The 243,793-nt window shown below is 41.5% G+C and overlaps 1 protein-coding gene and 1 long non-coding RNA gene across 2 annotated transcripts; both read right to left on the reverse strand.

Moving 5' to 3' along the window:
• Window positions 1-10,205: 10,205 nt before the first annotated feature.
• On the reverse strand, window positions 10,206-21,992 carry LOC309968283 (uncharacterized protein C12orf42; the record flags this gene model as incomplete). The annotated part of the gene is given in 6 exon segments (XM_082849501.1): window positions 10,206-10,384; window positions 10,387-10,626; window positions 14,018-14,082; window positions 14,084-14,153; window positions 14,156-14,401; window positions 21,983-21,992. Coding segments are annotated over 6 exon segments (810 nt in total).
• An 88,274-nt stretch (window positions 21,993-110,266) lies between these two features.
• On the reverse strand, window positions 110,267-243,349 carry LOC309968714. Its single transcript, XR_014326592.1, has 3 exons — window positions 243,296-243,349; window positions 174,672-174,751; window positions 110,267-110,339 (listed from the first exon to the last, which is right to left on the reverse strand). It is a non-coding gene; the product is annotated as an uncharacterized lncRNA (long non-coding RNA).
• Window positions 243,350-243,793: the final 444 nt, after the last annotated feature.

Here is a 243,793-nt window from a genome sequence, read left to right on the forward strand (position 1 = left end):
ACCCAGTCCTGGAGCATAGAGGAAGGAAGCCTGAACGCTGTCTGGGTTCTATAACCACCACTTGCCTCCCCCGCCCCCCCTTTTCAGTGCAGTAAATGACCATCGAGCCTTCTGCTTCCCGATGACCAAACACCGAAAATAATTTTCTTTGAGAAGATTTTGTTCCACCTAATTTGTGAGTAAAATTTCCTAAGGGCAGTAGTGAAAGGTCTAAGATAATGAGGAAGTCTTCAAACTCAGGGGAACTGATGAGATCTGCTCTCAAAGTTACCATACACCATTAATCAATTGTTACTAGGCAGACTCATGGAACCCAGATAGAGGTCAATGGATCACATGACCCACCGCAGGCCAAACGGCCAGCATCCTGCTGCTTAAACAAAGCAGAAGTGACTTTGTAACTATTCCCACTTAGCCGAATTCACAACCGATGCTGGTTTTTCATAGCCAGGGTTCAGTTCAGACTGTGGAGAGTCACTGAATAAAATAAAGTCGAAAACCCAGAGGTGGGTGGTAGTGTGTGTGTGTGTGTGTGTGTGTGTATGTGTGTGTGTTGAGAGGGGCGATGTCACCAAGTAAACAAGATAAGTTGGCCACATAGTTTACAAGAAAAACAAATTGGAAATAAAAATCACATTTAGCACATTATCCAGTTTAACTTAATGTGTCCTTATTTGAAAATTGCAGGTACTGTTACCCATTATTTTCAATATGCATTGAAATTTAATCTTGTCCTTTTTTTGATCTAAACCACAGAACACGGTACTCTGATTTTTCAGATGCTCTGTAAACCAGCTCCCATTATGTCAGATGTGTGACTGATCTTGCCCTTCTTTGATTTGTTTGTTACTGCTTATGTGCTAACTCTTTGTAAGAGTATCTTTAGATGGTTTTGAAAGGTAGATAAATAAACATCTCAACATCGCCTTTAACTATTTCTTAGCAAAATCCAAAACCCCTTCTCTGTTAGTTCATGCTTCCTCTGATTCTAGAACTTTCTTGGTATTAAGGAAAAATATAAATTAAAACAAAAAGTAAAATCACTTATTACAGAGAGCAGGACAATTTTATTTTATAAACAATTCTCTCCTATCTTGGTTCAGCCTGTTCTTTTTAGACATACTTGGGACAAGACGCTGGGCATAAATCACATTTAATAGAAATACACAAAAGGCGATCCAGAGAAACAAATTGGGCTGTGTTAAGGTTCTCTTTCCATATCCATTCAGATACGGAACAGTTAGTGCTTGGAAGCCCCCAGTTTTAGTTCCTGAAGTAAGAGAAGTCCTCTAATTTGTCAAATAAAAACTTACCCACATTTGTACCAAGGCAGAAAAATCTGTGCAGATCTAATTTACCATGACTAAAGATGAGGAAGCAAAATGAATCCGTTTAGGATCTCTGGTGTGTATTTTTAGTTTATGCTAAATCTTTTCTAATATTACCAATTCTTTAAGTTCTGGAAGTCAGAGAGCATTCCAATGAAACATTTAGGAATCTTTCTGACAAGCGCAGAAGAGAAGCAAAAGTTAAATCTTACATGCATTTTGACCAGCCTTCCCCGTTTAGGAATTTATATTATAAAAATAATCAAAAGAGTACAAATAAGAACATGTAAAATATATTCATCATATTCATTACAAAAATACTTGTTAATAGTGAAATTTGCAAGTCACTAAAATGTCCCAAAATAATGGATTGGCGAATTGCATGATGATGCTGCAATGAAATTCTCCGTAGGTATCTGAATTGGTAATGAAGATCACTCTTTATTGATATTACGAAGATGTCCACAGTTCAGTGTGATGGGGGGAAAATCAGCTTATAGAACAACGTATGCAGTACGAGCTCACTTTTGCACAAAGTGCAAAGATGTAATATGCTAAGAAAAAAGTATTTAAAGGATATGCTCCAAAATGTAAACAATGGTTGTCTTTGGGTTTATTAGGCCATAGACAATGTTCACTTTTTCCACAATAGACAATTCACGTCAAGGTTTTAGCATAATATCTGAATACATAAGGTCCATATGTATTAGGTATTATTCATATTAGGGTTTTAGCTTTATCAGCCATTGCCTCTGATGTGTTTTGCCCCCTTCTAAGTAATTTCCTTTTCTTTTAACAATCATGAGAAAACTATACAAGAAGTGATTTCCATTTTGAGGAAAAAAAAGGCTGGGGGGAAGGTTAACGAGAGGTTCCTGCACCAATGCCTGCCATCCCATCTGGGTTAGTGACATGCGTGTAAAGGGCTAAAAAGAGAGGCGGAAGGAAAGTGAGAAGGAAGGCTTCCCCCACACTAAATGAAAGGCAAACAATATGCATATCAGCATCCCAAGATATACCACTCTACTGGGAAAACCCAAGACAAAAGAATTATCGGACACAACAGTTCAAAGCATATTGCACCTGTCAAAACGTCTGTCATCTTCTATAGAAATTCCACATTCTAAGAGAGAAAAGGGAAACTTTCGCAAAGTCACTCAGGAACAACAGCTGACTTTGTCTCCTTCCTCTGGCCAACTCCTCCATCTGAAAGCCATTTAGCTCCATGCTAAAGCTTGCCTGGAAGGACCAGACAATAGGAAGGTCTCTTTCATTGTCAAGGACAGTTACACTTTGAAGATGACGCTCAAAAGAGGTTAAAATGGGTCAACAAGCAATTGTTGGGCCTAAGCAAGGACATGTGAAGAGGACATTGTTAAAGTCACAAATAAAAAAAATCTCGATCTCAAAGAATTTAACTTTAATCTAGAGGAGGTGTGGGAAGGAAGGAAGGAACAGGCAATACCAATTTCATCCCAAAGAATTAAGAGGGGAGGGGATCTACCCCAAGAGGATTAATTAATAGACAGTTTGGGGATGATCTCTGCCATCCCAAACACGCACCCACACTGTGTATGAGAAAGATAAGTGTAATTTAAGGCAAAGTGAGAAAAACGTGACTTTTCTAAAAATGATGTAAATGCAAGTGGTATTAATTCTATGCCGGCTATTACATTTGTTAAGTTTTATTTTCTGGATGTGCTTCGGGAACTATGTGTGGCATCTAGTCAGATGATAGGTAAGTGGCTGGGTGGGTGGGTATATTTAAACAGTAGTTATTTCTTTTGTGCAATTTCTTAGATATCTTTAAAAGGAAAGTCTCAAAATCCCTCTGAGGAAAGCTGATCTAGAGAGAAGCAACAAGGCAAATCTGTGTCAGCCACCTAGATGCCTAGCTTTACAGTCTGGGTCTGCCTTGTTCAGGCCACGTGACTCTGGACAAGCACCTTAACCTCACTCCTGTCGGTCACCACCTGTGTAAACGGGGATAACAACAACAGGCCAGCAGGAGTATCGGGAGGATTAAAGGAGAGACTGCATCCAGGAGAAATGAAAACGCATGTCTACACGAAAATTTGTACATGCAAGATTATCACGGCATTATTCATGAGAGCCAAATAGTGGAAACAACCCCAACGGATAAACAAAATCTGGTCTAGCCACACAATGGAATATTATTCTGCCATAAAAAGGAATAAAATACTGACATGCTACAACATGGATGAATCTTGAAAAACTATGTTAAGGGGAGGAATCCAGTCACAAAAGACCACATATTATATAATTCCATTCATATTAAATGCCCAGAATAGGGAAATCCATGGTGACAGAAAGTAAATTAGTGATTGTTCGAATGGGCTGAGGGGTGGAGAAGAAGGGGAGGATAGAAAGGTGATAGATAGCTAAAGGGTATAGAGTTGCTATTTGAGTGGGTGAAATGTAAACGTTACTGTGGTGATGGCTGTACAGATCTGTGAATATGCTAAAAACCAGTATATTGTATACTTTAAATGGATGACTTGTATAGTATGTAAATCATATCTCAATAAAGTTGCTAAAAATAAATAAAACAAACCAATCAAGAATGATGGACAAATCTTCGTGGCAAAAAATAAAACAAAATACTATTTTTAAAGGATGGTGGAGAGATACTACAATAAAGCAATCAGAACAGTGCTTGGCACAGAGTAAGTACTCAATAAACACTGAGTATCAGTAATTATTTTTGAGAGTAAGTATAAATCATTGTGAAGAGTTTTGGGAAAGCTTTGGAAAAGAGTACTGTTACGTAGTGTGACTAACGGTAAGACTGAAATTTCCGTTTTAATCTTAAAATATTCATCTTTAAAGATTTTTCGAAATTCGACCTTATTCCCCGAAATCTAAAGACAATCTATTCCTCAGTAGTCTATTCAAAAGGTAAATTTCAAAATACAATGCAGCTTTTTCTCTTCCCTAAAGAGTTTGATATTTAAGTACATTAAATTATTTATGATTGTCAGATCTTCTTTAAGCTTTAGAAACTGACTAGCTACAGAATCAAACATCAGAAAAGTGAGAACGTTCATTCATTCTGAAATACACTTACAATTGAAATCATTCTTTAAAAAAAATCTTTGGACTATTTTCCAAAGGCCACACATATTATGCCTAGATAAAAAAAAAACAGCTGTTGTCAATTTTCAAAATCTCAAACAATTCAAAAAGATAAAAATGGTAGATTCACTCCTATGCCCCACAAGAACCCAACTCTTCTCTCCTTCCATGTGTCAACATATGTGTCTATTTATAGATCTACAGGTACGTTTTACTTCATAAATTATCCATGCCTTTGGCCTTGCTCAAAGGTGAATTTACTAAGAAACTAATGAAATTTAAGCTTCAGGGCTCCTATTTGCAAAGACCCTTCCAAGGCCCTCTACCTATGTTCATAATTTTGTATTCTTTTTCTTAAAGAGGCCCCCTCAAAATATATAAGCTCAGGCTCCACAAAGTTTGATCTGTCCCTGGTTGCTACTTCCTGCACTACCCATTACTTTGTCCTTTCAAATCCTACCTCTCCAAAGTCAAGTTTAAATCCTGCTATGGGAGGCCTTCTATGATTACTCCAACCCAAACTGACTTCTTTCTCTAAGTTTTTGCTGCAACAACTTCAAAATCCTTTTGCCAAAACTCTCCAGGTCAATTAAGTTTTTTTTTTGGATATTATTGTGCACAAGCTATATATTACGTAATGGTGCATAAATCATATACTACGTAACACTGTCCCATCAGGATCCCAAGTAACACCCCATAGTCAATTATATTAACACATCTTCATCTTGGGTGATACTAACACCAAATGAGTTAGAAAAGAACTTTCAGTTTTCAGAGATTTTGGATTTTGGAATTATGGCTAAAGGATTATAGACTTGAACGTTATTGTGTTATTATTTCATGTCTCATCAGTTAGGTTTTACTTGACCAAAACGGCTCTTCACCATTATATCCCCAGTGCAAGGTGTCTGGCATGTAAATGGGTGTTTAACACATTTGATAGAATGAATGAATCAATGAAAGAACTAAGTTTTATACTAGGTTGAGCTGGTCAAGGGGAAGGATTGTGTCCTTTTCAGTTGACATTCACAATGCATGCTGGTGCCCATAGTGTCTGGCACATGGTGAATACTCAACGCATGCTGGTTGGGCTGAATCACACTTCTCAAATCTCCCACAATGACTAGCTAGGATGTTGATTCCAATATCACTGACTTACAAAATCAGATTGATTCCCGTAGTGGAGGGAAAACACCAGTTGCAGGATACGGAGGGAGTAGTAAGAGAAGGAGCCTAGACATGGCAAAAATTTGTTGTGGGAGAAGTATTGATGCAGGTGAAAAGACCTTGGACTCTGCAATAGGGAGGCCACACACCTTAAGACTTCTGGAGCATTTTTCCTAAGGAAAAGTAGACTCCTGAAAACAACTTCTTTCCTGGGTCTCTACAGGACAGACTCCTCAACATCACAATGGTATTTACAACATTGCTTTATGCCTCCCCGCCCCCGCTGCCTTGTCTGGGTAGTTTCAGACTTTTATAGATAGTCAGGATAAAAGATTACATGTGATAGTAGACACTGCCCACTGTCATTCTATACTCTACATTGAACTCTTCTAAACTGGAGGTTCTAAATGGAATATTTTGTTGAGCTGTCAACTGTCTACATTGTTTTTAATAGAGAATGACCGTGAGCTTGTGTGCTGGGGGCAATCACTGAACAAATTGCTTTGTCTCTCTGTGTTTGTTTCCTTGTCAGTAAATGGGATAGTGCTGTACTACGGGCCTCATAATGCCGGGATGAAGGTGAAGAATACGATATATAAAACTTCTCAGAGAGACATGATCACCTGGTTACCAGAAATAATATTCACTGTCAGTGTAAGGCAGCTGGATCTATAAGCTTGAAATTAGCCCTGCATAACTGATGGTAATATTTATGCTAATTGTTGTTGATATTAACATCAAAATAATTATTTGCATTTGCATAGTGATCTTGCTTTTCAAATGCTTTGATTTGATAGCAGACTTGTTCCCCAAGTATCCTTTGCAGTAAACAAAACATGTTATCCCAATTTAACAGTGAAGAAACTACAGCCAAAGGATGGAGTGACACTAAGTTCAGGTCACGTTTACAGGAACAAATTCTTGGCTCTTCAGACCCAGGTCAGCCCCAGCACCTTAGCTCTTCATTAGCTCCCCCTCTACAGCCTTCCATCCCTTCTGCAAGGCTGAGGTGGGTCAGCTCCAATAACCTTGGAAAGTGCTGCCGTCTTTAGTAAAACCTCAAAACCACCTTCCCTTTCTTGAGTTTCTGAGACTTCATTCACAGCGAGGATGTTGCTTCAAACAAAAAGAACGATGTGATGATCATCTCTGACCCCACTCTGCTCTTCAAAGTGTTCGAACATATCATATGTCATCAACTCCCAGCTATCACCTCCTACTCTCCACTTTGTTATAAGGAGGAGACAGATATAAGTAGAGTTTCTATATTGACCTCACTTAGGCACCAACAGCATGGAATAAAAACTGATTTATATATGATATCTGTATGAGGTGGAATACACACATTCACATGTACATGTATTAGCTCTAATGATACAGAACGTAATAACACAGCTTTATACACAAACAATATTGTATAATATACAACAATATAGTTTGTAACTTATGTATATATAATTATAAGCTTCAATATATACATGTGTATATAAAATTGTTAAAAATAAAGCTTTCTCATCTGTGAAGTAGCGATAATGATATCAGTAACTACTTCACGAAGCCGTTATGAGGACTAAATGAATTAATATATTCTAAATGCTTAGAACAGTCCCTAACATAAAATACATACTCAGTAAATGTTATCTGCCATAATTATTAGTTATTTTACAGAGTTCCTCACTTGTAAACCTTATTCACTAGAGATTCTCCTAAATATTTCATTTCTTCAATGTACTAATTTTTAAAATTTATCACTATTTTCCAGTGCAACTTTCAGAAAAACATTTTTTCCCTAAAATGACACATTATCTTCCTTAGAAAACTGTTGTAGTATGTGGTAATAAATGTCCCTTAAGTCAAACCACATATCCCTGAAGAAATAAAAGCAAACTGTAATTCAGAACCTTAGCAACAATTATTTTATACCATAAGACCTCGTTCTAGTCCTCAAGCACACACACATATTATTTATTTCCTAAAATTGATGTGTACCCAATTATAACTGCTTAAATCAGCACTATTTTCAGAAATAATGACATTGGGAAAGAGTTAACTATGTTTACCTTGGTGCATTTGTGTTTAAGTTCTAGTGTCATTCAGAAAGACTTGAACACCTGTAGCCCATAACTATGACAGTCAAAGCCAAAAAAGCTCTTCATCCATCACTATCTAAGCTATGGTCATGGTTAGACCAACTAAACTCCCAACCACGTGCACCCAAAATGAGGAAAATTAAGATAGCTCATTACATTCCTCCAAGGAAGAATGGGCTCCTGGAGGTATTTATGAAGGGCTGCTTTCTTTAGCTCTGATTCTTACTTCACTTTTTTGAAAAGAAATCCTTACCTTGAACCCTACCAGTTTACATGGAATCTAGTATATTAAGAATAGAGTTTTGAGCAATGTTTTCTCAACTGTGTTCCACAGGACACTAGCGCTGCAAGGTATTGATAGGCGTTATATTTTTAAAATACATATATGTGTACACACACACATACACACACACACGTCGGTGTTCCCTGAGCACATAAAACTGGGATACACTGGGTTAAACAGTTTATCAGATTTTTGCCATGGGATTTTGGGGGATCCTTAATATATTACCATGACTTTCTAAGTGGGAGCATCGTGGCCACATCTCCCAGACATACTCATCTATAGCTTCTCCATCTCACAAAGCATCTTTCTAATTCTAGTGTTCCATTGGGAAATTGCTTTAGAATATCATGTATCACATATTTTATATCTTTTGCTTGTATCCCTTTTCTCAAATCTGAGCAGAATTGCTTCTTCTGTACTGTATTTTTTTTAGTAAATTCACTATTTTGTATTTCCACAGGTGAGGAAATCCATTTACTATATATCAAAAACATTTTCTATTCCTGCATTTGACCATTATAAAATTTTGGTTGTTTTATAATCACTTAAAGCAATGCTCTCTTGACCTTAAAAAAAAAATCAATTGTGCTAACTCATAATTAACATATCCCAGAATCAAAATTTTACACAAAACCCACGAGCGTGCCCACCCACTTCTCCCTAACCAAATGACATGAAGTTGAACTTACAGTTGTCGCAAGAACTCTGGTGAGCAGATGCCATTATATCCTCAGGAAACCACAGCAACCACCATTGATAACCCGTACATTCTTTTACCTAAGATCAGGCTAATAAAAATAAAAAAGCGTATTTATTATAAAATCATATTAATCTGGAACAAGAAAAGCGCTAGTTTGGGGATACATTTTTTTTTCTTTTTTTTTTTTTGCGGTATGCGGGCCTCTAACTGTTGTGGCCTCTCCCGTTGCAGAGCACAGGCTCCAGACGCGCAGGCTCAGCGGCCATGGCTCACGGGCCCAACCGCTCCGGGGCATGTGGGATCTTCCCGGACCGGGGCACAAACCCGTGTCCCCTGCATCGGCAGGCAGACTCTCAACCACTGCGCCACCAGGGAAGCCCTGGGGATACATTTTTTAAGTGCATTACTCCTAGGGAATAATATTCAAAAACCATCAAATCGTCCTCAAAGGATTAAACAGACTTCTAAATGTTAAGCAACTATCAGGTGTAACATTTCATTTCGATTGAAACTTTGAAACTTACATTTGGACTTTAGACAGGAGGACATCTTAAATATAGACATACTACATACAGTATACACATAGTAGTATATAGGCATTTTATATATATATATATATATATATATATATATATATAAATCTCAAACTGAAGGGGAAAGTGCAGTAGGATTTTACATGTATCAAATTCCGTGAATCCAAGTCTGTGGGAAAATTGCAAGAAACTTGAGTGCAAAACTGCACATGAATGACTTGGTCACATTGATTTGTGTTTCTCTCTGAATGGTGAAAAAAATAACACATTAAAAAGAAAAAAAAATAACTAAACCCATAAAATCATTTGATAAATCAGTCTCTGCATCGCCTCACAGCGAAAAGCTGCCACGTTTAACTGACGTTAGCCAAAATCAAAACTACTGCCTAAAACCACCAGTTTGATAAAACATTCCCTAAGCATCTCTTTTGCATTAAACTTAGTTCCATGTGTTTCAGAGCCTCCAGAGAGGATCCAGCTTCAGGTTTCTGACATAAAAACCTTAATATAGCCTGTAGAAAATTCCCCTAGGCACATTGGAGTAATCAAATTTCATGTTAACTATTAAATTACAGACATTCAATTATGTTTTCAAAACCTCTGTTTAGAGACTCAGAAGGCCCTTAGAAAACATCCTTAAACTAAAGCCCAAGTTGGCAGGTGAAACCGTTTACCTGTGAGACCAAAACAAAGCGGGGTCCTGGCCATCCCTGAGGGCGGCACATTGCGAAGTGGCACGCGATGTACCCCATCCCCATTGTGAGGCACAAATTCTTTGTGACACTGGGAGACACTGCAGAACAAAAATACTATTAGAAATCCTTCAAAAGGAACATTTTTGGCTGCGATAGAGACTTTTGACATTATTTATTAGGTTCAAAACTGCTTCTGTGAAGCCTAACAATGGTTCTGTGGAAACCAGTACATCTGAGGCCCTTTCTGTTGTTCAGGGCAGGCATTGATTGGAAGACGGGCAGCGCTCACGGAACAATTCCCTCGCAGTGGTCAGTGTAAGTGAGCATTCACCACCGGCCTAGGAGGGGCCTGTGAACAAACCGTATGGAAACGCGGGGGTAGGCGGGAGGGCAGAGAGGAGCAAACCTTGATTAACCTCTTGGAGGGGAGATGGGTGGGAGCACGGGCAAGCACAGGAAGGGGCGCTCCTGCCAGACTGCCGGGGAGTCAGGAGGATGAAGATGCCTGGGGAGCATCTCTGGTGCCATGGCAACTGTGCCCCTTCCCACTGAATTCCCGGGTGCGCCCAGGAGCCAACTTTGGGAATCTGGGTTTGCCGGTGCGCCTACTGCGGGTGTCATCCTCTCTTCCAGCTCAAGCTCTGACAAACTCCAGGAGACCCTGGACGAGGCAAAGGGGGTCTGGCTTCTCCCGTTGAGGCCGACGGCAGTGTATGGCCTCAGAGTAAGACCTGGAAGGCAAAGAAAAGCCAGGGTGGTGCTCAGGTGTGTGGAATTTACCTGCCCCGCTGGGACTTAAAAAAAAATCTCCTGATAACTGGATGTTTGAGAAATCGATGTTTGTAACGTGCTGAGAAAAAATTTTAAATCCCTTGACATTATCTTCATGTGCTTCCCATATTTCTTTAAGAAAATAAAATGCTATCGATTCTTTTCCTATTGTTTGAAAGCACCTCTTCCCCCCAAAACAACTTTTACAGAATCCTCATAAAACGTTTTTTTGTTTTTGTATTTTTGCGGTACGCTGGCCTCTCATCATTGTGGCCTCTCCCGTTGCGGAGCACAGGCTCCGGACGCGCAGGCTCAGCGGTCATGGCTCACGGGCCCAGCCGCTCCGCGGCATGTGGGATCTTCCTGGACCGGGGCACGAACCCGCGTCCCCTGCATCGGCAGGCGGACTCTCAACCACTGCGCCACCAGGGAAGCCCAATCCTCATAAAACTTAATTTCAAGACAAACAGTTCAAAACTTCTAAAGAGAGGGAAACAGAAGAATGGGTGACTAAAATAAATGCTCAAATTGGAAATCTGGGGAAAATTTGTGAATGGAAATTATTCAGATCTGGAAAAACAAACAGATCCGCGGCGCATTTAGACACACTGCTGACAATTTAAAACTCCAGGAGGCAACTATTTCATGAGTTTTATTAGAAACGTCAAACTAGGTGAAAATGAAAACAATCAGTGGGCAATCCAGTGGTTAAGACTCTGTGCTTCCACTGCAGGGGGCAGGGGTTTGATCCCTGGTCAAGGAATTAAGATCCTGCATGCCCCGCGCCCTGTGCCCCCCCCCCCAAAATCGTTTTTAGGTAAGAAATCCTGCCCACTGACCTACGCAAAATTAAAGTGTAATTCTTCAGTAGTGTATTAAGATAACTTAGATGATTTAAATCACTTTCTGTAAACTTTTAAAGGGCTTTGAATAGCATGCAGATGTCTGAAATATTTGGAGCCACCCAGGGGATCATTGGCAAACTCAAAAAAATATGAAGATTTCAAATGCACATTGCCTTCCTAACAGTGGGTGTCAAATGGTATAACACTAAGTATTTCAGTTTAGTTCATCACACACTGTTCTATGTTTGGTATGTACTGGGCAGCTCCCACTACACACTTAACATAACCAAGTCAAACTGTGAAACATTTTTAGTGAGCCTGATTTCTCCAACGTGAGAATTATTTCCTGGAAATAAAGGTAGAATGGCATTTCAATATGGCCAGGTAAGTAAAAGCTTTCAGAGAGCCAAACACATTGCTTTGTGAAAACTAGATGCTTAATAACTATTTGGTGATTTGAATTTACAGCCCTGGCATATGACCCATTCATTGCAAGACGATTCCACCTAAGATCATAGATGTGACTCTGGAATTTAGAGAAACAGAATACAACCTAGACAGAATATGCTGTCCTCTGTCTTGGGACAAAGAATAGGAATTCCTTCCCTGAACGTAATTCAATAATGATGCATTTTGTAACAAACTGTCTTAGAGGAACAGTTTGGTGTAAGGGAATATACAGGCTTTGGGGGCAGACCATCATAGATTTATATCCCAGCATATCACCTGGCCTAAGTCTCTTTGTCCTTACCTGAAACATGAGGATTGTATTACCTACTTCACAGGGTTGCTAGTGGGATTAAATCTGTCCATTCGTTTTCTTCATTCATTAATATTTGAGTGCCTGTTATGTGTCTGGCAGTATTCTAGACACTGGGAATACAGAAAGGAATAAAGCTGCAATATCCCTGCACTTACGGAGCATGCATTCGAGTTGGGAAGAGAGGGAGTGGAAGAGAAAGCAGGCTGACAGATAAGCAAACAAAGAAATGTATAAGTGTCAGCGGGTAATAAATCTTAAGGAGGAAAATAAAGTGAGAAAGGTTTGGAAAGCCCACCCAGGTAGGTGACATTTCAGTAAAGACCTGAAGGAAGCGTAAAAGCAAACTAAGCAAGTATCTGAGGGAAGAACATAATAAAATGTAAAGCATCTCGTACACAGTAAGTGCTCAGCACCTATGAGCTATTATTGTCATATCTGGAATCTTAATAGAGGAATGCTCTGACCTGGAGTCAGAATGGAGGCTCGAATCCTGGCTCCGTCCCTAAAGTTACAGAATCTCTGTGGGCCACCAAATCGTCATCTAAACCACGGGAAGATAACAGTTCTTGTCTCAGAAGGTAGCCGTATGGACCATAGTTGAAGATGTATGATCAGATTTTAGCACATCGCCTTATACATAAGACTCAAAATGTGTTAACCTGCCAGCATCCTCAACGTGCCATCATCAAGCCCATCCTCCCAGAGAAGAAGAATCTCTGACTCAGCATCTTTGGTAGAAAGTCTCCCAGCCTCAACTTTACCATTTACAGCCCAGGCAGGACATTATCCTCTAGTTCAAAGAAGGTTCTCCTTTGGACTGTGTCAAAATTTCTCTTTCTTCTATTGGTCAATTCCAACAAACTGTATAAATATGTGCAACAAAAAGTTACCTAAAAAAAAAAAAAAAACAAAAGCTGCATAAAATCAGTCTAATCCTTCTCCTTCTACATGACACCTCCTAGAATATTTGGAGGTATGCATTGTCTCCTGACATTTCCTCTCCTGCAGTCAGAATATCAGCACCATAAACACCACCATCACAGCCGCCATTTAGTCGGCCCTGCTGTGTTCAGGGAATTTTATATCAACAACATCTCTTCAAGGTAGTAATTGTCAGTTTACAGAAAATACTGGGCTCAGAGAACATTTATGGGACTTGATCATGGCGACAGAACTCAATGAAACAGTAGAAAGCAGAAATTTGAGCCCAAGTGTTTCTGGTTCTGGGCTCGGGTTTCCCTGATGTCAAAGCTCATTCCTTCTGGTCCATCTTCTTACCTTTAAACCATTCCTCCTGTTACACAGTTTTGAGATACTTCATTTTTATACACATTATTCTGTGCTATGAATTCACACCTTCCTTATTTGTAAAATGGGGATAATAACATTATCTGCCTAAGAGGGTTATATGAGGATTTCATAAAATAAAGTGCTCAGCACAGTATCTGAGAGCATCATATATGGGGGTTGGGATGCTGATGATAATACTTGTCATTATTATCAGGTGCAATACCTGAATCATTAAACTCTTATCATCAGCTCACACCTGTGCTCTCCTCCAATACAATACAAAGCAACAAGTAGACTTCCATTAAAGGCTGACAACTACAGTTCTTATAGAACGTTCTAGAATAGGACTTACCATTGAGTCAAATAATTCTGCTGTTTCTATTGAAGTTAAAAACAAAATGTGGCCAATTGAAAAGAGGAAGAAAGAGTTAGGAACCACAACGTGATACTCACCACATGGGACAGAATCTCCCTTGGAATTACAAGGGGGCTGGTTCTGAAATCTCACGTGCCTGTTGATGTGTGCCTGTGGCCTCCAGGTGCATAGGATTTACTGAGTGGACTGAATAGGCGTTTTTGTCATTCACTATTCCAGAACTGAACTGCCCCAGGCCTGCCTGGGTGATCCTCTGGCTCCCATATTCATTTCTTGTCTGACCGTGAAGATCAGTGGGGTCTCTTCCCATTCACTGGATGGTGTTGGAGAGGGACTTGCTTCTCCATGGCTTTTTTTGTCGAAAGAAGCTATACTTAGAGCAGGAGGCCTGGGGATGCTGTACTGGAGAGCACAGAGCAGTCTTCTATATGCCACTGGAGTCTGAATCCTTTCTGGAAATACTGTAAAAGGTAAACACATTATTTTTGAAGGAAGGCACTTAAATATCACCTACGAAATTAATGGCAGGAAGGATAAAATCAGGCAACGGATGGATTTTTTTGTTTGTTTCATGTTTCTATCCTGAGCAAACAAAATGACAGAGAAGCCAAGGACCCAGGTGCCCAAGTAGGAGAAGAAGAGGAGGGAAAAGGTGTGGAAGGGGAGGGAAAAGGCTGGAAATGCTTTTGTTGAGTTCAAGCTATATTGCAGGCACCGTGTGAGGACCCAGACATGTTGGTCATTTAGTCCTCACAGGAACCTCATCTAACAAATAGAATTATTATCTCCATCTTTTCAGGTCAGAAAGCTAGTTTGAAGCTTATGGGTTGAGTTGTGTCCCCCAAGAAGATATGTTGAAGTCCTAACCTTCTGTAGCTGTGAATGTGACCTCATTTGGTAATAGGGTCTTCGTAACCGCAGTCAAGTCAGAATGAGGTTGTTAGGGTGAGGCCTTAGTCCAATATGACTAGTGTCCTTATAAGAAGAAAAAACTGACACAGACACACAGGAAGAATGCCATGTGATGACAGAGGCAGAGAGTGGAGTGATGTATCTACAAACCAAGGTACCTCACGGACTGCAGCACCCACCAGAAGCTAAGAGAAAGGCATGAACTCTCCCTTAGAACCTCCAGAAGGTGCCAAGCCTGCTGATACTTGGTAGCCTGCTGATACGTGGATTTCCAACTTCTGCCTCCAGAACTGTGAGATAATAACTTGTTTTAAGCATCCAGTTTGGGGTTCTTTGTTATGAGTCCTCGGAAACTAATAGACCCACAATGGATCAAACTCACACGTGTTATCCCAGAATAATTATTAACAGTATCCCTTTTCACTAAAAGAAAAATTGCTCAGACTTGGGGGATAGAAAAGAAGAAAAACCAGGAGGTGGGGAGGTATGGAACGGGGGAGGAACAAAGTGGATTTCCTGAGTTCTACTATGTGGCAGAAACCGTGCCAGGACGCAGCAACTCTTAGCAAGACTCGTATTCCCTACGGTCAAGGTTCAGTCAAGTGGCAAAGATGCCGGCCATGTTAGGCAACAGGACACACTACTCCTAAATCGCAGCTTTGCCTGCAGAAGGGGAAATCAAAAGAAATGCCTCCAGGGGCCCCACAGATAACAGAAATGAGAGAAGAGGTCAAGTAGAAGCAGCCATCAGAAGGGGCCAGCCACGACTCAGTTCTCTTATTGGCCTGAGGGGATGTGGGCCCCATGAAGACAGATTTTTCTGGATTTTCAGGAGAAGCAGACATATGTTTTTTCAATATATGTAAAAACTTCTAATTTTTAAATGTTCGTAACTCACTCGATTTAAAAAAATATACGGTATGGATGCCACAAAACACATCTGTTCTCTGAACCACCATGGGCCACCAGTGTGCATCTTTGGCCTATGGCCAGCCCTATAAAAGTTACACTATCATTTACCTCCTTTCATACCATCTTCATCTCAGAAGATGATTTTCTTAAGTATTCTGCTTGGAGTCATGGGGATGTATTTGCAAGCTCTGTGCATAAGCAGGTTACAGAGTTCTAGAAGTCTCATCTTCCTCCTGCACTTTAGGAAGACTGAGCTTTTCATTTTAGTCTTAACTGCCTGCCCCTTTTCATCGTAAATCCCAGAATTTGAAATGGTAGACAAATGTATCAGTCTTTCCCAAATGCAGAGAAACTCCTAGAATCTTTCAAAACAGTAGCTCTGGGACTCTTGGTCCCAAAGGAAAGTCTACAGCCTTAGAACCAATGGCATCTGACGTGCCTTCATTCTGTTGTTCAGATATCAAGAACAGGACGGAAGGGCTGAAGCCACCTTACACACCTTCACATTCCACAAGTTATGGGTTGAAAGAGACCTTACAGGTCATCTGAGGCTGACCCTCACCACCTTCTTCATCCATCTCTGTTTAAATGCCTCTAGGGCCCTGAATCTCACTACCTCTGCATCAGAGATTTCATTGCTTATCAGAAAGGCAAATAGGTAACTTTGTAATTGCCATATAAGAGGCACATTTAGATAGATAGATGGAAAGAAAGGTAATACTTTATATAGGTAATAATTATCAAGGTCACCTTATATGATGTTGAGACAGCTGGTGACTATGTTTGTTTATTTAGTTATTCAACCAATATTCATTAAGCTCCTACCATATACTAGGTACCGCAACAATGACAAAATCTTACTCAGATCAACAGAACCCATCATCTTGAGGCTAAACTGACCAGCTGATTTTTGGCAAAATGGAATTCAGCACAGCAACCCAAGAGCCTCCCAGTTTCACAGACCCCTGCATGGATTTCAGGTTTCCTCTATGATACAGCTGCCAGGTTGCCTGAATTGAATAGAACAACCAGTAGTTTGGGCATCAAACAGAGACAGTTGTTAGAAATGCAAGGGCTGTTTCCAATCTCCAATGGCTTTCAGTCTTTTTTTTTTTTCAAATTTTCAAATCTCCCCACCAAGACAGTGGCAGAACTCGAGCCCAAATCCACTGCTCATGATTGAAAGTCCAGTGCTCTTCGTTACATTACCGGGCTGTTGAGTCTGCTTCAGTGCTTCCCATTCTTGGCCGTGCCTTCACCAATGTGTGGCAGGCTTTGAAAAAATACAGGCATGTGGTCCCGGGGCCCCAGTCTCTGTAGTTTGTAAGCCCCTCGGGTATTACGATGTGTAATTAGGGAGGCACTGGTCTAACTCACTCATCAGAGATGTCAGGTACTGTTATAAATTGTATGTAGTCCAAACACTCATGGACAATCTAGAGCCCCGACCTCAGGTATGTCTCTCTCCTCCAAGCATTATCTCTCTGTGAACAGTCTTCATTTCCGATACCAGCAATACCAGCCACTTGACAACTGGTCTACCCCTTATTATTTGTTTTCACACCAGTAAACCCACTTGAGCCAGACCACGACCCTTCAGCTTATGCGCTCAGGAGGGGCCTGAGGTCAGAGGGTGAGCATCTGTCCACACCACGAGTCAAGCACCGGAGAAGCTGGTTGGGACTCAGCTCTTAGATTCTGAAGGAGTTTGGTTCTTCTATAGCCCAATCAATGCCAGTGGCGTCGTAAGAATCGTGTGACTACCATGAACTGGGCTTGATGGAGGGAGGGATGCCAATGTCCACAACAACAGCTAGCAAACAGTGGGTGCTGACCACCCTCCTGGCCATGCCTTAGCCCGCCATCAGTGCCACCAGCATGACTTCCATCGTGCAGAAGACAGGGCACCTTAGACTGCGTACTCTGCCTGAGGCCCAGTGACTGACATCAGCTCTCAGGAAAGCCCACGTGCTAACCCCGCCTCCAGACAACCTCTCCCAGTGCTCACTTACGGATGCAACAGGCCAACTTTTCTCAACTACCTGTCTTTGGGTGTTTCTCATCTTTTTTTTTTTTTTTTTTGCGGTACGCGGGCCTCTCACTGTTGTGGCCTCTCCCGTTGCGGAGCACAGGCTCTGGACGCGCAGGCTCAGCGGCCATGGCTCACGGGCCCAGCCGCTCTGCGGCATGTGGGATCTTCCGGGACCGGGGCACGAACCCGCGTCCCCTGCATCAGCAGGCGGACTCTCAACCACTGCGCCACCAGGGAAGCCTGGGTGTTTCTCATCTTAAGAAATTCTTCCTGACATTCAAGTTTTGCAGGTTCTTTCAATGTGTAGACAGCGCTGCCTCTTTTGCAGCACAGGTCTTCCATCTGTTGCTAATTTCTTTTGAAATAATATTGTGGCAGACAGGAGATTTCAAGGCACAATAAGATAACCCTCAGAGCTGAATGTACTTCACAAAAACAATTTATCTTTCTCTTGAGCTGCAAAATAGCTCATGATAAATCATGACAGATGCAGATTTATTCATCTTCTATTCATTAGAAAAAGACAAACATGGTAACCCCTGCATATTCAGCCCCTCTGGGCTACCAGGGAGTAGGACGGTGCTCCCCATCACACCTGCTTCTGGCAGCTCTCCCTCAATGTATAGCTTCTATGTGTTTGATCCCCGCCCTATCTCTTCTGCTCCCTTGGGCTTCTAACTCCAGCATGTTCGTGTTACAAAAAAACTAGAGGCACCTGTCCTAGAAGGAGAAATGAAACCCAGAGACAATTAATTCCCCAGAGCTCATCTTGCCCTTAACTGTAGGCATAAATAGAGGCTAAAGCTAATTAATATCATCTCCTGCATATCTAAAATCAAACTTAAACTTTAAATAGGTCTTCAATGAATACTGAACACCCCAATGACACACTTTTAAAGGACTCTTAGACCACGCAGTGGAGTCGGAGTCTGCCACCTCAGTTTCACCACTTCTCCTAGTGGGGGAATGAGAGTTTTTAAGCTAGTGGGGCTGAGTCTGTGGGAGGGGTCTGGAAAGCATCAAGCCCTGAGCCCAGACTTCTTGGATCAAATCTGGTTCACCTCTTCCTGGCAGTGTTACCTAAGTCAAGCTACTTAAGTGCTCTGTGCCTCAATTTCCCCATTCACAAAATGGCAATAATGATTGCCACTACCACCCAGGGCTGAGGTGCAGATTAAATGAGTTGTTAATAAACAAGAGTTTAGAGCAGTATGCGACACACAGGAAGTACTCAGTTAGCCTTAGCTGTTGTTATTGTTCTCTCTCCCTCTATAGTTCCTGAATAGCCTCTTTTGGCAATAAGGACTCAAGTGGAAAATAATATCTTTTCCACCCATCCAGAGATTGCCTCATTTTATTCATTCCTTCATTCAAAAACATATTTATCAAATGCCTACTCTGTGCCTTGCTCTGTATTTGGCCCTGGGGATACAACAGAATAAGGCAAATCTGGTCCCTGCCCTCACAGAGCTTACAATCAACTGGAGAAGATGACAACAGCAAGTCACAACTAAGTGATTACAAATTGTAGTGAGTGATATCAAGGAAAAAGCAAGGGAGCGAGACAGAGAAACATGGGTGGAGACCTAGGAAGGTAATATTTAATTTGGGACTGACCCGAAGGTTGAAAAGGTCAGTCATGCAGGAGGGGGGAACAGCATTCCAGCCTCACAAGGACTGAGATATATTCCTAAGATTGCTACACCCAATGGCTGAATGGAAGTGAGCAAAAAAGAAGGGACAGGTGAGGTCCAGAAGTTACACAATGTATGATGGAAAGCTACTAAAACTCTCCCATAGATGAGTCACGACAGCAGCACTTACCCTTGAAAAAGTTCTCTAAGGAAAACTGGGCAGAAGAGGATGAGAACAGAAGCCAGTTAGAAGGCAGTTAGCAGTCAGCTAAGTGAACAGTGACGGCAACTTGGATGTGCCTGGGAGTTGTGTATAGCGGTTGAGACACAGACTGTCTGGGCTTGATTTTCTTCATCTGTAAAATGGATAGATAATGATAACCCCCATTTTTGGGGGGGAAGGTGTTGGCAGAAATACATATAATGGACTTCCAGTTTTAGCTCCAACATGGAAACAGCCTGGAAACTGACAGTCCTATCCTTACAACAAGAAACAGTTTAAGAAAGTGAAAAACAACAATTTTTCCTGGATCCATCAGAGAACTGAGTTTGCAGGGCAAAAGGCCACCCCAAAATCTGGAGAGACAGATGAATCCAAAGAGTCAAACCAAGATCTGTTTACCTGGAGTAGAAGCCTCTGGAACAATACACTGGTTCCTACACTGGTAGGAACATTTAAATGATCATTTTGATGAATTGCTGGCGGCTGGGTGTAGACCAGCTTGAGAGTTAGAAACTCCTGAGGACAGCAGGTTTAGGTGGTCCCTGCACTTCAGCAAATTTTGTCTATAAGAACTCCACTAGTTTCTCAAGGTGAAAGTCTGAAAAAGATCCCTTCAAAGCTCTGATACAGGCATGGGAAAAACAATCCTAGTAAAATATGCCCAGAGCATCCTCCACAACAAAAGCATATCCTTATCCCAGCCGAGGGAAGGGCATTTTTCCCACTCCAGTTCCTTTAGCCTTCTCGTCTCACCTAAGGAGCAGTAAAAAAAAAAAAAAAAAAAAAAAAAAAAGCTAAAAAACACTTGTTAAGGTCACAGCCAGAGACACAGACACACTAAAAGACTGAGATTAATCATAAGATTATAGAATGTTTCCCCTCCCCCACACCTTATCAGCACACCAACAGGTGTCCAGTATAATAAGAGTGGATTCCAGCTGGGAGAGCTACAAGATACAGATTCTCTCTCAGGAACAGTAGTCAGGGAAGCCCAAAGTCTGGAAAGGGAACAAAAGTGAGAACACTGGAGAAACCTGAAGCCTCTCGTTCTTACAGCTACAACAAACATTAAACACATCCCAGGACCGAGTCGGGTCGACACAAAAACCCACAGCAAAGATCTGTTTACTTCAGTTCCTATTACCTGATGTATCATGCTTGGCTTTCAACAGAAAGTTATGAGGCACGTCAAAAGGCAAGAAAACAAAAAAACCCCAATCTGAAGAGACAAAGCAAGCCTAAGAACTCATCTATGGCACAGACATCAGAATTATCAGAGAAGGAATTTCAAATACTGTGATTAATATGCTAAGGGCGTTAATGGAGAAAGTAGACAACATGAGAGAACAGTTGAGTAAGGCAAGCAGAGAGATGGAAACTCTAAGAATCAAAAAGAAATGCTCCGCGATGTCACTTACATGTGGAATCTAAAATGAATACCTAGGAGCAGAGGGTAGAACAGGAGTTACCAAGGACAGGGAGGTGGGGGAAATGGGAAGGTGTTAAGTCAAAGGGCACAAAGTTGCAGTTATGGAAGATGAATAAATCTAGAGATCTAATTTCCAGCATAAAGACTGCAGTAAATAATACTGTACTGAACACTGGAAATTTGCTAGAGAGTAGATTTCAGGTTCTCTCATCACACAAAAAATGGTTAAAAACTAAATGAGGAGATAACAGGTTAATCAGTTTGACTATAGTGATCATTTCACTGTGTACACGTGTATCAACTCATCATGTTGTACACTTCAAATATATACAATTTTTATTAAAAGTAAAACACAATCAGAAAATGCTAGAAATATAAAACGCTGTAACAGAAATGAAGAATGTCCATGACGGGCTCATCAGTAGACTGAACATGGCCAAGGAAAGAATCAGCAAAAGCATGAAGACAGGTCGATAAAAACTCCTCAACTGAAATGCAAAGAGAGAAAGAAATGGGGGAAAAAAGAACAAAACAAGAACCCTGGGACAATTTCATAAGATATAACGTATGCATCATAATTGGAATACCAGTAGAAGAAAAAAGAGAAAATGGGCAGAAGAAATGTTTGAAGTAACAATGGCTGAGAACTTTCCAAACCACAAATTCAGGCAGCTCAGAGAACACACGGCAAGATAAATGCAAAAACAAATAAAACAAAAACAAAAGACCTACTACTTATAGGCATAGCATGTTAAAATTACAGAAAACCAAACACAGAAAGAAAATCTTGAAAGAACCTGGGGGGCTGAGAAACAAGCAGGGAACGCTTTTTAGTAAGTGTCTAATAAGTTTAGTAAGAAGAAGAACTCAGGAGGACTGCTCTTCAGCATTATAGCTTACCGTTCTCCATGTCCACCTCATACCCTCCCTCCTCCCTTTCTGCAGACTTGCCTGGGGATAACCACTTCTCTTGCCTCAGGGATTAGTCCATGTTGCTCAGTTCACCATAATCAGTCATTCCAGCTCTAACGTCGTGTCTCTTACTAAGGACGGCAAACAGCTTTCTTCTTGAACACCAGTACCCGTTGGGACATCAGTTTTTAAGAGTTCCAGGGCTTGTCTCAGTTCATGGGGAAATGACTGATATCTGCCATGGATGTGGGAGAATGAAGTGGCTACAATAGGGGCAGGAACTTGTCCCAGCTCAGGCACTCTGCTAAGTAGGAGGGTGACTTCCCTGCCTCTGGGGGAGGGATGTTCCTTCTTCCAATATCACTCAACCACCTCCCTTCCTCTAGTAAAAGGACACAGGAGTTGGTGTCTCACCAGGCACCAGAAGGTAACCCAAGTGCATTCAGATGCACTTCACCCTCCTTCCATGACACCATCTCTTCCCCATGACACTATCCGCCTTACTCAGTTGCATTTGAATCACAGAAAGTCTCCAGCCCAGGGACATGGATGTGTATTGAAATGTTTTGTTTTTAAATTTCCTGACTAGACTGTGAACTGTTTTAAACAGGAGCTATAATTTGAGAGCCACTGTATTTGGTTTCTGGTGGATTCATTGAATGAGTGTCTGAAGGCCTTGATTTCTTCATCTATGGAAGAATTTAAATGATCTCTACAATATTCCCCAGCCCTAATAATCCTGTGAGTCTCTGAGGTTTTTTTTTTAATTGTGCAAAACATTTTTTATTTAATTACCTTATTTATTTTTGGAAGCATTATGTTACCATATGAGATTGCTGTTTTGTAGGACAAAAACTGTCAAATGTAGGCAATTTCACATGTTACAACTTAACATGATGCTTATAAGAGTAGAGATGACATATACACATTGTTCAAAGGAAACAAATAGCCACAGACCAACCTAATTTCATTACATGAATACCTACAAATTATTCATCCATTCTCTTATTGATGGGAGTGTGCATGAAATCCATTTTCCTTTTGTTTTTTAATATTACAAACAAGGTGCTATGAACATTCTTGTACACATCCTCTGTTGCATGTACTCTACTTTCTCTAGGAGTGGAATAGCCAAGTCCTGGGGTATCCATGTCTTCAATATTATACAATATCCATTATTTTTCAGAGTGTTTTTACCAACTGACACTCCCACCAGCAGTGTATAAGGCTTCCTGTTATTCCACATCCTTGCCAACACTTACTATTACTTGACTGAGTTTTTCAATTTTTGCCATTCTGGTGGGTATAAAACAGTACTCCATTGTGGTTTTAATTTTTTCATTTTCCCAATAAATAATGAGCTTAACATCCCTCCTCCCACCACATCTTTAATCTGAATTGCTTACAAGCTATGTGATTATGGGTTGAGTTGCCACCCCTTTCCTTTCTTCTGCCCTTCATATTCTAACCAGTTGGTAAATAGTGGCACAGCCCCGGATGACACAGTGGGGAACACTTAGATAATCCACAAAGTCCATAACCTGCCTCTACAATCCCTCGGGGATTGTGCTCATGCAATTCAACTGCCACGACCCAGTGCAGTATTTCACGTCTTGCTAAAACTCTGGCCAGGCACTGTTTTGCATGCACCCAAGTACTTGGACAATTCTTTCATCTGAATGATGAGCTTATTTCAACCACAGCTTGCTTGAGACACAAAGGGCTTCCACTACCTGCCTGTAGTATCACTCCAGATGGCCCCTTACTTAGCCTACTTACACGAAATGGTTTTCAAGTTGCTCACCTTTCTGCCTTGAGGATGTGTGGTTTCTCAGTCACCCTTTTAACATGGGATCCTAAGACTGGGAAACATTTTAAATCGCATCATTCAAGCGCACATGTTCAGGAAAGCAACACTTCATTATATTTATTCTATAAGAAAAAAATCAAAAGTGTTTTCCCCTCAAGCTAGAGAATGCAACAGGAATGATGATCTTAAATGATGCTGATGAATACAATTTCGGAGAAGGGGGGAAGAAAGAGTCACACACAGAATCGGAAACAACTGAGAAAGGAATCCAGGCTACCCCCAACCCCGGCCTTTGTTGAAGGGATCACCAGAGATCTGTGTAGATATTATTTCGAAATTTAGAGTTTCAACTTGTATGAACATGAATGCCCATGCTGAGTTTTTGCATGCCTCTGTGAAACAGCGAAAAGAACCCAACGGACCCTATTCTTGCCTTAAAGCAACACACTGTGGAAAGCCTGAAAATAAACCATCTATGCTTGATTAATTAGGTTTGTAAGTATTGTTTCAGAACCAAACAATATTTCTAAAGATTTCAATAGTTCAAAGATTGCCCTATGGCCGTCTGGCCAATACATCTTCTAACACATGCAGTTTACAAGCATTTTTCTTCCCAATATGTTGTCTTTGGTTGGTGCGACATTGTTTGAGTTCAGGGCTATTTGGGTCATAGTGGTTTTCTCCCCTGCACAGCAGTGGTGCTAAGCACAGCACTTCAACCATACATCTTCCATGTCATTTCCATCAAAGGCACATGATACTTCCTAGTGACCAATCAGGAGTGGTCCAGCATCCTAACAGAGGGCATATTGGCAAACCCAGCTTTCTTAATGACAGCCATTGTTTGAGGCCAACAAAAGGGAGGTACTGAATATTAACATGTGGCCTTGTGTAAAGGTCACCGGTATGGTACATCCATCATATTCCACAACCGAGAAAGGGAACTTTATAAGTTCTGTCAGAACCTACTGTTGTCCAAATAAATGTATTAGCCTGACAGCTGACACCAACGAGGCAATGATCTTGAGTGATGATCTCCTCGTTTAACAAACATCCTTTCACTTCTTTGAAGCAGGAGCAGACATTATGGCTAGAGATCATGTTTAAGGAATATACCTCGAGGCCACGGTAGGTGAGAATAACCAGGCAACCCAATTAAAATATTAATTTAATAACATGCAATCGTTAGACCAAATGGCATCTCCTTCTAATAGGCGTAACTTTCCACACTGAAAAGAGAAATCATATTTTAACAGCTCAGAGTCTCGAATGGTCTTCTTAATGGTAAAGACCAACAAGTTCATGACAATTCTATCAATAAGGTTTAATACAATTGGTGTAAAAGGACTCAAAGGCCTGGGTCTGTAGACCATACTGCATCTTGGCTAAAGGGTACATAAAGTATGATGGCAGAATTGAATGCAGCTGGATGGTAGCGCATGCATTTAACACTAAACCCAAGAGGAGGCAGCAAGCTTTCCTACTTGACAGATCTTGATCAGAAGCAGTTCTATGGTCAGTATTAGAAATATGGGGTTCTTGTTATTAAACAGCATTTTAAAGTAAAAGTTGAAATTTATTTTTATTTAAGAGATCAGAAAGAATACAGTCAATGGAGTGAATAAGCATGTATCTCAGCTCCCTCACTCTGACCTTACTGTTGTAAGGTCAGAGCGGGTTGGGGAGGGAATAAAAGAGGGAAAGACAAAGAAGAGAGAGAATGCTGTTCAGTTCCTTGGATACCTCATACTCTCAAACTCTCTCTTGACGTTTAGACAGTTTCTTTCTATCTGGCGTATTTCCCATAGCCCCGTTCCTCTGACCAATTTCTACTCCTTCCATTCTTTTTCCTAAACCCCTGAACTGCTTGGATCCTTCTGGTTTTTGGACTTGCTTTATCATGACACTCAACACTTGAAATTGCTTACTGAACCATCTTGTCTTCTAAATTACTCCGAAGTCCATGAGGAGAGAGACGGGATGTCAGTTTCATCCTTGTAGGTGCTCCATAAACCTTTGTACATAAATGGTAACTTTCAATAATAAAACTGGATCAAAACTTGACTTATAACAAGTTTCTGTTAAATAAAAGAAATTCTTGTGCACATGAAGGAAGGATTCAGCACTGGAGCAATTTGCCTTTATCGTACTATAGAGAAGGTAGTAAGCCACTATAATGCAGCTTCACCAATTCATATTCTATTATTTCAGAGCAAGCCATAACCAGATAAGGGATAGGAGGGAGTCAGTTTTCAACCACCTGTGAAAAGGGTGCTTGCTAGGCAAAAAAACCGCATACATAACATACCAGGGGCAACTCAGCCACTTGTCTTGGCATTGAGTCCTTCTGCCCCCTCTGTACATTGACTCCATTTGGAACGTCCTCCGCTTGGAATGCTGTCCACTTGTCTACAGCGTATTAGCCTTCAAGGCCCAGGGTAAGAGCCACTCCTTTTATGCAGCCTTCTCCTGCTGTTCATACTCACAACCCTCTCCCTGAATTCTGAATACCTCTAGTTCTTCCTGTATTCCCACTGGACACGAACCACATTGCAGCTGAAAGTCTTAGATGAGTGTGCATTTTTTTTTTTTTTTTGGTACACGGGCCTCTCACTGTTGTGGCCTCTCCCGCCGCGGAGCACAGGCTCCAGACACGCAGGATCAGCGGCCATGGCTCACAGGCCCAGCCGCTCCACGGCCCGTGGGATCCTCCCGGACCGGGGCACGAACCCGCGTCCCCCGCATCGGCAGGCGGACTCTCAACCACTGCACCACCAGGGTAGCCCGAGTGTGCATTTTTTAACAAAAAAGTTTGTAAATTATTTGAGGGAAGAATCTGTCTATTTGTACTTTTCTGAATCCAACCCAGTGCCTAGCACGTTGCACTCTGTGGGTGTTCAATGACTATTTTCGAAATAAATGCATTAGCATATAAAAATAATCATTTAAGTATTTAAGCAAATTCCAAAAAGAAAAATCTCTGTTGGCAATGCTTTATTAAACATATATAATAATTGTGTGTTAGTCTGTCTGCTTAGACAACCACGTGTCAATGATCCTATGACTCTAAGTGGTTTGAATGAGAGCCCCCTGATTATTAGATTCTCCCTTCTTCAGCTACAATGGGAAAATCACTCAAGATGATCCCCTACTTCCTGTTCACAACTGATGGGTCCAGGTTCCTGCAACTGACCCAAGCTTGGACAATTAGACTCTTTCAATGGATTTTTGTCCTCAGGACCTAAGAAACGACATCTCAGTTCCTTTCCGGAGGGGATGCTGTGACATATGAACTGAAAGTTATTGGAGGCCATGTTTTTAGTTTTCATTGAAGGATCTGCTCTGAGAAAATAAAGGTGACGCTGCAGAGAGAAGGAGAGGCACAAGATGGAGGGTCCTAAGGATGCTCATATCCCCTGGTTCAGAACTGCCCTGAGGCCCGACTCACCGCAAATGCCATTTATTTCAGATATATAAGACGCCTCTCTTTCTGACCAATGTAATTCCGATTGATCTCCATGATGTCAAAACTAGTCACTATTATTGTATTATATTAACTGAAACTGCACTTCTTTACAAGTTTAAACTTGTCTCTCCACCACAAATGTCTAAATTCATAAGAATGCTATTAGGTTCATCTCACCACATCAACCCTGAATACTGTAGGGATTCCTGAAGCTGAATTCTACAACCTCCCTTTCTGACTTAGGGCAGCCCTTAAGCCTCTCTGCCTCTGTTTCCCATCAGAAAGAAAGACAGAAATAGTTATTATGTTCATCCAACAAAAAGGAAATTATTGGTTGATTAGATGCCTGTTCAACACACTGAGGATGAAAACCAGTCTTCATGGTGAATTATTGAATTAGGGGGCCAACTTACAGTGAGGCTGTGTCTACACAAAGCCAAACATCCAGTCAATTGAGCCAAAAAAAAAAAAAATACAGTTTAGCAACAGGAAAAATGAAATTAGTTGATGGGGACTGTGCAGACCAAATAAAATGAAGAAACGAAGGTCAATACAATAGCACGGTAAAAGTCCTGGTGGAGATTACAGACTTAAAAGGGAGAGTAAGTAAGGAGATTTTTGATGCTCACTGTCAGAAATACAGAGGTGCTACTGAACATACTAAAACAGATTCATTAATTTTGTGTGGGGTTATATGTTTCTCTCTCTTTCCTCTTGATTCTATTTCATTTTCAGAATTCAAGTTTAAGATGTAAATCTAGAAAAAACAAAGCAGGTGTCCAAAGATCTGAGTTATACCCCGGCTCAGGATATGAAAAAGAAGCACTCTCCTTTGCTCAGTCTGGCATATGACAGATTTTGATGTGATCATTCAATGTGGCTTAGTTTCATATTTGATAAATCAAATATTATCTTCATTTTCTACAGGGCAAAAAGCATATTGAGATGCATACCATCTATGGAGAATTCTAAATAACAAAACTTCTTTGATGTTCACTGATTTCCCCAAGTCATTTATAACACTATGGCAAAAATCTGAACATCCTCTATAAGTTGTGTAACGTTTCTGGTTGACTCTCTAGATAGTAGTTGTTGGCTAGCATTAATGGTGTATGTCAACTGTGCTTTTAGGAGATGCCATTTTAATGTCCTGTATCATTTTTAGATTGATGTTTCAGTTACAAGCCCTGAAATATTACTATGCTGTAATATTTAGTCCGTAAGCTCTAAACAGGCTCTAAAACTGCATGAAGTTTTCATAACTACTGACTCATAACTATTTCATTAGCTATTGACTTTTAAGTAGGGAAGGAGGAGAAATGATGATGACTTATGAGTAATGTATCACTTCATTATGAGTGAAATACAATTAATTAAAATTGAAGCTCTTAATTAATAACTTATTAATGTAACTCTCCCCCTAACCCTAAAAGAATTAGCCCCAGGAGCGAGACAAAGGAAGCCTTCTTCAAGACAAAGTGGAAAGTACAGTTTCGTGAACTGAGTCCTGAACCCCAGGAATGAACGTTTGCAGCTGCGCCATGAACTGTTTTCTGTTACCTTAAATACCGCTGGGACATATGGAGCATTTCTGAGGACCTTCTATTGTAAAACGTTCTGTTCATATCTTATGCTTTTCCATATGTCTCATCCTTATTTCAGAGTTTCTATTCATTTCCATAAAAATAAGACCTTTGTTTTCCGAGAGTTCATTTTCCTCTCTCCCCTCATCTCTATTATGGTCACAAACCTCTACTCGGGTTATTGCAGCCACTCTAGGACCAGCCAATTGTGAGAAGATGAATAGAGAATTATCTGGAAGAAAAACAGCAACTGCAGATGATCCGTGGAGCTGCAGAGCTCCTGTTTCTTTGCTCCTTCCAACCGACCCAGCGTGGAGGAGGATAAACCTGACACTGGTGGTGAACTGCTTCAAAGGGAGAAAATGTTTACAGAAATGGTCGCTGAGACCCTGAAGGAGGTGCTGAAGGAAGATATAATTTGGTTAACGGAAAATTAACCAAAACGTGCTTTCTGCAAAAGAAAACTCCCTGTAGTTTGGGGTTGACTTGAAGCAATTATCCAAACAAAACAGTTGGCGCCTGTGTTGGCGACAAAACTGTGTTTGCATAAAGTAGAGGGAGATGACAAATATGCATGAAAATTAAATTTAGGCCTCTGGGACTCCCCTTTTGGGGCCACAGAAGAGCTGATTACATGTTCACAGCTGGAACTGGTGTTGGCAGGCAGGCCTTATTCATGGGCAGGGTGGGGGCTCCCTTTCTGAGCAACACTCGGTGGCAAAGCAAGAAGGGCGGCATTAAAAGCGTCTGATGTTTGCAGACCTCAGGCCCCGTGGCCCCAAGCTTCGGCATCCAACTGCAGTTGTCTCCACTGAGAAATCATTAAGTGGCTCGAAGTGTGTGTTGGAGTACAGGTCCTCCCCCACATGCCTCATCACACTCTCAGCCGCCCAGACTGCTTTTTGCAACACGTTTCCTTTAGAAGGTAGCACATACAGCCAAGAGAACAGCCAGCACTCTGGACGGCAGGGAAGCTGGTTCTTGTAATACCACCGGCGGAGATCACAACATGAGGTTGAAGCTGCCTTGGAACAGGGTCCTTGGGGTACTTAAATGACCCAAAGTGTGTGTTTTAGCAGCATGTGGCAATGGTTCTCTTGGCATCTGTGGTGGCAGCTTCCAAAAATGGCCCGAATTCTCCATCCTTCCTTTGCAATGCAACTTTGCCCCGTCACAAGATAGAGTGTTTCCCTACATTAATCGGGGCTCGCCTTGTGACTTATTTTGTCCAACAAAGTGGGGCAGAGGTGATAGGGGAGGCTTCCTGTGACAATTTAAAGCACAAAGGATGAGCAGAAATTAGCCTAATGAATAGGGGGAAATGGACAATATTGTCCTAAGGCAAGAAAGAGCATGCTATGCTGAATAATAATAGTATCTAACATTTATTGGGCACTCCTGATATGCCAGAAGCTGTTCAAAGCAGTTCGCTTGTATCTACTAATTTAATTTCCCTCAAAAACCTGATGAAGTAGGTGTAATTATTACCCTCATTTTCTTCCAATTAAGAAAACAAGGCCCTGGGTAGTTAAGAATCTTGGCCAATATCCCACACATAGTAATTGGCAGAGTTGGCCAAGGCCATTAGGCTTCAGAGCTCATATCCTTCCACCATTATACTATGGGGCTCTTGAAAGGACTGGGAGAAAATCAGCAAGACAAGAACACATTGGGGAGCATTCTTTCATGTGTTTGTTGGCAGTCTGTATGTCTTCTTTGGAGAAATGTCTATTTAGGTCTTCTGCCCATTTTTGGATTGGAGAAATGCAAATCAAAACTACAATGAGATATCATCTCACACCAGTCAGAATGGCCATCATCAAAAAATCTACAAACAATAAATGCTGGAGAGGCTGTGGAGAAAAGGGAACCCTCTCGCACTGCTGGTGGGAATGTGAATTGGTACAGCCACTGTGGAGAACGGTATGGAGGTTCCTTAAAAAACTACAAATAGAAATACCATATGACCCAGCAATCCCACTACTGGGCATATACCCTGAGAAAACCATAATTCAAAAACAGTCATGTACCACAATGTTCGTGCAGCACTATTTACAATAGCCAGGACATGGAAGCAACCTAAGTGTCCATCATCGGATGAATGGATAAAGAAGATGTGGCACATATATACAATGGAATATTACTCAGCCATAAAAAGAAACGAAATTGAGATATTTGTAGTGAGGTGGATGGACCTAGAGTCTCTCATACAGAGTGAAGTAAGTCAGAAAGAGAAAGACAAATATTGTATGCTAACACATATATATGGAATCTAAGAAAAAAAAAAGATGTCATGAAGAACCTAGGGGTAAGACAGGAATAAAGACACAGACCTACTAGAGAATGGACTTGAGGATATGGGGAGGGGGAAGGGTAAGCTGGGACAAAGTGAGAGAGTGGCATGGACATATATACACTACCAAACGTAAAATAGATAGCTAGTGGGAAGCAGCCGCATAGCACAGGGAGATCAGCTCGGTGGTTTGTGACCACCTAGAGGGGTGGGATAGGGAGGGTGGGAGGGAGGGAGACGCAAGAGGGAAGAGATATGGGAACATATGTATATGTATAACTGATTCACTTCGTTATAAAGCAGAAACTAACACACCATTGTAAAGCAATTATAATCCAATAAAGATGTAAAAAAAAAAAAAAAACACAACACATTGTCAAAGGCAGGAACCAAGACTCTGCAACAGCCTCACCATCAGGGGCCAGTGTCTATCCCTGTGCTCTTCAGCCTACTCTCCGTGGAGCCACCAGACGGATCCTTTTAAAGATTAAGTCAGATTCTGCGGCTTCCTCGTTCAAACTCTTCCAATGACTTCCCATTGTACTTACAGAAAAATTAAAACCTCTTATCACGGTCACAAGGCCTGACATGGTCTACCCCCTTCCTACCTCCATACCTACCTACCACCTTACTACACGCCATCTTTTTCACTCCATTCCAGCCTCTTGACCTCCCCAAGCTTGTTCCCACCCAGGTTCCATGCCTTCGCTCTTACCTCTGCTTAGAATGTTATTTCCCCTAGACGTTGGCATTGGCTCAACCTCTTGCCCCCTTCAGACTCTGCACATATCTCACCTCCTCAGAGAGGCCTTCCTTGATCACCTTATCTAAAATAGCACCTCTCCATCTCACTGCTCTTTCCCTACCCTGACTTGAAGAAATGTGACATGAAGAAAACTTCACAGGACTTACACTGCCTGAAATGAAATAATGACATATCTGTTTGTTTACTTGTTTACTACCTGGCTCTCCCACTGGAATGTACATCCCATAAGGCAGGGCCCTGGGTATTCTTGTTCACTGCCTAGACCAGTGTCTGGCATATAAAAAGCACTCGATACATTTCACACAATATCCCAGAGCCTTGATGTTGCTTAAGATTGCTTTACTGTTGAACATTTCAAAACTGTGGAACATAATCCAAGAAGAGCAGGCCTGAAGTAGGACAAGTAGGAGTGTGAGAAATAGTTAAATAAGTGGTTCTCAAGCTTCAGCGAACAAGTTCACACCTTTTGTGTCAGGGCCTCTGGGGTGGGGAGCTCCCAGGTGATTCTGATCCAGGTGCTCTGTGGATAAGGTTGCCCCATTTAGCAAATGAAACTCTAGGATGTCTAGTTAAGCCTGAATTTCAGATAAACAACAAATATATTGCACGGGATGTGCTTATGCTACTAAAAACGATCTGAAGGATGAACTGAGGGTCCTGTACTCTATCTGAAAACACTGCAGACCACACTTAGAGAAAAACCCTGTATTAAAGGGAGAGATGACGTTTAGTCTGAAGAAAATAAGTTAGATTGAGAGAGGGACCTGATTTGCAGTGACATTCAAATAGCCGAAGGGAAAGGACCTCTAGCCTCTGTTACTCTAGAGGACAGATGAAGACCAGATGTTGAAGTCACCTTTCCAATAAATACAGGTGGGCAATAGTGGAATGGCTTACCTCTCCCGGCACTGGTTTTCCACCCCCAGGAGTATGCAGGCCACATTGTTGAAAGAATTGAATGAATGTTGAGAAAGGTGGTCTGTTCTGGGTGAGGGTAGATCAATGCCAAAGACTCTTCCAATGCTAGGACTTCAGTCCCACAGAAGGCATGAGAACAGACCTCTGTGTTAGATGGGACTCCATTCGTTGCACATAACTAGAATCCAAATCAAATGGCCTTAAGCAAAAAAAAAAAAAAAAAAAAATGAACTTATTACTTTGCACTGAAAGAAAATACCCAGGAGGACCCTGACTCAAGAATGACTGAATTCAGGTGTGTAGAAATGATGTTCTCAGGATTCAGATTCATCTCTTGCCAATACTTTTCCTGCATTGACTCCATTCTCCGCAGCCTCCTCTTTCAAGGTGATAAAGCCGTCACCTGTGCTCCAGGCCGATATCCTAATGGGTTAGCAATCTCATCAGGCAAGCAGTCCTCTTTCTCAACAGTTTCAGCAAAATCACGAGGATACAACGTCATGGCCTCTCCTTGGGTCAGATGCCAATCCCCAAACCAGTATCACAGTGCCCAGGAGAATTAAATGTTCTGATGAGACTCATTTAGATCACGGACTCATTCATTCCTGGAAATTGGGAGTAGGGTCAGCCCCACCCAAGTTATAGGAACTGCAACTAGGGGAGGAGGGTGATGTTCCCAGAGAAAAAGGGATATCAGATGCTGAGCAGATAAAAATACCAGAGAGTGCTATATTCCAAATTCAATCTATGCCAGCTGTATAAATAGTATCATACACGCCAATGTGCTTTTATTAACGTCATCTTCTTCTAACTATGCTTTCATCATTCCTTCAGCAACAGCAGGCTGCCTCTCTCCCCCTCCCCCAAACCCAATCCCTTCCCCACTATTCAGTTCCATTGAGTGAAAACATTTCTCGAGACGAAAATATTTCAATTCTTTAGAAAGACCAGCTTTTCAATAAATACAGACAGGCCATGGTGGAATGGGTTCCCTTTGCAGCACTGGTTTCCCATCCCCGGAGTCCGCAAGCCATGGCGCCGACAGAACTGAGAGAACGTGGAGAGGCAGCCTGTCCTGGGTGAAGGGAGGTCAATGCCAAAGACTCTTCCAACACTAGGACTTCAGGACCTTGGAAGGAGGGGAGATGGGCCTCCTCAGTATTTCTTGACCATTTCTGAACTGAAAAGAGTTACTGAGCACTTAGTATGCTCTAGCTACCATGCCCCAAACTAGGAATACAAAGATAGCTAAAGCATGGTCCGTGCCCTTCAGAATATCCTGACCTAGTGAGGAAGGAGAAAATATGCAGAGGAGACCATGAAATGATGGGATGAGTACAGTGAGGCAGAGAAGCATTCAGGGCTAAGGCAGCACAGGAGGTGGCACTTAACGCAGCGGGGACACGTGGAGGGCGCTTGTTACCACCCTTTCACAATACAGGGGGCACAGGTCTGTATGTAAGAATTTTTAACATCTTTCAGTTTGTCACCTTGCTTTCTCAGCGGTTACGAAGATAGTCCAAAAGAGACTAAACTAAATAATGCCACTGCTCTTTACAAAACACAAAGACTTTCAGTTTACTAATCATGAGAGCATACATATTCATTGTACAAAATCTGGCAAGACATAAAAAAGGAAAAAATATACAACCACTATTAGCATTTTCGTGCTATTTGTATTCTGGTCTTTCTCCTTTCTCTCTCTACAAATGGACAAATAGATAATTGTAATACATATGTAGTAACATATGTAAAATGTGTAATGTACATGTGTATCCATGGAGATTTATATATATATATATAAAAAACACCTATAGCAATACAGATAATTTTATATTGTGTTTTGAACCTAACCCCCCACTGTTAGACATTTCCTGTGCCAATTAATATTCTTTGAAGACTTTTTTATGACTCTATAATATTGCTGTATGAGAATATCCCTGTTCCTTTTGGACAGCCTTTTTGACAGAGGCAATAAAAAGAAACTGTCAAGTGAAATGACTCATTCTGGCAGGCAAAGATGTCAAACTTCAAAACAGACTGAGATTTACAACTCCAAAAGTTTAAGAAAATTCAAGTGCCAGAAACGTTAAGGGAGGTAAAATGTTGTTGTACTTCCTTTCGAATTCTGGAAGCAATCACAAAATATAACAAATAACTCTCATGTGATTTTATAGTATCTTCCTTCACATTCAGACCAACATCAAAGCATTCTCCGCTTTATTTATAGTGTTGGGTCGGGATGAATATCAGTTACTTTTAATACTCCATTTAAAAGAATTTAACGAGTCAATCCTATTGCAGATGGAGCTATACACAGAGGATGTGGCTCTTGACTTTACAGCCCTGCATCTGTGTTAAATGTCACTAACGATTTTCAGATTGTCTTATCTTATTCTGTAAGTTCAAGGGTGAGGAGGTAGTTCCACTGGCGGTGAAGGAATTACTGCAAGGAACGCACAGGGAGTTCTAATAGGATTAGACCCATTAGTGTCAATAAATCCCTTGGTGTCAAAGTCTGGATAACCTGTAACCTGAAGTGGTCGGCTGCTCAGGCCCGCAGAATAGAGGCACAATATGGGTCTGAATTTACTTCAGATAGTTGGCCAGGACAAGCATGACTCGGTGGGGAAGGATGAAGGTCATTTGTCCACTATCACTACTGGTCCTAAATCCTCACCTTTTGTTTCCAATTGTATCCTTTTGCATCATTTTTTCTCTGTTCTAACCCCCCTTGGGCTTTATTTCTCACCACCTGTATCACCCTGAATTATAGTTATCTGTGTTCCTTACTGGACTCCTTTGTTTGCAAGGACTGCCTATGTATTCCTCATCTATTTGCTTCCATGTGTCTATATTTAAGTGTAGGAGGAACTCAATGTCCAGGTCTCATCAGTCCTTTCTCCCACCCCCAAGCTTACTCCTCTCCCCAGGATAGGACTGGCCACGTTATCAGCTATAGGAATCACTGTTCCCCAAAGCAGGAAAGCAGAATGTATGCATTCTGTCACGCTCCTGTTTTCACACACGCCTGCTCTTGCGCAGGACGCACTCACCTAGTGCCTCCAATGCTCATTCTGTAAGCACACCAAGCAAAACTGCCACACCCTCCCATCCAGCTTTACCATTAGTTGGTGAAATCAAGGTCTGATTCTATTCTGCCTTCTTGTGCCTACTCTCAGTTGGATGGGGAAGGGTTAGCGGCTACCTCCCTCCAAACCTCCAGCACCCTCATTCCTATGGAGTACACAAAGGCGGACATGGCTGGGTATGCTTCAGTGAAAGTGCAACGAGACACACCCACCACCTCCTGGAAAGGCCTTTCCTCCATGCATCATTCACTCTCAAAGAGGACTTACAATTTCCACCGAACAACTCATCTGCTACCATCTACTCTGTGCAAGGCATCGTGCTAAACACTGGTCTTACAGCAATAAATAAATGAAGCCCAATCTCTACCTTCTAGAGGCTCCAGTCCAGAAGGAGCAAGATAAGCAAACAGACTGTCACCACACAGTGTAACAACAGCTGTCATGGAAGCCTGCACTGATGAGATAGGAGCATCTCACAGTAGCCCTGGGATGTAGAGTCAGCAGACACTAATATTCCCATCTTACAGATGAGATACCTGGCTCAGAAACCCCAGGTTACTGAAGGTTAAAATGGCACAAGATAGTTACAGCCAGAAAAGTCTCTGGTCCATACATTTCTGCTACAGCATGGCACCTCTGCAGAATCACAGAACCTCATTTATTCTAGAAGGGGAGGGAAGCTAAGCTGATTAAAGAAGTCATCCATTATTGCCTTAGGATTACGACTGATTGCTCCAGCCCATATAGATACTATGATTATATGAACCACTCTTCTAGGCCGTACTGCTGATGGGAGATCATCTAGCACCTGATTTCAAGCTATACTTATGAGTCAGTTTAAAACTAGCTTAGGGCTTCCCTGGGGGCGCAGTGGTTGAGAGTCCGCCTGCCGATGCGGGGGACGCGGGTTCGTGCCCCGGTCGGGGAGGATCCCACATGCCGCGGAGCGGCTGGGCCCGTGAGCCATGGCCGCTGGGCCTGCGCGTCCGGAGCCTGTGCTCCGCAACGGGAGAGGCCACAACAGAGAGAGGCCCGCGTACCGCAAAAAAAAAAAAAAAACAACAAAAAACTAGCTTACACTGCAATAACAAACAACCCCCTAATCTTAGTGGTTAACAAAAACAAAGAATCATTCTCATTCTCAATTCGTGTTCATCTGCAAGTTGACATTAGCCCTGCTCCATGTCATCTTCATCCTGGACCTCGTGCAGAGGAGCAGTCTATATGTGGGACACTGCTTGTATCATAGCAGAAGAAAAGAGGACATGGCCCTCATAGCTTCTGCTTAAAAGTGGCAAAATTCTGTTCATACCTTACTGGCCAAAACAAGTCACATGGCCAACCCTCATGTCAATGAGGCAGAGAAGTAAAATCCTCCCATAATCCAGGGCAGCAAATGTTTTGAACAATAACCCACTGTCTCTATCCATGACTACAGAGGTGCAACTGAATGTAGAGACAGAAGATTTGGGGATGAATACTAGCTCATTCACGACAGGTGAATGGAAATCAAATGCTTTGAACCTTAGTAATATCACCCATAAAACAAGGATAACTATTTCCCTCTGTTTCAGGAACTTGACATGAGATTCAAGTACAATGTGTAAGAAAGTTTCTTATAAATCATGGAACACATTGCTCTTGTTCTCACATGTTGATTCATGTTCAAATACCATGTCCCTACCTGTAGACCAGGTGTTGCAAATTCAAATATCTACAGAGCCAAGTAGATAACACAAACATAAACATGTAAGTTTCTTGTTCTGAAAGCAAAAACAAAAAACCTTAATACCCACCTACTTACATTTTTTTCTGGTGTTTTTTTTGGGGGGGGAGGGCTTATTTATTTCTTTCTTTTTAATCTACTTTCCAGAGAAAACCATGCATACCTGAAGGCTAGATTTGGCCTGTAAAAACACTGACATAGACTGTGCCTTCCTTAGGAAAAGAGAATAAGCATACGTCCAACCCACAGTTTCAAATACAGTTCTAACCCTCAGCAAATCTGAGATGAGGTTAATAAAATTCAAGTCCATTATCAAATAAATATTTATCTTAGAAAAGAAGTACGAACAGCCAAACATAAAGAAACTAGAATGATATTTAAGGCTCACACCTGCTAACTGGTAGCTCTTTTTTAATAAAACAAGCACATTCTCAACGTAAAAGATATAATACTTCATGTCCAACCCTGATAAAATCATCAGGTACCTTAACTGCAAGGAAACATTCAATCATTTCTTCATTCTCTCATCAAATGTTTGAGTGACTGTTATGTGGCAGGAACTGTGCCAAGTCTCTGCTCTTGTTTACAGTATGGCGGAAAGACAGCCACTCTCACGGAAAGCGTGAGGATAAGATAAGTCCAGGGAGATAAAAGGGAACATAGGAGGAGCCAGTGGCTCAGTTCATGGGTGTAAAGAAGAGGAAACAGTCAAATTACAGAAGAAACTGCACTGTGAAAGACTGAAACAAGAGAGATGGTGTGGGATTGTGAGGGGAGCACAGCATGGGACTGAGACTTGGAAAACAAGGATGCTGGTGGAGGGGAGCAGGTTTAAATTATCCGGGGCTGTGGCGAATGTGTCAGCAGCTTCAACACATGGAATTAAATAAATGAGTTGGATGCAGAAATAGTCCTTGCCAACCAGGGGAGGCGGGTTAGGACATAGCATAGCAGTGTAGGCTTCAAGGGGTGAAGTCCTACAGAGAGTTTGAATGGGGATGGGTTCTAACCTTCCCACTCTATGCAGTGGGGAGATGCATAGTCTTTTAAATGGGCTCTGGAAAATGGTGAGGATTTCAATTAACAGAAATTGGGAGGGGGGAGATCTAGGAAATACATAGATGTAGAAATGAAGAGAATGATGATGAAAGCAATTTGTGCAAAAGAAGTATAAAGAAAGGAGGGGTAAAAGAAGAAAATGAAAAACCCCACACATTGGAGCAATGGCTTATCAAGGATCTGTGTGCTGGGCTCTGAGCTTAGTACCGTCCACAAAACTAGCTCAATTAACTCTCACAATAATCCCATTTCACTGATAATAACACTGAATTTTTCTTCTAAAGTGACTTTCATCGAGGTCGTAAAGTAAGCGGTGACCTCTGTGGCTCACCCACTATACCAATGTATTCCAGAGGCAGCACGTCAGAGTGGTGAAAACAGTGTTTGGAGCAAATTCCTTAGACAATGAAACGGAAGACTAAGAATAGCGCTGGGAGGTTGCTGACATAGCCATTTAAAAGTCCTTAACTATCAAAAATCTCCCAGTGAAGAAAAGCCCCAGACCAGATGGTGAATTCTACCAAACATTTAAAGAATTAATACCAATCCTCCTCAAACTCTTCCCAAAAATTGAGGAGGAGGAAACACTTCTAAACTCGTTTTTTGAAGCCAGCATTACTCTGTTACCAAAACCAGACAAGGATACTACAGGAAAAGAAAATCACAGGCCAAGATCCCTGATGAACACAGATGCAAAAATCCTCAAAAAATACTAGCAAACTGAATTCAACAGCACATTAAATGGATCATACACCATGATCAAATGTGATGTAGCCCTGGGATGCAAGGATGGTTCAACATGCACAAATCAGTAAACGTGATATTCCACGTTAACATAATGAGGGATAAAAATCATATGATCATCTCAGTAGATGCAGAAAAAAAGACCTGACAAACTTCAACGTTCTTTCATGATAAAAATGTTCAATAAATTAGGTATAGAAGGAATGTACCTCAACATAACAGGGGCCATATATGACAAACCCACAGCTAACATCATACACAATGGCTTTCAGCTTTTCCTCTAAGATCAGGAACAAGACAAGAGTACCTACTGGAAGTTTTAGCCACAACAATTAGGCAAGAAAAAGAAATAAAAGGAATCCAAATCAGAAAAGAAGTAAAATTGTCTCCATTTGCAGATTATATGATCTTATATAAACAATCCTAAAGGCTCCACCAAAAAACTGGTAGAATAGATGAGTTCAGTAAAGTTATAGGATAGAAGATCAATGTACAAAATTCCACTGTGTTCTTATTTACTAACAATGAACTATCCAAAAAAAAATTAAGAAAGCAATCCCATTTACAAAAGCATTTTAAAAATTAAATACTTATGAATAAATTTAACCAAGGAGGTTAAAGATCTGTACACTGAAAACTATAAAACACTGCTGAAAGAAAATAAAGAGGACACAAATAAATGAAAAGATATATCCATGTTCATGGCTTAGAATGAATATTGTCAAAATGTCCTTATTACCCAAAGTGATCTTCAGATTCACTGCAATCCCTATCAAAAGTTCAATGGCATTTTTTACAGAAATAGAAAAAAAAATCCTAAAATTTGTATGGAACTACCAAAGACCCTGCATAGCTAAAGTGATCTTGAGCAAGAAGAACAGAGCTGGAGGCATCACATTTCCTAATTTCAAATTATATTACAATGCTATAGTAATCAAAACAGTATGGTATTGGCATAAAACAGACATATAGGTCAATGAAACAGAACTGAGAGCACAGAAAGAAATAAAACCATGCACATCTAATCAATTTACCTTCAACAAAGGCACCAGGATACACAATGGAGATAGGAAAGTCTCTCCAACAAATAGTGTTGGGAAAACTGAATTCCCAAGTACAAAAGAATGAAATTGAACCCATATTTTACACCATATACAAAAACCAACTCAACATTGATTAGACTTAAATGTTAAGACCTGAAGCAATAAAACTCCTAGAAAAAAACAGGAAAAGCTCCTTGACATTGGCCTTGGCAATTATTTTTTGGATATTACATGAGAAGCACAGGCAACAGGAGCAAAAATAAACAAGTTGGACTATGTCAAACAAAAAACCTCTGCATAGCAAAGGAAACAATCAACAAAATGAAAATGTAACCTACAGAATGATAAAATATATTTGCAAACCATATATCTGAAAAGTGGCTAATATCTAATATGTATAAGGAACTGATATGACTTAACAGCAAAAAAAAAAAAAAAATCTGATTAAAAACTGGGTAGAGGACCTGAATAGACATTTTTCTAAAGAAGACATATAAATGGCCAACAGGTATATGAAAAGGTGCTCAATATCACTGATCATCAGGAAAATGCAAATCAAAACCACAATGAGATATCACCCCACACCTGGTAGTAAGGCTATTATCAAAAAGTCAAAAGATAACAAGTGTTGGCAAGGATGTAGAGAAAAGGGAACACTTAAACACTGTTGGTGGTAATGGAAATTGATATGGCTGTTATGGAAAACAATATGGACGATCCTCAAAAAAATTAAAAATGGAACTACCATGTGATCCAGCAATCCCACTTCTGGGTATATATCCAAAGATGATGAAATGACTATCTCAAAGAGATATCTGCACTCCCAGGTTTAGTGAAGCATTGTTCACAATAGCTAAAATATGGAAACAAGTGTTCATCAACAGATGAATGATATAAATACTATTCAGCTTAAAAAAGAAGGAAATCTGCCATTTGCAGCAACATAGATGAACCTGGAAGCCTGGAGAACATTATGCTGAGTGAAATAAGCTGGATACAGAAAGACAAATACTGCGTGATCTCACTTACATGTGGAATCTAAAAAGTTGGACTCATAGAAACAGAGAGTAGAAAAGTGTGGTTTCAGGGGCTGCGGGGTGGGAGAAAAGGGGTGATGTTGGTCCAAGGGTACAAACTTTTAGTTATAAGATAAAAAAATTATGGAGACCTAATGGTGACTATAGTTAACAATATTGCATTGTATACTTGAAATTTGCTACAGGAGTAGGTCTTAAGTGCCCTCACTACAAAAAACTAAATAAACGTATGGTAACTATGTGAAGTGATGAATATGTTAATTAGCGTGAATTTGGGAATCATTTCACAATGTGTACATGTATCAAAACATCATCTTGTACCTCATAAGTATATACAGTTTTTATTTATTAAATCATATCTCAATAAATCTGAGGGAAAAAAGAAGTCCTTAACAGACTTCCCCAGCTAAAAAAAGCCATCTGAGTTTTCATATTGTTATCCTCTTTGATTTTCTAAATAGCACTCATCCCTACCTGAAAATATTGCATGTGCTTGCCTTCCTGTCTATTCCATGGAGCCTCCTTAGAGGCAGGACTGTGTCTACCTGGTTATCACTGTCTCCTCAGCAATGTCCGTCCCACGCTAGGCACCTGTTGTAGGTTGAATTTTGTCCCCAGAAAAAGATATGTTAAAGTCCTAACTGCTGGTACCTGTAAATGTGACCTATTTGAAAGAGTCTTTAGGAATGTAATTTAGATGTAAGTTAAGATGAGGTCATATTGGAGTTGGTGGGCCCTTAATTTACTATGACCAACGTCCTTATAAGAAAGGGAGAAGAGACCCAGCAACACATAGTGAGGTCATTTGATGACAGAAGCAGAGATTAGGAAGAAAGACACAGATGCAAACTAAGAACACCAAGAATTGCTGACTAATACCAAAAACACCAGAAGGGGCAAGGGAGAACCCTCCCTTAGAGAATGTGGCCCTGCCAACAGGTTGATTTCAGACTTCTAGCTTCCAGAACTGTGAGAAAACAAATTCCTGTTGTTTAAGCCACCTGGTTTGTGGTATTTTTTTTATGGCAGCCCTAAGAAACAAATATAGTGCTCAACAAATATCTATTTACTTATTTATTTATTGAAATATAGTTGATTTAAAACGTGTTAGTTTCTGGTGTGCAGCGAAGTGATTCAGTTATACACATATATATTCCATTATGGTTTATTACAGGATATTGAATACAGTTCCCTGTGCTATTGAGTAGGACCTTGTTGTTTATCTATTTTATATATAGCAGTTTGTATCTGCTAATCACAAACTCCTAAGTTATTCCTCCCTCACTCCCTTTCCTCTTTGGTAACCATAAGTTTGTTTCCTATGTCTGTCAGTCTATTTCTGTTTCGTAAACATATTCACTTGTGTCATATTTTAGGTTCCACATATAAGTGATATCATATGGTATTTTTTCTCTTTCTGACTTATTCACTCAGTATGATAATCTCTACTTCCATCCATATTGCTGCAAATGGCACTATTTCATTCTTTTTTTATGGCTGAGTAGCATTCCTTGCATATGTGTACCACACCTTCTTTATCCATTCATCTGTGGATGGACATTTAGGTTGTTTCCATGTCTTGACTATCATGAATAGCGCTGCTATGAACATAGGGGTGCATGTATCTTTTTGAATTATAGTTTTGTCTGGATATATGCCCAAGAGTGGGATTGCTGGATCATATGACAACTCTATTTTTAGTTTTTTTAAGGACCCTCCATACTGTTTTCCATAGTGGCTGCACCAATGAATATCCTTTAAATGAATAAAGTGTGAGGAGATATAAGTTTAAATCAGTAAGAGTTGAAAGTAGAAATGCACAGAAAGAACAGGATTGTGGTTCATGGGGAAGCATCAATAGGACTCGATGTCAGGAATGACCCAGTTTGAGTTTCCATTTGGTCAGCTGAAAAGGTCATTCTTGGAAGAATTCACTCTGACTTGGCAACATCCTTGCTGCAGATTGTCAAGCTCTAGAGCTCTAGACCTATTGGCAGTATACCAGCATGGTTAAAGATAAGTTCAGCACTGAACGAGACAGACCTGGCGGAGGTGGGGGGGTGGGGAATCTCGGCTTGGTATCTTACTGGCTGTGTGACCTTGGGTGGTTACTTGACATCTCTGAGCTCTGAGCAAGCTCTGTAGTTTAGCCCAGTGTTTCCTCTTTAAAATGCAGATTCTGTTTTAGGACGTCTGGGGTGGGGCCTGTGATTCTGCATTCCTAACAAGCTCCCGAGTGATACACAGGCTGCTGGTCCTCAGACCACACTCTGAGCAGCAAGGGGCAAGAGAACATTGGCTTTTCAGAGAAGCTGAAGAACAGATTCAACAGAACCAAAAGAGGCTAAGATGAAAAATGACCTGACTAGAAATATGTTAACACTTGTCTTGAGATAAATAGAACACTTGTTCAGCAACACTGCATAAGTCAGCAATCTACTGTCCCAGACATATCCGGCCCACCTATATCCTGCAAAACCCAAAGTATTTATTATCTTGACCTTTACAGAAAAAGTCCGCTGACTCTGGATTAACAGGTCTGCCTCTCTGTTTTGAGAATCAAACAAATATTTAGGAAGCCACTCCAAACTACCTAACACATAAGCCAAAGACTCAGTACACAAAGAGAGGAATTGCAGATGGGAAAGAAAAAAAATATAAAATGTCGATCATGCTTGCCTCATAGGGAATAAAGGAAAACTACACAAATTTGAGAACAGAGTGATGGGCTTTTGCCTAATACCTTACCGTAAGTTAAAAATAAATTTCAGGAACAAAAAAAGAAACCTAAAGAAGAATTAAAACCATTTTTCCTTTTTCAGCACTAGCAGGTAAACTGTGGTCTGGCTCTAAAAAACTCAGAAAATCACATCTGAGAGGAGATGAAAAACTCTCAGGGTCCTCTTTCAATATCGTCTTGGTGTGCTAGGATCAAATTTTCAATGATAAAATTTCAAAATATAGAAAGACAAGAAGAAAAGTCCTGTAATTCTTTTAATTTCAAATCACCAAGCGATTTTGCTTTCAAAAGCTCCGAAATGTAAAGCACTGTAGTTGTCATTCAGGATGTCTCTCTCTCTGAGGAGTCAGCTTTGGAAATCAGTCTCCAGAATTAAGACCAAGAACAATGCCCCATAGTTAGTACGAGTTCCAGGGCTATAACTGCAAAGCAAGAATGGCAGCTAAGCACCTTCCCAGGGCTGTAACTTGTAGGCCCTAACTGCAAGTGCTTCTTAATTAAAACTGAAGTTACTAAGTGAACAATTTCAGCTTAATCTGTTTTTATGCGTATTAATGCCCAGCTTACGTCTACTTGGTAACTTTTCCCTCCTTCTTCTATCTTGTTTCTTTTGGACAATGTAAGATCCAGAAGGCACCCAAGTTGTGCCTCTTCAACGTCCATCTTACTCTCAAGCATTGCTGCATCGGCTCTTCTGAAGGGGAAAAAAAATAACCCACACTAACTCGTTTCAGGAGGTTTGAGTATCCTGAATCTGAACCGGCTCCTATCTTAACCTGCTTATGTGAGATTTACAAATGGGACGAGAACAAATAAGGAGTAATTTAAATTTTAATTTAAAAAACCCTCTATTTTCTTATCCCTTATCAAACCGCCAGCATTTTTCCTGCTGACAACGAGCAAGTGTCATTGGCATAAGCCAGACCCTACCCACAACCAAGGAATCCCTTTCATCTAAAACCCTGATCCCTTTAATAAACAAAATACGAAAAGGCAGTCAAAATTACGCTGTGGCTTTATAAAAGGAGGCAGGGAAATCCTCCGAGTACAATCCCCTACTTGTTATTTTCGCATGCCATGTGACTCCAAGTCATTCTGAAGGATAAAGAGACAGGGGCTGCCACCAGATCCCAGCCACTATTTCTCCCCGGTTCCCAGCCCTGGCCCATCTGTTCTCCAGAGGCCACATGAATGGCATATGTCAAGAGAGTCAGAGCTGTGCAAACTGCCCAAAGAAATCGCTCAGCCAACCTCCCTTTGCTTCCACGACTTCAGCGATTGTTGCTGCGCTAACCACCATATGGTGAATAATTAGTTTTTCGACCCCACTCAAGAAAAATGTCCGCTTCATTGCCAAACGTTAGTAATATGTGTGTTAATGAACAGCGGGGGTTGAATGCCTATACATTAACAAAAGTTGAGTTGTTTTTTTTTTTTTTTCTTTTCCAGCTTCAAGCTCTGTCCCTTTTGCTTTGCCTCCTTTCAAATAGGTGATGACTGGGAGTCCGGAGCATTTTAAAGAAAACTGTAAATTTTGTTTGTCTTTTTATGAAAGGCTGCAACCCAATGGGAGATGCCCAGTTTTCACAACCAAATGTCTTTCTTTTCATAAAATGGCTTTAATCTTCTTGTTCTCACAATGATGAACTTAGTCCATGTGAAGATGGTACGTCAAAGCCGAGTGCCAGGACGGCTCTCTGCCCTTGATGTGTAAGAGGTGAGCATAAATTTACAGTGAGTATCATTAGCGCTGTCTCAAGCACGATGCACTTTTTGGCCTCTTTAAATAAACACTGACCTCCTCATTCCAACAGAAAACACACTTGATGCTCTTAGCATGAAGATTTAAGAACCCAGTTGAGATTTCAAGTTCACTATCCCCAAAGTAGAAGCCTTGATCAGCAGATCATTTCTCTCAAAAGAGGGAAAGATCTTTGTGTAGTCAGAAAATAAACATTTATTCCACATATACAGCACAAGATAAAAATACCTAAGTTTGCATCCATTTTTGCATATTCTAGGGTAAGGCAACACTGATGTGCTCCTGATAGGTTTTAAATCGAACTGCTTTCTGACCTTGGTCTCCATGTTCTTTGTGTACAAACATATGAACCCTGAGGAAAAGAGATGGGGAATTGAAATATTCTCTAATACAATTCTCAGAGCCTTTCTATATAGGTCAGTGGTTCCCAAATACCTTTACTTTGCAGACCATCATATCATGGCAGAAGTCCCCCAAGATCCTCCCTCCTATTTATGGCTGAAAAAGAAATGCCCCGCCAAAATAAATCAGCAGAGCGGTGATAATTTAATGAGACAGTCAAGAGAAATCTCACAAGCAAAATGTGAATCAGGGCTTCCCTGGTGGCGCAGTGGTTGAGAGTCCGCCTGCGCATGCCGGGGACACGGGTTCGTGCCCCAGTCTGGGAAGATCCCACATGCCGCGGAGCGGCTGGGCCCGTGAGCCATGGCCGCTGAGCCTGCGCGTCCGGAGCCTGTGCTCCGCAACGAGAGAGGCCACAACAGTGAGAGGCCCGCGTACCGGAAAAAAAAAAAAAAAAAGTGAATCAGTGCCATAAAATGACAACTGTCATTTTCTTTTTATATTTGTAGTCAATTAGGATAATACCTATGTCACCCTCTAGTCTATAAACTCATTGGGGACGTTGACGGCTTCTATTTGCTCTTCACTATATCCTCAGTACCTAGAGCTCAGCACCAACTAGATGGTTCGAGCGACAGGGTATAAATTCTCAACATGCATCTGTTGAGTAAATACTTTAAATAATCTTGAATATTACACAAAAGCAGTCTAGGAACCACGAGCATTTGGTAGATCATAGTTGGAGAATCCCTGCCAGCAGGCACTGGGGGTTGATACTGAACATAGCACCCAGGGGAATCTTCCATGTCATCTAATTAGCATTATCCCTCTGACTACCACTGGCCTATAACTATAGTCTTTCGTCTTTCTACTCTAAAATTCCAATTGTGGGAAAAACATATTCCATTTTTGGTCAAAGAGCACCTGCTATGGTGTTTGCTGTGTACTTTTGGTCAGAAAATGCAGGGGCAACAGTATAGTTTGGGAGCCATCCATCTCGAGCTTCGCGCCCGCTTTCACCACTGACTAGTTCCCGCTTAGTTCCTTTAAGCCTCCGTTTCCTCATGTGTTTATAAATGGTGAAGAGAAAGGGAGAAGATAATACTTCCTCTGCATCATTTTGTGGATTAAAAAGGAAGTTGTGCCAACTGCCTAATATGGTGCTGAACGCATAGTTTATCATCTACGAAATGTGGTTATTCTTAGATACAATCAATGACTAAATCCTCAAAGTATCAAATCTACTTAATCCTGGGGCTTCATATTTGAAGGAACCATTAATAAACACTAACCTGAAACATGAGGGGAGTTGATTATGGATCTACCCTCTTATTTTGAGTGAAATCTTTTTTTGCTCAAAATAAAGCACTAAAAATGCATCACTCAGAAAAATAAACAGCTTGAAGTGACTCTCTTCTTGGCTTAAACTATGTTATTAGAAACAAGTTTCCTTTTGCTCCCTGTTCTGAGGGGAAAAAGGATTCTCAAGTCTCTGGCATCCTACCTTCATCTTGCTGGTGGGCATCAAAACTGATCCAAGGTGTAGCCCTTGAGGGAAGGATGGGGGTGCTTCACCAAGAAACTGTTCTTAAGGGAAGTACTTCTGCGGCATAACCAAAAATGATTTCCTACGAAGTTACAGTTAAATGAGCTGGAGACTTCAATATTAAAGCAGAGTTGTTGTTCTGACTGGTCTATAGTCAAGACATATTCAACGAGAGGCCAAAAGGGAACAGTCAACTGTTGTAAATGAAGAGGTAACTGCCTACAGGAATGGTCTGTCCCAGTGCCATCGGCCCCTCTGTACACGTCTGAAAAGTTTGCTCCCACCCGGCAGCTTGTAGGGCTGGGGACAAGGGTCTGAGACTGCGAGGGGGAGCCCATAGTAAACTAGGAGGGGCAGCGAGCTTTAATATAAGACATGGCGTATCACTCGGGACCATATCCCTTGTGCTGGGTAACCTCTCATACACCACACACACCCTGGCACCCTGGTACCAAGCTAAGACAGTGCTTTCCTCCTCCTTTCCATATTCACCTTACCCAGCCTCCCTAATCAACGGTTAAGTGACTGCTTTGTTAAAATGATTCTCTAAATATCCCCCTGAAAAAAGTTGCCCTGCTTCAAATGGGCTGGTTGGGCAAACAGGAAGTGACAATCAGGGTTAAGTCTATGGAGGGCAGAGTAGACCCCTACCCATGGGAGGTGAGCTGAGGTGTGCTACAGAGACTCCCCTCCTTTCCCAATTTAGGACTTTACTAGGTTACCCTGAAATTCTTATCCTTTCTTGAAGTCATGGTTTGGGGTTAAGATGTTGTCTCCAGAAGTTCTCCATTTAAAATTCTATGTTGTATTTGGAAGGGGCTACCACATTAATTCCCTAGCATTCACTTCTTCACCTCTGTGGACTTGCCATGGTAGACATATGAACCGTCTCCAATCTCCTCAAGCCCAGAACCCATTCCCAGCATGACCCTGACACCACTGAGAAGACAAAGCCATCCACCATCGTGTGCCTCTTCTGTCTGTCTCCACCCATCCAACCCTTTCCTGTCCTCTTTTCTTTGTTAAGTCTCAGTCAAGTCTCGACCTGGCCTCTTCATTTTGTCCCCTGCCACTTCTCCCTACGCCGTATGGTGTTAATTGTCCGTGTTTCTGTTGGGAATTTCTATCTCTTCTTCTATACCTGTAAATGACTCAGATCTTTTAGCTCTAATGTTGCTATCTTATCTTTCTCTTTCCCTTTACAGCCAGACTTTTGGAAAAACAGGGGATGGTTTACTCTGATTGCCTCCATTTCCTCGCCCCCAACTTACTCCTTAATCCTCCTATTCGAATTCTGCCTCCATTACTGAAAATGCTCCCCAGACGGTCATCACCAAACCTTAAGCACCGAATCCAGTGACCGCCTCTGTGTCCTCTTCCACCTTGTCCACCAGGCAGCATTTCCCGATTTTGTATATTCCCTACTTCCGTAACTCTTCTTGTCTCTTTAGACGTTGCCCTCTCTGGCTCTCCATCCACATTTCTGATCTTCTTATTTTCTGCCTACTGGTTCTCCTTCCATCCCTAACCATACACCTCTCTAAAATGTAAGCATCCCCGTAAACAGCACTGGACAAAAGCTTTCGGCACAGATGGAAATGTCCTATATTTGTGTTATGGCCGTGGTCACCAGCCAGATGTAGCTAGTAAATATTTGAAATGCGGCTAGTGCAACTGAAGAACTAAATTTAATATTTTATTTTAATTAATTTACATTTGAGTTGCTGCATGGGACTGGTGCCTAGCATACTAAGCAGTGCAGCCATAAAGTTCTGTCTCTTCTTGTGTGCATCCTCTCTCAGGGAACTTACTCTCTCCCAGAGCTCTCCCTATCTTGTCTATGCAGAGAATAACCAAAGCTTTCTCACAGGGCAAAGAAACAGACCCATGTTTCCAGGTTCCTTTTGAAAATCGATACCAGTTCTTTCTCCAACACCTGGAACTCGACATTTTGGATTCTGCATTTTACTGCTGTACTGATGCACTGGAAACAGAAGTCATCCCGGGAAAGCTCAGAGCAGTATCTGGCTTCTAAAAGCTTTTCTAAGGAGGCCCAAAGGAGTGTCTCCTGGTCACTTGCAATGGCTCTGTTGTATTCAATCTTTACAATCCTCTCCTCCCAGACTAGATTTCTCTGTAAAGCCCCTCCTCAAGGTACGAGCTTCCAAAAGTGTTTTTATTTTTCCCCCAACACTTTTATCCTTTTCAATTTTCAGACCACAGCTTCATCCTGTTGCCTATAGTTCCCGGATCCCCAACATTTGTCAAATAGGAGAGATGCTCTGTGGAGTCTCTAGCTGATTCTTGGTTCACAAATGCTGGCGATGCGTGCACTGGCAGAAAGGGGTACGAACGGGAAGCAGTGCAGCGGGAGGAGGGCAGCAGGCATTCTGACTGATTTCAGCACTTTTTCCAACGTATTAGCTAAATCCAAGTCTGTCCAGACAGCCACCTAGCCTCAAGGGATGAGCCTACCTCTCTTTTGTGGGAAAGATACATAGAAAAGCACAGTTTTATAAAAACAATCGGGATATTCATTCATATTCAACATAAACATGCCCATGTTTCATCATCTGACTGATTTTTAAACTACAAATAGATTAGATTTAGAAGACTTCTCTTTTCTTAACCTTCACGATAAAAACAATTCAAGACATAAACATTACAGTTGACCCTTGAACAACACAGCTTTGGACTGCATGGGTCCGCTTACACACAGATATTTTTTCTACAGTAAATACTACAGTACTACGTGGTTCTTGGTTGGTTGAATCTGTGGATTAGGAACTGCGGATATGAAGGAACCACGGATACGGAGGGCTGACTATAAGTCGTTCGTGGATTTTAGACTGTGAGGAAGGGTTGGCACCCTTTACCCTGAATAGTTCAAGGGTCAGCTGTATTTGCATTTGGGGTCTCTAAGGCAGGATGACATATTAAGATACATATATTATTGGGTAAATTCAAATATTTGAATTCATATTTCATTTATGTGCCCCTTGTACTCTAGTAAGGTCATGGTATTTCAGAACTTCTAGTGATATTCAGATCACCTGCACTCAAATAATTCACTCAGAATTTAAATAAAATAGACTATTATGAAATGCATTTAACAGTGTTTCTTGGAAAGAGGGGAAGACTTCTTAAAATTTGCTAGGAAAGAAGTAACATGGAAATCAAAAAGGACAGTCAACCTAAAGAGATGCGAGAATGAGGTGATCACTAAGATTGTCTAGCTTACCACCTTCCAAGAGCTTCCCGGCCATGGCACAGGGAAATGGAACCCTGGCAGAAGATGTGAACAGACATTTCACCAAAGAAGATATGTCGACAGCAAATTGGGATGTAAAAAGATTCTCAACATTAGTCATTAACACGCAAATTAAAACCATTACACACCTATCAGAATGGCTAATTAAAACAACTGAACTGTTGGTGAGATGGGGAGCAAACGGAACTCTCAGACACTGCTGATGGGAACTTAAACAGACCAACCACAGTGGAAACAAGTTGGCAGGTTCTTAAAAAGTTAAAGTTGTTAAGAAGAAACTTAAACTATGGGGTGATCTAACCATTTCCATCTTAGGTATTTATCCAAGAGAAATGAAAACATATGTCCATATGAAGCCTTGTACACAAATGTTTGTACCAACCTTATTTATAATATAATGAGGAAGCTTTGGGAGGTGATGGATATGTTCAATATCGTGAATGTGGTGAAGGTTTCATAGGTGTGTATGTATATGCCAAAACTTATATTTGTGCCCTTAAATATGAGCGGTTTATTTTATGCCCATTATGCCTTGATTAAAGAGTTGCCTGGCTAAAGTCTATTTTACATTTTTAAATGAAAGGAAGATCCCTTAGACTAGGGGGAAAGTACTTTGATGTTACAGGCCCATCATCTCTCAGTTTTTTCCTGTTCTATAATATTCTCTACCTACAATGCATCCATTGGGTATGTTGTATAATCAATATTTCAAATAAATAAATAAATAGGTGATGATGATGTTGATGAAGAAGGAGAAGAAAGATAGGGATAGATGGATGGATAGATGGAATATTTACACCAAGCTGATCACTTTGCAGGCATGTCTGCCTTTCTACAGCTCTCCAAGGTAGAGGGGTACCGGGTAGGATACCTCTGGCCCATGATGAGCCTCAAAGACTCAGCAGATACTCAAACGACTTGATGGGCCTCCTCAACCTTTTCCTTTTAACAGAAGAGCCAACTTTCTAAGACCAAAAGTGTTGTAAAGATATCACCTGACAGTGACAGACTTTATCTCTCATCCCATTAAGTCTGGGACATGTTATTCTACTCTAATAGAGATCTAGGCAAGGAATGATCCCTTATTGGATCCCATTACAAAGTGTTCACATAAAGACAGGTGGCAGGGAAAAATGAATGTGCGTTGAGTTCCTACGGTGTGCCAGGCACTGTACTAGGTATTCTATAGACACAATCTCTAGTCCTCAAATCTGTCCAAGTGTAGTTTAATGACCTTATAATACAGACGCCTTAAGAATTTTAAGCAAAGTTAATCAGAGAGCTTGTAAATGAGAAAACATTCTACTCTTTTTAGGTAAAAAAAAAAAAATCCAAATTTAAAGATTACATACGCATTTTCCCCCCTCTTTCTACGAAAACAAGTCTACCCTTAAACAAAACTCCTTGACAGGAGCTACAACACGCACAGACGACTGGACTGAATTAAATTAGGGAGATGACGTCGGTTTCTGAGGATCAGCATTGATAGGAAAACCTCATTGTCCTGTCACCAGGTCTCTGCTACCCTCCCAGATGTCAGAAAGAAAATAACCAGACAAGTGCAGGGGGCAAATTCAACGGTACTGTTTAAGAACGCTTTGCCTGTTTACAACTTAACACTCTGCATCCAGGACACAGAAGGTTGTAAGGACCTGTCAGAGATGTTGTGACATTGAAAAAAAGAAAATGTGCACATGTTAGAGTTTTAGTACAAATCCAGATGGAATGATCCATTTTCAAAATATCAATGTTTGCTGCCAGTGTGATTTAACAAAATGCTTAAATTCTAATGTTCACAAATGAGCAAAACTCTTCTATACCCAAGCACACACAAAGTGATTCCCCTACATGTCTTCCCAAAAAAATTGAGATATTTAATATCTTCTTTTCATTTATTTCTACATAGGCATTTGAATCACAAAAATCAATTCAGTTTGACTTCTTTTTACCCTGAGAAAAACATAATTCAAGGCGGCGAAATTAAAGCATTGCTTTAAAAAGAGAAACATGCTGAAATCAAAGATTTTTTTAAAAATTAGACTGTGGACACAGTTCTCCATTTCCTAAAGAATATTTATAAAAGGAATTACGTAGTTGAATAACCTTAAAAGCAATAAAGTCAGCCGAGGGATACCTCCTGACATGCCTTTTAATGGCATTTCAAAAGCCAGAATTTTTAGTAATGCTTGAATTGAAACATGAGGAGAAAGTCCATTGTTTTTCTCCAGGGCTGCTAGTTTTAATGGTACAAATTTATTGAATCGGCACCATAATAAGCGCTACCAATTAGTGTATCCATGAGCCCTGAATGTATATATCCAGAAGGAAAGATTTTTATCTTTGTCATCTTTGAACCCAGACAAGAAGCAGTAGCCAAGCTCAGGCATGTTACCAGATGTCAGCTGATGTGATCAAAACAGGCAAAAGCCATGCATCTGAAAGCCTTGCTATATTTGTGTAAAATTAAGTTGTTTTCAGCCATTTTCATCTTTGTTATACAATAAAGTGGGAGGGCAGCTGGATCTTGGATCAAGATAAAGAAGTCTTCCTCACTCATCCACAAACATGAAAGTTAATCTAATTCAAACTTCTTGAAGCTGTGTTTTCATGGCACAAAGGGAGCAGCTGCTGAAATGGCCATGATGATGCCAGAAGGGTAGCCAGTGGACACGGAATCTCTCCATGCAGAATTCTACTTGAGAATTCTGAAGAATTCTGTGCATGGGCTGATCATCCAAGGCTTTAGAAGGTGGCAAGGACCACACTGTTCCTTTCCTCTACTGGGAAAGCTCAGGGTTTTGCCTATCTCGTTCCAATCAATAAGAAATACGACAACCCCTGCATTACTGCCTATATCCCCTACTTAGAGAGAAAGGGGACCACCCACAGCCTGGTACCATGTCTCACACACACACACACACACACCCCCCCCCAACACAGGTGATTGGATAAACCCTGGGGCCAAACTGGACTAATCAGACACTCCATTCTCCGAAATCTGAAATCCGGACACAGGGAGTAAATCAAATGGCTGGAAAAGTCTGGTGGACCTAGGGGATGAGGGCACATCTGGGGAGGTCCATGAGCGTCCAAGGGCAAATAGAGAGAGGAAGCTGGTTTACAGAAAAAGAAGAGCGAGGGAGATGCACATAGTAGAGTAAGAAGGGGACCAGGTACCCAGAGGGAGAGAGAAAGAGAAAGGTACAACAGCGCATTGGAAAGGGCACTGGGCTAGGAGAAAGGAAATGGATTCCAGTCTAGGATTGGCTACTGCTCTTGAGGTAGCTCTCGGTAAATCTTTAACTTCACTCAATTTTGGTTCCATGATTTCTGTATAGCTCATATGAGACTTTAGCCACTTTGGGGTCAGGCAGAGTTGGGTCTGAGTCTGTGCTCTGATCTTTGCAAGCCCTGTGAACTTAGTCACCTGCCTGAAGCCTCTTTGGCTTCAAATACATCACATGTAAAATCAGAGTAACAATTATACTCCCTCACATAAGGATTTTGGGAGAATTAAATAAAGGATGCATGTAGAGCATAAGGCATCCAAGAAGTATCAGCTCTGAAATAATAAAGACTTATTAACCTTTCTAGGACTGTTTCCTCGTCTATAAAATAGAGATAATAATAGTATCTTACTCATAGAGTTGCTGTGAGAATTAAATGAGTTAATACACATAAAGCATTTAGAAGAGTGCCTGGTACATAGTAAGGGCTCAGTAAATTTCAGTTGCTATTATTATCTCTATTATTACTGTTGATATGATGATGATGTTATTACGATTATTATGATTATCATCCCAGTGCCTTGCAGGACCTGGCAGCACTTTTAACATCATCACCTTTGCAGATTAAGCTAGTTAATCAGAAAATTACGGAATTATGTTTGCCTCTGTGCACAACTTTGTGAATCTTGGATGCTTTCTTAGGGCTATTTTTACTGGCACCACCCCTATTAAATATGCAGCAAGAGTGACGCTAGTTCGTTTTAATGTGATTCTTGTATTTTATCTAGGCAAGCATTTCAAAGTTATTTGTGAATGGGAAAAAAAATAAGCAAAAGCAACCTAAATGTCTCACAAGGGGGAAATGACTAATTCGATCAAAGTAAGTCAGCTGGGTATAATACTGTTGAGCCTTGCTTAACTGAACCATGAAGCAATACAGAGAATGATGTAGTGATAAGTTAAAGCAGATTATAAAATTGTACCTATTCCATGACTGAAACTCTGTGATAATACCTGTATACATGGGGAAAGTCTAGATAACTCTTTGAAGCAGTGGTAAGTTTTGTCAAGCTGTGAGGACCTGAGGACTCTCACTCCATTGGCCATACCTTCTGTGATGAATTTCTCATAATAACTGCATCATACCCTATTAATTAGATTACTCCAATGTTAAGTGACAAGAAAAGTCACAGAAAACAGGTCCTGCTGTTTTTAAACACAGAGGAAGCACATGACAATCCTGCAAAGTTTGACCGTGATCACCTTCCTTAATTACATGAGGGTTTGGTCAGCCCCTCCCAGAGATGACATCCAAGCATCACTGGCAGTCTGCACCATGTTTTGTAATTACCACTTTTATGGATGCTGTGAACTACAAATAAAGTTACATGGCAAAAATTCCATAATCTCAATAATACCATGTGAAAATCCATTATTAAGAGAATAATGTGAATGTCAAAAATAAATTAAAAAAAAAAAGAATAATGTGAATGTCTAGCCATCATTCCAGGTGTGACCTCTCCTCACTTTTTGTTAAACTCTAAGCCTGAGAGACACCCTAGGCTGGATTCTAAGAGGCATTTACATCCAGATCAGACGGAATGAGAACAGCCGTCAGTGCCATACCAATCTATGGATAATTGACAAAGGAGTCCCAGCTGATCAGAAAATAGGAGGTAGACATTTTGCTCCACCCAATGGTCCATCTCCTGGCCCAGAGAACAAGGGTTTGTGGCCAAAAATAGAAACAGAAGATTTTAAAAAGCAGAGCCTCCTCTATGTATTGCACACACTGATTTTTGAGGCGAGGCATGTACTCCACTCCCTGCCCTAGATCCCTGCCTGGATGCACAGGGAGAGAGGAGGGTGGCAGTTGTACAGTCTATCCCAGAAGATACAGACCCTACATGTCAAGTGTCAGGTCAGAGAAAAGCTTCATGGTAACAATGCTTGATGGAGTTTTAACCCCTCTTGTGATCCATGAGTACCAGGTAGTCAGGCAGTGAGAGGGAGGACCACCATATCAGGGGAGAACAGCACCAAATGGAGGTGGGGTAGGGTTAGGGTTAGGGGTAGGGTTAGGGTTAGGGTTGGGATTAGGATGTAGGTTATTCCCTGGGAGCAGGTCTGGCCCTGTACCCATCGACCTACTTTCCAGCATCAGTCCTGAAAAGGATCAAGTAACTTCCAAGTAGATAATGAAGAGAGACAAATGACTGCTGTGTTTTCTAGAAAGCCCCAAGGAAAAGACACTACTACTGCTCACTCAAAGACGACAAATATGAACTTGCATAATGCTATGTATAAATGGATATGTAGTTACAGAGAGCAAAATGAGGAAGAGAGTGACTCATCCTGAAAGCTCAGAAAAACCTCCTGCAAACAATTATTTTGGGACTTTTAGAAAACAGAGTTTGGCATCCTTAACGGGATATAAGACATAGCCTTACCGAAAAGGAACCTGCAAAAGAACAGGATAAGATGAAAGGACAAGAGCATTAGAGGACTGAAAAACACCAGGATGACTAGCAAAGACCAATAAGCAGAGACGAAACAGAGCAGGGTGAGATAAGGAACAATTCCACGGAAATTACATGTCCGATAGCAATATCAAGATCTTCTTTGTATGAGTAAATAAAATAAGCAACACTGCAAGAAAATCAAATCAACAGTAAGGAAGATGCAGCAGACACTGTTGGTACAAATAGAAACTATATTTTCTGCAAACAGAAGCCACCATTTGTTCAAGCATCCACAGCTCAGAGAAGTAGCCCAATTCTCAGTTAAGGGGGAAATCCCTGTGAATGAGAACCGCATTCCTTTTACCACGACTGGTTTAGGGGAGGGCATGTGACTTAGGTAAACGCAATGAAACCTGAGGGGAAGTCTGCTGGGGACTTCTGCGAAGAGTCTGCTCATGAAGGTGACAACACACAGATAGATTGCTCTTATGGAACGTGAGGCTACTTTGCTCACATGAAGGAAACTAACTTGCGGGCACGGTCCCCACACTGGGCATGGCTTCTCTTAGTCATATTTGAAAGAATCCTGATATGCTGGGCAAATGTGAGAAGTTCACTCATTCTCAAGAAAAGAAAAAAAAAATGGATGAAGAAATGAAAACCAACAGAGAGTAGAAAATAGGGAGGATACGGACAAGTAAAAACAAATTAAACCTAAGAAATACAGGAGTGTCCAGATAAAAACAAAGAGAACAACTGAAATTCAAGCAATAGCAAAGATATAATTTAAGAAAAATGATAGGGGATGAAAATATCCTGATGATTCAAACCAAAGCATTCACTGTATTTTAAGTAAAATTAATTTGAAAGGGTGTTACATAGGTTTATAATAGCAAATTTTGGTTTTCCTTTCAAGGATAAAGAAAAATCATGCAAGTATTTAGGTAGAAAAAGAAAGGACGTCCACCTCTGTATATAAATAAAGTTGGCATCTGCTTCTTTTTATACAATTTTAAATACCAATGACAATGAGCCAACGTCTACAAACACCGAGTAATTTTACTTCTAGTTAAGTTTTCATTCACGTGGGAAGACAACAGAAAAATGCTGTCTTAAGATATGCAAGGGATCAGAAAATATACCAAGGAAACGTGTTTCTTTAAAATTTTACTTTAAAATGTCCTTAATAAACTGAAAGATTAATCAGGATTAAAGGCTGGGGACTTCCCTGGTGGTGCAGTGGTTAAGAATCCACCTGCCAATGCAGGGGACACGGGTTCGGTCTCTGGTCCAGGAAGATCCCACATGCCCTAGAGCAACTAAGCCCGTGAACCACAATTACTGAGCCCACGTGCCACGGCTACTGAAACCCGCCGCGCCTAGAGCCTGTGCTCCACAACAAGAGAAGCCACCCCAATGAGAAGCCCATGCACTGCAACGAAGAGTAGACCCCGCTCGCCGCAACTAGAGAAAGCCTGCGCGCAGCAACAAAGACCCAACGCAGCCAAAAAATAATTAATTAATTAATTTTAAAAAAACGATTAAAGGCTGGTGGTGAACACAGAAAAAATTTAAACATAGATTAGCCTGAAATGATTGTTGTAAATAATGTGATTCCAATACATGAAAGGAGCTAAATAAAGTCAATTGATTTATGATTAATTAAATTAAATATTTACTAAAAACAACATCCCGAATTCTAAATTACATAAACAAAGATTGGGAAGTTAAGGGCGCTGTGAGTAAGCATAGCTTGCTAAATTCCTTGTTTCTAAAGGAAGGAGTCAAAATACATTTTTTTCATAAATTTTCTGAACATACAAATACGGATCGAAGAATATTTTTGAAAATATTAAAGGTAGCCCTAAGATAATGACCCTATTATTATCCCCATGTTATGGTGGGAGGAAAAGTTACAAAGAGATTAGTACCTACCTTTAAAAGAAAAGATAAATAAATGCATCATTGATCTCAAGATGGGCAAGACTTGCCAGATGTGAAAACTGTGGATTTTGAATAAAGGCTTCTTGATCACATCCTTCTGAAAAGCTAAGTGTCTTGGAGGCTGTACAGAATGGTCGAGCACATCGTGTGCCACATTTGCTGAAGGTAGTAGTATAGTGTTTGGTTGAGAGAAGGTTTTGAGATCAAACTCCAGTTTGAAAAGTTAGCTCTGCAGTTGTGTGTTGTGCGACTAGATGTGTGTTGTTTAAAGGAAATAACATATTAAAGCGCTGAGCAGAGTTAATGACACCATTAAATGTTTGATAAATGTTACCTATTAGTTCTTCTATCTAATCTTTCCCATACTGGAATAAACTGTCGCCCACCAGATGTAGCTTACAGCCCCTGCTCTTATGTGAAGAATTCTCCAATATGTAGGTTGGCCAAAAAATGTAATAACACTATTTTGCTATTAATACCTTGTAGAATAAGAAATTAATTTCTCCCTGAAAAGCATAATCTATGAAGCAGATGGATCGTGGTAAACATTTAAATATCACTTGAATTCTTCAAATAGGGCCTGTTGCAATGTGCGTTTCTGTAAAGCAAATTAGCTCATTTGTCATTGGTAAATAAGGGATGAGGTCAATATAATGCAGTCGTTTGAAACTCACATTTTTTCATACCTAATTTTCCCAGTGTGTTCATGTTTGAACCATCGCTAAGAGCAGCCGAATACAACTTCAGCTATGTTAGGATATAGCTGAACACAGCAAGTTACAGAGGATTCACCATCACACACTTCTTACTCAGTCTGACCAACAGCTCGGTCCTGCAAAGCTAATTGTGCACATCTCCCAAATCTTTATGCGTTTGCCCTTGCCTAAAAAACTTAGCAGCCTCAACACTTCCTTATATTTCTCTACATTAAACTACCTTACGATTTTTTTAAAAGCTATATTTAGCAATAAAAAGGGTATGTACTGATGTGGAAAGATCTTCAAGATAGATTATTAACTGAAAAATGCAAGATGCAGACACTTTGTGCAATATACTCTCTCTTGCATTAGAAAAGGAGAGAAAAGATAAAAATTATGCTTGCTTTTCATTAAAAAAACTGTAAAAATGACATAAAAAGCTGTTAAAAGGGACTACCTTGCTGGTGGGTCTGGAGACTTGCTTTTTTTTTTTAATAAATGTTTTCTGTACTCTTTGGCCATTTAAGTCATTTGCTGTATTTTGGGAATACAATAAACAAAAGTTAAAAGGTTTTTAAAAAGTTGTATTTACTGCTCTAGTTCTTTATCAAGAATTCAACACATCCTTTTAACAGCATCACTATTTTTGTTAGGATTGTTATTATTTTTGTAACTTTTCAAAGTTGCATATGCTTTGAGTGATCAGACCAACATTATTTTTTCCATTTTTGTACATGACTTTGCAGAACATGGGGTGTCTCAGAAAACCATAAATAGCAATAACTGTAATTTCTGAACTACCCACAGCTCTTTCCTTCTCCCACATTCTCCCTCTCCCTTCCAGTCCCCTATCAAACCCAGTTTTACATCAATCGTCTCCAATTGTCTACATTGTGGAAAGACAGGTCTTAGAGATCTTCTAACATCTATTAACTTCCAAGGGAGATAGCAGAGTGTATTTGACATCTGAAGTGACAAATGGCATGACAAAGCAATGATACGTCTCCAAATGAGCTACCAGGTATCAAACAAAGGACTTTAGTTCTCATACACACTGAAAATAAATTAAGGACTATTCCTCAAAAGAGTTCTTTTTAAAAGCACATGTCCGTCAAGGAAGCCAGAGAATTTCAACTCAGGTGATAACAACAGCAGGTCGTTCAATAGCAAATGTCATTCCATTTCGTAGAAGTTTTTGAGGAATAAGTAACTTGTACCTCGAGGCCACCCAGCATTTCTTGGATAAGCACAGATTCACAATCTTAAGACATAATGCATTAGTGCCAGAGAAAATGGTTTAGGTTTAATGTAACAAGGTACTAGCTCAGACTCAGAAGTTATTAACTACCTAACAGGCTATGGAGTCTTAACGCACACGATGCTGTTTTTAGTGGGTTATGAAGCAAGCTTAGCAGCCGTTACTTCTTGTAGGAGAAAAACATGTGAAAGATCAAGAATAGTATAAGCCTTCTTACACGATTTGATTATGTCCAACAAATGGTCAGTTTAATCAAAAAAAAGCAAGGAATCAAAATATTCTTCCTTTATCTTAAGTTTTTTTTTTTTTTTAATGTAAAACATACGTCTGCACATTTTTAACCAAACTTTTGATGTAGGGCCAAGGCCTTTTCTTTGAGCATGGGCCTAAGAGCTGACAGAGTGTCGACTTTCCTTTCTTTTTTTTTTTGCGGTACGCGGGCCTCTCACTGTTGTGGCCTCTCCCGTTGCGGAGCACAGGCTCCGGACACGCAGGCTCAGCGGCCATGGCTCACGGGCCCAGCCGCTCTGCGGCATGTGGGATCTTCCCAGACCGGGGCACGAACCCGTGTCCCCTACATTGGCAGGCGGACTCTCAACCACTGCTCCACCAGGGAAGCCCGACTCCTTTCTTGCATACGTTGCATTCACAATACATGTCTGCAGTCACCTACCTGCAGTTTCTGGTTTCCAACTCCTGAAGTACAGTGGGATGCTTCCAAAATGATCTGAATTCAAATTCATTCTAGATTTAGTAATTTCCTCCTTAATTCTTACAACTATTAATAATTTTAAGCCTAACTTAAAACTACTGTATTTCTGAAGCACTTAGTTTTTAAAGAAACAACTCTTTGCCCTAATATAAGATTTAATTGTTATATAATCATAATACACGTACAACTGGCATCAACAGGGTAGAGAATAGACAACTTGGCAAACGGTACTCGATGGTGATAGGATTGGATGGGTAAAATGAAGAGTAGCACGTGAGCAATACGCTGTGGGTGTCAGAACGTTCTATAAAGGAGACAAAGAACATTGGTGAACCTGCAGAAAGTAGAGGGTCAATTAATTTGGGGGTTGTAAGAGAACAGTTACTGTAGTCTGGGAGTATTTAAGCCTTAAATACTTCAGTTCTGGAATAACTGAAACCCAGATGGCATGTACCAGCAGCATCGACACAGAACTTCTACAGAGGACACTGCATAGAGTTGAAAGATAACATTCAAGATTATCTAATTGCATGCCTTTACGTAACAGAGAAGTACATTTTAGCCCAAAGGATACAGGTGACTTCCCCGAAGTCCCACAGCTGATTAATAGTGAAAACAGACTGCCTCACTCCTGAGTCAACACACAGGGTGCTGGTTATTCTCCGTTTGCCACTGTTCCTCCTACTCTCTTCTCTTCTCTGGCAACATCTGTGCCCAGAAGCCTTGTCTCCACTGAATGCGCTACCTGGTCTTCCTCTCCCTTTGGCTCCCAGATGGGTCTGGATCACGGGAGGCACTGAGAGACTAAAGCGCTGGAAGAGAGAAAGAGAAAGGAGTCTAATTCTCCCGCCTTGTCTCACCGCTGTTCAAGCACGTTCTTCCGTGTTGTAAGTCCTGTCGGTAGACGGCTCCGACTTCCACCAGGAGCTGGTGACAACACCTAGGAATAGTCACGGGCTCCCATCATGCTTATCGCAAGTCCTGTGTGCCTCACCTTACAGCACCGAAACCCTGCCCATCTCTGTGTATTGTCCCTTTACTAAATTATTTTCTGTGAGATCCTTGTAAGTGTGCCAAATACTTCCTTCCGGATCCTACTAATGTAACCAGTTATCACTATGTAATTCTCCAATCATATTTCTTCCCTGCCCTGGAAACACTAAATCTTCACTTTTTAAAATTTACACCAGCCACTTAAGGGTAACTAACAGAATATCTCGCTTTATCTTGAGTTTTCAGAAGTTTCACTTGCAAGTGTCTTAGCAAGTACCTACTTTTCTTCCCAGAGCTCTTTCGTATAACTAGGTCCTTCTTATGTTTCCGATCCTGAGTTAACTGTCGCCTTTGCAGGGAGTTGCTCCAACTTTACCTCCTTTATAGTTCTTTTCACAATCTGTAATGATGTGGTTCTATGTTTAGTGGTTTCTTTTCTGCTTCCTCCCCTGGAAGCTTTAAAGGGCAGGGACCGTGTCTTGTTCACTACAGGTTTGCACAGAGGAGGCACTCTGCAAACATCGTTACGGACAAAAAGGGAATAAATAGATCCCATATATGTCCAAAGACAAACAGCCGGCATGTCCCACGTATTTTAGTGACGGGGCTTAGATTCACACACACGACAAATTCCTTGGAAGCCTCCTTCTCCAGCTCCCTTCCTCCTTTTCTCCCCCGCCCTCCCTCTTCTCCTTCTTCCTCTCCCCCTCCCACTCTCTCCTATATAACAGTAGTCCCCCATTTCTCCCCATGTACCGCCCCCCAACAAGCCCCCGAGAGCTCTCCTTCACCCCGGTTGGCACCGCAGGCTCCCTCATCCTTTGCCCTTTGCCCCCACTGACATTATTATTTTTCTTCTACTCTCGCTCTGCATACTTTTTGGGTTCTTCATTTTTTTCTGGTTCTTCGCTCCCCTATTACCCTTCTCTGATATCAAGGCCAAGGAGCTCACTAGGGAGGGCAGAATCTTCCTTGCTGGTCAGTCTGAAGATGAGACCAAGTGGGCAGAGGCAAAAGAAAAGATGCTCACCCTGGAGGGAAGGTGAGGGAGAAGGATGATGCGCAGAAGAGAGATGACGAAAGACAAAACTGAGTCCCTTCCCCCCATCACAGTGACACTCAGACAGATAAGGACAAGATGCCAAAGTGTCTGTACATGTTGGCGCATTTCACGACGTTGCTTTTTCTCCCCTTACTAGCCACTCTCTTGTCCTTCATGCATTTCTCCCTCTATGTTGTTTTGTCCTACAAGGTTTCGATCAGGGTTTTCCAACTTATGAATGATAAGAACTATGCACTGTGGGCTGAGAAAGGACACTGCCATTTTATTTCCTCACTCTGAAGAAGGCACAATTCATTAAGAAACTTAAAACACAGCCTAGAAGTATCTACCTCATCGCCGAAGGCATGGTTTAAATAGGTTAAGAAAACTGGGGCTTCCCTGGTGGCGCAGTGGTTGAGAGTCCGCCTGCCGATGCAGGGGACACGGGTTCGTGCCCCGGTCCGGGAGGATCCCACATGCCGCGGAGCGGCTGGGCCCGTGAGCCATGGCCGCTGAGTCTAAGCGCCCGGAGCCTGTGCTCCGCAACGGGAGAGGCCACAACAGTGAGAGGCCCGCGTACCGCAAAAAAAAAAAAAAAAAAAAAGGTTAAGAAAACTTAAACAAATTGGCTTTAGGCCAGGAAGAAGAAACAGCAGCAAAGGTTAGGATCCCAGGCTCTGCAGAGTGCCAGGACTGAGCTGTTTCAGCACCTCCACTGAGCAGTGGCATAAGCCCTGGTCCAGATACTAAGCATCCCTGATGGCAGCTCCTCTGTCAGAAAATGGAAATGATAATACCACTGCCCCCATAAGGGTCCTATGAGGATGAAATGAGTACTTCAGGTGAAGTGTTAAATCAATGTCAGGCAGATAAGTTCAATGAACCTTAGTTATTGTTATGGCTTTTGTTGAATCAGACACAGGCAGATTGATCTCATCCCAGAAAACAGGGACGTGAAGGTTTATGAAAGTTAAACAGGCCAAAAAGAGTTGAGACCAACATACGCGTATCTCTCTAACCAAGGCCCTTATCTCATACCCCTCAACATGTACTAGTTGGCTTTCATTTAGTCTTTGCTGTGGTTTACATGTAAAGGACAGCAATGTGCTACTCTTCACTCACAGCAAAGCACGCAGAATGTAGGGTCCAAACACTGTGAGTTTTCCCCAAGACACAGGGGTACAAACAAGAGCTTTGCACACTGAGAGATTCCGGGAGCCTACCTTCCAGAGGGGCTAGGCCAAGGGACCAATGGCCGTGGCACTCATAGAAAATGCTGGTCCTTTTGTTCCCTCAGAGTTCCACAGACTTTAAAAGGGGGGGTCGGGAGGGTGGCAAGTACAAAGGCTAGGAGGCACACTGAGTAAAGACGACTGTGTCGTCTTAATCCATTTGATTAATCCAGCATGCTAAGGAAGATTCCTTACAGAATCCAAACTTGCCTGGTTTTGATCCAGGGAGATTAGAAAACACTGTTGCTTTCGCTTGCCAGTGCCTCCTTGGCTTTGCGCTAGAGCTGTATTCTTCAGAGTCCAGTAGGAACAAAGGAGAAAGTTCATTTATGTGAGGACAGGGGAGCACAGGCACTTTGACAAACATCCTTCTTCCCCCACCGCTTCTGGGAGACACTTCCTGAATTTCCCAAGAACTAAACCCCGGGTTTGTGTTTGCATCATTTCCCTCCAAAAGCCAAACAACTGGAAATTGTCCCCCTGCCCCCCAGTGCAGATTTCTGTCAACCCATGAAAAGTGGTTTTCACCAAGGCCTGGGTGGATGGCAGATTCCACTCCAAGCTCTTTGCAAGACAGTAGCGAGAACAGCACAGAAGCATTTAAGGTTCCAATGGGAACCACCATGCCTTCACGAAGGTAAGTAGCTTGAAAGACTCCTGCCAGAATCCAAGAGTTTTCTCACAAGTTCTAGTGTGAAAGGAATAAGAGTCTTTGGAAATGGCAAAGAAAAGAGCAAGAAAGCCTCAGGGAAATAGTAAGTCATCCAGGCAAGGCCCAATCAGGCTTCCCCCGCCTTCAGTTGGCTGTAAGGTAATTGTGAAAACCGACATGAGGTATGTCTGAGCAAACTAAGACGTTTTGAAGCCATTTCATCTCTTCTAACTGTACTTGGGAGGAGCAAAAGTGAGTCTTCTCCAGGAAGCCTCTGGGGTCTATACTACAGGGGTCTCCAACCTTGGTGAGACTTTTCCAACCAGTGGACTGTGCTGAGGCTGTGCCAGTGCCAGCAGAATGGTGGTGAGGGGTAGCAATCACGGAAACCTTCCCGGGGCACGTTTACGGACCAGGGAAGCAGGTGACTCTCAGTTCTAGAAAGAGAGAACTGTGGCTTGCAAGTGAAGTTGGGCGAGTGCAGGAGAACAAGATCCCAGCTCTCCCTCTCGCCTTCCAGGCCCATCTCATAGTTCTCCAGGCCATGATCCCTAACCCTACTGCAAAGACTGAGGTCAGCAGGGGGAGACCTCCCAAGGTGAATGCCAAGGCCACTGGGCCGCTCTCGGTCACTGCAGTTCATAAAGAAGCTGAAAGTTTATGAGGTCTTCCTGTTAGAAATAATTTTACACTCCCCTGGCTTTTCTTTTTCTTTTTTTTTTTTTTTTTTGTGGTACGCGGGCCTCTCACTGTTGTGGCCTCTCCCGTTGCGGAGCACAGGCTCCGGACGCGCAGGCCCAGCAGCCATGGCTCACGGGTCCAGCCGCTCCGCGGCATGTGGGATCTTCCCAGACCGGGGCACGAACCCGTGTCCCCTGCATCGGCAGGCGGACTCTCAACCACTGCGCCACCAGGGAAGCCCTCCCCTGACTTTTCTTACTGCTGTCCCCAGTCCTCGGTGCAGTGCTTGGTGCAGAGTTGGCATTTAATAAGTATTTGTTGAACTGTGTCATAGAACTCATTACCAGCCAGCTACCTCGTCCTTTGATAAATTCCCAATCCCCCTATGAACTTAAAATATCTTTAAGGACAATCACATTGACAGATTTGTCTGTATGCCCCCCCAATACCTAGAAGAACAACACCCAGAACATGGTAGGTTTTTAGCAAGTGGTGGTTGAATCTGTGGTCTGTGGCACAACCTGCTTACGTGCAGTCTTGTCACAGGGGCCTCTGGACAGCATGACTCGTGTTTGCGTGTGTATGTGTGTGTGCCCGTGTACATACACATTTTCTTGTCTGCATTTACGTCTGTACTGGTATATGTCTCTGGCTCTGAAAGGAGCAGCACCAAGGAAAATGAGAAGTGGGAGGCCATAAATTCTGGCTGGTCATCAACCCTCCTCTCTGAAAAAATTTTTAAAAAAATCATTTCTATAACATTCTGCTGATTGACCCTCCAGGTTCTCATGGGTTGACTGAAAGATATTTAAAAATAGAGAATAGATCATCCAGTCTCCTCCTTCTCTTGCTTTATAGCTCAGGAGACTGATCCAGAGAGGTTAAGCAGCTTGTCTAAAGTCACACAGCGGATGAGGGTGCCAGGGCCTCACATCCTCTTACCTCCTTGAGTCTCAGCAGCCTAGTTTGAGCTCTATGACTCTTGAAAAACTCCTTTTGCTAATGTTACCAAATCATCCTAGTTGTTAAATCAAATGAGCATTCTTGTTTCTCTTTCTTATTTTGTCTTTCTTTACTATTTTATGCCAGCTGGACTCTCCCTCCTTTTAAAACCCATGACCTCCTTTGAATGTTGCTAACAGTAATGCTAATGGCTATTGGCCATTTGATGGGGGACAGGCACCACTCCAAGAACTTTATTTTGTGACACTTATTCCCCACAATGAACTCTACGAGTTAGACATGTGATTGTCCCCATTTTAACTTAGGAAAACGAAGGAGAAGAGAGGATGCGTAGCTGGGCTGAGGTCACACCACTCGTCGATGGTTAGCTTGGAATTCAGACTCAAAAATCTGCCTGCAGACTGCGCACTTCTCACCACAGTTGTCAGTTCCTGCCTCTTTCTCCCCTTTCTAGCTCACGTGCCTTCTCAGTTTCCCTCCCTTTCATGCCCCTTTAATAGTATTCCTGGGACTTCCCTTATGGCGCAGTGGATAAGACTCCACGCTCCCAATGCAGGGGGGCCGGGTTCGATCCCTGGTCACTGAACTAGATCCCACATGCATGCCACCACTAAGAGTTCGCATGCCACAACTAAGGAGCCTGCAAGCTTCAACTAAGGAGCCCACCTGTCACAACTAAGACCTGGTGCAACTAAATAAATATTTTTTTAAAAAAAAATCTATATATATATATATATATACCCATTAAAAAAATAGTTTTCCTTTGAGTTCCAGTCTCAGCCCTTTCTTTTCCCCTCTCTTGATCATCTCATCCACTCCCAAGACTTCCTTACAACCCCCGAATGACTCCATAACCTTTTTCTCAAGCTCAAACCTCTATTCTAAAACCTCTATTCTAAGTCACAAACAAATAAAACCTCTATGTACACACCCACTTCAATGTCTGTATCTGCTCAGGTCCATTGCACAGATGGTCTCCTTTGCTAACCTCTGCTCAACTGATAAGAAATTTGGTTTAGCTTTATAATATTCCAGTTTCTCTTCTCCTCATGCCACTTGAGTTTGGTTTATTTAAAGCAAAAATAGCAAACGAATCCCTCCTTGTTAGTTTAACTAAAGGTATATTTGTTCCTTTTAACTGAAGGGTTAGGCATGTTGCAAGAGGAACATTCCACCTGTCTGCTGAAGGCAAGATCCCAGTTGCCCAGGAGGCCAGTCGAGACTCCAAAAACCCCTTCTTTGACCACTGCCATCATACTGGGCCTGGCATCTGACCGCATGATTACAGTCAGAAATGAAAAACCAAAGGCTGATGCTCCACTGATAATGGAGCAATATGGAGTCAATCATGACCAGAAACTCCAGCAAGTTTCTTTCTTTTGTGAATCAGCTTCAACCTCTTTCACTGGCCAGTTTGGCTAGGTGCTGTATTTATTCCACAACCTATTTGCAGATAAGATCAGGTGATCTTATCCATGGACTAAACTTAGACAGAAGTAAGTCTGAGATTGCTAACCACCCCTAAAATTTTGGGTCATGGATCAGTTAGCTTTTGCTGTATAATAAACAATTCCAAAACTTACCGGCTTGCAAAAACGTATATTATTTCCCATGGTTCTGTGGGTCACCTGGGCAATTCTTCTGGACTGAGCCAGCTCAGCTCGAGCTGGATACTTTAAGATGACCACACTCACATGTCTAACAACTGGCAGACTAGTTAGTCTAGAGGGGTCTCACTCACATGTCTGCTGTCAGCTGGCGTGACAACCTCAAGTTTCTCATCACCCAGTAGGATAGCCTGGGCTCATTCATAGCATGAAGAGTTTCCCGCAGTGAGAGAGGGCAAGCCCTATGCACGAGCACTTTTCCATTCTCTATTTACGTCATATTTTCTAATGTCCCACGTGGCGAAAACAAGTCACGTGGCCACGCACAGATTCAAGGAGTGGAGAAATAAACTCTACTTCTTGATAGGAGGATTGAAAATACACATTTCAAAGGGGTTACCTCCAAAGATGCAATGAATTATTGTGGCCATTTTTGCAATGTTATGGTATTTTTCTCAGTCAAGACATAAGAATAGAAACTAGAAAGATCCTAGGGATGTGAGATTGTTAGACTTATTCAAGAAACAGTGGGTCAAGAGGCAGCATTTGGGAGAAGCCATTTCAAAGATGAGAGCAACTGGGCTAGCCTGACCAAGATGGCAATCTTTAAAAAGCTCCCAAGCTTTGTGACTGAGTCCATTGGGAAAATAGAGTCTTATTCTACTCTTGACTTTCCTCTCTAAAACTAGTCCTCTCTGAATAATTCCCCAACCCACTAAATGGCAGTATCATCATCCAGTTGGTTCAAGCCAAAAACCAAGAATCATCCTGGATTCCTATCTTTCCTTTATCCCCATACAATAACGATTAGCAAGGCATATTGGTTTTATCCATCTAAAGTTTAGTTCTAACTTCCACCCACTCATTTCCGTCTTTACTGTCGTTACTATCAGCTGGTTCTTTTTCATCTTTCACTTGGACTTTTTCTGTAGTCTCTTAATTGGTCTCCCTGCTTCCTCACGTGTTCCCTCTATAATTAAGTATCCAAACAACAACATAGTGATCCTTCATAAAAGTAAATCAGAAGATGGTATAGCACCACCTAAAACCTCTGATGGCCTCCCACTGCATTTAAGATAAAATGCAGGGCTTCCCTGGTGGCGCAGTGGTTGAGAGTCTGCCTGCCGATTAAGGGGACGCGGGTTCGTGCCCCGGTCCGGGAAGATCCCACGTACCGCGGAGCGGCTGGGCCCGTGAGCCATGCCCGCTGGGCCTGCGCGTCCGGAGCCTGTGCTCCACAGCGGGAGAGGCCACAGCAGTGAGAGGCCCGCGTACCAAAAAAAAAAAAAAAAAAAAAGATAAAATGCAAAATTCTCTGTTGTGACCTAGAATGCTCTCCATAATCTAGACCCTGCTTGCCTCTTAATCTCAATTCACACCACTCTCTTATTTATTAATGATATTCTGGCCACACTTGTCTACACATATAGATATATATATATAGATATATACAAAGGCATCTTCCCCGACCTCCATATCAAATAGCCTCCAACCCTCTGCCATCCCTGGATTATTCTCATTCATTAATCCATTATTTTTCTTGTCTTTTTCTTATTTTTAAAACTTTTGGATATAAGCTTTTTTAGTGTCAGGTTTATTGAGGTATAATTTATACTGAATAAAATGCAAGCTTTTTAGTGTCCAGCTATATGAGTTTTCTCAAACCCATACAGATTTGTAACCACTATGACAATTGAGTATGTGACATTTTAGAAAAGGCAGAAGTTTAGAGGCATAAAACAAACCAGTGATTTGTCAGGGGTTGGGGTGGAGGGGCAGCTGACTGTGAAGGGGCACATGGCAATCCAGCCACATAGTTTCTTCATAGGTTTTATTAAAATCCATAATAGTCTGGTTTATTTATTTCTTTACTTATTAACTGTTGCCTTCCTCAAAAGGGACATCCCAAGAGAGCAGGAACCCTGTCTGTCTTGTTCACTTTTGTGTCTCCAGAGACTAGTATAGTGCCAGTCACTAACTGGGTGCTCAGCCATCCTTTGTGGAATGACAGTGCAGCGGCCCCCAACCTTTTTGGAACCGGGGACTGGTTTCGTGGAAGACCATTTTTCCACGGACTTCCGGGGGTGGCGGGGGGAGGGATGGTTCAGGCGGTAATGAGAGCGAAGGGGAGAGACGTGGGGCGGCAGATGAAGCTTCATCCTCTCGCCACTCACCTCCTGCTGTGCGGCCTGGTTCCTAACAGGCAGCGGACCGGTAGCAGTCCGCAGCCCTGGGGACCCCTGACTTACTGCACCCATTAATTCTCTTCAACTTGGCCCTCTCCCTCAGTCCTCCCCTGTAACTCATGACCACAACTTAGGGATGTTAACTCTTAAATATATCTTTCCCCTTTCCTCTATCTTCTCTGCCATGTTTCTGCCCTTAATTGTTTTCTACTTCGATGTAATAGCCTCAGAAGTGGTTTCCCTATTAGCAGTCTTGCCCCCTCAGTCACTGTCTCTGACTGCTGCTAGGTACAAGTGAATTACATCACTCCATAAATAAATAAATAAATAGGCAATTGTTCCTGTTGCTTAGCAACCAAACCAAACTAGCTGGGCTCTTCTCCCAGTGTCTACTCCTAACCACCCCACTTCTTGCTACTGCCAGGGCTCCCTCCGTTCCTATCCAGACATGACTCCCAGAACCAAAATGCTGCTGCTGCTCTGTCCTACCTACAGAAAGTGAGCCCCTCATCTCTGGACAGCACGTCCGCACTCCCTCAATCCCAGCATGCCTAAGGGTTTTGTGTTCCCAAATTTAAGATAAATATCCACATGACAAGGAATTTAGAGCTATCAGAGCAATCCACGTACTAATAAACCATGACACTCTTCAAAGTGAAACCCGCACTCACACCTCTCAAGGTCCTGGTATACTGAACCCTGAAGCCATACATTTTTCAGATCCTGATAGTGGCGAATTATTTTCTCTGTTCCTCCATTGTATTTCGAAAAGAATTAAGAGGTTGGCATTTACTTTTATTGAATTACATCAGTTGACTGGAACTAAGCCTAAATTACTCTTTTCCTATTAAACTGACAAAAGTGGACTGGGTCAAAATTTTTAACAATTTTTAGTAGGAGCATTCAAAGCTCTAAACTGTGAAATTCTACCTATGTCATTGATTCTTTTTGAGGAGTCACTAGTATCCATTAAAGGAAACTGGCTGGGACTTCCCTGGCGGTCCAGTGGTCAAGACTTCACCTTCCAAAGCAGGGGGTGAAGGTTCGATTCCTGGTGGGGGAGCTAGGAAGCCACATGCCTCGTGGCCAAAAAATGAAAACATAAAATTGGGGTCTTCCCTGGTAGTGCAATGGTTAAGAATCCGCCTGCCAATGCAGGGGACACGGGTTCGATCCCTGGTCCAGGAAGATCCCACATGCCGCAGAGCAACTAAGCCTGTGCGCCACCACTACTGAGTCTGCACTCTAGGGCCCGCAAGCCACAACTACTGAAGCCCGCGTGCCTAGAGCCCGTGCTCTGCAACAAAAGAAGCCACAGCAATGAGAAGCCCACGCACCGCAATGAAGAGTAGCCGCCACTCGCCGCAACTAGAGAAAGCCCACGTGCAGCAACGAAGACCCAACGCAGCCAAAAATAAATAAATAAAATAAATTAATTTTAAAAAGAACATAAAATGGAAGCAATGTTGTAACAAATTCAATAGACTTTAAAAATGGTCCACATCAAAAAACAAAGTTCTCATCACATGGAAAAGTTTTTTAAATAAATAAATAAAGGAAACTGGCTAAATAAATTAAGCTATATCCATAAAATATACTACTCTGAACTTGTAAGAAAAATGAATGAGGAAGCTCTCCATGTAATGCTATGGTCAGAGCTCCAAGTCATGGCACTAAGTGAAGACAGCAAAGTGTGCAATGCTTCTGCTCACCTGCACACTTATATTCGTTCATATACACCCTTGGATTTGCTCAGAGAAAATGTGGAAGCATTCCCATGAAACCAGAAAAAGTGCCTTCCTGTGGCAAGAAGGGGAATGAGGCGGACTGGGGCAGAAGTGGGAACAAGACTTTCCACTGTTTACCTCTTTATATTTCAGGGTTTTGAATCAGGAGAATGTATTACCCCCTCTTCATTTCTTAATTTTTGTAAAGAAAGGAGTTAGAGTGGGTACCACAATGTGGTTCTCAAAAAGCCGCATTAAAATTGCATTACCCCAGGGCTTTGAAACTATCATAAAACCAACATAACCTTTCAATGGCTCTGATATCTACATATGTGACAAGCTTTATTAAAATACAAGTAAATAAATAAATACATTCTGAAATAATAAATCATCCAAACAAAAGCGTAGCGGTTATCTGCTTTACCAATTATCCTCAAAACTTTATTTTCTCTTAGGTAGAAAAGTAGACATTCATTTACCCTTTCAGGTCAGGGAAATTATCCGAGGTTGTCCTCATAATCTATGGTGCCAGCATTGTATAAAATATAACTATTGCTACCACACATCATTTTGGCTTGGCACAAATGACACTCTTTGCTTGCTCTATATCAACTTGTTTTGGGAATCCATCCCTCCTATCCTCCCCCACCACACACACACACACACACACACACACACAGATATACACGTACACACACAGACACACACACAAACAAATGTTCTGTGAAAGTTAAACGCAGCTGTCAGGGTTAAATGCAGGGGCTGAGTGGTATGCTTTGTTCTCCCAGACATCCTGATTGTTTCAGGAACGAACATGAGACTCAGGTTTGGCCAGAGTAATAGGATAGGAGGTGGAGACTGTTACAAATGCAGAGCAAGAGAGGGTTTTGTTTAACTTTGGCAATTACAAGGTCTAAAAATCATAGAGCAGGGAATTCCCTGGCAGTCCAGTGGTTAGGACTCCGCACTTCCACTGCAGGGGGCCAGGGTTCAGGGGAACCAAGATCCCGCAAGCCATGCAGCATGGCCAAAAATAAATAAATAAATAAAAATTTTAAAACATCATATAGCTCCCGGGATCCATGATTGCTATCCATTCTGAAAATAAGCCCCAAATGAGAATTAAGTCAACATGGAGATAATATTAAGTCAACCTGGAGTAATATTCCATTGTATACAATATTCCATTGTATATTCCATGTACTCAGCCATAAAAAGACCTTTTAAAAGAACATTTAAACTGTGTTTCAAAATAGCAGCGAAAGAGAGAACCCATTGGTTTATGAAGTTGACAAATCCAAGGGGTGGACTGGCTCAAAGCATGGCTGGATTCAGGCTTCACCATTATTATGCTCTTCTTTCTTTCTTTTTTTTTTTTCTTGTCTTAAAAATGAAATTGAGTTATTTGTAGTGAGGTGGATGGACCTAGAGTCTGTCATACAGAGTGAAGTAAGTCAGAAAGAGAAAAACAAATACCGTATGCTAACACACATATATGGAATCTAAGAAAAAAAAAAAAGGTCATGAAGAACCTAGGGGTAAGACGGGAATAAAGACACAGACCTACTAGAGAATGGACTTGAGGATATGGGAGGGGGAAGGGTAAGCTGTGACTAAGTGAGAGAGTGGCATGGACATATATACACTACCAAACGTAAAATAGATAGCTAGTGGGCAGCAGCCGCATAGCACAGGGAGATCAGCTCAGTGCTTTGTGACCACCTAGAGGGGTGGGATAGGGAGGGTGGGAGGGAGGGAGACGCAAGAGGGAAGAGATATGGGAACATATGTATACGTATAACTGATTCACTTTGTTATAAAGCAGAAACTAACACACCATTGTAAAGCAAGTATACTCCAATAATGACGTTAAAAAAAATGGTTTTTATGCTTTTACCCATACATATTCCAGAGTTTCTCTAGAAACTCTGATCTTTCTTGGGATTATTTCTTAATTTACATAATCCATGCTACCTGCCATTCTCACTTCCCTAAATGAGTGATATTTTAAAAGGGTTTTTTTGTTTGTTTCTTTATTCTTTAAATGAAATGATCCCGAAGACAACTGAATCGACTCCAGTTACCTATACATGTACATCATTCCCATATTTAAAGTGGCTAATTAACTTACCTGTTCAACAAATTTTTATTGAATTATACCACATGCCGGACATTCTTCTAGAAACTGGGGATACAATAGATGAAGTCTTTGTCCTCATGAAATTGACATTCTAGTAGCAGTGACAGAAAAATAAATAAACATATCTATAATATATGAGATGGTAATTTTTCTATTGCTCAGTAGAAAAATAAGACAAGGTGATGGGAATGGGAAAATGTCGAGGATACTGTACTGATTTATATACAGAAGTAAGAGCTATCTCCTTGGACAGGGTGACACTGAAGCAAAGATTCTAAAGCAGAGCGGGTGTAGCCATGTGATTTCTGGGGCGAGGATCACCCCAAGCACAGCTAGTGTGTCAGAGGGTGGGACCCAGGGCATAGGGAAGGGGAGGGGATCAGAAGATTGGGGAAGGGGGGCTCTCAAGTTGGGCTTTGTCACTCTGAAATAACCAAACCCAAAAATAAAGAGGAGAAAGAGATTAAAAGATACTGAAGAATTAATATGAAATAAGGTCATAAATAAAGACAGTCTGATCGATTTTATTTAAAAACAATTCATCAAACATGTAGTCAGTACCAACTGTCCATTAGTGTTCGTGTGTAACCCTGACTGCTGAGATATTATTGTTTAGACATTGGATATTATTGTATGTATAGTATTGTTTGGTGCGTATAGTATCACGTATTTAGGATGGTGTTCATCTGTTGGGTCTACAAGGGACCAAAGCACCCCTGCATGCAGGACAGGACCTTCCCTAAAGGGTAAGGTTTTCATCCTGTCATTCCCCACAGACGTATCATTCAACCAGCCCCACCTGTTCCTGAGGCTTAAGAGGACATGTATCTCCTCAAAGGCAGGAAGAGAGCTGGGGACTGAATGACCCAAGCCCGCTGCACCAGTGACACAGGTGGGAGATCAGCTGAGGAAGGATCAGAAACCTGTACTTTATCTTCTCTGCTGACAGCGCTTTCTTTCTTTCTGTATTTTCTTCATTTTAAGAGACGTATTTTTGACAATCAGCTTTGAAGAGCTCAGAGAAATGAAAACCCTGAGAGAAAGTAAAGTGAGGGGGAAACTCTGTGTACCCCTCCCGGGACAGACCTTGGAAGTAATGGTTCAGAGCACGGGCTGCAGACTCGCGAAGGCCCATGCGGAAATCTAATCTCCACTCCTCTCTATCTGTAGGAGCTAAGGACAACCTACCCTCCTCTCTCATCCTCAGTTTCCACCTTTGCAAAATGGGGCTAATGCCACCTCACAACAACCAGTATCCCCGTTTTACTGATGGAAAATTAACTTACCAAGACTGTATAAGTAGTCATCGCTGAAGACAGGTCTCAGTGCACTCCTTCCCTCCAAAGCCCGCGTCCCTAACCCCACACCAGCAAACCAGATCCCGAAAGGTCACTCACTCTTGCCTCATCCCACACCCTTCGGCCCTAGATTCACTCAAGGCCGAATCCTGTCAACCCCACCCTCTGAAGGTCCTCCAGACCAGTTCCCTCCTCTAGAGTCCTTCTGCCTTAGCTTCTCCATCTGTCCCCTGCTGGAAGTTCACCTCCATGGAATTCTCTTTTCACATTCTCTTTATAAAACCTAACATAATAAATATGCTAGTCAACATGGCACTCACTTTCTTAATAGTGTTCAATGGCTTCCCATCATTTATTTAATCGATGATTCTCAAACTTTACTGTGCGTAAAAATCACCTGGACAACAGGTTAAAATGCAGATTTTGATTCAAAGAGCTGGAGGTGGGGTGGGCAAGGAATATGCATGATTAAGAAGCCTCACAGGGGCTTCCCTGGTGGCGCAGTGGTTGGGAGTCCGCCTGCCGATGCAGGGGACACGGGTTCGTGTCCCGGTCCGGGAAGATCCCACATGCCGCGGAGTGGCTGGGCCCGTGAGCCATGGCCGCTGAGCCTGCACGTCCGGAGCCTGTGCTCCGCAATGGGAGAGGCCACAACAGTGAGAGGCCCGCGTAAGGCAATAAAAAAAGAAGCCTCACAGGAGCTTGATATGCGTAATAAGTAGATTCTTGTTATACAAAGCATGCCCATGGACCAGTATCACTATCATTAACATCACCTGGGGGCTTGTTAGATAAGGAGATTCTCTGGCTGGCCCTAGATAGACCTACTGAATCAGGATCTGGATTTTAACAAAATTCCCAGCGGATTTGTTTATACAAATACATTATAGACACAGAACACACGTTGATCTAAAGAATAAAATATAAAATCTTTTCCATGATATAGGAGGCTGGTCATGACCCATCATCTATTTATCCCTTCCGCCACCCCTGATATCACAGGGCTCTCTCTGTGATCTAAGTTTAACAAACTGGGGACACGGGGGCACCCAAAATCTGAAGAGGCAACCCCCGCCTTCTCCATCTTGGTTGCCCCGGAGTCTAGCTCAGTTGCTACCACATAAGACACATGTTGAGTCAAACTGAACTGGATCAATGTATCTTTTATAACACAGGTGTCTGAAATACAATATTACAGTCGCATTGTATCTTTCATCCAGGTATGATCTAACTGGAATGAAAAAGAATGCACGGAGCAAAGGCTGGCAATGTCATAGCCAGATGCATCTTACTCCTTCAAACACGGAACATGGCGTGACGGGGCAGGGAACCAGGGTAAGTAGTCCTGCCTGTGAAGTCCTGGCTGCTCTCAGTTGATTTACTGCCTGAAGTCAAACCCGTGCTCCATGTATTAAAGCACAATCCCCACCTTTTTTTTTTTGTTTAAGAAGAGCAAACTTTCACCACAAAGATACAAGAACAGTAAATATTGATCTTCTTGACGGATGGTGCACCTCACGCCACAGGCCACTCAAGCATCTGCTCGTTACCACCCAGCCCTCCCCTTTGTGGGGAAATAATGCCAAGTGGCCTCCTGTGCTAGCGACTGCAGATAGCAAATATTTAAAAGAAATAAATTTCTCTGAATGAAAGCACCTTTCTTTGTTCTCCAACCCCCTCTCCTCCCAAGTCATGTTGATTCTGGGGCTCTGCGTACTGCCAGCACCTGGACTTTCAATTGTTTGCTTGCCAAGATCACTGTGGTTTTCTTGCTTGGTTTTAGGAGCCATTATAAGTACAGTAGCCAATGAAGGTGTGTTTGCTTTCTCTCTTGGCAATTTGTAGGGGAAGCATCAGCTTCAGGGCACCTAGCAGCCACTGTTATTAGACGGCATGGGAAGAGGGGGGCAGAAATTAGAACTCCAGTATCCAAGTACTTGTCTCCTAGGATGATGAGAAATGGACCACCGCAGACCAAAAGGAAAGGTTTGGATTTCCTCAACAGCCTTAGTATTTGGCAGAAAGTTTTAAACTTGGTTTTGCTGAAATCCAGACCATTCTTTAACTGAGCATGAAGACGTGCAATCAGAAATAAGCATGGGGTTTCAGCAAGCAGAAATTCGAATTGCGACTGAAGGTGGCCACTTAGAATATTACCCCAAGGGTCTCAACGTAAATACTATTTCTTCGACATGAAGTATCACCCACCATTTGATGGAGCGGGATGACGCCCTGTGTGATCCGGATCACTGCTCTTAATCACTCCCCACTGAGCCACGTGTCAACACGGCATTAGAGTAAAATAAACTGCGGACGAAGGGTTTCCCTGGTGGCGCAGCGGTTGAGAGTCCGCCTGCCGATGCAGGGGACACGGGTTCGTGCCCTGGTCCGGGAAGATGCCACATGCCGCGGAACGGCTGGGCCCGTGAGCCACGGCCGCTGAGCCTGCGCGTCCGGAGCCTGTGCTCCGCAACGGGAGAGGCCGTGGCGGTGAGAGGCCCACGTACCGCAAAAAATTAAATAAATAAAATAAAATTTAAAAAATAAATAAACTGCGGACGGTAATTGTGATCTGGTCAGCGCTGATGACAAACTGGGTGTAGGGACAAATGGTCTGTGTAAAGCTTTAGCCCTTTCTCTTACTCGAAGCTGACTTCTCAAAGTGTTGCAGCCTCTATTACCACCACCGCTGGGGAGGGTATTTGCTACTTTTCCTTCCCTACATATCTCTATTCTACTTTCAGGAACAACTATTTGGGAATCCACGTGACTCAAAATCCTGACCCATATGGTATAAGTGAGTGACTTCCCCAAACTGCAGGGATAAAGCAAATGTTCAGGTCTGACACGTCAGCACATTAACATTCTATTGGCTGTAGGGATTGAAGTTCAGGACCAGTGGGATATAATGAGATTTCGTTGGGGCGTCCGGGATCAAGGTTTGACCGCGAGGGATTGCAGAGTCCGGGGCTGCCGCAGCCATCGTACAAACACAAGGCAAGCCCCCGCTGGCTTTGAATTATTTTTCTGGTGAGACAGCTTGAGTTGGACGAGCTGTACTACTGTGCCAGTTCTGCCTGGTTCCCAGAGAGTTGCCTTTGTGATATGAGGATTCAAAATGCAGTCTGTGGTCATGGAATGGTTTATCTCACTTTGGGTAAAACTGATCAGTTCTGATAAGGATGGTACTGATGAGGATGATGCCCACTTTGCCTTCAGTTGGCACCATTTCCTAACCAGCAGAGCCAAACAATCCTAGGTAATTTACTCGTTCTAAAAATGAAAGGTATGATACTACAAACCCTTACAACTAAAATAAAGAGGTATTCTGGTCTTCTCAATGTATGTAGTGAGACACAGAGTAAAGGGCTGAAACCAGCCCCCCTTTTTGAGCTGGATTAGAATGATCTCCACGGCATTACAAGTGTTGTGAGTTACATGAGAATCATCGAGCCACCTTCAGTTTCTTGTAAAATCTCCACAAATTACAAGAAATGTCAGAGGGCACATGAAAATACTGTTGTACGAATCTGAACTTAATACGAAATTCAGATTTACACAGAACGGATTTGTATGAAGAGTCAACTATTTTTAGGAACATTGTTCTATAAAAATCATCAACTCTGGATGTACTAAAATTTACATTTCGAAATAATTTATCATAAATGTATCCCAATATTTCAGCCTCCAAAAAATACTCAACAGTTTTAACAACAGTTGCGTCAGCAGACAGATTCTCCTGAAAATTAAACATCATCAAACATTATGTGCAATCCTGGCTATCCATTCATATTTAAGAGTAAGGCACTAAAAGGCTGACTGCAACCTCTGGACTCACTTGAAGTCTTGCTGACTACTGGGTTTCACTGTGGCGTATGGCAGTGAGCCTGCCCTTCCCATGAGGGAATGTCAGAATGTGAGGGTTTTTCTCTGGTTTCTCCAGAGAAGACTCCTCCAAATACAAGCCTGGGAAATAGCTGCCTGTCTGATGGCGCTCTGGCAAGAGAACAGGAAAAAGGGGCACTATCTAAAATTTCAAGAAACCCGTTTGGAGATCCCACTTCATCTTGGAGCCCAGTGTCCGCGGGTGGGAGTCTCTCTAACTTAAATTTACTGGAGAATGAATCCCTGTCCTGACTCTACAGGGTGAGCCAAGGAAGAATGGAGCCCTGTATCCAGACTGTCACCAGCCCCTTGTTTTAGCCCTGTGCCTGTTCCCTGCTTTAGAAGAGATGCGAAACCTTCGATTCCAGGTTTCTTGGGGGTAGAATGAATTGACTCGCTTCTCCTTGTAGGACCCTTGTGTAGACTTGCATTGGGAAATCACTCCTTCGGCGACCACTTTTTAACCAACTTTACAGCTTTCAAAAAATGGCTGAAATTGCTTGCTTGATATTGTCTCTTCTCTTTGCCTTTGTTTTTTATCCTTGTGGGGACTGCACTTGTTTTAAAGCAGTGCTCCCAATTGTTTTAAAAATCACGGGAGACAAAAAACATATAGCATTTGTAGGAAACACTGGAGTAAATGCATGAGGCTATTCAAGGCCAAGGGCGACTTATCTGACCTTTACCAGCTCTCCCAGCCCCCGCACCACCACCGAGAGAATTAAATAGATTAATATCTCTGCTTACCTGCAGCCCAATTGCAGCATACCATTTGGGAGGCTCTGTTCTACTGTTAATTCTGAGAAGGGGTTGGAGAGAGGGAGAGGAGGTAAATGTGGTCAAGTCTACCATGTTTAACCAGCTACCCCTCACTGCTCACTCATCCGTATTGTCCAGGTTAGATGATTTTCCCCACCGTGGACATCCATCTCATGGTCCTGGAGTATCCATTCCGCTCTTCTAAATGGCATCTTCCTGAGGGTCTTACCAAGAGCACCATACACCCAAGGCAAATACCTCTCTCCATAATGAGTCACTTAAGTCACAGGAGCCTGAACCCCAGACACATTCAGCCTGGTCCCTGGTGACTTAAGAGAGAGGGGCATCTACCCCAGCCAATGAAACAGAACCTCTGTGAAGACAGAGGGAGTAATCTGAAAGAAGCTGACGTACGCTTTGGCGGGACAGTGTAACACAGTACTCAAGACAATAATACCTGACTTGGAATCCTGCCTCCACGATTTACTGCGTCTGTGATCCTACGAAAATTATTCTGTGTCTCTAAGCTTCAATATCCTCATCTGGAAAACAGGATTTAAGAATAATTCCTGTTGCTATGAATGTTTAAGTGAGAAAGTGCCTAGCACAAAGGTGATGAGGGAATGGGTGCAGAAAATACTGGTGAAGGGTTAAAATGAAAAAGATAATATTCACAAAGAAAAAAAAGATAGGGTCTTAGAAAAAAATGTTATACAGAGAATAAAAGGGGTCAGGGCCACAGCTGACAAACACATAGATACTCAGGGCTCCGCCGTCCACATAAAATCAGTAGAGAAAGATAGATAAGTACATAGATATAGATTATATAATATGTAAAACAGGATATATGTATAAATACATATAAAATATATTAAAAACAGAATATATAAATATATACATTTGTCCATAGCATCTGAAGTCCTTATATGTGACAGGGGTTCTAGGAATTAGCTTGTTTCCAGGAGAGGAACAGAGTTACTTTCTCCACTTAGTTTGTTAATTAGTCCTTCAAATGAGGTCAGGCATCCTCCTCTATTGTTAGCCCTCTTTTTACAAGACTATAAATAAAAATACAACCAATCTCCCATCTTATCATCTGCCTCACTCAGACACCAGCCCACACATTATTCTGTGTGGCAAAAAACCCCAATGTGAATACTTTAGATTAATGCGTTGAGGGATGTACATGTGTGCAGAGCCCGACAATTACACACTTGTAACTATGTACCCCAGTGTGTCAAAGGAAAAAAAATTACAAAAGGGGAGAAAATAAATAAAAGATCAATGCCTTTTTGACAGCTATGGGAACATACGTTATTAAACCTACAAACGCTGCTTCTCAAGAAAATATAAAGTTCCTTCCAGGTTCTCCTTAGTGTTGGAGTTTAAATGGTACTTGGACAAAGGAATCATAATTCAATTATCCAATGATTTATTACAAAACACTTTGCCCACACTGACTATTTTGATGTGTAAACATCAGAGTATTACATTCCCTCTATCCCAGGCTTCGCATTTCAGATTTCATTAGCCAATAAAGCCAGGTTTATTTATAATAAAATTAAGCCCTTCAAACCACTGACCATGGAAACCAGATTTTGAAATAATTCAGATTTGTGTTTCTGTTCTTTCTAATTAAGGGTAATATCGGGAAGCACAGACAGCGGGTAGCATTGTTCGAGCACCATGGATTTAAGCAAGAAAATCTGATTATCAGCTCATGTCAGAAGCCAAGCGATACTGCAGCTTTGCATTCGGTTGGGTTTCTTCTTTGGCCAAAGATAATTACCGTTCGTGAGGCCTTACGTAAGTGTATCTAATATCTAAGGCCCTAAAATTTATGAATAGCAAAAGCACACAATAGGCAAAGAAGAATTACTGCATTTATTATCTCTATGGCTTGTTCCACCATGATAATTTCATCCTCTAGCAGTTGAACCTCTAAAATCAAAGTATAATTTCTTAAAGGACAAGAAGTTAAATATGCTGGCAAGGTTTTCTGCCCAATTTCCTCTGGTGAAAGTTGTTTCTACCAAATTAGACGTAGAAGAGCCAGAATTTTAATAGGAAATTTACCAAAGGGGATTCAGAGTTACCTACTGAGGTCAATGAACAAACAGATGTTAAGCTTCTGCAGAGAGATTTCTGTTTCATAAAGTGTAATTTCTTAAACCTGTGCTGTTGATAATAAATGCAATGCTTCCTACCAAGCAACACCAAAAAATGTGAAAGTTGAAAAACACTTTTTGGCAAAGATGATGGTGTCAGAGTGACTATTGCTGTGATACAAGCAACCTGAGTTATGTATCATACAGAATAAATTCTGGGAACCCAGAGGCAAAAAAATTATTGGAACTAGGGATTAGAAGGTTGATAAAACCAGATCTAATTATGAGGATGAAAAAAAATCAAGTTGTAAAACTGCCAAAAATAAGAATGCTGAGATCTTTCAAAATATAAAGAAGCAACTGCTTTTGGAAGAGACAGATAGCATGAGTGTCCTTAACTGTAGGTTTTTTTTTTCAGGAATAACTTTTATTATTTATCTACTACTCATTATATGCCAGCAGTAACTAACACTTTACTGAGTATCTACTACAGTGTTCTAAACAATTTAGATATATTTAACTCCTCAAATCTTCCTAGTAACCCTGTGAAATCATTACTTTATTCTCTTTATTTTACAGAGAAGGAAATTAGTCACAGACAGATTAAATAACTTGCTCAGCTGGCTCCCACTACTCTAAACTTTATATAAAACTTTCTGTTGTTGGGCTTCCCTGGTGGCGCAGTGGTTAAGAATCTGCCTGCTAACTCAGGGGACACGGGTTCAAGCCCTGGTCCGGGAAGATCCCACATGCCACGGAGCAACTAAGCCTGTGCGCCACAACTACTGAGCCCATGAGCCACAAATACTGAAGCCCGCGTGCCTACAGCCCATGCTCCACAACAAGAGAAGCCACCGCAATGAGAAGCCCGCACACCGCAACAAAGAGTAGCCCCAGCTCGCCACAACTAGAGAAAGCCCACGCACAGCAACGAAGACCCAATGCAGCCAAAAACAAAACAAAACAAAATTTCTGTTGGTTTTATCCATCCTCATAATCAGATTTGGTTTTACCATATATCAAACTTCTAAACTCTAGTTCAAATAACTTTTCCCCTTCGGGTTCCCAGAATCTATTCCGTGTGATATACTCAGGCTGCTTGTTTTACAGCAATGCTCACTCTGACACCAGCCTGAAGGCAAAGGAAATGGCATATCAGGACCCATCAGAGTAGTTCCACTGCTGGCTCAGGTACCAATACCAGCTCTCCAACCTTGGGCAAATCACCCAACTCTGTGTTGAAAGGAAGTCAGATGGGACCAATGTTCCCTTCCTTGGCCATTTCCCATGGCCCTTGAGAAAGGATAGGGAGTCAACGAACTTTGAGAAGTGTGAAGGGCACACTGACAGGACAATGCCACTGGCAAAGGCTGGAAACAGAGGGTGAAAGGTCAAAAGCAAAGCTCTTAGAGTCTGAATCTAGCAGATTCTCCTCACTCCCCCACTCTGCTCCTAAGCTCTTTCTTGCAAGTTAGGTTCATGTGAGGGAGGGGAAAGAAAGGGGAAAGGTGACAGTGACAACAAGTACAACAATCATAAAGAGAAGCGCTCATTGGGATAAAGAAGCAGTACATGCAGTGGTTCACAGCACAGACCCTGGAGCCAGACTGCCCAAGCTGGATCCTGGGTCTATCACTTGCACTCCCTTTCTTTGCCTTGGTTTTCTCACCTGTAAAATGAGAATAATAGTAGTTCCCATCTGATAGGGTATTTATGACAATTCAATGACAATATTCATAGAGAATTAAGAACAGCCAGGTGGAGAGTCACCACTATGTATCTATACACATTGGAGAGTTGTGAGTAGTAACATAACTAATTGTTCAGTGACAGGTACCATCAACTCATTGATTATTGTACCAGGAAGCTGAAAGATAGAATCATGGCTTTTCTTTGTTTCTACTTTTTATCCTGATGAAAAATTAATGATTTTTTCCATCTTGGCCAGAGAACTAGAACAGAAACTTGGGCTGCACAATTTATGTGGCTGATTTCATCTACTTCTGTTTTTACATTTTAGTAACAAAATGTTCTCTTGAGCACTGTAGAATCATCCTAGACTATTGAGACTTCGGGATTGCATGAGGACCGTTTATGGTGTTTATGGAGACGCTAAGGCAGAAGTAGCACAGGCAAAATAATCAAGTCGGTAGCAGGCACAAATCAGCAGGAAAAAAGGCACAGATGAGCAGTGGGTCTCCTGCCCCCAAATCCCTGGCCATAGCACCTCTGCCCTTCCTCTGACCCTAATGAGATACACTAAGGAAAAAGAACAAATATAGCAGAAGTGGACCTAAACCCCCATGGCCCTGAGATAGGTGTTTACACCAAATCACTGAATCCTCACTACAGTGCTATGAAATAAAGTGCACTGTGCCCATTTTACAGGTGCGGGAATCATGGCTGAGAGTAGGTGACTAAATTTGCCAAAGGTCAGTCAACTATGAAGGAGTAGGGAGGAGGCACAGGGAGAAACCACCTACATGTGAAAAGGGAGCCCAGAGTTCAATGTTGCTGGTGGTTCAGCATTGCACATAATGGTTGAATAGCAAGTGGATGAGAAACCTTAACACTTTCTGTAGTGTTTTCCCATATTTTTAAGACTGAATATTGAGCAACTGAAGACCCAAATTAGATATTTTCTGCTAACAGAATGTCAACTTCAATTAATACAAAGTGACCTATCAACATTACCCTGATAACAAAGCCAGACAAAGACACTATAAGATATTACGGACCAATATCACTAATAAATACTGATGCAAAAAGCCTCAAAAAATACTAGCAAACAGAATTCAACAGCACATTAAAAGGATTATGCAACACAACCAAGTGGGATTTATTCCTGCAATGAAAGGATGATTCAACATATGAAAATCAATGTAATACACCACATTAACAAAATAAAGAAAAAATTCACATGATCATCTCAATTGATGAAGGAAAAGTATCTGACAAGATTCAATCAACTTTCATGATAAAAGACACTCAACAGACTAGAAATAGAAAGAAATTGTCTCAACAAAATAAAGGTCATATATGAAAACCACAGCTAACATTATACTCAAGGATGAAAGACTGGAAGCTTTTTCTCTAAGAGCAGGAACAAAACAAGGACGTATGCTCTCACCATATCCATTCAACAAAGTATTAAAAGTCCCAGCCTGAGCAACTTGGCAAGAAAAAGAAATAAAAGGCATCCAAATTGGAAAGGAAGAAGGAAAATTATCTCTGTCCTCAGATGACATTATCTTATGTGTACAAAACCCTAAAGATTCCACACACAAAAATCCTGTTAGAACCAATAAATGAACTCAGCAATGTTGCAGAATACAAAATTGACACACAAAACTCAGTTCTATTTTTATATACTAACAACAATCTGAGAAGGATATTAAGAAAGCAATTCCATTTACAATAGCATCTAAAAGAATAAAAGTACTTGGGAATAAACCTAACCAAAGAGGTAAAAGACTTACACTGGAAACCACAAAACACTGCTGAAAGAAATTAAAGAAGACATAAATAAATGGAATGGCATCCCATGTTCATGGAATGGAAGACTTAATATTGTTAAGATGTTAATACTACCCAAAGTGATCTAAAGATTTAATATAATCCCAAATCAATATCGTAATGGCTTTTTTTGTTTGTTTCTTTGCAGAAATAGAAAAATCCATTCTAAAATTTGTATGGAGTCTCAAGGGACGTTGAATAGCCAAAATAACCTTGAAAAAAGAAAAATAAAGTTCAAAGTCTCAGACTTAGTGGTTTTAAGACATAGTACAAAGCTATAAATAATCGTAACAGTGTGTTACTGGCATAAGGACAGACATGTAGACCAATGGAATAGAATACAGAGCCTAGAAATAAACCTTTACATATACAGTCAAATGATCTTCAACAAGGGTTCAGAGATCACTCAACAGGGAAAGGACAGTCTTTTCAAAAAATGGTGTTGGAAAACTGGATATTCACAAAAGAATGAAGAATGCAATAGAATGAAGTTGGATCCTTATCTTGTACCATAGACCAAAATTCACTTTAAATGAATTAAAGAACTAAATATATGACCCAAAACTATAAAACTTCTAGAAGAAAACAGAGAGGGAAAGCTTCATGACATTAGATTTGGCAATGATTTCTTGGATATGACATCAAAGCACAGGCAAAAATAGGCAAATAAGACTACATCAAACTTAAAACTTCTGTGCATCAAAGGAGATAATCAACAGAGTAAAAGGTAAACTATGGAATGGGAGAAAATATTTGCAAATCTTATATTTGATAAGAGGTTAATATCCAGAATATATAAAGAACTCTTAAAATTCAACAACAATAAAACATTTTTTTTAATTGAGCGTGGGACTTAAATAGATAGTTCTCCAAAGATGATATACAAATGTCCAACAAGCATAGGAAAAGATGCTCAACATCACTAATAATTAGAGAAATGCAAATTGAAGCCACAATGAGATATCACATCATGCCCGCTAGAATGGCTACAAATCAAAAAACCAGAAAATAACAAGTGTTGGTAAGGACGTGGAGACATTAGAACCCTATGAACTATTGGTGAGATTGAAAAATATAACTGCTATTAGTATGGAAGCTCCTCAAAAAATTAAAAATAGAACTACCATATGATCTAGCAATCCTACTACTGAATATAAATCCAAAAGAATTGAAATCAAGGTCTCAAAGAGATACTTGCACACCCATGTTCATAGTAGCACTACTCATAATAGCCAAGATGTGGGAGCAACCTGAATGTCCATCAACAAATGAATGGTTAAACAAAATGTGGTATATACATACAATGGAATATTATTCGGGCTTAAAAAAGAAGGAAATCCTGTCAAATGCTACAATGTGGATGAGCCCTGAAGACATTATGCTAAGTGAAATAAACCAGTCACTAAAAGACAAATACTGTATGATTCCACTTACAAGAGGTATATAAAATAGTCAAATTCATAGAAACAAAAAGTAGAATGGCGGTTACTAGGAACCAGGGAGAGGGGGAAATTGGGAGTCGTAGGTTAATGGGTACAGAGTTTCACTTTTGCAAGATGAGTAAGCCTGGAGATCTGGTACACAACAATGCAAATACAGGTAACACTACTGAACTGTATCACTCAAAGTGGTTAGGATGGTAAATTTTATGTTACATATTTTTACCACAACTAATAAATTGAAAATAAATAAATAAAAGCTACTATGGGGCGGGGGGGTGGGCAGGGAGGGGATTGAGCTGTCCAAAATGGATCCTGTGGCTATGCATGGGTGCATGGGATAGAAAAGTAGATGAGAGGGTGACTGACTCAATGATGGAAGAAGCAGAGGACCAAGATCAATGCCCAGGCACGGCAGTCCCTTCAGGCTCCTGCTAGAGGCTTCACTGATGTACCAATAAGGAGGCACTGGTGCTTCAGGGCAAATTAACCTGTAGTTCTTATCTTTTATGTTTGCTTGGATTACTGTTTGATCGATTCCCCGTGCTTTAACTTTCCTCTTGCATTTTTCTTGTTTTTATCATTTTGCTTTGAACTCTAGGAGATTTTCCACAACTTTTTCTTGCAATCTTCTATTAAATTATTTACTTTCAGCAGGCGTATATTTGATTCCACGAACTCTTTCTGTTTGCTGATTTTTCAAGGACACAGATGTTCTTATTTTATGGATTTTCTCAGAATTTTCCAGAAGACACTAATTAGATATCTTTTTAGAGTGAAATTTTCTTTCTGGTTTCTGAATTACGCCTGTTTCCTCTAATGCCAGTTTTTCTGTAGGATCCTCTTGGTCCCTTTGTGCAATTGGTTTTCCTTAAAATCTGGCCGTCCTTGATATGATGACTAAAAGTCCAGCAGATGGGTTTCCTCTCTCTTTGTGCAGATGTTATTTTCTTATTAGAAGTTTCAGGCTTCCCCTCAATAACCGTGAGCTTGGTAGACATGGTCAAGACATGTGAACTGACTGGCTTCTCTTTCAGTGTGGCTGGCTGGCTGGAGCTCTTCCAAATGTCAGGATGAGAGGGCTTTATTCTAAGACACCAAATCCCATACTAAGAGTCCCGGCCCTCCCCCTAGAAAACCTCACCTTCTTTCCAAAACCTACTCTCCAATTCTGTTTTGTCCTGAAGAGAAAACTCTGCCTGCAAATCACTCCTGGCTTCACATCATCCTCTGGGGGTGGAACACCTCGCCTGACTGGAGATGTACAGGGAAGAACTGAGCATCTTCGGCTCAACGAACTCTCCTCCTTTGTCTTTGGGGTCTACGGAAAGCAAGTGGCTCCCCTGCGCCTTTAGACATGAGGTTAGCTTATCAGGAAACATCTGCTGTCCCCCATCCCACAGGGGAATTCTGCCATTTCCAAGTGCTGTCACGGTGGCTCAGGCAAGCCGGTCATTCTGGAGGTCAGAAGCGAAAGCCCATTTTTGCCACACGCTTAAGTCATATTCCTACCCGACCTGGTGCTTTGACCTCTTTCAGCAAATATCCCTCTCTCTCTCGCTGGTTCAAAATTCATGCAAAGAAAAAAAAGAGTGATATATATTGATTCCTTAGACCCCCCAATAGGAACATTTTTCTGGGTTTTGTTTGGTTTGGGATTTTTTGCTCATTTGTTTTATTTCACCTGGTTTTACTTTCATTTTTGTTTTCTGGTCTATTCAGCATCAAACCAATTATTTGCTTTGTGGGGAGGAAATTCCCCATTTGGAGGCAGCACTCAGTAGAAATCGAAGGGGCAGACAGACCCCCCCCCAATGTCTCCCCAACCCTTGGCATCAGGCAAATGTCTCTGTCTCTTAACCTACGGGGATACCTTAGTTGCTGTTTTCCAAACCCAGCTTGCTACACTCACTCAGATGCAGCTTGAAAAGGAAAGGCCCTCCCTGATACACTCCCTAGATTTACTGTGAGGAATTAAACCACGCAGTGACTTAACTCTGATCTGCCCTCTGGTCTGTGCACTGTTGCCTTTCTAAGGGGCTTAGTGCAATTATTTAAACTTGTTAGGCATTAGAAGCAGTTTTCTCCATAATCTTACATTTTTAAAGCCTTTTGAGGCAAGAAACATAACTGCTGTTTGGGACAGTTCTTCCACTTAAGAAAAATATCGCTATTCAATTTGTGAGAAAGACAAACTGTATCACTAAAATATATCTATTTTTTTAAAAAACTATAAAAATAATAAATGCTCACTCTAAAAATCTTAAAACAGTATAGAAGAGCACGCTGATTTCACCACTCTCAAGAGGCAAGCAACATTACACAAATGTCCTGGGGTTGCTTCCAGAAAGTTGTGATGCATATGCAGTGCCATGAGACACACACCCTTTTTTTTTTTTACACAAGTGAGATCACAATGCAACCCAGATAAAGCTGTCTCCTCACGGTCCACTTCAGCGTGGGCGCCACAAGAAAGCAAGCCCAAACCCTACATCCAAAAACTGGTTGGAAAGCAAGTAAAATCTTTACATCAAAACAAACAAACAAACAAATAGTGTCTTGCATGGCAAATGGCAACATGTTCTGAAATTCCTCCTCACCTCTTCCCCCTTCTCCGCAAAGTCTCCCGAGTCACAGCACAGCACGGGAACCTCTCTCTCACTCTCTTTCTCTCTTCCCTTCTCCTTCTCACCCGCTTACTTCTCCTCATCAAAAAAATCTCAAAACTCAATCCAAGCTAGGCCTAGTCTTTGTGCCCTTCTTCCTGCCCCTCCTGTATATTCTTTTATCCCTTAGTAGCTTCTGTCCATCCTAACATCACTCGTCTTCCTAGGATTCTTTCCATTCTTTTCTATACCCATTGCTGGTTTAGCCCAACAAAAGGTCAGATGTGACAGGCAGACCCAAGCAACAAATGAACTTTTCTCTTCCAAGGCCAGTGGACGGTCAAGATTATGCATACATACATGTACTTTGTCCTGGTCACGATATGATACTCACTGTCTTCAATTTGCTTCCTTTACTTGTAAATTCATCACGGGCATATCTGCTCATCAGTATATAGTATCCTGACTCATTCTTTTTAAAAGGACATAGGATTCTATAGTATTAAGAATGCATGTAACCAGTCCCTGCTGATAAATATATAGGTTTTGTTTCTGGCTTTTTGCCATCACAAGAATGCTGCAATGAATAAGCCATGTGAACGCATCTCTTTCACATGAGGAAGTGTGGATGTGCTCTTGACCACCATGGGTTTGTGTCTCTCTGGCTTAGCTTTCTATAATATACAATAATAATGACAAATGCACATTTTTAAAATCTGAATGAATGAATGAAAGAAAAAGTTAGCAAGTAGCTGAGAGTGTGATAGTAAACCACAGTCAAGGTAAATGAGGTAGTAGTTGGGCTTGTGTTACAGGATTTAACCTCTACTTAGCCACTCCTGAAATCAACTTCCCTCACGTGTAAAATGGGGAAATATTTCAAAAACCTGTTCAAGGATTAGACGAGATAGTATCGAAAAGGTGCCTAACCCAGGGGAAAGTAAGCTATTATTGGACTAAAATCACACATGCATGTAAATCTTTTAAATGAGGGGAGTGTGGGTGCTGTGAACTTTTTGCAGACAGGGAAAGTCACCAGCAGTATTTGAGAGCCACAGTGCAGAAGAGGGTCTTCAACCCTGGAGGGTGTCTTCACAACTCCAGTATTTTGCATAGTATTCATAGCACCATTGTGGGCATCCTTATCTGCCTTGACCTTCCAATGACAATTAATTCATTTTGCAAGTACATATTTTCTTATTCCTAAAAAACCCTACAATGACAGCGACGTAAGCCCTCTAAGCCTTAGAGACATTATACGCCATCCTAAGCAAAAGGTACTTATTAAACAATTGCTTACACACTAGGTGAGATCCAAAGAAAGCCAGTGTGTTCCTGACCCTGGGATGTACCAAAAGGGGTAACTAAATATAGTAGAAACATCTTTGGAAACACATAGCCCTGAGTTTAACGCCCAGCATTCATTCATTCATTCAACACAATTTAAGTGGTTTGAACGCCAAGCACTGTGTTAAACTGTGGGTGAATAAATCTCCCACTTTGTCACTTAAGAGATATTGAAACCTTATCAAATGATTTAGCTTCTCATTGTCTAGGGTACAATGCCACCTTATAAGCTTTTCATAAAGGTAACAAATGTAAAGTGCACAGCAGTATTTAGTAAACGTTGTTTTCTTCCCACTTGTTCCTGACTAAGGGCTGAAGATTCACAACAAGCCACAAACATACTGACACACTCACAGAATGTTCTGAAGAAAGCATCAACCCAAAGGAGAACAAAGAGCAGAACAGCTACATCAGAATCAAGTCAGGGAATTTCAGAGATCCTGGGGCCTAGAACAGGCACAGAACAGATACTCCAAAAGTGTCTATTGAGTGGATATATTAATCAAGAATTGAAATAATGAGAGTCCCACATTTGACCAGAGGCAACATAGCACACTGGGAGGAGTCCGGTCACAAAAAATGAGGAGACTCGGGTTCGAGTCTACAAATTCTGGTCCATCAGCCATGTTTTCTTGGGCAAATCATGATTTTCTCCAGCCTGAGTCTTCTCATCTGGGAAGCTAGAAGGTTGTGCTACATCCTTTCTAAGGTACCAATAATTCCAGGAAAAAATACTTGTTAAAGCTTCAGGTCACTACTTTGTAGTTTATTGGCCCAGTCTTGAACTGCATGTAGTTTCCTCCAGTCTTCCATCATCTTCCAGAGACGGTTTGAAAGGTCTAGTTACATGGACTTATCAATATAGCTCTGTTGTATTTTCTACTCGAAAGTATTATAACGTATAGACTAGCAAGTTAAGAAATACGTATCACTGCCCCCCAAAAAAATCCATTTTAAAATCTAAAGACTAAAAATTAACCAGTCACTTCATGTTTTTAGCAAACACACTTACCATTGTGTGGGCCTTTATTGTCCCCCCAGTGAATAGAAGCCTTTAAAAATGTATAAGCCTAGAACTGAATACCGTGTCAAATCTATTGGCACTGCGTGTTTAAACACCTGCGTCTCATCATCAGCCCTTCATGATATTGTTAAACAATAATTATACTTATGATGAGTAATGAATCCAAATATATTCTTCCTTGAGATGTACTCGTTCTTGTGTTATAAGTAACCCATTAGTAGAATATGAAAGCTACTCAGGTAAAACTGGATTCGTAAATAAATCCACGTAATGCTCAATAAAGTTTTTAAGTGATTAAAATAAGCTGTAATGATGTCACCTTCTTTACTAGAGAATTATGGCCTTATTTTTCTGAGGATGATGGATTCATCATTTTTGTTTACCAGAGTTCTAAATTTCACTTGCCTAATCAGATTTAAACCAACAAAAAAAAAAGTTTTACCTTGAAAATTGACCAAGTTTAGCTTGATGTTTTTCATATCTGAAGTGAAAATGACAACTTGAGATAAATGCTAAGCTTGACTTTGTTTAAAACCAACAACATTTGCTCATGGATTTAGAGAGAACCTCAGAGGAAATAATTCACCTACTTCTGAAACCAGAAAGATGACAGCATGTCAGTCACTGTGATCAAAAAGGACCAGCCTCGTGAAAAAGAGAGATTCAAATATAAAGTGCATTTGTCAGAAGAAATGTTAGTAAAAGCTAATGGGGCTTCCCTGGTGGCGCAGTGGTTGAAAGTCCGCCTGCCGATGCCGGGGACACGGGTTCGTGCCCCGGTCCGGGAAGATCCCACATGCCGCGGAGCGGCTGGGCCCGTGAGCCATGGCCGCTGGGCCTGCGCGTCCGGAGCCCGTGCTCCGCAATGGGAGAGGCCACATCAGTGAGAGGCCCGCGTACCGCAAAAAAAAAAAAAAAAAAAAAAAAAGCTAACGTATGTAGCAGGCTTTCATGCATGCCAGGCACAGTGCTAGCATTTGACATTGAACTCACTTAATTCCCACAATAACCTTATGAGGTTGGTGCTATTATTTCCCCATCTTGCAGATGAGGAAGCTGAGGCATAGAAAGAAGAGACGTATCTCCCAAAGTCACAGGCCAAAAAGCAGCAAAGCCAAGATTTGAACTCAGCATGTCTGCCCCCAGGGTGTGTCTGTATAATCACTGTCCTTAAGCGCTTATTCCGTTTGCCACCCACTCAAGCCACAGCCATCTGAAAGCAGGTACCAGGGTCCTCAGCATCACATTTCTAAGTAACCTGGAATACAGTCAAGAATTTGGTGGTAATTCCCAACTCTTCTCTAGACCTGAAGTGACCTCTTGGAACTCCATCTTGTCCTGAGCCCAGGTTATCTCTGGCTTATTGACATGGACTCACCCATCCTTTCTCAATACTCTAAGCCCGGAAACTCATCTGATCAATGTCACATCCACCATAGAAAAGGAGTCTACTCAAACCCTGGCTAAGGCTCAAAGTCCCTGCCACGTACAACCTTCCTGAACTCGTCATGAATGTGAGCCTTTGATCCTTAGGCATAAAGTTTATCACAGAAGAGGGTTAGCATGATCCAAAATATAGCAACCACTCCGCAGGTGGAGTTGCTTAAAAGACACAGAATAGGCTGCAGTCGCACCCACTCTTTTCAGCTGTTTTTGCTTCAGCTGTCATGAAGTGAACCACCTTTGAAGTGGGTTGAACACCCACACACATGCTGGAGTTTTGAGCGAGCCTCCAGGTGTTAGATCCGGAAGGGAGTCCCGAGAACCAGGCTGGGCTGCCCAGGTACCCCTCCTACAGAACCCTGATCTCCTGGGGGAAATCCTTACCTGCTAGCTCTTCTTTCACCTCCAAGAAGTCAGCTGGAATGGTCCTGGTAGACTTAAGTCACATCCAGCCACTCACAGCCCTCCAGTGGCTCCGCATCTCATTCAGAGTACCCTCTTCTCTTCTTAGAGAAGAGCTAACACCCATCCTTCTCAAATTCTTCCAAAACATTGCAGAGGAAGGAACGCTCCCAAACTCATTCTATGAGGCCACCATCACCCTGATACCAAAACCAGACAAAGATACTACAGAAAAAGAAAATTACAGACCAATATCACTCATGAATATAGATGCAAAATCCTCAACAAAATACTAGCAAACAGAATCCAACAACACATTAAAAGGATCATACACCATGATCAAGTGGGATTTATCCCAGGAATGCAAGGATTCTTCAACATACGCAAATCAATCAATGTGATACATCATATTAACAAACTGAAGAAGTAAAACCATATGATCACCTCAACAGATGCAGAAAAAGCTTTTGACAAAATTCAACACCCATTTATTTATTTATTTATTTATTTTGCGGTATGTGGGCCTCTCACTGTTGTGGCCTCTCCCGTTGCGGAGCACAGGCTCTGGACGCACAGGCCCAGCAGCCATGGCTCATGGGCCCAGCCGCTCGGCAGGCATGTGGGATCTTCCCAGACCAGGGCACGAACCCGTGTCCCCGGCATTGGCAGGCGGACTCTCAACCACTGTGCCACCAGGGAAACCCTCAACACACATTTATAATAAAAACTCTCCAGAAAGTGGGCATAGAGGGAACCAACCTCAACATAACAAAGGCCATATATGACAAACCCACAGCAAACATCATTCTCAATGGTGAAAAAGTGAAAGCATTTCCCCTAAGATCAGGAACATGACAAGGATGTCCACTCTCACCACTATTATTCAACATAGTTTTGGAAGTCCTAGCCACGGCAATCAGAAAAAAAAGAAATAAAAGGAATACAAATTGGAAAAGAAGAAGTAAAACTGTCACTGTTTACAGATGACATGATACTATACATAGAGAATCCTAAAGATGCTACAAGAAAACTACTGGAGCTAATCAATGAATTTGGCAAAGTTGCAGGATACAAAGTTAATGCACAGAAATCTCTTGCATTCCTATACACTAATGATGAAAAATTTGAAAGACAAATTAAGGAAACACTCCCATTTACCATTGTGACAAAAAGAATAAAATACCTAGAAATAAACCTACCTAAGGAGACAAAAGACCTGTATGCAGAAAACTATAAGACACTGATGAAAGAAATTAAAGATGATACAAACAGATGGAGAGATATACCATGTTCTTGGACTGGAAGAATCAACATTGTGAAAATGACTATACTACCTAAAGCAATCTACAGATTCAATGCAATCCCTATCAAATTACCAATGGCATTTTTTACAGAACTAGAACAAAAAAATCTTAAAATTTGTATGGAGACACAAAAGACCCCAAATAGCCAAAGCAGTCCTGAGGGGAAAAAACGGAGCTGGAGGAATCAGACGCCCTGACTTCAGACTATACTACAAAGCTACAGTATTCAAGACAATATGGTACTGGCAGAAAACCAGAAATACAGATCAATGGAACAGGATAGAAAGCTCAGAGATAAACCCACACACCTATGGTCAACTAATCTATGACAAAGGAGGCAATGATATACAATGGAGAAAAGACAGTCTCTTCAATAAGTGGTGATGGGAAAAATGGACAGCTACATGTAAAAGAATGAAATTAGAACACTTCCTAACATCATACACAAAAATAAACTCAAAATGGATTAGAGACCTAAATGTAAGACTGGACACTATAAAACTCTTAGAGGAAAACATAGGACGAACATTCTTTGACATAAATCACAGCAAGATCTTTTTTGATCCACCTCCTAGAGTAATGGAAATAAAAAAAAATAAACAAATGGGACCTAATGAAACTTAAAAGTTTTTGCACAGCAAAGGAAACTACAAACAAGATGAAAAGACAATCCTCTGAGAAAATATTTGCAAACGAATCAATGGACAAAGGATTAATTTCCAAAATATATAAACAGCTCATGCAGCTCAATATTAAAAAAACAAACAACCCAATCTAAAAATGGGCAGAAGACCTAAATAGACTTTTCTCCAAAGAAGACATACAGATGGCCAAGAAGCACATGAAAAGCTGCTCAACATCACTAATTATTAGAGAAATGAAAATCAAAAGTACAATGAGGTATCACCTCACACCAGTTAGAATGGGCATCATCAGAAAATCTACAAACAACAAATGCTGGCGAGGGTGTAGAGAAAGGGGAACCTTCTTGCATTGTTGGTGGGCATGTAAATTGATACAGCCACTATGGAGAACAGTATGGAGGTTCCTTAAAAAACTAAAAATAGAATTACCATATAATCCAGCAATCCCACTATTGGGCATATACCCAGAGAAAGCCATAATTCAAAAAGGCACATGCACCCCAATGTTCATTGCAGCTCTATTTACAATAGCCAGGACATGGAAGCAACCTAAATGCCCATCGACAGACAAATGGATAAAGAAGATGTGGTACATATATACAATGGAACATTACTCAGCCATAAAAAAGAATGAAATTGGGCCATTTGTAGAGATGTGGATGGATCTAGAGATTGTCATACAGAGTGAAGTAAGTCAGAAAGTGAAAAACAAATATTGTATATTAACACATATATGTGGAACCTAGAAAAATGGTACAGATGAACTGGTTTGCAGGGCAGAAGTTGAGACACAGATGTAGAGAACAAACGTATGGACACCAAGGGGGGAAAGTGGCGGCTGGCGGGGTGGTGTGATGAATTGGGAGATTGGGATTGACATGTATACATTAATATGTATAAAATGGATAATTAATAATAAAAAAAAAGAAATGAAATACACAGACCTTCCCTTGAGTGCCCTCATCTTTCTACCCAATATTCATGTATTCATTCGACAAGCCATTCTATCAGTTTCTAACCTTGGGGCCACAGAAGAGGTTGACCTCAGGATAGGAAGGCACAGAGGCAGTTAATTTGCTGAGGAATCCACTGTCCATGAAGCTATGAGGCCCAGAGAGGTCATGAGGCTCAGTCTAATCTTGGGCAGCACATGTGGACCTCAGCTGCACTCCCAGCTGCTCTGTTTTCACACCTTCTCACATCTCAGGTCTCTCTGGGGTCATACTGCTCCTTCTTGAAACACAGTTTTAGAAATTCTTTTCATCATGGTCTGTTGGTGAAATCTCTCAGTTTTCACTTAAAATATCTTTATTTCATCCCCATCCTTGAAAGATCATTTTGCTAGTGACACAAGGCTAATTTACTCTCAGCACATTAAAGATGTTATTTCAATGTCTCTGGCCTCCAGCATTGCTGCTGGAAACTCCACTGCCAGTCTGATTTTCATTCTTCTGTATGTCTTTTCTCTTCACTCTCTTACAATTGCATCCCCAGTATCTGGCACAAAATATTAATAGCTACCATTTACAGAGCACTTACTATGTTCCAGGGACAGTTCTATGTGCTTTACACCATTTCATCTTTATTTTTTATAATTTTAAATTATACAAAACAGGAAATTTTACTATTTTAAGCATCTTTGAGTATACAATTCAGTGTCATTAAGTACATTCACAATGTTGTGCAGTAATGATCACCACTAATCCCAGAAATTTTTCATCATCTCAAACAGAAACTCTGTATCCATTAAGTGATAACTCCCCTTTAGCTCCTTGCCTCAGGTTCCCTGGCAACTTCTACTTTCTGTCTCTCTGAATTTGCCTTTTCTAGAGACCACATATAAATGGAATCATACACTATTTTTTACCTAGAATAATGTTTCCAAGGTACATTCATGTTGTAGCAAATATCAAAACTTCATTCCTTTTTATAGCTGAATAATATTCTAGTGCATGGATATACCACATTATGATTATCCAGTCATATATTAATGACACTGTGTTGTTTCTACACTTTGGCTGTTGTGAATAGCGCTGCTATGAATACTGGCATACTCATATCTGTTTGAATCTCTGTTTTGAGTTCTTTGGGGCCCATATCCCACAGTGGCTACAACATTTTATACTCCCACTAGCAATGCACCAGGGTTCCAATTTCCCCACATCCTTGCCCACACTTGCTATTTTTTTTTAATAATAGCCATCCTAGGGCTTCCCTGGTGGCGCAGTGGTTGAGAGTCCGCCTGCCGATGCGGGGGACATGGGTTCGTGCCCCGGTCCGGGAGGATCCCACATGCCGCGGAGCGGCTGGGCCCGTGAGCCATGGCCACTGAGCCTGCATGTCCGGAGCCTGTGCTCCCCAGCGGGGGAGGCCACAACAGTGAGAGGCCCACGTAACGCAAAAAATAAAAAATAATAATAATAATAATAATAATAATAGCCATCCTAATGAGTGTGAAGAAATATCTTATTGTGGTTTTAATTTGCATTTCCCTAGTGGCTACTGGTGTTGAACAACTTTCTATATGCTTATTGGCCATTTGTATGTATTCTTTGGAGAAATGTCCATTCAAGTCATTTGATCATTTTTTAATCCAATTATTTGGTTTTTTGTGTTGAGTTATAAGAGTACTTTATATACTACTTCATATAGCCAGCCATAAAAAAGAATGAAATAATGCCATTAGCAGCAACATGAATGCAACTAGAGATTATCATACTAAGTGAAGTTAGAAAGAGAAAGACAAATACCATGATGTCACTTACATGTGGAATCTAAAATATGACACAAATGAACCTATCTATGAAACAGAAACAGAATCACAGGAATAGAGAATAGACTGGTGATTGCCAAGGGGGGTTGGGTTGGGAAGGGATGGAGTGGGAGGATGGGGTCAGCAGATGTAAGCTATTATATGTAGAATGGATAAATAACAAGGTCCTACTGTATAGCACAGAGAACTATATTCAATATCCTATGATAAACCATAATGTAAAAGAATATTCAAAGAAGAATGTATATATATGTATGACTGAGTCACTTTGCTGTGCAGCAGAAATGAACACAACATTGTAAATCAACTATACTTCAATTAAAAAAAAGTGTTCTTCATATATTCTGGATAATTAACCTCTTATCAGATATGATTGGCAAATATGTTCTCCCATTCTGTGGGTTGTCTTTTCACTCTCTTGATAGTGTCCTTTGATGTACAAAAGTGTTTAATTTTGGTGAAGTCCAATTTATTCTCTCTTTTGCTGCCTGTGTTTTGGTGTCAAATTTAAGAAATCACTGCCAAATCTATGGCAATGGTTGAAGATTTTTCCATGTGAAGAATTTTCCCTATGTTTTCTGCTAAGACTTTTATAGTTTTAGCTCTTACATTTAGGTCTTTGATCCACTCTGAGTTAATTTTATATATTGTGTAAGGTCCAATTTCATTCTTTTACATCTGAATATCCAGTTCTCTCAGCAAAATTTATTGAAAAGACTGTCCTTTCTCCATTGAATGATCTTAGCACCCTTGTCAAAATCAATTGACCATATGAGTGAGGGTTTATTTTTGGGCTTTCAGTTCTATTCCTCTGGTCTATTTGTTAATCCTTATGACAGTACCACACTGTTTAGATTACTGTAGCTTTGTAGCAAGTTTTGACATCAGGAAGTGTGAGCCTTCCAAATTTGTACTTCTTTTCCAAGATTGTTTTGGCTATTTGGGGTCCCTTGACATTCCATATGAATTTAGGATGAATGTTTGTTTTTTTTTTTTTTTTTGGCCACACCACATGGCCTGTGGGATCTTAGTTCCTTGACCAGAGATCAAACTTGGGCCCCTGAAGTGAAAGTGCTGGGTCCTAACTACTGGACTGCCAGGGAACTCCCAGGATGAATTTTTCTATTTTTAAAAAGTTGGGATTTTGATAGGGATTGCATTGAATTTGCAGGTCACTTTAGGTAGTAATATTATCTTACCAGTAATGCCAAGTCTTTCAATCTGTGAACACAAGATGTCTTTGCATTTATTTAGGTCTTTAATTTCCTTCAGCATTGTTTAATAGTTTTCAACATACAAATCCTTCACTTCCTTGGTTAAATTCATTCATAAGTATTTTATTCTTTTTTTATGCTATTATAAATAGAACTATTTTCTTAATTTCCCTTCCAGAGTGTTCATTGCTAGTGTATAGAAATACAACTGAGTTTTGCATGTTGATTTTGTACCCTACAACTTTGCTGAATTTGTTTATTAGTGCCAACTCGTTTAACCTTGATCTCAAATCTGTGGATACTGTCAATGCCCAGGCACTGGCATCCGCAGCCAGACTCCTGAACTAGTAACATGTGAGAAAAAGGCAGGAAGCTCTTTCTCTTTCTGCCAGTAGAAGAAACTGCAAGTCCGAGTCCCTGGCACAGAAGTAGCAGCAGCATAAGCTCCAGCATCTCATTCTCAGTGGTGGAGGTGGAGGCAGGTGGTAGCAGGGATCAGATCAGTTCTGCAAGGTTCTCTGAGACACTGTTCTAAGAAGCCTACCTTTGGATCTGGTTCCCTAACACTCCCGATGATCCTGTGAACCACCCAATTTTAACCCCTTTACTGATCAATCAACCAGAGTCAGCTTCTGTCGTTTGCAAATAAGAATCCTACTGATATACTATCCACGGTGGCACATGCCCCCATTCTCTTATCCAACATTTTCTCTATAGTGTTTACCGCTTTCTGACCCATCTGTTCCTTAACTGGTTCTGACGCTGGAATGGAAACTCCATGAGGACAGAGTCTTTCATTTTGCTCACTAATTATGATTAAAACAATGCCTGCTGTGTATTTATTTCACTTAATACAATCTGTTGAATGAATGAAACATCTAACACTTGTTAACTCATTTAACCCTAACAACAACACAGGTCTGTTAAAAGCGAAAACCTGTGATGTTTATTCACAGCTCTATATGTGTGATTCCACTTCTGAAACATAACCCTTTCCAGCTCTGTGCTCTATGCTTCTAGGCAGAGCAACATGCTAGAGATCAGCAGGGTCCCCAGTGGGCCCTCCTCCAGGGAAGCAGATATGTGCTTGTTATCATTTCTGTAGGACCCTGATTTGCCAGCTATCATCTGGGACAATTAATATTCGCTTTTCCAAAGTAAGTGGACATTCCTCTCTTTTTCTTTCAGACTTTCATATTGGATATTAGAAAAGCCAAACTTAAATGTCTGCAGAAACACTTAGTTGAATACAAAAGGTGTCCCCAGACCATCTCAGCCACAGCAGGATTAATCCACTTCTGAAATCATACAGGAAATAGAGAATGAGCTCTCTACCTGGCATGCTGAGATGAAGACACTCCACTTTCCAAATTACTCACTCATAAAAGGTCTGAAAATTCCCTCCTGTCCAAATCTAGCTCACTTACACCTGCTGAGAAAATGATGCTCTTTTCTAGAACACAAGTTTCAGGACCTGCCCTACATCTACCTACCTCTTACAGCCCTCAGCTCACCCAGCCGCCTCCAGTTCATTCTTTCAAATATCCATTTTAACACTTGTGTGGAACGGATGTGTGCAAGGGTTACTGACCTGTTTATGACCAACTCCTGTATCTTTCTCCATGTGAAACCACCACAGCTTGTATACAAGCCTTGAATGGCACGTAACTTTAGAATATGTGTTTAATACACGATCGCTGATTTGACTGTGATCTGAAATGTGCAGCCAGTTGAAAGCATACTTTCCAGAAAACAACGTATTTTTTTTCCACAAATACTAAGAAGTGTTTCCTAGCAATGCAACCTGGAAAGACTCTAACAGAAAAGGAAAGCAAGCACTGGAGGGGTGGAGTGAGTACACAGCTCATTGTGAGGTCCAGATGAAAGCCCAGCAATGGAGGCTGACTCCAAATCGGGGCAGAGAAAATTCCATCTAGTGTGGGGCTGGGTGCAGAGAAACAAGGCTGGCGGGGGCAGTGGTACAGATGTGGGAGCTTCAGGAGCAAAGCAAGGTCATTCCGGGAACAACAGCTAAACACAGCAATAGGAAAGTGGGGTTAGAGGCTCACCTGGGTCTCCCCAGCACCTGCAGGGCGCTCGGCTCATCCACTCATTTATTCAACAAATACTAAGCTGATATTCAACAGATAACAAGTGTCTACCATGCACCACGCATCCTGCCCGGAGCTGAGGATCTAACCAAAGTAAAACAGACAGCCTGGCCCCTACGCTTAGGGAGCTTACATTTAGCACACAGCAGTAACTGAATCAGTATTTGATGAATTAATCAACTGAGAAAATGGCTGAGTCAACACTTCTCTTTTTTCTAGTATGATATCTTCATGTGCCACACTACAAGGTAAAAAATGATGATCTCAAAGAAGCTGTCAAGAAGTTGGTCAAGATACTTGAAATTTAGTAAGAAGACTTCTAAAGACTTTATATATATGAAGACTACATATATAAAGACTTTATATCCACTCTTACTAACAATAACCCTTGTGCATAATGTTTCTTGACATTATTTAAAGATAGTATGAAATCATCATGATTAGACATGAAAAAATAATGTTCACTTGTCTCATTTATTTTTAAATTTGATGGAATATGTATTTATAATATATTTATAATGTATAAATACATTAGAATATAGTTTATAACACTAACAAACAGAGTAGTACATACACATAAATAAATGTAAGTAGATTGGAGATAGGCACTCAATCTTTTTTTCATTGCTAGGAGTTTGCAGTTAAAATTTGGACACCATTGTTTTAGATCCTTGAGCACAGACTAGCTGGTGAGTAACTCTGAATCGATTTACTTAGGAGAGCTCCAATCCTGCATGTCCCATCCAACCAGGTTTCTCTAGTTCTGAGGCAAGTGGGGCTGAGATCTGGAAGAAGGGAGGGAGCAAGGTGCATTCTAGGACCTTGCACTAGAATACTAGAACAGTAAGTGAAAAGGGGGCTTGGAGAACTGGACTAGAGACAGGCTGGAGAGAAAGGGATGAGTGATGAGACCAAGAAGGTAGTGGGACCCTGATGGTGCGGGGTCTTAGAGCCATAATAAAGACTCTGGATTTTATTGGGAGTTAAATCAAAACACACTGTAGGTTTGTGAGCAGGAGAATGATATAATCTGTTCATATTTTTGGAAACATTACTAAGTCCTTCAATCCAGCTTTGACATGGAGTATATTTTTACCACCAACTGTCTGATTTGTCTGTCTCAAATGACTCTAAACTGGGAAAGGAAAGCAAAGGCATGTAGATTTGTCTGGCCTAAATGACAATATCTATCACTAAACACATAATTATTTCTGTGACGTGATTTGTCCATACATCAGGTTACTGAGATTTACCCTTGATGGTATGTGTAGCTTTAACTCATTCCTTTAAACTATTTGCAATTCCTTTAAACTACAATGGTACAATACTATGCCATTATATAAATATGTCACAATGTATTTATCCATTCTCCTGTTAATGGTCAGGTATGTCTTTTCGGTTTGTCATTATCAAAAAATCAGTGCAACAAAAAACATTCTTTTATATGTATCCTGGAGTACACATAGTCTCTAAATTCACACCTGGTGGGAAACTGTTGGGACAAAGGTGTTTGCATTCTATAATTGTGTTAGATGGTGAAAATGCTCTCCAAAGTGATTCCACAGCAGTGTGTACAAGACTTCTCATTTCTCTGCACATTTGCCAACAGTTGTTACCGTAAGATTTTTTAAAGTTATGTCCACTGATGGATATAAGTAAGCCTAAACATCAATTAGCACATTTATTAGATATTCAGCTTTGCTCTTTGTGAACTGTCAATTCCTACCCTTTGTTCCTCTTTCTACCACGTTACTTATCTTTTTCTTACCAACTGGTATGAATTCTCTGTAAATTCAAGATACCAACCCCTTGTTAATATTTACTTTACATATGTTTATTGTTAACTCGTCTTTTCACTTTTGTTATAAATCTCGGTCAACAAAATGTTCTAATTTTAATGTAGTAAAATTTATCAACATACTTTTAAAGTTTGTGATTTACATTCCTTGCTGAAGAAAACTTTCCTAGACATTTAATATCACAAAAATATTTTTTATTCTTTTTTAAAGTTATTCCTTCTACATGTAGGGCTTAAAATCACCCAAAATTTACTTTTCTGCATGCTATAAAGTAGGCATACATTTTCACCTTTTTTCCATAGGGATTGCCAGTTGTTTCAGGCACTGTTCATTAAAGAATTCTTCCTTTCCCCATCAGTATCTAATGTACCTTCTGTATACAATGAGACTTATATAAGATTTATATAAGAATTTATATAAGAACCGGTCAGAATGGCCATCATCAAAAAATCTACAAACAAAAAATGCTGGAGAGGGCGTGGAGAAAAGGGAACCCTCCTGCACTGTTGGTGGGAATGTAAATTGATACAGCCACTATGGAGAACAGTATGGAGGTTCCTTAATGAACTAAAAATAGAACTACCATACTACCCACCAATCCCACTACTGGGTATATACCCTGAGAAAAACATAATTCAAAAAGAGTCATGTACCACAATGTTCACTGCAGCTCTATTTACAACAGCCAGCACATGGAAGCAACCTAAGTGTCCATCAACAGATGAATGGATAAAGAAGATGTGGCACATATATACAACGGAATGTTACTCAGCCATTAAAAGGAAACGAAATTGAGTTATTTGTAGTGAGGTGGATGGACCTAGAGTCTGTCATACAGAGTGAAGTAAGTCAGAAAGGGAAAAACAAATACCATATGCTAACACAAATATATGGAATCTAAAAAAAAAAAAAAAATGGTTCTGAAGAACCTAGGGGCAGGACAGAATAAAGACACAGATGTAGAGGATGGATTTAAGGACACAGGGAGGGGTAAGGGTAAGCTGCAACAAAGTGAGAGAGCGGCATGGACATATATACACTACCAAATGTAAAACAGCTAGTGGGAAGCAGCCGCATAGCACAGGGAGATCAGCTCGGTGCTTTGTGACCACCTAGAGGGGTGGGATAGGGAGGGTGGGAAGGAGGGAGATGCAAGAGGGAGGGGACATGGGGATATAAGTATACGTATAGCTGATTCACTTTGTTATACAGCAGAAACTAACACAACAATGTAAAGCAATTATACTCCAATAAAAATGTTAAAAAAGAAGAATTTATATAAGAATATATAAGAATTATATATTCTATTCTGCTCCGTTGGCCTAAACTTGAGCCAATAGCTCATTGTCTTATTATTATATCTTTATGAAGGTCTTGGTAGCTGATACTACAAGTTCCCATATTTTGTTCTTCATGACTCTTATTTATACTTAGTCCTTGATCTTCCAGACAACTTGTAGGATCTGCTCTTTAACTTCACCAAAAACACTGGGATTATCTCTCATTCCTTAGCATAGTGTCTCTTCCTTTATTCAGGTCCTTCTTTATGTCATTCAGTAACATTTTGTACTTTTCTCCATAAGTGTTTTACAAATATTTTGTTAGATTTATTCCAAGCTGACTTTAGTTTTGGTTTTAATAATTCATGTTTTAATAATTTGGAAATAATTTGCAAGGCATATAATCAATATTGTCCCAATTGTTCCCAATTCTTGTAACTTTTTAAAATATATATTTCATTGCTTTGTCCCCCCAGGACACTGCTGAATAGACACAATTATAGCAGACATTCTGGTTTCCCTTACTTTAATAGAAATGCATCCAAAGGCCTGCTATTAAGTCTGATTATTCTTCCTGTAGGCTTTTTATGGATTATTTTTCAGGTTAAGGTAGTTCCTTAATATTCCCAGTTTTCTAAATGTTCCTTTTTTCCCATAAATTAATGCTGAAGTGTCGTTGGGATGGCCATATGATTTTACTCCCTTAATCTGTTAATGTATATTTCATGAATTGATTTTTTTGATGTTAAACTGTTTTTGCATCTCTAGAATAAACCCTACTTGCTTATGATTTATTTTATTGTCTACACTGCTGAATTTCAGTTTGCTCATAGTTAATTTAATATTTTTCATAAATGAGGTTGATCCATAGTCTGTCCCATTTTATTTTCAAAGCTTTACTAACTTCAAACAATGACTGAGGTGACTTTTTCTCTTTCTCTATATAAGGATTATCTGACATTTCGAGTTTTAATAAAGCTCAGTTACAGTACCCTCTGGGCATGCTTTCTTTGAGGGAATGAAAACTTCTGAATATTGATTTAATAGTATTTTCAACTTGTTCACATAAGTTATTTATAGTATTGATTCCTGATCTTCTAAGTCTCCACTGCATTTGTAGGTACATTTCCCTTTTCATTCATAAAAATGAAAATGAAAACTGTTTCTCCTTTTTTTCCCCTTTATCAGTCTTGCTAGGCTTGTCTATTTTATTCACTCCTTCCAATAACAAAGCTTTTAGCTTTGTTGATTTTCTCTGATTGTATTTTTGTTTTCTATTTTGGTGATTTCTTGTCCTACTTTAATTCCTTCTTTTCGCTTCCTTTGAATTTTTTTTTTAATAATATGCCCTTAATTTGAATGCCTAGTTCTTTAATTTTCAACTTTTATTTTTCTCTAATATGAGATTTAGGCATAAATCCACCGCCAGGAACCACATTAAGTGCATCCCACATTTATTCTTATTATTATTATATTGTTTAATTCTGAAAACTTTTTCCTTTTCAACATTATTTCTTCTTTGACCCATTAGTCATGTTGAAGCAATTTTTTGGCAGCCATACTTTGGGTAGTATTTTTACTATTGATTTCTGTGGCAGACATTGTTAGTCAACTATCCCAATATCCATTCTATTTTCATTCTTTGTAACAGAACCCTGAGTTTGAGGTCACAATGTGCTCAGTTAATGGACATTTCCCAGCCTCTCCTGCAGCTAGATCTGACCATGAGACTAAGTTCTGATCAATGAGCTGTTAACTACTAAGCATATCACACTTAACGTTCTCTGAACACAACTACTGAGGATCAATCACTACCAAACATCTATTCCCCAAATCCCCACCACCTGCACCATCTTCCACCCCAGGTTTTTGGGCCAAAAACCCAAAGGTCCTTCTTGATTACACTTTTCTCCATACCCCACATCCAATCCATTACAGTGTCTTATCAGCTCCATTTCCAACTGCTATGAACCTAGTCCTAGCCACCATCTTCCCTCATTGGAATATTCTAATAACTTCCTCCTGGGACTCGAGGTCTCTTATTTCCCAAAAACTTCATCCTGCATAAGCAGCCAGTGAAACTCTTAGAGCGTAAATCAGATCGTTGCATCCCCTGCCGTAAAATGAACTCTCATGTGGCTTCTGCCTTGCAATCCGAACAGAAGACAAACTCCTTTCACTGGCCACAAGTCATCACATGAGGCCCTGTGTGACCTGGCCCCTGCTCACCGCTCCAACCGCTTCAAGCTCCACTGACATTCTGTCGGCTCTTAGATGTGCTCAGCGCAGCCCACCTCAGGATGCTCTTTCTGCTTGGAGCAGGGGCACTTCCTGCCAGCCAGAACTTTACCTGGGTGCCTCCCCGGCCACCTCACATCACCCTCAACCTATTACCCCAATTTACCCACTTGACAGCACTGCAGTTTTCATTACCGGCAATTACTTTCTTTATTTTGCTCATTTACCATTATTTATGTTCCTCACTATATGATAGGCTCCTAGAAGGCAAAGATTTATTTCTTTACGGTTGCTTTTAGAACAGCTCACTGACCACCACTGGTGTCAGCAAATACAATATATCATATATAATATTGGAACACACACACCATATAGTTATTTGAGGTATTATATATGGTAGTATATTATATATGATGTCTAATGTGTTATATAAAATACGTTCTATATAATATACAATGTACCATGCATAATATACAATGTATAATATATACTATGTAATAAAGTATACAGTAGTCAATCTACTATAAACGATGACAACTAATAGGAAAGTCTTTTTTTTTTTTTTTTTTTTTGGCGGTACACGGGCCTCCCCCTGTTGTGGCCTCTCCCGTTGCAGAGCACAAGCTCCGGACGCGCAGGCCCAGCGGCTATGGCTCACTGGCCCAGCCACTCCGCGCTATGTGGGATCTTCCCGGACCGGGGCACGAACCCGTGTCCCCTGCATCGGCAGGCAGACTCCCAACCACTGCGCCACCAGGGAAGCCCAGGAAAGTCTTTTAAAGACATACATCTTAAAATTTTTTAGTCCCACTTCTATAATTCCTCCAAAGTCACACAAACACACAGAGAAAGAGAAAGAAAAGGAGCAGAAAGGGGGAAACAAGAAAAGGGAAGGGATAAAACAATTTGAAAGAGGATCCAGCTGATGCCAAGCCCCTGAGTTCACAGACGACTGTACTTGCTTCCCGGTCCACACCTTGAGGAAAGGAGTGGCAGGTGGCAGGTGGTACCCAGGTGGCACCTGTCTGTGAGCCTGAGAGGCACTGTGTGGCTGTGGCATAAGCTAATTAGCAACATACGGTTCTCACTGTCACCTGCTTCACTCTTTGCCAAGTGAGTGGACCTGTGGTCCCCTCTCATGAAGCCTTGACCTGTCAGGGCCTGTGTATGAATGGTGGAGTGGTAGCAATAAGGGTACTTCACTGGAGTCCATTTTCTCCACAACAAAGTCGATGCTGGGAGTCATGGAATCCGTTAATTGCGAGGATTCTTAAGAAATCAATGACTCCAAGTCCAAATGGAAAAATGACTAATGAAACAGCATCTTGTAGATGCCTTATTTAGCTATATTTCTGGGTTTTAGCGCTATAGAAAACCAGGTCACATTTTTCAACCAGGTCATGTTTTGCATCTTCCCACAGTTGGCCTTTTTCTTTCATCTTAACGTGTGATTTTCTACATCTCTTGATTTCTACTCTTGAATTCTATTTCCAGTCACCATATGCTTCTTTTCAGCAAGCAGTAACTTGGAGCAATTTTGCCCACAAGTTCTGGAAAGTAGAGACTATGGAAGATAACACTAGAATCGCCCCCTCCCCATGGGCTTGGGACTTTCTGATTTCATCAGTGTCACTGAGCTCTCTGGTCCTCTCTAAAGGACATTGCCATTCTCTTCATGTAAATAGGAAGGAAATGAAGGCAATTAGAGCCCTTAGGATGTAAATTTCGGTGTTGGCCCGAAAGGTTCTTTTTTTCCCAATCCTGCTTTTGTAAACAAGCTCTGGTGGGACTAAACCTGGAAAGCCACCAGAGCTCCATGACAACTGGACAGGCCAGCCATGGCGACCATCTCCATGTGCACATCACAGCTGTTTACAGACATGCATATGCACACTGCAGGATAAACATTCACTTCTGCTCTCCCCAGGAGCGGATCATTAGCAACCAGTGAGTACAAGGTGGGCTGAGGAAGAACTCTACTAACACGTCAGCCTTTTTCTTGATGAATTCAGTTGTTTCTTCTTATTGATTATGCTAAGATGAAATCATTGCCCTCTTTCCTGTATGCTGTACCATATATAAGCACTGCCTTTCTATACTTCCTCATCGGATTAGTGATACAGTTTTTTCTCAGTGTACATGTCTGTGTGTAAAGGAGAAAGGGGTAGAATGATTCTCAAACAGGGATCCAAAGTTCTATGGGAAATGTCTTTTAGCATTCTCCTTATTTTGAAATCTAAAAAACAAATCTTTCACCAGTTATACATTTTTTAATGAAGGAACAAATCTTATGTATCAAGCAACTGAACCCCAAATGATGACACAATGGACACAGCCCTGCACAAGAGCACTCCACTTACTCACATTTGCATGAGACATCCTTCTCTCCCACAGCGTTGCACTTCTCACAATGGAAATACAGCAGAAGGATTTCTGAAAGATTTGAAACAAGGCATTTAGAATCACTCCAGTAATTCTCACAAAGATATATTTCCATTCCTGAGTTGATCTGGGGGCAGATCAGAAGCTATTCTTTTTTATGGAATATTACTCAGCCATGAAAAAGAATGAAATTCTGCCATCTGCAGCAATGTGGATACACCTAGAGAATATTATGCTTAGTGAAATAAGTCAGACAGAGAAAGACAAATACTATACATTACTTATATGTAGAGTCTAAAAAATAATACAAATGGAAGTATATGTAAAACAGAAACAGACCCATAGATATAGAAAACTAGTGGTTACCGACCGAGAGAGGGATGGGAGAGGGGCAAATTAGGGGTATAGGATTAAGGGATACAAACTATTATGTATGAAATAGATAAGCAACAGGGATATAGCACAGGGAATTACAGCCATTATCTTTCAGTGGAGTATAATCTTTCAGTGGAGTATATCTTTCAGTGGAGTATAATCTGTAAAGATATTGAATCCTTATGCTGTATACCTGAAATTAACAGTGTAAATCAATTATTCTTCAATAAAACAAATTCAAACAATGGCTGTTCAGTCACTGAGTGCCTGATATTGTCCATTATGCTGTCCAGGGTTCTAGGGGAACAATGGTGAGGCCAGACAGATACAATTCCTACCATCAAGAGTCCAGGGGAAGACTTGGGTAGTAACTACAGAATTATACGAATAAATGTAAATTTTCAACTGTGACAAATGTTATGAATGAGAGAGATAAAGAATTTTAAGAACACTGTGATGTATTAGGATAAAATGGAATTAAACATTTACACCCTCTGCCATGTGACTTTGAAGTACCTCCCACTTGAGTAAAGGAAATATGCTTCCTTGTCCCACTGATGCTGAGCCAGTCCCCATGACTTGCTTTGGCCAATGACATGTTCACAAGCTTGACATGAGCAGAGGTTTTAAATGTACACGCAGGGTTTGGCTTGGCCTCTTGCATTTCTGTTTTAGTAAGAAAAACAAACAAACAAAAAATACTGCTCCAGGCAGCTACTGGTGGAGACAGCTATAGGAGGAGACAAATGCAATAGATTCAAACCTAACCCACAGCCTCAAGCCAATCCCAGCTGAGGCCAGCAGAGCCTTAGCCAACTCACAGATCTGCAAACATGAATAAAAACTGGATGCCGCTGATGAAAAGCTACTGATTTTGGAATTGTTATGCAAAATTATCACAGTAGAAACCTGACTGAAACAAATATACAATAGATACAGTAGGTTCATTCGGGGAGGTCAGGAAAGGCACCCTTGAGGATATGACAATGGTAGGGAGCCTTGTAATTTTACTTAAAATACTAAACCTTAAAAAGACCATATCAGGATTTATTTTCATATTTCTACTTTTTTTTTTTTTTTTTTTGCGGTACGCGGGCCTCTCACCGTTGTGGCCTCTCCTGTTGCGGAGCACAGGCTCCGGACGTGCAGGCTCAGCGGCCATGGCTCACGGGCCCAGCCACTCTGCGGCATGTGGGATCTTCCCGGACCGGGGCACGAACCCGTGTCCCCTGCATCGGCAGGCGGACTCTCAACCACTGCGCCACCAGGGAAGCCCCATATTTCTACTTTTCAATTTGATGCTTTTTGTTTGTTTGGTTAGTCACAGTCCTCAAGGTCCTTGACTTTTTGTTGGTCAACATTTGCTAATATAGTGCCTCAGCCTTTTATTGGCCTAGATAGCCTGGTGTCAAGAAGGAGGGACCCCAAGAGAGCTATGACCAGGTCATAAGCATATATCTACATACTGAAGAAACCAATGGTGAGTCCACCACTTCCTCTCCTCAAGGTGATTAGAGTCCAAAGCAGGAGACACTCAACAGAGAATCACACAAATAAAGGCAAATTTGCAACGATACTAAATGTTATAAAGGAGAGATACATGGGATCCAGGCATCTGGGGAGCCAAGGAGTGGGGATTACAGAGACTCGGACAGAACTGGAAGAAGAGACAATGGCATCTCTGAGATCAAGGTACCAAGACGGAAGGAATATGACAAGAGAAGTAGAAGGATGTTCCAGGTGGAAGAAGAAAGGTAAAATGACTGGAGGAAACCGCTGGGGGGAGGGGCCTAAGAAGCTTTCATAGCACTGAAATTGAGCGGTACTGTAAACGTACCACACTGGCAAGTACAGCTGCGCACATGTGCGCCACACTCGTCTGCCTTCCCGTGAGGTCAGGAAACGTGTCTTTTACACAATAAAGGAAGAATCTAATTTTACAAAGTAAAGGAAGAATCAGGGATTGGAGCTACCTGATCCCTGACATCAACTTCGTACCGGGGTACGAGGTGAGCCTCCAATCAGTGTGTTTAAAGAATACAGGTGGATTCTCCCATGATCCTAAAAGGAGTCACAGAGTATAAGAACTGAAAAGGATCCTAAATCACTAACATTCTCACTGAATAGACGAGGAAAATGCTCAAGACCGCGCAAACATGCAGTGACAAGCCAGCGATCACATTTCCCAGTCTGGACTCCCAGGTCCACTCCATAATCCTATATTCAGGTATGAGCCCACGTGGTCTTCCAAGTCCAACTCTCAGGTCTGATTGAGAAAGCAACCCCATGTCTTCAGGGAGGAAAAGGAATCTCATTCACAAAGCAAGAATCAGCAGATGGAGAGTCAGGCCCAGTTCCGTCACATGCATCTCAGTCCTCCCCCATATTGCTTCACACATCTGCTTTTGTTCTGAGTAGGTAACCCTTGCCCGGGGTGGTCAGCAGCAAGCACTGAATGCTGTCCCAAACCACACTGCTCTGACGTGTTTCTCAAATCAATGGAGATTTCTCAGCACCACTGCTCAGAGCTCTGCAGGTTGTAGATGCAACAACCGAGCGCTATCATTCACAGAGTGTACAATGCAAACAATGCCCCCCTGAGGTTGTTCAGTGCACCACCTGAACGTAGGTACACAGCGGTCCTGAGATTTCTGCTCTCCAAACAATAAGCCATCATGGTAGCCAACAGTCTGAGGAAATCTCGTGCATTCTGTTTCATTCTAATAGTAGACTCTTTCCAAAGGGTAAAGGCAGCTGCAAGAAGAAAGAAGAATCAGGGATGGGGTTATCTGATACCTTAGAAAAGCTCCATCTTGAACTTTTAAGCAAGCCTAGAATGCAGGTAGAATTTTTTGGTAAACAAAAAAGCTATTGTAATCAACAAGCAAAAAAAAAAGGCTTGAAAGAATAAAGTAACTGGGATATTCATTGCCAGTCATTAACCTGATTTTCTAATGAATATGGCATTAGGCATTCATTAACAATCATTTGTGTTTATGTTGAAGAGTGGATGTATAATGAAGGTTGGTAAATGAAAGCAAAATTAAACCAGGGAATTTTGGACACTTATAAAGCAATTAACTTGTTTGGCAGTAATTACACATTGAAAGCTAAATCAAGTGCATTTAGAAAGCCACAAGAGTCGCCACATAAACCAGAGGTGCTTTGCTCTAAAATAATAGAAGAACCTCTCTTTCTTTCAAAATGAAAGAGACAGGCAAAAGTATGGTGTAAATGATAAATAAGGCCCAGGTCTAATGAAAAGAAATACGGTTCCAGCCCATATGTTAGAGAAGAGGCAAGTTAGTGAAAAAATAGGACAGCTTAGCTAATTAAAAAAAGAAAGAATGAAAAAAAAAAACCCTTTTGTAACCACAATGGTGTGAAAACAGGTGGCCTGTGGCAGAGAGTTCAAGTTTTTGTTCTGTCTGTGCACGTGGGCATACACACACATGCACAGGCACACAGACTCTACATTCTTGAACTACCTATTAGATGTGTGAAGCGTAAAAACTGAATCCTCAATCAGGTCCTTGGCCAGCCCCTGCCTCTCAGTATGTAGTTACCAGGTCTCTGTCACTCGCAATTCTGTAACTTGAGTTTCCAAAACAGTGCTTGACTATAGCTTTTTTACTCGAGTTAGCACATGGCATGAAAGGTCAGCCATTAAATGCATTTAGGGGCTACTTTTAAAAAGGAGGAGAGAAGGGCGGTGGTAGGGAAAATAAAGGTGATCCCCAGAGAAAAACCATCCTGGAACTGGTTAGAGAGCAGAAAGGAGACACAAAATTCCATGTGGTCCCAGCATTCATAAACAGAAACTTTGCTCCAAAAATACATTCACAATTCAAAACAAGAGTTGCATATTTTCAGAATTTTCGATCCTACAATAGTCATACAAGAAATATTACAGAGGTGCTGGTTGGGTGTACTTATTTATTTTCTTGCTTTCCTCGGGTTGTAATAGGATGGTTGTACTAGAGTCTTCAGATGAACCCGAAGGTCTGAGCAGGGGACAAAGTTTTCCTAACAGGGGTGTTGAGCATCCTCCTCAAAAAGAGCTGAAGGGCTTCCCTGGTGGCGCAGTGGTTGAGAGTCCGCCTGTCGATGCAGGGGACACGGGTTCATGCCCCGGTCCGGGAAGATCCCGCATGCCGCAGAGCGGCTGGGCCCGTGAGCCATGGCCGCTGCGTCTGCGCGTCCGGAGACTGTGCTCCGCAACCGGAGAGGCCACAGCAGTGAGAGGCCCGCGTACCGCAAAAAAAAAAAAAAAAAAAAAAAAGCTGACGATTCATGAGCCCTCCCCATCTGACAAATACTTTGCAAATAGGGGTTATAGGCGCTTGAGGGTTGGTAACCAAAAGAACGGTTCCCAGGGGGATCCTTAACGGGCAGATGGCTTTATGGAAACATTTGCAATGTGCTTGGGTATCCACTATGGTAAAAACAAATACTTGTTTTGCCTCCGGATTGGAACAGAAAACAGAAACCAGGAGATAGCTTCTGAAATCCTTACATAGGTCATTTAACTGCTACCAAATTAAAAAAAAATGTGTCTGCCATGACGGGGTGTGTGCATTTCTTTCAAGACATGTGGCCTCGCTTTAAAAAGATAAACATTTTATTTCCAGGCAGAGGATCAACACATTAAACTGAAAAACTCATTTCTCACTTGTTTACAACCATTTGAAACATTTAGACCATCTACCTAGTTCTAACCTAATATGGAGTGTTTCATTTGAGATTTTCTTGGTCAGAAAATTACTTCCTGATTTTGACCAAGACTTCATCAATATTTCATTCTCTTTGCAACAGTCCCAATACCATTTCCTAAGTCTTCATAAAGAAATATATCAGGAAATTCAGGGAATACACTATTCTTAAGGCACCTACTACTAATCCAGTGCTTCTTACATTTTATAGTGCATTCGAATCACCTAAGAAACTAGTCAAAATGCAGATCCTGATTCAGAAGGTCCATAGTGGGCCTGAGATTCTGCTTTTATATCAATATAACAAGCTCCCAGGCAACACTGATTTCCATACAGCAAGGTAGTTATGTACTGATCACTGTAGCAGGTAGCTGGTTTTAAAAGGTTGTAAGATCAGGACTAGAGGTAACTGAAGCCTTGGAAATAGATCAGTTCCTCTCCAAGAAGAAACCTGGAAAGTGTTATGGACCAGAAATTAAGCACTAAAAGAATGAATACCCATTACAAATGAAAGACACAAGTTAAGTGGTTTAGTCACCACTCCTCCTTAATACACGGCTCCCAGCTGCCATAGCTTTTTGGTCCACTTCTCCAGTTGTTGACATCCAGACAATTCAGTTTACCAAATAATTATTGATATGCCATGCGCTATGTGAGGTACTGAGGATGTAAAAATAAATGAGTCGTAATCTCCATGGTGCTCCCCCAGCAGGGTTACCATACGGCAGGATAAGAGCTATGATAAAAGGATGCATAGGGTACCGGGGGAGCTCCTGACCCAGAGCTAAAGAGAAGAATGTTTAAACAAGTTAAAAGTTATCAGGAAACACTTCTTGGAAGAGATGTCAGCTGAGCTGAATACTGAAGCAGGAGCAAAAAATTATCTACCTGAAGAAGAGGAAGTAAGAATGTCCTTAGCAGAGGATCAGCATGGAAAAATGTCTACACCAGGAGAGCATTCTGACCCCAAATAAAATAGCAAGTGTGTCCCTACAATAACTCCCTGAATATGAAACTGAGCAGAACCTTATGGGGTCCTCCTGGATACAAAAGTCTTTCTGTGTCCCCCCGTTTCTCGTCTGTAGGAAAAAGATTTCAGCTTCCTAGACCTTCCCAGAGTTCCAAAGGGCAGATTCAAAAAGTTGCTAATTAGAGGAGTGAGGGAATGCATAAACAAAGAAAAGCCGTCAAGAAACAGTAGTGCAGCCGCGGGGCAGGGTCCTGGTTCCTCCTCAAGGGATTTACATAACAATCCGATACACACCTCTGAGCCGTCTACAGGAACTAAGGCCCCCACCCAGGTGGAGGATGGGAACTAACACGTGAAAGTCAGACTGGGTGGAACCAGAAGGCTGAGGATTGAGATCCCTGGAACACACCCTGTTACCTCCCCACCAAGCAATCAGAGGAAGGTCATATATCCTGCAGACCTCCCCACAGATTTTGCCCATAAAAACTTCCCTGAAAACCATCGGAGAGTTCAGGTCTTTTGAGCGTGAGCTACCCCATTCTCCAGCTTGGCCCTGCAATAAACCTTTCTCCACTGCAACATCTTGACCTTTGGGTTTGTTGGGCCTCACTGTGTGTCAGGCACACAAACTTGGGTTCGACAACAATTGCTCCCCCAAAGGACGACAGAGAGGTGAGACTATTTTTATCTTGATTTTGTAGATGAGAAATCTGAAGCCCAGGGAATTTAGTGACAGCTCAAGGCAAAATCACTAAGGAAGCGGTGGAGCTGAGATTCCAACATGAACCTACCTAGTAGCCAAGCCTGTGTTAGTTCACTGTGTTCTGGGGTCTCTCGTATGAGTGTTTCAGTGGGACTGGGCTGTGGGGTATGAGGCAGCCAGTGATCTGGTGAGAGGTTGACATTACATTTTCCATAAGGATTCCAGCCTTGAATTTTCCTTCCCTCAATTAGCATTTTGCTCAATAAACAGAAAACATAATTCATCCCAATCGCATGGTAATTTAAGATTTTAACTGCCTTGGGCTGACACTCGTTGGTAAAGAACTGCGGACCCTTAAAAAGATGAATGATTTCCCTCCTGACCACATGCTTATTTATTATCTTTTAAAAGGTCTAGATTTTGAAGAATAAGATCAGGCAGCAAAGGCTGAGACTGGACCAAGGAAACTGCTGACAAAGCCACAGCTAGCCCTATGGAGCCTTCGGGCAAAGTACAAAACAAAACAAAACAAAACAAAACCACCCCCCTCTGGACAGACACAGCCCCAAGACAGTACTTGGTTTCACCAGCAAATGGGCCTGAATTTCAGCCTCCACTTATCCCCTTGGCCTGGAGCCCTTGTGTCGGGTACACCCTTCTAGCCCTTATATGGTGGCCCTGATGTGGGCGCCTTCAGCTGGGATACACAGTATGTGGCCCAGGGCTGAACGTAAAAACTAGATTCCAGAAAGATAGTGAAGCAGACGCAAGAGCCGTAAGTGCAGTACACACTACTCTTAGGAGTTTAACCGTGAATAGAAAACAAGAGATGAGACAGAAACCAGACAGGGTAACAGGGTCAAGTGTTGACTTTCCCCCCTAAATAATTAGAGAGACCTGGGAAAGCTTAGAAATAGAGGAAGGGGTGTGGAGGTGAGGAAGCAGGCTTAACACACAATAGTCAACTTTAAATTCAAAAGCATCAATTCCTTATTCTAATCCTCTCTTCAAGGAAAAAAAATCATCTCAGGATTAAAAGATTCTTTGAATGTAAGAAGATGTAAACCTAATTCCTCCTAAAATAAACACTAAGACTCAAACTTGAATAAAATAACCTATTCTTTCCATATGTCATAATTATAAAAGTGATTCCTCCGTTTCTAATGGTTAGCTGCTGATTTCAAGAATAACAATGGGAAAATGGGTTTCTAACCCACATATTTATGTAATTATTGATTTTTATTAAAGTATAACTTACAGACAAGCTTCTTATTCAACAATTAATATGCATAATAATAAACTGCTCATAACCAAAAATTGTGTATTCGTTGTAACAGTTTCCTAACATATAGCACTAAAAATTCATCTGCTTCCAGTTCTCTTCCTCTGGTGACCGGAGAATCCAGGAGATGGACAACTTATACATTGTGTGGCCAAATATTAGTAGCCTCATTATAAATCTATGATCATAATCTTTATTTGAGTACAAATAAATATAGTAGACTCTTAAAAATATTAGCCTTAACAATAACTATCAGGAATAAGAAAAGTTAGGGTTTTAGTTAGTCATATGTTTCATCTTTTATTGTGGGTACCATTTCAGAAGGCTCACTGAATTTTTAGGAACCTGCCAGTCTAGTCAAAAGAAATCACAAATCCTTAACTAACATATGCTAACTTTTCTTTAAGGAACAAAAGAAGCATCTTTGTTTGTTCCTCACCAGCAAACACCAAGCCATCTAAAAGGAGTCCTTTCAGTGGCAATGTTAGCAGGGAAATTCAATTGTATTTAATTAAGTTCTTCCCCCCAAAACTGCACACAGAAGCACCAAAGAGGTTATCAGAGGTCAGATGCCTGTCATGACTTTCTGACCCTCCCAAAATGCAAAATAAAAGATAGTGGTATCCCTGCTGGTAAGATGGCCTTCCACATTTGTGTCTCTCCCTTTCTGCTTTAATTTAATAGCAATCAGCACAATATGTCTGCTTTTTTCTGAACAATAGGACAGGCAGAAGTTAGATTTACAGCGCTGAAGGGGAAGGTAGGAGACAAGAGAGGCTTACTATGGCTTTTAAGGTTCAATAAGAACATCACTTTGATACCCATAAAAAAAAAAGAAAACCTGAAAATCTACTTAACATGCATTGTTGTCAGAAGTGGACAGATGTGCACTGTTGAAATTTCGTATTGTAGAATTATCTTAAATTGTCAACTTTCTTATAGATCCTTTTTAAAAAGGATATTCAGATGAATAAGATTTCTTTCCTACCTAAAAAAAAAAGAGACACGATATCTGGTCATGCATTTAGGAGTGCCTTGACTTTGTAAAACATTAGGTATTTATGTAGTGATTCTTATTCTCCAAATTTCATAATTTCCACAAGTCTACTAATAACCTTATAATGAGCAAATGTACTGACATGGTCAGAAGCACTAAATGTGTTTTATGAAACCAGACAAAACTTAATTGACCGAAATGTCATTTAGGGTCTTGAATGTCTAATTAAAATGAGCCCCAGACATGGAACTTACTTCCTGAGACATGTGATGTTTAGGAAATTGCATTCTTGAGTGACATTGTAAGGAGAATCTCAGAATCAGGGGCCCAGAAGACATCTTAAAGACGATGTAATCCAACATCCCAGTTGATGTTTGCAAGTCCTCATAACACCCTCACCCCACTGTCATACAGTCTGTAGTTGGATGATTCCATGAAGACTTCAAACTCACTGTTTCCTGCAGCCACCCGTTTCCAGGGAGACAACACTTTCATAAGCAAAAATCGAAAACCTAAACTAAAAGGAGCCTTAATTTTGAGGTCAAGAGCCCCAAATTTTAGCCCTGGTTCTGAAACCAATTTAAGATCTTGAGTAACATTTAATCTCTCTGTGCTAGTGTAAAAAGGAAGGTAAAAATATTTGTGTGATCATCTTTGAGTCAAGATCTTTGTGTTCAAATTTGTGTGCTGTAAATTTTCTTCCTGTAGGGCTGTTAGGTCAGGACAGAGAACTGGCTTCAACTTAAAGCTTCAACTTGGACACCAACTCAGATCCATTGGTAGTGGCTACCTGGACGTGACATTAAGGAGGACGCTGAAACCTTCCAGGTTTCATGGGAAAGAGCACGTGTCTCAGGGTGGATGGGGAACATGTGTCCATACTGACCACCATTGCTCTGAGTAATGCCTAGGACAGAGCTAGAAGAAGGACACTTGGGACGGTAACTTTGTTCCAGCAAGAACAGCTGGGAGATTGGGGCAGGTGAGAACACAGGAGTTATTTCTGGAGTGATTCCAGTCTTGGGGATCAGAGAAACCTGACCTGTGTACTTTCAGATCAGCAAATCAGGTTAAAGGAGGAAGACTGTAAGTTTAGGTCCATTCACTCTCTTGAAAGTTAAGCAAGCACAAGGGTCAGGAGGAAGAAGCGTCAGCAGTTACTGAGCACATCACAACAGCTCTGGAGAGAGGTTGTATGGTCTCCATTCAGATTAGAAAACTGCCCGGAAGACTAAATGACAGTCCCAAGGACCTCAGCTACTAAACAAGGGGGACTTGAATTAAGATCTGTCCCCAGAATGCCTCCAAATATGGTCCAATAACTTTTACTATTCTTCTGATAGTAAAATAGTACTTTTTACTCCCTTCAGAACAGGAGTAAAGAAAAAAAGACTATGCTGCAGTGGTTTCCATCCTCTCCCATCCCTTCTAGCACCATGCACACCTGCAGATTCATTTGTCAGCTTTATCCATTGTATCAAGCTAACAGGCAACTATTTAATTTGCTCTCTATATAGCTAAAAAAAACCCATTAATCTTTTATTGTCATAACACCATTCTAATAGGGTTATATATTTAACCCTATTAACCTTTCTTAATATGCAAAAGTTTTCAAAGAAGTAATGATCAAGGAGGACTTCCTGTCAATTTTATGATGCAAAACTGTAACAACCTACACTTTCCAGAACTCTCTATTTCCACTGGATATGGTATCATTGGGTATTATAAAATATAATTATTATCCAAAAGTAAAACCACTGAAAGAAAATTTGTAACATGGACAATTAGAGAGAGAGAGAGAGAGAGACTTAAAACTGATTACTTGAATTTCACACCTCATTACCACTCTAAATATGTCATAAGGAGCCCAGTACTGTTTCCCTGGTAACGGGCTGAGTGACGGATGCAGTGATCACTGGCAACTAACTCCAGTGCTCTGAGTTTGTAGACGTAATTGAGTAGACTCCACATACACACAGGTGCCACATCTGGACTGGTTACCAAGGCAACACAACACCATCTGATACCCTGGCATTAAGCATATGTTCTGGAACTCATCCTGCTAACTAACATTTTCACCGGGTCCAAAGTTTTAACCTTTGAATCAGCACAAGTGAAATGTCAGATTTTGGAATCAAAATGAGAATACGTTGAACAGTGGGTCCTTTCTTACTGAACAGCCTTTCAAATAAACACTAAGATTATTATACCTCCGCTAAACAGCAATAACCAAACAGTGTTATAATACAAACACGTTACGGTGTTCACTCCTTGAACGCTGGTCCACAAATCAGTTAATACAGCCTCTGCCACGTGATAAGCGCTTAGTGCATGTCGCTCTTTGCTCTTTCATTTTTCAGACGGCTGCTGAATACTCTGCAAAATATCACGACAGTCTGTGACTCAGGCTTTACAGTAACATATGCTTTCGGAGTTTCATTTGGTTTTGAACAGAATTCAATGTGCTGAAAATCAGACTGCAAGATATTCATAATGAGGGACAGAACACAATAGTCACCTTACATGAAGAGCGATTATTTAACATGAATTCACGGATTGCTGGATGGTGTTTTCTTGTGGAGACAGACGCAGCTGCTACGCTGAGAAAGTGCCGAATTTTATGCATTTTTCCCTGTTTCCAAGAAGAGAAAACCCCTCTGCCTTCTTCTACAAGTCTCTGCCTTCTGAGAGGGGTCCACATGATCTAGCAGTGATGACTGAGGCCCCTTTGCCTTTGTCTCAAAGTGTTTCTTAATGGCCTTTTTGCAACTGAGTGTGCGTGCACACATGTGGTGGGGTGTCATTTCGGTTGTTTGTCTTTATTATAATTAAAGTATATGTTATTCAACAGGGGTATGCACATTTATATAAAATAATACAGAAGTTGATATAGAAGAAAGGTAGAAAAAAAGAGTTTCGACTCCCGGAGCTTTTCAATTGATCTGAAGAGCTGAAGCCCTCAGAATCTGACAGCATCCTCTGAACCAGAAGGTTTACTGCATTATAGAAGACAGGGAGGTGTTGGCGGCATGCAGCAATGGGCCCAGCTAAACATACTGGGGAAACAGGCACATTTTCTCGGGAGGCTGGAAACCCAGGGGTAGCCAGAGAATATTTCTGCAATGAAGTTTTAGGTTGGTTGTTTGCTTTTAACAAGGCTCTGCAGGAATGATAAATTGGTAGGGAAAAGACATTCTCTTGAAACTGAAGAAAGCATTACAGCAGCCCACTCCCAAAAAAGAAGGGCATGTATTCATATCTGTGCCCTGTTTACTACTGTATGCAGGCAGCTGAGACAGAGTTTGCTTCAGAGAGAGCAAAGATATTTTGGCTCTTAAGTAACAACTTTACAAACACTCTATCTACCCTGTAGGGAAGAATCTACTGTTCCCTACTTTGCATGATTCTGACTTTGTTTTCTTTGAAATTGGTGACCTTGAGAACTGAATTAGAATTCTTCACCTCTGTTTTAGCCTTCCATATGCCAAGCATTGGTTTCAAAGCAAGCTACATCACTAATGAGTCAAATATTTGTTTTCACAGTAGTTACACAAAAGATATCACAACCAGTATGTGTAGGACAAAGGGCTGGTTTCTAATGTTGATGTTATTTTACTAAGAGAAGGGGCCTCTCTTTCCCCCACTCTCAAGCTTGGACTTTGATAATTGTATCTTTCCCCTGAGCCTTCATATGTTACTACAACAAAAGCTACCTGAATGTTCCAGATCAAGAACAGCTCTTTTCAATGTACAAAACACTCTCCTGAACATTTAGGAGAAAGTCAACATTGAACATAAGCCAAAAAGAGTAAATTTGCTTCCTGTAGGCTTCTCTCTTGTATCCCTGAAATATGACCAGTACCTGAGTACTTATAGTGGGAAAGTCCCCTAACTTAACCGTGGCACAGTCCATGTGCTGCAAGCGACCCAAATCAGAGTAAACCTAATTATCTTGAAGCACTAACCGGTCTCTCTGTCTCTTATCTCCCTCTTATCTCTCTCCTCCAATCCATCTCCCAAATTGACCTGGATTGATCTTCCTAAAGAATAGTTAACCTTCATGTTATCTTCCCTGCTCAGAGATCACCCAAGGTTCTCCACACTCCTTTGTTTGGTATTTAAGACCTTCTGCCCCTTTATCCAAACCGCCTTTCCAGCCACGGCCACCACTCGCCCCTGGACACACTCAGCTCCCCTTACACAAACCTCAGGGTCCCCACCGTGCTTCACACTCTCCCAGCTGCGTGGCAGCATCACACTCTGTCTTCCTCCTTGGTGCTCTCCTCTCCTTACCTGTATCTGGGTCTCAATTTTAATGCTCTAAGAGGGCATTAACATTGACGCACTTTGAGAAGAGAGACTGTCTTGCTTATTTTTGAATCTCCTCAGTAACTAAGAATGCCTTATCCTGGGTAGATGCTTACACAAGTTTTACTGGGTAGACAAATGGATGGATGCAGAAACAGGCGGGAGAAGAAACGGCTGGATTGATGGGTGGATGCGAAGATGAGGAATGAATGCATAAGTGGATAAATGGATGCATGATTCAACGGTTGGATGAACGAACTAATGGTGTATCTTATTACATGACATTCAAGTAGAAAAACAGTAATAATACAGTGAGTTGACAGTAAAAAATTTCTGGAAAAGAACATCAATTGAACTCCGAATCTAGTCTAATCCAACTCTGTTCACAAAGCCATTTTTTAAAGATAACTTTGGGACTCTGCCCTACAGCCAAGAGCTCTTTAGAATAGCTGTTTATTTCTATAGCTATTATGGGAATTGTATTTAAATGAATCCCAACCCAGATCTATTTCTAAAGTACTACCTAATCAAATCCTCCTTTCACTGACCGGGAAAATATTTTGTTTTCTCAATACAATAATCTTCACCTCTGAAAAATTCAGGTTTCTGGATCCATCAACATCTAGACACAGGCCTCTGAGATATCAAAACAAGGACAGGAAAAGCCTGATACCAGCAGCCACGTGCTCCTCTTAGAAGTGTGCAGTCTTCATTTAAAGCCTACAGACTCTTATATAACACACAATGCTACCAAGATAACCTGACTTCCAACAAGCAGCAGATCGCAAGCAGCTACTTGGACACAGCAAGAAGGTCTGGCATAGGCCAGTGTATTTACTGCAGTAAAAACTAACAATTTGTAGACAATTGCTAAGCAGAGTGCACGAAAACGGTTTTTAAAAGCTTTTTTTTTTTTTTTTCGCGGTACGCGGGCCTCTCACTGTTGTGGCCTCTCCCGTTGCGGAGCACAGGCTCCGGACGCGCAGGCTCAGCGGCCATGGCTCACGGGCCCAGCCGCTCCGCGGCATGTGGGATCTTCCCGGACCGGGGCACGAACTCGTGTCCCCTGCATCGGCAGGCGGACCCCCAACCACCGCGCCACCAGGGAAGCCCTAAAAGCTTATTTTTTATATGCAACAGTCCATTAAGTTTTTTGTTGTCTCTGTCACTGGGTGGGGAAGGGGGATTCTTTTTGGTAGCCATATTGTACAGCTTCCTTATATTGTCTCTACTGGTGACACAATTCTGACGTTCTTTCCACATGTGCTTCTGGTTCTCTGAGCCCATCAGTGAAACAGAGAATTAAACGGGTGAGTCCCAAACAGCCACACTAGAGGAGGGCCGTCTAAGCCAGTCCTGGGATATCAAGAAAGAGCCATGGCCGCACACACAACAGATAGAAAGATGATAGCACCTTCAGAGAACCACGAGCAGTTCAGAGCGATGGCAGCAGAGAGAAGAAAGGGGGTTTAGTGGCAGATAAAAGCTGGAGAAGCTGGGTTTAGATGGCGAAGGACCTCGCACATCTGTAAAGGCGTTTGGAATTTATCCTGGAGGCAATGGAGAGGGAGGCGTTAGAATGTTTTAAGCCAAGGTGTGACTTTTTAAGCAAAGATACATTTTAGAAGGGTCACCTTGGTCCCAGGTTGGAGGTTGTGTGGGTTAAAATAGACCAGAGGCAGAGTGATGACAGGGGACCCCGCCATCGAAGACTGTAGGATCCCAGGAGAGTCCGAATGGCCCCTGCCAAGAATCCTCCAGGCTGGACTCCCAAATTCTCCAGTTCTGCTCAGTATACACGCCAGCCAGTCCTTTGGGCCTGTTTATGTCCATTCGTTTAACTGAACTTGGCTTCTCCAGCTTGGCCTTTACATTTTCAGAGGACCTGAGCTGGGAATCAGCCTTTGGTTCCTTCCGTTCCTGGACCCTTGGGAGACACCTTGCTGTGCTTCCTGGAACCCGAACCCACCATCTATTCCCTCCAGCGTGCCCTGCACAGAGGGTTCTCACCACAAAGCTGAACTTGTACACAGAGGTTTCTGCAACAAAAATTCCCATAATTATTATTAATTGTACAAAATTTTATATATATATATATGTATATGTATATTTTATGTAATACTGCCTTTTTTAAATCCAAAGGAAATATTATATGTCACACACACACACATTTTGCAGGGGTGTTATCATCATAAACATAGAAGCACAGGGGGGAAAAATCCACTGAGACTACTAAAAGATGAGAAAAAGAGAGAAGGGAGGAAGAGAATGTAGAAGGGAAGTAAAGAGGCAATGAGAACATTAAGACCAAATAAATGTAAGCTCAAAACTACTTTAGAAAATAAAGTGTACTGACACCAACACAATCTATCGGACAGAAGTAGCGGAAAAACTAACTCACTAAAACTTGACGGAACCAATATTCCGGCACAGTAGCACTGTCTCAACACTGCTGCAAAACAACTGTTCCAATACATACCCCTGGCTCCAATTCCCTCTAGTGACCGACGGATGCAGGGCTGCCTGAAGTCTACACCAGTGTTTCTGCAAAAGGTACAAATTAATTGCTAAAACTGTCAGGGTAGGAGCCTTCCAGAGGAGTGACTAATCGCCAAACCCTTCAGTCCCATTCTCTGGCCCTACACCTGGTCCATTCGCCTTCCGAAAAAGAAAGTAAGATGGTCAGAAATGATGCCATTTGCATCTGAAACATTCGTCGGAGCCAGAGGGAGAAATTTATGTATAATGAAGTACTGCCCTTGATTAGATTTGGTGTTGAATTATTAAATCATTTCTTAAATTAAAAAAGAAAAAAAGAGGTGTTGCTCTGAAGGGCAAGAATGGGATATGTGTGAGTGAAAGCTCTATTTTTGAACAATCCCTTGTCCTATTCAAATCTCTTTAAATTGACTGAAATGAATCTGAGGCCTGTAGAGGTCATGACTCAAAAAAGAAAAACCCAAAATTGATTTAAAGGGGCTAATCAAGGAGGAGATTTGCAGTACTTTCAAGAAACAACCTTCTGAAAATGGTAGAGAATTGGCCAACAATTCCACTTTACTGAGCCACATGTTAATATAACAGCCAATTATTGTTCAACAAAAGCCATATCCCAATTCATTCTTGTTCATAAGGTAACAACTCTGGTCTGTGAGTTGAGAAAATAAAATGATGGACTAGACACACGCCACAGAGGAAAAGTGTGGGGTAGGATTTGGGGCTTTTTACTGGAGGCGGTACATTTCATTCGAGGTCCAGAGTCTCCCGCTGGGCTCTTAGTTCTAAGCCTTTTGTGTGGAATTTTCCTTTTAAAATGATACCTCAATGCAAACGTCCACACTAGTGTAAGAAAGCACTTAGCACACGCCTAAGAAACCTGTAGAATGGTCATGGAAAGCACAGAAATTTTTTCAAGCAAAAATAAAGGGAGTAAAATGGAATATTTTAGGCTGTGCTAGCAGGTGGGTATTTGGTGGTTATAAAACGGGCTCCAAAACAAGTACGACTGTAACTGTAGCAAGAGAAAAGACACTTGTGTTCCAATAATCCTGACAAAACTAAATTGCAGACCAGGGAACATTTAAAAAAAAAAATACCCTTCAAAAGAAAAATAAAACAATGCCCCAAAATAGGCCCTATTATGTGGGTCACTGCCTACTGTGTATTTCCCCTGTAGCATTTTATCATGGTTACTGTTGCCAGGGGACACTTGATGTTCTCATTATATATGTTTGTCTTTCACATCAGAGCCAGGCTTTTCCTTTGGATGCTCCCAGAACTGTAACAAAAATAAAAATAAGGAATGGACCCCATTATTACACAAATACCTACAGAGCAGAGGGAGTGACCCCCATGGGTCACCGTGTTGTCCCTGGAAGCATTGATGCCCCTGCCCCGGGGGCCCCCAGCCTTTTGTTACAGGGTCAAAGCCAGGACCTCGGCTGAGTATCCTCTGTGAAGAATTAACAAGTGTGACAATTTGTGGGTCCTCCCCCCTCGGCCCCCAGTCCAGCCTGCCTGAACGCTGTAAATAGAGACATCTGGATAGAGCCCTTTCACTGCAGTAATTGAAAATGAACACGGATCAAGTTCTGGCCTGTTGTATTCATAAATCTTGAGGCTTAATTACATTAAAGGGAAATCTAGGGCCCAGCACTATGGAAACTGCAGATTCTCTCAAGCGCTTGAATCATGAATCTTTAAGATAAGTGGGTTTTCTCTCCCCACCCCACCCCCGACTCTTCAGTAGGGCTGAATGGGAAATTTCCGAATCAAACCCTCGAGTATTAATGCACCAGGAAACTTCTGGGAAGATTCTGGGCTCCACTATTTGTACATGTGCTTCCACTGCACACTCACTGGGTGACATGTGTGGCATTCCTCCCAGCAGATCACATCTTGAGGCTCACAATTAGGCACATTTCTACGAGTAGCGACGACGGGCTTGACAGATATTTAAACTGTGCTCTTCCTCCAAGTGGAGCAGAAAGAGTGTGCATCTGGTTAAAATTTAATGAGTTTCCAAAAAAGAATTAAGGCAAATGAAAATTCCGAACGAAGTCAAAGCTCTCAGTATCCCTTCTAAAGATAACAAGTTGAAAATTATATTCCTGGGTAATCCTACAAAGTATGCATATATATATTTATATATGTGTATATGAAATTTTAAATTTTCTTCATATAAAACTCCACTCAACTTTGTTAACTGAAGATGGATTTAAAAGGAAGTGCAAGGCACTGCTCGTTTGTTCAGTTTATGTTTTTGTGATCATTTTATGTATTGTATGACATTTGGGCCACTTTGGCAAATGCATGAATGGAAAGCGTTGGCACTTAACTTACTAGAAACACATCTATACCAATCCCCATGCAGAAGTGAAGCCCTCTGAGGTCAGGCCCCCTGTAAACATGGCCTTTTCCAGTTTCTCCCACACCATGGGCACAAAATATATATGGTGGGGAGGAGCTTATAAATGAATCCACAGACCGGATCTGTTTCTCTGAGGTCAGCAGTAATAATGTAATCTGTTACTAAGCCCCTGTGTCTTCATTCCTTTGTTGTAACTATGTAGCATCAAATAAGAAAGAACACTGAGTATAAAAACATGTGAAGGATGGTGAGGAGACTGGAACAGTAGTTAGCATTTATCTAGAACCTGATCTTTCAGCCAGTGTGCTGAGGTCTTTATATACAGCCTCTCAGACGCTCACAACAAGCCATCAGGTCACATGTCATTATTTCCATCTTCTAGGTTGGGAAACCGTGGCTCAGAGGAACTAGGAATCCAAGACCACACAGTGAGGAGTGATGGAGTTAAAAATTAAATAAAGGCCATTTTGACCCTAGAGTCCATGCCATTTCCACCAAACTGCATTAATGTCTAACCTTTTATGGAGAGCTACCATTTATAAACCACTTTCCTCAATATCACAGGCGGCATAGTACTGTGGTAAAACCATGAGCTGTGGGTTCAAATCCTGCATCCTACACTCAGTTGTTACAGCAGCCCAGACAAGGTGACCTCTCAAGTTCCTCTCCCTTAAAGGTGGCAACTGTCACGACAGTAGTAACAACAGCCAAATTTGAGGGTCATTTTTAAGATAAAATAAGATAACACATATAAACTGTGTGGATCCACAGTAAGTGCTCAAGAAGCAACAGCTGGATTATTCTGTCTTTCACACAAGCTTTCAATGAATGTTTTCTATTATGACTTAACTTTCTAGAAACCTCTTACTAGAAACTTACTAGAACTATGTTGGGAATGTATGAAGTATAATAGAAGGTCCCTACTTCCTAAAGAAGCTTGCAGCTAGTGAGAGAGAAAATGCATTAAATACTCAGCCTTACATCATGTTATGGGCTGAACTGTGTCTCCCCAAATTCATATGTTGAATGAATTACCAGTATCTCAGAATGTGACTGTACCTGGTGATAATCACTTTAAAGATATACTTAAGGCTAAATGAGGTCATATTGGTGGATCCTAATCCAATATTATTATTGTCCTCATAAGAACAGATTAGGGCTCCCCTGGTGGCACAGTGGTTGGGAATCCACCTGTAAATGCAGGGGACACAGGTTCGAGCCCTGGTCCGGGAAGATCCCACATGCCACAGAGCAACTAAGCCCGTGCGCCACAACTACTGAGCCTGCGCTCTAGAGCCCACAAGCCACAACTACTGAAGCCCGCGCACCCTAGAGCCCGTGCTCTGCAACAAAGAGAAGCCACCGCAATGAGAAGCCCGCGCACCTCAACGAAGAGTAGCCCCCCTCGCCACAACTAGAGAAAGCCTGCACGCAGCAACAAAGACCCAACACAGCCAAAATAAACAAATAAAACAAATAAATTTTTTTAAAAAGAACAGATTAGGACGCAGATAGCTACAGAGGGAAGACCGCGTGAGGACACAGCAAAAAGGTGCCCATTTGCAAGCCAAGAAGAGAGGTCTCAGGAAAAAAAAAAAAAAAAAAACCCCGCTGACACCTTGATTTTGTTATGGCAGCCCTAACAAATTAATACACTATATAACATAGATGAAAAGCAGTAATACAAGACCCAGTAATCCCAAGCCCAGAAGGACTCCCACAGAACTATGCACTTTATAATACCTCACACAATATGGGAATTATTTACTCATCTGCATTACTGGGTGTATAAGCTTCCTAACAGTAGGGTGCAGATACGTTTGCTGTTGTGTCTCCAACACCTAACACCGTTCCTGGTACCCAATAGATATTCATTAAATAAGTAAAACCATGAGAAATGCTTATCCTTCCTTTCCTGTGGTCCAGGGTAACCAAATAGTTGATGTAAGAAAGTTCTTCTTTATATGAATATTATAGCTAATAAATGCACAAGAAATGATAAAATGAGGCAATTGCCATCTTGTTACACTTACAGCAAAAATGGATCTATGCTGATTGCTTCTATACCTAATACTAAAATGATTAAAAATGGATGTTGAAATTATTATTAAATGATTGATGGGGAATTTACAATGAAAGGATCATGTTGACACCATCTGTATTCACTGATGAATCTTAAGATATCTAAAAAGGGGGTGACTAGATAGTATGCCTCGTGATGTGATACAACAAGGAGGACATAGCACCATCTTTGAAGTATCTTCCCTAAAAAATTGTTCCAGTGTCTAACTGAACCTCTAGATCTAACTAGCTGTTTACAAAAATATAGGGGTTGGAAAAACAAGTTAAAAGGCACATCAATGAAGGATTCAGCAAAATCCAGGATGTGAGACACTTTCCGGAGAAATGACCTATTTTCTCTAACAAAACCGTGGCATGGGTTGGAGGGAAGAGGAAAGGTAGAGTGTCACAAAATTAAAGTGAACATAAAAGATATAGCAACATATTCAGAGTGTGCAATCTGTTTGAATCTTGATTCAATCCTATCAAATGTAAAATGACATCTTTTGAGACAGTCTGGGAAAAAGAAATGTGGACTAACATTTCACTGTGTTGATGAATTATTATTAATTTTTGTTATGTATAATCATAGCATGGTCTATATGTACAAATGTAGAGAGATGTAAATTTAGGTATAGATATGGACATCCTTATCAATTAATGATGCACACTGAAGAATTTGTGGATGCAATAGCATGATGTTTGAGAATTTCCATAAGAGTTTTAAAACTAACTTGATTCTCAAATGCTCCACAAAAGATAGTAGATTTAGTTGTTGTTGTTGTTGTTGTTTAAGATGAAAACATTGAAAACACAATTTTCTTGGTTAAGAGGTTTGCCAAGGTTACTCAGTCAGGAAGTAGCAGGACCTGCTTCTTCCTTGTCCTACTCTGGTGCACGTGGGTGTTTCGCTATAGACCCCTAACTACAAAATTAAGGATAAAGGCATAAATTTTAAATTAACATTTATTCTTATGCAATATCCCTGCTGGGTGTTTTATATGCATTATCTCATTGATATTCGCCACAAAACCATCAAACATGTGCTATTAGACACATCTTGCAGATGAACCAGAGCTCGAAGAGGTTATGTGATTTGCCCAGAGTGGCACAGGATTCCAACCCAGATCTGTCTGACTCCATATCAAAGGAAGAATTTGGCCAGAGGGTCTTTGGCTAGGGGGCCAAATCAGCATGGCAATCATCGCACAACGCAGCTTCCTTCTTGGTGAGTTGCAATGTATATTGGCTTAGCCAAAGTTCCCAAACTTTGAACATAGAACCTTTTTTAACTTTAAACATCTATTAACCTCACATATTCCCACAGAGCACACCTTGAGGAATGCTTCATTGTTCCATGTTATCAATGGGTGAAATCTTACTATATTGCTATCATTTTTTAATTTGAGAATATGAATGCATACCATTAAATGGGAAAGGAATAAATCCATTTCTTTAGCAAGAAAACAGTGGATGATAAGTGACCAGCATCATTTTTCATTGATAAGCAACTATCTTTACTCTGTCAAGAACAGTATTATTTCCTTCCAAGTATTTAGTCTCCTAAGTATTATACCTTCCAAAGAGCCCATGAGGTCTAGGATCCCTTCCCCAGCCCAAGCTCATTGGAAAGTTTATCTCCTAGAATAGTGAACAGAAAAGGGGGAGGAAATTTCCATTTTTCAAGATGTCCTCACATCTTGATGTCACTGCTACTACTAATACAAACTGAAGGCTTTGGGCTAAATTTTACAGAAATGAGTTAAATTTTTTTTCTTCAGATGTGAAGACTTTTAACTAAAACTTGATCATGAAAAGAAAAAGTGGGGCAACAATTTCAAACTGAGCTGCTTTAAGAAAGGCTTTCCATGCATAACCAAAAACTTATCACCTCTTCCTGTTCTGCCCGTTTGTCCCCAGTTTTCTTACATCTTGGGACTCAGACATCTATGTGGACCTGCCACCCAGGAGCAACAGCCTCTGAGGATGTGAGCGGCTTCATTTGGGCATGAATGAGTGAAGCTCATCACGGAAAAGTCTTCAGAAGAAATAGCAGTGGGCTGAGAGCTGGGCGCTATGTCAAGCAAACCCCATCTTCAGGGTGTACACAGCAGCATCCTTTATCTTTCAGGTCTGGTACAATTTTTGGATGGGCAACTGTGAAACCAGGAAATGTCTTCTCTAAAGAAAACCAGAACCTTCTGTTGAGAAAGGGAGAAATGTCATCCCACGTCAAAGGAAATCCAATCATTAAAGACAAATTCTTCTCTCTTAAAAATCAAGAATCTGCTTCGTAACCGTTAAAACTTCCACTCAAATTTTCACATGCTCATTTTCCTCCATTTTTACAACTTTCCTCTAACCTCCATTCCATATTATAAAATCTGGTGTACATATTTTTCCCTAGATTTTTACAAGAAGATAATGCCACTCACCATCTGTAACAAATGTGCACACACACTGCCATTTCTTCACAAAAGCAAGGAGAGGTGCGACTGATGATCTCATACCTGCTTTTTGGGTCTCACAATCACAAGGGGTCAACAACTCTGTGAGCTATGACATTTGCAAGCACTGGGCAGCACAGACGGGCAAGTCAACAGATTGCTGGTTTGGGCGCCCAAGACCTTTAGCAGACTGAAGACGAGGAGGCTCTCCCTGGAAAACCTTATCACTGACATTCCAATCCAGCAAATGGAACCCTAGACTGGTCCATTCTGGCTCCTTTCTGCTGAAATCTATAAGCCCTCCATTCTGTACCCACATTTCCTGGTGCAAACTTTTTCATTCCCATCCTGATATACACTGAATTTTCATTTTTTAACAAATCATCAAATCACAGGGCTTAGAACAATGTAGATCAGTTTCTTGAATAAACAAATAAACACCTTCTATGTGTCAGATACTGTCCTATATGCTTTCCAAGTGCGACAAATTATATTTTGAAAAGAGAAAGAAAAAAGAAATGAATTAAAGAATCATGGATATATTAAAGAGTAAAAAACAATTTTTCATATCAGTCAAAATGGAAATTGCCTTGCAAGTTATATGTATGCTATTTCTATTTTTTATATTTATATAATTATATATTTAAATTATATATAACATAACTATTAGATACATTAATTATATTTTATATTTAATTTGGTATAATTTTATATTTTATTTTATATAATTATAGGTAATGTTTAATTACATATTATAATTATCTATCTATATATAATTATCTCCTTCTCTCATATAATCATTCATTCAACAAATATATACTCAGCTCCTATTAGGTGTGTGTGTCGCCCTCGGTGCTAAGAATAGAGAAATAATCAGGGCAGCTGTTAAACCTGCCAGAAGGAGTTTACAGTCGAATGGAGAGAGCTGCCAGGTGAAGATGGGGAGGCTGTAAAAAGAAACTTAAGTTTTGAGTTTGCAGGCTAGAGAGGAGGTGCTGGCTAGCATCTTCTGTACTTTAGAATGAACTGACATCAAACAGCACGAAGTTCATTTTTCAAACACCTAAGCAGAGGATGTTAGTCATCACTGAATATTTTTTTTTTTTGCGGTACGCGGGCCTCTCACCGCTGCGGCCTCTCCCGCCGCGGGGCACAGGCTCCGGACGCGCAGGCTCAGCGGCCACGGCTCACGGTACCAGCCGCTCCGCGGCACACGGGATCCTCCCGGACCGGGGCACGAACCCGCGTCCCCTGCATCGGCAGGCGGACTCTCAACCACTGCACCACCAGGGAAGCCCTATCACTGAATTTTTTGTCAAGATAATTGTATTGCTCACCTTGTTTCTATGACTAAATAGCAGGGGTCTAATTTATATAATAGAAAAAAAGAACAAAACCTGAAAGAGGAAACTGATACTTTACTGGACCCCCAACTCTGCTGGATGTTTCCGCATTCATACTCTTAGTCAATAGCCACGAACCTTAACCATCACTTCATAAGCCTCGCATTCGCTCCACTCTGCAGATACGGGAAACCAACAAACTCTGGAGTTTAGGTATTTTTCCCAAAACAATCCTGCTGGTGGTGCAGAGTTGGGATTAAAACAGTAAGGACTGCAGTAAATGAAAGAGCACAGGCTCCGCTGAATCCTTAACCATGCCAGAAATCTGGATTTCTAAGTGAAATCTCCTGATTTTTTTTTAATTGGCAATAATTCAAAAACTTTCAAAACCCTATGCGGGTAAAACGAAACACACCTGTAATCAAGTGCTGATGTCCATTTGAAACCTCTGCTCTGCAATGTTTTGCTCAGCTGAATTACCCAACTGAATTAGGGAGACAGGTACCATAAAGACTACTAAGGCAGCATAAGAAGTCATGTTGACTCCTAGAGGAAAACATAGGCAGAACACTCTTTGACATAAATTGTAGCAATATTTTTTTGGATCTGTCTCATAAAGCAAAGGAAATAAAAGTAAAAATAAACAAATGGAACCTAATTCAACTTAAAATTTTTTGCACAGCAAAGGAAACCATCAACAAAATAAAAAGAAAACCTGCTGTATGGGAGAAAATATTTGCAAATGATATGACTGATAAGGGGTTAATATCCAAAACATATAAACAGTTCATACAACTCAACATCAAAAAAACCAAACAACCCAATTAAAAAATGGGCAGAAGACTTTAACAGACATTTTTCCAAAGAGGATATGCCAATGGCCAACAGGCACATGAAAAGATGCTCAACATCGCTGATCATCAGGGGAATGCAAATCAAAAGCACAATGAGATATTACCACACACCGGTCAGAATGGCTATCAACAAAAAGAACACAAATACAATTGTTGGCAAGGATGTGGAGAAAAGGGAACCCTCATAAACTGTTGGTGGGAATGTAAATTGGTGCAACCACTGTGGAAAAAAAAAAACTAAATAAAAAACTAAAAATAGAACTGCTGTATGATCCAGTAATTCCATTCCTGGGTATATAGCCAAGGAAAAAAACCCAAAAACACTAATTTGAAAAGATACATGTACCCCAATATTCATAGCAGCACTATTCACAATTGCAAAGATATGGAAGCAACCTAAGTGTCCATCAACAGACGAATGGATAAAGAAGTTGTGGTATGTATGTATGTGTGTGTGTATACACACACACACACACACACACACACACACACACACACACACAGTGGAATACTACTCAGCCATAAAAAAGAATGAAATAATGGCATTTGCAGCAATATGGATGGACCTGCAGTTTATCATACTAAGTAAACCAGACAGAGAAAGACAAATATCATATGACATCGCTTATATGTGGTTTCTAAAAAAAGGTACAAATGAACTTATTTACAAAACAGAAATACACTCACAGACATATAAGGCAAACTTATAGTTACCAAAGGGGAAATGGGGTGGGGGAGGGGGGAGGGATAAATTAGGAGTTTGGGATGAACACATACACACTATTATATATAAAATCGATAACCAACAAGGTCCTACAAATTTAGCACTCAATATTTTGTAATAACCTATGAGGGAAAAGAATCTGAAAAAGAATATATATATATAAATATATATATGTATTATATATGTGTGTGTGTGTGTGTGTGTGTGTGTGTGTGTGTATGTATAACTGAATCACTGTACTGTACACCTCAAACAAAAAGAAATTTTTTTAAGACCTACCTTTCGTGCTCTCCTAGGAGTCTTTGGTTCTTTTCCTTCTCATCGGCACCACCCTGGTCTGCCCTTGCCTCTGCTCCTACCAACACTGTCTGATAAGTTTCATCTCTCTCCCACTTGTCCCCTTAAGGTGTGAGATTCCTCTTCTACTTTCATTGATTTTCCTCTTAGTAACAGACCCTGTTTTGTCCTTTTTTGTCCTTTTCTCTCCTTAGAGAGAAGAAGAAGAAAGATGTGAACCTACACGTTAATTTTTATCCTGTCAAGCTCAGAATAAGTATCTATGAGTTAAACTGGAGACACTTAAAGCATCTGCTTGTACAATATTCCTTTTTACTTTATCCACGCTAACTTTACTTACTAAAACTCCAAGACCTACAGATTCTTCTTTGTCTACTTGATGTTGGTGTCAGTGATGTTTCTAGTACAGACCCCCTTTGAATATGAAGGCTTTTGACATTTATAGGACATTTGCTGGCAACAAAAGGGGTTTTTCAAACCTTGTCAAAGGTCAGTCAAAGACCTTTCATCCCTGCCTTAGTTCACTAATGTTTGGACTCAAAACTCCACAGTTTTAGAACTGTCATGTTCACTGGACCAGGAAAAGTAGACTTTTAACTCAATAACCACCATTCTTGTTATGCAAATAACAGAAACATAGCACACATGAGAAAAGAACAAAGAGCAAAACATAAAGTAAGCGTTTGGAAATTGAACATTAATATGTCCTCTGATGTCCGCTTGGGTACACAGTACTGCATGCATTTCCATAAAAATCAGTTCTTGCTTAAAGGTGGAGGTTTATCAGTAGACCTTTGAAATTTGGTTGTAGTCTCCCTCTTCAACCTGAACCCACCCGCATTCCTTCTTTTAGAAATTCCTCACAGATTCGAGGCTGTTTCTTATGTATTACTTTATCAAATAAATTAACAATCCAGGAAAATCCTTTATGCAGTCATTTGTTATTTATGTTTTCTTTAATTTCTAAAGTAATTAATCTGCTATGAAAAGTTCATCAGGATGATGAAAAGACTTCTCAGAGGAAGAGATTATCTGGTCCGAGTGCTGTCCTGAAAACGCAATTTCTAAGAAGCCTAAATAGTCCACACATAACACAGAGAGAAAGAACACCCGAGCCTAATGTTTCCTCTCCCTTTGGTGGTCTTTCCTCAGTTAACTTGGTCACCAATATGTACTGAAGGAACTACGATGCTCACAGAATTTCAACCTGGTGGCTTTAAGTCACTGGAAACTTTTATTTATTGATTGATATTTTCTACTTTGAACCTACTGCCTCTGATGAGAAGGGGATGATTCTGGGAGTTTGCAGTTCTAAATGAATTGTGTGGATAAGACCAAATCTCTGGATCATTTTCCCTCCAAAAAAGTCACTTTTAATATAGTTAAGAAAAGAAGCCACTGGCAGGGGGCATCCTGTCTTTCTCTGAGGAAATTCACTTTTCTCTTTTCTGTGTTTGTGCCCTGGAAATGGTTAGTCTGCTCCTCCATCTGTGGTTTAAAGTGCAGAAAAGAGGAAGCTAACGGTACCATTGTACTTGTTTAGCAGGGGGGCTGTAAGCCTCATGCAGCTGACCGTCTCCCTGAAGGCAGTGAGAAAACAACAGTCATGGTGCCGAGGCTGCTCTCCCCGCTGAAGCTGTCGCTCCTTAACTACGTTCTTTTGTGTAATCGCTCCAGTTGTCACAGCAATGTCTTACTTCGGTGTCAGCCAGGTCAGCTGAATGGGGATCTACATGTGTCTGTTTTTAAAATATTTTTAGTTCCCATACTTACAAAACATCTAGTTAAGTTGCCTAAATAGCTTGGTCTTTCAGGCTTTTAAATCGGTTGCCATGGTAACAGATGTTCCAGACAGGGACCTACAATTTTATATTAAACTACGTTTTCCTCAACTTGCCACAAGATTCACATTGACATGCTCTGTCTTGGGGAGGGGCAGTGGTATGGGGTGGTAAATGTACGAATAAAATTCAATCTTTGTTCCCCCTTTGTAGTACATTTTTTTTAATAAAAACATATCGCACTCATAAATTTGGCTATCACATAATGCTATCTCATACCACTCTTGGTGTTTAACAAGACCTGAAAATATTGAAATAATAGTCATAGTAACTGAGAAGGAGAAAGAGAAAAAAAGCCTTAGGCTCCGGGGCCAGTCCTCCAACTACACTTCAGATAAAATTAAAACTACACAACTCCATTGACTGGTCATCTTGAAACAAAGAACAAAAGCTTAATCGCATATCTAGACAGGGCAATTAAAGTCAAGACCACAGAAATCTAATTCTCCAAGCATATCCATGCATAATAATCACTTTGGGAAATGGGGTCCATACTGAAAAGCCTCTGTGTCTGCAGAGAATCCGTAGTTTTTAATTATGAGACATTTCACAAAAAGAAGACATGTGGGTGGAGATGACGAATCCAAGAAACCATGGAGGGAGGCCTTTCCTTCTCCACAGACTCTGAAACTGGTAGATTTCTAGCACCAGCTTGTAAGAAAAAACCAGGCAGTACTTTTCCAAAAATTCCCTGCAAAAACACTCTCTGAAAAGGCATGCGGCCAAGTAGAAAGAATATGACGGGTTACGGAACAGAGAAGATCTGGGTTCAAATACCAGCTCTGCCTCTTTACCAGAACCTCACCCCACCTTTGGGATAAAAATATCTATTTGAAGTGGATTTGTACTTAATAATCTAATGAGATCCCATATGGAAAACATTCTGCCTAGCATTGTCTTAGTGAATCCTTTAGTTCATCCTTGCTTATTTTCCCATCTCAATCAGGAATCCCTGAGTTTAAAATCCGTGAGTTTAAATTATCTTTCTTAGTGGCTTTTGCAACTTGATTGTCTCATTTCTTGGGTGGGCCACAGGGGTCTCTGTAACCATACCTTACCCAAGATTCCATGTGCAGCCCAAGGGCAAAGCTCATGGTCTATAATGGAATCTCACCTAGTCAAGGAACTAAAGAGGTAATCACAGATCCCTTACATTTTAAGAGAATCAGTCTTTCCACTCCCAACAGAAAGATTAGAATGATTTCTGGATTAAGTTCAGATGCTCTGAGTAGGGAACACCACAACAGATTAAACATGTAAGAAATTTATCAAAGGAAATACCTGTGGAAAAAAGGGGGAGGGACGAGTCTGACCCTGAGGGAAGGTGAGAGGAAAGGCAGGAAGGAAGTTTGGGTGGAAGCTTCCTAGACTGCTATCCAATCAAGGAAAGTGCATCTAGAACTTCAGGGCGTCCTCAAGCCAAAGTCACCATTAGAGGAGTCTCTTGTCCCCCAGGATGGGCCTCGGTATCCCTGCCATGCTTGGGCTCATGACATATCTGAGAGGGGAAATCTAACGGCTTCCACAGCTTCCTAATTAGGTTTCACATTTTCTCCAGCTGTAGACACAGCCTTAAATTAAAACCTGGATGTTTCAAAAAGGATCGCTTAGATATATAAAGCCAATCTCCCAATTAATAAGGTTTTTACATGAAGCAAGCTACGCACAGCAGAGCTGCTGATGACATTGTCTTTGTATTGCCTGGAGCACTTGTGACAACTAGAAGACATTCTTTCATAGCTGAGCCAACACCCACTATAGAGGTCCCTCACCCCCCTGCCCTTCTCCATATCTCTGCTGTAAGAAGCCTTCCTCCTCAGCTACCTTGAGAGCTCCCTATACCCTGAGCCTCCTCCCTGGCTGCCTTCCCCTCTTCCTGAAAAGTTTAGACCAAAGTGGCTTAACTCCAAGGACACAAGACACAAGGAGTATCAGTTAATACTCGCTGCTACGACAGATAAATTCCCTAAGCTCAGTGGTTTCACACAGTTGAAATATATTTTTTGTATATCCAACAGTCCATGCAGGTACGTGGCAGGCAGCCTTCAACACAATGAGTCAGGGACCTCTGCTTGGTCCACCCCCTAGGGATTGGGGATATTCTCTTCCAACCAGTGGACAGAAAATAATAGAATGTAGGAATCTCTGGGGGAGATTTTCATGGACAAAGCCCGGACGCAGAATCTATCACTTCCTTAAATACTTGTTGACAAGAAAAAATTCCATGGCCACATCCAACTGCAAGGGAGGCTGGGAATTGTGGTCCAGCTGTAGCCTCCAGAGCAAGAATAACAAGATTTGGTTAGCATCTAGCCATCTCTGCTAAGAAAGGTCTAGAGCTGGGGCCTGAGAACTGAGCTCTCAGCCAACTGAGTTACTATCTATCTGTGCAATGGGACCGTTTTGAAAGGTTTTGCTTTAAAAGGTTTCTGAGGTTCGTTTCAGAACCTAACCACAAGACCGTAAGCTGTTTGAGGGCTCAGCCTTGAACACTCAGTAAATGTTTTCAGGTGGAAAATTCCTATGAGAAGATGGATTTGGGGTCATAAACAACCTATCTGTAAACAGACTTCAATAAGAAAGTGTATCTGTAAATTAGGAGCTAAATGTATATGTGTCAGCATAAGTATCTATTAAATGGGAATGGGAATGTCAGGCACTTGGTTCCCATCCTCTAACGAGCATGAATTCTTAAAGATAAGTGGATCAGAGACACGTTAGGAAGTGACTATCCATGGTCATTCGGCGATCTTCTCATGCAACATACAAGCTGTTGAAAACACCATGACATTGATCTTCACCTCTGTGGTCTTTGTGACAGCAGATTAACTAAAAAATGCTGTCTTCCATTAATCTCCAATGAAGCAACTTGTTTTATGAGAATAAAATTTTTGGACCCCATTTATGGCATTATGGTGAAATTTTATTTTATATTCTTACACATATGAAAATATGCCACTTCGAACATATGTTTGGAGAGAAAGCAAAAGACTGCTGGCAATCTAGCCACTTAGCACAGACAACAAACAAAAGTATCTGTTTTTAAAGGTGCATCAGAGCTTCCTTTTACTTTGAAGATGAAAAACAGCTCTTCCTAATCCCCTAACAACATAATCCTGCATTGCATTGTCCATTTTAGAGGACAGACAATATCGTGTGCTTACAAATTAAAGTCAGGAAATTTTAGGTCTGCTAAGAAGTTGAACAATACATTCCTGATTAGAGAAATATGCAAAGACTGCTTTTCAGATGCACTTTGCATTTACAAAATATTTCCGTAACACTTATAGACACATGGAATAAATGATATCATATTTGGCATGTCTGGATTTATTCTCATGAAATTGGATCAGTGATTATCAGAGAGTGGTAGAAAGAGCTCTGATGTAGGAGTCCAGACACTTGAATTCATGACTCAGCCCTGCATTTACTAGCTGCGTAACTTTGAATAAGTCACCTAACTTCTCTGGGCTTTGGTTCTCTCCTTTGTAAAACTTATATTTTGGTTAAATGACTTCCCCTGCATCCATTATTCTATATATATGGTATCTTCAACCTTTCTGAGTCTCCATTTCCACATATAGAAAACTGTTTATAAAACTATATACCCTTTTTCCATCCTAGGGTTCTCTCAAGCACGAAAGAAAAAATATATGGAAAAGAGCTTTGGAAATTGCAAAGTGATAGGCAAATACAGGATGATTTAAAGAAAATAATCACATCCGTAATGTCCAAATCTCTTGCATATTTATTTAGTCTGGACCCAGGGGTAGATACAGTGGAATTTAAGATTCAGCTATGCTGATCCATCTAAACATCATTTAGAAAATTGAGAGTTATTTCCATTTTTGACAAGCTGTGAAAGATAGCCTGAAGTCCAGACAAAGAAATCAAAGAGGAAATTTAAAAATACCTTAAGACAAATTAAAATGGAAACACCCTGATCCAAAATCTATGAGATGCAGCAAAAGCAGTTCTAAGAGGGAAATTTATAATGAAATAGGCCTACTTCAGGAAACAAGAAAAATATTAATTAAATAATCTAACCTTACACCTAAAGAAACTAGAAGAAGAAAAACAAAACCCAAAGTTAGTACAAGAAAGGAAATAATAAAGATCAGAGCAGAAATTAATAAAATGGAGACTAAAAAAATATGAAAGATCAATGAAGCTAAAATCTGATTCTTTGAAAAGACAAACAAAATTGACAAACCTCTAGCCAGACCTCATTAAGAAAAAAAGAGAGAGGGCCCAAATAAATAAAATCAGATGTGCAAGAGGAGAAGTTACAACCTACACCACAGAAATACAAAGGGTCCTAAAAGATTATTATAATCAAGTATATGCCACAAATTGGACAACGCAGAAGAAAGGGATAAATTCCTAGAAATGTACAGTCTTCTAAGATTGAAACTGAAAATATGTAAAAACAAATACTCGTAATGAAATTGAATAAGTAATCAAAAACTCCCAACAAATAAAAGTCCAGGACCAGAAGGCTTCACAAGTTAATTCTATCAAACATTTAAGGAAGAGTTAATACCTATCTTCTTGAATTATTCCAAAAACACTGAAGAGGAAGGAATACTTGAATACTCATTCTATGAAGCCAGCATCACTCTGATTCCAAAACCAGACAATGACACCACAAAAAAGGAAAATTACAGGCCAATATCACTGATGAACATACACATAAAAATCCTCAACAAATTATTAACAAAAAAAATTCAACAATATATTAAAAGGATCATTTATCATGATCAAGAGGGATGTACTTCAGGGATGCAAGGATGGTTCAATGTCTGCAAATCAGTCAATGTGATACATCTCCTTAACAAAATGAAGAATAAAAGTCATATAATCATCTCAATAGATGCAGGAAACACTTTTGACAAAATTCAACATCTATTTATGATAAAAATTCTCAACAAAGTGGGTATAGAAGGAACATACCTCAACATAATAAAGGCCATATATGACAAACCCACAGCCAGCATCATACTCCATGGTGAAAAGGTAAAAGCATTTCCTCTAAGATCAGAAACAAGACAAGGATGCCCACTCTCATCACTTTTACTCAACAAAGTATTGGAAGTCCTAGCCAGAGCAATCAGACAAGCAAAAGAATAAAAGGAACCCAAATCGGAAAGGAAGAAGTAAACTGTCACTGTTTGCAGATGACATGACACTATATACAGAAAACCCTAAAGACTCCACCAAAAAACTGTTAGAACTAGTAAATGAATTCAGTAAAGTTGCAGGATACGAAATTAATATACAGAAATCAGTTGCATTTCTATACACTAATAACGAACTATCAAAAAGAAAAATTAAGGAAATAATTCCATTTACAATTGCATCAAAAAGAATTAAATACCTAGGAATAAACCTAACCAAGGAGGTGAAAGACTTGTACTCTGAAAACTATAAGGTGTTGATGAAAGAAACTGAAGATGACACAAACAGGTGGAAAGATATACTGTGCTCATGAATTGGAAGACTTGACGTTGTTAAAATGGCCATACTACTCAAGTCAATCTACAGATTCAATGCAATCCTTATCAAAATACCAATGGTATTTTTCACAGAACTAGAACAGAGAATCCTAAAGTTGGCAGTGAATCACAAAAGACCCCAAATATCCAAAATAATCTTAAGAAAAAAGAACAAACCTGGAGTTAACACACTTTCTGATTTCAAACTATACTACAAAGCTACAGTAATCAAAAAAGTATGTTACCAGCACAAAAACAGACACATAGATCAATGAATTAGAATGGAGAGCCCAGAAAGAAACCCATGCTTATATGGTCAATTAAGTTACAACAATGGAGGCAAGAATATACAGTGGGGAAAAGACAGCCTTTTCAATAAATGGTAGTGGGAAAACTGTAGAGCTACGTGCAAAAAAAAAAAAAAAAAGAAAGAAAAAAACTGGACTACTGTCTCACACTGTACACAAAACAAACTCAAAATGGATTAAAGACTTAAGTGGAAGACATTTTTTATGATTTTTAAAATCATAAAACTTACAGAAGAAAACATAGGCAGTAGGCTCTTTGACATCAGCCTTAGCAATATATTTTTGGATCTGCCTCATTAGGCAAGGGAAACAAAAGCAGAAGTAAACAAATGGAACTACATCAAACTAAAAAACTTTTGCACAGTGAAGAAAGCTATCAACAAAACAAAAAGGCAGCCTATTGAATGACAGAAGATATTTGCAAGCAACATATCCTATAAAGGATTAATATCCATAGGGAGGGGGAAGGGTAAGTTGTGACAAAGTGAGAGAGTGGCATGGACATATATACACTACCAAATGTAAAACAGATAGCTAGTGGGAAACAGCCACATAGCACAGGGAGATCAGCTCCGTGCTTTGTGACCACCTAGATGGGTGGGATAGGGAGGGTGGGAGGGAGGGAGACGCAAGAGGGAAGAGATATGGGAACATATGTATATGTATAACTGATTAACTTTGTTATAAAGCAGAAACTAACATACCATTGTAAAGCAATTATACTCCAATAAAGATGTTAAAAGTAAATAAATAAATAAAATAAAGATGCTATGATGGGGCTTCCCTGGTGGCAGAGTGGTTGAGAGTCCACCTGCCAATGCAGGGGACACGGGTTCATGCCCCAGTCCGGGAAGATCCCACATGCCGCGGAGCGGCTGGGCCCATGAGCCATGGCCGCTGGACCTGCGCATCCGGAGCATGTGCTCCACAACAGGAGAGGCCACCAACAGTGAAAGACCCGTGTACCGCAAAAAAAAAAAAAAAAAAGATGCTATGATGATCCATGTACATCATCATACTTTGAACAGCTGCATACTATTTCCTTGAATAAAGTATTTTACTTTAAAAAAAAGGATTAATATCCATAATATACAAAGAACTCATATAACTCAATGTCAAAAAAACAATCTGATTAAAAAACGGGTAGAGGACCTGACCAGATATTTTTCCAAAGAAGACATACAGATGGCCAACAGACACATGTAAAGGTGCTCAACATCACTAATCATCAGGGAAATGAAATCAAAACCACAGTGAGATATCATCGCACACCTGTCAGAATGGCTATAACAAATAACCAGTGCTTTTGAGGATGTAGAGAAAGGGGAACCCTCAATGCGCTGTTGGTGAGATTGTAAATGGGTGCAATCACTATGGAAAACAGTACGGAGCTTCCTCAAATAAATTAAAAACAGACCTACCATATAATCCAGCAATTCTACTTCTGGGTATTTACCTGAAGAAAATAAAAACACTAATTCAGAAAGATATATGTACCACAACGTTTATTGCATTATTTACAATAGTCAAGATATGGAAGCAGCCTAAGTGTCCATCGACAGATGAATGGATAAAGTCGATGCAGTATATACAGATACACATAATAGAATATTACTCAGTGATTAAAAAAAAATGAAATCTTGCCATTTGCCACATGAATGGACCTAGAGGGTATTATGCTAAGTGAAATATGTCAAAGAAAGATAAATACAGTATGGTCTCACTTATATGTGGAATCTAAAAAGTAAAACAAACAAACAAAACAAAACAAAATCAGACTCATAGATACAGAGAACAAATAGGTGGTTGCCACACAGTAGATGGGTGGGGGAACGGGAAAAATGGGTAAAGGGAATTAAGAGGTACAAACTTCCAGTTAAAAAGGAAATATATGTCATGAGGAAGTATTATACAGCATAAGGAATATCATCAATAATATTATAACAACTTTGGATGGGGACATATGGTTACTAGACTTACTGTGGTAATCATTTGTAATGTTTTTATATGTCAGATCACTATATAGTATATCTGAAACTAACATATTATTGTATGTCAATTATACTTCAATAAAAACTAAACTAAGTTAAATTAACTTAATAAAATTCTAACTCAGGGAACTTCCCTGGCGGTCCATCGTTAAGCCTCCATGCTTCCAAAGCAGGGGGCACGGGTTCGATCCCTGGTAAGGGAACTAAGATCCTCCATGTCACATGGCGCGGCCAAGAAAAAAAAAAAATTCTAAGTCAGTCTCAAGGGGTAGAATATGTAGAAAAGCAAAAATTCTCAAAAATGCAAAATAAATCATATGATATTTCAAAATGTTATCATATGTGGTATATTGCATTAACGACCCCAGTTATTCATTCACCTGTCCCTAACTTCATTCACCTTTGCCATGTAATTTTGTAGCACTTCCCACTCTGAATCTGGGCTCAGCCATGGGATTTGTTTTAGCTAACGGGATGCTAGCAACTACAAACACAAGCACAGCCTTTAACGGGCTGCACTGTTGGACTTGCCCACCTTTGCCCTCTGTCGTTAACGTAAGGATATATTCAGGCTATCCTGCTGGAGGTCAAAAGATACATGGGCCAGACCCAAGTCACCCTGTCTTCCCAGTCAAGGCCATTCTAGATCAGCCAATAGCCAACCCTCAGGCAAAATCAGCAGGGCAGCCTACCAGACTCACAGCTGACCACAGACATGTGAGGGAGCCACGCTGAGATCAGCCAGAACAAAACCACATCAGCTGAACCCCTCAAACCCCCAAGCAAAATAATTATTTATGATTGCCAATCATCTGTTATGTATTAGATAAAATGATGTGAGGAAATATTTTCCCTTTAAATGTATATCACTGATGAGATCCTATATATTTACTAGAATATTAGTTTTAAAATTTAGTAGAATTTATTATTCACTAAGATTATAAAATATGCACATATAAACCTACTCATTATGTACCATTGTATTCTACAACTTGGAATATCCATCGTTGTATTAATGGGGAGGGTGGGGGTGAACAGGGAGGTATTTACTCCCTGAAAGGGGATTTCTGCTAAATAATTGGATGGATATGAATTTCTGTGCACAGGAATATAATTAGAGGAGGGTACTAACCTCATCCCAAGTCAAGCAGCTGGGATCAACGTGGAGGATTTCTCCCTACCTCTCCAAAGACACTGGCTTGTCCTGGCTGAGAAGTAAATGTGCTCTGCCCTGCTTCCCTCAGAAGGAGTAACTGTGGGGTCCCCCATGATCAGGGAGCAAAGACTGGATTGAGAAAGCATCTTTCATCACAGCTGCTCTTTTCTGCAACTAAGGGACCATGAGCCTGCAGAGTTCCAATTGTAGGAGACCTACTGCATTTCCTTTGGGCCACTGCACCTCAATAAATGGCTTCTGTTTTAAGAGTCTAGATGTCAAAAGGGCTTAAACGCACCTGCTGTATTTGGGCAGGATTGGACAAAGATATTTTGATACTCTAAGCATTAACGAGATCGTGGTGCCCACTGCCATATGTGATTCAAAATAATATATGCTTTTTAATGACAGAAAATGTCTTGTATGCTGGGATCCAGCTATTCTGATTGTAAACTTCCTGACATAATACAAAAAGCCAAACTTCTCTCTATTTTAGTGGATTTTTGTTTATTTTTTATTTCGGGGAAACGGAGGAGATTGTTTTTTCTGTCCACTTTGCTGGTTCCCAAATAACCCTCGTGTTAGGTAATCTATCTATAAGTAGATTAGGAAAAAAAAACAGGAAAACTAGATTTTTTTTTTTTTACCTGGGCCTCTGGGACTGCCCTACCCAGGTGTATCCATTTTAAAATGGAAACAATCTATACCAACAGCCAACCTTAATTAATAAATACAAAATTAGTAAAGTTTCACACAATATGCCTTGGAAAAATAACTTATTTCTGAATGTGATTGCATTGTGAGAACAAAACTCTAATTAGTAATACAAGTTCAGCCTATAAATATTTATGTTGAATACTCTTATTATTTAATAAACTTGCTAACCACCCTTCTGATTTTATTTAGCCTGCTTTTAAATTTTAATTAGATGTAATGTTCAGACAACTATAAAATGCTAGCATTTAAAGAGGAGTCGATGGATAAAGTGTAGCTTTCATCCTCATAAAGGGGGCCTGCCCTTATGCATCCCAAACTTAGCCTGTACGCAGTTTCTCAGGACTCTCTGGGTTAAGAAAGGTCCTTCTTATCCAAGGAACTGCAAACATAATGCATGTGATAGTCATATTCATAGTTTGGATATGTCATTTTACTAACCAGAAGCTTAAACTTCAAAATGCAAAGTGTATACAAATTGTAACCCACAGATACTTCCCGGATCAGACTTTTAAAGGTGAAATCCCCATTGTTCCTAATTCAGACTCTTTTACTCTTGACTAAGAGGTAATCTCGGAGGCAACGACTTTGGAATTCTCTCCCATTTCAAGTGCCCACAGAACTGCTACTGCCATTTACAAATTTGTACATAAGCCTGGATACAAAACAAACCCTATGGGAAAAAACAAGTCCAATGAATTCACTCAAAGTGCAAATGACCTCAAGATCCAGTCTTTCCTTTTCTGTGGAACTAATAAGTAAATCTTATGAGTCTGGACAAAAAAAAAAAGCCACTGAAGTGAGCCTCTGAGAGATATTTGTGCTGATGATGACAGCATTTTCATGGTAATTTGTCAATGTTCTTGCAAAGCAATGGTAATTTACTTCAGGAAAATCCACCTAATAGCCTTGTAGATTTGAGGCCTTCTTCCAGAAAGGCCACATGCACGCCATGTCTAGTGCCTGCAGGTCCCCATAGCCACGCAAAGATCCCCAGCTAAACTTTGCTCTGCCTGGACCCCTGGAACCTCCAGACCTGCTTTCCCCATGGTCACAATCTCAAAGCCAGTGCCCAGTATGGGAAGCCCAACTGGGGTGAGAGGGAGTAGGGATTTGAGGGAGGAACAGGGCACAAGGCACAGTATTAATGAACATCAGACTTTTGAGAGGTCTTAACGGGACCGCTTTCTTTCTGAGCAGAAACAAGATCAAAACAAACAAAAAATGTGTAAAAAGACATCTATCAATACCATTCATTTCCTTTTCTGATTATAAAGAAAACACTCATTCATTACAGATTTTTGAAAAACAGGAAGATCCAAAAAGGGACAAAATCATCAGTAATTTTATCCAGATATCTAGATTCAGTTCCTTCCAGTTTTTCTCAATGCAGACTTTAATTACTCTATGCACATTTATCGTGTATGAACACTTTTTTTGAAAATACAGTTCTTGTAGCCACATAGTATCACTGTCTCTATGCACCTGTAAATTACAGAATGTTCCTATTACTGGACTTCAATTACTGCATAACTAAACATAACATCATCATGACCATCCTTGTACTGAAATCTTGGTCTCACACTCTAATTATTTTCTTAAGAAAGATTCTCAGAAGGGATGAGTGGTATCAATGAATATGGACATTTCAACATACTTGATACATAAAATTGAGCCAGTGGTTAGGACTCCATGCTTTCACTGCCGAGGGCGCGGGTTCAATCCCCGGTCAGGGAACTAAGATTCCGCAAGCCTCGTGGCACGGCCAAAGATAAAATAAATAAATTTTAAAAAACTTTTTCTTAAAAATTGAGCCAAATTGCTTTCCAGAAAAGCTGCAGCAATTAGACACTATGTTCAAAAGCAAAGTAAGAGAGTCTCGTATTAATGCACTTTCACCAACACTGAGTGCTAATCACAGATCAAAGTCACTTTTGTAGTTTATGTATAAAAAATACATTATGTAAGCAGACATTGGTCTGCTATAAAATTAACATATTTGGCCCATTTGGAAAACCACAGGAAACAGAGTAACCTCAAAGAGCACATGATATGCCGAAATTGAAGCGGTTTGCCCTGGGGTCACCTGACCTTTTAACAATGAATTTGGGACTAAAAACCAAGATTTCTAATTCCCAACCTTGTTCCTAAGTAGTAGAGGTTGTCAGTAAAAATGAAAGCTATTTTAAAATGTGGCGAGAATGGAGAGATAGGAGAGACTTTTGACTGTTTTTGGTAAATAAACTTTTTCCCCACTGATGTTTCATGTCTTTACAGAACTGCCCCAAGCTAGCACTCCTTCCACCCAGCAGTTCACCAATTATCACCTCCACCTCTCAAAGGGGGTCCTTTGGGAGGAGAGGAGTCACAAAATGCAAATACTATGTTTCAGAATTAACCAGAGCAGTGTCATTAGGAAGCTCAGTCTATCCTGAAGATCTCTCAAGTGACAATCTAAAATCAACTACAAATGAGTCCTCCCGACCTCTCTGTATACTCCCAAGTTGTCTGTGGCTCATTTATACTGAGAACATTAAAGTGAAGGCCATCACTAAAGACTTTCCTTCACATCTCAAACCTCCCTTTAATTTTTGCATTCAAGTCTCTTCTCCATCGGACCCTATTGTGGCCACAAATTCTTCCTGATGAAAGGAGGCATCTATGTCCCCTTCTCTTGAATCTGGATGGCTTGTAACTGCTTAGACCAACAGAGTACAGGAGAAGTGATGCTAGGTGACTCATGAGGCTTCGTGATAAAAGGCTATGCAGCTTCCTCCTGGTCTGCTGGGAACTCTTGTTCTTGGAGCCATCGTGTAAGGACCCGGACTACACTGAGCCCACCATACAACGAGGAAGTCCACATCACATTGAGAGGACCGGGGAGACGCACCAATGACAGTTCCAGATAAACTCGGCCTTCAAGTCAGCCCAGGCTCCGGACATGTGAGTGAGGAAACCCAGACCATTCCAGTCCCCAGCCATTCAAGTCAACCACAGCCTTCATGATTTCCCACTAATGCCCCAGGCATGATGGAGCAGAAGCAAGCCATCCCCCACTGTGCTCTGGCTGAATTCCTGACTCACACAATGAACACAATAAAACGACTGCTCTTTTAGTCACTGTGTTCAGGGCATTTGTTATGCAGCAGTAAGTACTGGAATACCTCCCCTCGGGCCACACCCTCACACCCTGCCCCACTGCATTACTGCTATGGCCTAAGCATTTGTGTCCCACTCCCCCATCCCCAAGTCACATGTTAAAATCCTAATGTCCACTATGATGGTTTTAGGAAGTGAGGCCTTTGGGGTGATTAGGTCATGAGGGTGGAGCCTCATGAACAGCATTAACGCCCTTATAAAAGAGGCCCCAGAGAGGTCCCTTCCACCATGTGGGGACACAGGAAGAAGTCCGTAGTCTACAACCTGGAAGAGGGCTTTCACCAGAACCTGACCGTGCTGGCACCCTGATCTCGGACTTCCAGCCTCTAAAACTGTGAGGAGTAAATCTCTGCTGCTTATAAGCCACCCAGACTGTGGTATTTTGTTTACAGCCTAAACGGACCAAGACAATTATTCTCCCTCTTTTCCTTTTCCTTCTATAGTCCATGAGCTACCAGGTCTCCTACCTTTCTTTCTGGCTGCTCCTAAATGGTACAGCCAGAATTTGAATCCAGGGTCATAGGACCTCAAACCCAGTTCTTAACCACTACAACAGTAGCTTTCAAGCTTTTGGGCCACGTCCCATGGTAAGAAATGCATCTTACATCATGGCTGATGAACACCCACACACATGAACTAAAAGTGTCAGGAAACAATAAATACCTTACCAGGTACATAGCACATTGATCTTCTCTAATTTTTTTTTTTTTTTTGGTCTAGTTCTCCTTTTTAAAATGTAGTTAGTGTTCATCAAATTGTATAACTTGTTGCTAACTTATCATAACACAGAGGCTAAAAAAATCACTGCATACCTTCTCCAACTTGACTTAAAATCTGGGAGATTACTCCAAGGCCCTTTTCTACTTTTAAACTAAAGATTACTCCCCAAAGAGCTAAAAACAAAAAGTTTTAATACAACCTTTTTTTAAAATTAGAAACAAACTTTAAAATTTCTATCAACATCTTCTCTTTTTAGTGTGAGACTGTTTAATAAAAAGCTGTATTTGATAAATTTAATGAACAAAACTGAAACCTCAATTACATACTAGATCTACTTGCTGGACGGGAACAGAAGAGACAGGAAAGATATTCACCCCGAGCTTGCCTCTGCTCCGACCCCTTCCCAGGAGAGCTGATGGCCACAGCCCCTGCCAGACACCACAGTGCAGGACACCACTTGCCCCTCGTCACTCCAGCTGTTTGGACCATCAGCCGCGTACAGAATGGTGCTGTGTCACGGCACGAGAAGAGGAGCTGGACCAATATCAGGAATGAGAGTGAGAATGATGGGGAAATAACCCAAAGAATCAGGAAAGTAGACACTGAAAGGTCATGAGGCAGCATTGGGCCTGGAGAGGCCATGGTGACCACGGACATACCACAGTGATGATGAAACCGGAGAGGGCACGTGAAGGGCAAGGAGGACGGAGTGCATGTGAAGAGAAGGGCAGAGAGGCCCTGTGCCCCTAGATGGTCAAAGAGAAGCTAGTCCCTCTCCTGGCGGCAGGTCCCGCTGGCTTTCTGGTTCCACTCCAGTGGTGGGTACACTCCACATAAAGACACATCTTTCTTCCTGGAGATTTGGAAAGCTTTTACTTCTTTACAATCCTAAGTTTCTTAATTAAATGGACTCCCCATATATCCTCACAGCAAGAATCCGAGAGAAAGGCAGGGTGGGACAGCCAGAGAGTCACAGACAAGAGACAGGACTTCATAGAGGACTATTCCCATGCTTCTGCCTCCTGGAATATTAAAAATATTCATTATAATGCCTTTTATTTGAATAATACAGTACTTCATAGTACACACACAAAAGAATGATTACACACAATCATCTGTAAAGTGGGGATAATAATTGTACTTGCTTCATATTTTTGTTGTGGAGGGTAAATGAGTAAACACATGTAAAATGTTTAAACTACTAGATTCTCAGTAAATAGGACTTGATCCTATGACAATACTGTGACATGGGTGGGTATTACATTTGAAGGTGAAGACATGGGCACTCAGAGAAACCCCAGGCCATACTAAAGGGTACAGAGCTAATACGTGGTAACAAAGGTCTTTGGGCTTTGTGACATCCATAAATATTCCATAGATATTTATGGAGTCCAGGATCAGTGCCAGTTTCACACCATACACAGTGAATGAGACAGATGCAATTCCTGTCTCCGCAAAAATTACAGCAAAATATTCCTTCCCCAAGTCTCATCATATTTCTATAATACAGGCATCAACTAAAGACTTGTTCTTTTTTTTTTCACACCCTACAACTAAGATTCAATTAAGCCCTAATAAAAAGCCACAAGACCAGAAAGGCACGCATCTTCTGCCGTCGTGAGAAATTAGAGTTGGTGGCTCCTCTGTGCCTGTCCACAGTCTCCCAGGGTCACCGCACTGTGGCACTGGGCACACTGTATTGTAATTCTTTGCATAATTTTCTGTCCCCATCCTTCAACCCAAGATTATCAGCTCCCTAAGGACAGGAACTATCCTCAGAGTAGCACAGAGTAGGTGCTAAATAAATACTGGTTGATTTTAGTTGAATAAAAGGGTTCTTCTCATATCAGTGCGGACACCTTGATTTTTCTTAATACTCCAGTTGGCCCTAGTTTTTAGTCACTGAGAAGCTTTTATTCCTTGGGTTTTCTAAAGTGTGTTTGTTTGTGGGCTTTCCCCCCACGGTGGTTTTCAGTTTAAGAAGTGCATAAGGGGGCTTCCCTGGTGGCGCAGTGGCTGGGAGTCCGCCTGCCGATGCAGGGGACACGGGTTCGTGCCCCGGTCCGGGAGGATCCCGCGTGCCGCGGAGCGGCTGGGCCCGTGAGCCATGGCCGCTGAGCCTGCGCATCCGGAGCCTGTGCTCTGCGACGGGAGAGGCCACAACAGTGAGAGGCCCGCGTACCGCAAAAAAAAAAAAAAAAAAAAGAAGTGCATAAGGCTCAAGGAGACCAGGAACTAAAATGGTTTCCACCACAACCACCAATGACACTTCAACACCTTTCTTAATAATTTATGTATATATTTATTAATATAATATATTGTTATTTATTATACATATTAGAGAGAGAGAGAAAAACAAAGAGAGAGATCAAGAAAGATCAGTGAAAAATTGGTGTAGAACCCTTTGAAGTCTTTTATTACAAGTAAACCTTATTCTAAAGAACGGCAATAACTGCAAACGTAAAATCCACGGTGTTCAAAGAAATCTATCCACCAAAGACACAGTTCTCACTATGAAATAAAACCACCACTTTGAGTGGATTAAATCTTGCCCAAAGTGGGTTTTTCTTCATTATTAACATATTTCATTCCTATCAATTCAGAGTAGAACAATTTTGAGATCAAATGGCTTTCCACCAAAGCCAGAGTTTACAAAGTCAACAGTTCTAAATGTTAATGGATTCAGCCCTCACGAACCGGGGGTATGGGAAGGTGGCTGGATCATTTTGAAACTTCATAAAAACTTCATGAACACCAAAGATTGGGAGTTAGCAGTGAAGAGATGAAGGTTTAGAGACGCTCAAGATAAATTTTCCAGGGTTTCCAGAGTTAGGCTTCTCTCCTGGTTAACCTAAGTCAATGGAGTCTCTGGGGAATATAGGAAGTTTGAACTTTTGTGTGGCCTTTTTATTTGCATGTATGTGTTTTAGCAAGCACCCTGGAATGGCAGAGGCTTCCTCGTCCGTGGAACCATGTAGATTCAGAAAAAGCCATCTTCCATTGAGAAGACAATTGTTTTCTATAGAGACAAGAAACAAATGCCCGTGACCCAGGTCACCTCGTCCCAGCAGGCTTTTGCTGCGGCTTCCTCTGAGCAAACACAACAAAGTCCGGAGCAGTCAATCCTACCGCCCCACACTGGGCCCCTGCAGTTGTGCTCTGCTATTTACCCTTCCTATTAATCTGTCAATGTTCTAGTCAAACATGCAAAACAATATGGTGGGCGCATAGTTTGATTGGCCATTGCTAAGTAACTTGGGCCAAAGATGAAGAAATGGAACTTCCAAACCACAAAATGTGAGGCCCAATCTGATTGTTAGAAAATGTTCAACAATACTGGCGCATGACGATTTTGCAGGGTGGCTGTGCCTTAGCTTCCCTCTCACCAGAAAAGAGTGGTCCCATTAGTGACATTCCGTTCTAGAATCTAAATTCAGCCCGTGTTGCTGTTCCTATCATTGTGGGATAGGACTGTCTGGGCATTTTGTAGAGGAAGGTGTTCCATGTGAGATGCCATCATCCTGTTAATGATGGGACTATTGGATTTGGTTTGGCACACAGGTAAGGCCCTGGCTAACAACTGAAACATTCTTTGAACTGAAAAATCATTGTTGTTGATTCAACACTCCCTGAATACTAAAACCTTATAGCTCCACAGTTCCAAAATGTAATTCAAATTATCAAATATTTTGAGCAAATTTAGCAGCTCATTTCCTCACTCCACTTTCCTCCTTTTCTGCTAGCCCAGAGTAAGCCTCGGAATCCTTCTCAACACAAAGCTCTAGGTAGCCATTTCTAATCCACTGGAATTAGCACAAAAGATGGAGCCTATTAGTCATTCCAGCCCTGGAGTATCAAGTAAACAAATTCATCAGAACATAAGATAAATAGATGATCAACAACTGTCTTAAGACATTCCCTGCTAGTAATACAAGGTATGCATTTCCCTGCTGTGTGTTTTCAGAAATCACACAGAATGGGAAGAATAGGTAGAGTTATTTATGAATCTGAGAGGCCAGGACACAATACAACAAAGTGAAAGAAAATATGGCTATTGAAGTCAGGCTGACTCAGGGCTCAAATTCCCCCTTTTATTATTTACTGGCTACCCAACCTCTGGCAAGTATAGAAGTCTGCTCTATGTTTGCTCATTTGCCAAATGGAGGAAACAAGGCTGTATACTGTATAAGTCAGGACTTTTCAACTCCTGTCCCTGATTCATTTTTTCCAACTATTTACTTCACAGACCATAGGCAGCTTGGGTTCATATCCTTGTAGTTTTGGGTCCAAGAGGAAAAGGAGCCCTCTCTTCCCAGCTTGAGTTTAAAAATTGAGAAAAAAATTCTGATTGGCTTGACTGAGGTTATGACACTCACTGGACTCCCACTATGGGGACTCTGATTGGTCCAGACTGGGTCACATGCCCATGTACTGCCAAGGTCCTGTGCTCAGGCTATCCTCAGAACCACCTGGTCGGAGTGGTAGGAGCAGTTTCCCAAAAGAAGTCTTGAGTGGAGGGAATACTTTCCTGGGGTAGACAAAATAGTAAATGCATGCTCTAAAACCACATGGGGTGAAAAAAGTAAATAAAATAATACAGGTGAAGGGCTCAGTAACTGGCACATAGTAAGTATTCCATAGACGGTAGCAAAGGTGATGGTAATTATTATTATCAATCTCTAGTCTCGAAAGGTACAATCAATAGGAGGGGTATTCACAGAAGGATACTTAATGTTTCAAATTGAGTTTCTCACTTCCTGATGTCAGCTTTAAAGCTGGCTACTCAGATTATATACTCAAATAGCACCCTCAGTGAAATAACTAAGTGCAATGGTCATACTTTGCATACTTCAATTTAAATTCAGCTCATAATTCCACTTATAGAGATTTCACTTCAGTCCAGGCTCACTGAAGAAAAGGTCATGTTAAAGGATGCAATTAACAATTCGATTCACTTATGCATTTACTTGAGCTCCTATGTGCCAGGCACTGGGCTAGATGCTGGGTGACACAGGGGGAGCAAAAGTGACCAAGTCCCTGCCCTCAGGGGAGCCAGAGAGGAGTGAGAGGAGCTACGGGGGAAAATGAAGCACAATAAAATGTTAAAAAGCACAGAGTGGATTTTAGATAGAGGTGGGCCCTCTGAGGGGTGGCATCTGGACAGAGATATGAACAAAGTAAAGGAGCTATGAGAGTCCCTGGGAGGCAGCATTCCACATCGAGAGAATGGTGAGTACTGAGTCTGGAGTGGGGCAATGTGGTCAGAGCAAGAGTGAGCAGGGTGACGGGGACAGGAAGTGATGGTAGACAGCCTGGCCACCCTCTAAGATGTCCATGTCCTAATGCCTAGATATGTTACCTTACATGGCAAAAGGGACTTTGCAGATGTGATTAATTTAAGGACCTTGAGATGAGGGTATTAGCCTAGATCCAGGTGGGCCCAGTGCAATTCCAAGGGTCCTTAAAAGCTGAAGAGGGAGGGAGAAGAGGAGGTCAGAGGGATGCACTATGAAAAAGAGTCAACCTGGTATTGTTGGCTTTGAAGACAGAGTAGAGGTGACAGGAGCCATGGAATGTAGACAGCCTCCAGAAGCTGGAAAAGGTAAGGAAATAGAACCTCCCCTAAAGTCTCCGGAAAGGAATGTAACCTTGCCAACACCTTGATCTTCCAGTGAGACCCATGTCAGACTTACAACCTGCAGAACTGCAAAATAATAGATTTGTGTCGTTTTCAGCCGCTAAATGGATGGTAATTTGTTACAGCAGCAATGGAAAACTAATACAGTATCATCCTTAACCTTACCAGACGTTACGTGTCAGTGAAAAGTCTCTTTCAGTGAAAAGTCTCTTTCTGTCTTCTCTCGAAAGCCTTATGCAACTTCTCAGAAGTAACGCCAGTTGCTTTAAAGTGAGTACGTAAGCCTCACGCTAACAGTCTAGAGCCACCTATAGATACACTAAAGAAAGAATGGCAAAGGAAACGGGCTGTGTCTCCAGGTTTTCCTAGCAGAGATGTCATGTATCCCTAGGGTGATAAAATTTTGTATGAAAGGATATAAAAATATGCTGTAATTTACAACGATGTGGATAAATATGGAAACTAAGGGGATGTTCCAAACTGTAAGACCAACAGCACTGAATCAAGAATCAAAATTATTGGCTGAGGGGCTTCCCTGGTGGCCCAGTGGTTGAGAGTCCGCCTGCCGATGCAGGGGACGCGGGTTCGTGCCCCGGTCCGGGAAGATCCCACATGCCGCGGAGCGGCTGGGCCCGTGAGCCATGGCCGCTGAGCCTGCGCGTCCGGAGCCTGTGCTCCGCAACGGGAGAGGCCACAACAGTGAGAGGCCCGTGTACCGCAAAAAAAAGAAAAAAAAAATTATTGGCTGAAATGGAGCAAACCTACTGACCTAAAAAATATGTAAGAAGATGCATTATCTCTCATACACTACCTTCATGCTAATTTGAAAGAGTCTGATTTGTAGTCAGTGAAAATGCCTCTTCTCCCATTGCTCTATATTATATCTCTTTAGACATCCATTAGCTGAGTTCATCTCCCTAAAAACAGTGTGTGGAGAAAGAACAGGCTTACAATGATGCTACAGTGAGGCAAGAAATGACATTTTTAAGATACAGAATCATCCTAACTATGAACATATTTCTTCCCAGGGACTGTCAATAAAATCTTATACTTTTCTACATAAAGTTCTTGACCATCTTTTGTAAGATGTAATCCTAGGTACTGTTGGGATTTTTTGTTTGGTTAGTTTTGGTTATTTTGCATTATAGATGGTATCCTTTATGGGATTTCCCCAGTGGTCCAGTAGTTAAGAATCCACCTTTCGATGCAAGGGACGTGGGTTTGACCCCTGGTCGGGGAACGAAGATCTCACATGCTGTGGGGCAACTAAACCCGCACGTTCTAGAGCTCACGCGCCACAACTAGAGAGGCCGAGCGCCACAACTAAGACCCAAAGCAGCCAAATAAATAAATATTTTAAAAAAGATGGTATCCTTTAAATTACGTGCCTTTCTAATTATGTCCAGCGTATAAAAATGTGATTTAATTTTATATACTGTTTTAAAACAGCAACTTCGCTAAACTCTCATATTAATTCTGAAATATATGTCTATAGATTATTTGGGGGTTTGATGTGAACAACTGTTATCACCTGCTAATAGTGACAGCTTTGTTTCTTCCTTTCAATTTTTTTATTGTCTAATACTGCACTAGCTTACATCTCTAAAACAGTGTTGAACAGTGGGCATGGTGGTAGTGGGCATCGTGTTTTACCCCCAAACAGATTTACTGTTGATATACTGAAGCAAATAAAGCTTGCTTGCACAGGCCCCTGTGAGTTCTAGAAATTATTAGGATTTGCACAGTACAGAGGTAGAAGAGGGGAAGCCTAGTGAAATTCTAGGTAGAGAGGGGAAGCTTAGTGAAATTGGGAAGCACTTCCGATAAACTGCTTTAAAAGGTCTCAAAATGACAAAACTAAACACACTCTCACAATATGATCCAGCAACCATGCTCTTTAGTATTTACCCAAAGGACTTGAAAACTTACGTCCATACAGAAAACCCTGCATATGAATGGAATTGCCAAAACTTGGAAGCAAGCATCAAGTACAAAGTTTGCTGCCTATTTACTTATATGTTCTTTGTAGATTGCTTTATGAAATTAAACAAGTTCTCTTCCTTGTTTGCAAAGGTTTGGGGTTTTTGGTAAGGGGATGTTGTTTGTTTTTAATTAGGAAGAGATGGTGAATTCTATTGAATGTTTTCTCTGCATCTATTAATATGATCATATTTTTCCTTTTAATCTGTTAAAGTGCTGTTACATTAATCAAATTTCCAATATTAAACAAATCAAGCATTCACAGGATGAAAACAACTTGGTCATAATGTATTTTCTTTCTAGTGTATTGCTGGATTTCATTTGTTGATATTTCATTTAGCTTTACTGCTTCAATGATCATGATTGAAATTGACCTTTTCTCCCTTATAATGTCCTTGCCTTGCTTTGGTATCAAATTATGCAAGCTTCATAAAATGACTTGGAGAATATTCTCCTTCTCTAATTGCTGATAAAGTCTGTATAGGATGGAAATTACCTATACCTTAAATATCTAAATGACTGTATTGGTAAAACTATTTTATTCTGATGCTTTCTTTAGGGAAAAATTTTAACTACTGATTCAATTTATCTAATGGCTATAGGGCTACTTATGTTTTCTACTTCTTTTGAGTCGTTTTTTAAATTGTGTTTTTCTGGGAAATTATTCTTTGATTTTCCAGTTTTCCAAAATTGACATTAAAGTATAAACATTATCCACTTATGCTTTTAATCTATTCATTAAGAGTATATGTTCCTGTTTTAATTTTTAATGTTATTTATATTGCATTTCTCTCTTCTTTCTTGACAAATCTTGCCAAAGGCTTGTCAATTTTATTAGTCTTTTCAAAGAACCAACTCTTACCTTTGTTAATCCTTTTTATATGTTTATTTTCTGATTTATTAGTTTTTATTCTGTGCTTTTTAAATTATTGTCTTTCTTATACATTTTGGAAGCTTATCTGCTATTTTCAACTCATTGATATTTAGTTTTTTAAATATTTTACCCAGCATTTTTTATTTGTCAATTTAGAGAGTCATATTAGTCTGCAATTCCCTTAGAAATAGAAAACCCCCACTGTATTTTCTAACTTATGTTTATTAATATATTTAAATTATTAAATGTACTTTGGTATCAATTAGTTTATTCAACATGATCATTTCTCCACTGATTTTTCTCAGATTTTATTGGTGAGCAATACATTATCTGTAATTAGTAATCTTTTTCTTCTTTTCAACTGGCTATCTTACTTACTACTGCTTCATGTCTTTTTTAATTTCCTAGAATTTTCAGAATAATCTAAAATAATAGTGACACTTAGGTATCCTTGTCTTACTTATAATTTAAAAGTCCTCCAGGATTTTTTTCATTAAGTATGATAATGACTCCTACATTAAGATAGATTCTTTATATATTAAATTAGTATCTGCCTGTTCCTAATTTATAAAAAATTTTATAAAGAATAGTTGTATGTTATCAAAATGCCTAGTATTTAGCAACATTCGTCTATGATTTTTCTTGTCCAATCAACTATTGTGATATATTTGGTTCCTATAATTCCTAACATTAAAACAATTCTGAAATAATATCTACTGGGTACATAAAATATGAGATAATACATTGATATTATTTATATATTCATATAAAATAATATATTTTATGTACAGTGATGAATTTAATGTGTTCATGGGGATTTTAGGACATGGGCATCTATATTCACAAGTAAAAAATTTTATTGACTTATTTTTATTATACTAGTTTTGTCCAGTTTGGCTATCAAATGAATTAAGAAAATTTCACCAGTTTTTATGTCCTATAACAATTTCTATAATGTAGAACTTCTATTTCTTTAAAATATTGAAAGAACTCACTTGTAAAACTGTCTAGGCTCAGAGCCTTTTTTAGAGTTAATTATTTGAAAGAATTTTTCATCTTTGTCATGACTACTGTTCTAGTTAGGTCTTCCATCTCTCCTTGAGTTAATTTTAATTGTTTTTGCACATTAATATGATAATTTTATTGAGGCTTTTAAATGTATCACCACAAAATTTTACATAGTGGTTCTTATATTTTAAATCTCTAAATTAAGGGAAAACTCTGGTTCACCCATTTTATTTCCTTGGAATTGTAGATACAGTAGTTTCTGTTCTACTCCTCAAGAGAAAATATAGAAACAAACAGTCCTCCCCTCAAGAGATAATCGGCGAGATGAGAAAAAGGCTTGTATCTACAGGGCTAAATTTACCAGGAGTTACACCATTTAAAAGGTAGTAAGGGGGACTTCCCTGGTGGTCCAGTGGTAAAGAATCTGCCTTCCAAAGCAGGGGATGTAGGTTCAATCCCTGGTCAGGGAACTAAGATCCCACACGCCGTGGGGCAACTAAGCTCACGTATCACAACTCCTGAGCTCATGTGCCTCAACTACAGAGCCTGCATGCCACAAACTACAGAGCCCATGTGCTCTGGAACCTGCACACCACAACTACAGAGCCCACACACCCTGGAGTCTGCACGCCACAACTAGAAAAGACAAAACCCACATGCCACAACTATAGAGAAGCCTGCGCGCCTTAACAAAGAGACTGCGCACCACGATGAAAGATCCCTCATGCCTCAACGAAGATCCCGTGTGCTGCAACTAAGACACAACGCAGCCAAAAAATAAATAAAATAAAATAAAAAGGTAATAAGGGTATATATCTCATTCTGTGTTTTTAGCATGCTTCCTCTTCTGCCTTCCTGTGCCCAGACATAGCAGGTCTGGTTTCTACATGGCAAGCAGACCTCACAGACCTTGGCAATAGGCCTGCCAATCCCTGTTTTATGTACTCAGCTTCTCCACTGTGACCTGTGAGTTATCCTCAGTCATTTCAGACTGGAGAGAGTGGGAAATCCATTCTGGCTTAAAACTCAAGCCTCAATCACCAATTCATCTTTATCAGGAGCCCCTTACTTGGAGAGTAATTTGGCCTACGTTAATACAGCTGATAAGTTGATGGAAAACAGGCCTTTATTCTATGAAGCAGAACTGAAGGGGGATGAAGGAATTACTGACTTCCCAAACATAACCCCTAACTTTTTAGACACACTTCTTGTCATTCTCAATTTTACGTGTTTGTGGTTTGTCTTTTTTCTTAGATCAACTTTCCAGCAATTTGCATGTCATTATTATTTCATAGTCTAAAATAAGAGACTCAGTCTGGGTCAAAAGTGACTGTAAAGACCTCAACGGCATGACTTTATACATCTTCATTCTAATGTCACTCTAGTCACATGGCACAGTTTCCTTACGTAAACTTGCTTCTCTTTGCCACCTTCTCTTCTCTCTAACAAATAATTTCCTTCCGCTTAAAGTCATCCATTTGATTATGATCTTTAATGATTCTTTCTCCAGCTCATGACTTTTCACATCCTCTGATGCTCAGTATTTCCAGTTAAGATTCAGGAGGTGGGGAAGCTTCCTAGCCCAGCTCACGCCTTCATGTCAAGCCACATGACAGATCCTGAAGAGCACAGGGAGTGACAGAGGGCCTAGCGCCTGGCAAGCGTCTGTCCCTCTTGATTGGGCCTCCTCAATAACGGCTCAAAATCAATATAGAGAAGCAGAATTCTTGGTTCACACCCTTTTTCGAGCCTGTCTCCCATCTTTGTTCTCTTCCACATCTCCATAATGTGACCACTGTCTCCAAGTTATTCAGCCCTATATCCTCTCCTTGGTTCCTCCCTTTCTCTCATCACCTCACTCATACAATCCCATGCATCAGGTCCCATCGTTCTTTCTCTAAAGTAGATCCCAAATTCATCCATTCTCTTCATTTTCATGAACATCACCTTAATCCAGACCCCAGTATTTCTTATCTGGATTATTATAACAGCCTCCTAATGGGTCCCTAACCAGTCACTACACTCCTGATTCTTTCCATCATTCTCGCCATACTCCACACAGTAATGACCTTGTTAAAATATAAATTCAATCAAATAGCTCCCTCACTTAAAATCCTCCAGTGGCTCCCTACTTTTCTTAGAATAAAATAGTCTTTTCTCCTGTGCCTGACACAGCTTTCCATGATCTCATCCTGGCTAATCTCTCCACCTCATCTCACGTGTTCTCCCCCTACTTACAGTGTTCTAGCCACACCGCCTTCTTTCAGAGACCCAAGACCCTTAAAGCTGTTTTCTGCCTTAGGGCCTCTGCACACATCGCTCTGCTTGTTTGATTCTGCTCCTTCACTTGCTTTAGATATTTGATCTTCTCCAAGTGTCTTTACTTGGCCACCCTATCCAAAGGAAATTTCTCCCAACTTGTAATTCTTTATTTTATTGCCTTATGCTTTCACATTTTTGCCTGTCTCCCTAAATTATTGGGAAAGAAACTACAAAGAGCAGAGCAAAAGAAAATGCCAAAAAGAGAAGCAACAACAACAAAAACTTCAAAAGATAAGAAAGATGGGGGGAAAAGCAAGAAATTGAAAGGAAATAAGCATAAAATTATTAACCTTCCTGGAGAAAAGAAGTTCATAAAATTTTTAAATAAATGCAAAGCTTGTATGAACCACTAGTGAACATTCTAACCATTATTTTTCTAAGTCTTATGTACTGATTTCTAACTTTCCTGCCTTCAAGATTTATGTAAATCGATTTTCCTTGAATTCTGGTGACTACAATATTCTGCAGTTCGAGAACTTATCATAATGAAGGCTCAGAAGGAGTTAGAAGCATTTGAAAACGTCATTATGAGCCACTAGAAGAGTCTAATGCTTCTTTTCTCATTGTAAGTCTGCATAGCAAGCATCCAAGACAAGTTTTAACATAAAACAACTCTTACGGCCACGGGTACACGGGGCATCATTTCCCCACAATAGCCTGGCTCTCTCGCCTCCTTTTCTCTTCTGCAATGCCTCTTTGTAAATCACAGGTGTTTGTGGGCACAAAGCCCATCAGAAGGGAGTTGATTGTGAAGAGTTCTTTCTTTTCCACTTGTTCTAAACCTGTTCAGAGAGTGCTGCATGCCTTAGACCAAATCTCCATAAAAATCAAGAAACAAGAAGTTTTCTGTACTCCTGCCCAACAGTCACACTATGACATCGCTTCGACAGCTCTGTGACCCTGTATTGTCCCAACTTTATTCACTAGCCTCTTTTCTCTTTCTCCCTCCCTTCCTTTTTTTAAGCCTTCATTGGCATTTTTTTATCTACTGTAAAATGAAAAGGAGGAGGATGGTTTTTTGTTAGGTTTTTTTTAAGCGCCCTATGTTGCAGCTAGAAAAAGCTATCTGCAGTTACTGTAGTAATGGTTTCAAGAAACACCTGCAAATCAAAGAAAGACACCATAACAGTGTCTTCAGTTTTTTGTTTTTTTTTCTTCCCTCAGAGTTCCTTCTTGACCATTATAGAGTAGGTCGGGAATGAATTTATGTGACAGCTATGAAGTTAGTATTAAAATTGTGAATAGTGCCTAGCAGTTTTCATGCACTTACTATAAGATCGCCTCAATTTGCCACACAGCAGTGAAAAGGGTAAGGGGGGTGGGGGGGAAAGGGGGGTGTCCAATGAATGGGAGGAGGAAGGTCTGTGAATGGGAAGGTTTCCCTGGAGGGAGCAGCACGGGACTCACAGGAGAAATGTGATTTTTGAGATTCCAGAAAGAAAGCCCAGGAGAAGCTGCCTAAAAGTCCTGAAGCATGAGGGTGAAGGATGTGAGATATACGATATGTCTGTACACATTTAGCAAGTGTCAAAGCCAACTCTAGAATCATGGACTGGGCGGGGGCGGGGAATGGGGGTGGAAACGGAGGTGCGATGGTAAATCCATTCCTCTGGTCTTCCAAGATTGAATATTAAATGCCAGCAGGGAGCAGATGCGGGCAGGGGCTACAGAATGGGGGTAAGGGGCATGGAAGCAGGGCGTTAAGCGTTTATCTCAATGGAAATGAACCACTCGAGGAGAATCAGAAGAGAGCTGGAGCGGGCTGGGCAGGGGAGACTGTCTCTTCTGGTGCGGGGATTTGAAGAGCGCCTTCAGAAAAATGAGGTGAGCCGGCCTGCAAAGAGCAAGGCGGGGCGTGCCCTCCGCAGCCCCCGGGGCCCCGCCCCCGCAGCACCCCCACCCCTGCATTAGCATGCGGGCCAAGGCGGGCCGGCCGGGCGGGGGAGGGCGGCAGTGGGATCGCCGCGCTGGGCTCATTGTGGGCCGCGCTCGCCTCTGCGGGGGACCATCTGCTCGCTGTCAATGCATCACCTGCTCGTCTGGGCCGTCGCCGGGGCAACGGGGGGCGGGGGATTAAGGAGCGTGTGCGTCTGGGTCCCGGCCGCGGCGGGGGCGAGGGCGGGGCTCTCCTCAGCCGCCCCAGCCCCGGGACAGGTCCGCCCCGCGGAGGGGCCAGGCGACCACCGTGGCGGGCGCCGCCGCCGCTCGCTGCTGCCCCTTGGGCTTGGCAAAGGCACCCGAGACGCCTCTACTCGCGGAGGCGGCAGTCTCGAGGCGGAGCAGACAGCCGACGGCCCCGCCCTTCAAACTCACCGGGAGGGCTAAAACTGCGACCCTCGCGTCTACCTGGAGCTGCGTGGGCCAGGTCCCGGCGGTGCCGCCTGCTGCCTCATCCGGGGAGCTGGCCCGCTCAGCCGGTCCCTGGGGGCGCAGTGCAGCGCGGTTCTGAGCGTCCCGCAGTCGCTGAGCCACCGCAATGGGGTCAGCATCGCGGGTAGAACCTCCCGGCTCCAGACTGCCATCCAAGTCACAGATAACTTCCACACGTCTCCTCTCACATTCTCGTCGGCCGCCCATCGCCAAGCCTGGGGAAGCCTCGGAAATCAGAATACGAGTGACACCTGCTCTTTAGATTTCTCTAAACGGGTTGATTTTCCACAGAGGGAGTAGTTCTGGAGATAAAACCCCCCAGAAATCCTGAAATCCCCCTTCCACCCACTCCTATTCCTGCACTCGACATAATTTTGAATACAGGAGAAGTGTAGTGAGTGATTTCAGCCAACAGCAGGGGGCAGAGCTAGGCTGCAGATGGGACCACGTCCACTCTGGGATTATATTGGATCCAAAGCCATGCTCTCTGGTTTAGAAACTTCCAGGAAAATCTATCCTCTGCCCTTGCCCATCTCCACCCCACCCCTCAACTGGTCAAGGACGCCAGCTGCACCAACATAAGTCAATCATGTCTGCCAGAGGATTCCATGCCCCTGAACTAAGAGCAGCTAACTCCCCGACGTAAACTTAACATGGCCTACACAGAACCAAGGAGTTCAGCTTTAATCACAGCTCATTTTTTTTTTTTCTTTATGGGCTGGCCAACTGCTTTTATTCCTTTGCAGAATAACAGAAGCTGCAGAAAGTAGAGATTCACTGAGTCCCAGGCCCGACACCCCTACCTCCTCCCCAAACCCACATCTAAAACACTTCCAGCCGGGTAAAATTCTAGCTTTTTTTCTAAAGCTTTCCGAGTCAAGAAAGCCCGAAATCTTTCGGGAATAGATCTCATTCCAGAAGCTGGCAACCCTTGAGGAACCAAGAGTCTTTGACTAACTTAGTAACTCAAACCCACTTCCTGCAGTTCTGCTCTCTGAAGGAAGAGAAATTGGCCTCTTTTCAAATGAACCCTTTGTGTTGAAGAAATTATTAAATTGTCTATTAACCTTCTCAAATTTTCTCCAGTCTTTACTATTTTTCTTTTCTTTAACAAAATCCATATTTCAAGTTACACCAAGTTTGTGATATTGACCCTACATAACTTCAACTAAAATCTCATAATCATCAAATAAAATTTCTCCCATACTTTTATGATTTCTAGATATGAACACCATGAATTAGACTAATTTTGTGATTAAAATCAAAATTTTAAAATTTACTGTTACCATCATTTATTTGTTGTTCCTATCATTTAATGCAAGAGAAAAAAGTCAACCATAAAAATATACATGCACTTTGACATGAAAGGAAGGAAAACAAAAAACAAGTGTGTAATGTATAAACTTGCCCAAAAGATTAAAAAAAAAATTTCACCCATCCAATACTGCTTTTAATTGTGACTTTTAAGAATTAAAGGTGAGAGTTCTTAGAAGGCATGCTCTTTGATTCAAAAGGTACTTCCAGATAGACAGAATCATGGCATCATTCCCACTTTAAAAAGGATGAGTTTGAGTCTAACCATCCTATGTATAGAAAAGATAACTGAAACCAAAAGATAAGCAACTAGCCCAAGACTGTTATAGACAGTGGCTGGGGGTGCTCAGAGCTCCTTCAGCCCCACTAACCTCCCAGAGGAGCAGGCTTCCACACCAAGAACACCTCAAAATGCCCTTAATCCACTCTATTCCCACTGCTACAGCTGCTGGCCACACAGCAGAGATGAGAACTCTTCACCAGTTCAACAAATAATCACTGAACACCTGCCATGTGTAAGGCAAACTAGACAGACACCACCCTCATGGTGCTCACTGTTCAGTAGGGGTAAATAGATTTTTTTTTAACTTTTTATTCATTTACCCAACAAACATTTCTTGAGCACCTAATCAACTACTAGGATAGGGGAAAATACATCCACAAGTAAGATGTGGGTATCTGTCTCAAAAAGAGAAAAACACACACAAGAAAAACCAGAGCATAATGTAATTAATTAGAAGATAATATCAGTATGCCAAAGTATCATGGAAGTATAGAGGAGGCATCAGATGATTTTGTCTAGATACTGCCACAGAGATGTCATAAACTGGGCCATCAAGAATTAGTAGGCATTCCCAGCACCTAAAACAGGGCCTGGCACATAGCAGATGCTCGATAAATAGTCATTACATGAATTATGTATTTTCCAAGTAAGGAAGAAATTCCAGGTGAAGAAGTTACAGTATGAGCAAAGGCTCCAAGCGTATTGTTTAAGGAATGAATGAGCAATTCATTATGAGCAAAACAATACAAGGGAGGAGAAAGAGGATGATGGAATGCTGGTGTGGAGGCATGTGGAGAAGGGATGTGGGTACCGTGCCAGGAATCTGGACTTCGTCTTGGAGACCAATAGTTTTTCAAGAGCAGAACACTTTTTTTAAACAGAATCTTGCAAGAAACTCAAATACAATAAAACTGATCAAAATACAGCTGCCCTAGTTGAAACACGAATAGGATCTGACATCCTGCTCCCTGGCCACAACCTCACCCTTTAGGCACTGCTGGGGAACCCTTCTATTGCCCCTGGAACACTCTAAAAAACAGTGCCATGGGGGCTTCCCTGGTGGCGCAGCGGTTGAGAGTCCGCCTGCCGATGCAGGGGACATGGGTTCGTGCCCCAGTCCGGGAAGATCCCACATGCCGTGGAGCGGCTGGGCCCGTGAGCCATGGCTGCTGAGCCTGCACATCCGGAGCCTGTGCTCCGCAACGGGAGAGGCCACAGCAGTGAGAGGCCTGCGTACCGCAAAAAACAAACAAACAAAAAACAACAACAGTGCCATGGGCAACGGGCTATCACTGAACATCACTAAGCATGAGAGTGTGAGTTTGGATGGGAAGGAGTCTAGGAAAGCATTTAGGTTGCTACTGAAATTGTCCAAGCACAAAATAATGAGGACTTAGTGAAATGGATGATAAAGAGATTTTGAAGATGGAATCCTTAATACATATGGTCTTTCTGCTTCAAGGAAAATAATTTCACCTCTGGTACATTCTGAATTTGGATATTTTTAAATAGTAATATGTAATAAACTGTGCTGTGCATGATAACTGTTACTATGTCCAACACATTCCCACACTTGCAAAAGTTTTGAAAAAAATACAAATTCCTTTGCACTAGCTGCTTAAGATGTGGCCCATATGTCAGAATATAGACTTTTGGATCTTAAGATGAGTAAGTGGAAGATTTATAAATATAACCAAAAGGAAGGCAGAGATGAGAGCTATCTAATGCTCCTTTAACTTACTAATCGGGGGAACCAATTTTTGAGCAATGATCAAAGTTATGGTGTACGGTGACCCTTCCCTGCACCCGCTCAAATGTAAGCATTCAAGCGCTTTCCTTAAAAGTCACATGAAATTCATCACTGATCGCTTACATTTAGCTATAATTGCCCATTAAAAGCCCCTCGTGGGTAGAAAACTTGTGATGTAAGGAATCCATGGCACTTCTGAACTGGGTAAAACAAAGATATATGCTCACGCAGGTGAGCTGAAGGAAGAGAGGCAGCAAAGGGGAGCTGGGAAGCCAAGGAAATTCACATGATGAAGATAGCTGGCATTTGGCCAGAAGTGAAAACTATAAATATTAATCAGATGAGAATCAGCGTCACTCTACTTCAAGAATGTTCTGTAATTAAAAGGGTGGGTATTGTGTTGTGCATGTTAGCACAATTGTCACCAATAATATTGGATGCCAGCAGCTCCTGAGTGCCAGAGAGAACACAGGTTCCTGAGGATGTCACCTAGCAGGAAGTTTACTACATAAACATCAGTCATTTGTGTCCAATCCAAATAACACTCTAAAATAAAGGGAGAAAAAAATACCTGGGTTTCAAAATTGTGTTTCTGTTTTTAAAAGAAAAGGCAAGGAAAGAAATATTTGTTGGATACCTATTATATGTCAGGCATTTTCTAGATGCTTTCCATATGTCGTGTCACTGAAACCTTACTTCAAGCTTGCAGAAAAAGTGTCATCGTGACCACATTTCAAAGATGCGGCAGTTCCTACGTTGGCTTGAACGTCCAGGGTGTAGCTGTTGGTGAGTGTGTCTGAAGTGGAGGAGAGAAGTGGTGTCCCTGACATTGGTGAAGTTACAAAATCATGAGATTAGGATGCTCGGTGGACCATCCACACGAGCACTGAGTCTCCCAGGAAGCTGACGACTTGGAGTAGATGAGAAGGGTAGGAGGGAGGCACCAAAGCTCTCATCTGGGGACATCAGCAGTCACTCTACTCAGTGGTCAGGCAAAGGACGTGTGAGCAATATACCAAGTGTGTCAAAGGAGAGGGGGTTGTTAGAGATCAGAGGAGGAATGGTTGAAAGAGCCAATGGGGGACAAAAGTATGTTGTTCTTTTCTTCTGCGTCTGGTCAAAGATGAGCAAGGATGAACAGCTTACGCTCCGGGGGGTACAGAGGAAGTCACCTCGTCAAAGGAAAACAAAGTTTTAGTTGGGTCAGAAGTGGAGGGGCCTTTGAATGAAGAGGTGAGGAATGCAGAGGAATTCTGATGAGGTCACTCTCTTGTCTCTCCCTTGCCTACAGTTGAAATCCAAATCCTTAAAGGTAATCCCAGCCCTCAAGGATGTGATCTTGTCTAGTGGTGCCCTGGTCAACGTTTAACAACCAGCTCTCAGGGAGGATAAAGCCCTGATTTGTAGCATTTGCCAATTTCCATGGTGTAAATACTCCTACTGTGACTGATTTCAAGCTTCCAATGTGACATTAGCGCGTGCAGATTTGGGAAAAGATGTGTACAATCAGCTTTGATGAGTCAGTGCAAGTTGGCTCAAACACACTACTGCCCTTGACTATATTTCATGTTTCCTGTCACTTCTTCCCACCGTGTATACTTGTTCAAAGATGGGGCTGCTAACTTGTGCAAACTCTACACTGCACAACTCTAGGAGTGCCACGTTCATCACAGTCCTCACTGGTATGTCTAAGTAATATGACAATTTCCCTTCAGATGGTGGGAAGTATAAAGAAGGATACCTTCCTTAATTTTCACAAAGGCATCATTTGGCTGTCGTGCTGCTCAAAGACCACATACCACGAGTCACAAGCGAAATCCAGTCCACAGACATGCTGGGTTTTAAAATGTTTGTTTTTTTAAACTACCTTGCTGACATTTAAAAATAAGGAAACAATGGGCTTCCCTGGCGGCGCAGTGGTTGAGAGTCCGCCTGCTGATGCAGGGGACACGGGTTCGTGCCCCGGTCCGGGAAGATCCCACATGCCGCAGAGCGGCTGGGCCCATGAGCCATGGCTGCTGAGCCTGCGCGTCCGGAGCCTGTGCTCCGCAACGGGAGAGACCATGACAGTGAGAGGCCCGCGTACCGCAAAAAAAATAAATAAATAAATAATAAAAATAAGGAAACAAGAACTCAAATTTCTAGGTTCTCTTGGAAAAATCAGAGCAGGCTGTATTATTAACACATGGAAAGTGCCGATGCCTACAACGAGGTCGTCATTCAAAAGACGTCAGTATTCTTCAGCCCACCCTGGCTGATACTTTATACTCACCATTTTTACCTCCATAATCCATGCAATCCACATCATCTGGACTCTATCTCCCCTGCAGCTCCTCTCTTACCGTCTCTCAGTTTCTAGAATAGTCTTTCCACCTCAGCACCTTGTACCTGCCATTCTTCCTGAAACACTCCTCTCTCCACCCCCTTCACTTGGCCAAGTCCTTCTCCTCCTTCCATTCCAACTTAGACATAATCTCCACCATCAGCTCTCACCAAGACTCCCTAATAGCCTCCAACCTGCTGGTACCCACGTCATGTGCCACAGAGCACTCGGAGTGACCTTTTTAAAATGTAAATCATAGCGCAGTGCAATTATAATGAAACACAAACTCCTTAAAATGACCTTTAAAGACCGAAGTGATTTGGACCCTCTCTCCGTTTTTCAGTCCCACTGTGTTCCTTTCTCCTTCACAAACACACCATGCCTGTACTCTAGCTGCCCCTTCTGCCTGGAATTCTCTTTCCCAGGTCTTTATAGAGGCCACAGCTGCGTATCATTCAGGTCTCAGCGCCAATCACCTGCACGTGCTCAGAGAGGCTTCCCGGCCATCCACGTAGAATAGCAGCCCTCCCCTCTACCAGCCTCCCTGCAATGACTCTCTCTCACACCCTTTGTTACGTATCTCAGATACATCTCCACACCTCCAAATCGCAGTTCCTGCTGGTGGGCCTGTCAACCTGTGCTTCTTCTGAGCTACCCTTGATGATTCTGACGTGCACCAACTTGGGACGCCCAGTCTATGGAACAATGGGCGAGAGAAAATAGTGGGCATGTTAAAGAATGCTGTGGTTCTTTGTTAGTGATTTGTTCCTTCTGAATTTTTGTAGTTCAGTATTGCAGTGATAGTATAATACCACATGCCCAGCATAATTTTATGACCATCAGTTCTCTACCTGTTTATTAGTGATTTCTAAAGCCTCGATCATCAAAATTCCTCTAATCCCCATGAAGAACAGTTATGATCATACTAGTGAAGGGACGGAATGAAGGATGGACACCTAGAGGGGAACTCGACAAACTAATAGGATGAAATAAACACAGACATGTGTTAAAAAAAAAAAAGCTGGAGAACCTGGGGGTGCTGAAGAATCACTGGCAAAGTATCTAATGTCATGAAGAATTGTAAGATTAGAAGCTTACTTAATGGTTATGAAAATACAAAGACTAAAGGAAAAGAAATGGAAAATGCCCACATGATCAGCAAAGGTTAATAAATCGTGTGAGTGGAGGGACTGTTTTCCTGACAGGGTGAACATGAGAATCACAGAGAAATTATTTCCCAGCAGCTTTGTAAGCTATTGAGTTTGTCTTAGCAAAATTGAAGCCATTTGGGATGTCATTTCCATGGCATGCTTCCAAATTTAACACTTAAAGAGGAAAAAATATCCCAAGTCAAATTTGAAAGCCCACACCAATAAATGGAAATGCAATTCAGTCAATATAAGACTGAAAGTATTGCAACTGTCCAGACCCCTGCTAAGAAGAAAGATCACCCTTCTCTGAAATATTCCTCATCTCCCCATTTGATAGAATCTCTCCTAGGACCTTTCTCTTTTTTCCCTGGAAATTACAGTTTTATATCTATATATCTATATCTATATATCTATATAGATATATATAGATATCTTCCCTTCTGCACTATAAGTTCCTTTAAGGCAACATAATACAGAAGGTCAATAAGCCTAAGCATTGGAGGCAGAGACACTTGATATCAAGTCCTGGCTTGGCCACTTGCCAACTGCATGACCTTGTACAAATTATTTGACCTCTCTAAGTGTCAATTCCCCCATCTATAAAAAGGTTGTCATCATTTAAGTAATAATAACTAAATAAATAAATGCTTATGGGCCAGGTAAGTACTAAGTGTTCTAAACGTTTTACATGCAATATTTTAGTCAATCCTCACAAGAACCCTTTGAGGTAGCTACAATATTTTCCCCATTTTATAGATGAGGCCAGCTGAGGCTTAAGGCTGTTACATAACTTGCTCAAGGTCACACAGCCAACAGGTAATTAAGATGTCATTTAAATCCAGCCTATCTGATGCCAGAATGAGATAACTTGTAAAGCACAGCAGTTGTATGCCTGGTGATCTTTTCACACTGGGGTCTCCTCATGCCATCTGTGCCATTTGGTACATATTACCCTTAAACTACCTTATGCTTCAATCATGCAATGTTTGTTGCTGAAGAATCGGGGTGGGGGTGGAAATATAAGAGTACGTCTGTAAAGTATCTCACTCCTTCTGAAGTTAATCACCCAACTACGAGGCTCAAGGAAGAACTATTTTGCCAAAACATTCCCAAATCTGCCATTTTCAAAGGGAAAAAAAATAAATCTCAGCCCCTGAGCCAAGACTGAACACCTATAGATAGGCTTGAAAGTGCAATTTAAAAACAACCGAAAAAGCATCTTTGTATAAAATACAGATGGTACTGCTGAAGAAAAGAAAACGGTAAATCGAAGTTAATTTCCAAGCCTGAACCAACTTAGCATCACTTCTGAGCAGAGCAGGTCCTGGATGTTATACATGGGGATACTGACCCGAATCAACTCACATTTTTATTCTGAATTCCTGTTTTGAGCAGTACAACCCAGCTAGCTTTCAGAGGTCACACCTATACATGGTATAAAATAAATCCTAACAGAGAGGCTTTCTCTTTTCTTCCCTAAACACATAATAACAATTTCCACATCCTGTTTCATCTTAGCCCTTTAGACTTCTGAACCCAGGGAGTCCTAACGTGGAGATATAATTTTCTTTAAATCCCCCTGAAGCAATCTTTTCATTTGTGATGAAATTACTGTATCCCACTCCCACCCTGGGCTCCCTTGCTTTGTGCTGTAGGCTCGAGAGAAGCTGGGTCATAAGCGTTCGAGAACAGAAAACTTTGAAGCGAAATCAATCATCTTACATTTTGCCTCTTCTCTAATGGCTGCAATTTGGTTTTCAGCCATCCTTAATCCCAGTTGCACTTCAGCACAATGCAGTTCTCTTCTGTATCCTGTCCATGCACATCAGGTCCAGCCCCCTCTTCTACCAAGAGACTACACGTCGTTGGGTGTTCCCAAGCTAGTAAGTGAAAGACATTACCCGACCACATTGGAGAGCTGTCAAGGTTCCCTTCCTTGAGGCTGGGGCACAGGATTTTGCATCCTAACTCTCAAGAGGCTCTGAGACGAAGCCCTAATTTTTAAAGCCCCCAGAGAAGAAATGGTGAGGAGGATAGAAATACCTTTGAGAAGAGAATTTCATTCACTTAGGATGCTAGCCTCATCATGACCTTCAGTTGGATCCCAGTGATGTTTAGAAAGTCTAAGAAGTAAAAGAGAACCAAAATAAATATTATATATTTTTAATATATGTTTAGAATTATATTTTATATAATTTATAATTATATACATTTATATAAGTATATTATAAAATGTATGTAATAAAATTATATAATATGTGTGTGTATATAACGTATACGTGTATATACATTCATATATATATTGGATGTAACAAAGATTATCACTATAAAAACACCCTTTAGCCCTCACTTGGGGGTGTAAGGTATTCCAAGCTGGTTCATTCCATTGCTCAACTCTCCTTTTTCTTCTCTCTCCTGACTTTACTCTCACACTCTCTAGAGACATATATAAACACATTCACTTACTCAAAAGAGCCACTGACATGTTTCTGCATCGTCAAAAAGTACAACTAAAAGCAGGGCCAAACAGACACGTGTTCCATGGTCTCCAAGTTGGCCAATAATGTAACATCCCCGGTGAGGTCGGTAATGCTTTGACGCCTTTCCAATTGGTATTCCTTAAATTTTTACACATCTTTACATTACAGTAAGTCTTTAAACATATAAATATACTTTTTAAACTTTTGTTTAAAGGACTAGCTTCACTCATAGGAATTGGAAAGCTACGCTCTTGCCTCAACTGTGCTTTAATCCACTCTGCGCGAAACAGAAGCCCGGGAAGCACCCTGACCAGTCTCCTTAGAGAGTAGTTTGGGAAATGAGTGCTCAGATTCGAGCCTGCTCCTTGGGAGTCCTGGTCCCTTCCCAAGAGAATCAGCCATATTTTTATTCCTGTCACTATGGTTCTCTCCTGAGAAGTACTGGTATATTTTATTTTCTCCCTCTCATTACATTTTCAGCGAGATTTTGCTTCCTTTCATGGAATTTATAGCCAACAGCCCCGGTGGCCTGCCCTCCAGTGAAACTTTGGGAACCTTTCAGGACAGTCGTCTTGACTGTGCAGCAGACACCTAAGACACCTATTGCTGTCTGCCCAGCATCCATTCCTGTTTCTTCAGGTAAGAGTTTGCTAATAGTCCTTTGGGGAAATGCTCACCCTCCACTCTCAGTTCATGTGTCCAATGGGGCATGTGTCCCAGAAATGGCACAGTAACCGATTCAGAGAAGGACATGTGACCTCATCCAGGCCAAGGAGAGTCAGGATGCTTGCATGAACTCTCAGGAAGGGGGAACTCTTTCCGTGGAGTTTCGTAAGCCAGCAGGAGAGAAACCTGTAGCTCCATTTGGCTGTTTGCTGCCATCATGTGAAAAGGAGAATGAAGCCACAGGGAGGGAGGACAGATCCAGGAAAGAGAAAGATTCCTGAGGACACGAATTCACAGCCGATCTAGCCACGCCTAAGGCCAGTTATGACCCTGAATATCAATTACATAAGCAAATACCTTCCCCTCTTTGCTTAAGCCCATCTGGGTTAGGTCTTTTTTTTGTCCCTTGCAACTGAAAAAGTCCTGATTAATAAAAGCAGTTTCGCTATAGAAAATGGGTAGGAGGTAGCAGGGGGCAAGGACAGAGTCTGAGAGATGATGTCCCTCGGCAATTCCACTCAAGCTTTTTTCAGAAGCAGTTTTATATAAAAGCCTCCAAATCCAAGTAGTCTGTCGGAAGTCTACTATAGGCTCTAAAATGAAGGACTGAGGACCTCTGAAAACAATCCTCAATTATACCTGCAGAGAGAGAGTTCGAAACCATAGTGCATAGATAATTATCATTTTAGTCCCTCATAGTTCTAGACCAGTGGTTCTCAATCAGGGGACATTTGGCAATATCTGGAGACCTTTGGGGTTGTCACGACTGGCAGCGGGCAAGGAAGGGAGAGAGCGCTCCTGGCGTCTTGTGGATAGAGGCCAGGGAGGGTGTTAAACAGCTACAACGCACAAGACAGGCCCTCCACAACAAAGAACTATCCAGCCCCAAAGAGCAATAGAGCCGAGGTTGAAAAACCCGAGTCTAGAGAATGCAAAGAGTCGTTGTCCTTAGTTTTTGCGTTAGTGACTCTTAAACTTGCGATAAATATGAAATCAGAGAAGCGCAAAATGAGTTTGATTATTTTCCTCCTTGGCTAATCATCTGAAAGGCAAAGACTACAGTTGCTGTTTTACATTTAAGACCACTTACTGGAAAAAAAAAAATGAATAGTGGCCTATGTTCTCAAACAGACCATTAGAGGGGGAAAAAAGTAACATAAGAATATTCCTAAGTTTGCGGTGGAAGAAAACTTAATTTTTTTTAATATGAAAATGTCATTCCAGGGAAACAAAAGTACCTGGCACAGATTTTGCTGTGGGGAGGAAAATGCCTTTGAAAACCCAACTAGTTGTATAATTAAGTGATAATGAATGCAGAGCTGTACTTTGTATTCCATTCCAGCGCATTGGAGTTGAATCTGAGCTTGAAAAGCTAAATCCCTCAGTGTTCTGGCCCCTCATCAGTGAAGTGCAAATCGAGGCCTTTAACTGCTACAGAAGGGGTGGCTCCAAAAAAAAGTGTGAACTACAAATATGATGTTTTCCAACTGCCTGCTTTCTAATGATATGCTAACTGTGTGTAATAAAAAGAGATATTTCATTGGAACAAGAGAGCAAACCATCATATGTGATGTTTTTTGTACAATGGAGCAATAATCTACTTAAAATAAAAGAAAGAAAGGCTCCTAATTTCCATTTTATATGGAGAATAGAAAGGCTTTCTGGATTTTTAACTCACTGATGATTTCACCTAGAGAAAGACTAAATAATAGTTTATGTTTGTGCTCTAGCTAACGTCACGTATCAGAAAGATGTGTCAGAGTACATATGCACGTTGGAATGAGTTTTTGCTTGGTTACAGAAATACTGAGTTGGCCGAAACGTTCGTTTGGTTTTTCTCCGGAAGACGGCTCTAGCAGCCCTTAGTTGTCTTTAACTTCATTTGAAACAAGTTTGTTAGATTGTATGTGACAGCTGTCATATCAGCGTGCATTTAAAAAAAAGACTTACCAAAATTGGTGAATTTTTGTGTAGCCATTTTAATACTGAAGATGGAAGAAAAAAGCAACATTTCCAGCACATTATGCTTTATTATTTCAAGAAAGGTAAAAACACAACTGAAACCCAAAAAAGATTTGTGCAGTGTTTCGAGAAGGTGCTGTGACTGATCGAACGTGTCAGAAGTGGTTTGCGAAGTTTTGTGCTGGAGATTTCTCACTGGACGATGCTCCGCGGTCCAGTAGACCAGCTGAAGTTGATAGCGATCAAATCAAGACATCAGTTGAGAACAATCAACATTGTACCATGCAGGAGATAGCTGGCATACTCAAAATACCCGAATCAAGCACTGAAAATCATTTGCACCAGCTTGGTTATGTTCATCGCTTTGATGTTTGGGTTCCACATAAGTTAAGTGGAAAAAAACCTTCTTGACTGTATTTCCACATGCGATTCTCTACTTAAACGTAATGAAAACGTTCCATCTTTAAAACCAATTGTAATGGGCAATGAAAAGTGGATATTGTACAATAATGTGGAACAGAAGAGATCGTGGGGCAAGCTACGTGAACCACCACCAACCACGCCAAAGCCCCGTCTTCATCCAAAGAAGGTGATGTTGTGTATAGGGTGGGATTGGAAGGGAGTCCTCTATCATGAGCTCCTTCCGGAAAACCAAATGATTAATTCCAACAAGTACCGCTCCCAGTTAGACCAACTGAAAGCAGCTCTCAGTGAAAAGCGTCCAAAATTAGTCAACAGAAAACTCATAATCTTCCATCAGGATAACGCAAGACTGCCTGTTTCTTTGATGACTAGGCAAAAACTGTTACAGCTTGGCTGGGGAGTTCTGATTCATCCACTGTATTCATCAGACATTGCATCTTCAGATTTCCATCGATTTCAGTCTTTACAAAATTCTCTTAATGGAAAAAATTTCAATTTCCTGGAAGACTGTAAAAGGTACCTGGAACTGTTCTTTGCTCAAAAAGATAACAAGTTTTGGGAAGATGCAATTATGAAGTTGCCTGAAAAATGGCAGAAGGTAATGGAACAAAAGGGTGAATACATTGTTCAATAAAGTTCTTGGTGAAAATGAAAAATGTATCTTTTATTTTTACTTAAAAACCAAAGGAACTTTTTGGCCAACCCAATACAACATAGTACAGTTAATTAGTTAATCCTTGGAAATTTGTTTAAAGAAAAGTTGGAGAAACATTAACCTTAACAGAGGACCTGCAAACGTAAAAAATTCGTAACTTGATGGACTACTTAATATTTCCTCATCGTAATTAACGGACATAGTATACTGACCTGAGGCTAAGCAATCATTCAAAGGAGCCACTATCATCTGATGTTTTTATCTTGAGTTTTAAAAACAAACAAGAATAAAGTTGGAAGAGATGGAAATTTGTTTTTGTTTCTCTACAAATTGGTATTTTCTAAAAGAAGGACTAAAACAAAAATTCCACATACAAAGAATTTAGGAGGTAAGCCTGATGGGGAGCGAAACACACAATCTAATACATGTTCAAGTTCAAGTAGCATTTCTATAAATAGGCAGAGTTAAACATTTGAAGAAAAACAGGGCTCTACAATAGAGGGGCGGTAAACAAATGACAGAAGCTGTGAGAAAATACTTATCCATTTAATACAACTGGTGTCGCCAGCTTTGGTAGAGAGCACAGTTTCTTGCCTAGCTTTGACCCCAGGCACCTGCCGTGGCGCAACAGCCCTGGGAAAAGAACCAACCAGTCACAGGTCTGCTAAGGGGACCACCAGGGAAGACCAGGACAGCAGTGAGACAAGGCTGTCCAGACCAGGCTGTCCAGTCATTCTATTCCCTGCACAGTGGTGACATGATAATGGAAGGAACAAGTTTGGGCAAACCAGTTTGGTAACACAGTAAGACAGCCCCAATATATATGTCCCTTTTGTAAATACACATCCATCCAAGTCTGTCTGCTTAAGAACTTTCTGGGTGAGGCAGGCAAGTAGCTGCTTCGTCTGGCTCTGGTCAAACCAGTATAATTAATTAATCATGGAGTTGCATATCTACATCGCCCTGCCTTTACTGCAAGTCGCCACTCCTTCACCAAAAAAATTGTGGACTGGGAAGCTTGCAGTCTGCAGCAAGAGATTTTCGTAGAAGTAGTCAAAGCCGTAGCACCGAGAGCAGGATGTGAAGGAAGTCGTTGGGATGCCTTTGCTGACACCAGACATGAAATGGAGTCAGCCTGCTTGAAGTTCGAGAGTGGCGTGATCCACCTGATGGGTGACCCACAGATTAAATAGACCATTTCAGGGGAGTGGTTAGAGTTAGAGGAACTAAAACTTCTTTTCTGATATTTTCTGATTAGGAGATACCCACAAGACAGCCCAGTGTCAGAAGAGAGGCTGGTCTCTGGGAAATGTATTACTTGAGCTGTGCTTTGAATTATTAAATTTTTAATTCAAAAAATCGGGTATGGGGCTCCTCTGGTGGCACAGTGGTTGAGAGTCCGCCTGCCGATGCAGGGGACACGGGTTCGTGCCCCGGTCTGGGAGGATCCCACATGCCCTGGAGCGGCCGGGCCCGTGAGCCATGGCCGCTGAGCCTGCGCGTCCGGAGCCTGTGCTCCGCAACGGGAGAGGCCACAACAGTGAAAGGCCCGCATACCGCAAAAAAAAAAAAAAAAAAATTGGGTATGTCTTTTCTCTCCAACTGGATCTCTGTTATCCCTAGCATTTAGCTTTTAAAGACAGCCTTTAGCAAGGCCCTGCTCAGAGGAAAGAACGAAGAGTCACAGAGGACATTTTTAAGATTTGAAAGAAAATTCATTGAAAATAATTTTAAATAGTTTCTTCCGAAAGAGGATGTAAAATAACGGTATGCTTGTGGATTATACCTCCATACTTTTTCCTTTTTTATCATCATAAATCAGAAAATAAAAAAATTTTGAGCAATATTCAAAAGGCAATAGAAATACTTTAATGCCTTTAAAGGCCCAGCAGCAATTAAAACACTTCTGTCAGGGGCTCCCCTGGTGGCGCAGTGGTTGAGAGTCCGCCTGCCGATGCAGGGGACGCGGGTTCATGCCCCGGTCCGGGAAGATCCCACATGCCGCGGAGCGGCTGGGCCCGTGAGCCATGGCCGCCGAGCCTGCGCGTCCGGAGCTCGTGCTCCGCAACGGGAGAGGCCACAGCAGTGAGAAGCCCGCGTATCGCACAAAAAAAACACAAAACACTTCTGTCAGGATATAAGGATTAAAGAAATTGTGACTTTTGAGAAAGATGCACAGATGTTTCTTTGAACTCCAGGCCATAAACTGGCTCACAGGCTTGCTGCAGTCCGACGCTGTATCTGTCAGAGTTCCTAGTAACAAATAACAGAATCTACTTTGGCTGGTTTAAGCAGAGAAGGATTTATTAAAAGTTATGTGAAGTAGCTCATAGAATCTTTGAAAGGGACAAGAAGACCTGAAGCCATCTGACCAGGAATCCCAGCCATCCTATGGGATTCTCTAGAGAAACATCACTGCTAACTCTACTCAGCATCCTCTCTTGGGACCAAATACCAGAAGCTTCCACCGTTGCCCCAGATGAAGTGGACATCATTGCCCCACCACACCCAGAAAACAGACTCTCCCCCACGTGCGGCCATCTCCTCCCACTGCTGTCTTCTGAATCAAGTCTCTTAAGGGTGGACCCAACTGACAGAACCTGTCACACATGGGCATCCCAGGTGCAAGAGTCCAGGGACATGGACTGACAATAATGTGGAACAGAAGAGATAGTGGGGCAAGCTACATGAACCACCACCAGCCACGCCAAAGCCCCGGTCTTCATCCAAAGAAGGTGATGTTGTGTATATGGTGGGATTGGAAGGGAGTCCTCTATTAGGACCTCCTTCCGGAAAATCAAACGATTAATTCCAACAAGTACCGCTCCCAGTTAGACCAACCAAAAGCAGCACTCGACGAAAGGTGTCCAAAATTAGTCAAGAGAAAATGCATAATCTTCCATCAGGATAACGCAAGGTGAGAAGCTATCAGAATGTAGAGACAATGTTCAAAGGTGGCGGGCAGCCACAAATGACTAAAGTCCAATATGAATCCCAATCTACCTCTTTCATCCACATTTCTTCTCCCCAAACCCTCCATTCTAGGCAGCCCGATCTCTTTATTATTCCCCATGCATCCTACTGCCCGGCCTTACAATATGAGGCTTATTTAAGTAGCTTACTCAAGATCACACAATGACTAAGAAGTAAAAACTCTGCATTTGAACCAAGTCTATTCTGACATCCTGGGTTTGCATCTCAGTCATGTGTTGAGAGTAAACTTAAAGTCTACCCTTCACGCTGTCCCCAAGCACCAAGTTCTCTATACTAGCTACTTAGTACCAGGTATGAAGCAGATAGTAATTTAATTCACTTCAACTGTTATGTTTTTAATGCTTGGAATGGAGTCTTAGATCAGCCACCTAGAAATTATGTAATGTTGGACAAATTACTTAACCCTCTGAGTCTGTTTCCTCATCCACAAAGTGAAATGATGAGTTTCTCACAGAGCTGATGTGATGACACTTTTTGGAAACAGGGCGCAAGCTTGGACTGGAATAGACACACAATGAATATCAGGTCCACACGTCAAGGAGACGAGAACAAGCCTTATGCTTACTGGAGTAAGCAGGTGCCTAGCTGTATGATTACCAAGGTCCCAGGAAGCCCTTCCAGCCCTCAACCAGTCCCCTCACACACACACACACACACACACACACACACACACACACACACACAGCTCGCTGATGACTGAAGTCAGGGAGATGCCGGGATCCAGCCATGAGAAATGAGGCTGACAAGATCATGGATTTGAATAACCCACTTTGAGACAGAAGTAAGGGTTATGAGGTCCCATTCTGAGAGCAGTGGTACAGGAAGAGGAGGGAAGAAAGTAAAGGATGCTGGACGGGCTAGTGGTGGCAGGAGATGGGCACCACAGAGGGCCGTCGAGAAGTGAAAAGGGATGTGGTGGCCACTGAAGTGGCCCAGACATTCCTCAAAGGGACAAACGACAAACTCTGCTTGACCAGTGTGAAGAGTGAGCGGTGAGTATAAATGACCCACAAGACCCAGGACAGGAATCACAGAAGACTGGAAAACCCTGATGGCCGACATGCCTATTTCACCTTATAGAGGGAACAAACCACCCACAACTCCTTGGCACAGGCAGTCCCAGGTAGGGATCGGGGGAGCAGGAGAGATTTCACTCTATTTGGACCTCAGGGCAAAGGGTTGAGTCTATCATTCCTGGCGTATCAAAGACCCAATCTACGTGTACTCCCTCATCTCCTATGTATCACCTTACAATAAACAACCCTCCACAGGAACCCTCTATTTCTTATGACCAAAAGCAAAACAAACAACAAGAACACTATCTAAAATAGTGGCCTGAGCCAGGAACCCTTGAGAGAAAGAATGGCCATGTGAAGACTTCATGGCATGCCCAAAACACACATGCTCTGCCATCCCTCTCTGTCCTTGTGTGAATGCCCTTCATCCTTGTCACCACCTAGCAGACTCCTACTCATCCATCAAGACCCAGCTTAATTATTTACTGCCTTCTGTGCAAAGCCTTCCTCCAGGACTACAGGAGGATTCAGCCATTCCCTCCCCAGCTGCAAGAGGTTTTCATGTTTCCATCCACTACAGTGTTTGCCTGTCTCCCCAACTAGGAAGTAAACTCTTCCTTTGTCATGTCACACTCCTCTGTGTACTATGGACTGTAGGCTATGACACGCACTGTGCTCCATTAACCCTTCTAGCTCCAGCAGCAAACACAATACATGGTACAGAGACGATGCCCAACAGGAACTGATAGTGACCAGCCCTGATCTCAGCTCTACTTTCCCCTTTGTTGCGCTTGTTTTTCCCAAGAAGTCCTGGGCTGGGGGTCTGCACGTGGAGGTCTCTATGGCTTCAGAAATCTTGATTCTCCTTGCTGCCTTGATCTGGCCTTGCGCTGAGAACATCAACGTCTACCAGTTTCTTTTAAGCTAATAAAGGTGTGTCTGCAGAATTCAAACCCCGTCCGGCCAGCGGCAAGAACTCTGTCTTCCTAAAGTGAAAGGTCGGGCACCTCTTGTGTCCCACCTCCCGTGTCCCTAGTTCACTTTTTGACCCAGCCTTTGCTGCGGCACCAACTATGTCCAGGAATTATCTGGCAATCTCGTGTCTCATCCACACCCACATCTCTCACGTTTTCCATCACAGCCTCATCCAACCATCTTGACACAGGTGCAAACCTAGAAGGAAAAGGGAATTAACACCCCATGGGACAACCCTGACCATCAGAAGACAGGAGCCAGTGAAAACAATGCCCCACCCTTTCATGTCTCAGTGGATTTTAAAGTGCCTTCCACACAGCTCTTAAAGGTCCCCAATGGGATTGCATTCCAGCTGCCCTCATCAGTAACCGGGTAACAATACACCCTCCAACTAGCTTTCCAATCTTCCCAATTTCCCTGTCTTACCCCCCCCCCCAACAACACACTCCTTGAAATTACTTCCCTAAATAAGCTACCTGCAAACAAGCCCTCATCTCAGGGCTCTGCTAAGATACGAGTTCACAATGGTTTTGATTGTAAAGTGCACGGGGAGTCAAACCGTCCACCGCAACAACTACTCTCCTCGCCAGGTCAGCTTGGAAACACGTCCCATTGTTACGAGGATTATGGAAGCAGCTGGTATCTAGCAGGCTCTTGTGGCTGGAAAAGCACACACCTCTCGCTCCCAGAGAGGAAAATAACCCCAACTTTGAAATATGTTAGTCTGAAGAACTATCTTCGTATAGCAAGGCCATCTCCTACATCTAACTTGGCTCAGTATCAATAGCTAAGATACATGAATCCTCTCTTCTAAAGATGGCCCCCCATCGTCCAGTCCTTTCAGATGGCGGCTCCCAGTCACCTGGAGGCTTGCAGGGCTTTTGCAAGGGCCCATGATAACTTATATGAGCATTGTGCCTTGTCTTCAGAGAGAATAAATGTCGCCTCATTTTCATCTGACCAACTATGTATGTAGATGTGCTGTGATTAATCAAATAGAAATTCATTCCAAAATGTTACTGTATTATTTTCTCCATCAATAATACATATCCTAGCATGAGGGGTATCTGCAAATTACTTTAACATTATAATGGGATGCCCATATTCCAAAAGCTTGACAACTCCTGTTTTAAGTGATATTAATATAAAACAATAATTGCTTAATAATATCTTCTGTGCATTGAATGCCTACATATATTATCTTAAACCTCTCAACAACCCTGCAAGAGAGTATTATTAGTCTCATTTGAGAGGTAAGAAAACAGATTCAGAATGTGTAAGGGACTTGCCTAAGGCCACACAGATAGTAAGTGATGAATGAAAGATCAAAAATCCAGGCTTCTGAAACCTTATTGTCATTATCACTCATTCATTCATCTACTCACTGAACAGGCATGTTTGGGGACGTGGCATGTGCTACAGACTTTGGGTAAACATAGTCCTTACCCAACCTCTGCTCCTCAAAAAATGTTCCTTCTGCCAATTTAATTCAATTATTCTGTCTTTCTACTCAGTTTAAGCAGGTTGAAAGGGTAACAGAATCTGACCTTCTCTTTTGGCTTATTTTCACAGCCCCCAAGACCTATTCTGCCTATCCTTTTTCAAGGATTTCTTGTTTTTTTATTATCTGTTTGTTCTCTGGCCTTTATCTCACCTACAAAGGAAGATGAAAGAGGAAGTAGGCCCAGTGATTTGAGTCTCTCCAGCCACCCCGACCCCTTCCTTTTGTCTGGGAGGAGAGCTTGGGTCTATAGAGAGGAATCAAAAAGTTGGCTACAACAGGGCCCTGTCACGCCCAGCCAGGCTTCCTCGAGGCACGGAGTGGGAGCAAGAGAGAAATGCATGGTCACATTTCCCAAGTGTGCCCTTCTCGTTCCAAAACCAGGGAGACACGCTTCCCTGGCCCCCTCCCCCATGCCTGCTCCCCTATTCACACCAAGTGACAGCTAACCGTGGGCAAGCCCTCCCTTTAAAATGCTACCAGTGAACAAACCCAGCAAACCCAGGCAGCCATCAACCTTGCCACTCACCAGAATGACCGTCAGCCCAGAGACACAGTAAGGCTGGACCGAATCGACTCCGAGTCACTTGAACTGTACGATTCACTAAGTACATTTATTTGTCACAATGGCTCTGGGCATTCCCTGACAGGGCGTCTCGTGATGAATGGCTGCTCGGGGGCAGAACGAACAGAAGTACTGTTCCCAGATCCATCAACAGATAGGACGTGGGTGAGCTAAGTGCCAAGAGAATCACAAGACATCTCCAGGAAATATTCTCGGGGACACCTTTGCTGTCACAGTGGCAAGAGAAGCCCAGCATTACAGCACCTGAATCTGGTTTTGATCAGCGCTGCCTCCTCTCCAGTCCAAGAAAGGCTAAAGACAAAACACACCTGGCCCGGCTGCTAAGTTAACTACCGGCTCCATTAGATGGGGTTCTTGAGTCTTAAAGGAGCTGTGTGGCAAATGCTCTTTGCCTCAGCGATTCAGCTCTTCTGGGGATATATCTTAAGGCATGCAGACACTTCACTACAAAGCTGTTCATCGCAATGTGACGATGATGGTGATGATGACGACAGCAGGTCAAGCTTGGCACTGGTCGATGCACTTCATGTCTATTAACTCAGTTTATCTTCATAACAACCCCATCACGTAAATGCTGTTATTGTTACCACTTTACAAATGAGGAAACGGAAACATCAGTTAATAAATTTCTCACTATTACACAGCCAGTAAGAGGCAGAACTGGGCACGTGGCCCTGGCGGTCTGATTTCAGAGACTGCTCTCTTAACCAACTATGCTATTTGCAAGAAGCCAATCATCCTGGTGTGTTTCGTTTTTCAACTATGCAGAACTTTCCAATTTACACCTTTTAGTCCTCAAGAAAGAATAACAGAGAATCAGTAATGATATTCCTATAACAGAATTACCAAGCTATCTTTGGGGAGAAATAATATAATCCTCAGGCAGAGTAAGACATAGTTTGCTTTTCTGAAGTATATTTAAGCTACTCTGGCTTCCTGGCTTGCAACAGCCTGCTGTATTCTCACATGGTGAAGGGAGAGGTCATCTCTGTCATGTCTCTTCTTCTAAGGGCACTAATTCCAGTCTTAAGGGCTCCACCCTCATGACCTTATTACCTCCCAAAGGCCCCACCTCCAATTCCTATCACACAAAGGGTTAGGTCTTCAATTACATGAATGTTAGGGGGACACAACATTCAGTCCATAGCACCAAGACTCAGAGAAGTTAAGAAATGTGTTCAAAGTCACACAGCCAGTGAGTGGTAGAGCCAAAGTTCAAATGTTGTGAACCCAAAACTCAACATTCTTTCTACCATTTTATGTTTCTAAAGGACCACGAGAGTTTGTACCTAAAAAAAAGCACCAATGCAAACTAGCTTTAATATTTAATCCCATGGTCTTATGAAAACCAATAAACGCCTACCCTCCAAGTACCTGAGAGCTTCCATGAACGACATGACCTAAAAATGGAGATGATTCGCATCCCTTACCTATATTTCGTCTCAGACGATCCCAATAAAAAGCAGCTCAAGATCCCAACCTTTGCACCCAGTTACTTCACTCTTCTCTTTACCACTACTGATGGCCACAAATATTAAGTTTTAGTGAATCCTCTATGATTTCTTTTGATAAACAAGGATATAACTCTAAGGTGGATTTCCTCAGAATGCGATGCCTGTAATGCTAGATTTTGTTGATCTATTCATGGAAATGCTGTGATAGCTTTCTTGGTTAATGAACTATTTCAACTGTGCCTTAGCACACCCTCTGTTCTAAGGATATTCACTGCCAGGTAAACACCCCATTCTGAACGATACCACCACATAAACAAACTGCACTGAGCACAAAAACCCACCGGTCTGGGCTGGCAGCAGGAGATAGCCAGGGATGCGGGATTTGAGAATATGAGCTCTACAGGCTACTCTCTGGAGTGTACTGCAGGGTCCGAGTCCTGCTCTTCAGAAGCCTGGCAGCTGCAATAAATGCATTTCCACAGATTATTTCAACCTGCAATTTGCAGAAATCTGATTCCTTCTACAATGTTTGGCTATTTCAGTGGTGCGGCAGTACCAGCCCTCCACTGGAGCACTGAACTCCCAGCGCTTTTTAACTTCTGCTTCCCTCACCTCCCCCTGCCCTAAAAAGCTATTTCCCAAAATTTCCTTTACGGTCACCTTCTGTCCTCGTTCTCCCTTGGATAGCATTACCCCTCTGACACTGTCAGAATTCTCCCCAGAGACCCAGGGAATGGGTCTTAGAAATGTACTTGTGCAATCACCCCGTTTTGGTTTTGCTTCAGTCAATACGCTTGGGGCACAAGTTATTAAAAAGTGTATTACCGACTTGACCTTAGGCTTGGAAAGTACAAAGGAGGCTGCTCTTGACACAGCCAGCGGAGACGCTGAAAATAATCAAGCCCGGGATGGGAACGTTTCCTTTTCAGAGCTTCCGAAGGTAAACCGTGCCAGGCAATCAGAATTACCAGGAAGTGTCTGCAGAATTGTCCTGGAGGCCCTTCTCTTCTGGAATCCAAACTGTCACCAGCACATGGAGCCGGCTGACGTATGAAGAGCAGGATGGGGGCCTCTGGTATTCTGCGAAGGCGGCGGCGCACGCTGGGGGCCCCCCGGGCGGGCGTGCTGGCGACTCTGGGCTCTGCCAGGCTTGCTCTCCCTGCAGCTTGCCCCTGCCTCCCAGCAGGAGCGACCCGGGCTTGGAAAAGGTTAACTAGCACAAACAGCCATCATTTGTGCCGAGTGGGAAAGCCCCATGTGTTGCCCCAGCTTCTCTTTATGCGGCGTGCGGGGTGGCTTTTCTCTGTCGTTCAGCCCGTTGGCACGAGGTAGGTGCCCAGCAGGCTTCTGCTTTAGGGACGGGAAGGGCCGGACTCCAGGCGAGTGTGCAGGAGGTAGAGAAAGGAAGCCATCCATCGGCAACCCTCCCGTTTCCAACCCGGGGGGAGGTGAGGGGTGGAGGGGGTCGGCAGAGAAGTTGGGGTGGGTGTCGCAGCAGAATAGCTCTTCAGTGTGCGCTGAATAAAGGCGTTCACCTCGACCTAATCGGTTCAAATGCTCTGTTTTCAGACCCCATCTGCTTATCTCGAGCGAAGTTTGGGGAACAGCTCTGTCCTATTGTGAGCCCATCATTTTGCAAATCTATTCCCGTCAGAGCTCTCATTATAGCAGATGTCAGCGGAGGAATCCGAGCTGTCGGGGACCGCCAACCATGAAAAGGAGGGGCCCGGGGGCGGCGAGGCAAACAAAACAGCCGCCCCCAAAAACGTAAACAGGCCTGTGTGTCACAATATTTTCCCACATCGCCCGGCCATTCCAGGGGACTTATTTCCAAAAGAAAGGGGGGGGGGGTCGGGGGGGAATGACTGTAACAATACAGAGGCAGAAGCCGTCAAGTTCATTTCCTCCAAGTGGAAGGATTCGTAACCTCTTCCTAAAATCATCTTTCTCTGCAACAAAAGTTGATCATATGTTTATTCCCTATCAGAGACGTTCTTGCTAACATTAAAAATGCTGCACTAACTTTTAGTCTGGGCAGCAATCAATGTAAAGAAGTTGAATTCTTTTAGTTTCTTTCTTTCTTTTTTTTTTTTTTAATAAATCCTACCTCCCCCTGGATTGTGATCAACACAAGACCTAACGTTTTGCACCTTGTAGAACGGAGAGCACAATTTCTTGCCAGCCCTGTCCTCTCGTCAGAACATTAGGATAACCCACGCAGGATAACCCAGCAGGGCCATCTGTAGCAGCAGGACATGGTCAAGCGCTGCTTACTTTGGGAGTAGTTTGTCTAAACAGAGTTTCCCGTTGTCAAAGGAAAGCAGAGTAGGGTTTGGGAACCAGAAATATTGAAGGATCTGGATTTTTGCCCCTGCTCATTTCAGAGGTTTGAGTGGCAAGTTCTTCTCACTATATTTTAGGTAAAAGAATATTAACCTGGGAACTATTAAAAATTAGCATTCATCAAAACATATTAATTCCTGGGCCCTGAGAGGCTTCCCTGAACTCCCACCCAGCATCAAAGCCCCCCAGTGATTGTGTTTGAAGACTAAAGCCCTCCCCATATGTGCAAACAGGAGCTTGAGTCAGTCACACCAGTTCTTTGTTGAAAAGAAGACAAATCCGTAAAAGTATGTGCTGGTTCTTTAAGTTTTATTTTACTCAAAACTTTAAAAGCCGCATTAGGAGGAATTGTGGGATTAAAGTTTTGACATAACTTAGGTTGTGATGTTTGGTGGGCTTGTTTTTCTATTTTTAAGACCAAATGATTAGGCAGACTCCAGTGTTATGGCCCATCTGTGAAGTGTTACCCACACGTCCCATAAACACACCTATAAACAAGAACCTTTACAAGCATAGCCTGTTCTAGGCGTCACAGAAACTCACTTAACTGTCATGACAACACTCCAAGGAGGCCAGTGAAATGTTAGTACTCCTATATAGTTGAGGAAAAATGAGGCCCTGGAAGAGCTGTGGTTTAAACTTGTGTCTTATTTTTTTTTTAACATCATTATTGGAGTATAATTGCTTTACAATGATGTGTTAGTTTCTGCTTTATAACAAAGTGAATCAGTTATACATATACATATGTTCCCATATCTCTTCCCTCTTGCGTCTCCCTCCCTCCCACCCTCCCTATCCCACCCCTCTAGGTGGTCACAAACCACCGAGCTGATCTCCCTGTGCTATGCGGCTGCTTCCCACTAGCTATCTATTTTACGTTTGGTAATGTATATATGTCCATGCCTCTCTCCCGCTTTGTCACAGCTTACCCTTCCCCCTCCCCATATCCTCAAGTCCATTCTCTAGTAGGTCTGTGTCTTTATTCCCGTCTTGCCCCTAGGTTCTTCATGACCATTTTTTTTTCCGATTCCATATATATGTGTTAGCATACGGTATTTGTTTTTCTCTTTCTGACTTACTTCACTCTGTATGACAGACTCTAGGTCCATCCACCTCACTACAAATAACTCAATTTCGTTTCTTTTTATGGCTGAGTAACATCCCATTGTATATATGTGCCACATCTTCTTTATCCATTCGTCTATTGATGGACACTTAGGTTGCTTCCATGTCCTGGCTATTGTAAACAGAGCTGCAATGAACATTGTGGTACATGACTCTTTTTGAATTATTAAACCTGTGTCTTTCCTCTACATCCTATGTATGAAAAGCCCCAGAAATTTTCACACCCATTTGCATCACAGAATACCAAACAGCCACAAAAAATTAAACAAACAGGTAAGAGATGACATTTATCAAGACAATAAAATGTTTACAGCATACAAAATGGAAAAAAGTCTGATACCAAAAGTATGTATAGTGCAATGCCAATTTGTTTTATAAACGGATTTATACCTAGGTTAGAAATATGTACCAAAATATTCACTGTGGTTGTCACTGAATGGTTGGAATTTTACTTTCTTTTCTATAGTTACTTTGAATTTAAAACATTTTATACCTTAAACTTGTAAAACAGTTATTTTGTCTATCAGGGGGAAAAAGTATTTATTTGTTCTCAAGGAGAGCAAATTTGATAAGAAAGGAAAATAGCTCTATTTTATTTTGTTTAATTTTCCACTCCAGAAACTCCAGAAACTTCTTGGCTTTCAGATCTATGACCTCCACAGCAAAATCAAACATTGTCATCTGCCATTTGACTGATATGCTTATTAAATTATCATTAGTACTTGTGACCTACTATGTGACCGAATGCAGGAAAATGAGGATGACTGCTGTGTCCCTGTCCCGGGGGTCTCCCGGCTTGCCAGCCTTCTCTGAACAACGGGGTGAGGCACAGGGAATTGTGTGTCTGCTGACAGGACTGGAACCAATGCCAATCACACTAAAGCTCGGCCTTCAGTTCAGTCCTTAACAGGATGCGATTCCTTTCAGGCCGACTCTGCCAACAGAGTGAGCTCCTGAATATATCCCTGCTGCATTTCATAACACTAATGATGTAAATGAATATTGAGCCTCGGATATTCACTTGGAGCAACAATGCCGGTTATGTCCTCTAACTCAGTAATCACTGTGCTTGTTAAATGCTATGGTGATTTGTCATGGCTAAAAACGGCAAATTCGTTTTGGGGAGCTTGAATTTTCTCAAAATGTCCCTTCAGATTTCCAGCCAGGAATTCACTCTGGCAGTATAAACTTTAGTATTTGTAAGAGCCCAGAAGATGGTTTGGCTCATCTGCTGTTCACTAGCTCAGTGATTTCAGCAGCTGCTGTCTTTATTATTGTTCTTTTCCACTGTGCTTTTTGGCCCTCATGGGTCTTAGTTGAGAAACATCCTCTCCCTGGTCCCTATTTTCTATGAAAAAGTCCCCTGGATGACCTCAGGGTCTAGGTAAATAGTAAAACTACGGTGCCAGGCATGTGTGGGGAACCAAAGCACATCCTGTACTCAGAGTATTGATGTTTTTGAAGCTACTTTTTTGAAAACCACATTTTCTGAGATGTTTACAGCACACAGTTGAAGTGGAAATATGTGAAAGGGACATTTTTTAGGGCCAAAAGGTTCAAAGGTCAGCAACTTGATCTTGTTCAAGTGCACAATACTTGTCAAGCTACAAATTTTCAAATCATAGGATCAGATACTGATTCACTGAAAACACATAGTATAGGCTGACATTCTACCACCCTCCTTCTCAATAAACGATAACCCTCCAACACTGGCATTTTATGGGCAGAGGGATGCTTTGTGTGGAGTCATGCCTAGGTCTGAACACCAGCCCAGCACTTGCTAATGGCGTTGTCATGGTGAGTCAATTTCTCTAAGTCTCAGTTTCCTTGTCAGCTAAATAGGGCTAATATAATACCTACTTCATACGGTTACTGTGCAAATTAAATGAAGTATGTTAAATGCTTAGCCCCACACCTAGTCCCATGCCTGGGCATATATAGTGAGCACACAATAAATTCTTTACTTCAATCAACAAAATGTATTAAGGCCTTATTATCTCCAAAAATACCCTCGTAGAGTTTACATTCTGATGGATGTTAACAGTTTTATCAAAATTCTTTGAGGATTATTTAAAGATTCTTCTTGTACCAGAAATACCCACCAGTCCTCAGCCTAGAGATAGAGTTAGATTTCAAATAAATATCACAGCCATTATCCTGAGGCTCTGTACACCCAACTTACATGCTCTGGAAGAGGGGAAAGGAGAAGGAGGATATTGGGATACCTCATAATCCCATCATCCTCCTATTCCTGCAATTACACTCCCAAATACTTGCCCAAGCATGACCCAGAGGATCTATGACCCATTAGAACCCCAGCACTGCTTCCCAGATACTGCACTAGCCTTGGATAAGAAGAGCTAGATATGCAGCATCAATCCCAACCCTGTGTCACCAGCAGAACTGAGGGCATTCATTCATTCATTCATTCATTCCACAAACATTTACTTCACATTTACTATGCACTAGTCACTGTCCCAGAGATAAAGCAATGGAAACAGATTGTACCCTGCCCTCAAGAAACTTACAGTACAGTTAGAGAATGTGTCAAATGAACAATCAGTTAAAATAACCTGTAATAGGTGGTATGAGACAAATTCTCCGTGGGTCTCTCAAACTTCTGCATGCTTTGTGAGCAGAAGCATTCACTGCCCTTTTGCTCAGGCTATCTTTTCAAGAATGCTTGCAGAGCAAACAGCCTTGGGAGGCAGAAAGAGTATTTCCCTCCAGAGAAAGGACAAGTTTTTTTACTGTCCAGTAAAATAAATATAAAGGCTCTCCCCGAATAAATTTTGGGCAGGTTTACTTGCAACCCATTATAAAAGATTCAGCTTCTCTAAGTCCAGGGTTCTGCCCGTGTAATACAACGCCGTGCATGTGCAAGTGTCACCTGACCCTCATTACCTCACGCTGTAGAAACTGAACTCAGAGAACCAGTAAGTACAAGAAAATGATACTCTGTCAGCTGCTATTTCTGTGAGCGATAAGCCTTCCCTTGTCTTTGACCCAGGAGTCTGTGTCCTCTAGGAGACTGGGGCAGACTAACATTTTCGAGTAGTCTTCCCAGAAGTAGGGATTGAGAGGCCAAATCCTGAAGGCTGTGTAGAGTTCACTTATCAAAGGGGAAGGGAAGTTGCCTCAGATGGAAAGAACGGTGTGGATATTGTTTTCCTGAAAGCTCGAAATGGCTTTCCTGACCTTCACCCACCCCCACACCCTGTAACAGATCCCTCACTGCTTGAAATACCTAAAATGGTTTCTGTTTTCCTGGCCCAAAACTTACTGATACAAAGAGACTGGCGAAGCAAGAGAGGACAGGATCGTTTATGGAATGAAGCATGGAGGCAACGGAGATGGGGATGGGATTCAGAGTTTGAGTGAAGGAGGGGCCTTAAAGAGGTGCAGGAATCCTTCCTTAATTATCTCAGAAGAGAAAGAAACCAGGATGAGTATGAACAAATCCAGGGGAAAAGGAGGGCATGGTGTCCAAAAAGTCTTTTCCCTCTCAGAAACAATAATCATAATTGCTAACATTTACTGATCCTCTAATCCATGCCAAACAATGATTTAAGGACTTTAAATGTATTAGCTCATTTAATGTTCACCAAGATGTAATAAGTATAATGATTATACCTCCATATTACAAAGAAGGGAACTAAGATACAGAGAGATTGAGTGCAGAGCCAGAATTTTAACTTGGGCAATCCATCTCCAGATATACATATATAGATAGAAACAGAGATAGAGACAGAGATAGACATATACTCAGTAGCACAGAATTTGATTTAAATGATCCTCAGTTCTTGTTTATTTATTACTTTAATAAGGAAAAATCACCTATCTACCCACCATCCAATACATGGACTAGAATACTAAGTTACATTTACTGATGTGCTTCTCCAGTTCTGTTCACATACCTCTCCCCATTTGAAATGACTGTTATACTGGATCTTGTCTTCATCAAACCTTTACTTTTTAAATATAGTCTGAAGACATACATCTGGGAGACCTTGAAGACGGCAGAGGAGTAAGACATGGAGATCACCTTCCTTCCCACAAATACATCAGAAATACATTTACATGTGTAACAACTCCTGCAGAACACCTACTGAACGCTGGTAGAAGACCTCAGACCCCCCAAAAGGCAAGAAACTGCCCACGTACCTGGGTAGGGCAAAAGAAAAAAGAAAAAACAGAAACAAAGGAATAGGGACAGGACCTGCACCTCTGGGAGGGTGCTGTGAAGGAGGAAAAGTTTCCACACGCTAGGAAGGCCCTTCACTGGCGGAGATGGGGGTGTCGGTGGGGGGGAAGCTTCAGAGCCACAGAGGAGAGCACAGCAACAGGGGTGCGGAGGGCAAAGCGGAGAGATTCCCGCATGGAGGATCGGTGCCAACCGGCACTCACCAGCCCGAGAGGCTTGTCTGCTCCCCCACCAGGACGGGCAGGGCCTGGGAATTGAGGCTCGGGCTTCGGAGGTCAGATCCCAGGGAGAGGACTGGGGTTGGCTGCGTGAACACAGCCTGCGGGGGGCTAGTGCGCCACGGCTAGCCGGGATGGCATCCGGGAAAAAGTCTGGAGCTGCCTAAGAGGCAAGAGACCATTGTTCTGGGGTGTGCGGGAGAGGGGATTCAGAGCACTGCCTAAACGAGCTCCAGAGATGGGCGCAAGCCGCGGCTATCAGCACAGACACCAGAGATGGGCATGAGATGCTAAGGCTGCTTCTGCGGCCACCAAGAAGCCTGTGTGCGAGCACAGGTCACTGCCAACACCTCCCCTCCCAGGAGCCTGTGCAGCCCGCCACTGCCAGGGTCCCGTGATCCAGGGACAACTTCCCCGGTAGAACACACGGCGCGCCTCAGGCTATTGCAACGTCACACCAGCCTCTGCCGCCGCAGACTCACCCCACATTCCACACCACTCCATCCCCCTGGCCTGAGTGATCCAGAGCCCCCTAATCAGCTGCTCCTTTAACCCCGTCCTGTCTGAGCGAAGAACAGACACCCTCAGGTGACCTACACACAGAGGCAGGGTCAATCCAAAGCTGAACCCCAGGAGCTGTGCGAACAAAGAAAAGAAAGGGGAATCTCTCCCAGCAGCCTCAGGAGCAGCTGATTAAATCTCCACAATCAACTTGATGTACCCTGAATCTGTGGAATACCTGAAGAGACAATGAATCATCCCAAAATCGAGGCAGCGGACTTTGGGAGCAAATGTAGACTTGGGGTTTGCTTTCTGCATCTAATTTGTTTCTGGTTTTATGTTTATCTTAGTTTAGTATTTAGAATTTATTATCATTGATAGACTTATTTATTGATTTTGTTGCTCTCTTTTTTTTTTAATATATAGATTTTTTTTCGTTTTTCTCTTTCTGTGAGTGTGTATGTATATGCTTCTTTGTGTGAATAGAATAGCTTTGTATAGCTTTGCTTTTACCATTTGTCCTAGGGTTCTGTCTGTCTGTTTTTTTTGGGGGGGGGGTTGTTTGTTTGTTTTAGTATAGTTGTTAGTGCTTATTATCATTGGTGGATTTGTTTTTTGATTTCGTTCCTCTCTTCTTTCTTTCTCTCTTTTTTATTATTACTTTTTTATTTTTTTATTTTTAATAACTGTATTATATTTTATTTTTCCTCCCTTCCTTCATTACTTCCTTCCTTTCCCTCCCTTCCTTCCTTCCTTCCTTTCTATCTTTCTTTCGTTCTTTCGTTCTTTCATTCTTTATTTCTTTTTCTCCCTTTTCTTCTGAGCCAGGTGGCTGACAGGGCCTTGGTGCTCCGGCCAGGTGTCAGGCCTGTGCCTATGAGGTGGGAGAGCTGAGTTCAAGACATTTGTCCACCAGAGACCTCCCAGCTCCACGTAATATCAAATGGTGAAAGCTCTCCCAGAGATCTCCATCTCAGTGCTAAGACCCAGCTCCACTCAATGACCAGCAAGCTACAGTGCTGGACACCTTATGCCAAACAACTAGCACGACAGGAAAACAACCCCATCCATTAGCAGAGAGGCTGCCTAAAATCACAATAAGGTCACAAACACCCCAAAACACACCAACAGATGTGGTTCTGCCCACCAGAAAGACAAGATCCAGCCTCATCCACCAGAACATAGACACTAGTACCCTCCACCAGGAAGCCTACACAACCCACTGAACCAACCTTAGCCAGTAGGGTCAGACACCAAAAACAACAGGAAGAACGAACCTGCAGCCTGTGAAAAGGAGACCCCAAACACAGTAAGATAAGCAAAACGAGAAGACAGAAAAACACACAGCAGATGAAGGAGCAAGGTAAAAACTCAACAGACCAAACAAATGAAGAGGAAATAGGCAGTCTACCTGAAAAAGAATTGAGTAATGATAGTAAAGATGATCCAAAATCTAGGAAACAGAATGGAGAAAATACAAGAAACGTTTAACAAGGACCTAGAAGAACTAAAGAGCAAACAAACAATGATGACCAACACAATAAATGAAATTAAAAATTCTCTAGAAGGGATCAATAGCAGAATAACTGAGGCAGAAGAACAGATATGTAACCTGGAAGATAAAATAGTGGAAATAACTACCACAGAGCAGAATAAAGAAAAAAGAATGAAAAGAATTGAGGACAGTCTCAGAGATCTCTGGGACAACACTCAACGCACCAACATTCTAATAATAGGGGTCCCAGAAGAAGAAGAGAAAAAGAAAGGGACTGAGAAAATATGTGAAGAGATTACAGTTGAAAACTTCCTTAATATGGGAAAGGAAATAAACAGGTCCAGGAAGCGCAAAGAGTCCCATACAGGATAAATACAAGGAGAAACACACCAAGACACATATTAATCAAACTATCAAAAATTAAATACAAAAAAAGTATTAAAAGCAGCAAGGGAAAAAAAAAAAAACCATACAAGGGAATCCCCATAAGGTTAACAGCTGATCTTTCAGAAGAAACTCTGCAAGCAAGTAGGGAGTGGCAGGACATATTTCAAGTGATGAAAGAGAAAAATCTACAACCAAGATTACTCTAACCAGCAAGGATCTCATTCAGATTTGACATAGAAATTAAAACCTTTACAGACAAGCAAAAGCTAAAAGAATCCAGCACCACCAAACCAGCTTTACAACAAATGCTAAAGGAACTTTTCTAGGCAGGAAACACAAGAGAAGGAAAAGACCTACAATAACAAACCCAAAACAATTAAGAAAATGCTAATAGGAACATACATATCGATAACTACCTTAAATATAAATGGATTGAATGCTCCAACCAAAAGACACAAACTGACTGAATGGATACAAAAACAAGACCCATATATATGCTGTCTACAAGAGACCCACTTTAGACCTAGGGACACATACAGACTGAAAGTGAGGGGATGGAAAAAAGATATTCCATGCAAATGGAAATCAAAAGGAAGCTGGAGTAGCAATTCTCATATCAGACAAAACAGACTTTAAAATAAAGACTATTACAAGAGACAAAGAAGGACACTACATAATGATCAAGGGATCGATCCAAGAAGAAGATATAACAATTGTAAATATTTATGCACCCAACATAGAAGCACCTCAATACATAAGGCAAATGCTAACGGCCATAAAAGAGGAAATCGACAGTAGCACAATCGTAGTAGGGGACTTTAACACCCCACTTTCACCAATGGACAGATCATCCAAAATGAAAATAAAAAAGGAAACACAAGCTTTAAATGATACATTAAACAAGATGGACTTAATTGATATTTATAGGACATTCCATCCAAAAACAACAGAATACACTTGCTTCTCAAGTGCTCGTGGAACATTCTCCAGCATAGATCATATCGTGGGTCACAAATCAAGCCTTGGTAAATTTAAGAAAATTGAAATTGTATCAAGTATATTTTCTGACCACAACGCTATGAGACTAGATATCAATTACAGGGGAAAATATGTAAAAAACACAAACACATGGAGGCTAAACAATACGCTACTAAATAACCAAGAGATCACTGAAGAAATCAAAGAGGAAATCAAAAAATACCTAGAAACAAAGGAAAATGAAAACATGATGACCCAAGACCTATGGGGTGCAGCAAAAGCAGTTCTAAGTGGGAAATTTATAGCAATACAATCCTACCTCAAGAAACAAGAAAAATCTCAAATAAACAACCTAACCTTACACATAAAGCAATTAGAGAAAGAAGAACAAAAAAACCGTAAAGTTAGCAGAAGGAAAAATATCATAAAGAACAGATCAGAAATAAATGAAAAAGAAATGAAGGAAATGATAGCAAACATCAATAAAACTAAAAGCTCATTCTTTGAAAAGATAAACAAAATTGACAAACCATTAGCCAGACTCGAGAAAAAAAGGGAGAAGACTCAAATCAACAGAATTAGAAATGAAAAAGGACAAGTAACAACTGACACTGCAGAAATACAAAAGATCATGAGAGATTACTACAAGCAACTCTATGCCAATAAAATGGACAACCTGGAAGAAATGGACAAATTCTTGGAAAGCATAACCTTCTGAGCCTGAACCAGGAAGAAATAGAAAATATAAACAAGCCAATCACAAGCACTGACATTGACACTGTGATTAAAAATCTTCCAACAAACAAAAGCCCAGGACCAGATGGCTTCACAGGCGAATTCTATCAAACATTTAGAGAAGAGCTACAACCTACCCTTCTCAGACTCTTCCAAAATATAGCAGAGGAAGGAACACTCCCAAACTCATTCTACAAGGCCACCATCACCCTGATACCAAAATCAGACAAAGATGTCACAAAGACAGAAGACTACAGATCAATATCACTGATGAACATAGATGCAAAAATTCTCAACAAAATACTAGCAAACAGAATCCAACAGCACATTAAAAGGATCATACACCATGATCAAGTGGGGTTTATCCCTGGAATGCAAGGATTCTTCAATATATGCAAATCAATCAATGTGATAAACCATATTAACATATTGAAGGAGAAAAACCATATGATCATCTCAATAGATGCAGAAAAAGCTTTCAAAAAAATTAAACATCCATTTATGATAAAAACCCTCCAAAATGTACGCACAGGAGGAACTTGCCTCAACATAATAAAGGCCATATATGAGAAATGCACAGGCAACATCATTCTGAATGGTGAAAAACTGAAACCATTTCCTCTAAGATCAGAAACAAGACAAGTTTGTCCACTCTCACCACTATTATTCAACATAGCTTTGAAAGTTTTAGCCACAGCAATCAGCGAAGGAAAAGAAATGAAAGAAATCCAAATCAGAAAAGAAGAAGTAAAGCTGTCACTGTGTGCAGATGACATGACACTATACATAGAGAATCCGAAAGATGCTACCAGAAAACTACTAGAGCTAATCAATGAATTTGGGAAAGTAGCAGGATACAAAATTAATGCACAGAAATCTCCTGCATTCCTATACATTAATGATGAAAAATCTGAAAGAGAAATTAAGGAAACACTCCCATTTACCATTGCAGCAAAAAGAATAGAATACCTAGGAATAAACCTATCTAGGAGATAAAAGACCTGTATGCAGAAAACTATAAGACTCTGATGAAAGAAATTAAAGATGATACAAACAGATGGAGAGATATACCATGTTCTTGGATTGGAAGAATCAACATTGTGAAAATGACTATACTACCCAAAGCGATCTACAGATTCCATGCAATCCCTATCAAACTCCCAATGGCATTTTTCACAAAAATGAAGCAAAAAATTGCACAATTTGTATGGAAACACAGAAGACCCCGAATAGCCAAAGCAACCTTGAGAAAGAAAACTGGAGCTGGTGAAATCAGGCTCCCGGACTTCAGACTATACTACAAAGCTACAGTGATCAAGAGAGTATCATACTGGCACAAAAACAGAAATATAGATCAATGGAACAGGATAGAAAGCCCAGAGTTAAACCCACACACATATGGTCACCTTATTTTTGATAAAGGAGGCAATAATATACAATGGAGAAAAGACAGCCTCTTCAATAAGTGGTGCTGGGAAAACTGGACAGCTACATGTAAAAGAATGAAATTAGAACACTCTCTAACACCATACACAAAAATAAACTCAAAATGGATTAAAGACCTAAATGTAAGGCCAGATACTATAAAACTCTTTGAGGAAAACATAGGCAGAACACTCTTATGACATAAATCACAGCAAGGTCCTTCTTGATCCACCTCCTAGAGTAATGGAAATAAAAACAAAAATCAACAAATGGGACCTAATGTAACTTAAAAGCTTTTGCACAGCAAAGGAAACCATAAACAAGATGAAAAGACAACCCTCAGAATGGGAGAAAATATTTGCAAATGAAGCAACTGACAAAGGATTAATCTCCAAAATTTATAGGCAGCTCATGCAGCTCAATATCAAAAAAACAAACAACCCAATCCAAAAATGGGCAGAAGACCTAAATAGACATTTCGCCAAAGAAGATATACAGATTGCCAACAAACACATGAAAGGATACTCAACATCACTAAGTATTAGAGAAATGCAAAGCAAAACTACAATGAGGTATCACCTCACACCAGTCAGAATGGCCATCATCAAAAAACCTACAAACAATAAATGCTGGAGAAGGTGTGGAGAAAAGGGAACCCTTTTGCACTGTTGGTGGGAATGTGAACTGATACAGCCACTATGGAGAACAGTATGGAGGTTCCTTAAAAAACTAAAAATAGAGCTACCATGTGACCCAGCAATCCCACTACTGGGCATATACCCTGAGAAAACCATAATTCACTAAGAGTCATGGACCACAATATTCATTGCAGCTCTATTTACAACAGCCAGGACATGGATGCAACCTAAGTGTCCATCGACAGATGAATAGATAAAGAATATGTGACACATATATACAATGGAGTATTACTCAGCCATAAAAAGAAACAAAATTGAGTTATTTGTAGTGAGGTGGATGGACCTAGAGACTGTCATACAGAGTGAAGTAAGTCAGAAAGAGAAAAACAAATACCGTATGCTAACACATATATATGGAATCTAAAAAAAAAAAAAATGGTTCTGAAGAACCTAGGAGCAGCACAGGAATAAAGACGCAGACGTAGAGAATGGACTTGAGGACACAGGTAAGCTGGGACGAAGTGAGAGAGTGGCATGGACATATATATACACTACCAAATGTAAAACAGATAGCTACTGGGAAGCAGCCACATAGCACAGGGAGATCAGCTCGGTGCTTTGTGACCACCTAGAGGGGTGGGATAGGGAGGGTGGGAGGGAGATGCAAGAGGGAGGAGATATGGAGATATATGTATATGTGTAGCTGATTCATTTTGTTATAAAGCAGAAACTAACACCATTGTTAGCAATTATACTCTAATAAAGATGTTAAAAAAGAGACATACCTGTGTATTCCTAAAAATTATGATTAATTTTTCTTAACTTTAATAAAAAGTTGACATGCTAAACAGAATCTGAAATGATTTTTCACTTTATATTTTATAGAACATGAGATCATATTTATTCTTTTCACTTTTCAGTTCTTTGATATTTTTTTTTAATTTTATTTATTTATTTTGGCTGCGTTGGGTCTTCATTGCTGCGCACAGGCTTCCTCTCTAGCTGTCATGAGCAGGGGCTGCTCTTCGTTGTGGTGCGTGGGCTTCTCATTGCAGTGCCTTCTCTTGTTATGGAGCACAGACCCTAGGTGTGCAGGCTTCAGTAGTTGCAGCATGAGGGCTCAGTAGTTGTGGCGCATGGGCTTCGTTGCTCTGCGGCATGTGGGATCTTCCCGGACCAGGGTTCGAAGCCATGTCCCCTGCATTGGCAGGCAGATTCCTAACCACTGCGCCACCAGGGAAGTCTTCATATTATTATTGATGGTTTTGTCCACTTGATTTATCAATTACTGAGAAACGTGTATTAAAATCTCCCTAGTATGCTGTTAGATTTGTCAGTTTTTCCTTGTAGTTAGTTTCGGTTTTATTCATTTTGTGTGTATGCTGCTAGGCAAATTATCTTTAGAATTTTTATATTCTTCTCAGAAATTGAACCTCTTCTCATTACATGGTAACTTTCATTATTTATCATGGTGTTCTTTGTCGTAAAGTCTAAAGTTATTAACATTGCTACACCAGCTTTCTTATGACTAGCATTTGCCAGTTATATCATTTTCTATGCTTTTAATTTTTCTGTATCTAAGGTTTTACATTTCTCACTTTTTAAAGAGCATATGGCCTTATTTTCTTGAAACCTAGTCTGACAGTCTTTGTCTTTCAATTGGAATATTTACAATTTAATTTTTTGCAATGACAAGTACATTTGGTTTTACTTCTACCAATTTATTTTGTACTTTCTACCTGTCTCATCTTTTGTTTAATTTTTTTTCTTTCTTACCTTCTTTTGGATTGATTTTTTATTTCCACTGCCTCTTCTGACGATTTAGAATTTATCATCGCTACTTCTATTGTTCTAGATTCCCATATAAATTACAGCATGTATATTTAAGTTATTAAAGTCTAAAATTAATTATATATTTATGTTCTTCCCATGAAATTCAAAGCCTTAAAACACTTTAATCTAATCAGTCACTTCCAATTTGCACACTATCGTTGTTCTGTGTATTTCATTCTCTTCGCTTATCACCATCAATGTTTTGTACAATTGATCTTCGTTTTAGACTTATATTGGGTTGGCCAAAAGGTTTGTTTGCTTTTTCCATAAGATGGCTCTAGTAGCACTTAGTCTTTAACTTCATTTTGAAACAATTTGTTAGATTGTATGTGACAGCTGACATATCAGCGTTCATTTAAAAAAAGACTTATCAAAATTGGTGAATTTTTGCGTAGCCATTTTAATATTGAAGACGGAAGTAAAAAAGCAATATTTTCGGTATATTATGCTTTATTATTTCAAGAAAGGTAAAAACAAAACCAAAACGTAAAAAAAGATTTGTGCAGTTTGTGGAGAAGGTGCTGTGACTTATTGAACATGTCAAAAGTGGTTTCTGAAGTTTTATGCTGGAGATTTCTCACTGGACGATGCTCCACGGTCCAGTAGACCAGTTGAAGTTGATAGTGATCAAATTGAGACATTAATTAAGAACAATCAACATTATACCACGTAGGAGATAGCCAACATACTCAAAAATATCCAAATCAAGTGTTGAAAATCATTTGCACCAGCTTGGTTATGTTCATCGCTTTGATGTTTGGGTTCCACATAAGTTAAGTGGAAAAAAACCTTCTTGACTGTATTTACACATGCAATTCTCTAGTTAAGCATAATGAAAACATTTCGTTTCTAAAACAAATTGTGACAGGCGATGAAAAGTGGATACTGTACAATAATGTGGAACAGAAGAGATCGTGGGGCAAGCTACATGAACCACCACCAACCACGCCAAAGCCCGGTCTTCATCCAAAGAAGGTGATGTTGTGTATAGGGTGGGATTGGAAGGGAGTCCTCTATCATGAGCTCCTTCCGGAAAACCAAATGATTAATTCCAACAAGTACCGCTCCCAGTTAGACCAACTGAAAGCAGCTCTCAGTGAAAAGCGTCCAAAATTAGTCAACAGAAAACTCATAATCTTCCATCAGGATAACGCAAGACCGCCTGTTTCTTTGATGACTAGGCAAAAACTGTTACAGCTTGGCTGGGGGGTTCTGATTCATCCACTGTATTCACCAGACATTGCATCTTCAGATTTCCATTGATTTCAGTCTTCACAAAATTCTCTTAATGGAAAAATTCCAATTTCCTGGAAGACTGTAAAAGGCACCTGGAACTGTTCTTTGCTCAGAAAGATAACAAGTTTGGGGAAGATGGAATTATGAAGTTGCCTGAAAAATGGCAGAAGGTAGTGGAACAAAAGGGCAAATACATTGTTCAATAAAGTTCTTGCTGAAAATGGAAAATGTGTCTTTTATTTTTACTTAAAAACCAAAGGCACTTTTTGGCCAACCCAAATACATAGATTTACAACTTTTTCACTTATCATTCCTTCTTGTATCTAAGAACCTTCCATCTGGAGATACCTTTACTATTCTTCAAGCACATCTTTTTAGAATTCTCTGTAGTAAGTGTCTGTTGGTATCAATCTTTCCCAGTTTCTATTCTTCTTGAAAATGTCTTTATTTCGCCTTGACTATTAGATATTTTGCTGGGTAATACTAGGTTGACAGTTATTTTCTCCGTACATTCACAAAATTCTACTTTTTTCTGGCTTTCATTGTTGCTGTTCAGAAATCAGTTCAATTCAATTGCCATTCTTTTGTAGATAGTCTAGTTTTCTCACAGATGATAGCTTTGAAGATATTATCTTTTTGGAGGGATTCTAAAGTTCGACTGTGAAGTTTCCAGGTGTGTATTTTTTATTATTTGTCCCAATTGGGATGGATTAGTTTCGTAAATATGAAGATTGATGCTTTTCGCTGGTTCTGAAAAATACTTAGCCATTATCTCTTCAAACATCCTCTCTCCTTCATATATCTCTTCTCTTTTTCTGAGACCCCGTTTATTAGGCCGTCTCACTCTAGCCTTGTGTCTCCTCTTTTAACTATTTTTCATCTCTTTGTTTCTTGGTGTTTGATGCTGGATACTTTCTTCAGATCTAGCTTTGAATTTATTAATCCTCTTTCTCACCATGTCTAATCTACTATTAAAATCCATCCATTGATTATCTTTCTTCCTAGTACCAAGTTTCAAGGCAGACCATTTTCCTTGCTGTTCCCTACTTGGGGGGCTGGCAGCTTTATTTTTAGCTTACCCTTGCATACTCAGCCCGTTTGGGCTTGTGGGTTTCCAGCTATATGTGGGATTTCCCTTATGCTTCCTACATTGCGTGGAATCTAGTTTTTTCTCCTTTCTCCCATCCATAAGAGGCCATTACAATCAAAATCCAGCTTCATTGGGGTTTCGTCAGATGTCCTCAGAATGAAAGTATCTTTAGTAATCTGTTTACCTCTCTGGATTCATTGCTTCCTAACAGCTCATTAATGCATTTTAGGATTTTTAAAATTTTATTCTGCATTTGAGGATTTCACTGGGAGGTAAGTCAGAAATAGAAATTATCTACTATCTTATCTACTATTCTTCCAGAAATAGAAAATTGGTTTGTTTTCAATTGGGAATAAGAACAGACACCAAATCTAGCACACATTCCAGGTTTTTTATGAGCAATTCAAACAGATGTTGGATATGTGTAATATATGAAGAGCAAGTTGTAAATAAGCATGTATAGTATAACACAATTTTTGTAAAAATAAACATTAAAAAACCTTTAAACATATATTTGTTTACATATGTGTATGAGCATAGGGAAAGATGTACAGAGCTACATATAAACTGTTTTGATCACTTCAGAATGGCTAAGACAGGGTGTGAGACAATAAGGGCAAAAGACTATAAAAAGAGGGAAAACATACAAGTTATTAAAATGTACATATTCTTTCAAATATGTAAAAGTTTAATAAGACTACAGACAAGGACTGAAAGGTAACATGGACAAATATCTCAATGGTTTAGGTGTTATCTTCCCCAATTATAAATGAGTTAACCAGATGATCTTGCCTCTATAAAAATAGGGACAACTAGTATTTCTTGAGCACTTACTATGTGTCAGGCACTAAATAGGTGCTTGTTCTGCATTATTTTATTTGTCTTTACAACAACCCGGTGAGGAGAGGTACAAATGCTGAGAGAACGCATCCTAGGGAAATCTGATTAGTGATGGAGATCAGAAAGTCATCCTGAAGAAGGGATGATGAAGCCAAGTCCTGAAGAATGGGTAGGAGTTAAACTGGTGATTCAATCCAAGAAACTGAATCTAGGAAACTCAGCATATAATGACTCAATATTAACATTTTAATTGATTGGCAAAGGAAACTATATAGATTTTTTTAAGACCAAATTACAATTTTGCCCCTAAAGGGGAGCCAGTGTTCGACGTCCCAATGAGCTTGAGGCTTTGACCAAAGGGTCCTGTCACGGCTCTCTCTGGAAGGACCCAGGACACGTCTTCTCTAATGGAATGATAAGATCAATTCTATTTTTTAATTATCGCTATTTTCCTTGTTGCTTTTAGGTTTTTTGTGACTTTGTTGTTTAGATGATGGGTTAAACAAAATAAACACTTAGGAGAAAGAGTACTGCCTGGGGATGTTAAGGGATGTGAGAGAATAGGAGAAAGCAGAACCTGATGGTGATGTGGTACAAAATGTGAGGTGTCTGAAAGGCTGTCATTATAAGATAAATGATGAATGCTGAAGTTTGAAGCTACTACACTTAATCATTTATCATCTAGGTTTTCTGTGCTGTCCAGTATGAGGCTGCTAGCCACATCCAGCTATTTAAATTATTTAAGCTAAATAAAATGAAAGATTAAATTCCTCAGCCTCACTAGCCATATTTCAAGTGCTCAATAGATATTTGTGGCTAGCAGGTAATGCCCTGGAGAGCTCAGATATAGAACATTTCCACTGTTGTAGAAAGTTCTATTTGAACTGAGAACAATAGCTCAGAAGGGAACAGCCCTCTCTAGTGTCCTACTACACATTTACAAGTACAATTTTCAGTGCAGCTTGTAATTGTCTAAAGTTTGATGTCTTACGTAGAAATTCTATCAACCTCAGTCAACATTTATTAACCACCTTCTAGATGCAAGCCATTGAACCAGCCACTTGAGGGGGGATTTAAAAAAGGAAAAAAAAATTAGACATGACCACTGCCTTTAAGAAGTTCATTACCTGGCGAGGAAGAAAGATATATTACCTGCTTCACGGGCTGGAAGAACTCAGGAAACTTTTCCTTAGGCACAATTTCTCCCAAGACTGAAACTGTCCAAGACACCACATTCCAAATACCCCAATTATAGTGTTCAAGTGAAGGTTTCTGCAACTTTGGGGACAATGGAATGAGATTTGTGCGGTGACAACAAAGGTCTTTAACAGAGAATCCAAGACCAGGATTCTTTCAAAGCTTTCTCCCTTGCCCATTCTGAAGGCAGATGGGGCATGGCCACACAGCATCACGTGGCCCAATGTGGTTCGCTGTTGCCCTTTACTAAATTTTCACGTTCCTCCAAAGAGGGAATGTAAATCGGCTTGTCTTGGCCTATTTTCTCATTTGTAAAATGAGCAAGTTGGACTACAAGACAATTCACTGCTGCTGCAAAAAGATCATGCTCAAACGATTTATATTAATTTTTATCTGAAAATACGAGAAAGTGGGTTTCACTCATCTGGATTGACACGAGGCCCTCACCTGCGGGCTATGTCAGAGGGTCTGTGGTCACATAAGGTTTGTGAGGAATCCTGAGGGAAGAGCAAGAACTCCACAGCGTGGAGGCTCTGCAGCTCTTTGCCTTATGGTGACGCATTACAGTTGGGGACCCAGTTAGTAGATGTGTATGTTATACCAATTAGATACTCAGTTTTTCTAAGATGGACAAATGGTTTAAAAAATTCTGCCAAGGGCTTCCCTGGTGGCGCAGTGGTTGGGAGTCCGCCTGCCGATGCAGGGGACACGCGTTCGTGCCCCGGTCCGGGAAGATCCCACATGCCGCGGAGCGGCTGGGCCCGTGAGCCATGGCCGCTGAGCCTGCGCGTCCGGAGCCTGTGCTCCTCAACGGGAGAGGCCACAACAGTGAGAGGCCCGCGTACCGCAAAAAAAAAAAGAAAAAAAAGAACGAAAAAATTCTGCCAAAAAAAAATGTAGACTGAAGATAACGCAAATAGCGCACCTACAGGTTAAACCACATGAAATTGCCAATATTCGCTCAGTTTTTACATAAGAAAAATAGCAATTTAATATGGTTCAAACTAATGCTTGCAAACAACAAGGAAATGGCACTATTCCTGGTGCCAGCCAATCAGCCACATTATCAGGCAAAATAATGCCCATCCTAATGAGACTTTACAGAAAGCGAGTTCGAAGAAGGTGAAATTATCAAGATAATTAGAAATACGGACAATATACCCACTCACCTTAACTATGAACCTGCCTGTAAATATATACTCTGCCTTAAGATATTAGCTAACAACAGAATGAAGATACCAACGTGGCTTATTTGCTTCATCCTTACATCATTTTTAATCCTCTTTAGTGGTTTATTTTATAATGTACGTAATATGTTAGTATAACAGTGCTGATTGGACTGTACAATCAGAACATGTGTGGATGACTTCTTGATCGCCAACCACAGGGCCTCCGCAGGAACTCTGATGGGGATGGTTTATGTTCTGCTGCCATCTCGTGGCGAGCAAACTGGGAACATGCTTTTGGGAACAGTGGGGAGGACTGGTTTGGACGAGTGAACTCCAAATTTCTGGGGATTCTAGAGCCCAAAGAATCTGAGTTATCAAGCGCGTCACTGCCACAACACCTGGAAAGTTTCGCAACCCAAACCAGTCTCAGGTCAGAGTCTTATGACCTCAGCAGGTAATCTCACTTCTTTGGACCCCTCTTTCCTTACCTGTAAAATGTTGACAATTTTCTAACTCTAGATGAACTGCAAAAACACTTGCAGTTCTAAAATGGCTATGATATTAATCGTGTCATTTTTTATTTTACTAGTTTCCACACTCTTATTTACTTTCATTTCTTATTCCATAAAGAGCTCTAACATCTCAGAGTTAGTGCCCCTTTCTCTGTTTCTATCACATTGTGTAAACATCTGACTCTTACAGTGCTTACTAGGTTAGTGTTTTGGCTTTTGTTGTTGTTGGTTGAGTTTGGTTCAATTTTACTTCTTATTTTGATATAACTATAGATTCACAGGAAGAGGGGGGAAATGTACAGGGAGATCCAGTGCCTCCTTCTCAACCTCCATCAATGGTAACATCTTACACAACCATGGTACATGAGCAGAACCAGGAAACTGACTTTAGTGCAACCCACAGAGTTTATTCAGATTTCACCAGTTTCATACGCACTTAACGTTTGTGTGTGTGTGCGTTTGTGTATAAGTTGTTCTTATGCAGTCTGTTATTTTAGATTCTCCGGCTCCTAGCATAGTGCCTGGCAGATAAATAACTTCCCTCAAATGTTGGTGAAGGGAGACAGAGGAAGAAAGGAAAGAAGGATGAGGGGAGGGAAGGGCAGAAGGGACTCCTGTCGATTAATAAAGTAAATCAAACAATCCACAAAGTAATAGTAATGCTTAAGTAATTTTTTCTGCGATAACATGGTGGATCAATGTTAAAACCCAGCTTTTCTAGAATTAGTCATTTTTTTTAAATATTACCCAACAGATTTTTATAATCCAATCTTCAAGACATCCATGCAAATTATAGACTCTTGGAGTTTTTGGAGGCCATTCCAGTGGCTGATGAGGCCCTAATGTGCATGTTTTCTTGTTCTTTTCTTTTTTTAACACCATTTCTAAAAGTGCTGCTGAAGGCTTGTTTTACTGCAGATAGTGACTTTACTCTCTGAGCCTCAGTTTTTCCACCTGAAAAATGGCAAGTGTCCCTCTCAGAAATGATATTCTAGTGATTCTGTGGTTCCACAATATCAGACTTCCTTTTTAGAACTACTCTTTTTATTACAAATAAAATATCAAATATGAATGTATACATATTTGTTTGTAACAAAAATATAAAAAGCATTGAAAAAGTAAATTCAAATCACCTATAATCTCATACACTGATGATGCAGTATTAATATTTTTATAAGTTATCTGATTTCAGTCCTTTTTAAACCTGTTCATTTCACTTTATGTATGTGTGTGTGTGTGTCTATACACACATACAAATACCTATAGAAAAATAATATATTTAATTGGGAATCAAACTGTACTTGAAGTTTTGGGGCTCTAAGATGCCCAGAAGTTCTGAGCTGTGTGTCTTTTTCTATTTAAGTTATCTCGAGGGTACTGCCTCAGATCATGAAAGTCTTCCAGTATTTGTAGGCTATTGCATAATTCGGACATATTGTTAATATATTTAAGCATTTCCATATTGTCAGACATTTACTCTCCCCCGCTCTTTTTCCTACTATGAATAAACCTGATATGAACACGCTTGTATGATCGCATAGTCAAAGCATATTTATTTCTTTAAGACTCTTGATACAAGCCTATACTGATGAGTAATATTCCAAAAAGGTAGTTACAACTTACATCTCTGCTAAGTGCACATGCATACTTTCATTACACCTTTGCCAAAATAATTATTTTTAAAACGTTGCCTAGGGCTTCCCTGGTGGCGCAGTGGTTGAGAGTCCGCCTGCCGATGCAGGGGATACGGGTTCGTGCCCCGGTCCAGGAAGATCCCACATGCCGCGGAGCGGCTGGGCCCGTGAGCCATGGCCGCTGAGCCTGCGCGTTTGGAGCCTGTGCTCCGCAACGGGAGAGGCCACAATAGTGAGAGGCCCGCGTACCACATTAAAAAAAAAAAAAAAAGTTGCCTAAAATCTTATAGTTAGAAAATTATATCTCCTTGTTTTTATTTATATTTAAAAGCTAATAAAGCTAAACTTCTGTGTGCTTATCAAATAACATGATATTTATCAAACAGCATAGTATTATATTTGCAAATTCTCTGTACTTTGCCCCTTATTTCCATTAGGGTGTTAGTGTTTTGCTAGTAATGCCATATTAATTTATATATTATGGATTTGAAGCCTTGTCATATTTGTTGTTCAATTTTTGCCCCTAATATTTATGAAAACTATCTACAATTTTCTTAACATCTCTTTCACGTTCTTATTCTCAAAAATCCATTCTCTAGAATCACTTAAATATTTAGGTACTTTTTTCCTTTCACTTATGATTTCAGTTTTTATATTTAAATTTTAATACCTAAGAAGTGACTATGGTATGAGGTGAGCTACTGTAGCATCATTTTTTCCTGACTAGTTCTTCTTCTCAAGAACTTAGGAATCTACCTCTTGCTTGTTTCCGCCATATTTAGACTGGAACTAGGCCATCGGCTTTCCTGGGTCTCCAGCTTGCAGGCGGCAGATCGTGGGACTTCTCAGCCTCCACAACTGCATGAGCCAATCCCTCATGGTCAACCTCTTCCTACATAGGTATGTAGATCCTCTTAGCTCTGTGTCTCTGGAGAACACCCACTAATACAGTAGAGGAGAAGGACAAATAAATAACTGGCATAGAGTGTGATCAGTGACACAGAAGAGCACCTGTTACAAGAGAAGGCTGAGAAGATGTCTCTACGGGGATCTAAAGAGATCTGGGAAGGTTTCACAGAAGACACAATGCTCGAGGTAGGAATACTGGGCCTTCAGTACAAATACCGGGACCACTCACATCCTCCAAAACGTTGCTGGTGAGCACCCGGTCTAATCCAGGGTTTCTCAACCTCAGCCCTATTGATACTGGGGACTGGATGATTCTCTGTGATAGTGCTGTCCTATGCATTCCAAGATGTTTAGCAGCGTCCCTGGCCTCCACCTACTAGATGCTAGGAGCACCTGCTCTCACACACAGCTGTGACCACCAAAAGTGTGGTGGTCACAGACATTGCCAAATGTCCCCAGGGGGCCACAAAGAACCCGGGTTGAGAACCACTGGTCTAACTCTGTCTCTTCTCTTTCTGAGAGCAAAAATGAAAGTCTGGATAATTTAAGAGAGCACAGGACTCTCAGGCTTCAGTTGGTTACCCATCCTCCCCAGAGACAGTGTAAATAGTCCTGCAGTCCTTAAAGAAAAAGCTTCTTTAGTCAACACAGCCTACAAGGAAGAATTGCATGAAGAGAAGGTTGTCCCATACTCCTTTTGAAAGATTCAGAGACTCTCATAATATCAGCTCCTTCACTGGCAGCACAGCATGAATAAAAAATGTTTATGCACAAAATGTATATATCCATAGAAGAAGCCCATTTTATCGAGTTATTTACAGCACCATGGTATTCTAGTACCACAAGTTCATTGGAAATTGTTTAGGTCAGTGGTTCCTAAACTCTCGTGCTGCTTGGCAAACGTGCAGATTCCCAGGCCCCGCCCTACCCTCTTGCTCCCTGCAGTAAGGAGGAGAGCCTGGGAATCTGTTTTTGGTAAGTGCCCCAGATGGTTCTTCTGATCAGGGAAATTTAAACAACACTGTTCTAGGGCAGCCTTTCATTTCCCCAGAGGAGACGGCTGAGCACCAAGGAAGTGATTTTCCCAGGATCCCCCAAGTGGAAAGTGACAGATCCTGGACTCTGGCCCCAGAGCTCTTTCCCTTTCACCAACCTGAGGCCAGCAGGGTCAGTGAATCCCTCAGGAAGAAGGCATGGAAAGGGGCTCTCCCAGGTCGGATGGCAGGAGGGTTCAGAAGTGGCTTAAGCAAATCACCTGATTTTATATAGGTCAGGGGTCGGCAAAGTTTCTCTGTAAAGGACCTGGGAGGAAAGAGTCTCGACTTTGCAAGCCCTGTGATCTGTCTTAAGTGGATGTGGGTCTGAAGCAGTATAGACAATACCTAGACAAATGGGCATGTCTGGGTTCCAAAAAACACTGTGTTTACAAAAAACAGGGCACCGTGGTTTTCTCACCCTTGATATAAATGACATTTGGCAAAAGAAAAAAAAAAATCAAGAGTAGCCTTGAAAGGAGTTGAGGGGGAACAACTGGTAAAGAAGGAGGGCTGAAGTCTGGTCAGTCGTCCAAGAATTGCAAATAAAAATTTTATGCTACTCAGTAAAGTGTGTCTTAAATGACCTTCAACAGGATAAAAAGTCAATAAGTAAGTAAACTAGATAAACTGCTGTCCTTGTTTGAGTTCTCCAGAAGGCAACCCTGAAGTCAGGAGTCAAGTACAAATACTATTAGGGAATTAGGGATGTTGAGACAGAGAAGGGCAATCAGGTAATGCTAGATTCTTTTCAAGTTCACTACCACTGTGGGCTTAACCCTGTAGGGAAGCAAAAAAGTAGGAGTTTTATGGTGTTATGTCAAATATTTAAGTCTTTAAGCCGTTTTGAGTTTATTTTTGTGTATGGTGTGAGGGAGTGTTCTAACTTCATTGATTTACATGTGGCTGTCCAACTTTCCCAACACCACTTGCTGAAGAGACTGTCCTTTCTCCATTGTACATTCTTGCCTCTTTTGTCGTAGATTAATTGACCCTGTATTTGTGGGTTTATTTCTAGGCTCTCTATCCTGTTCCATTGATCTATGTGTCTGTCTCTGTGCCAGTACCATGCTGTTTTGATTATCATAACTTTGTAGTATAGTTTGAGATCAGGGAACTTGATAACTTCAGCTTTGATCTTTCTCAGGATTGTTTTGGCTATTTGAGGTCTTTTGTGATTCTCTACAAATTTTAGGATTATTTGTTCTAGTTCTATGAAAAATGCAATTGGTAGTGTGATAGGGCTTGCAATGAATCTGAAGATTGTATGGGTAGGATGAATATTTTAACAATATTAATTCTTCCAGTTCATGAGTATGATATATTCCATTTATTTGTGTCTTCTTCAATTTCTTTACCAGTGTCTTATAGTTTTCATTTTAACACCTCCTTTGTTAAATTTATTCCTAGGTATTTTATTCTTTTCAATTATAGGTGTATAAAAATGCAACCAATTTTTGCATATTAATTTTGTATCCTGCAATTTTACTGAAAATATCCCACTTAATTATAGCATATGATCCTTTTAATGTATTGTTGAATTTGGTTTGCTAGTATTTTCTTGGGGATTTTTGCATCTGTATTAATCAGTGATATTGGCCTATAATTTTCTTTTTTTCTTTTATCTTTGTCTGGTTTTGGTATCAGGGTGACACTGGCTTTGTAGGATAAGTTTGGAAGCATTCCTTCCTCTTTAATTTTTTGAATAATTTGAGAAGGATAAGTATTAACTCCTCTTTCAATGTTCGGTAGAATTCACCTGTGAAGCTGTCTGGTCCTGAACTTTTAGTTACTGGGAGTTTTGAATTACTGATTCAATTTCATTACTAGTAATCAATCTATTCAGATTTTCTATTCCCTCATGATTCAGACTTGGAAGATTTTATACTAGACATTTATCCATTTCTTCTAAGTTGTCTAACTTGGTATATAATTTTTCATAGTAGTCTCTAATGATCCTTTGTATTTCTGTGGTATGAGTTGTAACTTCTCTTTCATTTCTCATTTTATTTATTTGGGGCCTCTTTTTTTCTTGATGAGTGTGGCTTAAAGGTTTGTCAATTTTGTTTATCCTTTCAAAGAACCAGATTTTAGCTTCATTGATCTTTTCTATTGATTTTTTAATCTCCATTTATTTCCACTCTGATTTTTATTATTTTCTTCATTTTACTAACTTTGGGTTTTGATAGTTCTTCTTTTTCTAGTCCTTTTAGGTATAAAGCTAGATTGTTTGAGATTTTTCTTGTTTCTTGAGCTAGCCCTGTATCACTATAAAGATCCCTCTTAGAACTGTTTTTGCTGTGTCCCATAGATTTTGGAAAGCTGTGTTTCCATTTTTTTGTCTCAAGATATTTTCTTATTTCCTCTTTGATGTCTTCATTGACTGATTGATCGTTTAGTAGCATATTGTTCAGTGTCCACATGTTTGTGTTTTTTCCAGTTTTCTCCATGTAATTGATATCTAGTTTCATACCATTGTGTTGGAAAAGATGCTTGATATGATTTAAATCTTCTAAAATTTATTGATACTTGTTTTGTGGCCTAACATGTGATCTATACTGGAGACTGTTTATGTACATGTGAAAAGAATGTGTATGCTGCAGTTTTTGGATGGAACATTCTGTATATATCTATTTAGGCTATCTAGTCTAATGTGTCATTTAAGACCAATGTTTCCTTATTGATTTTCTGTCCAGATCTATTCATTGATGTAAGTCAGATATTAAAGTCCCCTATTATTGTTGTATTATTATCAATATCTCCCTAATGTCTATTAATACTTGCTTTATATATGTAGGTGCTCCTAAGTTGGGTGCATAAATACTTAGAAATGTTATATCCTCTTGTTGGATTGACTCCTTTACTACTACGTAATATTCTTCTTTGTCTTTTGTTACAGTCCTTGTTTTAAAGTCTATTTTATCTGATATAAGTATTGCTACCCCAGCTTTCTTTTTGTGTTCATTTGCTTGGAATATCTTTTTCCATTCCTTCACTTTGAGCTTGTCTGTGTCTTTAGATCTGAAGTGAGTCTCTTATAGGCAGCATATAGATAGGTCTTCTTTTTTTATCCATTCAGTCACCCTATGTCTTTTAATTGGAGAATTTAATCCACTTACAGTTAAAGTGAATATTAATAGGTATGTACATATAGCCATTTTGTTGACTATTTTCTGGTTGTTTTTGTAGTTCTTCTCCGTCCTTTTCTTCTCTTGTTCTCTTTCCTTGTGGTTTAGTGATTTTCGCCTTTAGTATTATGATTGGATTCCTTTCTCTTTATTTTTCATGCACTTATTATAGGTTTTTGGTTTGTATTTACCATGAGGTTCATATATAACAATCTATATATAAAGCAGTCTATTTTAAGTTGATAGTCTCTTAAGTTTGAGTACATTCTAAAAGCACTATATTTTCACTTCTCTCTTCCACATTTTTTTAATGTCATATTTTACATCTTCTTATTTTGTGTATCCCTTAACTACTTATTGTAGTTATAGCTGATTTTACTACTTTTGTCTTCTAACCTTTCTACCAACTTTATAGTTGACCCACTGCCCTTATTATATATTTGCCTTTACCAGTAAGATTGTTTTCTTTCACACATTTTCCTATTTCTAGGTATGGCCTTTTCTTTTCTACTTAAAGAAGTCCCTTTAACATTTCTTTTAAGGTTGGTTTAGTAGTGATGAACTCTTTTAGTTTTCCTTGTCTTGGAAACTTTATCTCTCCTTCGATTCTGAATGATAAGCTTGCCAGATAGAGGATTGTTGGTTGTAAGGTATTTTTCCTTTCAGTATCTTAAATATATCCTGTCACTCCCTTTTGACCTAGAAAGTTTTTGCTGCAAAATCCACTGATAGTCTTATGAGGGTTCCCTTATACTTAACTCGTTTTTCCTCTTGCTTTTTAAATTCTCTCTTTATCTTTAACCTTCGACATTTTAATTATATGTGTCTCAGTATGGATCTCTTTGAGTTCACTTTGTTTGGGATTCTCTGTACTTCCTGGACCTGGATGTCTTCTTCCTTCCCCACATTAGGGAAGTTTTCAGCCATTATTTCTTCAAATAAGTTTTCTACCCCTGCATCTGGTAGATTACTTATTTCCATATCAATGAAGCGTTTTACTGAGGTTATGTCTTGCTCTTCTGTTTGACACATGTTTCTGTTTTCTTATTTTGCTTGGCTCTCTGTGTTTTTTTCTAAGTATTAGGCAGTCTTGAAGGAGTGGCCTTGTGTAGGTGAGGCTCCTTCTCATTCAAGCCTGCAGTGGAAGCACAGAGTCTTAACCACTGGACCACTAGGGAAGTCCCCAACCTGATTTATTCTTGATATGCCCCTGTCAAGGGTGTGCCAAGACCTGCCAGTGTTCCAAGGCAAAGACTCTCATTTAGCACCCAGTTTCAAGCTGATTGGAAGCCAGACCCTCAGGTAGCAGCTGTTAAAGTACACAGATATATACAGTCCTGCGGGGTCACAATTGTAATCTCTGCTGGCCTCTGGACCAGGAGATCTGGAGGTGTCCCCTGGATGACAGTTGCAAAAATCAAAGCTCCTGATGGTATAAGCTCCTTTCTGGGGACTCTCACTGAGTTGTAGCAAGGCTGAGGGGGTACACAATGATGGTGTTTCCCTGCTTACATTCCCTGGGAGTGCCTCCTTAGCCTCTAGGTGTGCGGAAAACATGAAGCCTGTCCCTCAGGGTGATGCTCCAGGCTAAGTAAACAGGCCTTTTTCATAAAAAGACTGGGATGTGTTCCAGTCTGCTGTCAGTGTGGTGCCCTGGGGGTGGTGACCTGCCAAGAACTGTATTCCTGATTATTACAGTCCTATGGAGCTCAGGAACATCAGCCTCCTTGACCACCAAGTGCAGACAGTCAAGGGGTGTCCCCTGTGTGGACTGCATGTAACTCAGCAACTGAAGAATGTAGGGGTTAGGACTTGCTCTCTTGCTTCAGAAAGGCATCAGGAAATGACTTGACTGCATGCACACACAGGTTTCAGCAATGCAGCAGGAGAGAGCCTTGTATGTACAGGTATCAGTTTTAACTCCAGCCCCAGCCAGGGAGTGGGGAAGTGCTACAAGCAACAGGGCTTTTGGTTTTAGCAAGGCTGTGGGAATAATGCTGTGACTGCTCACCCATATCAGAGCTCTCCCACCTGTGCTAGCAATGTTAGGTGGGAAGTACAACAATGGTGTCCACCAGTGCTTACATCTCCAGGGACAATTTCTACCATCCCCTGCCCATCCAGCCAATGCTTTTAGCTTCGTAAATGACTCTCCTTCACATAGAGTCGCTGCACTTTTCAAACTGCTGCTGTTTTACTGGGTCTCAGGGTGAACGAGACCACAGGCAAGCCTTTTAAGAGGGCACTTCGGGATCTCTGGTTATCAGCTCCATTGGTTTTCTAAGCCAGACAGTTTGCAGGCTCATCTCTCTGGTGTATATTCCAGGGGACAGGGTGCCTGATGTGGGATGTCAGCCCCTCAGTCATGCAGGAGAAGCAGCCATCTGGTGAGATCCCTCCTTATGTGTGCCATCACACCAAGGTGAGGTTTTGGCAAGAGTGTTTCTCTGCCTCTCCTACCCCTCTCAGTGTGGTCCTTTTTATCCATTGTTGTGGAGCAGGTGTTCAGCCAGTTCTCAGGTTCTTTTCAGAGGGAACTGATCCGCACGTAGCTGTATATTTGTTGTGTCTGTCAGAAGAGGTAAGTTCAGACTCTTCCTATGCCACCATCTTGATTCGACTGCCCTCCCTCTAAGTTTTAGTCTCTATCTGCAAGTGGGGATACTTAAACTTTCCCTGATTGCTTATTGTCATGAACATTATAAGCAGTCAAAAATAATACCTATTATTACCGTTTGGGTATTTCTGCCAAGCTATGAACATTTCAACACTGAAATCACTCAGCCTCACTCAACACTGAAATCACTCAGTATCACTCAACACTGAAATCACTCAGTATCACTCAACACTGAAATCACATGGACTAAAAGTCAGGGCTTAATCATAATGAATATCAGGGTAAGAACTCAGAAAACCATGTGTACTAGTCAGGGATCTCCAGAGAAACAGAACTAATTAGATAATAGAGAGACATACAGAAAGAGATTTATAGTGAGGTATTGGTTCACATGATGATAAAGGCTAAGAAGTCCCACAGTCTGTAAGTTGGAGTCCCAAGAAAGCTAGTGGTATAGTTCTAGCTCAAACCTGAAGGCCTAAGAACCAGGAGAGCTGACAGTGTGAGTCCCAGCCAGAGTTCAAAGGGCCCAAGAACAAGCACCACTGATGTCCAAGGGCAGGAGATGAATGTCCCAGCTCAAACAGAAAGCAAATTTGCCCTTCCTCCACCTTTTTGTTCTATTCAGGCCCTTAACACATTGGATGACGCCCAGCCACATTGGTGAGGGTGATCTTTACTCAGCCTATCAATTCAAATGCTAATATCTTCCAGAAACATCCTCACAGAGATACCCAGAATTAATGTTTCATCAGCTATCTGGACATCCCTTAGCCCAGTCAAGTTGACACATAAAACTACCCATCACACCATCCTCCAAGAGGTTAGTGTTGAGTGTTACTTTATCAGAGCTTCTTCTGTTTGGAAAGCACCCACCTGTATTTTAGAACAAGAGCTCTGAAGAAGAGCAAAGTAGCAGCAGCCTAATGGAACTCAGCTGGTTATGGAGAGGTCACGCGAACAAACCTTCAAAAACATACATTACCTACTTTTAGATGAGAACTTTTGGCCCACGGGAATATCAGAGCGTTTCAACTAACAAACCTCATAGGGTCTATAGTAGGTTATACGGCAAAAAGAAGCGTCCATGTCTTAACCCCCAGAACCTGTGAATGTGACTGTGTTTGGACAAAGAGTCTTGGCAGACATTAAAGGTCCCAAGATGAAATTATCCTTGATTATACAACAGATGGCCCCTCAATCCAATGCCAAGTGTTGTCCTAAGAGGCACACAGAGGGGAGACAGAGGGGTAAGAGGAGACAACCAGGTGAAGATGGGGCAGAGATTGGAGTCACGCAGCCACAAGCAGGGGAATACCTGGAGGAAATAAGGCAGGACTCTCCCCTATAGCCTTCTTAGGGAATGTGGCCTCCAGAACTACAAGATGATAAATTTGTTGGTTTTACGTCACTCGGTGGTAATCTGTTATGACAGTCCTAGGGAACTAATACAGTATCTAAGAGCAAAAGAAACCACATTCAATTCCAAGAAACGATTTGAGCTCATCCAGAGCCATGTAAGGAAAACTATAAAATGACAGGAAGAAAGGTTGAGCACAGTAAAGAAGACAAAGTTTTGAAATCACAAAAAGTAGGTCAAAAAATTTTAAACTCAAAACAATTAAGTTTTTTTAACTCAAAACAAAAATGAAGTGCCTGTGCTCGTACGTGCAATTCTCCAGTCCTTTGAAGGAAAGCCGTGGTACGTTCTGTTTACAGAGCGTTTCAGTAACTGCTGACGCTGTTTTCACTGTGTGGTAAAAGCTGTCCAGCCCTCACCATGAAGGCCTTATCGTTACAGTGCAATCTGGCCCAACTGCCAACATCTGCGCCTCTTTACCCGGGGTTTCCTCTGGCCACCAGAGCCTGCTCTGCCTGGGACACATGGCAAGGTGGAGTGCTGGGAAATATAAGGCCCCAGGAGTATCCGTCAAGCAGGGTTTAACTGGAGTTGAGATATACACTCCCCCATGCCCCAAATCTTGGCTGGGATCCTCTGACCACTGAGTCACCAGCAGGACTAAGCCCCAAATGCCTAGAGCACTGACCTGCTCCACGATGGTTGCCTCCCTTCCCATCTCCTCTCCCTACTCCCCTACCAATGTCTCCTGGGATCACCTCCCAAATAAACCACTTCCCCGTAAATCCTTGTCTGCTTCTTGAGGAGCCCAAACTAAGACAGATTGCAAAAGCACTGAGCTGGAAGCAGTTCAGAACCAAAAAGCATAACATGAAGCCTCTGTCTTCTTTAAGAATTCATTTTGAACCACCTGCCGATTTCATGTTAACATTAGAAAAGGATCTAAATGTTAAACTGGCCTTGCTTGACATCCACATCTGCCACATTTATTCCAAGGAGACACACGCTGAGCTGCAGAACTCCCCTCTCTTTCTCAGCCTCAAACCCACCTTCCATCAAGAGGTGAGTTCTAAACCCAAAATACATCTCACATCACTCCACTACTCTCCTTTGCCACTGCCACTTCTCTGCCCTGATCCATCCCATCGCCACCTCCTGATAGATTGGCCATCACCTGCTAGGCTGTCACAACAGCCTCCTGACTGGACTGTCCCTTCTTCCACTCTGGACTCTTGCAATCTACTCTCTGCAGAGCAGCTAAAGAAGTCACCTAAAAACAGAAGTCAGTTAGTGTCACTCCCTTCAGAAAAATCCTCAGCAGCTTCCCACTGCACGCAGAATAAAATCCCAACTCCTCCTCTTGGCCTCCAAGATTTCCCCAGCTCCCATCTTAAGCCACTGTCCTCTCACAATGCTCCAGGAGCCTCAATTTCCTCGCAGCTCCTAGAATGGACCCAACCTCTCCCAGCCTCCAGAACTCTGTGCTCGTCCTTCCCTCTTCCTCAGATACTCTGCCCAGACTCCGTATATAGGACTCCTCCATATCTTTCAGCTCTCCTTCTCGGAAGGTCTTCTCCAATGACCTTCTCTAAAATCATCCATCCATGTACCCCGTTATATCATCCTCTAGCATTTTACCTTGTTTACTTCCTTCACAGAACCAATAACAAGTGCTATTTGTTTCATTTCTTTGTTATTCATTCATTCAAAGAAATATACACTCAGCCCTTATTATGTGGCAGATCCGGTCCCCCTGCCAGGTGTGGGAGGTTTACAGTGATAAAAAAAAACAGCCACAGCCCCACCATCACTGGGGAAAGAGTCTATTGAGAGAGATAGTTTTTTAAAAAAATAATAACACATGCAATTTAAAAACTGGCAAAGTGAGAAGTGTTATATACAGGGTACCATGAGACCTCAAACTAGAAAAATTTGGCCTAGTTAGGGAAAGCATCCCCAAGAAAATAAAAAATGATCCGAGGGTCTCTGCAGGAAAGGGTTAACTCAGCAGACCTGGGTTGTTCAAACCCTGCACATTCCCAAGAAAGGTTAGGATGGGCCCTGGAAGATGAGCTCTGAGCCCTTTGGAATGTTCTGCCTGTCAAGAGTGTTTCTGTATGCCTGAGGCCCTGGGCCACGTGGTACCAGTGTGATCAGCTAGTTTATGTTAACAGTATGATTATGGAGAATGCCAAGTTTTTCCTCTGGGAGGTTGGAGTCTGAGTAGCTGAGGTCGGTCACAAGGTACTGCCGGCTTACGTACAATCTTCAGTTAAAAACCCTGAACACCCACTTGGGCGAACTTCCCTGGCTGCCACCACTTTACTCGTGTTGTCATCATTGGTGGGAGGATGAAGGGGGTCTGTGCAACTCCACTGGGAGAGGACACCTGGAACCTTGCACCCGGTTTCTCCTGGACTCTGTCCCATGAGCCTTTTCCATTTTCTGATTTTAATCTGTTTCTTTTCACTGTAATAAGCCGTAACCATGAATACAACAGCTTTTCTGAGTCCTGTGAATTCTTCTAGCAAATCATCCAGCCTAAGGTTGGTCTTGAGGCCCGCAGACACAGGGCTAAAGAGAGCATTCAAGACAGAGGGGACAGCAGGCCCCAAAGCCCTGTGATAGCCCTGAGCACAACAATGTAAGAAGCCTGACCAATGCTAGTTAGGTGGGAGTGGAAAGACAAGTAGGAATGGGATACAAGATCCCTGCATTCTCTCTTCACCACGAATGGCAGCCCCATAACAGTGGACACGGACCACGCTTGTTTACCAAGGCATCCCTAGCACCTACCATGATGCTTGACACATCGTAGATGCTCAAAAAATATTTGTTAAATAAATGGGTAACAAAGGAACAAATAAATAAATGAGTGAGTGAATGAATGAATGAATCTGGGCTTTATGTTACATCCTATAGCAAAGGTAATTATTTTTTTTAATTGAAATGTAGCTGATTTACAATGTTGCGTTAGTTTCTCGTGTGCAAAGGTAATAATCATTGATAATTGTTACCCATAATCATTTCTCAATAACTCAAGCTTGCTCAGTCGGATGTAATTACTTGGATAATACAATTGCAGCAAGACAGTCAAAACACTAGAAAAAAAAACTTATCCTAAAATATTTCAAACTTCATCTGAAGTTTGCAGATGATTTCCTGAATGTGCTGCAGTAACACATGGAAAATGTAGAATTTACCTGCAGGATGGACTTTGAACTTGCACAGTAATAAAAGTTCCTTATAACTTCCCAACTTTTATAACTTTCCCCTGAGTTAAGTAGGGGAAAGTTAAATGGGGTCATTATTGTCCCCATTTTATAGACAAGAAACTACAAAATTACTGCTTTGTCCCAAGTCGCAAGCATATCAGCAGCAGAGCAAAGATTATACTTCTGGACTTCCAAATGTTCCTGGAACGGAGCTCATTACCTTCAGGGAAAAGCAGATTGGAGGAGAGGAAGGGAGATGCGGCCTTGGGTAAGGTCAGGCTCTGACGCTCACTAGCTGAGTGACACGGACACATCCAAAGAAAATTCCCGTTGAAGCCTGTGCATATAATTACTGGTGCAAGGATGCCTACTTAGCTTTCATTAGATTCTCAGAGCAGTCGGTGACCCCAAAATGGTGAAGAACAGCCAGTATCTATTTGCGTGGTCAGTTACCAACAGGACGAGAAATGACTGTGTTCAGGTTCTGGAGTGTGACTGGTTTGGAATCCAGTTCAGCTATTCCTAGTTCTTTCCTGAAGTCTGTGGCTCAGTTTTCTCATATATAAAATGGGGATGAAAGAATACAGACCTCATGGAGTCACTGTGAGGACTAAACAAGATAATGCCTGTAAAGTGGACAATATAAGGCGCATCTCAATAAATGTCAGCCACTGCCACTATTGCCCCAAGTCATCCAACATGGAAATCTGTGGGGTCCTTGTGGGTCATGCTCTCCCTCACCCACAGCGTTCAATCAACAACAACTATGACTGATTTTCAACCTGAAACTCCTCAATTCATTCACCTCGTTTTCACCCAAATTTCATTTCTCTAATCAAGGTCCTAGCCTGTCTTCCAGAAGACCTCCATGCTTTGCCACCCTTGAATCCTCCCTCCACTGGGGTGACCAGTAGGCACTAAAATCCTAACATGACTTAAGGCTCTAAGACCTTGGCCTAAACAGGGCTCTTCACACCACGCTCCAAGGGGCCTCTTGAGTGGCTGTGGGGAGGTGAAGCCCCTGCCATTCTTGAACCAAAGCAAGGCAGGCGCGTGGATTCTGTACACTGGGCTTCCTCTCAGTGTGAAGACAGGGCTGCACTGCTTCAAACAAACAAAACAAACAATCAGACCAAAAAAAAAACAGACAAGCAATCACACCCACCACTCTCTTTTGAAGAATGGCGTAAAAGGTCCTAAACACCATTGCAACATGGTCCCCGGCTGCATCTTTGCCCTTTTCTCTATTTCCACATCCCTCCCCTCCGCCAATATCATTGATCTAGATGATCCAGGACAGCGCTTTTCAATTTTTCTGGTCTCAGGATCCCTTTACAGTTTTTTAAAGTATTGAGCCTCAGTATTGCCTTTTCTATTACTACTGAAACAAATTACCACAAACTCAGTGCCTTAAAAACAACACAAATGTATTATGGTACAGTTCCGGCAGTCAGAAGTCCATAATGGGCCAGCGGGGCTGCATTCCTTCCAGAGGCTCTAAGGCAAGTAATTATGATCCGTTCTGATGCAGGACATCCCTGAGTCAGGCCTTGCAAAAACAATTTCTTATACTAAAAACCCCATTCCCTGGAGCTAGAAGTACTTAATTTCAGTTTTCACCCTTGCCATTAATACCCACCTGCTGATGCCAGAGTACCTGTTCCAAGCAGGGCCGCTGTCTTTTCTCCCCTTTCTCCCTCTTACTGTCGGAGTCACCAAAACCGGACATCTCAGAACTGCCGCTAACGTCATTTGGAATCTGGAAATGGCCCCCATCTGTCAAGCACTTCCTGTGTACCTGGCATTTGTTACCTCATCCTGTGCTTTCTCCCCTTCCGTCTTCTCCACAACGCCTTGCCAGAGGAATGGCCATTATCCTCATTGGACCATGAAAGGGGACATTCAGAGAAGCCATGTGACTTCCCAGCTCACGCGATGAGAACACAGGGTTCACTGATCTAGAGAACAGACACCGTCCCCCACCACACAGCTGACGGTCTCCGCCAGGGTGACAACCCCTGCACACGGGGCTCCAACACAACTGCGCTGTTTCAGACAGTTCTTGTCCAGGAAGATGAAGCCCCAAATAACTCTGTTCCGGGAACTTTCTGAAAATCCACACATCCAAACTACAGACTATTCAGCTAGCCCACGTCGGGGTGAATGGGCCCTTTCTCAGAACTCTCAGCGGAGGTCATCAAACCGCTGCTTACTCTGCAAGGCTCACTTGCAAACCACACCTCACCACGCGCAGCAGTCCCCCACCACCGTACCTCAAAGTGTGTCCCCTCACTGTCAGGCCCCTGCTTTGAAAGACCCACATTCACCAGACCCCTAAAACACTATCGATTTCCTGCCTTTGAAACATCACTTCCCCTTCTGTGATGTTCCTAAGACTGGTAATGTAGCAGTCCCCCTACTGCAATGAGCAATGTCTTTGGACTTGCTTGATCAACAGGTTATTTTGCCTGACAGTCAGAGTGAGAGCCGACAGTCAGTCACTGGTTTCTCAAGTAGCTTGTGTGCATTCCCAACGTGTATCTACATTCTCTTCAGGTCCCTCGAGCAAGTTAACCTTCACAGGTACCTTGTCCAACAAAGCAGTGAATCACCGATGGTACATCTATGGGAACCCTGCCTCATAGTCAACCTGGTTCTGCTCCAGCCTCCAGAGTACATATCCTAGACTTATCCCAGATAGTCTCTGGTCCCCTTGTCAGTTTCCATTGTATGCTACAGCCAGTTAGAGTCTATCCAAGAAAAGATCTAGAATTGCCTTGAAGATCCCAGTTGCACTAAAAATACACCTGGCATTTAAGGGCTGGGACAGAAATGAAATTCCCCGGGTCCATATACCAGTAAGCTTTCACTGCATAACAAATAACCACAAAACCCCATTGTCATACAATAGGCATTCACTTTTCACACTTTTGAGCTCAGCTGAGGTTTGGCCTGGGGGTTCTGCTATCTTAGCTCAGCTCAGTCACATGTCTGAGAGTTGGCTGACTCTCAGCTGATCTAGACTGGCTTCGACTGAGGCTACTGGGGGTGACTCAGCTCGGCTCCTCTTGTCTCTCACCCTCCAGCAGGCCACCCCTGGCATGTTCTCATGGCGATGCCAGAGGATCAGGAGATCAAGTCCCGCTGCTCAAGGCAGTTACAGGCCTCTGCTTACGTCACATCTGCTAACATCCCACTGGCCAAAGCCTGAGCTCAGGTCAAGCAGGGAGGGTACTACAGAGTTCTATGGCAAAAGGCACAGGTGTAAGGAGAGGCAAAGAGCAGGGGCCAGACGATGGCTTCTCCTCCAAACCTCTACCTCACAACACATGCTTCTGTACAGCTCCCCATAAAAAATAAGTTCGTCCCATGAGGTTCAATCCCTGGGTTTCGAGTTTATAAACAATTTGCTTAACAAATCAAGACAAGAAAGCAGACCCTCTTGCATTTTTCATGATTTCTTATTCCTATAAGATGTCATCCCTGTCAACCCCATCATTTAACAGATAAAGGTACTGGGACCCAAACAGCTGAAAAGACTAATTGAAGTTTACATAGTTCTTTGCAACAGAACTGAGTCTAAAGTTCAGATTTCCTAAAACCTAGTCATTGTAGCTTCTACTATTTCTCCAGTTACCTCTGCCATAGCATTTGCATTTGGGGCTGACATTGTAGCACTTTAAACTGAGTTGAGAGAGAAATCCTTCTCATCCCACATAAACACTGTGTGCTCTACCAGAAAGAGGCAATGCATCCCCAAAGCAATTTGCACCCATAGAGTACAGGGATCTCCTCCAAACATGCACATGACCTAGCGCAACCCTAACTTGCAAAATCCAGGAGAAGGTGAGCTCTCAAATGCACACTCAGCATCCAACTCAAATCTAGCCCACTTGGTTCAGCACGCTCCCCAGGGCAGGCCTGTCCAGCTCCTGTTCAAATACAGCTTCGTTTTGCTGACAGCAATTGCGCCAGCTGAGCGACTCTTTTGAACCACACAACAAAAAGACACCAAAAGAGGCAGCTTTCAAGATCTAATCTATGGGTAAGACCACACCTCCCCAGGCAAGCGGGGTGGCTGTCAGCTGTCGACGCAGGGCCACGTTCCAGGGTGAAGCAGCCCAGAGCCTCTGCCCAGAGCCACCCCCTCGGCCTGATAAAGGCCTGGCTCCATCCCACAGGCAACATTCCTCCACAGAGCAGCTGCACTTAGGTTTTCATACATCCCACTGTCCTGTTGGTTTAATGAGGCCTCTTGGGCACTGTGCTTGTAAATGACAGTCATCGTAATGCCAAGGCCACAGAGACACAAACCATCTTGTGTGCTGTCATCTCAGAAGCTTGCACCATAAAAGGAAAATGTTTTTCACTTAAAAATAAAATACGATCATAATAAAATCTACATGACTGTCTGGAATCTATTAATTTATTAATTCTCCTCTAGTCCGACAAGTCATTATAGCAAAGTGGTGAAAAGCATAAGCTTTGGAGACACAAACAAGTCCCACTCCACACTTGCTGAATGGCACAAGTTGTTAAACCACTTAGACCTCCAATTTCCTTGGCTAGGAATGGATATCAAAATTCCACCTTCCTCAAAGGGCTGCTGGGAGACTGAGCGAGGTCATGCGTGGACAACACTTAGCTTGACATCTGGTATTTTGTAAGATCTCAACAAATATCTATATAATTTAAATAAAATAAATGTGTGTGTGTATATATATATATTATATATGTAGTTTATCTTACCAAAATATATGTGATACTGGAAAAGAGCCAAAATTAAGTGTGTGTGTGTGTGTGTGTGTGTGTGTGTGTGTGTGTGTGTTTGTGTGTGCATCACTATTAAATAAACCTCTTTACCAGGTCTTAATCCCTTCTCTACCAAATCAGAGAAAACGAGTTACTATTTGGAAAGTGATTACAGAATGATTACAGGCAATGATAAGTGCTACATAATTGTCGGCTATTACCTTTATTCTTTTTGATCACGTTGTTGTTATCATTATTGAAAAAGAAACAAACTCTAGAACCTCTGGAACTGGAATTTAGTTAACTTGACCAATTGATTAACTAATGGGCTTCTTTGCTCTCCAATTTTGGGAGAAAAAGGAAGGTGAAATCTTATAAGGGATGGAGATGAACTATGGTTAGAATTAGGTTAGCGTAGGGGTCAAAAAAACTAGGACCACAAGGCAAATCTCGGCCACTGCCTACTTTGGTAAGTAAAGTTTTATTGAAATACAACCCCACTTGTTTACACATTGCCTATGGCTGCTTTTGCAGTACAATGGCAGAGGTGAGTAGTTGCAAAAGAGATCTTATGACCAACAAACCTAAAATATTTACTCTCTGGCCTTTTACAGAGAAAAATTTGCTGACCCCTGGGCTAGAAAGAAAGCAATGGGCCCAGAACAGCCTTTGGTACATAGTAGGTCATCAGTAAATACTTGTTGGAAAAAATGAATGAACTGAATAAATAAAAAGGCAGGAAGCAGCTGATTTACTGCTGGTCCTGACCTCTCAAGGACTTCATGAAGTCACAACCACTTCCTACTGATGTGTCAGCTCTATTCTTGTCCCAGGGAATTGTTTGAGCCATTGTTGGGAATGAATAGGGCATAAATATCACCTGTAAATCAGACACAACAGTACTGGGTCCCTGCCAGTGGGTTCCAAGGGTCCCATCCTCTATTCAAGCAGAAGGAGAGAGGAAGCTGGGAATAGCGGAAAATACCCTGAACTTTACATTGAGATAATATAGGGAATAGAGAGAGGAAAGGGGGCAGACTCTAAAATGTGCATTTTGTCTCTAGTTGCAGCAAAGGAAAAGGATGTGGCCTATTCCGAATCCTGCAAAACTCTACAGAGAGCAATAAGTGAAGCAGACCTCCACATCAGAGAGATCAGTGAGCACAGGCATTCTGAAAACAGAAACAAGATAAAACCTTCGGTTTAGATTTGGCTAAGGCTTGGGTTGGACGAAATTATTTGGACACAATTGTCTGCTAAAACTTGTATCAAAATCCCTAGCTGAGGGGCCTAATCAAACTTACAAGCTGTTGCACAGCAAAGGAAACTATAAACAAAACAGAAAGACAACCTACGGAATGGGAGAAAATATTTGCAAATGATGTGACTGACAAGGGCTTAATTTCCAAAATATACAAATAGCACATGCAATTCAACAAAAAAAAAAACCCCAAAAAACCCAATCGAAAAATGGGCAGAAGAACTAAATAGACATTTCTCCAGAGAAGACATACAGATGGCCAACAGGCACATGAAAAGATGCTCAATATCACTAATTATTAGAGAAATGCAAATCAAAACTACCATGAGGTACCACCTCACACTTGTCAGAATGGCCATCATTAAAAAGACTACAAATAACAAATGCTAGAGAGGATGTGGAGAAAAGGGGATCTCCTACATTGTTGGTGGGAAGGTAAGTTGGTGTAGCCACTATGGAAAACAGTATGGAGGTTCCTCAAAAAGCTAAAAATAAAGCTGCCATATGACCCAGCAATCCCACTCCTGGGCGTATATCCAGAGAAAACTCTAATTCGAAAAGGTACATGCACCCCTATGTTCATAGCAGCACTACTCATAATAGCCAAGACATGGAAAGAACCAAAATGTCCATCGACAGATGAATGGATAAGGAAGATGCGATACATACACACAATGGAATACTACTCAGCCATAAGAAAGGATGAAATAATGCCATTTGCAGCAACACGGATGGACCTAGAGATGATCATACTAAGTGAAGTAAGTCAGAAAGAGAAAGACAAATACCATATGATATCACTTACACGTGGAATCTAAAATATGGCACAAATGAACCTACCTATGAAACAGAAACAGACTCACTAACCTAGACAACAGACTGGTGGTTGCCAAGGGGGACGGGGCTGGGGAAGGGATGGAGTGGGAATTTGGGGTTAGCAGATGCAAACTATTACATAGAGAATGGATAAACAACAAGGTCCTACTGTATAGCACAGGGAACTATATTCAATATCCTATGATAAACCATAATGGGAAAGAACATAGAAAAGGAGTATATATATACAGATATCTGAATCACTTTGCTGTACAGCAGAAATTAACACAACATTGTAAATCAACTATATTTCAATTAAAAGTTTTTTAAAAATTCCTAGCTGAAATGTGAATGCCAGGTCTTCCCTCCTCGGAATAAGGGCTCTGTGCAGGCCCAGGCTCATCTTTGATCTCTGTTTCCACCCACAGAGCTTAGCACATTGCCCTGTGCTAAGGGGCCTCGCATACGGGGCCTGAGCAAGACCAGATGAAGAACTGAGGCAGGTCTCAAAGAAATTGTGAACCAGCTGTCGCAGAAGGCTACTGGATAATAAGATCGACACCTGAGGACATCCTTGGCTAAGAGATCTGGAGCTGGATTCCTGGATCCACAGTTTGCCCTGAGAATTTGGCCCAGTATCTCCCTCACCTCCTAGTACCAGTAACCTGAATTTCCTCCAGGAAACTATCCTTTCCCTATTCCCAGCCATGTGCTTTAGCTGATGACCCCTTTCCTAGTCCCAGGGATGGCTCCTAATTGATCTACATGTATCACATCCCTCTAGCCATGTTGGCAAGCTATTTTATAAGAAAACCACTAAAATCTCCACGTCTTCAGTATAATAGGGTTTATTCCTTGCTCACATAACTGTTGGGTGACTTTCCTCCACGCAGTGATTTAGGGACCCGGCTCTTTCTGTTTGGTTGATCTGCCCACCTTATACACACGGCTCCAAGGTCGCCCTGGGGGTCATCTCCATTCCAGTCATCCAGAAAGGAAAGAAAGTATCAGGATCATGTCACTTCTACCCATATTTATCAGCTAGTTCTGTCACAGGGCCACATCGAACTACAAGGGAGGTTGGGAAATGCCGAGCTGTTTACACAGAAGAAAGAGATGCTTGATTTGGTAAACACTGAGTTTGGTCTCTGCCACAGATGCATTTAACTTAATCAGAGCCAATGATGTGTGAAGATAGGTTTATGAGAATTCTGGAGAAAAGATATTCTCTTTTCCCATTGATTGGGTGGGAGTGGGGGGAGGGTGCCTGAAATCCTGGGACTATTAAGCAATCTGGGAATAGGGCTAGCCTGGAAAAGCAGAGCTGAGACAAGGATCGTAAGTCATCATTCGAATCCCGAATCAAGCGATGCCTGAGCCAAGCCTATCTCGGGAGTTTTCACTATTGAGAACCAATACATTCTTTTTTTTTTTTTTTAATTTTATATTGGAGCATAGTTGATTAACAATGTCGTGTTAGTTTCAGGTGTACAGCGAAGTGATTCAGTTATACATATACATGCAACTATTCTTTTCCTTTCTTTTCTTTTCTTTTCTTTTTTTTTAATTTTTGGCCACACCACGAGGCATGTGGGATCTTAGTTCCCTGACCAGGGATCAAACTCGTGCCCCCCGCATTGGAAGAGCAGAGTCTTAACCACTGGACTGCCAGGGAAGTCCCCATGCATCCGTTCTTTTTCAAATTCTTTTCCCATTTAGGTTATTACAGAATACTGAGCAGGGTTCCCTGTGCTATACAGTAGATATACATTCCTTTTTGGTTTAAGCCAGTTTGACTTGGGTTTTCTTTCACTGGCTACTAAAATTATCTAAGTTATACCATTACTGTTGGCTATCAAACTCCACCCTCCTCTCCTCTCAGTTCTATTGATGGCAAAGAGGCAGCAGAAAGAGGTTAAGAGTTCAGAATCTGTAGCTAAACTGCCTGGATTTGAACCCCAAGCTTGCCCTTGGGCACATGACATCTTGGTCCCTCAGTTTCCTCACTGATAAATGAGGAATAATAATAGTACCTGTGGCATAGGATTGTTGAAGATTCGTGAGATCACAGGTAAATGCTGAGAATAGAGCATAACACTGAGTAAGACTATAGAAATACTTGTCATTATTATGCAGTGCTGTGCCAGACCTCTGTTGCTCCCACTGACGACACTTCCAAGACTCCATCACCTTTTCAGCTACTTGATGCTTCCCCAGTCTCTCCTCTCTTTCCCTCCACAGCCCTCTCCTCTCCACCCCTGCCTCTCCTACTATCTTAATGGGCATGGATTGTGGGGGGAAAATTCTTTTACTACCCAAAACAGATCCACGAGCTCAGCCTGCATGAAATGGACTTTTGGGACCTTCCAGGTGTCATATACTAGCAACTAGTGATACCCACAAGCCAAAACTGTCCAAGACGCAAAACTGTATTTTCCATCTATTGGGACTGAAAATCCTCCCTTGGAAGGTGGCAGGAGGGGACCCAAGTACACAGTCCAAAATGCCACTTTCACGCTATTAAAATGTAAGGGACATAAATATACGGAAGATAGGTATTAACAACATTAGCAAATGTTAATAATTGTTGGAACTGGTTTAAGGGTACGTGAGGGTTCATCATACTCTTTAATCTCATATGTCTGAAAATTTATATTTTATGATAAAATGTTTAAAAAAAAAAAAAGTAAGGGACTTGAGGTGCTCCATGAACCAGAGGCAACTGTTTATTTTCTCAAATCACCTGTCAAGGCCCCATGAAACTTACTTGACATGAAATTTAGCATCTCTTTCTAGAAGATTCCTCCCCACCCCATCTCCCCATAATCCGCGAACCCCAAGGAACTGTACAGTCCAAAAGCGGGGCTCACGTGGCTCCCACGCCCAGGCTGGGAGAAAATTGGAACCTCAGGACCTGTCATGGCCCCTTTTCGCCACACGGGGCCACTGTTAAAAACAGATGCTATAGGTCCTCGCTGCCGTAGCTTGCGAGGGTCCTGGTACCTGCGCAGGCTGTCCTGAACTGACTCCCCAAGGAAGTCCACCCTGATCCCCGTGCCAAGCGCAGCAAGCGGGCCTGTGGCACTCCCAGGGCGACCACTTTTAGGGATCGGCTCTTTCAGTCCACATGCTGAGCCGCCTTCTAGAACATCAGCCAACCCCAGACTCCCAGAATCAGGATTCCTTCTAGCATCCTCCTCAAGGCTTCATTTTTTCAAATTGGTTGCATTACGCCTCCTTTCTGAGGAGACCATCCTCCATGGCTCCGAGGTGTTGTGCATTTGGAAGGGAAATTGCCCTCAGTGATTCCAAGCGGCACCTCTCTCTCGACAGAAAAGGGCACACGACACATTTAGAATCAGGCAGCCCATCCTGCGACAGGACCAAGTCGGTCTCTTGCTAATTCCTCGTGTGCGGGAAGGGAAGCGAGAAGGAAAGGAGCTTGAGGTCTGTGCAGTTCACCTCTGCCTGCCACCCTGTCCAGGTTTTTGCGGGCTCTTACTTCAAGAGATTGCTTGCCCTGCGTCTGCTGATACAACTCCTTCCATTATTTTTATTAAATCTACAGGACACGGAAGAAAATATAAATTTTGTGTTTCTTTTTGCTAAAATCCCATTGACTGTCCTTTTTGGACTGTTTCGGATAGTCTGTGGACTATCAGGGGGTGGCTCATATGCCTTTAGAGCAGGACCACAAAGGACCACAAAATGAGCCATGACTAAACGACATGAGATTTTTTTTAACTTGTTTTTTACCTAATCTGCATCCCAAAGCATGCGGTAAGTGATTTTTTTATTATAATTTTTTAATAACCTCAATGCATACAAAATTTAGGTAATCATTATACAAATATACAGTGTATTATAACAAAGGCTGGCAGTAGGTGTATTCTTTTAAGAATAGGATTAAAAAATCAGATCTTTGCTTTTTCAACTGCCTGAGGTTTCTTCTCCCTGTTTTTCCTTCTGCACATTCTTCTCCTGCTGTCTTCCTCCCTCACTGTCTCACACTTTTTACCCTCTTGAGGTTTCATTGTTTTGCTCCCTTGATTGTTGGCCATATCCAACTGCAATGTTTTAATCAATTATTTATTGAAGAAAATATAATATTCCTGTTCTTTAAGAAACAGCTTTAGTGAAACTTTTTTTTACATCAAAGACACAAGCATACACCGGATTATGAGAATGTAAGGGCTAAAATTATAAAAAGCTTCTAAAAATGTCATAGGGGAAAAGTTTCATGACATTGATTTGGCAATGATTTGTTGGACATGACACAAAAGCAGAATCAACAGAAGAAAAAAGATAGACAAATTGGACTTCATCAAAACTAAAAGCGATTTGTACATTAAGGGACACTACCAACAGAGTGAAAAGACAACTCATGGAACTGGGAGAAAATATTTATAAGTTATATACATGATAAGGGATTAATATCCAGAATATATAAAAGACTACAACTCAACAACAAAAAACAAACAACCTAATTTCAAAGTAAAGGACTCAAATAGACATTTCTCTAAAGAAGACACACACATGTTCCATAAGCACATAAAGAGATGTTCAACTTCATGGATCTTTAAGGAAATGCAAATCAAAATCACAGTGAGATACCACTTCACATCCATTAGGATGTTTTCTAGGAAAAAAATTAAAATAACAAGTGTTGGCAAGGATACAGAGAAACTGAAACACTTGGTCACTCTTCCTGGGAATATAAAATGCTACTGGCGCTGTGGAAAACATATAGTAGCTCCTCGAAAAATTAAACAGAACTACCAGATGAGCCAGCTGCTGGAGGAGGTCACGGAGAGGACACTGACCACCGACTGACCCTGGCATCGGAAGCTCTTCACCCCTCCCCTGTCCTTGGAATGTGCGTTCCGCTTGCCTTCCCTGAACTAGTAGCTGCCCCAAGGACACAGCCTTGAGATAGCAAGGGGTTGTCGAGACCATCTGGACAGTATAAGTGACTGAACCCTGTTAAAGCCTCTATATAAACTTTTACGATTCTGGCAGGCGGGCGCGGAGATCTGCTCATCTTGCAGCCCCCGTGACAAGCCTCGTAAGTAAGTCCCTTAGCTTGTTAAAACTGCACTTACCAATCTGGAACCATCTGCCTCTTTCTTGGGTCTCTCCTAGCCTTCAGCGCACAGGGGCCGGTTTCAGATTTTACCTGGGAAGCTCCCAAGTTTATGAACGGACACCGGCAACTCCACTCTCGGGAACGTGAGAGGATTTCAATCTAAAATGGACCCGGAGGACAGGAAATGGAGGCCCTCAGGCATGCGCCCTGGGAAGAATGAAACTTACCACCTGAGACTGATTTTCCATAAACGCCTGATTCACAGAAGACGGAGACTTATCTCCTGACCAATAAACGTCCGCCATGAATCCCTCCCCATCCTCAAGCCAGTGAACTCGCTGATTGGACTCTGGCTGGACTCCCCGCTCTTTGCACTACTTGCTCGTAAATATTGATACAACCCACCTCAAACCCTCAATGACTCACCTGTGGCTTATACGGCATGCGTTTCCCAAACTGCAATTCCTCTGCAATTCCTGAAAAAAACTCAATTTCTGCTCATTTGAGCTTGCCCCAGTTTACCTCTTTATTTGGGTTGAAAGGTCTAGACCCAAAAGAATTGAAAGCAGAGACTCAAACGGGTATTTGTACAACCATTTCCACAGTGGCATTATTCACAATAGCCCACAGGTGGAATCAACCCACGTGCCCATCGAAGGATGAATGGGTCAACAAAACGTGGATACATATACAGCGGAATACTATTCAGCTTTAAAAAGGAAGGAAACTCTGACACACGATTCAATATGGATGAACCTTGAAGACATTCTGCTAAGTGAAATAAGCCAGACGCGAAAGGACAAATATCATGGTTCCACTTATATTCGGCACCTGGAATAGTAGTCAAATTCACAGGGACAGGTAGTAGAATGGTGGCTGCCAGGGGCTGAGGGGAGGCGGGAAATGGGGAGTTAGTAGTTAAAGGGTATGGAGTTTTGTTTTGGGATGATGGAAAAGTTCTGGAGATGAATAACGGTTATGTCTACACAACAGTGGGAACATACTTAACGCCACTGAACTGTACACTTAAGAATGGCTAACATGGTAAATTACATGTTATGTATATTTACCACAATAAGAAAAAGAAAAGAAAATGAATTCCCTTTTAACTTATGTACCCTCGAATTGTATTTTTCTTAGGTCACTGGTCCTCAACTAGAGAGAGGCAAAAGAAAAATGAAAGAAGAAAAACTTTCTGGTGCAGATCTCCAGGAAGACTCAGAGAAGCTAGAACAATAAGTCAAAACCAGAAGGGACTCAAGGTTTGAGCTCTTGAGGAGCTCAAGAATCCTAACAGTTACGTGGCTCGTCCAAGATTACACAGCTCATAAATGGGAGAGCTAACATTTAAACCCTGGAGAATGTATGACAGTTTGGTGATTTCCTCATCTTGGAGTAAGAAGTTGGGAAAGATCTATTTCAAATGGTTTTGGGGTCTTGTCTAAGAGTCTATGACAGCTCCACATCCCCCCCTATTCCCAACAAAGGTATTCGCTCCAGCAAAGTGCAAGGGGGCAAGATGTCCTGAAGAACTGCACAGACCACCCCAGCCACTGAAGACTACACATCTCGAGGACCAACCCTAGGCTGGGGCTCCAGTGAGGAATGTGGGGGGGTGGGAACGTTAAAGTGAGAGATGGGTGGAGTTAGGGCATAAACCACCGGTTTATGGGTGTCACATTGTTACTTAGGACAGACAATGTGGGGGGGGGTGTGTGTGTGTGTATACTAGACTCTTTTCACAGAGCCTTTTTAAAACTTATCTCCCTTTCATCTGGAATACAAACACAAGGGATAGTTGGTTAACATTTGAAAGCTTCCATCAGAAGCCTAGAGGCCAGAAGTAACCACCAGTTCAGTATCTATGCATCACAGTAACACCAGGTAGTGAATTTAGTATGATACAGATAGGGATGGTTTTTCAATATTGAAATTAATCATGATCATCATCCCATTTTCCTTCCCTGCTGGAACATTCCCACGAGCATACAAAAATGCGGTTATTTCTCACATCTTCCAAAAATCTTTCCTTGACTCATTTCCACCCTCACCAGTTACTGCTTTATTCCTTTGCTCCCCATTTGCTGCAGAACCCAATTTTTAAAAAATCCATTTGCTGCAGAACCCAATTTAAAAAAAATCCTATTTCTCTCCTCTCACTCTTTCTTAAACCTATTCCATCCAAGTCTTCTTCCCTACCTCTTCACTGAAATTGCTCTTGACAAGTTCACTCAAAGCCTCCATGTGGCTAAGTCCAGAGACAGCATCAGTCCTCTCCACCTCTCATCGTTATTGGACACAGGTGAGCACTCCCTCTTGCCTGACCCATTCTCTTGCACCTCTTCATATCAGTGTCCCTGGAGCTGGGATCTACTCTCTACCTACTCCCACTCCTTTGGTGATGTACCCTGTCCCAAGGCCTTAAATAAAATTTACAGGGCTGGTGACTCTCAAATGTCTACGTAACTCCAGACTCATTTCTTCAACTACTGCTTGGCGTCTCCATCTGGGTATCTAACAGCCATCTCCAACGTATCATAAAACTGAATTCCTCAATATCCCCTACAAAATCCTGCTTTACTCACACCCTCCTATCCCAGAGGATAGCAACTTTATTCTTTGAATTACTCAGGCCAAAAGCGTTGGAATCATCTTTGACTCCTCTCTTTCTTATTTGCCCCCCATGCAAACTATTGACAAATCTTCTTGGTCCTCCTTGTGAAATATATCAAGAGTCTGACCCCTTCTCATCACCTCCATGCTCCTCCACGGTTCAAGCCACCATCATCTCTTGCTTGGTTTATTGCAATGCCTGTTGAGAAGCCTTCTCACTTGCTCCTCCAAGGTCCATTCTCAGTACAGCAGCTGGAATGATGGTTTCCTAACAGAAGCCAGATCATGTCTCTCCTCTACTCAGAACCCTCCAATATTTCCCAGAACCCTCACAGAGGCCCTCTACCTTCCACCTCCCACCACCATGTCCACCTAAGGGCCTTTGCTCCTGCTGTACCCCAACTGGAATATTTCTCTTGATTATTCACTCAGCAAATTCCCTCACCAACTTTCAGTTCTTTCTCACCTTTCACCTTTTCAGTGAGGATTACCCTGACTGCCCTACTCAATATGCCTTTTCTAGCTCTCCAAAAATTCTTTACCCAGCCCGGCTGTCTCTGCCTTAAAATTCTTGATAATTTTTTAGCAAAGGGCCCTGCATTTTCATTTTGCACTAAACCCTACAAGTTATGTAGCCGGCCTTCCTTAAAGATCTCTACTTGTCTCTGTCTTTTTGATTTGTAAAAGAAAGAAAACAATAGTACCCTTTCCATAGGACAGCTACTAATAGTTGATTAGTAATGAATCCTGATTAAGAACTATGATGCTATCTTTTTTTTTTTTAAGTCTTTATTGAATTTGTTACAATATTGCTTCTGTTTTTTATGTTTTGGTTTTTTGGCCATGAGGCATGTGGGATCTTAGCTCCCCAACCAGGGATCGAACCCACACCCCCTGCACTGGAAGGCAGTCTTAACCACTGGACCACCAGGGAAGTCCCTAGGGTGTTATCTTGAAATAACATCCTAATTAGAAAGGTGCCCTGAGGATGGTGAATGCCCAGTAAACATTATGGAATGAATGAACTGGGGGGAGGGAGACCGCTGACAGGGAGGGAGAGGGGGGAAGCCAGAGAGAAACACTGCCCACTTCACAATTTTGCCTAAAGCAGGACCTGCTGACTGGTCTTGACAAAAAGGAAAAACAAAAATCACAAAAAAAAGGAAGTTTGCTGCGTGGAAAGATTTGCCCTAACAAAGGAAAAGGAAAGGGCCAAGGGGACAGGGAGACACGTGTTTGGACACATCCTCTGCCTGGGAAAGCTGACTCCTGCAAGGGCCAGGATCTGATGAGTGTGCAGGAAACCCTTTTGCCCTGTCAGTTCCTAGTAACAACCGGGCGCATTTATTTACTCTCTCAAAGCACGATGCAGAGGAACCAGGAGGGGTGTTCAGGGCCAGGTGAAGGCATGGACATTTATTTATCCATCTGTGCATTCAGCACTTTCCGTCGGTTGGGAAGCATAAAGGAGAAGCGATGCCATGACCCCAATGTACTGCTACCTGGAGACATAGCGCTTCACCCCAAACCAATAGTCTCTTGAGCCCTGGTATTTTTTTTTTTTTTTTTTTTTTTTTTTATTTAGGGCTGTGTCGGGTCTTCATTTCTGTGCGAGGGCTTTCTCTAGTCGTGGCAAGCGGGGGCCACTCTTCATCGCGGTGCGCGGGCCTCTCACTATCGTGGCCTCTCTTGTTGCGGAGCACAGGCTCCAGACGCGCAGGCTCAGTAGTTGTGGCTCACGGGCCTAGCTGCTCCGCGGCATGTGGGATCTTCCCAGACCAGGGCTCGAACCCGTGTCCCCCGCATCGGCAGGCAGACTCTCAACCACTGCGCCACCAGGGAAGCCCAAGCCCCGGTATCTTATACTCGCAATAATAACCTTTCTATAAATTCAGCCCCTGAGAAATGGCAGTGTACTAAGAGGACGCCTCTCCTTGAAGATTAAAAGTTTAAACTATTTCCAAATCATGAACAGTGCTACACAGGTACATGTGGGGTGCACCATGTGAAGTTTAGTCCATTTTTGACTTAAAAGGGTGATGTTTCGTATGGTTCGGCCTGATATTTACCTCTGCAGGCTGATGAAACAGTTCAGGCAAAACACCACCATGACAATGAATCCCAGCTTAAGGGCAGCCCCACCGCACCGCTGCACATCCCAGCTTAAGGGCAGCCCCACCGCACCGCTGCACATCCCAGCTTAAGGGCAGCCCCACCGCACCGCTGCACATCCCAGCTTAAGGGCAGCCCCACCGCACCCCTCCACATCCCAGCTTAAGGGCAGCCCCACCGCACCGCTGCACATCCCAGCTTAAGGGCAGCCCCACCGCACCGCTGCACATCCCAGCTTAAGGGCAGCCCCACCGCACCGCTGCAAATCCCAGCTTAAGGGCAGCCCCACCGCACCGCTGCACATCCCAGCTTAAGGGCAGCCCCACCGCACCGCTGCAAATCCCAGCTTAAGGGCAGCCCCACCGCACCGCTGCAAATCCCAGCTTAAGGGCAGCCCCACTGCACCGCTGCAAATCCCAGCTTAAGGGCAGCCCCACCGCACCGCTGCAAATCCTAGCTTAAGGGCAGCCCCACTGCACCCCTCCAAATCCTAGCTTAAGGACAGCCCCACCGCACCCCTCCAAATCCTAGCTTAAGGGCAGCCCCATCGCACCCCTCCAAATCCTAGCTTAAGGACAGCCCCACCGCACCCCTCCAAATCCTAGCTTAAGGACAGCCCCACTGCACCCCTCCAAATCCTAGCTTAAGGGCAGCCCCACCGCACCCCTCCAAATCCTAGCTTAAGGACAGCCCCACCGCACCCCCCCACATCCCAGCTTAAGGGCAGCCCCACCGCACCCCCCCACATCCCAGCTTAAGGGCAGCCCCACCGCACCCCCCCACATCCCAGCTTAAGGGCAGCCCCACCGCACCCCTCCACATCCCAGCTTAAGGGCAGCCCCACTGCACCGCTGCAAATCCCAGCTTAAGGGCAGCCCCACTGCACCCCTCCACATCCCAGCTTAAGGGCAGCCCCACTGCACCCCCCCAAATCCTAGCTTAAGGGCAGCCCCACTGCACCCCTCCACATCCTAGCTTAAGGGCAGCCCCACCGCACCCCTCCACATCCCAGCTTAAGGGCAGCCCCACCGCACCCCCCAAATCCTAGCTTAAGGGCAGCCCCACTGCACCCCTCCAAATCCTAGCTTAAGGGCAGCCCCACTGCACCCCTCCGAATCCTAGCTTAAGGGCAGCCCCACTGCACCCCTCCACATCCTAGCTTAAGGACAGCCCCACTGCACCCCTCCGAATCCTAGCTTAAGGGCAGCCCCACCGCACCCCTCCACATCCTAGCTTAAGGGCAGCCCCACCGCACCCCTCCAAATCCTAGCTTAAGGGCAGCCCCACTGCACCGCTCCAAATCCTAGCTTAAGGACAATCCCACTGCACCCCTCCAAATCCTAGCTTAAGGACAGCCCCACTGCACCCCTCCAAATCCTAGCTTAAGGACAGCCCCACTGCACCCCTCCAAATCCTAGCTTAAGGACAGCCCCACTGCACCCCTCCACATCCTAGCTTAAGGACAGCCCCACTGCACCCCTCCAAATCCTAGCTTAAGGACAGCCCCACTGCACCCCTCCAAATCCTAGAATGTTGGTTTCCTTTGAGAAAGTCATTTTGAGGGATTTAAGCCAATTCAGATGACTTGGGGGAGAAAATAATTTACCTATAGTCCTCTAGGATGCACGCAGATTTCAAGCCAACCACCAAAGGTGTTCAAGGCTTAACGAAATTTGGAGGGAGAGAAATCTTAGGGTGAGAAACGTGAAAAGAAATGGTTTATAATATCCTGTAAATGTGGAGAAGCAGAGTGGATATCATGTCACTCGACCCCCTTATTTTATCATAGAGGTTGAAGGGCTTGCTCGAGGTCAGGGTCAGTGGTTTGGGGCACAACTGGAGCCTGACCCTTGTATGTATTGAACCAACTCTCTTTTCTGAACCAATATTCATCACAGATGGAAAGAGTCTGGGACTTGTGGATTAAAACCATTTCGTAAGAAATAGAAAAATATTTAACACAAGTTACAAGAATTTGATTTCCCAGGTATCAAAATAATAATCCAAAAGAAAAAGATGTGGAAAAAACTCACCAAGAAACAAGGACATTTTAGAATGAGTCATTTAGAGGAGATTGCTATGGCAGAGCTGAGTGGCATCAAGAACAGAAAGAACTGATCTTGGGCTCAGGGAATTTAAAGAAAAAAGAAGAGTATGTTTCAATAATGTTGGGGGGGTGATGGTGGTATTTTACTTAAACTATCCAACCTGGTTATCTATATAGCTGAGAAATTTTCACTTCTGTGAGTTATTCTGTCAATCATCTGTATTGAGCCCCTGCTGTATATCAAGCGCTCTTCCAGATGTTTGAGATCCATCAGTTAAGTAAACAGACAAAAATCCCTGCCCGAAATGAGCATGTGTTCTAATTAGGGAGAGAGGCAGCAAACAATAAATATAATACACTTGTGGACTGTATGGTGACTTAGAAAGTGATACATGCCAGGGAGATAGAAAAAGATAAGGATAAGGGCTTCCCTGGTGGCGCAGTGGTTGAGAGTCCGCCTGCCGATGCAGGGGACACAGGTTCGTGCCCCGGTCCAGGAAGATCCCACATGCCGCAGAGCGGCTGGGCCCATGAACCATGGCCGCTGAGCCTGCGCGTCCGGAGCCTGGGCTCTGCAACGGGAGAGGCCACAACAGTGAGAGGCCCGCGTACCGCAAAAAAAATTTAAAAAAAGAAAAAGATAAGGATAAGAAGAAGCAGGAGTAGCGGGGTGGGAGCTTTCGGTACAGTAGTCTGCATAGGTCTCATGGAGAGGGTGGATGTGAACAAAGGCTTGAAGGAAATGAAGGAGTTAATCAAGTGGCTCTTTAGGGGAAGATTTTTCCCGGACTAGACAAGTCATGAAGGGAGAGGCATGCGTGGCAGGTGTGTGCTCCACCACATGCTCTGTAGAGCTGGTGTGGTAACTGGTCCTGGAGCATGGCTAAGTGCTTTTACATAGAATAGGAAGCCTCAATCCATCCAATTTGCCCATGTCATGCTATGCCATGGACAAGACGACCAGCAGATCACGGAATGGACCATCTGGAATCGGTGACACTTCAGTTCTGGCCCAAGTATGCCTGTAGTTGTATGAATCACAACCGTATTCCTTTATATTTGCTCTTCAGGACTTCTGGTGGTCATGACCTTGTCTCATGTGACAACAAGTAGACAGGACTAAATTCAGTTTAGCATTTTAATGACCGAATTAGATGAACCACAGATAATCCATTCATCAGCTTAGGCATCAGCTATCAGAATGGTGGTCTATCATAACAGGCAAAGCACACGATTAGAGTAAGATTACCGGGCATCTGTTACTAGCTCATGCTAACTTACTGACACTGAATAAATCACTCAATTCCTTTAGGCCTCCATTTTCATATCTACCAAATCAAGATATCACCTTTTACCCAGTCTATTTCCCAAGGCTGTAATAAAATTTAAGATAATATGTGCAAAAGTATGGTGGAAGTTATAATGCACGAGGCAATGTTACTTACCCACTTCTGTGTCCTCAGAGCCCAGTACAGTGTTTGGCATTCCATAAATGTCTGTTGAATGAATGAAAGAATGAGTGAAATTTACAGTGTGATGGCAACTAAAGAAAAAAAATCATCCTATTAACACGACATATGTCTATACAATCAAAGGTATTAGGGAGTATTCGGGACAACTACCTATATAAATCAAGCCAAATAAAATATTACTTAGACTTTTACTTGAAGACTTTTTAAAGAGGTTATTTCAAACCATGATATTAAACTACAGGCTACTCTCAGTTTAGCTTGTTAAGTCCTTTGATTTAGAAAAGTGGAAGCTATTCTTACCCAAAGCAGAGAAAGGAGAAGGGCAAAGAAAAAAAAAGAATTCAACATTGCTCAGCAGATGGGTACAAGAAAGAGCTTTGGAAAAAAAAAAAAAAAACAGAAGAATGTGGGTTTCTTTTTAGTAATTTCTATATCTGGAATATAAACAGCTATCGAATTGTTTCAATGTTG

This window comes from Leucopleurus acutus, assembly GCF_964270905.1.
Source record: "Leucopleurus acutus genome assembly, chromosome: 11".
NCBI lineage: Eukaryota > Metazoa > Chordata > Mammalia > Artiodactyla > Delphinidae > Leucopleurus > Leucopleurus acutus.